This window comes from Argiope bruennichi, chromosome 1, assembly GCF_947563725.1.
Source record: "Argiope bruennichi chromosome 1, qqArgBrue1.1, whole genome shotgun sequence".
Classification (NCBI taxonomy): Eukaryota; Metazoa; Arthropoda; class Arachnida; order Araneae; family Araneidae; genus Argiope; species Argiope bruennichi.
The window spans coordinates 146,566,390-146,802,914 of NC_079151.1; the positions used below are offsets into that span (position 1 = coordinate 146,566,390).

Genomic DNA, 236,525 nt, shown 5'->3' on the forward strand with positions numbered 1-236,525 from the left:
GCTAGCGACCAAGCCAACTAACTCCCCATCTGTAGGCCGCAACTAACGAAGTTTTATTTCATCGATCAGCTCAACTCATCCGTTTATATTTCGCCTATATTTCTCTTTTTAAAATCAACTCAAAAAGCCGGGGGGGGGGGAATCGAAAAACGCCAATTTGTGACGTAGTTACCCAACCATTCAGCCGGGCATCTCTGCGCATGCGTTGGAGAGCCGGTGCTGAAGCGAAGTTCGTAACTTTTTCTCGATGAGCGAAAACAAAACGAGTTTAGTTTTTGATCAGGTCGCGTGTATGTGTTCTTACGGCAGGAGAATTGTTAACATTTCGTATTTGTTGTGATTCACTGGAGGTATCATTTCGACGAGTGAGGGACTTCTTTCAACTTGTGGGTAAGAAATTGATTTTTTTAAAAAAAAAATCTTAAGTTAAATTTAGTATTAAATTTTTAATGGAAGCAATTAAATTTATACAATGAAACAATCTAATAGTTAGTCTATCCCAAACGCATTAAATCGAAAGAAAATTTAGTGTTGATTTAAAAGTTAGAATGTTTACATATTGTTTATATCTAAAAACTTTCAACTTTTTTCATACCTTCTTAAATTCTGCATAATCGAATCGGAATGAATGAGTTACTTAAAGTTTTCTTATATAAAGAAGATGATTTTATGTTGTTTTGATACATTATTTTAGAACAAGATTTTTTTATGTCAGTACATTATCATAATGCATTATCATAAGACACCAATTTTCATTCATGCATACAATCGTGTATTCAAAAAGTAAAATATTGACGAAATAGGTGACTAAAAATTAAAATCTACGATATCTTTTATTTTACATGTCATTATTTCTTAAAACACCTGATATGCAATACAAAAAAGCTTTTAATGTAATTCATGTTACATTATAATTATAATTTATTTAATATAACAAATTTTTTTTAAAGGTGATTGATTGTTATTTCATACATCAAAAACATACTATAAATGCATTCACATCAAAAAAATAATAACAAATTCAATCAAAAGTTAAAAAAATATTTTTTTAATTAATAATAAAATACAAAATTAAATTTTGCACATTTTTTTCAGAAAAATTGGTATATTTATGCAAAATATTCAACAAAAAAAAAGTCATTTGCTCCATTGATTTGTTTTATTTTCAATATATTTCTTAAAAGGGACAAGTCATAGTCATTTACTCATCGTCAGTCAGTTATAGTCACTCAATATAATAAATCTTTTATTTAAGAAAATCACATAAAACATGCCTGTTATTGAAATTGTTAATAATAATGTGTCATTAATAAAGCTATTAAATAATATTAACTATTCATACAAAAATTCTTTAAATATTGTTTCCTCAGTTTGAGTCTTTTGAATTGCTTTTACATCAAACTGTTATTTTGAACTTTGCCATCGAAGATTATATTTTTTGATTTTTTAATTTTTAATGAATTGAACAGTAATCCTCATTTTAATTGGTATCAAATGCGATGAAATAACTTTTCCGATGTGTCTTTATCTCTTAAGCTTATTAAACTACAAGAGTAAGAAATAAAAATATTTATAAAAATGATATGAAGAATTAATTGCAGAATAAATTTTTAAAGATTAGCTAAGGAGCTTTCATTTTAAGTGAAACATTATTACTACTTGAGCAATCTCTCTGTTTAGTTTAGTTTAATTATATTAACGTCCCATTTTAAAGCAACGTTAGGGATATTTTGAGACGGACCTCATAATTTTGAGCCGCGATCAGATGACGAGAACGAACCTGAGCCAGCACACCCATCTCCAACTTTCACACCAGCGGGAGGACGTTTGGTCTTTGCGGATTTAACGTGCCCCAGACCCATTTATGCAATGATTCTTCGATGGAATCGGATCACGAACCTGAAAGCCTTCGATTCCGAAGCTAAGATCTTACCACCAGGCCACCGCGACCCGGTAATCTTTTTGTAGATTGCCCTCAAAATTTTGCACCAGATATTCATTACCCTTTAAAACTCATGATTGCAATAGAGGCTATTGGAATCATTTTGAAATAAAATTTCTTTGGATGGGTTCAAGAGTGACAAGATATTTTTATGAACACAATAAATGCAATGTCACTTTATTCTACCCTAAGTAATAAACGTTCGCTTTTTCAATGTTTTTTTTTTTTTTTTTTCATCACTTTAACATCCTCAAACTATTTCGAAGGCCTCCTCTCTAACATCCATGTTTACTCTGTCGCACTCGGTTATTACAAGGCAGTGGCCTTGTTCAACCGCATGGAACTTTGTTTGGATACAACCCATTACGGTAAAAAGGAAGACAAAGGAGAAAAAAAAATTGTAGTTTGATTCTTGTAGTACTGTTTGGAAGTTGTATTTATTTAAAAAGTAATAGAATTTGTTGATTTCCCTGTCAGAATTTCAAAGTTGTTCTCATTTCTTAATTTAACTTAGGTCTCATAAATTCTTAATAAAATAATTTCCTTTTTTCTCCAAATTCTAATAAGAAATATCTTTCATTACATAGAATTAAGTTTTGATTGAATGAATAAAAAGTTTAACATTAATTTGATTAAAATATTTTATACAATATATAATCATTTATAATCAATACGAATATTTATACAATATTAAAATATTTTATACAATATATAATCATTAATATTTTGTACAATATGTAATACCAATATAGTTGGCAAAGCATATATGAATGATATTAGAATTAATGCTGTCTTTTGATTGCTTATTCAAAAAAAAACCCTATTTTTTTGAAAAATTAGATTCTAATACAGTTTTTTTCGTTACATGTTTTGATAGTATTTTTTTAATTAGAACATTATTAATAAAACATAATTAGAAATAATTTTTGCATTACGTGAATCATGGTGACTTTCTTGAAATGGAAGTATTTTACACTGTTTTTAGTATCTAAACTATATTGCTTAAAAATTATTTTAAATAAGAAAGTGTGATTACAATCTTAAACATACTTGCGCAGTGTATATAGTACGTATTCGTGAGAAAACAGTTGAAATCATATTTTGCACTGTGTATTGATAAATGCTGAAGACAAACGAAATTTAACTTTTAAACACAAGAATGAAGAAGTTCTGTACTTCCGATAGTAGGATTTCTTGATATTTGATCTGAATGCATAAAAATATTAAGTCTTAATGGGTCTTTCCATTATATCATAATATAAGGTTTCAATTTTTTTTCTTGTAATAGTTTTTGAAAAGAAAAAAGAATACTTTAATTGTTCTCGAATCAAAAACTGAGTTTTCATTGATTTTGTGAGGAAATTAATTAGCATTCCTAAAATTCTAATAAACTGCTTTTAAGAAAAAATTTTCATTTGATGTTTTCAGGAATTTGATCTGAATAGTTATAGCAAATAGACATAAAATATTTAAATAAATACTTCATCTTCTTAATACAGTTTCAATTCTAATATTGATACTGTATGGCAAGTAAATTCTACAATGAATAAGAATAAGCTAAAATGTATAGCAAATTACATTTTCATGGTTAAAATTTACACTGAATTGAAGAAGTAATTCACAGAATGGAATGTAGTTTCTCGACAGCAAGATTGCGTACAATTAAGAATATTTTTTTTTTTGAAATCAGCTATTTTCTTCATAGCTAATTTTCTCTTAGACAATCAGTGCCCAATTTCTAAACGATAGCATTAGTTAATATATTTTGTGAATTTTATATCGATTTCTGTCTGACTACCGTAGTGAAATCAAAGTTCTTGTCATTTCTTTTTTTCAAGCCACAATGATTTAATGTATTTTAGATACATAAATTAAAAATTTTGAATGTTTTTTTATAACGGAACTTTTTAAATAGTAATAAACTTTTATGTTCTAAAATGTGTGTATGAATATTGAAACTTTTTGTTCCTGTCTTATTTTATATAGTAGACAACTTCCATGTAAAGTTTTAGGCAACATCTTGAACCTAAACCCTCAGTGCTCATTTATACATCTGAGCAGTTCATGAAATATTTTCTATTTAAATATTGTGAAAAAAAAATTCAATATTTCTGGAAGAATATTTTTTAAAAAAATTAATGTTTTTTTGGTTCTGTCCAATATACATTTCTATTACTGTTTTACAAAATATGTAAAGGCATTATTCTTTTATGAAATATATGGTGGTGGTTCATCCAAACAGTTTTTAGTCGAACATGTTTATGGAATGGTTCATAATGTTTGTTTTTAATGATTTTTTCATGCTGACAGGATATTTTTTTTTCTGTTTACATCTTAACTGAGAGATTCATTTAAATATTTGTGTTACACAGAAATTCACATTACTCTTCGTGAATTTTTAAAGCTGAAATTTTGAAAGCTTGTGTGCAATTTAATAACAAAACTTATACTCACAAGTTTTCGGAATTTCAGATTTGTCAGAAAAAAATTGTGTGTGTGATACTTATTATTTATCAAAAGAATGAAAAGCCCGATCTTAAGTTAATTTTCCTAAAAATCAACCAACGATTTATGCTTCATTAGTTCCTTGCAATGTTCTTCAGTGAAACAATACTTGTAATTCCAGTCTACAAACGAAGAACTTGATTTCCACAACCAAATAACAACAGGCTGCAAATGAACAAAGGTGAATTTCCTTTTTTCCCATTAAAAGCTGCCTTAACTGCTTTAAGTAAAATGAAAGTTTTACGAAAGAGCAATCCCATGAGAGGCATTAATGCGGAAAAACCGATTAAACCGGTAAATCGAAGCTCTAATCTCGAGCTTTCACTGTGGGAAAACAACAAAGAATTTAAAACAACACCAAGCTAATTTCTAACATTCCACGCACACCTGTCTTCCATAGTAACATCTTAATTCTCGCACATCCCCTTGTGAATGATCAAAAACAGGCACTTCTATGTCCAATTAGTTTCCAGTGTGCCACGAACAGAACGTAAAAGTCGCGTCCGATGCAGAAATCGTGAACGAAACGCTTCACCATCCCAGAAAACGGAAATAGATTTATTTGTTAAAATAACCGGTCGGTCTCAGGTAACAATGTAATATTTCTCTATTATCATATTATGCGTGCACGCTGGATTTGTTGTATGGGATCTGGTGCCGTGACTTGACTACCAGGCACTGGATATTGTGGATGTGAACGGGTCGGGATTCGTTTATCTCATTAATGAAATACTGTGTAGGGTTTCTGGTGTCGATTACGGAGTTCATTCGCAGAGTTGGTTCCCATTAAGCGAGGACGATTATCTGTGAGAGGGTGCGCTCACAATCATTTTGACTTATTCAGCATGGGTTTTGAGGGGTTTCGCCCAGACTTTGAAAAGAGCAGATTTGGCTCTTCTGTAATCTTCGAAGTTTACCCGATGAAGTGCAGGTGGAGTTCTTTTTTTGCTTTTCCTAGGAAAAAGTGCACTTGTAAGAGAGAAAAGCGACAAGTCTTTCTAAGACTTCGGCTACCCAGCTTCCGAATATGATGAGTCAGTAAATATTAATTTAATTCTTGGTGATTACCATTTGAAGAGTTTTGACATATGATACATACAGTAGAATTACTTATCAAAATTAACAGTACTTTTATATATTTTTCTTCCTTTTCTTCTTTTGTAATCGTTAAAACTATTGCCTTATGAAAAATACAAACGAAGCTTAAATCATTATTGAATTCTTAAATAATTTAAAATGGTATAAAAAGGGTGAAGGAGCTAATTATATGTTTTGATAATTTTTACCGTATAATTATAATTATTGTATTTAAAAAAATAGCTATTGTGAATTTATATAACAAATAATTTAATAAGGTATAAATAATTTAGATAAGTACATATAATAATAATTTAATAAGATATAAAAAAAGCAGGAGCTAATTTGACTTTTTATTAACTATAGTATATGTAATATGTTTTGATGATTTATACAACAATTTGATGGCCTGATGGTATAAATTATAATTATTAACTTCTAGCAATCAATTTTTAATTAAAATAACCAAAATCCTTCTTCAAGAGAGTTTTGCTATTTCCTTAATTATCGTCTTTAGTAACAGAAAGCAGCTCAAGATATTTCAAAGTGCGATTAATCTGATATCGTTCGTCGCAATCCATCATTTTTCATATTTAATATTTAGTATATTTTCTTATATTTCTCAAATAGCCGTTATTCGAACAATTTATTTAACTGTTTCTCAATTTTCTGGTGTGTCGGTGCTTTTGTAGTGGTTAAAAATATTGTGGACATATCTTCTTGTTTTTGCGAAATTCGCCACAATGCGATTCTGTTCCCGCAGAATTCTGCCAGGATAATTTTTGTTAGAAATGATTTACAAATATTCATTCAGGTTGTTAGTGAATATTCTTTTTTCATAGAAGACATAATTTCCCCAAAAAGACTAACTGTGTGGTGTCAGAATAATATTAGCATGGGCGCTTTTGCTCATTTTTCAGTTTTTTACTGGCTTTTATATGAAGTATATTGAGAGAGATGTTGGATTAGTAAAAAAAATGTCCACAGTTTCAGAGATATTCCCTATTTTAGAGCACTTTAAGTGAGTAAACACATTTTTAGTATTGTACATGTGCATCTGTCTGTTAATCCATGTGCATGAGAGCAGAATGGCATAAAGCAAAGCATGAGAACACGATAACTGAAAAACAGAGCAAATCAGAAAGTTAGAATTCTGCCTTCTCATCGCAACTGCAAATCTTTTACACATTTGGACCAAACTGGCTAAAAAGTAAGCTATCTGTTCCATGTTTAAATGAATACGGTAACGAAAACGCGTGATAAGTAAAACAAAAACATTTACATCCAAACTGCATTTACCACCTCTGAACCACATTTTAGCTAATTTATCGACGAGAAGAGTACTTATCTGTTTCTTTAATAATTACGAAACTTAAAAGACGCTAGAAAATAGAGGATGGGATACTGCCTAATTTTATTATTTACAAAATACATGGAAAAATTTCAACAATTCCTGTTTCAAAGTATCTGAATTTAATGGTCGAATGAATATTTAGACATAATACAATCTCAAACTTTAATCAACACTTTTTGCTGAAAAAGAAAATCTTAAAACATCTACCATGAAACGCCCGAAGGCATAAAGAAATATAGTATTAAATAATCAAAGCGCTGCGACAGCATTGGCGGGAACTAACATTGGCACCACACTATTTCTTGTATTCTCCAGAGAGGCGAGAACCAACCACCATACCGAAAGCTTCTCGTCTTCCTGTCAGCGGCATTCCACCTGTGGAATTGCGAAAATGATTAAGAACAGAAGAATCAATTATCCCATATATTAATTCTCACGGGTTTAAAGACTATTCATGAGCTATTTTTTTGTTCATCAGGAGTCTAGCAATTAACTTTCGTGAAGCAATTAATTACGATATTTCCTCTTGAAAAGAACACACACACGCGCGCTCACGCACAAATTCATGAAATTTTGTAATTATTTTCGGCAGATATCAAGTAACGTTTCTTGTGTTTATATTAATTACGACAGGGATGCAATCACTAACTAATGGTTACAAATTCTGAATAATTTCATCTAAATCAATTATATGCCCCGTTCGTTGCGTTTAATTTCTGAAATGACGCATCTTCTGGACCATTGACAATTGCAGTGGATAAATTTAAGAAAAAACTTTTTTTTCTGTATTATTCATATCTTTTGAGATGATAGATCAACAAAGCAATTTTTGACAAACTTTTCATCTTGATTATTACGATTTTATCCATTTTGAAAGCCTTTTTAAAAGAGTTCCCATTTAAAATTAACATAGAAGTTTTATTTAAAGTTGGATATTAGCTTTTTTATGAAGTTTAAAGCGTCCATGACTATCCAAAATTTTAATGACTTTTCTAGTTATTTTTGATATTAAAAAATGTATATAATTGTTTTTTATGAATATTTGAATTACGGTTTTATTTATAGTATACAATATAAATTTTGCTTGTAGGCTAGATTTCAAAGATTACTATCTGAATAGGTCAGTTGGTCTATACAATGCAAAGAAACGAGTATTGCTATAAGTATGGAATTGAACTTGAAAACATGTCTTTGAATATCAATCGTTGCAATGCGTGGATTCAAAATAATAATTTTTATTATAAAATGAGGACATCGTTGTTCTTTTTTCAGAAGATAAAAAAATAAAATCGAATGAAATCATAATTTTTAAAAAATGTAAAAAATTACAGAACAATGCAACACAGTTTTTATAAACTTGAAAAAAAAATTCTTTCTTTTCTCCTAAAAAGTAAGTCATCCACTTTATTTTATCATTTTTATTTTAAACCTTTATACTGTATTATCTTGGGAAAAAAATGAAGCTTTTTTTTACACTTCATTCTATTAAAATATTTTAAAATGGAGAATCAAGTTGTTTTTTTTTAAATACAACTTTGGGGTCGGCTCCCAGATTTCTTAAGATAACATGACCATGAAACGCAAGTGAAAGCTTGTAACTGACATTCATTGTAATCTTCTCACTAAAGGGTGAAGCCGATATAAGAGGATTAACGATGAAAAAAATGTTATACATTCAATCACGTCATGATTTTATTTCAAGCCATTTATTTCAAATCTTTATTTTTCTGTGAAAAGATTAACTTATTTTCCCAGTCTACTTGAAGTTTGACGAAAAGTCAATCGTGTGTGTGTGTTGTCGGATAAAATGCATTCTTCGCAGTTTGAAAGATGTTTCAAAACTTGACTTGGATAATAGTTGATATTAAAATAATCTTTTATGTATTTCTATCATCTGCACTATTATTTAAAATGCGTTTTACATTAAAATCTAATTGAACGATTTTACATTTCTTCGCAGATAATACAAAATTATTTTGTTATAGTTATAATGATCAAATCTATTAGATTAAAGGCAATACAAAGAATATGATGCAAGTGCGCTAAGTTGAATATTTTTTATATTATATTTCTACGACTTGTTAAAACAATGAAGCATTTGAAAAATAAGGGAACTATTGCGATGTATTTGTTTAAAACAGTACAGGCAATGAAGAAAAATTCTTGTGATATATTTTTGCAAGCTTTATGAATTCATTCTTTGTCATTTGTTTTGCTATGAATTGGAATTTCGAACAGAAAAAAATGTATTCATGTGGATTTTGTTTATCGTATTGAACCGTCATTTCTTAGAACAGAGACTGGTTCCTCTTTTTATTATTGCATATAAATAATCGTCAAAGTTGTTTTCTACACTATTTAAAGAATTTCCTGTTACTTTTCAGTTTTTCTTTCTAAACAATACTTATTTTTTGAAAGATTCTGTTCATAGATTTAATATAAATCTAAAATAATTTTTAAATCCTTTGCAACATAGAAAATCTAATTCTGTTTCATTAAATCAGCCATCTTCATTAAGTATTAAAATATTCTTTTCAGTAGCTGTAAAGAGGAATCACTACACTATACATTAGATATCGGGAAATAAATGCATTCACTCTATTAGAAATTCTTTTTAATTAAGTTTATTAAGATATATTGATTTGGAAAAAAGTATTATCATCTATTTACTTCATATAAATTCGATTTAAGTTTTTATTCATTCATTTGAAGGAAATAATACATCTTAATTGAAAATATTCACCCGAACAGATAAAGACGAATCTTGTCCACAATGAATATGAATCATTTTCATTCATCATGGATGCCAGAATAAAACGATCTCATCCAAAACATCCTCGGTCAGGACTTCCCCAGATGATTTATCTGCATGGCCCATCCACTTCCTCAGATGTTCTCAGGCCCACAGACCCAGATCGTCTCAGCTCGCTAAGTGACGGGGTGACCGTGGGAAGTGGACTGCGAAGGAACCGTCCTGGGATGACCGAGACTTGGAGTGGGAGCAGTGATTTGCCCGTCTGATATCGCATCTCTGGCATTCGATGATTGCAGAGCGCTGCTCATCAGGCTCACGCTTTTATTTGCATTCCTCCCAAGTGCAATTTCGAGTGCTTCGCTTTGGTTTCAGGATTCCAAGCACGCAATCTGGGTTGCATGCCCAGTTATGGGGTCAGTGATGGTTAGTGAGAAAGATTAGTTAACCGGAAATGGTCTTTGGCTATCAAGGAAATCGCTCCGAACTTCAGTGAAGAACCCATCATTGATGCTAGTTATGCGATCATTCACTTTAATTACCTTTACGAAGATGATATAAAGGGCGAACTGAGTTTACTAGATCCAGGACATGATGATGTTTGATTAAGATATTAGGACATTACATATAGTGTTCACTGCAGTTTATTCGGATTAGCTATCTTTCTTTAAGAAAATTCATTGAAGTGTGAAATTGTAGACCATTATACCGTAAGTTATGCTCTCCAAAATACACACTTTGGCATAAACCTCTTTTATTTAAATAAAACCGAAGCAGCTTACTTTTTAAAATAGTTATTCCATTGTAGTTGTTTGCAATTGTTGAAGTTGACTGAATGGCTTCACGTGCATATATATATATATATATATATATATATATATATATATATATATATATATATATATATATATATATATATATATATATATATATATACAATAGTGAACCCCAAATCTATAAAACGCTAGTATCAAATGGATAGCTAAGTTCAAATAATTGCTTATATTTGTTAAGAGATAAATACTTTTAGTGCGTATATATTGTCACGAAGATACAAAGAATAACAGGTCACAAAATAACACTATATCAAGTTTATTAACTCTAAGCAACTCGTAACACGCAAGCAAAAAAAACTGCCCCCACTGCTTGTGGAGCTCAGAATTTATATCTTTACAGAATAATCTAGAATTGTAAAGAAGGTGATAGAAAGTTCTAGAAGCTTCTACAACATTAACAAATGAATAACAAGAATGTCAAATTAAAGTTCAACCTTTAATTCAATGCGACTTGGCTAGAATTATAACTCCCGATGGAGTGCTTTATAAACACGTACTTTACCTCTGAGCCAGACTAACTATATGCAGATCTTTCTTTTGAGACAATATGATGTAAAAAAGCCTTTCGTATATCAACTCTTTTTAGCAACAACATTTGAAAAAAAAATAGACACGCGTTTCTTATACTTCGTAATACAAAAATTGCTTTATTACATCTAATTTTTCTAGCCGTTGATATTATCTATATCTATATCTATACTTATAATAAAGCTCAATGTGTGTGTGTGTGTGTGTGTGTGTGTGTGTGTGTGTTGGCGCTCTACAGGCCAGGTCATTTGACATACAGCTACCAAATTTGGTACATGTATACCTTAGAGATTGGGAATGTGCACCTGGGGTCCCTTTTTTGAATTTTTAATTAGAATTTTAATTATTAATTAAAAACTAACTTTCCCGCCAAAAGAATCTTCCATTTTCCCCACCGCCAACTTTCCCGCGAAAAAAATCTTCCATTTTCTCCACCGCCAAATGAGTAAGACTTCAGCTTTTTTTTCTCCCAACAGTAATAAGGCTAGGGTTAACATTTTTCGGCGGATTATTTCAAACGATTCTGTTTATTTTCTTAATGTTTTATGCATTTAAAATTAAACATTGTTAATTAATCCATGTTTCAGATTCATTCTGAAGTACTTTTGAATTAAAATAACACAGAATAAAGGAAATTAAAAATGTATAATCTGCATAGCGTTACCCCAACTGGCGTAGAAAAATTCACGCATTTGCGTTACCCAACTGGCGAAGAAAATTCACGCATGCGCATTGTTCTGATTGTTGTCATGACAACCACTATCAACGGATGATTTAAATTATTTTTAGGTTAGTTGCATGCTTTTGTAAGTAAATCGTATTTATGTTAGTTATATATTTTTTTGTATATGCTTACAGTTTTACATCATTTTTTAAGTAGTTTTTTTAAACCTGTTTTCAACCGATTATTTTAAACGATTCATTTTATTTTCTTAGTGTTTGATGCATTTAAAATGAAACATTGTTAATGAATCGATCTGTTCATGATGAATCTGAGAAAATTTTGTTGACAAATTCTTGAGATATTACATAAATTAAAAAAGATATTCTTTAGTGCGCATAAAGTTTAAACGCTCAGTGACTCTGTTATCAGTAATCATATTATAAAAAAAATGCTTCGTTTCAGTAAAAAATATTATTATATTAATTGCAGATTAATTCTTTACATTTTAATTTAATGCATAAATTTTAAGAGAGGTAACAGATAATTAGAGAGATACATATTACGTTATGACTGAAGGCCTTTATAATATTATGAGTGAATTATATGACTATCAAAATTTGAAGTTTTAATATATTTTGATGAAGAATCTATTAAAGTTGGAATTGCGTAAAACATTTAATTATTAAAATTTAAACGAACATTAAGATTATGAACATCTGTAAGTAAGTTATGATAATGTAAGATTAAGAACATTACCGACTTGTCGCCAAAGGCGGCTAGTACTTATAATAAAGCTCAATGTGTGTGCGTGTGTTGGCCCTCTACAGGCCAGGTCATTTGACATAAAGCTACCAAATTTGGTACATGTATACCTTAGAGGTCGGGAATGTGCACCTGGGGTCCCTTTTTTTGAAATTTTAATTAGAATTTTAATTATTAATTAAAAACTAACTTTCCCGCCTAAAAAATCTTCCATTTTCCCCACCGCCAACTTTTCCGCCAAAAAACTCTTCCATTTTCTCCACCGCCAAATGAGTAAGGCTTTATTTTTTTTTTTTTTTCTCCCAACAGTAATAAGGCTAGGGTTAACATTTTACGGCGGATTATTTCAAACGATTCTGTTTATTTTCTTAATGTTTTATGCATTTAAAATTAAACATTGTTAATTAATCCATGTTTCAGATTCATTCTGAAGTACTTTTGAATTAAAATAACACAGAATAAAGGAAATTAAAAATGTATAATCTGCATAGTGTTACCCCAACTGGCGTAGAAAAATTCACGCATTTGCGTTACCGTAAAAGGCGAAGAAAATTCACGCATGCGCACTGTGTTCTGATTGTTGGCATGGCATTATCCATTATCAACGGACGATTTAAATTACTTTTAGGTTAATTGTATGCTTTTGTAATTAAATTGTATTTATGTTAGTTATATATTTTTTTTATTTATGCTTATAGTTTTAAGTACATCATTTTTTAAGTAGTTTTTTTAAACCCGTTTTCGACAGATTATTTTAAACGATTCATTTTATTTTCTTAGTGTTTGATGCATTTAAAATGAAACATTGTTAATGAATCGATCCGTTCATGATGAATCTGAGAAAATTTTGTTGACAAATTCTTGAGATATTACATAAATTAAGAAAGATATTCTTTAGTGCCCATAAAGTTTAAACGCTCAGTGACTCTATTATCAGTAATCATATTATTAAAAAAAAGCTTTGTTTCAGTAAAAAAATATTATTATATTAATTGCAGATTAATCATTTACACTTTAATTTAAAGCATAAATTCTACGAGGGGTAACAGAAAATTAGAGAGATACATATCACGTTATGACTGAAGGCCTTTATAATATTATGAGTGAATTATATGACTATCAAAATTTGAAGTTTTAAAATATTTTGCTGAAGAATCTATTAAAGTTGGAATTGCATAAAATATTTAATTATTAAAATTTTAACGAACATTAAGATTGGCGAACCGGCTGGTCGCCAAAGGCGGCTAGTACTTATAATAAAGCTCAATGTGTGTGTGTGTGTTGGCGCTCTACAGGCCAGGTCATTTGACATACAGCTATCAAATTTGGTACATGTATACCTTAGAGGTCAGGAATGTGCACCTGGGGTCCCTTTTTTTGAATATGTACTACAGATATAGTTTTGAAAGAAATATTTGATTTTGAAGCAAGAATAATGGATGTCTTTTTAAGCAGTATTTTATAAATCGTTATGATAAAAAGAAATATGACTATCAAATTCAGTGAAATTGCAAAAACTAAATATAGAAGTTTACTTAGAAAAAAAAAAATAATGACTGCCATCTTTTTTTTTTTTTTTTTTTTTTTTTGAATTTTTCATTAATTTAAAGCTACAATTTGTTTTAAAACTGCTCGGGTGTAACATTAATTTAAAAAAAGTGGAAGATTTACGATGAATGTTTTTTAGGTTTCCAAAAGTGAATTACTATACGTAGATTGCATTTTTTTTCTTTAAATTTAAAGTTGTTCTCATTCACGAATTCAAATTCTTTCAAGATTTTAATGTTTCTTTTTGCCATAAAGGAAATGCATTGAAAAGTTATTAGTAAAACGACTTGTTATAAATATGGATAAGAGGTTTTAAAGCAGTGAAAGGACAAAACATCTTAAGCATTTTACATTCTGGAAGAAATTTTGGCTGAAATATTCCACATCATTCGTGAACTATACGAAAGAAAAGAAAAACGGACAGAACATTCATTTTCATTTCACAAAATGACCTTTCCCTTATTACTTCATCTTATTACTTTTTGCTTCGTTAGTTTTGTTTTCTGGCGAATTTGTGAAAAAAAAAATCATTAGAAAGATATCTATCATTGAAAAATGACTAAAGTGATTCAATTCTTAATAAATTGAGTACTTCAAACATAAAATTCATAAAACATTAAAATTTAAGCAAATATAACATCAGAAAATAATATTTTACAGGATTTGCTATAGTAATCAAAACATAACTAGTTAAATAAATAATGAATTGTATAACATATTATAAATTAATTATGTTTTAATTTATTTAATAATGGTTTTAATAACTCAATGTAAAAACATATTATAGTCCTAATATTTTCTAATTTTTTAACAAATTTATTTATTAGGCCATTAGGCTAATAATGTTTTTAATTCTTCAGCTCAACAATAAAAAACAGCAGGCTAGTCGTAAGTTCACTACAACATTTTATTGATTTTCTGATCTCACAATGGTATAAATGAAACAAATTACATTAAAGGTACCAAATGTTCTGTAAACGATTAATATTCAATCATAGATTATTTTCCTTGTCTTCCTTTTCCTGAAAAATAAAATAATTTATATTATTTTGTATGATTTTGAAATAAACTATTATTAGGGTTATTTTTCTGTTATAATACTTATTTAATGTATGTCCAGGACAGATATTGGACTTAATAACTCAGAGGCTCAATCAGTTTCAAATTTAATAACTTCTTAATATTTATCATGATTGATTAGCTTTTCTTCAAAATTATATTTATTCTTCTTCAAGAAGGCAAAAACTCTTTGTTAATGGAATTATTTGGTATTATACAATAAAAGAGTGTTTGAAATACTGGTAAAAATTGCTTTTAAGATTTAAATAACATTCTCCCTAACAAATAAATCAGCAATATACATCAATGGAAAGAAGACAAGTAGAGGATATATATAAAATATATTTTACTGGCACAAATTGTTTACTTTTATGACCTTCGCAAAATCTTTTAATCTCTATTTTTCACTAATCTGATATAAATCCACTTTCTATGGACGTTGAAAGCATATGTATTTTATTTCATTAATATGCAGTTTAGCAGGAACATATCTCCAATTTCCTAAAATTTAACCTCAAAATGGAAATTATTATTGGATATTCTTAGGTGAAGAATGTAAATCGAAGATTTTTAATCTCTGTCTCATGCAACATTTGAAAATATTCTTCTGTTTTCTTGTTGTAATATGAGAATAGTGATTCATAGTGAATTTTCAACTTATGGACGTCATTCAAAAAGAAGGGAGAAAAAAGAAGCAAAAGTAACATCGAAAGGCCAGTATTGCAGCCTCACAAAAACACAGTTTAGGGGATAAGCCTGCGTGTCACCATCTACGCTACACCAAGCAGAATGACAGATGTTTCGGTCTTGAAATCTTAAGCAGATTGCGCGTTCCTGCACATTTTTCTGTCGTTAGTTCGTTGATGCGTGCCTGTAACTTTCTTTTTTTTAAACGAGCGTGGACAAACCACCTGCGCATCCCATCAGTAGCATGATGAGTAAAGGGTTAGAAGTGAGATGAAGCTTTATCTTCTCAAAACGACAATTGCCTTTCCTCTCCATGAAACATTTTACATGATTTGCAAATATTCTGCATTGATATTTGTTTTCCTTTGTAATTTATAAACCTTGAATTGTAATTAAACATTGGAATCACATTATAACTTATCCATATTTTAACATTATATATAAATGTGTGAGTGTGCGTGTACCTTTCAAAACTGTTGCAGGAGAATTTGATAAATCTGCATGTTTTTTTTTTAAATTATCTTTGTTTGCCTGTGAACTCGTCAATTCGAAACTGGAAAGGGCACGGCGAACATAATTAGGTATATGGCCCATACCCCAAAATTGCAATTTTCTATCCATTTTTTTTTTCATAATAAGTAAATGAAAAGTCTGTTCTGTTTTCTGTCCTCGCATATGCTATTACGATAACTGAAAAAAGGCAATGGGCGAGATGGATTAAATCTAATCTAATGTTTTATCATCAGACTTGTAAATCTGAACCAGTTCTGAGTGAAAATTAGGCAGTGATGATTTTCCTTCTTTCGCGCTATTCCTATGGATGTGAAAGCGGTTGAACAACAAATTCTAAAAATGTTTTTCAAAATGTAATCAGAGCAAGAAAAATATCGATATCAAGCACCTTCACTCATGGTTTTACAGATAAGTGAGGATAAATTTCTATTTACAAAATTATTTTGTATTAGAAGGTCAGTGTTGAATATTAGAATGCAAGTAATCCCAATTGAAAAATATATTGCAAATATTTATTTCTTCTAATAATATCAGTTCAGACAGAATCGCCTCAATATTATCTGATGGACTGAGCTGTCCTCTGCACAACTGCTGCTTTGTATTTACAGTGGAGTTTTTTTTTTTTTTTTTTTTTTTTTTTTTTTGCTCTTCAAAAAAATTTCGCTTTCTATTCAACGTTTTTCGATTCTTTTAATTGCAACTACTTATTATATGATTGGAGCAATTTTACCAGTTCTGTCTACTAATAAGCAGAATCAGATCATTCACTGGCAATAATTTAGTTATTTGTTTGAAATTTTTAATTTCAGTTTTTCTCTTACATTCGGATTAATTCATGATTATATTCCTTCACCTATCTCATCAGTCGAGTTTTTTCATTATTTGTACCATCATTATCATTTTAAGTTGGCATCTGCATATCTTTAAGAACGATTTTAATTTAATTTACTTATTTATTAATGAACTCTTTGCTTGTTATTTCTGTAGAAATACTACTAGGAGAACAATTGTATAATCATCTACCAACATTCTATAAACTGGATATTAATAACTGGACTGAAGAAATGAGAATGCTTACAGCTTAAAACAGAGAATGAAGCAGCATTTATGCAGTGGTTCTTGTAAAAGACGTAAAATAAATCGAGATATTTCATCACTACCCATTCTATTGAAAAGAGTTTCATTAAAAGAAAGCTGAATTTGTAACTACTGAAGAAAATTTAGAATTATTAGCTTAAAAGACCCTTATTTAAAATGAAGGGTCTTATACACATAACATCAAAGTGATCAGCAATTTAAGAGGCATAAGATAACTGAAAGCATTTATCGATAACGCTTTGATCATGGACTATAATCGAATGATTCGATGAAAACAGAACCCACATTTGCCTTCGATGACAAAATTTTATCATTATATCAATTATCAAAATTAAACATTCGCGTTTAGATTTATAAGGTACTCTAGACGATGCACCTCAAAACGCAATTTATTATCACAGCAGATTCCTAGTATTTATAAAGTATTATGTTCGCCAATATTTTCTGGTACGGTTTTTGCTTAAAGGTACTAAATTCTTCAATTTATAATGCTATTCTGCTGCATTTCGTTTCATCTATTGATTATTAAATGTAAGCCTCTGAATGTTTCAGTTTTTGAAATTTTATTTGGATATTGCTTTTCCAGTGGCAACTGTAAAATTCTTCTTGCATAGTACAATTCTAAGAATGTATGAAATATATCTACAAACCTTTAAAAAACATGATTTTTTCATGGTGTATGAATAGTCAGTATAACTTCTCCATTCTTTAAAATATTCGTCTGGCAGGCAAATGGAAGTGGTGGAGGTTTTTGAAGTTATTATCTAAAATATTTAAAAATATTAAAAAAAAATTAGGGCTCATTTGTTTATGTACAATTTTTTCTTCTTTTTTACTACATATTAAATTTTTACGCTTGATTTTGAATATCAAAAAGTAGATAAAATAAAAGTAAAAACAGTAAATACCTAATTCTGCCCCTGAAGTGTATAAAAGCCCCAATAAAATTAAAATAAGTGGACATACCGAGGTTAAAAAACATGTTTATAATAAATCTTTCTACTAGTTTTAATTAAAAATTTTTTTTTCGTATGTAAAAATGTATATCGAACTGATTTCTTAAGTTTTGTTCTTTTTCTGATAAAGAAATTGGACTAATTAAAGTAATATAATTAGTGTCTTTTTACATTAATTTATGAATAGATATTAGTTTAATTACATCGAAAGAAACACATACTTGGATCTGAATTCCACCTGTTTCCCAAAAATCCAGAATTGTATAAAAATACGAATTCTTAAATCAAAATTTCTATTCAATATAAGTCTATAGAGCTAATAAAAAGCATTAGTTTTAATATATCTTCATGTAAATATATAGAACAATAAAGCATTGCTTAATTTAGAAAAAAAAATATCGAATATAATTGTACATCTGAAGAAAGTGAAAAACATATTTGAAAAAGGTATGCGACAAAAAAACTTTTTTGGATGTAAAAAACACCGGTGAATGTATTTTATCCAAAATGTCTAAAAATTAATACATGCATTTGTGCATTTTTTGCTGTCCATAAATTTAAAAATCTGTGTTGTAAATATGCATCTCTCTGACTCTAGATCTCATTTACATTTCCCTGCATAATTAGCAATTTTCCTTGCTTAAAATTTTTTTCTTTAAATTTAAACTGCTTGAGAACGACAACAAACTGTCTTTCCCAAAGAATGGGTGCATCGAAAAAGATAACAAAAAGATAGAAATTGACAATTCTTTAAATACAAAGGAAATTGAAATTTTTGTTTATATCTGCATTTTTCTTTCTAACCTTTAATACAGGGAAGAAAGTTTGTTTAACAAATAGAAAAGAATAATAATAAATAACTTGAATCTAATCAGATGGCGCATACGTTTTCCTGTATCACTTCACGGCTGATAAATTGCTGAGCTGTAACATAGTAGAAATAAAGGAAAGGAGTGGTTGCTGCGACCAGTTTTTCGGCCGCGCTTTATTTCCATTACTTTTGATAAATACCTTTTTCTTTCATTAGTAGGCAGATCGGGATGATACGTTAAAATGGATTGTCCCTTGCAGCACTGCTGTGTATTTTGCAATGGGAAAGAAAAAAAAATGTTGGCATCTACAAAACTATACAACCTGGTTTTACTTATCCCCTTTTCATTTACCCATTCTCAGCACGTTTTATGTTATAATTGTCTTGGATCTCAAACGGTCTCAACACAGAGATCGTCTTAAACACAGAATAGTGAATTAAAGCGATCTGCTTGATTAAGGGAAGATACTTTAATGTGTGCGTTTTGTGCTATTAAATCTTAGTGTCACTGCGCAACATCTTGTGTGGTACGAATTGAACTTCTGTAAATGAGTATCCGTGCACTTGTCTCAGTTATTATAGATATTTCCTTGTTAATCTCCTTTGCTTTAAAATCTTACGAAATAAATAAATTCTTAAAGGAAACGCTGACTGCTCTGCATAGGGTTTCTAATTTTGAAGTGAACATCAATGAATATGTGATTATTTATTTAAAATTCCATATTAAAAAAAATCTGAAATAATAATTCTGTTGTTGTGCTATTTAGAATTTTCAAATTCATTAGGTTCTTTTCTGTGTCTCAATTAATTTATCAAATCATTTATACAGAATAAAAGAATTGATACTGTGGAAAACTTAATTCAAAACTTAAAAAAAAATACACATTAAAGAAACATACGTGCACTCTAGATCAAGATCACAGCAGAGCATGCTACAATTCCAGAAACGGTTTTTTTTTTTTAATTTTCTCAACAAATCTTTTTTTATTCAACGTTAATCAAGTAAAAAAATCGCAATAAATTCTTAGATCCTAATCATTGACTATTTCAAAACAGAAACTTAAATCTAAAATGACCAAACTTTATGAATTTTATTTTGGGGCGCTCTAAAATTCGAATGTAAATCAAAGACGCTGAAAGCATAATCTTTTGCATAATTTCTCAAATAAATTGAAAATTAAATAATCAAAATATAGAAACAGTAAAAAGTTGATTATTAAATATTTTTAGCAATAAATATAGAACATAAATAATCTTAAATACTATGCATTGCTATTGTTTTTAATATTTGTTTCAAATTGATTCTTCCACTTTTATCACAGTAGGATGAATGTAATGTTTGTTCCTAGAAGTGAGACAGTTTTCAATTTTTTCTAGTTAAACATTTTTTAATAAGAATGAAGTAGCTATGAGTCAAAATTTGAACAGGACATTTAATTTCATTTCTGGACAAATTTGAAATAAATTTTCCTGTTTTAAAAGTTCCGTTAAATAATGATAGTACATATTTACTAATATATAATGTGTAATCATTTTGGGCTATATATTTTTTTTGCAGCACGCGATTTCTTCATGTTCACAGATTGATAGAATAAATAATACTTTCCTAATACCCTTGCTTTATACAGCGAATATTTTGCGTATTTTCTTGATGAAAAGTTGAAAAAGTGTACGAGGTTTCAGAATTAAAATAAGAAAGGGGCGCATCAATTCATATTGTGATAAAATGTATATGTATATCAGGCACAAAATAAAATTAAAACACATTATACAATAATGTGTGCACTATGGCGAGAACACAAACACAGATGGCCAAGAAATTGGATGTCTCTTGACGTCGATGAACTCATAAAAATTCCAGTCATTAAGGACATTTTGCCACAACTTTTGCCTTTAACTCTCTTCTACTGTAAAAAGTTAACACATTTAATATATTTTATGCATTTTTAATATTTCACAGCTTAATATGTAATATAAAATGTAATGGATTTTTTTAAATTCTTTTTTTGACAAATATGCTTTTTCGCTAAAGGCTTCTTTATTGTTTGCAAGGATCCAATGTTATCAAGTTTAGATTGTTCCTTTGTGCTAGGTGGGGTTGCTGTTCAGCCTCCCCATATAGTTTCCAGCATTGCCTCTGGATAGGTGGGGGTATTGCACAGTATACAATAACGTGAAGAATCTTTGAAATCCTTGAGATTCCTCGAAATGAATTTTTTTTATATATATATCCTTCTTCTCATCTGAATTTTTCCGGCATCTTCAAGAATTCAAGAATACCTTTCAAAATGCTGGTCTTCTGCTAGACGACAGCACATCGCTGTTAGCAACCCTACCGGCATTGTCGTGCAGACAGGCACTTATCCATTGTGAATGTTGTCGGAAAGCCATCGGAAGGTCGCGTCTCCTGCAATTCTTCCAATAGTCTTGTTGATTCGATACAACCACTGGGTGAACCTTTAGAGAGAGTGCTCATTGTTTCGGGAAAGACGACGACACCCGACAAGGTCTCCACGGACGGCCCTCCCCAGCGTCATCGCACTCTGACAGACTAGAGCCACTCACCCATGACGAAATTTGTCTATATTTTTTTTTCACTGCTTGTTTACTACGCCCTTCACACATACTATTATGGTGCTCCGAAACATGTAGGATGTGTTTGAGTATCGTGAATAAATCAAACAGAAAGTTATTACGTGTTGTGGAGGTGTCGATGCGTCAACGTTCATGTTGAAGATAACCTAGAGTCAGTTTTATCTGTGGATCGAGCAATAAATATTATAGGAAGTCGATAGCATCGTCCTATGCTAATTTTAACTACTTGTTAAAGTGCTCTGGTTCCGTGAATGCAGAGCGTTTCTACCCTTTGAATAAATGCGGTTTTTAATCAGTATCTTATTCAGATAAGTTCATTGACATTGATGGTAAAATGAGAGTGCTGACTGTCATAGCAAGTTATATAAAGGTGGCACGGAAACGCTATCTGTTAATCGTGTTTGAAATAAAATATCTTCACTTCATTCGTGTTTAAAATGAATAAGTATATTTTACCAGTTAAGTGCCCGCATGGTATGTTACTTTTAAAACTGTCCAAGATAGTACGATCTTTTTGGCCACTTTTTGTTTTAGAGAAGTATTTAAAAATTATATAGTTTGTTACTGTTTTATAACTTTTCAAGTTCGTTTTCTTTCATTTCACCGAATTTGATATTCTTGCATCGAGAGTTCTATATGTTGGCAAACGTGTAACGCCTTTTTTTCTTTCTTGCAAGATAGATAATGTATTCGAAAATTATGTTACTTTTGCACATTTTGTACATGTAATGTACATATAAATTTATTCCATTAAAAAAGTCATTATCAATTGTTCGTCTTATTTTAAATTATGCCGTTTCAATAAAAATATACGTTGCTAAAACTGCCTTTAAAATACATATATATAAACTTACATATAAAATATCAAAATTTAAAGAAACTCTTTATGAGTTAATTTTTAAAATGAGCTCTATGCTTGCTTAATAAGCTTTCGAAATTCTTTCCTTTATGAGTTTCACAACTAATCGAACGAAAACAAACAAAAAAAATATATTTGCGTCATTCTCTTAATCAACCTTCCAAAACGCTACCGATCAAACTCCACCTATATCCAGTCTTTCTGAAAGAAATATGAACTACATTTGTAAATCTTTTCTATTACTCTATTTCACTATCTATTTCAAATCATGCTTAAGCTCTAAATCTTTTAAACTGACCGCACAATTCGTTTAACTGTCCTTTAAGCTCCTTAGAAGTAATCTCATTTTATCCGTATAGCTGGAAATATGCAGATTCGTAGCAAGAGAAAATCGACAATGATTCATTGATTCTTTTACTTCATGGTTTATTCCCCGTCTTAATAGTAAGACCAATTTTTATTTATGAATTCTTGATCTTTGTTAATCCCTTTTTATTATTTGTTATCAAATCTAGATTACTATAAATAAGAAATGCCATATATTTTATTTGGTTGTTCTCAGCCTTTAAAAAATTTAATGTCAAATCATCCTGATTTTGTGTTGACCTGTATACGAAATGCAATCTGGCTTTGACGAGTTGACTTGTATCGCATAAGAATTACGTGAAACCCAATGAGTCTATTTTGATCCGTTTGGCAACTTTGATATACTAAGCGCTTCGCTACTTCATAATTCACAACTTGGAATATAACAGTTATGAGAGGATGAAAAAGTGCACCCTGATCCATTTAATCATATTTATCAAAACAGTATTATTTTTCTACTATGTTCGCTCTGCTTCAAACTTTTCTCCTTGTCATTAAATATATCTAAATCTTTTAATGGATTGAGGACGAAAGTCAGCCGCCAACAGATCAGAGCCACATTATATAGTCAAAAAGCATGCACGACATTAAATTCATAATAGAAAACATATTGCATTTTCATGTAGGACTCTTTTTAGTTGGTGAGAAATATTTTATTATTATATAATTTTTACAGAGCACTATTTAATAATACAACAAAATATACATGTAAACTTGCTCTTGTATTAGATATTAAAAGTGGAACATCTTGTCTTCCCATAATTTATTTTACGAAACGTGTTTTGTATACGTTTCGTTTCAATAAAATATCTTCTATATAAGAGAGACAGACATATTCATTTCATTATATTTATATGATACAATGAATATAAAATCCCTGATATTTATTTAAAGCGATTTCTTCTTTTTTGTGCAACTACTTTGGCCTGAAGATTCGAAATATTTATATAACTATTTATAAAAATGTGCATACATTTTACTATAAAAGTACATTTTAGGTATATTACTCTTGAAACAAATCAGAGTATACTTCCACATGTAAGTCTTACTTCGTGACGAATCTCGAAAATGCTACAAACATCATTCCATAAACAAACTTAGGACGTTCTAGGTAAATTTCATAATTATTGAAAACTTTACCCTGAGATGGATGGTAGTCATCGTAAAAGCAGATTTAAGGGAAAAGTCTTTCCAATGTATTTCCAAATCCTCTTTTGAATTATTTTTATTTGCTGATATGGATTACTTTCCATTTGTTACCGCTGTACTGCCCAGGACTAAGATTTAAGAAAAATATTATTTTCATCTGAGTTCCCAAGAAATGATTCCTGAAGAAATTTCTCTCTATTTTACCCTGAGCCGAAATGACGATGCTCAGCGACGAATGTTGCCAAATGCATCATTCGATTTCGTTGAAAGATGCTTTAAAAATATCGAGAATTCAATAAACTTAAAGTGGGAATTTTGACTTGACCAGATAATTCATGCTATGAATCAAAGTCTTTTTTTTATTTACTAGCTGGTACCCGGCCCGTTGCTGCGCAGGAAGAAATAATTTTGGTAATATCTTTTGAAATTTGAAACAGCTATCTTGTTTAATTAGGAATGATAGAAAGAATGATAATTATTTTCTTGTCGATAATCAATACATTCATTGAAATCAAATAATATATAAAGAAAAAATATGAATAATATTTTTTTTTATTCAAGTTTATTTTAGGATAGACAATTTTTTTTCGGTCTTTAGCAAAAACAAATATATTTCTTGGCTGTCCGACACCTGATCATCTAACATAAAACTGGCCATGTTAAAAACATGTATTTTCTGGAAAAACATGGGTAGTAAATCGGCAAGGTTTTATCGCCATCGGTTGAACGGTACTGCAGCGCATAAAATGTGAACAAGCAAAAACTCATTTTCATATATTTGATTCATTTATTTCTTGTTTTACCGAGGTGGTAAGATCCATCGACTACTATTCACCAAAAAGTACCCAAACAGATAAAGCGTGATTCATGAAAAGCATAGACATTTTGTATTAGATAGCGTTTAGATACATTTCTTCAAACTTTGTGGATTTATTATTTTCAAATTTAATCAATAGATTTATTAACTTTTTCGTTGCCCACACATGTAAAATGATGGTTTATGAGGATTCCGAAAAAGAAATTGCGAAAAAAAAAATGGGCCGGAGAGGACTCCCTGATAACTTCTCGTACAGTCTAATAAAGGTCTTATCTTAGCATAAAAGACCCTGGATAAGGTCGCGAATCCTTTCGTCGAATAATAGAAATAAAATTTAGTACTTTATGCGAATCTAGTAATTTTACTGAATCTATCGCGCTAAGGACACTTTTTTGTCAAGAGATGGAAACCAAAATGTGACGCGGAACTGTAACTCTAGTCACGTGCATAGCACACCAAATTTCATTGGCTTAAGTAATTCCGTTTGCTTGCATCTGAAAGTACAAATCGGCAAGCAAACAACTCTTTGGCTCAAAATTTGATAAGAATCTGCATTTCAAATGCTAACCTTTGTATCAATTTTTTTATCGATCATCTGTTTAAGGTTGGAAGTTAAGATTTTACTATTATTTGCAACAACCAGATGACGGATTTCGCTCAAGATTTGATAGAAATATGGAAACTTCATTTAAAGTCTATATATTAAAAGTTCATATACCAAATTTCACCCGTTCAGGTCAAAGCAGTTTTGAACTATCGTGTTTACAGATAGATAGACTGACAGATATAATGCGCAAAGTATGTTTTTCACACTCAGAAAGATCTAAAACGTTTAGAATCATCAAAATATGGAGGTCGAAGTGTTTGATGACTCTGCAATACTTCTCTTATATTCCTTAAACTACAAAGTAAAAACCATGTGTTTCCTTTTCAAATCATTATTAACAAATCCGAAAACTAACTTGCCTTTTTTAGAGCAAATTTCAAAATTTTTAATTTTAAAATCACAAATATTGTGTTATGTCTAATAAGAATCTGACTAAAACTAAAATCGAGTATTTTTTTAAACGCAAAGTGCATTATTTCGATGCGAACAGAATTTCTTTTTCTCCATGTTGATTTACAGATGAAATTTTTCTAATTAAATTAAAATAATGTGTTCATTATAATCTTTTCATACTGAAATGCTTTAGACTACTGCGCTATCTTATGAAGCTGCATTAAATAGGTTTTTATATTGGCCATTTGAAGTGAATGTGATATTGTTCAAATGATCAACGTATCAGAAATTTGAGGTGTTGTACACTGACTCAGATGGTGACCATTAAATTTGTATTCTAAGTATTAATTCTCGTAATTACTTAAAATAGACATTTTATTGAGAGTCAAAAATTTAATTTTCCGCAAGTAAAAATAATTATAATCTTACTTCACTTTATATTTTTTAACATACACCTTTCACTTGAATATAAAATTGTGTTCATTTTAATAGGAATCCACTAGAATATTTTTCTCTCACCATTCTTATAGATTCATTTCTTCGCTTTCTGTTTAATCTCATAGCATTTTGAAAAAAATCGTGCATATAGTTTCGATTTCTTGAGGAGATTAGGCCCAAAAGCTGACACAGATCTGCTATGTTGATACTAAAACCATTTAGATTTCATTTGCACGGTTTTATGCGTTTTTCCTATTGTATTCAGATACACATACGGGAAGACAATCTATCGAATGTCAGAGTTGGCTCAAATTTTGAAAAAATCCAAAGTGTGAGCGGTACAGAGATTGCATACCAGCTTTTTACTAGTCTCCTGGCACACTGCTTCTTTTAATTGTCGCGGTCATAAAGAAAGACATAATTAATAAAGAAGCCCTTTTAGACACAGCGATTTTGAATTCATGGAAATGAAGTGAAATGTTGAGGTCAATTTTTCATATGAGGTTTCTTGGCGACTAAAATGCTTTTTTTTTTGTTGTTGTTGTTTCACTCTCTGTTTTGTATACGATAAAACAAAAACACGCTCTATTGGTACTTTTTGATGAAATATGTCGAAAAAAATTAAAACAATTGTGAACAATTTGAAAAATCCTGAATAATATTTTGATACTGACAACCCCCCCGCCCCTTAAATTCTTTGGATTTTGTGCAGCCTAACTCTTTTTCCGGAATCCAGATGAATGAATTATATTATACCATTCATTTTGATCCCATTAAAATTTACAAACAATTCGTTTCACTCGCTTCTATTATTCAACATTGTTTTGAAACTGACAATCGACAAAAGACAGACAGTTCATGACATCTGGAGTGACATCAAACATATATCAAACAAAATAATGTTGTCATCATCGATACCAATAAATGTGGATGGAATGAATTCGAAAATATTTAGTGGAAGAGTTAATTTTTTTTCTTTCCCTTATTTACATGTTGAAAATACACGTGTTTCAAATGACCAGTTGTATGTTCGATTTTCTCAAGTCGAACAGCTAAGAAATTTATTTGTTTTTTCTGAAGACGAAAAAACAAGAAAATATTGTCTACTCTAAAGCACCTGAATAATAAAATAAATAAAATTAGGACAAAAATTATTTATACTTTTCCTTTATACATCATTCATTTCAATGAAGGTATTCACTCTCGACAAGAAAATAAATATAATTCTTTCTATCGTTCCTAATTAAACAAGATAGCTATTTTAAATTTCAAACGATATTTCCAAAATTATTTCTTCTGCGGCAGGAATGGACTGGGTACCAGCTAGTTATACAAATATTTTTAAAAAGTGCACATTATTCGTAACATGTCTCGAGAAAATATTATGAAATATACATATTTTTTTCAGTGATGTACTCTAGAAATGTTAAAACTGCTATGTATCGTTCAAGAAGCTCAGAAATCACGTGTTATCGTCATACTTATCGACGCCTTCGTAGTAATTACTTCTAGAGCTGTTGGATCCTTTTCTATGGCGCATGATTTGAAGCTCTGGACGAGTAATCTATGAAGATTAAAAGCTGAAAGGCCCTTGTTCACCTCAGATTTAATCTGTGGTGATTGTTTTAGGAAGTGAAAGTGAGAAACATTTCATAGATTTGGGTATTTCATTTTTCAAAAGATAGGGATCAAAGACTCTGGAAACTTTAAACAATAGTCCATCAGAAAATATTATCAACTCAGCTTTGCATTTTCCATAGCAATGAAAAGTGCTTAAATAAAAGAATACCGCACGCCTACAATACACAACTAAAGATTCTCTCTCTAGTTTACTTGCACGAAGTTCCGCCTTTGGTGTTTTAACTGCACCTTGTAGAAAATCGAGTAAATGTGTTGTATCTATCTGTACATTAATTCATTCCTCAATATTTGCCAAGATTTTAGAACAATTTGGTGTAATGGTCATCTGCTACAGTCCTTGAATATAACTTGTTGCGTTGATGCGATTTTCAATTATCGCGTTCACTTATACCTGACGCTCCAAAACTAGACACGTATCGTTAATTCGACACAAATCTTCAATTTTAATTTGAAGTTCTCGTAACAAATTTCATCTACAAAGTCTATTGCGTTTTTTAGTTATCCAGTAAAAACACAAATAAACGTAATTCCAAAGATCGGATAGTTAAGAAATTAAAAAATAGGAGCAGTTTTCGGATTTATGAAGGTTTATGCCTCACAGAATTATCACGTTTTTCGGATTGAATTCCTTTAACGATTGAAGTACTATATTTTATATTCTTCTATTTCTAAAAAGTAAAAATTCATTGGTAAGGTATTTATTATGGGTTTCAAGACAGAATATACTCATTTTGTGACTCGTAAAAAAATCACAAGAATTTTTAATGCACTAGCTAATATTTGCAGCTACATACATGAATTTTCTAAGTTAAAAAAAATCAAAATTGTGTTCATTTCAATGTTTTCCTGACAATGGTTTTTTTTATAGGTTTTTAAAAATATTGATTTATTTTTGTAAACTATTGAACTATTTAAAAACCTAATTATTTCAATTTTATTTTAAATACATAAAGTAATTTTTCATATTCTTCTAATTATATAAAAGGAAATTTTTTAACATATCATAGCTAATTATTTTCAAAATAAAATGTAATCAAAATTGTGTTCATTTCAGTGTTTTTCCAACAAAGGCTTATTTTTTTTGTATGTTTTAAAAAATATTGATTTATTTTTGTAAACTATTGAACTATTTAAAAACCTAATTATTTCAATTTTATTTTAAATACATAAAGTAATTTTTCATATTCTTCTAATTATATAAAAGGAAATTTTTTAACATATCATAGCTAATTATTTTCAAAATAAAATGTAATCAAAATTGTGTTCATTTCAGTGTTTTTCCAACAAAGGCTTATTTTTTTTGTATGTTTTAAAAAATATTGATTTATTTTTGTAAACTATTGAACTATTTAAAAACCTAATTATTTCAATTTTATTTTAAATACATAAAGTAATTTTTCATATTCTTCTAATTATATAAAAGGAAATTTTTTAACATATCATAGCTAATTATTTTCAAAATAAAATGTAATCAAAATTGTGTTCATTTCAGTGTTTTTCCAACAAAGGCTTATTTTTTTTGTATGTTTTAAAAAATATTGATTTATTTTTGTAAACTATTGAACTATTTAAAAACCTAATTATTTGAATTTTACTTTAAATACATAAAGCAATTTTTCACATTCTTCAGATTATATAAAAGATCATTCTTTTCACGTATCATCACTATTTATTTTCAAATACCTATCAATCAAAAACACTTCATGCTGATACATATAGTTTTATTAAGGGTTTCAACCTTCGGAAACAGTTATTTCTGATTTTTATTTCAATGATTATTATTTGCAGACATACAATAATTCTTTAGTTCATTTCCAAAGTTGATATTTCATCACTGTCCGGGGAAAAAAATCGATTTACAATCCGCATCTGAAAATCAAATTCTCACCCTCAGTCATGCTTCGGTAGGCTAAACCAAAACAGAAAGAAAGAAAAAATACAACCGTAATGAAATACAAAGTCAAGACCTGAGGTATGACTCTAATATCAATTTGGCCATTCACTTGGCAGTTGTAGCAGCTTCCGCATTCTCCATTACGAGAAGGGGGACTGTCTGTAACGGTGCTTTGCACTCTCAACTGTCTTCAGGCGTTCCGCTGACCTTAACATTGCTCTTTATTATTTCTTCGCCATTTTATCGTCATCATTATTATTATTCTCTGATGCTGCTCCGCTAGACCTGCTCCTTTCTCTCCCTTCCGTGGCAGGTCGCGTGCTTCACTTTTCCTCATGCCTCGATGAAAACCTTATTTTTAGAATGGGTTTTCACGATGAAGTTCCTTTCATTCCGGGCGGCTTGTCTTTGCCTTCCGAAACAGAAGGGATCGGGAAAGTGATCCTACATGCATTAGATTCAGTTTCCCCCTCTCCAGCCTTGGTTTTGAAATGAAACAATGGAAAACAAATATTTTTTTAAGGGAGTGTGAAAGAAGCAGCATGACGATAATTGCAGTGAGTGAGCACGTGCGAAAATAAATGCTTGACTAACGACTGATTTAAAGCAGTAATATTTCTCTAATTTTTTTTTTACTGGAGAGAGGAATGATACGAAACGAAAGACAGTGAATTTAATTTTTTATATAAAGAAAGAGACTTCTTTGAATTTAATAATATAGTAAAGAACTCATTGAACAAAACACTTACACATTTGCAAGGGATTGAATTAGTATCATCAATCAACAAAACCATAAGGAGGAGGAAGGCGTATTTCACCTGTGCACCAAAGGTACACGGGAGCAACCCCTGGCACTCTGCTGGAAATCAAATGTGACCGTGGCCCACAAACTGCTCTGGCTAGACTAAAAAGTGGCCACCTTAAGTGTATTTCGTTTGAAAGTGGTAGAAAAATCCATCCCATTTGTAAAAAATGCTGTGACCATCCAGCTGCACTGGATCCTATTCTGGGTTGTATCGCACTTTCTATCGCACTATGAATCCTGTGTTGTATAAATGGTCGCAATTTTGAGTATCTGCTTACTGGTAATGAATGTACTTTACCTTGATAGAATAAAGGTCACATTCGTCTCACTTTACTGTTTCCTTGTGTTCACTTCATTTGTCTATTTTTGTCCATCCAGATGAAGTTTGCGGGCATACTTTCCTATGTTAAATCGATTTACTGAGATATTCCCTATCTCCCCACGAAATTTGAAAGATAAGTTTTGAATCGCCCTGTAGATTATAGCTACCCTGAGCAGTAAGCTGCATCTATTACCATCTACAAATGTAACTTTTCTAGGTTATGATTACAATTTTTATTAAGAAGAATGGATCAAACTACTAACAATTATAAAAATCTAATTTTTAAACGCATTTTAATGGCGTAAGCTATTACATAAAATAATTTTGAATTCTAAATATTTAAAGTAAATAAACATTTCTGGTTTCTGAAGCTTCTGGTCTTAAATCTCTTTCCATTACGAGTTTATTTTCAGTTTATGTCTGAAGCAAATATGGAATAATTATTTACATAAATATTTATCGTTTGAAATAGTTTTTACAAATGTAGATTTTAGGCGATATATTGCATCCATTAATAAATTTTCTTTTAAAATTAGCAGTATATCAAGATAACATATTTCCTAACATATCCTGATATGTTTCTTTAAAAAAAACCTTTATTATATGCTATTTTAAATAGCTATAAAAATTATAGGAAATAATTTATGTTGGAAGTTAAGATGCCATTTTACCAAATTGTGTAAAAAATGCAAACGTTTTTACTGAATTGTGTAAATGTTTTACACGGATAATATTTTACTTGATCTGTATCGATGAGATTTCGTGTTTGTTGATCAAGATGCATAGATTTAATTTTTAGGTTTACCTTTTAAATAAGAAATCTGAATACTGTAATTAGACATAATAATAAAAAAAAACTCTAAAAGCTCTTAAAATTAGGATAGTAACCACTCAAATAGCCTGACTTTATTGATTAAAAAAGTAAACTTGTTTTAGTTTATTAATGTAAAATATCTAAATTATGTATCTATGCTTTCGTTCTGCCAAATGTTTTCATTATTTATTAGAAAAGTTTTGAATTTTTTATAATATCATTTTAGGAGTAGACAGGTTATTTTGTTCAAAGTGTTTCCAATAAAATGCCCATTATGTGCTACGATGATATGTCTATGATATCACTTCTTATCTTATCATGTCTATGATATTACAAACATCTGGGTCCTCCAGCGGTCTGCTTTGGAAGTTTGGAGAGGTTTGGTGCCAGCTTAGGTGTCGTCCTCGTCATCTGACTGCGGTTCAATATTACGAGGTCCGTCCTTAAATAGCTCTAGTGTTGCTTTAAAAAGGGACGTTAATATAATTAAACTAAACTAAACACAAACATCTGGATAAGACTAAATTCCAGTAGGTACAAATTTTCGACGTTTGTTATTCCAGAAAAGCATAAACAACTGATTTCATGGCAGGAAATTTATAACAATGTTTCGATTCCCAAATACTTACCGGAAACTAATTATCTAATAAAAGATAAGCGGAAGGAAAAATAAAACGTATTTTAGAATATAATTTTACCACACATTTCCTGTCTAACGTGTTCAAGGAAATAATTTTCAAATCATTTCTTTGACAATTGATTGTCTGAACGAAATTTTAAAACTTTTTGTTTGATTCTACATAGTACTGAAAAGGAAAAAAGCGCGCTAAATTGGAAAAAAGCGAAAGATTTTTCCTGTCTTTTCTACTTCTTACTGAATTCTCGCGTTCTTCAACAAATTGTTGAAGGAGGTTCCCTTGCGAAATCATAAAGGCGTGCAACGCAAATGCCACTATTATTCCATTAATAAAATGCAAAGGAAAGTTTCTCAAGAGTGCTAACAATATAACAGTTTCGCATTTTGATTATGAAAAAAGAAGAAAATCTGAAGGAAAAAAAAAAAACTATTCGAAACAACTGTGTTATTTTGTCACACCACTTCTAGGAGTGACCTTGCTTTGTTAGTCAGTAAATTGATTTGCATTAATCAAATTAAACGTCTTTGTATTGTTTTTAAATTATTACCCTTTAACAAGCATGCATTTGAATGCTATAAAACCTTGAGAGTACGTCAATTATCATGCTTCATTCTGATGTTATTAACATAAGTGATGTCTTGTTATTTGTTCTAAGTAAATGTTCACGGCATTGCACACGAATATTTCAAGGTAATTTTCGTTATAAACCTTTTTTTTAAAGCAAAATTGCTTTGCTTTACATCTTTATGTATTTATCCATTGCATAAGATGAACCAATGATAAATGAAATTCGAACGTTGAAACGTGCAATATTTTGCCTGTTAACTGGGTATGGCGAAATATTTCGATGCAAAACGAATTGAATATGAGTTAATTACCCGGATAATAGGTTCATTTAAACGGCGATGCAAAATTTCTTTAAAAAGAAATAAATGGATGAACATCGACTGAAAATAATGAACAAAAATAAGATAATTTTTAAAAACTATGGGCTTCAAAAAACTGATATATTTATTTATTTATTAATATTCAATAAAAAAAATCAAGATTCTTTGATTCTTTTTTGAAGAGAACCAATTAAACCATTCATTTCAATATTCATCAATCTTGTAAATGGACTTTTTTTTTATGATGCAAGTCGTTAATAAGTAAGCATCAAAGCAGTTTTGTTCAGCTCCTTTAATGTAATGCCTTTTTTAAATATTACATATCTTTTGCATCTTTTTAAGTATAAAACATATTTTGAAAACTAATTTGGAGGTATTAAAACTGAAATGGATTTTCCGTTTTTATGTTTTCTATTGCTCTCTTATATATATTAGAGGTAATTTTTATTTTAAGGATAAATATTTCCTCTGAATTTACCAAATGTACATCTTCCATTTTTCTTCTTCTTACTATAATGTAGAAGTACATAAATATTTCTCAGTTTAAAGGTTAGTACGTACCGCATCGAGATTCGTGTACAACTAGCTTGGCACTTTCACATTGGAAAAATTAACTTTCTGCAAATTACAAAATAGCACACTTGCAGATTAGATAGTTTACTTCGAATAATTGAATGACTCTCTCTGTCAGTTAAATAAATCGCTCCATTATCATTTTTCAAATTTATAATTATAATTTCACTCACGTTTGACTCGGACAGAGATTGGGTCAATGTGAGGAGAGAGACCAGCGGACGGAGTGCGATATGAATGAATAAGTTGTCTGTCTGCACCCGCAGACTTCCCACTTTTACCGAGATGAAGCATGTTATCCAAACATCTTATTTGAACAAATGAGATCTTTAATTATTCCTTTGAATTAAGGGAGGGGGTAGGGAGTGCGTAAGAACTCAAATGAAATGTTTGATCTGCTATAATAAACAACGATGGGGTTCATTCATTTCATGCTGATAAATAAGCTCGAATGATCGTCCAAAATAATTCTTTTTATCAATTATAGTATGTTGTATTTAATTTTAATTTTTTATTTAGTGACATTTGTTTGCATTCCTTTTAAATAAATGTTTAATTTTCATATTATGCATATTTTTCAGAAACTGTTTCAAAACTGCAATGAAATGCGGAACATGCTAATCAACCGGTAACTCCCATGATGCCCAATGGGTCAGTCGGTGGTCGAAACTCAAGATGACCACCCTCTCGAGGGAATGAATGGCAGAGCCCATAGGGTGGTGTCCAGCAATCATAGCAGCGAGCCCGTTCCGTTAGGGTTCCACTATTTGAGAAGATTGTGCAGAGAGAGGGGAATCTTGTTCGAAGATCCCGAGTTTAATGTATTTTCGGCGAAGATTCCAACAACAAAGCACCGATCCCAATCATCCATAACATGGATGAGACCTTACGTAAGTAATACTCTCTATTAATGAGTAGAGGATATGTCTGCGTGTCAATTGGCTTTCTATAGTCCACACTGTTTGGCACAAATATATTTTAGGAAATGAGAATGTGCATCTAGGAGATACTTTTCCGAAATTTTAATTAAATAAATTAATTGAGATGTTGACCTTTTCTCGGAATTGTTTCGAAAATATTATTTCTCAAAATAATTTTTTGATTATCTCAATTATGTGAATGTATGAAATGTATTTAATTTTTATACAACTTTGTTCGTGGGTAATCAAATAAAGGGGACCTGATCTGTCTTTTTTTCTATTTATTATACCTAAAGCAGCTACTGACGAAGACATCTGAAGCACATTAACATAACATCACAAAAGCACGCGCACACACAGCAACAGAAGACACATCCGTTACATCTCTAATAGGCATTACAAAATTCTGAATCATAAAGTAATAAAAAAGAAGCGTATCAAAGTTCAACAGAAACTGCGCATGCGCCGGTTTCCTGATGACTACAGCTGGAATAGGGGAAAGGCGTCTCTAAGGCGGAACATCCCGGCCCCCGTTAGACAGTTGTCCAACACCTTCTTCGAAAGGGAGTGGGCAGAGTCTGTTGATACTTCGCCGAAAAATTCCTTTAGGGGTTCTGATGTCTGCGACACGGACTAGTCCATCTGTTCCAGGATATATCCTTTCAATTCGGGCCAAGTTCCATTCCATGGGGCTCTTGCTATTATCCTTCAGGAGTACCAGCTGTCCGGGTTTGATGTTCAGTTCAGGTAGTTTCCATTTAGCTCGAGACTGCAAAGAGTTGAGATATTCTTGACTCCATCTTTTCCAAAATTTGGATCTAAGAGACTGGATGAGAGACCATCTAGAAGATAAAGAAATGTTAGTCAAGGAATCACTGGGTTCTGGTATTGACAACAGTGGTGCTCCCACCAAAAAATGGCCAGGTGTCAAAGGTTGAATATCAGCTGGATCGGCAGAAAGAGGACACAGTGGTCTTGAATTCAAAACTGCTTCAATCTGTGTCACCAGCGTAGTAAGCTCTTCAAAAGTCAACACTGTTGATTTAGTCACCTTCAACAAGATCCGTTTCATAGCTCCAATATTTGCCTCCCATAATCCACCGAAGTGAGGAGATGCTGGAGGTATGAAGTTCCACACTATACCTTCCTTGGCACAAAATCTTTGCACGGAATCCGATTTGCATGCTTTTAGCAGAGAATCCAAAATATTTTTTGCGCCCTTAAAATTAGTGGCATTATCACTCCATATGATTGAGGGTTTTGACCACCTAGCTATGAATCTCCTAAGACAAGCTAAAAAACTCTCAGTAGTCAAATCAGACACTACTTCAAAATGAGTAGCTCTTGTACTAAAACATATGAAAATTGCAATGTATGATTTTAAAGTCACCCTAGATCTTTTTAGATTAGGTTTAGTAATTATGGGACCAGCGAAATCGAGTCCCACCTTTTCAAATGGTCGAGATGGGATAACTCGATCTCTTGGTAAATCGCCCATCATCTGTTGAATAGTTTTATTTTTTACTCTAAAACAGGTTAAGCATCTTTTGATTACACTTTTTACTTTGGCTTGACCAGCTGGTATCCAGTATTGCTGTCTAATTAAATACAGAGTAGTTTGAACACCGGAGTGGAGTGCTTTTTTATGAAAGTATTCTATAAGTGTATCTGTGAAATGGTGTTTCTTTGGTAAGAGTAGAGGAAATTTTTGTGAATCTGGAAGATCAGAAAATTTTAATCTTCCGCCTACTCTTAACAGTTCATCATTATCTAAGAATACATTTAAGTTCAGAAGGGGATTATTCTTTGGAAGAACTTTATTCCTTTGTAGACAATTTATTTCAAATTCAAACTCTCTCATTTGTATAATTTTTATTAAAGATTTTGTAGCATTTTGTAATTCTTTTACATTTAAATGATCTTTCTTTCTGTTTTGCAGAGCTGATTTATAATTATGTAAGAATCTTAAACACCATGCAGTTACTCTTATTAATTTGCTGAAAGAAGAATATCTTTTAATCAAATCATCATTTAATGGATTTACTTTTGCTATTGTAGAACTTATTAGAACATTCTTTTTCAATTCTAAATTGTCTGCGTCTTCTTTGATATTTGTCTCATTATTTATTTTAGCTAATTTAGGCCATTTACATTCATTTTTTAACAACCAATTTGGCCCATGCCACCAGAAGTTAGAGTTTCTCAGTTCATGTACCGTTAACCCTCTTGATGTTAGATCAGCCGGATTATCAGTTCCAGGAGTGTGATTCCATTCAGTGGGATTGGTTATATTTTGGATTTCTTTAATTCTGTTTTTTACGAACACTTTAAATCTTTCAGGGTCACCCTTCATCCAATAGTAAACAATTGAAGAGTCAGTCCAGAAGAATCGTGTAACAGGAAAGTTAATGCACTTAACTATTTTACAGCTTAGTCTTGCTGCTAAAAGAGCACCCATTAGTTCTAATCTTGGGATCGAAAGTGTCTTTAGAGGGGCTACTCTACTTTTTGAAGCGACTAAATTTGATTTGATTTCCCCGTTTTTCAATAAGACTCTAATGTACACTACAGTTCCATATGCCCTCTTAGAGGCGTCGGAGAAACAATGTAGTTGAGCTTCAACTATTTCATTGGTTTTCGCTTCGGCGAAAAAATATCTAGGTATTTTAATAAGATGCAAATTTTTTATTTCTTCGCACCATTCATTTATTTTAGTGATCAGTGTTTTCGGGAGAGGGTCATCCCAGTCTAATCCCAAGCACCAAATGTCCTGTATTAGACATTTTATCTTGATGGTAAAAGGTCCTAAAAACCCTACTGGATCAAAAATGCGTCCAGCTACTTGAAGAACATATCGTTTGGAATTTATCTTTTTAGACAGGAATTTCTCTAAGCTTCGAGTGTCAAACTGGAATATATCTAAATCGGAATCCCAGGCCAATCCTAGCACTTTACAAGGAGTTAAAGCAGAGTTATCATTAATTGAATATTTTTCTTCATCTATTTCTAAACCCACCTCTCTCCATTTATCACGAAGCTCAACTGAGTTAGTTTTCCATTTCCTTAATTCCATGCTCGCTTCTTTAAAGATGTTATAACATTCTAGGCTTATTTTAAAAGCTGAATCAAAGTCTCTTTGGCTACAGATTAAATGGTCGACATACAATGATTTTCTTAGCATTTGACAGGTATTAGAAAATTGTTCTACATACCTCTTTAGATGGTGTTGGATTGTGGCTGCAAGGAGGAAGGGGCTTGATTTGACACCGAAAAGAACTCGAGTCATCTTGAAAATTTCCTCTTCTTCCTTTTCCGGATCTTCCATCCAGAAAAAACTAGTATAATTCTGATCTTCTTCGGCAATCTGTATTTGCAGAAAGGCCTTCTTTATGTCGGCAGTTATGGCAACAGCCTGTTCTCTAAAACCTATTAAAATCTCAAAAAGATCTGGAATGAGATTGATACCAGTATGTAAACAATCATTTAACGACAACTGTCCTTTCGCATGAGAATTCGCGTCAAATACCACTCTCAAACGAGTGGTAGTTTTATCTTCCCTTATTACCGCCCTGTGAGGCAAATAAAATGAAGGTTTTTCTTCTTCACATGTTATAACTTTCTTAATGATACCTTCTTTTAAATGATCTTCAATAACAGCTTTATAATCTAAAAACAACGAATTATCTTTAATAAATTTTGATTTTAAATGCGAAAACCTCCTTTTAGACACTTCAAAGTTATTAGCTAAATATTCTTTCATATTTGTTTTCCAAGGAAACTTTACAGTATATCTTTTATTTTGATAAACAATATTTTCTTCAAATTGTTTCATAATTTCTTTATCTACAGTATGTTTTTCGAAATCATCCTCTTCAACCCCTTCTACCCCTAAATTCTCAAGATCCCAAAATTGTTTAAGTTGGTCCGAAATATCCTTTTCATCTACTACAATCTTCATGGTCATTAAATCATTTGATAAACCTACGTGACCTTGAAAGCACCAACCAAAAATTGTTTCAGTCGCTACCAGTTTGTTATTTAATCTTTTTATTCTGCCTGAAACGATTTCATAATAATAATCTACACCAATTAATATTGAGATATTCTTGCCTCTATTATCAATATTATCAGCTAGCTGTAAATGCTTTAATTTATAGTACGTTTTAGTAATATTGTTGTTAGGTACAGGAAGAGTAGTGGCTGAAATGTTTTCTGTAACCAAAGCTTCTACTTCAATACGTAAAGAGGGATCCTCACGGTTTTTTAATTCTACTCTCACTATATTGTAAGAATGTTCCTTTGCTTGTTTAGCGCCAAAAGAGTATACCGATAAAGATTCTTTTCTTATTACTTTTAACTTTAATTTTTCTGAAACTTCACGTGTTATAAATGTTCTCATACTTCCATTATCTAACATTAGTCGTACTGTTTCAAATTCGTTTGTTTCATCATTGCGTACTAGGGCTGCACATGTTTGAAGAAATATATTACCGCGAGAAAAGTTTGTTTTGTTTTTATCGTAATGTGAAATTGCGGTAATTACGTTCTTATTATCTTTATTCAAATCGGGTGTATTAGATTCTGCTTGAGAGCAAATAGATTTATTATGCTTCTTTCCACATATTTCACATGTCAAATATCTTCTCTGGCGGCATTCATTAACTCGATGTTTTGGCTTCAAGCATAAAAAACATCTGCCATCTTGTTTTAAAACACCGAGTTTCGTTTCTAAGTCGGTTTGAGAACATAACTCCGATCGATGCTCGCCTTTACAATATAAACAATTTTCGTTTAATGCTGACGCGGAAAAACATTGAAGATCTTTCGGTTTTGCGCTTGACCTTGGACTTCGCAATATATCATGCGAGCTAGCTGTGTTTCGACTGAAGTTGTTGAAAGGATTCTGTTTCGCTTTCGGGAGCGAATTTTCTTTGCGTTTATCGCCTTTTGCGGTATGCATAAACGCAGAGGATTCTCTACATTCAATTTCAATTCTTAAAAAATTTAGTAATTCAGTTACATTAAATTCGAACTTCACCGAATTATCAACTTTTTTTTCTATTAAATTCAAGGACAAGATCTTCGGGAATCAATTTAATTAAAATGGGATAGAGTAAATGCCCATACATCTCTGAAGTAACTTTTAATGATTCTAAACTTCTTAAGTTTATCTCTACGGTATCATATAACTTCCTAAGACCATAAATATTATTTGAATCAGTTACTGGTACAAGATTTAGTAATTTTGACATGTGTGCGTTAATAACCAGTTCTTCTCTGCCAAATCTTTGTTTCAACAATTTTAAAGCCTGATCATAATTCTCGTCTGAGAGCGCAAAGCCATTAACCGCAATCGCGGCCGCACCCCCTAATAGTGACTTTAAATATGAGAATTTATCTATTTTTGACAGAGATTTGTTATTATCAATAGAATTTTGAAATTGATTCCAAAATTCTAACCAGCAACAGGGGTCTCCAAAATATTTTTCAATTGTAAGTTTAGGTAATTTTATGGTCTTAAAATTATATTCGTTTACAGGTACGATGGTTGAACTTTCCTGAGTGTTGTTTATTGCATCTAAATTAGGATTTCCTGTAGCGCCTAATAAAGAAACATTTGATGATATTGATTGGCGCTCTGATTCGTCTTGTAAACATTTTAATTGCGCTGATAACTTGGACAAACAAACTATGATTTTTTCATTGTATTCGAAAGCCGACTCAATTTCGGTTTCGAATTCCTTATCATCTTTGATTAAATTTTGTATAAATTTATCATAGTCTTTTAACTGTGTAGACGATATATTCAAATAATTTAAGGCCTCTTGCAAATCTTTGGTGGTAAGAGAATCTATTTTCTCTTCCAAATCGCTATTAATCTTGTTAATGTACTTTGTAACTGAAGATCTATGCAAACCTCTGGTTTTTCTCAATTTAGAAAGTTCATCCATCGTTCTTATATTTAATATTCAAAAACTCCAAAATTAAAATTGTATTTCTAATACATCAAATTTCAATATCAATTTTAGATTTATTCATACATTATCAATCAATATTTCAATAGTATTCTATCAGTAACCAATATCTTTAAAGCGAATATAGTATCAATATGTAACAAAAATTCAACTTCAAATAAAAATCAAATTTCACTATATTGTTACATTCATTCCTTTTAACTTCGGACATTCCAATCCATGAAATTAAATTATTTTAAATGTCCGAGTTTCTCTTAAATAAAGGAAAATATTCGCTCACCTTTCTGGTTACTGATTCCTTTCGATCTTTATAGCTGCTTTTCCATTAGATCGTGCCCCACGTTGGGCGCCAAAATGTTCGTGGGTAATCAAATAAAGGGGACCTGATCTGTCTTTTTTTCTATTTATTATACCTAAAGCAGCTACTGACGAAGACATCTGAAGCACATTAACATAACATCACAAAAGCACGCGCACACACAGCAACAGGAGACACATCCGTTACATCTCTAATAGGCATTACAAAATTCTGAATCATAAAGTAATAAAAAAGAAGCGTATCAAAGTTCAACAGAAACTGCGCATGCGCCGGTTTCCTGATGACTACAGCTGGAATAGGGGAAAGGCGTCTCTAAGGCGGAACAAACTTTTTTAGGTCATTCTAATAATTTTTAGAAAACATTTTTATGCACAATATGAAATAATACTTTCTATTGTTGTAATGAAATTTAAAATGTTTTCGATGCTTTATTAAATATTCAATCTTGTATTCTTCTTCTGTTCTTAAAAGTCAAACAATAAACATTCCGCTAAAATATATAAGATAAATTTTTATATCATTTGCTAAAAGCGTTATGAATTTTTGCTTTCTTATTTATTCTTTTAATATTTTTGTGGAGTCTAAAACAATCCCACTAAGATATGCATTAGACTAGAAAATAAAATGGGATGATGAATAATCTTACTTACTCCTCTTTCATTTCTTTTACTATGGCATTATGATCTCACTAGCATTTAATTGAATGTGCCCACTTATCAGTCGAAGGCATCACTGTGACACAATGCTGGGATCAAGAAAGTGAAGCTACTGCCCTGCATAAGACAACTTGCAATTAGATATCTGAAAATTTAAAACAGTGTTATTTTCACACGATTTGAACATATACAATTATACACACTACTAGCCATGAAGTAATGACGTACTTTACAGATTGGATTGTTCTGCATTCAATGATCTGTCTTTCAAAGAGTTTAGAACGATTTTTGTATTGCTCCATTTACAAACAGTATAACGTTTTATCAAAATGATAGAATTTTAAATTTTTAGAATTCATTTACCGATTTATAGTAGAAGAAAAGTCGTGTTTTAAATGAATTGCCGTGGGCAGTATTCAACCCAATGGAAAATGCAGTTATTAAGATATACGCATGTGAGTAAAATTTTCATTTCCATTGATAACACGTGATTCCGTGAGACACTTCCAAGATTTATTCATAGAGAAAATTAAAAGCACTTTTAAAACACACCCAGCTCACAAAGTCAAGGAAAACTGAAAGTAATCCAAAAATGGGGTTATGCAGAAAATAAAACTTTAGGCCCGCCCTCTGACCGTGACTTCTGACTTTTCTTTTTCCTTTTAGCCTTTTCTTTCAACAAATTAAAAAAAATGTCATTCATAAAGTAAAGAGTTTATGGCTTTGAACAATTCGCTTTATGATCTGAGTGATAAAATGGATACCCAATCAACTTCCGTGTCCTTCCTTTCCTGTTTAAAATGTCAGATATGTATATAGCATCCATGTAAATTTGTATTGCATGAATTAAGAAATTAAATTTTTCAAAAATAATTAATACAAACTTTTAATATTTATTCTGATGTTTTCTAAAGCAGTATGGTAATATTTTATCACCCAATTCATATAGATTGAATGAGTTGAATCATGAAATCTGTCAATGCTCTAAAAGCTATTTCAACTGGCGCGTTTGAGAGTTAGTGTTATCGTAATATCCAAATTTAAACGGGGGGTTATTATTCAGTTATTTAAGAAATCAGTCGGGCACTCAGATTTTCTATCGACTTTTATCTTATTTGACATCTACTGGGGACAAATGAATGCATGAGAACGTTCATTCGTTTTAAACATTTATATATATGTGTGCGTATGAATTGAAATTCCGTCTTTTTTGTTTGTAACCTATAAAATTTCTTGACCCTTTACAAATTTAAAATCAAGATTTGATGCACTAGTTCCTTAGCTCCTTGAAAGTGCTGTTAAATAGTTGCTACGATTGATGGATTGCGATGTTATTAAAATTTGCTATTATTATTGAATTGTAACGAATAATACTCCTTTCTAAAGGAGATGTCTTGAGAGTAAAATGAGTCATTTTTATACTATTCCGCCATTACTTTAAACATGTCGTTGCACAAAAAAAATTTTGCATCATTTTAAAATTGAAAATAGTCGCTTTTCAGTGACACCCATTTTATTTTCGAAAAACAGTTTACCTAATGTGTAGTCATTTTTTAAAATTATTGCTTAGTGCTTTGTTTAAATTCAAATATTCAACGCTTTTCACCGTTCAATCACATCTTATCATTCTATCATCTTATTATGATAGTCTTTAAAGTAAATTACTTTCCTTAGATATTTCCTCTTTCGCTTTTATTTCTTAGTAGATCTTTTGATATGCATTTGTATTAGTTTAACTTCAAATGCATCTTATTAAAACGGATACAATTTCTTTTCCCATTTAGTTTAATTCTGTACCATGCTTTTGCACTGAAAATTTTGATGTGTTTAGTTGGCTACATCTATATCACTGATTTTTTAAAAAAGTTGCATTAATAACTATTTCCCTAAGCGTGTCAGTTTTTTACTGCATTTTTTACATTGCATGGGTGTCATAGTTCGACGTTTTAAAACATATAAATGGATATTTCCTTTTAGATTCGAATTTTCTAACTGCCTATTTTTCTGCCTTTATTTAACATCGTAGCATGTTGAATGATACAATCTTTTTCATGTTAACAAATCGATGAATGGAGAAAATTCGTTACATCTTGAAAGACTCTCCATAGTGGACAAATGCAGGATAGTTTGAACAGAGATGTGTTAGGTAGAACAAACGACAATGTGAATATTTTGCAAAATATAGTAGAAGCTAATGAACAGCGATTAGTATGAGGTAAGCGGATAGCCTATGAAACAGTGAGGAATTCGATTGCTGAAAGGAACGATTACCTACAATTTTTTGACATCTCGTATAGCACTAGATAAATATTTTAAATTGATTTGGTCCTCTTTGAAATTCGATCTCATTGCTATAAAATTGTCACCGTATTCAGAAATAGCTGCCAGAAGCATTATTAGCAAAGCATTTAGCGTTCCAATGACCTTTAAACTTAGCTCATATTGAAAATCCTATGATGTAAGCGAAAGGTCTAATAAAGCGATATTCTTATGAACTTGTCATTTGAGATATTATACAAAAAAGAGATTTTAAGGCTCTTATTTCAATTATGCATGATCCACAAAATCTCGATAGAATTGGGAGAGAAACTGTTGTTATCTTTGAGAAGACTTTCGATAAATCCTACCTACCATTTCAAGGGCAATACCAGCAACTGAATTAAATGAATGCCTCAAAGCCTTAGAGCTTTCATAACGCGTCTGGTAAATAAAATTCCTGCGTATACTTGATGACATTCCAACCTAAAATTTAGCAAAACAGATGTTTTGCCTAGATGATGGAGGATTCCCGAAAAAGAAATACATTTATTTAATGTTTTTTATCTCATCTGATTTTTTAAAAGTCTTAGTAAACTCTTAAAGAGATTTAATACAATACATCTTTCCAGAAATATCAAAAGTCTAAAAGAGGCATCACTTACTTAATAAACGCACAATTTTAGCCTCCAAGACTCAAAATTTTAATAAAATAGACAAAAATAGCCTCAAAGAGTTACCAGAAAAAATCTAATACATATTAATCTTTTAAAAGTGTGATGGCTGAAGAACGAGCTGTTTTCTCACACAACATTTTAAATTTTTTTTAATTCCACTTGGCTATATCCACAACAAGCATTGAACCTAATAGTTTTTCACTCATCTGTTCAAAAATTTAGATATACCGAAATTATTTAATGGAATAAGACTTGCACTAGGAAACTTATTTTCAATATAATTCAAGCAACTATTTTTATGATTGACAGAGAAAACGTCTTCATTCTCAGCATTCCTCTTAATCCATGTGATATATCATTTGACTTCACACATTTTTGGGTTCCATTTCGCCTTGCCTTCGTAGTAACTAAGTATAACTTCTTAAATAATAAAGTCAGGAGCAATCTTGTAAAATGGAGTGTTTAAATTCAGAAATTCCATGTTTCCCCTTTGGGGATTTTATATTTAATGGTCTGGAGTGAGAACTTCAAGCAAACACTCCACAGGCGAGGCCTTTGTATTTAGGGCCTTTAATATGGAACTGAATAATATTTAGTTTTAAATTTTTTTATTGAATTATATGAGTGGTAACCTAATTGCTATTTTGCGTGACATTTTGAAATTTTATGGGATAAAGCTATGGAAAGTTATAAATGAAAAAAGTTTTTAGATAGTCTGAAATAACATTCTTCAACTCACTTTTTCTATTATTTCATAAAGATGAATAAATACTTTCCTTTGAATTCTTGAATAATTTTATTTGTGACATTAAGTACTTATGAAAATATTAAATAAGTTCCTTCTCCGTGCTGGTTTTTCAGTGGAAAACATTTTGTATGAAATTACATAGTCTTGTACCAAGGGCAACGTAGTTTCCTTGTACTTGTAGTTCATGGACCTAGGTACAGCAGAAATCATATTCTTTATGTTGTAATTTTTTGAAAGCTTTTTCATAATAAATAGAATGAAAGCTTTTTGAATGAATCATTTTTTTCTTAGCTTTTTTTTGTTATTGTTGTTGAATGTTTTTAAGTAGAAGAAATGTATACATTGCTCAGAAACTTTCATGAATCATTTTTTCTTAGCTTTTTTTTTGTTGTTGTTGAATGTTTTTAAGTAGAAGAAATGTACACATTGCTCAGAAACTTTCATGAATCATTTTTTCTTAGCTTTTTTTGTTGTTGTTGTTGAATGTTTTTAAGTAGAAGAAATGTACACATTGCTCAGAAACTTTCATGAATCATTTTTTTCTTAACTATTTTTTTGTTGTTGAATGTTTTTAAATAGAAGTGTATATCTCACTCAGAAACTTCAATGGCTTGACTTAGAAAAAATACATTTGTTATATATGCTAAGAACAGAAGCTCAAAATATAGTTTATCTGAAATCATTAGCATAGTATTTATCTGATTAGAAAATTCTGGAATTTCTGAAGAAGTTGAAACGGGAACTCGAAAACTGCACGATTTAAAAAAGCTGAAAAATGCTCGTTTAGCCAATTCTTTCGTACATTTAAAATAAAGAAATGAGGATATAACTTCCAGATTACTGATATTTCTCTAAATGTATATTTCCATAACTTTCTTCGTTGCAATAATAGGAATTTAACGATCGCTTTTGCAAATTTTAAATAAACTGAGGCAGAAAATTCTGAGACTACATCAAGGATAGTAAATAGTGTCTGATTTAAATTGAATATTATAGATTATTCATGATAAAAAATTACACAAAATGATTTCCAAATTTCAAATGAAAACTTTTATGTGTATATTTAATATCATAAAGAAATGACTCTGAGGATATGCTTTGTTAAATTGTTCTATGAAATTGAATTACGTTGTTGTTTCACTATATTTACAAATTTAATTGAATAATTTAATTTTTTGGATTTGTCCAATGTCTCAGAATAACTATTTCAGAAAAAAAAATTGCAAATTTATTGAAATCTAAGACTGATTTGACGAACTAGACATTGCACTTCTGCAAGCATTCAAAGATTTGATTGCTGTTATTAGTTTGCGATGAACATTCTTGAGCACTTAACAAATCTGATTCTTTTGTATCATCCTATTAAATCAGCAAAAAAGAAAGCAAGAAGTCAGCAATATTGTAATATATGATAAATGTAAAGTAAGTAGCGTTTTATAGTAATAATTTTTCTGTATTGATATATTATAGTGATAAATAAAGATAAGTAATTATCTAAGTAAATCTAATCTTACGCATTAAAATTTATAATGTTACTTTTATGATGATGTGTGATTGATCTCAAAAACCTTGTTTATTAGATGAATCTTATTCAAATTGGGATAGCTTCCTCCATATTTAAAAACAATTCATATTTGTTTTTCCTTTCACTTGTTCTTATAGTTTCTTATTGCTTTCTTTTATTGCGGATTTCTCCTCTAAACACATGTTTGTTGAGGAAATCGGCATTCTAAATTAAACAGGGAATATAAATGTGATCAAGAAAATGATAACGCAAAACAATGGTTTCTGGGCCGTGTTTCCTTTCATGCCAAAAATCTAATCTAGTTATCATCATCTGAAAAAATAATCGTTACAATAATTTTATTAGGATAGAATTGTGTACAATTTTCATCAATCAGATCTGTTGAAATCTATTGAAATTTAAAATATCGCTTTTTAAATTTTCTTTTTGTGTTTCATATCGAAGAAAGAAATGATATTAAAGATTTAACTGAGCAAGATTTTAATAAAGATAAAAATAATAGACTCAGAAATGAGAGCATACCATTTATTGTATCGATTGATAAACTGATTATTTCGAAGTTGAATAAACTGATTTAAAGAGAGACTACATAAAATAAAATCATATTTACTGTCAGGAAAAATAAAACAAAAATGCCAGTGTTTTTTAGTTTTTTGAAGACCGCAGAACGTTGAACGTTTACAGAAGCAAAATTATTTTCACAAATATGGGTAAATTATTCGATGAAGCTTTGCTGTTGGAAGTATATGCCTAGTTTCAATAGGTTAAGGACGTAAACGCTTGTTCCATTTTTTCGGGACACCCTGTAAAAACACTATTCTCAGCACAATTTTTTTAAAAATAAAAATATTGTAGTTCACAATTAATTTTTTTTCATTGTTTTACTACATTCTAATAGATTAAAAGATCCGTATTAACACTTTTATAACTTTTAATTAAATAAAATAATCCGTTAACTCTGTGACAAAAGAAAAATTCTCCAAATTTATAAGAAATGCAAATCTTAAAGTGAAAAGTATCTTTTTACCTTTAATACCTTTAAAAAGTTGGTTTATTTTTTTGTGAGCAAGGAATAATTCATTTGTTATTTGAACGAGCTGTCTGAAGGAAACACCTCTCTCCTCCCTTCCTTCCTCTCTCCCAAAAAATGTAGTAACATAAATTAGTTGCCTCAAAACAACGGAACAATGTCCTTCCATATAGAATTTTATTGAGATAAAATAATGAAATAGCACAAGAATATAACTATTTTCATCATATCCCTCTTAAAACATCGTATTTGAACTCGCTTGCTCCTTCAAAATGTTGATTCAATTGACAGCAATTAGAAAAAACAATTCAGAAAATATCTTCATGCTGCCATTGCAAAAATATTTTAAAGTTAAAATTGAAATTAATACTTTATCGCAGAATAATAACAATAATTTAATCTGATTAAATATCCTACGCCAAATTCTCTTCTGAATAAAAAATGAACTCAGTAGTGGTCCGTAGAGGATAAATGTAACATGGCCTTCCGATTTTTTTAGTTTCTTTAAGTATTTTCTCAATAGCTTTATTGCAACCGCATACATATCACATGTCATTCATTTCCTTATTTTGTGTCTGTTTACAGTTTGTTTATGTGCCATTAAATTTCTGCGTGAATTTTTTTAAATCTTATTTTTATTTGAAATCTCTAAATCTTCTGGAATATTTATAGAATTGTGTATGTTACGTACTTGTATTATATTTTATTTAATCAAGTACTTGAATTATATTAATGGCGCAATAAGTGTCCTTTTACAGTCTCAAAAATATTGCTAGAAACAAATATGTTGGAAAACCTAACAATTGCATATCTAAATACAAATCTCAACAGCCATTTAAAATAATTAAACAATTTTTAAATTAATAATAGATCTCTAGATGTACTGGTGATTTTTATATAATTTTTTTTCCTTCACCTGCTTAGTAAAGCATTAAGATTCCTTTTTTTATTTTACAGGAGCTATGCGCTCGTCCAAAGTTTATTTCCGAAAGCACGTCTCGCTTCGATATCGAACAAGGAGAATTAGGTAAGAATGCCAGTTTATCGGATGTAATTTTATTAAAATGTTTATGTTCTTAAACATTTTAATATAATCATGAATATATGAATATTTTTTTTAATCTGTTCCTTTGTTCTTCTTATGGATTCATGTTGAAAATAAATCCCTGTGAATGACTTTTTTTTTTTTTGTATTTAGTGTAGGATCGGCAGTTCCAAAGTTAATTTTAGAATTACAAGTCTTATTAATTTCGGGAAAGAAGGTAGAATATACTTCTAAATAGATGAAAAAATTTCTGCCTTTTGCTCTTTATTTGTTTTCTCGATATTTTAAGATGTTTTCTTAAAAAGTAGTTGGTGTTCCATTTTTTCCTTGTATTAAATCCATCATAAACTATACGAAAGGGGCCGCGGTGGTCCGGTGTAAGGTCTCGGCTTCGGAAACGGAGGATTGCTGGTTAGAGACTCAATTCCACTGAAGAATCGTTTTGTAAACGGAAGTCTGGAGAGGGAAATGCCAGCTCAGATATCGTCCTCGTCATCTGACTCCAGTTCAAAATTAGGAAGTACTTCCTAAAATAGTCATAGTGTTGCTTTAAAACTGGAATTTAACATTATTAAACTAAAACTATAGGAAAAATATCGTTCGAAACCTTCATTTATAAGAATTGGGTGTGTGAATATTACGGATATGCTTAAAATAACTCTGGCGAAAAATCCCATGCTTCATAGACTCATGACATAAAACAAGTGCTCCTATCATCAAATCACTGTGTTACGCTTCCCTCCAACGTAAGCAAATAAATTAATGTAATAACAGTAGATTTCAAAATTAAATTAGCTTGGTCCATTTGATGTACATTATGTGAGGGTGAATTAATTCCATTGATAAGATGGAAATTTTAAATAAATACACCTGAGGATCTACTTAAATATGAGTAGAATCTAAATTAATTATTTAAAGATTTACATTTCTGCATGTATAAATATTTTGAAATGAATACGACTACGAAGAATTGGAGGTTGTACGTATTCAGTGATATCAGCATAAAAATGAGAAATAGAATTTTAAACCTCATTTTTGTAATTTCTTATTTTTATGCATTTCGATTTTTAAATCAAGAATTTATTAACATTGAATTCGGGAAATAAAATTAAGTCAGTGCTTATTTTTCTTTAAGGGCATTTTAAAATCTTTCTAATTCGCTGAATTATTAAGAATTCATGCAGAATTAAAGCTTTACTTTTTGTTTTTTTATTTAAAAGAAACATAGTTGTTTGAGTAGAAAGTTTTATCACTTTCGAAAAGTGCATTAAACTTTCTAATTTGGAAATTCCCTTTAAGATAAAGAAATCATCAGCGGATTTAAAAATTCAGCAAGCTGTCAAAATCTAAATGGTTCTTAACATAACAGCGGATCCATCTCAAAACACAAAAGTTTATTGTCAATGCATCGTGGAGCATCAGATAACGATTTAAATTATAACTTCCTGAAACAATAAATAGAAACCTCAAATGGGCAGGTTTCGAACGTGACAGCAATTGTTTGTTGACAATAAGCACAATTCTATTGAAGAAGAACCGAGCAGTCTCTTAGATAAAAAACACCTGGTCCTACAGTTGGAGTACAATACCTGAAAGATATAAATTAAATAATCACTTTGAACTGACTTAAAAAACATTTGATGAACTTTCGAAGCTCATAAATAAAAATACGTGTTCAAAGGTCAACTCAATTGACATATGTAACATAAGAAATAATGAGTAGTTGTTGAATTCATGCGAACTATTTGTTCTTTATTTGAATTCTTTTTACAGAGTGATTCAAATTATAATATCCTTATTTGGGACGCCTAGCGAGAGAACCAGTCAGCGTAATGCCTTTAAATTTAGAGGATAAAAATTTCAGGCAATGGGATATTGATTGGTTCATTAAAAAAATAGTTCAAAAAATACCGCTAGGTGAAATGTGGTATTACGATCGGTTTAAGGTAACGAATATGAAACAGGACATCAACAATAAGGGACAGAACGCAAGGTAAAAATCTAATAAACTTTTCTACACTATATAAATTTTCGTTTCTACAGAAATTTCATTGATAGTAACAAACGAAAGACAGCAAAAACAGCAAATAGAAGTGGCTAGCAGGATACACTGTATTATAACACGATTCAGCGCCATGCAACAGATCGGGTTCGATGTTGCGAAAGTGCAAGAGTGTTCTGGTTTTTCAAATCCACCAGATTCCTTATTTCCTCTGTAAACTGGTTCTCTCGCCAAGGCGGCCCAATCAGGGATACTTTAATTTGAATCACCCTGTATTTATTATACATTTTTGTTTAATGTTGTAGACTTTGGCCCTTGTTTCAAAAAGAAACATAAAAATAACGATGAATGATGTTTATTGGCTTTTTCTTAAATATCTGAAAATAGGAGCTGCTTGTATAATGCAGTAATTATGAGGAAGGAAGATAGAATCTCAGAACTAATTATATATCCGCAGATCCAATTATATATGTATAATGATAAATACTATTTAATATGTATAATGATAAATACTATTTAATATGTATAATGATAAATCATAAAAAATCTTTCTGAAATTTTTTTGTTTCATATTAATTTATAATCAAGCAGAGTATTTCTCTATTAACAAATAGGTATTGCCTCAAAAAGGATGCAAAATGAATCGAACAAAAAACACCAAGAAATTATCTGCAAGACTATTCATTTTTTCAAAAATTTGGCCAGCCTATAGATTATTACTATCTAGTTAATATGTAGTTTTGTTATATAGATTATTCCTATTTTTGCGGAAAGTATTATTTTGTCATTTTTGAAGCATTTTTAACTTGAAGCATTTATGCATAGAAAAATTTTCTTAAACTTTAATTTGTAAGTAACTCTTGAATTCATTCGTCTCGCTTACTGAGAATTTTTCGTTTCAATTTTTGAAATCCTGCTGTGATTTTCTTTAATATTAAAGAATTACTATCTTTTCTATTTTGAATGATGGAAAGAGGTGCCATTTCAACCCTTTGACTACAAACTGGACATATACATCCCAGTAACCTTTTAAATTCAGCTTAAATAGTTCTAAGTAATAGTAGTTTTTTCATGGTGAGGGGGGAGGGTCTATTTGGCCATCATGTCCTAACCACGGATGTTATAAAACATCTGGAAAAAAATTGAATAGGTTTGTCTAATATAGATGCTGTTATCTTTATTTTTTACGCAACTGCAGAGAAAAAGATTTTTAAAAATTGATAGCCAAAGAGTTAAAGAAATTTATAAATTAAAAAAGATCTTATCTAAAAGAAAACTATGAATTAAAAGAAAGAAGATTCAAAAGAGAATTAAATATTCTGGCTCCAATCTTATTAGGTCAATCAGGCTAATTCACACTTGTGATGCTGATGTCTTATTACAGTTCTTTTTATCTATCCGGGCCGCGGTGGCCTGGTGATAAGGGCTCGGCTTTAGAGCAGGGTGGCTTCCGGTTCAAGAGCGGGTATGATGCATGTTAATTCCGTTGGGGCGAAACGTCCTCCCGCCTGTGTGCTGTAGGAGTTTGAAGAGGGAGATGTCATTTCAGGTATCATCCTCGACATTTGAGCGCGATTCAAAACTACGAGGTCCGTCCCAAAATAGCCCTAGTGTTGCTTTAAAATGAGACGTTAATCTAATAGAATTTCATTCCTTTCTTGATGAGATGTAGTCTTGCAAACTTATGCCACGACGATGATGATACAAAGTTTGAAAATTTTCAGAATTTCATTATACATTCATCTAATCAAAATGATTAAATTTTGATTTCATATCAATAGCGTCTTTTGACAAGAATTTGAGAAAAAAAATTGTTTTGAAAGTTCTTTTGTATTTATGATAATGATTTATATATTAGAAACTAAAAAGTATTGAACAAAATAAAAATGAAATATATCTCCTCTATTGTAAATTAAAGTAACTGAAGTAAAATCTTAATGATCTGCAGGTGCTAATTCCTAAGTATCATTTAAAATCATTTATTTAAAGAAAAGAGTTTAATATCAAATCCAAATCAAATGATCGTCTTTTTTCTTTGTAAAAAAAGTAAACAAGCAACTTGCAAGTACAGAATTTCACTATTTAATAAGTCATTACTGAATATCTAGACCCCCCCTCCCCGCTTTATAAATATAAAGTGTTCAAAGGAATGTTATAATCCGGTTACTTTACTTATTATAAGCGGAATTCAGAATATGCGCAATCCAATACCTCGGATAATCGGAAGTTTATTCTACATCCTTAATCAATTTATTTGTATTCACTTAAATTTAATAATAACTAAAATAATAGTATAAATTTCACTTCATATCAATTTAAATATTAATGACAAAAAAAAAAACCTGCTCTTAAATTTCACATATAACAAAAGTATGTTAATTCATTATTTAAGGCAGTTATAATTCAAAAGATGAGCCATTTATACTTCATGGATAAGACTCGTTAAATCACGGTATGGCAGAAACGATAAGCGAGTTTCTTTAGTGAATGTTGTTCATTTGCTTTGCTATTGACTGATTTCATCTTATTTCCGTTTGCGAAGATTCGTTATTTTAAATTCATTTTCTTATTTATTCTTTCAAAACAAGTAGACGTATTTAAATAACGGTAAATAATATTAACTGTGTAGCTGACTCGTTTGACCGGAACAAATGATCAGTTTTTTTTATGTTAACTACTCAATTATTTTTCGATAAAGAGTCTGCTTTAAATATCAATAAATCCGTTTCAAAATAATATGGCCCTTTATTTTGTTAGTCATTAATATCTCGTTTTCCAATACAAGAATTTTTTAAGGTGATAAAACTAGAGACAGCGAGACATCAGAACAATTTCCCATCTCAGTTTTTTTTCCCAAACTGAGAAAGTGCGATTTCCCAAAAATGAAATGAATTGTTCCGGATCGTCCAAGTTATTCTTATTAGTAAACATTTAACGATAAACATTATTAACCAAAAGCAATTTTGATATATATTTATGTTTAGTGTTTTTGTTAAATGTGGAATTTTATAAATGAGTTTTGAGTCATTTCCTGCAATGTTCATATTGTGATGTTTCGTATGTTTAATGTATTCTCGATGACAACGTACTATTTTGATATTTTCACACCTTCATTATCAGGCAGTTAATATAATTTCTTTTTAATTCCATACTGATGACGCTATCTTAGAAATCGAAAAGGATCGAGAGGATCTTTGATAACATTAATTTCGTAAGTCTATATTTATTGTAATAATAATCTAAATTCAAAATGAAATGCTGCAAAATAAATCTAAAAATAGTGCAATACATTTGAAAATACTAGTAGAAGTATATTCTCAGAGCTATTTTTTATTAAATTTATTTAACAAATTTCTATTTGATGATTCTTTCTTTCCAACTTCCGTTATGAATAGTTATGGCCATACTGTCGCAGAATAGTTTATATTCGTAGAATTCTGAGATAGAATATTCTATGAATGGTTACGATTATACAAGTGGATTAATCTGTTTACAAAAAAAAAAATGGTAAAGCAGTGGAACAAAGTATTTATGATTCTATTTTTTTTCTAATTTATTCAATTATATATGTATTTTTAATTTGTTGAACAATTTATTTTAACTTTTCCCTGTTTTTGTGTCTCCATTTAGCATTTTTTTTTCATTCCCATCCCATTTTATCTACTGACCTAGGTTAAGAATTACGGTTTCAAAACTTCACGATTTTTAACAACATTAACAATAGATAACCTACAGGAAAGATAAACAACACTTAATAACAATAAATAACCTGCAGAAAAGATAACCTGCAATTAAGATTTATAGGTTTATAAGTCTTTTTTTTTAATTTGCGTTAAAAGACCTTTTTCTAAATTTTTATAGAGTTTTTTCACACCATTTAAATTCGACAAAAACGAATAATCCACTTACGGCAGCGTTTCTCAACCTTTCAGTATTCGTGGCCCAGTTTTCAATCATAACTTTCATCGCCCCCCCCCTTACAATAAAATGTATACAACAATAATGTATATTGAGTATTTTGGATTCTGTTTTTAAATTATTTTTAATTTAAAAACAGAATCCAAAATACTCAATATACATTATTGTTGTATTTTTAATTAACTGCCAAAACAAGAGTAAACGCAAGCCAACGTTGGCGAGAAACCACATCTTTCACTTTGGACAAGCAGACAGTGAACAGATGAAGCAAATGAAAGCGGAGAAAATTTAAATATTATATTTGAAATGAAATCCAAATATGGAGATAACGTTAAAAGAACATGAAAGTAGAAAAATTCATAAATGAAAGTTAACCTAGACGGGGTGAGCTAAATTTAGAAACGGGGAATACATTTTTTAGAATAATAAAAGAAATAAAACAGAAGCCTGACAAAACGAAAGTGAAAAATATAGGAATGTTTGTGCAAGGGAATCCACACGACCGAGGCCGTCTCGAGCATGCGCGAAGTAAATGTTTTTTCATAAGAAGAAGGAAAATATTCGATGCGCAAATTTCAATTCCAGCCAGTCTCATTCGAGTCGATCCTTTTATCGTTATCGAATCAATTGTGAATTTGTATGTTATATATGTTTTCGTGTTAATTGCAATTCACCATATAAAATATTCACGGCAGCAGATTTATGCCGACTCATGAATAAATTTTTAAACGGAAGTAAGCAAGCATTAGACGATAGTCAAGCATCAACAAGTACACAGACGAGCGTGGTTCCGAAAATAAAATCAAGGAAATATTCTCAAGAATACTTAAATTTTGGGTTTACCAGTACTGAAGTAAATGAAGAAAAAAGGCCCCTGTGTATCATTTGCTCAAAATTGTTGGCCGCACACAGCATGAAACCTAATAAACTTAAACGACATTCGGAAAAGCTTCATAGTGAGAACGTCAACAAACCCAGAGAATTCTTCGAATTAAAATTAAAATCAAATAACAAGCAATAACAATCATAACAATTTGCGTGACAAATTGTTTTCAATACAGCTTGACGAAGCAACAGATAGTAATAAAGATGCTCATTTAATTGCCATGTTCGAATTTGTGGTAATATGTCAGTAGTAGAACTACTTTTCTGCAAAACAATAGAACTCAAAACATCAGGACTCGCATTATTTACTATTTTAAATGATTTTATGAACGAGGCAAACATAGAACGGAAAAATTGCGTCGGAATATGCACCGATGGTGCTCGTTCAATGTCCGAAAGATTCCAAGATATACAAGCACTTTTAAAACAAAAATCGCCTCAGTGCACATATTGCATGATCCACGGAGAAACTTTGGCTTCGAAAGAAATGAGTCCTGGTTTGAATATTGTGTTAACTACAGTTGTAACCGTAGTAAATTATATAAAAATGAGACTCCTGAAATCGAAAATCTTTTCCGCACTTTGTGAAGACATGGGTTCAGTACATTCAGCGTTACTATTTTATTGCGATGCAAGATGGTCATCACGTGGGAAATTTTTGCAACGTGTTTATGAATTAAGAGAAGAAATCGCCATTTCCTAGAAGAAGAAAACAGACAGGAGGCCGAGAATTTTCGCGATAGCTTATTTGTGATGAAATTGAGGTACTTGGTCGACATATTCGAGAACTGAGACTGGCTATTTCCAATATTAAGCCTTCCTTCGAAAAACTTTGCTCTGCAAGACAGGCCCAAGGAAGTCACTAATAATTATTAAATTTGTTTTTAATTTAGTATGTTTTGATTAAGTAAGTTGTTTTACTTCAATAAATTATTAAATATGTCGAAATGTATTTTGTTATCTATGTGTATGTGTGGTTTCCTTTTGGTCATAATATTTTCTCTTTTTCTCTTTTAAATAATATTTTCTCTTGGATATTCTCATGCCCCCCTTCTAGTGTGCTCGCGCCCCCCTAGGGGGGCGCGCCCCACAGGTTGAGAATCGCTGACTTACGGAAAATCCAGAATTTACTATGTAACATTTCTGAAATCAACATCCATTTATAGAAGCAATCCTACTGAGTATTTTAACTCTCACAAATCAATAGTAAAAATTATGTTGGTTAAACTATAGGTTTAGAGAATAAAGCGATTTCCAATTGAAGAAATATGCAAAGAATGTGAGAAATATGCAAAATTAAGGGTATTAGCATAAAAAATTTTTTATCGAAAATTATGTAACCTTTTGAAATCAGAGTAAAGTGGTATGCTAATATTTTTATTATAATTAAAAAAAAATAATGATTTCATTTCACGATGTTTATGAAATAATATTATTGTGATAGCACAAAGAGATGAGGAATTAGTGTATAAGTTGGCAATACTTAAATACGCTTCTTGAATGTAAGAAGATATAAAAAACGAAATTAAAAAAGAAAATATTGAAGTCCTTGGAAGTAAATTTAGGATAGTCATGCCTCATCATGAGTTTAAGAATTTTTTTTATTTGAAACACTTTTATCGGTCTGCAAACAACAGGTGATGAAATGCCAGAATTAAATATAGCTTCTAATGAAATGTTATAAAAAAACATTTAACTGGAGATAGCACTTTCAATTTATCATTTTTAGCTTGATAGTTTCCCCCGATTCTTCCTATTCCATCTTTTTTATGTATTTGATATCGAGTAGATTAAATCTGTTTGTACCTTAAGAATTTCCAAAGCAGTTATTCAATGATAAATTTATATATAGGTTTAAGATACATACTTTTATTGGTATATTCAGCAGTAGATTTTTTTTTCATTTTATTTATTTTCTACTTTTGATTTATAATTCATAATTCATTTTTGCATATCACCAAATCTCATAATCAAATTCATTACCGGGTAGTGGAACAATCTAAAAATTAAAGATGAACTTCAAATAATCGATAAACTTATGATTAAATTATGAAAATATCAATATATTGTTATTAATGATGACAAAATATTAAACTACAGTATTGTCATTAATAACACACAAGTGTGCAAAAATTCAAAACTCATATCACACTTGGAAGTGAATAAAATTTTTATAAGTATGAAACAAGTCAAAGTACATAAAAATATTTAAAAATAAAACCAATCATCTGGTATTTGATGGCAAATATATTTTTTATTTGTTCGGATATTATAAACATCATTTCAAAAGCGGATTTTCAAAATCATAATTTGAAAAGTCACATTTATCTTCAAATCATGCCATTGAATTCATTTCTAAGACATGACTTGAGAAAATAATCGACAGTGTAAAGAATACTTGTAAGAGCTCAAAGGCATTCTAATGTAAATACTAACAAACCGAAATGAATAGGAAAAATAATATAAATTTGCATATCATGACAACTTCTTGGGATCACTCTTTGAGAAAAGATTGTTATCCACATAATGTTTCTTTTTGCCGAGTACTTATTTATACTGTTTTGATTTTGCCTTCGACGAAAATGCCGTCTGTAATCAAAGACCGGTGTACTTTGTATCCCGGAAGAGAAGAGCGCTTCATTGTTTAATTTTTAAAAAAAATGTATTCATCAGACACTAAAGGGAACTTGCCGATCAATCAATCCAGTTTATCCATTCATTGCTTATTTTCTCTGCCTTGATTCTAAAAGTGTGAGTAATGCCTTGTTGGGATTAAATTAAGAAATCTCTTAGACTGAATAAAAATAAAACAGCCTTTTAGATGTTAAATAAACAACTGAACGCTGGACAAAAACTTTTGTTTGATTGTGTAGCTCATTCAAAATGGACACATAAAGACAAGAAGTAATTGTATTTCGAATCGCGTGTGTGCCGAGTTTTTTAATATCACTCATAGGAACTTGTTTAATAAATTTATAATATCATTTATCTATTAAAGAAGTGATTCATTAAATAAAAACTTCTATATTGCCTTGGCAATCTCATTAAGGTTCTATGTAACATCAATGAGATAGTTAAGGGGATGTCATAAAAAGCGTTTGTTCTTTTGAAATGTAATCAATACATTGAATGTAAAAATGTTTGTTTGAGGAACATTCATTTCAAATACACAATAGTTACAATTTAGTAGTGATAAAACATGACGCTGTTATGAGGCCGGAAGTAATAGAAGTAGAATTCGTGACCTGTTGAGGAGAAAAAGATATCTTTTTATGTTTGCTTCCATTTGCTTCAATCTTTCTATTCTTATTTGCCGAAAGAATTATTTTTCCGAGTAATGAACCATTGTTATCTGTGAAATAATAAGAAATTGAGACAGTGAGGAAATCAAACCTTAATTTAAGAAGCGAGTTTTATTTTGCTTCGTAGCTGTTTATCATTGATGACTTTTAAGAACTTATGCTTTAATAATCAACTGAATGTCAAATAGACCTAACGTAAATTCTTTGCACTATATATATATATATATATATATATATATATATATATATATATATATATATATCAGCTTAATATGAAAAAATTACATTGTTTTTCTAATTAAATCATGTTATGATATGAAACTATTATCAAGAAAACTAGGAAAATTGTAATGTTCTACCTCAGATGAATCATAAAGCTTTTCAATTAATAAAATTTCCGATATTAATATCGTAGAACCTCGATTATCCGAACTGATTGGGATGGAAACCTTCCTGGATAGCCAGAAACGCGATAATTTTAAGTCATAATTCTCTTTTCTTTCAGCATATTTTTTTCTCCAAAATTCGGCATTAAAAATTGTTAAAATAAGGCATGAAGTACTATCACATATTAGCATTTTAGCAACTCTATTATTAATTATCATTACTTTGCATAAAGTGGTTTAAGAATGCAACTAATTTTTACTATTTTCTTTGCATTTTAAGAATATTTCTTTAAAGGTAATTGGAAAAGATCCCCATCCAAATTTACGCCGACGTAAATACCTCCGCCGACATATTTAGAGTTCCATTTCCAAGAAAATACATGAAATTCACTCTAATCACTATTTAAGCCTTTAGGAATGGTATTATTTTTATTTTGTCCCTCTTTTTATCCACCTGAGTTACAAACGATCCATTCCCGCCAGCGACCCTTTACAAGGAACTGCATCGTTTTCCATTGTCAACTTCGACAATCTTCTCTCAAAATTCCGATGGCATTATTAAAAAATATAAAACACATTTCAATTCCCCGATACCAACTCAGAGATATCGGTTGATATAAGGCTAATAATCATGGCTCTTTTATTATGAAGATCTGTGTTTGTTTGCTTTCAGGATGCAAATATATTGTAAATTTGCATTTGCATGAACAAAAAAATAAAATTGTTGTTGCGAACCTTATTTGTCCCTCAGTTCAAAAAAGGTGATTTTACCATTGAATTTAGTATACAGGAAGATTGGAAGATATTGGACTAAATTATAGATTGTGATTTTTTTTCCCATTATGTGTTCGTAAACATCTCATATTGCTTGCGGCGTGCTCTTTGTCCATCGCGATCGTCGGATTCGATTTGCTGCGATTTCTTTGCAAGGAGATCCATAAAAAGATCCATGCCGGACATCCTGTTTTAATCTGAAGAAGATCTTGCCTGCAGACTGTGTTTCAGTAGGAAATACATAAGCATTCCTGCAATTTTTCAAATGCACGAGAATGATTGCACCGACAATGTGAAGCTTGCATAATTGTTACTAATTTTGTAATGCGGTGCGTAATTGTTGTTAATTTTGTAATGCATTGCATAATTGTTACACTTTTGAGAATCTAATGTATTTGAATGGGATTTATCGTAAGAGCATTTTTTCCCTTTTTTTCATCTGACCAGCCCTCAATTTTTATCTCCTTATTTTTCTTGATCAGTGTTGGTTGATACTATGGTAAAAAAACATCTCAGTTTATTCTAGGTATATCTAACATACTTTTTTTTTTAACTCGGTTCGATATTTTTCGAATATATAATATTATTCATTATTGCTTTACGATGTTGTACTTAGCTTGACTCACACTACGTTTAAGTAAACTTGTTTAAACACTTTTATTATATTTTGAAAGTTTGAAAAATTACAGACTACAAAAAAGTCATGAATGAGTATCATCTTAATAATCAGTTGCTATTTACAACTCTCTAACATTAATTTACGACTTTACTCTCACAATGAATTATTACACATATTTTTATTTTTAGTGCTGAAAAAATGAACTTTATTTACTGATCACATAAAAAAATGAGATGGCATGTTAGACAATCGCCTAAAAATTACAACAGAAAAATGATGCCTTTTATAAATCCAGTAATCAAAAATCTTCTGTTTTTTACATAGGAGACTACAGCCTCGTCGCCGCCGTTTCCTGCTTAACAATGACCCCGCGCTTCCTGGAGCGAGTCGTACCACCAGACCAAAGCTTCCAACAGGCTTATTGTGGCATCTTCAGATTTCGGTTCTGGAAATTCGGAGACTGGGTGGAAATCGTGGTGGATGACAGACTGCCGACTGCCAAAGGAAGACCCCTGTTTCTCAGATCAACTGACCCCACTGAGTTTTGGCCCGCACTACTTGAGAAAGCTTATGCCAAGTATTATTTGTTTTCGTTTAATTGATCTTAATTATTCAATAAAGAATTGTAAATTTTTATTTTACTTGAATTGTATTATTTGTTTATATTGAAATTATTACTGAAACAGAATTCATTTCATACTGAGTGAGAAATTTCTATAACGGGTGCATTAAGACATTTTAAACAGTTATATCTGAGATTTCATTTGTTCCGTCAAGACACGTTTGCATTAAGCCAGAATTGCCAATCTAATAAGATTACGTAAGCTCAGGAAAAGCAGACAATACCGTATATTGGAGACAGATTGTGGAAATAAACGATATAATAATAAATATGCGGTTGTCTCAATGGGATAGCAAAACTGTTTTTTCTTCAATTTCTGTGCATCCACAATCCTACTGGACTGTCGACACTGATTTAATATTAACACACCTTTCATAGTTTATGTTCTGCGCTTCTAAAAGTTGTTAACTGCTTTCTTCATTTTGAAATATGCAGTTAGACTCCATTTCTGTGCAGTCTAGTCAATTTTAATAGCTTTCCTTTGGATGGAATGTTTCTTTGAATTAATGATTAGCATAAGAAGATGCGATGCTCATCTTTCAAACAACTTAGTGGAAAGCCAAAAATTGCCAGAGTATTGTCATTAAAGCTTAGTTAATGATAATCAAGTTACTTATAAAAATAATGCAATTAATATATAAAATATTGTCAAATAATGGCCCAGATGTTACTCATTTTCCTGTACTAGATAAAGTTACGTTTCATTTTTAGCATCAAACCAATTTGGTATTCTAGTTTTGAATAATTGCAACTCATAAATATACGAATTTTGTATAAAAAAAGGTGATTTTTTACTAATTTTTATAGATTCTATTGTGGTTATGCGAATCTCTTGGGAGGGCGAACATCACAAACGCTGCAAGACATGACAGGTGGTGTTGGGCAGAATTTTCGAATTTCGGAGCACGATCCACATGTCATGTTCCAGACGGTCAACAGTTCCATCTCCAGGTCCACTTTATTAGCTGCCAGCATTCGAACAGTAAGTCCCTACTAACACGTTTGGATGTTTTACGTCTAGGCAGGATCTTTAAATCTTGCTGATATTACTTTCAAAACAGATAAGACACAATTTCGTATTTTCATTGCTAATTTTCAATTTTATAAAAACTTCGCAGCGATACATAGATAAACTGATCTTTTAAAAATATTTGGAAATAATTTAAATTGTTTAAAAAAATAATAGTTTTAATAGTTGTACGCCTTCTGTCAGTTTTACATTTCGACCTCAAAAAATCCCATCCTCATAAAGTTTTGGACTAAGAGGTCTAAATTTTATAAATACTGATTTCTAAAAGACTTATTTTCTTTAACCAATTGAATACATTTTATTTTGCATTATATTTATAGAAATTAAAACTGTCGCAGAAGGCCATATGAAAGAAGGTATTTGCAAATCGATTACATTGCTAATAAGACGTGTTATAAATAATTGTTTGAGTCAATTTTGAAAGCTTCTTTACTAATTATGTAACCAAACGAACAAATAAAAAAAAATCAAAATGACATTTATTTCAAATATATATGACAATAAGTTCTTTTATAATTTAATAATGTATTCCGAGTATTATCAGTCTAGTTAAATAATTTTATATATTTGATGATTATATAAAATAATTTCTGTAGACAGTTTATCATGCAGCAAATAAATTTTAAAATGATTAGTCAACTTTTAACAATAACAGTTTCAACCTTTTGTAGCTGGATATTAACATATACGTTATTAATAATGAGTCAATTATTATTCCGTCACTGTTTTAATTTTCATTTTACTTTCCCTAACTTTTATCAATTATGCCATAAAAATTCAAACTAGTAAACATTTTTTTATCAGTTTTCTGTCTATTTATCTTTTAATTTACATTTTTGTTTTTTTTCTTGCAAAATATAAATAATTAAATGTACATAGTGTTTGACTAGTAATGCCCACCTTAAAAACATTGTCGCATAGATAAACCGTGTGTTAACTTAAGTCAAAGATAAAACTCGCTCATCTCAACTGGAAACTTTATTCAAGGAACTTCACCTTACATCTGTTTTTATCCAAAAGACAAAATGTCTCAAATCTTTCAGATTTAGAAAGATACAGAAATTTTAAGAGCATTCTGGAACTAACGTGAAGTAACAGAAAGTAAATCAATAACGAAGCAATTTTTAGGCAACTTGCCTGCAGTCAGATACGAACTTGCGAACTGCTGCTTTCAGTTCAAAGCATTCTACCACTGAGCAACCCGTCCGCACTTAGTTAGAACAAGTTTCGTTTCAATATTTATTATTTTGGTGAATTTCCAACGAAGATGGAATAATATACTTTCTTATTCATTCATAAATGCGAATTGATTCATCCGGGCTCCAATAATGCTGTGAAATCGGATACCATTATTTGAGTATTACTCCAATCGATGGTATTATTCAGAAGTAGAATTAAAGCATAATTTTTTTGAGTGTCTGTTTTAAATGAAGCTCTTTTCCATTTAGAGCATTGAATTTTTTCTTCTTCTTTTCGATCAACTGAATGGTTGGTTGCTCAAGAAGTTGATCTCTTCTGAAAAGAGATCCATCTTATCCAATTTACTACAGCATGTCTTCTGTTCCTGTTTTACAGGAGCAGCGCTCGCCGGTGCGGCTAAGGAATGGATTAGTTACGCAACACGCTTACAGTGTGACTGGCCTGGCCAGGGTAAGAGAACGATCTTTTGCTTCATTCTTGTAACTTTAGAGGTGCTATTTTAAGAGATGTTGCAAATTGATTGAAAATGTGTTCGCGTCATTTACATCGACCTGCTATTTTTGAAAATGTTTATGGAACTTATTTAAAAGTCATTCAATTATGTAAAATAATGCACATTTACTTCACAAAGTTTGAAAATAGTATTGATTTAATTTTTATTAATCAATATCACTCAAATTTGGTATCATGTATCCTTGATATTGGTAAGAGAATTTTATAGTATGTTAAATGCATGAATGGTGTAAATAATTTATATGACTATGCGTTTCATCAGCTATGAAGTATTTTCTTTCAGTTCGTGAACTATATACAGTTAATATATATATATATATATATATATATATATAAAGTTAGGACAGGGATAATAAATTGTTATTTTATAATATCTTGGTATTTAATAAATGAAATCCTAATAAATTTGATAATTATCTCCTCACTTTTATTTTTTCTTTATCAGAGGTTTCGTGTGCTATTGAAAGGCACGAAGGAATTTGAATTCGTGACCATAGGTCATGGATTTTATTCTAGATATCCCCATAATCCTACTGTTTGAATCGGAACTCAAATGTGGGATACTCTTCTCTATATTTCCACTAATAAGGCAAATTATCACCATGTACTACATCTCAATATCTCATTAATTAGACCATTTGAGTTCAAGCATCTCAGATCATTGGAATACCATATTTTCTCTTTCAGAGACAAGAAAATATTCCTACCCTGTCCAAAAACCACAATGACCAGTTTGACTTTTGATATAAAAAACCCAATGATCAGTTTGATTTTTGACAATAACCACAATGACCAGTTTGAGACTTTCTTCAAAAACCTCCCTGTACCCCAAAAACACTTGAGTGAGCGTCTCTAATGAACCTTTAACAAATTAATTAATTACCTGCTGCGCGTGAGTGCTTCACGGGTATCTAATCAATCAAATTCAATGAAAGAAAGAAGAAATTTCTAAGTGATAACCGGTGTCTCGAGCACCAACCGTGATTTCATTGAATGAAAATTTTTGGCCTCTCAGTATTTATAGTTTTAAATCATACTTCAATCACAAGAGCTTTCTTTGTATTACAAGATCACTTTCATCATCCAAAGAATGCATCACTTTTAATTTATTTTGAATTTCTAGCTAAAACGATACTAGATCAAATGGAAGTGGTTAGCAATAAATTACTTTTCGAAATTCGAATGCCCATATCGTTAATTTCTGCATACATTTTTAAATGTAAAATTTGTTATTACCTAGTCCATTGCTGACTTTCATATGCCAATGCAATACAAAGTTTATTTGAGTGCTGCAAAAAGAGTTTCATATATTGGCGAATATTAAATAATTCATAGCTAACATAAGATAAAATGTCTTTTAATGTTGTATTTAAGTAACATTAAAAGACATTAAGTTTTTTAGTTTAACTTGTTTTTTAGCTGAGCCTTTCCGGTGCGTTTTTGAGAGTTATTTTAAAATTTTTAGACTAGGAATATGCAATTCCTATAATTCATAAATCATTAAGTTGGAGAGAGCATATCAAATTTTTGCTTTCTGATCTTTTTTTTTTTTTTTTTTTTTTTGCTAAGGAGCTTGATTTTATTCATAGGTTATTTCGTTTTTTATGATTTCGTTTGAGCAAAAACTAGTCGCATAGACCATCGCAATTTCTTTTACAGTTTGTTGATTAATAAATAATGCTAATTGACGTTTCCGCCTAACGCTGAAAGATATTGCCTTATCGGTAACTCGTGCAGGAAATTCTCTCAGCGGTCAATTTGAATCTGTAGAAGAAAAAACTTTCATTGTTTATATTAACTGGTAATACCATTATTTAAATTAAATTATTATTATTAGTTAGATATGTATATTATACTTGCTTGAATATTTGCAGAAGTTAAATTTATGTCTCTGATTCTTTTGCATGTCTTACTTTAGATTGCCGTTGGCTCTCAAGTCGCCTATTGTTACAATGCGTCGCATTTGCAGGTAGATTACAAAAGTGGACCACCGCTGTCAAAGTATCAACAGAGAATAACAATAATTATTTATATGAGTCCATTTGTCCTTAATCGATTGAAGGCTCCTATCTCCTCATCTATTTATAAAGTAAACTCTTAAAATGTATTGTTTCATTGATACAACAGACAATCGCCTGGCAATTTATTTAATGGTAGAAATGGAAAACAGGAAACGTGTTTTTTCTCTTTATCTCATCCATTAGAGTCTTGTATCCAATTGCATGTTCCATTTTGAAATCTATGGAGATTTAAAGGTACCATCTATTTTGATTGAACTGGGCTGAAGACGGAGACCTAGTATTATTTCACAGATAACACGTTTGGTGGAAAATCGATTTTTGAATAGAATATTAAGTACCGCTACTTTTCGTAAATTTCTTTTCAGCCAGGAGTAACAGTGAACTTTAATATAAAAGAAAACGGGATATAATTCTTAATCAAAATCTTTTTACTATTTCTTTGAAGATGCGTCGATTGGAATGACATAACTAAATAATTATTGAATTGATAATTTTAAAGTACTGTCATGAAATTTTTAAATTGCTATCATCATAAAACAAAGAAGCCACTCTATTTATTTCTAATGATTTAATAATGAATGATTATTTAATTAATTAAATAATCATTCATTATTAAATGATTATGGACGTTTGTTGAGCGACTACGTGTTCTCTTTTGAAATACCAATAACAAATACCGTAAAAATTGAAGTGGTTCCTAAAACTAAGCTAAATGTATAATGGAAGTTTTTTGGTGAAATTAATAAAAATCAATTAGTTTATTTATAATTTTTATGCTTTACTTATTGATCCAAAAAATAATTCGAATTTTGCTCATCTTTTCGATTTTTGCTCAGTTTTTTTGACATTTTTACTGGTGTATTTATTTAGAAATTATTATGAACACAAAATCTGAATCTTGTCGTATTTTAATATCATAAATATCTTCTTTCAATTGAATATAAAATAGAGGTCAAGGAATTGAACATAAAAGGCCAGTTCTCTGTTTTTAAATGATAATTCATTTTTCTTCTTTGCTCTTTCTAATTTAAAAATATAAAAGCTATTTGAATTTATAAGAAAAAAATGTTTAACCTTAATTTTCATAAAGGGTCATTATTTCATTTTCAAAATTAATTCCTACAGATTCTCCTCTATTAGTTTTATGCCTTAAAGTCACCCTTTCTTCCTGATTGACGTATGACTGGCCATTGCCGGCGAAATGCATTCCTAACTTTCTTCCCTTTCTAGATGGCTTGAGGCAAATCATGATCAAAATATTTGAACAGTCTTCTAAAAGTTTTAACACTAAGGTCAATCGAGTAGGTTGAAGAAGTGAAGAGACTCGCGTTGCCGTGACTGACCAGATCTTCCACTTACTCTTCTCGAGCGTAGGAGAAATGTTTTCAAAATGGGCACTTTCATCCTCTTTATGCCAAACAGAAAACGTGCTTAGCATTGCTGAGGGTTCATGAATCAGAACTGCTTTCAGCAGTGGCGTTGTCTAAAAATGTGGCCTCTCCCTTTGGTTCTGTTGCCAGCTAATCACAGCTGTATATATGCAAATGCTTACAAGTGAAAAGAGTTATTTTGGACAAAGGCAGGGTTAACATATTCATGAATTTTCATTATTTTTTAGAAATCCACAAGTTCATTTGATTAGCATAATGGCTCATTTATAGTAATACCACATTTCCCTTATCGATATGCTTTATAATATTAGAATTAGCTTTATAGGCTAGGTCCTATCTTTCCCTCAGAATATGCTGCTAAGTGCTACGGCGTGAAAAAAATTTAATCCTAGTTGTTTTAAATGCCAATGAATGTATAAATTCTTGTGTTGCAAATGTTCTTCCAATTACGTTCATTCTTATGAGATGAGTTTTCATTTACGATCCAGATAAAACAACACGAATTCAGGATTTGTTTCCATTTTAAAACGGTTTTTTTACTTTTATTTTATTTATTTATTGACAATTCATACATATTCCGGACAAAACATTGAAAAATCAGAACTTACCTTCCATGTAAAATACCTAACTTTTTTAATAATGTAATCTACATGATAAGAAAAGATGATGGCCATAGTTTGCAGACATTGATATCAATACACATTTATAGAGTTGTAAATAAACAATAATTGAGACTTCATCGACTAGAAATATGTCTGTAGAGTTTGTTAATTAAATAATGCTTGGCTTAAAATTGCAGAGATTGTGACAGTTTTGATTATTGATAGCCATTTGCCTTCAAATGCATAATAAATAGCATTTGTCCTAAACAAACACTTACCGGAAAGACAATATCAATTAAAAAAAACCTCTATTCTCGAGATATCATCTGCACAGGAAGTTCGTGATAATCAATAATCGGTTTCAAAGATGAGTCCATTTGTAGTCACAAGTTATGCTCAATCAGGTTCTTCAACTTTCAAATGAATTAAGTAGCAATGCTGTCAGCCGACCGTATATCAGCATTCGGCCACAATAAATCCTATGGATACTGCTTCATTCAGTATTGGCGAGGTGGTCGGCTGTACACAAGAAAAAAAAAGCCGAAAGTGCATTCTATAAATCACAGCAATTCCAGAAGACTCCAGTAAGCTTGAGCTAGCGATATAGAACTGTTTAAGACTAGACATATGTAATATGGCCAGGCGAATCGTATATTTTCTTGTGATTCGACTTAAATATGATTCACAGGAAGGCGTATTGTATGGACTGTATCCGAAGTTCGGACAGCTTGGAAACTGCAGTGTTATATTTGAGGTTCCTGTTGGGATAACCTGTAAAGTGATGATGCGAGTCGAAAGATTAAAGCTGTTTATAATATTCATATTTTGGACAACCGTGGCATCTTTATGTAAACTTCCGTTTGGAGAAGATTTTATTGCCATACATTTCTACCTAAACGACATTTGTTCCATACACTCCGCGTTCCGTATGTCCTACACCTCAACTGGTCAATAAATTCGCGTAATTTTCGTGAAAATGTGAGACATTCCGGAATTTGCCAACAAAATCTTGCACATCTTTATTTACTGATGATATAGATCGGCATACTGATGGATGGGGTGGGGGGTGAAAATCACTATAAATGTTATTGCACTTTAGCATACTCCGAAACACCTTTCATCATCAAAAACTTGTTGATTTAACAAAATATTGCAATAAATCCTGAATCTGTTATATATCTGAAGGATTTTTTTTTGTATTATATGTTAAATCTTGAATGTTTCATTTTATTTTGAGAATACTACAGGTATGATTCTTGGGAATAGGAATTAAAATTCTGCTAATGTGGTATATGGTATCGTATCAATTATAACCCTTAACTCTTACTGTAACGAAAACGAGTTTTGAATTAAGTTGTACAGTATTTTACTATATAATCAGCATACAAAATTTTGAAAACGCACTTTTATATTTAATAAATATTTTATAAAAGTAATTTAATAAATTCTTTTTGTATTTTAATAAGTATTCTATATATTCAAAAAATGAATAAAAATTCGATTATACTAAATCTAATATTAACACATTGATTGCCGCATTACGCGTCTGTGAGTTACAGACAACATGTAATCGTACTAAACCACCTATCTTCTTAAATTACGACTTCTTTACTATAGTTAAGAGATAGCAAAGTAGGAATTATCTAACTAGATAGAAGACTGATTATCAGGGGTGAGTGGTGGTAGTAAACGCGTTAACTTATTGTAAATTGAAAACATTGTACATAAGTATATTTTTTGTTTGATTATAAATACATCAAATCATAAAATAGCCAGTTATTTGACAAAAAAATGTTTATTCATGAAATTAAAGAGACTGGAAAAAAAGTAGGAAGTTACTGTCACATATTATTATTGCACATCATCACGAGCAAAAGCGATTTGTCGCCGGTAAATCTATCGATAGAAACCGACATAGAAGAAATGATTCCAAGTTGCGTAGCTATGAAATGATAGTTTTCCTGAATTTCGGCTTTGAAATAGCAGATGTTTTTTCAATGGTCTGAAGAAAGAAAACAAATCACTTCGTTCTATATAAGAGCAGTAAGGAGGGTGTTCCAACACATTTCATTGGAAAATTGTGCCAAATTACACGTGTGGTTAGGGTGTCATCTTGCAATAACACGGCACCTTCCAAAAGCAGTTTCATATCGTCTCCTGTGAATTGCCCTATTAAACTTTATACTTGAACCGTATAACAGCCAATTCTCTTATTTTTCAACAGAAATTTGTACACTACGGTACAACTAACTCGCTCTATTGGTGCAGTGTATATACATAAAATTTAATTCGTAAGAGGAATTTGTGCACTCCTGAGAGCGTTCGCTGCCTTACTTTTTGAGTCACCTACGTAAAATAATTTAGAAGAAGACTGAAAAATCACTGTAAATTTCCGATTATTTGCAGAATTGTTATCCGACAATCGCAAATTACCTAAAATGTTAGAAAAAAGGTCACAAATTAAGTTGGAATTGCTTGTACAAGTAAGTATGAATTTAAAAACAATAGATTTCTGTTGTGATTTGAAAAAGCAGTTAGTTGTTTTGTTTTTTGTATTAATATATATATTTTTAAATTTGTGATTGAAGTTTTTTTTAACAAAATAGTCAAGAATTTACCATATTTGGGAAAAAAATCGAGATTTAATTATTTAATACAATAACTAAAACTACGTAACCACCGAAAATATACAGCAGAGAATAAACGCAACATAATAAAACAAAATCCCCAAAATTTTATTCGCCACGGATCATTTTATACGTATCATGCCAGCTCCAAATATCTCCATTTAAGCATTCGATTTTTTAAAATAACATTTAAAATACAAATAGAACTCAATTATTGGGCATGAAAAGGGAATACTGAAAAATAATTATAGAAATTTATAATTATTTTAGAAATTGAAAGCTTATCATGATTTATTTGTTTCGAAAGGTTAAAGATAAATAAAGCTCTAATGATAATCTCAATTAGGATCCAAGAGGCATGGATTGAGTTCACATCTTTGTTTTACAAATTACCATTTCGAAGAAATCTCGTTCATTGCGTGAGGCACTCCATTACGGAACATCACATTACTATTATTACAAATAAAACAACAGGATTCAGCCTCACCTCTAGATAAGTTGTTATTTAAATTGCCTGCTAATTTAAGAATGACATTTTTACATCTTTAGAAAAGTTTTGTCTGGGTCATATCAATGAAGTCTAATAAATATTCCAGGTTCGAACCCGGACTGGAGAAGTTCCACTGATTCGACTTCGCAATCCTTGGGGAAAGGGTGAATGGAATGGACCGTGGAGTGATCGTTCGTGGGAATGGGACAGTTTGCCGGAAAGAGACCAAGAATTGTTGAGCGTCAGAATTAGAAATGATGGAGAATTCTGGTACGTGTGATTTGTTCTAAACATTGAAAATTTTCAAAATGCTATGACATACAAAACTTGAATTCAAAGAAAAGCAAAATTATATATTTGTAGTACTTTTATAACAAGTTATTTTAAGCATGCCATTTAATGAATGTCATCGGTAATTTGTAACATATTTTGCACTGCAACGTCTTATTTTTGAAGTTATATCAGAAAATGGACAATTTTATTTATTTTCATTTGTGGATCATCAGTCTCTTGGATTTCAATTATTATTTCATCATATATATATATATATATATATCTCGATTTTTGTTACAGATTTTCTATAATTAAAATCACAAAATTGCTTACGCACTTGCTCTGGTTCACTGGTATCAAAATACAGCTTAGATTTGAACCGTTTATTTCCAGCATGCTGTTATGAAAGGAAAAAAATTATTTTTATGTTTCTTGCTACCTCTACTTTAAGTAGTATTTGAGGTACATTTGAGGAAGAGCATAGATAAAAATTTGAAGAAAAAAATTACATTTTCGGAGATTAATTGTTCCGAGATTTTTTTTTTATTATTATTATCAGAAAATTGCTATATAAGAAGAAAGTCATTTCTATAATTTGTCTAAAATAATACTTTTTTTTGTGTGTGGGTAGTGCAGAATTAAGTTTATTAGTTTACACTAAATTTAAATTACGGATTATTTAATACAACTATTTTTTTTAAGTAAAATATTTGAATTATTCTTTCAAATTTAATTATTACAATTTTTTTTACATATTTTTTTTTCGAAGCATATTTTGTTTAAGGAGTTTTCAGAAGATATCTTAAACATTGTTTAAAGAGTTTTCAGAAGATATTTTATGCACGATTTATTTTCAAGCATTAGTTTAAAAAGTCCTTGAGGTTTCTTAAATAGAAATGTATAGAGCATAAAAATAAACTTAAAGAAAAAGTATAACTCTGTGCTTTCAGCTTTTTTTTTTTTTCTGTACGTTTTTTCAAAATGAAAATATTTTATTCAAAAATGACGCATTTCTTCTGATTTTTTTTTTTCCTCCTGATTTCTAGTTGGCGATTATTAAGAAGTCAGAAACTTTCTTCAATTAATCTGCGCAGCTAAATTTTCTCTTCACGTGAGAAAATTTAAGCTTATTTTATATCTTTATAATTCTATTTTGACAAGCAAGAATATAATTCAGAAGTCCACCTCTAATGAAAAGAAGCCAAACTCTATACCTGAAAATTGCAGTTGACTTACTCTTTATTGATTTCAAGGCACTGAAGTTCGACTAATTACAGTTATTTTCGCAATTAAAACTTCCCTCTCATTTTATTCAGGATGTCATTCGAGGACTTCCTTCGCCACTTCACATTCCTGGATCTTCTCCACGTGGGACCGGACGACTGGATGCTGGAACCGGCCCTCCACAGCAAGAGGCCTTGGAGGGCAGTCCTGGCTCGCCGCCGGTGGCGAGTTGGTTTCAACGCCGGAGGTGGGCCCCAGTGCAAAGGTAGGAGGTATTCCCGCACTTCCTTCGCTCATTTCGGCCCATTTGCATCGGATAATGAGAAGTCCATTTTATAACTTGATACACCTCGCACTTGTCCGGCTCAGAGGACAATGACCCGAAGGATAGTGGTTTTTTTCACTCTCAGAAATAAAAAGGTACATTTTTTTTACAACTTAATAAAGTTGTTTACCAAAGGTTGGATGTGGAAAGTGAAATCAAGCGAAAAAATATACTTTTCTCAAAAGGAAAGGGCAAAACTCGTTAATTTGGATGGATTGCTTGAAGGGTTGAGTCTTCATTGGCACGCGAGCATTCGTAAGGCTATGCTGAGGCCTTAATGAGGGTTGTCCGACCTTCAATTTCGCTTTAGCCTCCAGAAACTTCTGCTCAGTGATTTCGCTAGTCATCAATTGATGATGATCGACCTGAACTTGAAATATGTGTGGACTTCGTCTGCTGACGGCGGCTTTCCTTTGAGATGTCTTCTTTTCTACAATTATTGTGTTATCCATTTTTCTTTTAAAGAAGCGAGTGAAAAAATTTCGAAGTATATTGCCTTCCATTTCTTATTGACTTACAAAATACATTTTTCGAAAATCTAGCTGAACTAAAAATGATCTCTCAAAGTTCAATTTCTTGCTTTATGAAGTTGCAGTGACGTGAAGCTAATTTTAAGTTTTGAATAAAAAAGAATTTATCAATCTTGATAAAATAAACAAATAAAAACTGTTGTATTATTTTCTATTTTGACTTCATGAATCGAAAAAAAAAACCGATTTATAAATAAATACAAATAATCGTTACGTGTGGTTTTCTATTTCTATATTCTGTAAATGTATTTCTTTGAAGGAAAAAAATGAAGTAAAAATTAGTTTGGTGTAGCAGTTTTTTTTTTATTTTTTCATAGTTTAATAAATTTCTTTATCTTTATTGATTCTAGCGACCAAAACTGATTAGTTAAGAAATTTTGAATTTCATTATTTTACACCAATCAAAGGGCGCCTCATGAAAATCGAGAGCATTCTTGAAGGATGTACCTCCAAGCAGAGATTAAAAATTTCTTGAAATAATGAAATTGAAAGTTTCACAACTCGGTCAGTTTGGGTCCTAGAAAAATTGAATTTTTTATTTAAAATTTTAGTGTAACAATATTTTTTCTAAACAGGATCGGGTGACTAAACAAATTTCAGATTTCGTAATTTTTTTCAGTGGTACTTACGCAACAAAAAAAAAAGGAACCTTTATTTCATTTAAAATAAATTTTTGAAATGGAAGTATACATCTATCTCTAAAGTGTTTACGAATTAGCTAATGTCACTTCATATTTGAGTGGAGGCCATATATGCATCTTTAGATGGACAATAAAATACTGTTAACTTTAATATTATCTAATTCCGTGAATAATTTTAATTACATTGAATATCAGATCTCCCAACCTATTACTTTTTTGATGCATCATTTTAAAAAAGAATGGCATGGTAGTATAAATTGTTTCATCACAAAGTCAACGAGATTTTTATTGATATTGAGACATGCATCTTTCAAATCTCTCTTGAGAGGCAAATGTTTGATTTAATATATCATAAAAGCAGAGATAAATTTGTGTATTTTTCACCCTCGGAAAGGGAACGTTACATCTACGACTTTTCAACGCGAACGTGATCAACTTAACTTTTGTTTTATTATAAGTCCATTTCAAAAGTAACCATGGGGGGAAAAGTTGTGAAACATGATATTCCTATCTGAGTTTTATTATTATTATCACAAATAATTTTGTTGAGGGCACTCGGAATAGTGGGACTTTTTCTTTCATTTGAGTTTACTCGCACCGAGTGTCAATTTAACTCATTGGGTTTGAAAATTATTTGCTAAACGGGAGATAGTGAGCTCTACAAGGATTCTCAGTTGGCCGAAGATTTATTGGTAATATAACTAGATGAGAGATTTAACCCTTAACTGAGGAGGTGCGGTCTACGAGACCGCATTTTCGTTACACTCAAATTAAATTTTCTAATGAAAGTATAAGTTTGAAAATCAGCCAATATATTCTGCAGATATATTTCTTGATATATAAATATATTTTAGAAATTTTTCAAAATATATTATCATTAGAAAAAATAATTATATTTGAACATACGTTTTCTTAAACAACAGTATATTCTTGAAAAACAACAAATAATATTCTTTAAAAAACATATTATTTTTTACTTTTTAAATCACATTTATTTTTCCAATATACAAAGGTATATAGAAAACAATATAACGAAAAATTCAACAATTATATGAAAAATAAAAAAAACTGATAATGGGTAAAATTGACCCTTTTTTTTTATTATTGGCATTATTTCTATGCAAAAACTTGTGAACATTCGTAGTACGGTTTTCGAGGCCATTTTGAACATGCAAGTTAAGTAGTAGTATAAAAATCACCCTGTAAATTCTGTAAATATTTCTCTTGATATATTAATATATTTTAGAAATTTTTCAAAATGCATTATTACTAGAAAAATATATTTGAACATTCATATCATAAGCAGTCGAATGCGAACTTTCATCGAAAAAATCTTTCTGTACAATTAATTACCCTCATCACTAAAATCACTTTCTACTTCATTTAAAAGTCTCTGGAGCTCTGCTTCATAACAAGGATCAGACGGTTGGATGATATTTTCAGGATCAACTTTAGAACCGTCTGCTAAGCCTTGTATAATAATGGAAGACTAAAAGGGAGGTGCGGTCTCACAGAAAAAGAAGAAAGAAAGAAAAGAAGAAGAAAGCGCAAAGAAATAGCTGAAATATTTTAAAAAGCATCCGCTGAAACCGATTGAAAAAATGCAGGTGCAGTGAAGGTCACAAAACAGGAAGCTACAGGATCAATCCATTCGATTGAGCTAAAAATAGAATAGGGGTGACCGAAAGTACATACTTAGGAGTCTGAGATACCCCATCTCCCTAAGGGTTAAGGGTTATCCATGTTCCCGAGGCAGCGGTAGCTAGTTCGATTCATGATGACATCCCCTTTCTATTCCCAAGTTAAATGTGCTTTCTTACTTCTCATAACTGAAATTTTTATAATAATGGATTCTAACATAACATTATTTTTATACGATTGATGAATTTTTTGTAAAAACATGCAGCTCTCATTCATTTTTCGCAAACTATTTTGAAACATTTTTTTTTTTCTGTTTTTGCAGAAACAACAGCAATGAATCCACAGTTTCGAGTTCACATAGCTAAAAATGGTGCCAAAAAATGTCACGTGGTCGTATCCATTTTGCAGCACTATACCTTAGGACCCCAAAATGCAGAACAAACTAAAAGATCTCCATTGCTTCCCTTAGGATTCACCGTCTACGAGGTAAGAAGAAACATGCATTTTGATCAGGTTTCAAGAAAGATTTTAACCTGAAATTGATCTACTTGCTTAATTCACCAAAGCTCTCATTTGAATTGGTAATGCAGAAGATTTTAAAAATATTTAATGACAAAATTTCTTCCTTCCGCCCATACAATAGCTATAAGATATTGTATGGACGAAACATTTAAAATTAACATTAAGCTTTTATATCTAAACAAAACATTGAGCTTTTGTATCTAATCAAAAAGTTATTATGTAATTCAGCAAGTAACCAAAATAATATTTAGCCGCAAAAGCATGCATTGTGTTTTCTTTAAAAGATATTATAAATTATCAATTCTTCACATAATTATCAACTATGCGGTGCGGTATAGTTGATATTCTGCGGCAACTATCTATATGCGAGCTCACCAGATAATGTACAAAAAGATAGAAAAAAATGGCAGCACTCAACACAAAAATGCAGTTAAACAATCTTTCCGTGCAACAGTAGATCTATACATATGGTTATGACTTCAAAACAGTAGTTTAACTTACTAACAAATTATTCGATATTCTTTTACAAATAATCAGTCTTTTATATATGTTTTTATTCTAGATGTATAACCCCCCCTTGTGTGCCAACAAGTATACCACAAGGGTTAGAAACGGTAGTCAGTGCACAATTGATAGTAGAAGAAATTTCAAATATAAGGACGCAGGCACAAATGCAAAGGAAAATGGGGGAAACAAGAAAATACAAAAATACAAATAGAAAATAAAGCAAAATTGCTTACGCACTAACGGAAACAGAGCCTGACTAAGGCGGGGGCATACGGGGCAGTTGCCCCGGGCGCCCCAACAGAGGGGGGAGACCCCAAATCGAATAGAAAGTTTATTCTACGTTTCCTTCTTTAATGAACATTTTTTTAAACAAAATATCAATACAGTGTAAAATCCGTCAGTTTTATGTTAACTTCTTCATTCATCTATCGTATAAACAAACAAAAAAAAATCTATATTTTGTAAATCTATGGGTTTCTAGGGCGGAATTCAGCTAAATATTTGCAATTACGATGGACAAATTTGGCCACCAATCAAAAGCCTGTATTTTTAGTTTGTAGAAATTTTGTTTTGTTTGTATGCAATAATGGCAAAAATTAATTAAATACTCCTACATATGAAAATAACTGTTGAGAAATTTGCATATTTTCATTTTAAAAAGTGCTAATATTTAGTTTATGAGATTTAGGAGTTTCTCTTATAGACAGATGCTTAAGATAGTTGTAGAAATCATTCTAATATAAATCTTGCCTTACCATTTTGTCAGATTGCGTTTCAAATTCAATGATTAAATGTGGTACTTCGAGTTCAGACTAAGAGTGTTTTTAGTTTTAAGTTTAAATAGCATTTTGAATTAATTAACAAAAAATACCATAGACAAGTTCTATGCATGGTTCTTCAATACTAAAGTAATAAAGCAGAGGGGACCCCAAAAAAGTTTTTTCCCCGGCCTCCAATTAGGCTAAGTCGGGCCCTGAACGGAAATATGCAGTAAATCAAATAAAAATGAATGATCAAATAAAAATGGAATATTCAAAATACAAATGCAAAAAGCAGACGAGTAATATGCAAATATATGTAGGCAATTACACAGAAATAAAATCTAAATAACACGGGAAAAAATACTGTTATAAGATAAATGAGGCTGCCGAGCTAAATTGTTCTTTAGAAGGCAGTTCCTGAGTTTACGTCTTTCGACAGTCTTTTATATGTTGACACATTTTTCTCTTACTCGCTTTATAACATACACATCATATCTTGGAAATCTTCTAAAATTAACAATCGCGAAAAACCGACAGTTTAACGTACTTCCATCCCTTGAACGTTAAGGAGTCATAATGCAAATGACATATAAAACTGTCAAGGGGAAAAAAAATATTTTTTTTATTTACACATTCATATAGATTTCCGTAACAGATTAAAACGATTTAATGTATGCAGATGATTATGCATATTTTTTTTGGAGAGAAAATGTAGCATCAAAATCCATGATTTAAAAATGATTGGTGAGTATTGATTGTGTGCCCCAGCGAATACATGAGAAACAACAACACATAAACAGGAATTGTGGGAAGAAATTTATGGTTGAAATCGGAATTGTTCTTTTACTTTCAATCCTCTTTCGAAATGCAACAGGGTGTGAAATCACGTCAAGTTTGTAAATAGAAGCTCGTCTGAAAATATCTGCTTTCTTTTGTGATCAGAAAGATGACCTTGTTTTAACTGGTGTTTGGAGATCTCTTGTCAGATTAGAAATGGCATTTAGTGTTTTTCGAGATTTTTAAGTTAAGATATAAGTTGATATTTTAAGTTTCTTGAGAAAGTTTTGAAGTAAATGTCAGTTTTTTAAAAAATTTATTTATTTGTTAATGAGTACCTATCGGTGTGTTAAATCCTTATAGTTCCAGCTCTAAATTAAGTAAATACTAAACTATTTGCATCCTAAGTGAACTTATTTTTTTATTTTACTTTTGCACTTTTGAAAAATGAAAGAAAATGTTTTTCTTTGCGTGTCTTAAAAACAATAGTAGTTTAGTACAACTGAATAGTACTAGAGCTGTTTCTCAACTCTGTAAAAAGTCTCAAATATAGAGTCACTTTTTTAATTATATATCATGTTTATTTTTAGAGTAATTTAAATCTTCAAATGTACACAGCATTATTCGCGCGTATTTATTAGACCGTATTTTACTTATAATGTGAATTGATAAAAAAATATTGCGATTTCTTAAAGATTGATGAAAAAAGAATTTCCTGAAACGATGCAATAATATTGAAAACAAAGACAGATAAAAGTCATGGCGATTTTGTATCTCCGATCAGAGTAGTTTATTGGAATTTAAGTTACTTTATCGGAATGGCATGAATAAATGTCATGCTGTCGGGGTTACTATCCGATTAATCATTAAGAAAATTCCATAATGCATTGATTGGTCATAAAAGAATGGAATAATTGGGGTGATGGATATCCCAAATAACAATTTACTTAATACGTTGCTTGAATATTTACAAATCCTTGTGAATTGAGGGTATTATATAATTGATCAAAGAGGCGTTACCAAAAAAGGGTGCTTCTATTTCATAGATTTCAAAGTAATTTCTTTGCATCGTTTCGTAATAATGCATGAAAATTGGATTCATTGCTATCAGTCTGAAACAAAAGAGCAATTAAAGCTATGTTAAAGTTGCAAGAGGGAATATCGCACCCCCCAAAAAAAGGATAACCGTTTCATAACCTGCAACGGTAGTGCCGCGGTTTCCTGGTGGTATGGCCTCGGCTGAGGAACCGGAGGACATCAGGTTAGAGGCCCAATTCTACCGAACAACCATCGTGTAAGCCGGTCCATCGAGGCCAAATGTCCTCTCGCTGATGTAGTGTGGAAGCTTGCAGATGGGAGTATCAGCTCAGGTCTCGTCCTCGCCATCTGACTGCAGTTCAAAATATTACAAGATCCCTCTCAAAATAACCCTAGTGTTGCTTTCAAACGGGACGATAAAATATAACTATAAACTAGACAAAATCATTTAGAACGGTTATGATCACAATCTTCAAAGATGCTAATCGCGTAAATTTCTTAGAATTTTTGGAAAGGAACTCGACAAATAATGTGCAGTATGGCTTTCTTTACAAGCTCATTCATTTAATGAATAAAATAAAGTCAGTAATTTAGTAAAAAAAATTCTTTTTGTTGTTATGAGTGCTAAGCCATGCTCTTCTGCATACCATCTATTTTCACAATTAATCATTGTGTGGGGGGAAGGGTGGAATGCTGCGCAGGGAAATATTTGCAGGGGAAAATGCAAGGTAGGGAAAACAAATGGACAGAAGTCTTCATCTTAAGATTAATATGGGAAGTGTCAAATCCCGCTACATGGACGAAATAATGAAACGAGTACCGTTGAATTAAACGTGTAAAAACTCAAAGGAGATTGAATGTATTGAAAAATGAATAATGTTTATATAGAAAAAATGTTTTCTTCATTTTTGCACATACTTATCCAACAAAATTAGAGTAGCAGGAAAGGATGATTTCTGGATGTTCTAAAATTTCTTCAATAATTTAACTACGAGCTGGTGTCGGCAGTTAAATTTGCCATAAAATGTTGCAGTATATGATATCAGAAATGGAACTATAAATCCAGCCGTTAACTGCAGAAATAGTACAAGAGTATCATTTCTTAATTATGATCGATTTGCACCAGGAATGATTAATGTAATGTTTCACCATAAGACGTCCTTTATTGTTGGGCGAACCCCTCTGATGTAATGTGGAAGTATGGAGTGAGGTGTCAGCTCAGGACCTCGGTTCAAAATGACGAGGTCCATCCCAAAATAGCCTTAGTGTTGCTATAAAGGGGGACTTTAATACAACTTAACTCAACTAAACTGTTGGGAGAAACGTTAATGATTAGCTGTAAGCTATAATATTTAGTAAAATATTAATCACAGGGTATTGTGCTCTACATTCAAAAAGATTATTTGAAATTTCAATTATTCAACTTTGCACCATTTCAGTTCACTGCTTCAAAAGACAATGCTTTCTATTTTAATTATCTTTAAGATTCGTGTCCTTTTAGATATTGGCAATTAATTGAGCTGAACTTTCTTAAGCAAGTATTATTTTTTTTTCTTCTCATAATATAGTAAATTCCGGATTATCCACGGAATCGAATGAAGTAGCAACCATAAATATTTCGTGAAACAACCGAAAAAAAAAAATACAAAGTAATCTGAAAAGGCTTTTGAAAATTTTCTTTGTCTAAGATTTTACTTAATAAACAGTAGAATTAGTATTTTCTTTACTTTATCATTAAAAAAATGGAAATTTTTTTAACAAAATACTGGGATTAGCAACCACAGATCTGGATATTCCTAGGTAAGATTTGAAATTCATTCAGTTTTGATTAAAAAGTTAATAGGTAATTTGATTCTAAGTTACACTAAAGAAAAGATATTTTTACGTCTTAAAAGATCCTAAAATGACGCCTAGAAAATTTTGAGTCCCACTGCCCTTCTTTTCCGTATTTGCTGACATCACCAAAGTCTTGAGTAAGCTCAAATATATGTAACAGTAGTCTGATTCTTTTCGTAACTGGAATTTTTACAGCATTCCTTTTGAGTTCTTTGTTTTGCAGGTTCCTCCAAATGTCTCGCGTATCAACACGAATTTTGTCATGACGCACCAGGCACTCGATGTAGTCCTTCACTCGCCGATCAGGGAGGCCGTCATTTTCTTCACCCTGCCTCCCGGTGACTTCGTCATCATGCCGTTCACCGTTCAGCCAAATTGCGAAACCAAGTTTTTACTCAGAATATTCACGGACGAAGTCAGCAACATTTGGTATATATATTTTTAATAATAAAACCGTATACATTCTTAGTTTTGTTAATGGAATTTTATATGTCATACCTCAGTTAATTTATTTTTTTTTGTGTGTACTCACACGTGTGTGTGTGTGTTGCCCTATTAGCAAAAGACATTGTGCGATGCCTCCACGATGTTGTGCGATATTCTGAATGCCGGCCAACATCGTACAGACATCGGTACAATATTTTTGGTCATTTTGTGCTAAGAGAGAGAGAGTTTCATTATTACATTGAAAAGTCTATCGGTAATTCGGCAGGTTTAAAACTACGAAACTGCCGAATAGGTAGAGAGATTCGATAAAAAAAAACTGTATGTTTACAGTACAAAACATACAAAATTATGCAGAACATAAAATAATTTATAGTAAATATTACAAAGTACAAATCTGAACAGCTGTCTATTGTTTCAGTCATACCAAAGTTACCAACATCCGCATATAGTGACTTATTTTCCTTTCAACACGCTTTCCATTCGCTTATCTGAATTCACCGAACTCCTGGAGAAGTTGAATTCACGATTTAACGGGCATCAGAGGAATTATTTTATTGATTTCCCAGAATTTGAAGGCCTTTGAGATAGAGATAGGCCTTTGAGATAGATTTTTATATTAACTTTGCTTCTTAAAATTAAAATTCATCCCCTGAACTTTTATTATTTTGACTGTATTGTACGATCTGTTCAGATGATTTCTTCTCCCCCATATTGTGAAATTTTTGAATTCTACGCGTCTGCTGAAGTTGTATTGATTCTTTTTGACTTAACATAAATATATATATATATAATAAGTTCGAATTCTCCTTTAAAATTAATTTTCCAACTTCTAAAAAAAGATATATAATTCGACATTTTAGGTACGATTGTTTTTCGCTTAAAACACACTGACTTTTTAACACCAGATATTATACGAAATATTAAAGAAGTTTTTGGATATGCCGTACAATATCGGGCAGATATTGTTGGAATTCTATCGGCATTCTGTGTTATTAAGATAATAAAATAAAATAAAATTTATTTGATGTTATTTTAGTTCAAGAGAAACAAATAAAAAATTAAGTTCTACGTCATTAAGTCATTATAAAAGTGCTTCATAAGTTATTATATCCACACAGTTTGGTGTCGCCATCTGTTGTAACTTTTGAGTATTATTCATTGTCTTAAAGATTACCGTTTCTTACATTAAATTAAAACTTTTTCTCTCAGTATTATATCTTGAAAATTTCAAAACAGAGAATTTTTTTCACTTTACATTTTAACTTTTATTTCTCTGATTTTAAATATTATCCATTTATCATCATTCGCATATATTTGCTGCACTTTCGAAAATTCATATTATTTTCTTAAAATTATTAATGTGCTTCAATAACTTATTCCATTACATTATAAAAAATTATTAATATAAATGGCTAAAATTACGGCCCACTATTTATTGAAAAAATGTATAATCAATTTTTCACGCAGGCTGAAGGTTTTATCTCTACTAATATCAAAAATAAATACTTGCATTATTTCCTTTCTTTCTGCAAATACTTTGACTGAGAATTACCAAGTTTAGCACAAGTAAACTTTAGATTGTCTGAATGTACGTTTCGGAACAATACTTGACATTTTATTAATAAGAAAAACTTTCAGCGACTTTTAGCTATAATTTCGGAACACTTTATCACGCAAAAATCGTCTTTATTCCATTTTTCAGTTTCAAAGAAGGATAGTAACTTTTCATTAATACTGATTTTACAATCGTCATATTTTTTTAATATTTAAAGCTTTTTTAAAAAACATTTTATAAATAAATTTGCAATAATACTTTTCCTTATTTCAATGAATCTCCAATCATTTTCATAATTATTTCAAATATTTAATTGTAAATTTATCCTTCACTATTGAAAACTACAATATGAAATGTCTGCTTTTTTTTTTTTTTTTTTCATATTCTTTGGTTAAATTGTGATTTTATTTCTTTCCTTTTTTATCCTTAATTTTATCAATTTTTAATTTTTTTTCTTCTTAATTTTATCAATTTTTTTGTGGTGTCTGTAATTATTAAAAAGTTTGCAAATGTATTTGGCCAGTGGAGTGATAAGCTGATTGCTACTTTTAATTTGTTCATTACAATATCAAAAAAACATGAACGTTTATACTAATGATTCCATGATTTATTTCTTTTAAATCTTATTTCTTTTAAATTAATTTCTCTTTCAATTTTCTCTGTGCAGGGAAGTGAATGATGAAAACGTCATCTGTCGGGAGCTCACGTTCACCTGCAATACAGATGTGATGACTCTCCAAGTGAGTTCCGCTAATGTGTTTGACTTTTAACTCTCCATCGATATTCATTTTATCATTTCCTAACAGATTTTTATGTATGGTTTTCTTTTTCAGAATGATTTCCCTATATTGAATAAGATGATGCATAAGGTAAATTTTCTGCCCTTTAGCGTTTTTTTTTTTTCATTTTAAATTCTGGATCTTTTAGAATTAGTAGTTCTAGTTTCATTCCTTATAAATTAGTTCGTAAAGTACAATCTTTGTTAGAAATCACATTCTTTTATCAATCAAACTACAGTAAAAGATTCATTTTGATTTTCCTTTGTATTCTTTTCTTCGAAAAAAGTTGATTAAATTGCGTACAGTTTATATCAATAGATGCTCAAATGTATATGCACAATCACAAATGTTACTATAATATTATTTATTGGTGTTGGAAGCAAAAACTCTCCATTTCCCAGAAGGAGAGAGGGAGTGTAGGAATTTTACTTGTAAAGAAAAATATTAATACATAAAAATATACTGCAATGAATTATAATATCATTTCTGCTATTTCTAGAACGAACGGAAAGTTACAGCTAGTAATATATCATGTCCAAATAAATTGATTGATAATTGGCATGTACAGGTGGTTATCAAAATAACGGAAACACCTTAGATTTATAAAAAATCTTTTATTAGTATAATGTAGGACTAACTTTGGCATGTAATACAGGTTGGATTCGCCTAGGAATCGATTCATACAAATGTTGAATAGTGTTCAGAGGAATATTATACCATTCTTCCTGGAGATATTATGAAAGTTCTGGGAGAGATGCCGGTGGAGGATATCGATTCCGTATTGAACGCTCTAAGACAGACCATAATGGTTCAACTATATTGAGGTCAGGTGACTGTGCGGGCCAAGGCAGATGTTTGACTTCATCCTCGTGTTCATCAAACCATGATTGGATAAGTCTCACTTCATGAACAGGTGCATTTTCATCCTGGAAAAAGACAATCTCTTGCAGAAAACAAAGCTTGCATCATAGGATGGACCTGATCAGCTAAAATTTCTATATATTTCTCCCCAGTGTTCACATAATATGACAAATCCACCTCCATGCTCGACAGGTGGAAGGAGACAATCACGATCATATGCTTGTAAGGTGTCCTCCAAACGTGTACCCTTCCTGTTATAGGGAAAAGTATGAAACATGATTCGTCAAATCATATTACTTTCTTCCACTTATCGATCGACCAGGTTTTGTGAGTGTGACACCATTGTAGACGACGTTTACCATTAACATCTGTGACAAGTGGTTTAGGAATTGTTGCTCTGCCATAAATGTTCTGTTTATGAAGGTGAACTTCTTACTGTAATCCCTGACACTGGAGAATGCAGATGAGCATTGAGCTCTGCGGTCCCTTTTGCTGCAGTTGTTCGTTTTTCAGACACTACAATCCGCTTCAATACCCGTCAGTCTCTTTCACTTAGCTTCTCTTTCCGCCCACTATTTTGCTTTGCCGGGCTTGTCTTGCCGTGCTGTGTGTATGTTGTCATGAATTTAGACACCGTACCTATAGAAACGCCTAAAAGTTGGAATGTTTCGGCCACACTTGCTCCAGCTATACGGGCTTCTACAATTTCTCTTCTTTGAAAATCTGAGTGGTCCGACATTTTACGCTTTGGAAAAAAATCCAAGAATTACAGAACTTAAACAAAGTTAACGCATACTACCAGAATATATACATTGCTATTTATAAAAAAAAATGGTGGCTGTTGCTATATTTTAATGCTTACAAAGCGCATTCAAAAATGTCACTTTTATTCACAGGTGTTTCCATTATTTTGATAACACCAGGAAGTGTACACAAATACATACATTCACCTAAGAAAATCTCGGAAAAGAATAATTAGATAATTAAAATAAAACTTTGATGATTTGAACTTTTTATTTATGAATAAATCTTCTATCTAATATATTTTCTTTTTCTTATCACCCCTTCTTCTTCATACTCCGTTTTGTTTTCAATTATAATCACACGCACACACATAAATATATATTCACTAATTTTAATAGGGTGTGAATACAGATATAAAATCATTTATAAATTCCTTTTTGAAAATTTTTACTTTAATGTTCTTCCTAATTATTTAAAATTTTTATGTGAAGATAAAAAAAATTTAGAAATTAATTTTTTTATTTATTATTAATTTGCTTTACGGTGTGGCATTAATATTATTATTATTTGCTTTATATTTTTTTCGTCAATTTAAATTTAAAATTGTAAGTCAAAGATCTGATCATATTGACGATGTGCGGCAAACTGAAAGCACTGAATACAAACCGGTTCTTTTAGAAAAGTAAGATGAAAAATGAAGATTTGGCTCATTTTCCTGCAGACAACATTAAGAAATCAAGCTTAAAAGAAACTGATTGATATCAAAAAATTCCAAAAATATATTAAGAATTAGAATTGAATTTGAAGATGTGAAATCTTTGGAAAAAAAGTTGACCTCGATTTTCTGGATTTTTTTCGATGATTGCAAAAATAGTTTTAAAAGGTTTCGCTCTCTCCTTTTTTTATTATAATGTTCTCAAATTAATTTGTCGATATTTATTGACTTAATCTATGAAAATTATAAGCCTTTTTCATTCATTTTGATCCACTGATCTGAATTCTAACTTAAGCAATTGATATTTCCTAATTTTAGTATTAATTATATTAACTTTAGAATAAATTTATTTCAGTATGTTTTGTTAAGAAGTGAATGTATGTACGAGTCTTTTAATGCCAGCGGTCTTTAAAAAAACTGCTTTAAGGAAAAGTGTTCATTTCGACGCACTTTATATTTTTCTTTTTGTCTCAACTTCTCTTTTACAGATACCAACCGAAATTGATGCTCTCATGCTCCAAAAAATTCTGCGAACAAGTTGGCGCTGTAAGTCGTTAATGATTCTCCCTCGAAGTAATGGCAACTCTGTAACATTGTTATTTTCCCCCTGATTATGCTCGGTTTCTCTTCATTTAAATTGTGATGTATTGAAGTCCTTGTGTTATGTTAGAGCATGATGATTACTTAAAATTCTGAATAGAATATTCTTAAATAATGATGAAAAAATATTGTGAGAAGTTTCTTTTTTTTTCAATTTTTGTAAAAAACTGCAAACATTTTTGAGAGCATTTAAGATGCTGTTTATGTTTGATAAATATCCATTTTCATGTAATTTACTTTTCATCTGATAAATAATTTCTACAATATGTAACAACTTTTCTTTGTTACCGCATTCCCAGAAAACAAGACATTCTAATTTTTTTAATGAGAATGTTAAAATATTAAAATTATTCCTTTCCAATGAGCATTAATTTATTTGTAATTCTGAAAGCAATAAATGCAATCTTTTAGTGAATACATAATTTGAGAAGAATTAAACAATCAGTTATTCATGAAAGCAAATTTAACTCGATATTATTTTTGAAAAAATTCATCTTTTTCAATAAATGTTTTATGCAAATGAATATTTCAGATTATCAGCTTATGTAGAACAAATGCTCTTTAATTTCATACACTCTATGTATTTAAATCTATATTTTGTTTTTCAGCTCTGAATCTTTTGTGCGAGAAACCTAGCCTTGAGCTGTGTCGAAATCTCATTATGCTAAGAGATGTATCCTTTTGCCAATTTTTTAACGATTTATGTACAGTTAAATATATAAAAGAATTTTTACAGTTCCAAAAGTTTATTAAAGGTCTCAATTTATTAAAAAAGGACAAATTAGTACTTTTGTAAAATTTTGAGTTCACTTTTTTCGAATTCATAAATATGTACGTATACTATATGTTCATTATATACACTAAAATTGCACATAAGCAGATTATTTTATATTTTTCTTATATTAGAATATCTTTTTTTTTCTACATTGATAAATCATTTTGAGTTACATTTTTTGCCTTGATGTTCAGTTGTAGCCATTTTTAATTATTTATTTATTGCCCATATTCATATAAATTGAGAAGTTATCTTCTTGAAATATGTATTTCCATCGCGAAATATAATGAAAAAGACTAAATGAGTTTTCAAAACTGTCTTTCCAGAAACAAATATTTACTTAATATTCAGAATAAAAAATTCTCTAATTACAAAAATTGATTTTTTTTTCTTGAAATGAAAATAGTTATTCAAAGAATCATCATTCATTCGTATAAAAAGAATTAAATCTCTAAATTGGGGCCATTTTTTTTTTGCTATAATACAACAGAATTCAATCGAATTACAAAGTTTATCTAAAGAATGAAAAAAAAAAATTTCTACGACAAGAACAATTTGAATGCAATTTCAAAACTAAGCGAAGTCATGGCTTAAATGATAAAAAGAAAAAAAAAAAAAAAAAGAGAGAACATTACTGCTTTTGTAAAAGCCTTGATTAAAGCTTTCAATTGACTTACTTTTCAAAGAATACTTTTCAGCTACTTAACTCATACTTTTAGCCCATGATTACTGGCAAAATTAACAGAAATGAACTACCTGGATTGATATACACTCTTCAATACTGGCGGGTACGTAAAATGGAGTTTTTCTTTTTATTTTGAATACTTCAGAATTAAACCATTTAAATTTTTAATTATTTTATGCTTCACTTGACCGTGTATAGCACTTAAAAGTTTCTTAAAATGTTACTTTGAAAATAGTATAAAACTGGTCCTGAATAATAATTAAATGTTTTAAGAATTTTTTTATTTATTTCATGTTTATTATTACGTTTAGTAGCTTGCAACTCAACACCATTAAAATTGCAAGTTCATGATTTTCAACTGTGTTTATACTACACAATTTACAAGCAAAATCTTATTTCGAGAAATAGTAAAAGGGAATAACTGGTCAATAATTTTAATTTTTTTATAATCAGAGATAATATTTATTTGCAACATTTTCTTACAATTGAAATTCTATGTAAAAGAATTTAAGAGTCTTTTTAAAAACAGTAGGTAAATTTTCTACGTTTATAAATGTTTTGTTTTTATCCCTTTACAGACGGCATTTGCAAAACAGGACTCAAGTAATCGTGGCAAAACGAGTAGCTTCAATTTTAGAAATCTTCTTTGGGACGCAGGTAAAACAGAACAGTTTTAGTTTTAAACAAAACTCATTTCCAAATATTTTGTTTTGTTTAGAGAAAGTGACTTTTTTTTAAATGTAAGGAACTTTTTAAAAACAGTACAAGCTATGATATTGTTTCTTAGTTGTAATTAAAAAAACGATTTTTATTAGACCATTTTATTTTTAGAGATAAATTACATTTATCGAAAGAAACGATGACGGAAGAATTAAATAAGAAGAAAAATAATGCATACTGACATTCATTGGATAAAATTCATTGACATTCAAAGGATAAAAAAAAGAAACTAGAATTAATTGAAATGTCCATATTTTCAGTTCCACAAATATCTATTTCGCTGACTTCCGAAACTCTTGTTTAATTTTTTGTACATTTAAGTCTCTTTTGATGGTATCAGCTAAAATATTTATTTTTGCAAATTTATTGACATTATATCTTACACCAATAATAAATAAAGGTCCACAAACAAATAGCTGTGAATTATAAAAATTGAATATGTATAAAGACATTTCTAATTAGCATGCGTTATTTCCACTAAACTCCATAGATTCCCAACCTCTTTTTACCCCTAATTAAGGGTGGTGACAGCTATAGTCTTAAAAAGAGTATCTAAATATGGCAAAGCGACCATTCTATACGTAGTTAGGCTGCTAAAGTTAAAATTCAGAGTTGGTATTTCTATTTTGAAAACGGAATGAGAATCAAGATATAGGAAAAAAAGTCAATTACAATTAAATTTTAGATTATTATTAATGTGGTAAAAAAAGATACTTGTGCGTATTAATACAACGAGAATGTTGAAATTACGCATTCATTTGGTTACGTTTTCTAATGCTCATATTTACTATGATTTCGTATGACCGTGACGATTTTAATTGATTTAAAAATCAAATATATAAATATTATAAATTAGACTTTATTCAATTTGAATTTATCATTTGCTATGTTGCATAACATACTAAGCAAGTTTATTTGTTTAATTTAATTTTTCTCTATGACTTGGAATAATTTCTAACATTTCAACTCATTCAGGCTGAAAAGACATGACAATGTGCAAAGTTTTATCTATTTTTCATCAATCAATATGCTAAGATGTGATAACTTGCTATTGAATTGTTCCAACATGTTATATTTAATTATAATTTTTCTTTGCTTGTGTCAGGTGTCACTGTCAGCAATAAGGTTCTGGAGTGCGCCGTTCTTCGCTTTACAAAAAACAGTGTGCTGACTTCAGAAGCGTATCTACTGGCTCTAGTCAAACTATATTTGGCTCATGGTGAGTCTACATCATTTAAAACATAAAACTTATATTGGGTGCCAAGCTATTTTTTGTATTCGAGTATTTCTACTCACAGTACAGCAATTTTTAAAATTTGTTTTAACACAAATTTACTTAATTTGATTTGTTTCATGCTTGAAATAATGCAATTTTGTAATCGATTTTTCACTTTTTACTTGGTATTCTAACGCTTTGCGTGATTTTGTATTTTAGTTTATTATTAGTTATGGTTATTATTACTTACTCTATTAGTTACACTATTAGTCGATTGAGTTACTAAAATAAGTTTATGATTTAATCGATTCATTTGATTAACTTTTGATTTTGTACGAGTGACGAAAACTGATTTTGCAGTTGTAAAAAAAAAAGATTTCAAAATATTCCATATCATTTATGAAAACGGAATTTAAATAAATATTAAAAATAATGATATAACAAAAAAATTTAAAAATTCCACTTCATATTTCAGTATGCTGATAAAAATTTATTTTCAGTGTCTGTTTAGGTAAAATGTATTTTAACTGAACTCTCGAAACCAAGTACAGCCAATTCCTTTCTCTCTCTCTTTTTTTTTTTTGTTTCACTTTGAAAAAGATTCAAAAAATTCTTTATATTCCCTTACATTTTGACAGTCTTCAAACCTTTCGCAACGGGTAATTTTAACATGCACCCCAATTTGTCTTAGCTTATTCATAATCTATAGATTAATTAAAGGAGTTTTTTCATGAAATACCAAACTATTGTTTTCAGTAAAGAAGAGAAATCTAAAAATCCGTGCTTTATTAGATAGGAAAAGCACAATGCTCTCTAAACGTGGATGTCACAGAATGTGATTAATGCGATAGGAGTCATTTTAAAAGATGCCCCCTTTCAAAAACGTTCCTTAAAATTTCGGGCAGTAATCAATATTTTAAATATATAATGGATGAAATCAGAGTTAAAATTTTAAATGGATGTTTCTTCAGATAAAGTTTTTAAATCTTTTAAAACATTAAATCAGCATTGAAAATATTTATTATTGAGACCAAAAATGTTTTCTCTGCAATTGCAAAAAAAAAAAAAAAAAAAAAAAAAAAAAAAAAAAAAAAATGTCAAATTATTAAATAATCTTCATTTAAACGAAAGTTAGAACGGAATTTGAAATTTAATTTTTTTACTAATAAAATTTGTTTATATTAAACTCTTTTTATATATAACTTTGTGATACATTTTTATTATTTTAATATTACTTTTCAGTTAGTTTGTTCCGTTCCGTTGATGTTGCTAAAACTACTGTCAAAAACCTTCATGAAATTTTCATTTGAAGATTCCTGGAAGATGTTCTATGTGTTTCATTGTATAAAAATGTTAATATATAGAAATATCTCTCCAAAGATAATCGGATGATTTCGAAATTCGACAAATGATGTTTCTTCGGCTTATAAAACTATATATTAAAACGAAAGTTTTATAATAATATCTTTACTGTTCTTAATTTAATTAAATAGAATATTTTGAATGCAAAGTAAAAGTTACGTTTTAGAAAATCAACCATTGAAACTTGGCCAAAAATTTTATTTTATTAACGGCATCGGGAGCTTCAATAAAAAGTTTCAAATCAATAAATAAAGTAACATTTTGATTTTGAATTATAATGCCTGATTAGCAAAGCAACTTTCAACCGTCTAAACTCTTTATGCAATAATCCTTTCTTCTTCCTCCTCGGTGACCCTTCATTGCCGAACTAGCACCGGTTCCACTTCCTTTTTCGTTTAAATATCGTGTTCATAATCATAACCTCTTAACCTTCTTTTTTTTAAGTATGTTCAAATGGATTTAGAATCCCGTGATTGAATTGACTTTAGATTTCCCATTCATTTTGAGACATCAGATGTACTCCAAAAATTAGGTTTGTTAATTTAAAATTCTCTTTAAAAATATAAAGAGTTTTTATTACAAATGCCCAGAAGATTGAGATCTCTAGCCTTCCAACATCTCTGAACTTTACAATTTCAAAACACAAGTGCAGAGCACGAGTCAAGACGAGTAGCATCAAAAATTTGATGTTGTCCGCAGAGAGAAAATAAAGGAGAGGCCAAGACAATAGAAGTACGCAGGCAAACAGTCATGGCCTGTAGTAAGGTGGAAAAGTGCCAAAGCTGCACTTCTAGAAAAATCTGGGATCAACTGTGTATCCTCAAGCGATGAGATCCATGACTTACCGGCAGAGTCACATAGTGCTCTCTGCTTTATCCTGGAGGCATAACTTCTTTTTATCAGGAGTTTGACTGAATGAAATGGTCCAAAGGTCTCTGAAAATAAAGGTCTTTCCAAAGGTCTCTGGAGGACTCCTGCACCCCTTTTGGACAAAAAGTTTTGGCATCCTCGTTCCCAGGAATCCTGCAGTGAGCTGGGATCCACTGGAAAGAAACAGAGGTTGACGTTGAGAGCTCCCTGCACTCCAGTATACGGTATTATCTGTGTATTGTCTATTTGGAAGAGATAGAAAAGCAGACAGGGAGTCTGACAAAATAACCGCTCTGCAGAGGGGCGGAGAGCCAGTTGCTTTAATGCGATATAAATAGCCTCGATTTCGCCATCGTAATGGGTGGAATAAACACCTATCGCTGCAGAGCATGAAAAAAAGATCACAACACACACCGCTACGTCTTCATTGTTAAACATTGATCCATCTGTGTAGACATATGACCATGTGTTTATAGGAATTTAGAGAGGCCGCCAGCATTCCACTGAAGCAGTCTCAAAACTTTACTCATCTATATAAAGGGTTAAAATAATAAATTATGCCATCAAAGAATACAGATTACTTTATTATGTCATCTATAAAGTAATCAATAATGTCGCTAATAAACATCAAATTACTTAATCCTAAACTCCTATATAAGGCCTCCACTCCCATACTTTACTGTTCCAACTGTGTTCTTAGATTCCAGTTTAGAATTAGAAAAACCTAATTCCGTATTTATAGGAAAATGAGTATTTGGTTTTATTAAAAATTAAATTGAGACTCTAAGAAAAATCATTGAACGTATATTTTTAAATTCTACTAATTTTTCTGTAACATCTAAACTGTCGACTTACTTTTGGAAAACAATGTATTTCAAATTTTCCAACAGTTTCTTACTAAACAAGTAAACTTTTATTTCTAAAATGTACAACTAATATAATTTCAGTAGTACTTTTTGAGAAATCATACCTTTTTGTTCCGTATTTTTCATCTCTTTTTGCTTTAGTTTTTAAGGATCCGATCTTTTTTCGCTTTATAAGATTTCTATTTAAGGGCCATGCTCGACAAAAATAAATAATAAATAATGTGTAATCAATTTAAAATAAAATTTTCTCTCAAATGACAGAAAACAGATTCATCAAATAGAGTAAAACAATAGTATATGTGTCACCGACATATGTTGATCACTTCATAAAAGACTTCAGGTTTTCTGAAATATTTTTATTGTAATAAGAATCTATAAAACGATTTTTTTTATATTTAATTTATGCTTCCAAAAAATAAAACCTATATTTGCTTTTTATAACAAAGAACTTTCGTTATATTTGACATAAAAAATTTTCTTCGATATACATTCATTTTATTCGATATATAGAAACCATTTTTCTATTGAAAATCAATTTTTATTCTGAATAGACAATGAATAAAAATTTGAGATGCATAAAGGTTCGATACGTGGGACTCCACTGTATTTCAGCTTCACAAGAAAAGTAATAAAGCAATATATCATGTGGACACTTTTTTATAACTAAATCAAACTGTTTATATTTTTAATTCCAAAAGCTTTACTTCTTATTTTATTTTTCAGAAAGATTTACTACTGTTGAAAAGAAAATGAAAGAAAATGGAATGACACTTGAAGAAGTAAGTTAGATTTGATGATAAAAACACGAAATCAAATGTTATAAATTCGTTATCTTAAATATTTGTATATATTACAGATGATGATATTTCGAGTTATTATAGTATTTCTTTTTTATTTTTCATATTTATTACATATTTGTTTTAATTTCTGATACATTAAATTCTAAAACCTTAAGGGTAAACTTTTTTTATTATTATTATTTTATCTATTTCAGAAGAAAAAACATAAAGAATACTATTTAGCTTAAATTTTAAAAATAATATTTATGTTTCTTGATCATACTTTGTAAGAAAATTTATTTAAATTGTTATGCATTAAAATTTTCAAAACTTTTTTATTATTTAAAAAGGATTTTTTATTAAATCAAAATCAGATATTCTTTCATTGAAATTCAATGGCAATTCAAACTGAAGTGATCACTGTGACTATCGTTTTCATAAAATTTATAAAGAACATATAAGATTCCATTTATTCTCTCTTTTTTTTTTCCTGCAGATGATTCTCCTCACTATTTATTCATAAGATGACGCGTTCCCTGATTTGAAAAATCTAGAGACATATCCCAACAGGACGGTGACGATGTTTTCTTGTCTCTTACGAAACAAAGAGATATGAAAATCCTCGGAAAAAAAGAAAATGGTTTGGGGAAGTAGTACTTGATTTTCTAAGAGAAAATCGCAAGTACAACACCATTTGTTTTGTCAGAAGAGTGTTTTATTTACACGTGAACTGTATTTTTATGTTTTTCTACTTCTAGTCAATGTGATTGTTTCGTATAATAATGGAAAATGTAATTTAAAGTGTATGAGAGTTAGATATTTACGTATAAAGAGAAATTAGAGCAATAAGGGAGATGATAAATTAACATTACTTAATGAGTATTGTTGCTACATACATTTTCTTTTAATCTAGTTAAATATTTTTCATCTCAAATTCTGTATGTGATTTTTATGGTAGATTCCAAATTTTTTAAAAAGAAGCCCGTGCTGCTTTCTGTAGTATTTTTACCATTTTAATTATTTTTGAAATTTTTTTTTTAATTTTTTACATATTTTTTTTTCAATTTTCACATCAGAGCATACATATATCTTTGAAGTGATTTATGTGCAATGATTTTATTTATTTGTAAATAAATTACATGCATAGTTTATTATAAATTGTCATTCCTAAATAATAAATCTATTGATAGAAAAACATTTATTAATATTGCTGATTTTATTGATTAAATTTTATTTCAAATAAATGTAAGTATTGCCAACATTGTTTTGAATGGCTGTTTTGTTACATTTTTTTTTCTTTTTCTTCTTCGAATCAAAGGATTTATATTTTTAAAAAGAATGATACAGAATCACATTTTTTAATACTCCGCTGTACTAAACATCTGTAATTTAGGTGTTTTTTTTTCTTGATTGCTCGCATTTTATAGCATTGTTTTCGTGAAATTTTAAGAATACATGTAGTTAATATCTTAAATTTAGTTATATTATATACAATATTCAAGTGTCTTTTAATAATGTTGAAGGTTTTATCTGTGAAATTTTAAAACTAATCAGAGACAAAATATATAAATTATTTGCAGAGTCGAATATAAACACATTGACAAAAATAGCAGTTGTTTCAATTTTCAAAGAAAATTCGTTAACTTATATAAAAAAGAATCTGAGTTTTTCAATTTTTCTAATCAATAAAATTAAACTCAATTAAATTAGGAAATATCAGAATAAAATCCAGTATTAAATAATAAAATAATTTGGATTTCAAAAAATCTTAAAATATGCCTAGATTTTTTTAAAATTATCAGTAAAGAAATTCAAATCTTGAAATCTTTAACTACAAAAAAGATTGTGTTAAATTTCCATATTAAGAAAAAAATTCTTTCTTTCGTCTTAAAATCTGATTTAATTAATCGCAGTTGTTTATAATTAAAATCTGCACTTTTAATTAACCAGTATTTGAACAAATTTAAAATGTAGTACAATTTTTCCTTCTGATTCATTTAAAATTAAGGCAATTGTAATCAAATAATTGAGTAAAATTTTCATAGTTTGGCAATATGAGCTATTTTCTAGCAAAATTAAAATCCATTTCTTTAAAAATTTTAATAATGTCATGGATTTTACTGAAGAATTTTTCAAAAAATGTAGAGAATTCTTCGCATAATATTTTTTAAAAATTAAATGTTACAAAAAAGGCAGCTAGAGCTTATTACTTATAAATGGGTGACTGCTTAGTATTAGCATGCGATTCGAAACTATCAAAACTTTAAAAATATGTAATTTACTAAAAATGAATATTTTATGTAGTAAAGTATTAATTAAAATCTTTATTAAATTGATAGTTATAAAATATGAAAAGCCAATATTTATCATATTTGTTTTATTATTTGAAACATCTTTCTAATATGTAATTGTTTGACAAAAACACCAAACAACATTTCAACGCTTCAAGATTATTTATTAGGAATGAAATATTTGTTATGTTGAAACAAAATTTAAAAAAATAATGAAAATGAAATGAAATTTATCTAATATAGGGTGTTCTGAAAATATTAGAGCAAACTTATCGGAAGAACCATTATAAAAGCGTTTGACCATGTATTATAATTTAAATTCAAAAATATCGTCTGATGTTACAGGAGTTATTTATTCGGGTTAATTCTGCAAACCATTGCATCGTCATCTGACCGAGGTTCAAAATGACGAGGTCCGTGCCAAAGTAACCCTAGTGTTGCTTTACAACGGGACGTTAATATAACTAAACTAAACTAAACAAACTAAGCAAATCATTGTATAGATGAAGGTGAACTTATAGCTAAATCACCACAATCATCAAATATTGATATCTTTTCGAGAGGATTATGAAAAGAATCAAATTCGATATCTCTGTCTGGCACAATCTCATCTCTGTTGTAATTAGAAATGCACTCAAAGCACCTTGAATTTTCCGAGTACGCGCAGATTCATCCATCGATATTTTGATTCCCTTTCAAATTTTTGCGTTCCATTTCGTCTGCTCTAAATACCACAATCCATCTCTATCTTAGCCATCTAAGCATTTCCGGCTATGACATATCAAACATAAATCGAATTGAGTTCTCTTGATCACTCCTATCCGATGTATCAAAATTATGGCATAATTGAAGGTATCAATTTCATTTTCATATTGATTTCGATGTCATTAAAAAAATATGTAACTAATTAATGAAGAATAGGAAATGCTTAAGTGAAATCTTAATGCAGTTCTTTTCTTGTTTCCTCCCCCCCCCTCTCTCTCTCTTGTGACAAGAAAATAACCGAACATATATTGAGAAGGAAGAAAGAGGAAGAAGAGCATCAAGATGATTGGCAAGCTAAGAAGGACAAGAAAGTAAATGAACTAAAACTTGCAAATTTTCTTAAAATTTTTTCAAAAAAATGTTCCTCTATGTCAGTACACGATGCCTTGAAATTTCGTCAGTTCCAGTGATGTCCATTAAGAGAGATTCTACTATATTATTATTATAACTTAACCATTACATCTAAATCTACTTTGGAAATGAAATGAGTATATGAATATTTTACCTCATGGTATCTAAACATTTTTGCTAAGTCCGTAATTTCTTGATGTGCGAGGATAAAAAGGGCTTCATTTCGATCACTTATCACTTTTTTCAATTTATCCAAATAATCTAGAACCACCCTCTCCTATAGTAGTATACATAGATTTTATGACATAAAAAATATTTGTTATATTGAATAATATTGTTTAATATTGAATAATATTATATAATATCATGCACTATTGTACGATATTGAGCGAAATTATATTATATGAATCAGTATTCCACAATATTATACAATATTGTACGATATTGAGCAATATTATATTATATGAATCAGTATTCCACAATATTATACAATATTGCGAATATTGATAAAGGCATACAATATTGTACAATATTGGTGTGCTAATAGGGCTGTACATTATTCAACGAATCAGTGTTCGAGTTACTTCTTTTACAAAATCCTTCCGAGTTTCTAATGTAAGATTCAGTCCAACGTGCAAATGTTGACGAGCGCATCAAAACAATTCCCCACCGTTTCGAGAATATGAGGAACTGGTAGAAGCGCACCTCCGCTTGGAAACTGTTCAGTTTCTCTTACTGTCCGGCAGCAGACGAGGAGGGTAAAAAAAAAGTGCCGGCGAAGGCAACACAGATTCTAAAATTAGTGCAGCCTCCTGGTGAACCATATTTGGCAACCCCTCAGCCCTGAGGCCGACGACACTGACGCTTCAGGAAGTATAGCAGAAAACAAGGGGTAATTTCCCCCCAACAACACGCAAAGCATTCTCCTGGGATGACTCGAATGAAAGCAACAAATGAAGATACATTGTTATACAAATGATGATTCGTTTCATTTAATCGTGACCTAGTTTTAAAGGTTTTTATACACTTTTATTTAACATCCTATGTTTGATGTTTGTAAAGATGGAATTTTCAAATAATTTTTCATTTGCTTTTAAACCCTTTGTAGTTGAAAAAGTAATTCGATGCAAAATTACTCACCTAATACAAGGGCTTGTTTATTGTTTCTGAAAATAAATGTATATAATTATTTTAAGTTGAATCTCCCTGATAAATTAATCGACATCTTTTTGTCATTCTGTAGCACTTTTTAACAATCAAAATGGAAAAAAATAAATAAATAAAACTTCAAAAGGATGCACCGTCTTAAATGGTGAGTGAGAAGGAACATCCGAGCTCAAAGGGCTAAATTATCTACAATTTTGAAATTGTACATTTCTGCATTTTTGATGACAATTAGGATTTTGTTGGCCTTCGCTTCTTTTAATCTTCCAAAATCAGATTTTTTTAAAATTAATTTTAACTTAATCTCTATGTAATCAGTTTTCAAGTAGCAAATATTATCACAAAACTGAAATAACGAAACATTTAATCTTGGGCCTTTTTCACATTATTATGTTTCTTCAATGTTTCAGGTATAAAAAAAATTTTAATTTAAATATCAGTTGTAAGCAGAATAGTAAAATCAATATATATGCTTTTACACAAAATTCCCAAAGTTGTGGATTTATAAATCAGTCAACCCATTGAAAAAAATGACCATATAGATTTGCAAACAAAATTTTAAAGACATGAAAGAAAATTCTAAAATTAAATGACAAATTAATTTTAGAATTCCTGAAATTTAGCCGACAGTAGATTCTAATTTCGATATTTCTGATCTCATGGCCTTTGTAAATCAAACGAAAGCCCAAAATTAGATTTCCTGAAAATAAGGGGAAAAAACTGCTATGTCTATTTCATAACCTAGACCTGGTGGTAATAAAAAATTTCAATATTTTCAGAATTTATTTATTAGTTAATTAATCAATTTATTGGGCGCATCAATATGACTCCGCCTATTTTTTATGAAAAACGTAAATAGCACTATTTGACTGCAATCAGGAAAGCTGTGTTTGAAAGATTTAAAACAAAAATTAATTTGTGACCTCTGGTTAGTATTCAAAAAATATTTTTTAACTTTGTAAACACCCAGAGTTTTGTTTCAAGCAAACAACATTTGAGGGTAGTTATGTTATGTTACTTAACTGCAAAGAAAACTGCAGTAGAAACACATCGATTGTCTTTGGACTTTTATGATGAGCATACCAACCCAATACAACACGTAAAGAGTAATTTGGAAAATTTAAAAATGATGAATTCAATATACATGACAAAAAATATACAAAAAATACAAGATGTTGATTTAAAAGCATTATTTGATGAACAATGTTGAATGATGCAAGCAATAATTGATTAATTTGAAGAAGAATAGAAAGATCGTCCAGAGTATGTGTAAAACATGACAAAATTGTTCTCTAATACGACAATGCTCACCTCCAACATGATGTCAGACTAATGAAAGAAATTTTAGAATCACTTCGCTAGGATATGTTGTGCCTTCGACCGTATGCATCAAATGTTGCTCTTTCAAATGACTGTTTGTTTGTTTCTATGTAGTTTGTAATCTCCCTTTCTGGAGAGATTACAATATCCGCTTAAAAATTGGTTTGGATTACATCTAAACAAATAGATATTTTTCTTCGTTCTTTTGCTGGACAAATATTGTAGTTTCTAAGGGTAAATATTTTGAATAAATCTATCTTTAATTTTAAGAAAGTATTTTTTAAACATAAAAATGGATTGATTAGGACTGAAATAAATTTTGATTCACTAGTGCCATCTTGGAGTGAATTTTAAAAAATTGATATCAAGAGTCCATAACTTTTATAATATTCAATTTTAAATTAAAATTTTAAAATATAGAATTCAATTAAAATAAAACATATTCTTTGATTTTAGTATGAAAATAAATTTATGATAACGAAAACTGTTTTCATTACGTGTATATTGAATCTAGTTTAATTTTCGTTATTTTAATATCGAATTTTGATGAAATACAGGAATTTTTTTTTCATAAGGACAGCTTTATATTGAATCCTGTTCAAATGAAAAGGGTGACGCCTGGTCTAGCATCCTCCTTCCTAAATTTCCGTATTAGGCTAGCAGAAGGGCATTTCATTCTTGAAATTAGATTTAGCTTACATCATATCACATGTATCGTTGGTGGATTCAAGTTTCGAATCTGAAGTTCTCTGGTTCGGCTGCCAATACTTCACAACTAGCAACCGTGATCTTTAAAAGGTTGAACCCTGTTTAGAACAAATATTGATATTTCTGCTACTATTAGTTTTTCCTTTTTGAAATAATATTGAAGGAAATAGTTTATTAAAATTATTCCTACAGTTAATTTCAGATTTTAAAAAGGAGTATTTCACACTAAAACAATAAAATTAAACGATTATTTCTCTCATTCAGTATAATTTCATAAATTTTAAACAAATTTTCTAGAAAGTTTTAGATTAAATTCATTTTGCGAATAATTTTTTCTTCACTCCCTAAAGCATTTATGCAATTTATGTTGGAAAAGAAAAAGAGAAGGGGATTTGGCCTTTTTCTCTAAAGCGTCAAAGCATTATAACGTTATAGGTTTGTTTCGTTTGTCTTGTTTTCATTTGGTTCGATTGCATCAGTCTGCGTTGCATTCTGTGAATAACAATGTTGACGTCATGGAATTTACAAAAGGATTTCCAGTCTAAAGGCATTATCACTCTAAAAACACTTTTGGAATTCATCCAAAGATTTGAAATATGTTAAAGCACTCATAGTAATAAATTGGAAAACGTAATATTTAGTTAACCTTAATCAAGTGAGCACTATTAAAATATTTATACTGGTTATTCACAATCATTCAGCGGTTATATTATAGAAAAACATTGTTACAAAATTATGTTAAAATCTGAGTTGGAAGAATTAATTCAATTTACAATAAAAGATTATATAGAAACAAATTTACACCAATAAAAGGCTAAGTTTTTGAATTTTATACAACGTGCAATAAGTTTTTTGCGTGTTGAGGAAAACTTAAAATGTTAATTTTAATAAATTAAAAGTTGATTTGAATTTGATGAAAGATTTAAAAGTTGAAAATCTTTTCTTAGAGAGTAACTATGCGCCAATTTTGGTATCTGCAGTTACAAACTGTCTACTTCTTAGAACGCTTTGAATGGTTTTTTTGCATCACACAGTTCACATATATTTGGTATCCAACCCATAAGTATTAATGTGAAAGTAAAATTCCTGCAGAGGAGGAAAAAAGATGAAAGAGATGAATTTTGATTTTAAAGAGTAAGAAGGAAACATTGTTTTTTTCCCGCTGGTCCTTTTTTATTACTGTTCTGTAAACCAAATGTGTAACAACGTATAACCGGCATAGTTTGAACTTTACTTATTCCATTCGGATTATTATGAGGGGAGAAAAAGAAAGGAAAGAGTAGAAAAAAAAATGTCAAGCAATATCTTACTGAATCAAAACAGCAAATCACACGATTTTAATCGTTCGTTCAAACAGTGATATTTTAAGTAAATTCATAAATGCAATAATCCTTTTTGCAGTCATTAAAGTAATACTTTTATTCTTAATAATTTTTGCTTTCTTCAGTTAGCAAGATTCTCCTTGCGGTCGCGACGGCCTTGTGGAAAGGTCCCAAGCCGGGAAGTTTTAAATTAAAACCCATATTCCATTGAAGATACATTATTTATACGGGTCTAGCGCATTCTAAATCTGAAGACCTGGTGCAGAATCTTGGAGTATAGATGTTCAAGAGTAGTTCTCGTCCTCTGACCGATTCATAATAACAAAAAATAGCAGGGTTTTTTTTTTTTTTTCAAAATGTTCAGATTACTTAACATGTTCTCAGGCGATGAAAAAAAAAATCACATTTTTCTCATATGTGATTGGCAACAAGAAGGCGAAGTTTAATGTTTACTTATAGGATCAGAGACGAGAAAAAAATATTAACATGAAATTTTGGGGAGAATGAATGATTAATAATCATTTCCTTTATAAATCCCTATAGCATGCGATCCCTGTAAAATGCAGTGAAAATCGTCAAAATGCGCGCATTGTTAACATATTTTATAAACATGTAAATTTCATCAGAACAACTTTTTTATTCTAATTTACACACGTCATATATTTTGATAAAAAAAAAAAATTCATCGGCTTTGCATGATATTTCAACACCTACTCACAAAGTGACAAACTTGTGATTATAAGAGAACCCTTGAATTCGCTGAAAGAAAAAAAAGATGGATTCCTAGTTTTCCAACTTGCATGTTATACCATATTTGTTGGTTAGACTGACAGACATGGTCGGCAATGATAATTTGCTAAATTAAAAATTCTTAGTTGAACAAAATCAATAACTGATTTGGTATGGTTTAGGTAAATTTACTCGACACTGGCGATTTTAATCTGTATTTACTTTCAATCTGTAAGCAACAATAAAAATAGCGCATTTCATTCGTAAAATTATAAACTATACTTCCATGGCCAAAGAAGGCAATATTTTAAGAAATAACACTTTTTAATAAAGAAAAAAAATTGTTGACTTTAATAAGAATCTCTTAAACATTTTCAGTAATGTTTCGAACAATCAAAAAATGGAATAATTTATATGAGATAAGAGATTCAAATGCAGTGGTTAAATTGTATGCTTTAAATTAACTGGTGCCAACATTTTTGCGAGAGAACGCTCTTATCTATTTAAAGTGTCACTCATCTTCATCAAAAATGCATTAAGCCTCTGGCAAATGTGACTCCAAATTACTAATTTTACTCGCCACTGACACCTATCCAAGGAGTAACATTTTTAAATACGTTATAATTCGTGGTTGCATACCATCCAGTACCATATTTTCCTTTATGAAAAAAAAAAACCGCTTTTATTTTTAGTTCGGAAAGAAATTCGAACATAAATCTATTCTACGCTGTATGCATTTTACTAAACATAATATGCATTTTATTATGTGCCTACATTCTTTGTTTTTATCACCATATGCCAAATATAAGTTAAAGTTGTTTAAGTTGTTTTAAGTTAAAGGGCTGTGATGTCTTCGAAATTGCGTTTACAGAAATCTTCTGACTTATGCATCAGAGTGGCTGCTTACCTAAAAGTTGTGAAAAAATACACGCATGATCTTATTTTTAATGGATTTAATTTCACTCTTCGATTTTTATTAATAATTGCATAACTAAGGGGAAATTGAATCTCTAGTCCTAAACATGATGTAACATTGCAGCATGATCATGATAATGTTTTAGTCGTGATTACTTTACATTTATTTTGGTTTAAAAATTTGTCCTTAATTATTTAGAAGCAATAATGTGTTCACTAAAATTATAATATGGTGAAAAAATAATTATAGCGAATTACGTTGCAACTCATCTAAGAATAAATGTAGCGGTTAAAACAATGAAAAGTATTGTAGTAAAATGCATTTAAAATATTTTTAAAAAATAAATAAAATTGAAAAAAAGATTTATACAGAAATAAAATGAATGAAAAGTAATTATTTCGAATTTTAAATTGGAGTATATGTTAATGAGCACAGAAGTTATTGAAGAAGCAACAAAAAAGTCTCTCCAAAACTATCTCGCATATTTTCCAATAATGATTTTACCTTTCTTCCGCATAAAATTGTAGTCTTTCGGTATGACCTTACATGGCATTCGCGAATAATAATTGGGAGATAAAATCTTTGACTTAAATCGAGCATGCGAATATGTATTTTGGCCGTCTTTTTTCTGACTGATTGTAACCAAAAATTGATATAAAACTACAGTTATTGCCACATATTCACATAAAGAAAGATAAATGATTGATTTCTGATACCGAATGAGTTCAATCACTGCGTTTGTGAGTTATTGTTCGCATGCATGCGAAATTACAGAACGGCACAGGGTCATCCCTTAGAGAGATCCGATTCAACATTCGACAAGAATCCACATTTTAGATGTTATACCTGAGTAAAAAAATTTGTTTATCTGATTCTTCTCATTTTGGAGTTCATTTGTACTTGAGCAACTAGCCAGCCAGCCAGACTTCATCAGAATGGATTTCACTCAAAATTTCAAATTCAGTCGACACATTGGGTCGAAAGTTCAAATGCCACATTTTTTCGGTCTGACTCAAAGCGTTTTTTGAATAATCGAATTCACAAACACACATAATCTCAAAACTGTATTTTTGCAACTCAAGGAAGTCTGAAACGGAAAGATTCGTCAAAATCTTAAGAGTGAATTTGTTTAACGATTACAAATTTTTTCTATACTTCGTGCATGAAACAGTAAAAACGGTAAAATTTGGATCTATTTTTCGTTCCAGTAATAGAAATCTCTTTCGTAGAGTACAATAACTGACAAGAAATAAATACTTGGCAAATCTGTTGGCCTCAGGTCAATGATCTCCTTTACCGAAAACATTGCTCGATTTCTTTTTATCCTCCACATGCAATATATAAATATGCATGTGGAGGATAAATATGCAATATATAAATAGTATGATGCAATATAATATATAAATCCCCATGATGCAATATATAAATAGTATATCAACCGATAAACATCAATGAGTAGAAATTGAAATCACAATTCTAATTCATTTGCTTAAAATATTACTTACATTTATTTACAAAGCAATACATTAGTATACCAATGTCTTGTGAAGGAATGGTAACGTTAGGATTGATTTTAGGCCGATAAGCAATCAGTTGTAGATTTCATAAATTTCTTTTGAATGTTCGCATATTTTTAAAAACACATTATTTCATAGCGGAAATGAGGAAAAACATTTTTCAATGAATTTTTTTCTCTCTCTTCCCCATCTTATCAGGCATGAATTGAAAAGAAAAATTGACTTAAATAAAAAGGAGCAAAATGTAAAATAATAATAATATAAATCGTTGAATGTTAACAGCAGAAATCTTTGCTAAATGACACAGTTAAACTTATGTTAAAATGACATTCATATTTAGGCTATTAATATTAACTGCTATGTCACATAAATGGATTGTCATATTTTTGTACATCGAAGTGATCCGACAAAAGCAACAACATCCAGGAGAGAAGCATAACGAACTTAAACTCACGTGTTTTCACAGCATATCTCATCCATTACGTAACACAAAAGAAGCGGGGACGGTTTTTCCGACCCCCCCCCTCCCTGAAAGAGAGATACCTTCCTACCCCAGCATAAAATTGTGAACATTGACTCGTAAACAACACGAGTGCTCAAGTTTTATTTTCAGAATCCCGCCTCCTGGAGTACAATGTACTATAGTGGAAAAAAACAAACACGTTCTAGGTTCCATTTGTCAGATCGAATGAAATAACAATTTAAAATATAACCAAAATTTTAATTATAAGATCACATACTAAATTTCATTCATCTAAGTCTTTGCGCTTTTTAGTTATGGCGCTTACATGCATTCAAAACTGTCGAACTTTTCAACGGTCAACTTTTTCGCGGACTCGATTTAAAATTTGGTATGAATTTGTACTTTAAACGCCGAAATTTGTACCAAATTTCATTTACCTAAGTAGTAATGTTTTTGAATTGGCGCATTTACACACATGCAAAAGTACAGATCTACAGAGGGTCAATCCATTGAGGGATTAAGTTTCAAATTTGATACGCATTAATATTGTAGATGTTTAACCTGATGTACTAAATTTTATCTCTCTAGCTCAGTGCGTTTTCTACTTATCATGTTCGTTTTTACTCGGACAGACAAGCTTCCTCTGCATGAATTTCGTTCAAAAACGAACGATTTGGCATTGAATTCAAACATGGAAATTCGTTAAAATGTGGAGTTCGAATTTTTTTGACGATTACAATATTTTCTTTTTGTGAATATTTCATACAGGAGAAGAAAAAAAAAACATGAAAAAAATGTAATGTAGTAGTGTTTAGTCTTGGAAATTCATAATGTATTGCAATAGAGTTAATTTTCCACAAGTCATGTAAGGTTATATTTTTATTGAAAATATTTTTTTTATTTACCTATAAGAATAACAATTTTTATATTGAAAAATCCTTCTATGTTTTTATTCAATATTATTTTATTCAATATATATTCAATTTATTCAATATTATTCTTTTATTTAACCATTATTCTTATTGTGAGGCGGGTCCCAACTTAATTGTCGTCCTCGTCATCTGACCATGGTTCAAAATGACGAGGTCCGTCCCAAAATAGCCCTAGTGTTGTTTAAAAAACGGTACATTAATATAATTAACTAATCTAATCCATTGTGCACCATACTGTACAATCTTATTGCTTTGAATTATTCCGCAGAGATAAGTTGTATTTTTTTACTATCCATTGCAAGCAAAACGTATCATTCAATGAGAAATAACTGATATATTCAATGAAACCTTTGTTAAGAAAACTATGATTTGTGACGCTGACGATGTTTTATGACGCTGATGATCTTTTAAATAGTACGTCAGAATTATTTCAAGTCGGAAAACATATAATTTGATAATTTTATTTTCATATATGAGGCAGGAATAAAAATCAACAACTTCAAATTAAAAACAATTATAAACATAATAAATAATATTGATAAATCTTGTAAACATTGATCTTGACTTTTTATCCACAATAAACGTAATAAAATGAAATTTCTTTGTATATAATTCCATAATATACAAAAGAATTCATCCAAATTGTAAAAGATACTAATATATACAATTCATTAGCAATTCAATATTCATTATTGTTAACAGAGCCAGAATGTAAATCAAAATTACATTGATATACTAACAAACAAAATCATAGAATCAAAAATCACATGACAATGAATCCTTTAACATTATTTTCTTATAAATTATTCTGACAAAATGTTGTACCTGATGAAATAGCAAATAGAAAACAATTCTCAAAGAATAAAACAGCACGCTCACACAGACTAATCTATATCAAGAATAAGACCCACTAAAAATACAGACATGTGTTTCACTAAAAATTAAAGTAGGAATAAATATAAAAAAAGGTTTTTAACAAAATTCAAAACAAAGAGTACTTCAAAAATAGAAAGTCGAAATGTAAAAGAAAGTTTAGTAAAAGTTTCAAGGCACATGTTAATACAAAGGCACACATTTTCAATCTAACACAGAACTGTTATTTTGGTCAAGTTTACCATTTCATGTAAATATTTATCTTATTTTGTATTTTCGACCAGAATCATATAAAAAAAGCTAAACTTCTAATCTAAATTTCATACAAAGAATATAAAAGTTTCTACCCAAGAATTAAAGAATAAGGTACAAAATAGTCGGATGCAAGTACATGAATATTTCTTTTCTTTTGAAAAAATTCAACAATATACACATAAAAAGGATCTAATACTGTAAACGTCATATACATAATACATTTAATGATTAAAGTCAGCATATTTTTTCCAAGATATATAAACTTAGCAAGTCATTTAAGCCTTTTATCTGTTTTATCGCCTATAAAATAAAATGTTTACATCATCTTTCCTATCTAAAAATTAAAACATTACTTGGAAATTCAGAAAAATGAAAAAAAATTCGCTAATGTTCCATTTTGTTTTCAATCGTATGGCAGATGTGATTAATTTTTAAAACAAAGCAGATCTATGCTATTATTGGCATTATTTTCCGCGGCTATGATCAGAGAATTAAAAAAAATAACAATAAATAATATTTGAAATTATATTTAATTCAATATAATATCACTTGTTAATATTGAATCATTTTAAATTAAACAAAATATTTGTTAAAAAAATAGTGAATATTAGAAATATGATTCAATTTTTGATTATTTGAAAAAAAATATTTTTATAAAATTTGGAAAAAAAAATTTGAAAAAGTGTAAGAGAAATTTTGTTATAGTATATATTCCCCTCTTTGTTTTGACATAACTACTGAAGGAAACAGATAAATATCAGAAAATTTAAATTGTGTTCTAATTTCTCAATTAAAGTTCATAAATATAAAAATATGAAAATGAGTGATTTTTCATGTTTCGGTTACTTTGCGATTCATTGACGTCTAACATGTTGCAATATTAAAATGTGTATAAAATTGTTACATTTTTAATACATGGAATACTTATAAAATGGCGCTATTTCAAGACTTAACCTTATTTAAGCTAAGACTAGGCTAACAGATTTGACTAGAACGGAGATTACTGCTGTACTATGAGATACGCATCTCTATATCCCCTTTTGTTTGTCCCATACAAATAGGCACAGAAATATATATATATAATTCATCGAAGCATTTAACTGTCGATTTAAACATGTCTTTTGCATTAAATTTACAGTCGATTTTTAGCAGAAAATGGTTCATCTACCTGACTTGAAGGAATCACAAACAACATTCGGGGAAGAAAAGAGGCACCTAATCTATGAACATCCATAAAATCCTTTACTGAACTCGTCTGCAATAGTAACCAACTGTCTTGCACTTCTCACACAGGTGCTGGGGGTGTTCTTTGCTCTGATCAGAGACGTCTAAGCCATCAGGTTTTTCTAAAGGTCTCTGAAAAATGAAAGATTTATGAGAAAAAAGCAATACCTGTGTCAGTATTTTTTTCTTGTTGAGAATTTACAGACATTTGAGGTGTTGATTATCTACGTTAAATAATTTACAATTTTCAATAAATTGTGCTAAATATATTTAGCATGTTCACTGACACTGCTCAAGCCTGATATTCGGACCACTTAATTAGATCATCTTTTAATTATAGTAGAGAAAGGGTCATCTAATCAGATAGACGATTCCATACAGTTAGAAAACAGGTATGATCCAAGAGTGATATCCATTGCAGTAAAAGTGTAATTGAATATCGAAGTTAAACTTTATTCCGCAAATTTCTGTCGAGTATAGAACAGGTAAAACTCGACTGATCCACTACGGTTTCAAAAGAAAAAATTTCCATGTGAAAAATTCCATGTGAAAGAAAAATTTCCATGTTCCTTTTTATTTCCATATATACATTTTATTTCTGAATGTCTTATATGTCTGAAGGTAAGCAACTGGATACAATAAATATTATTTTTACTTTAATGCATTCTTCTCGTACATTTAGAACATTGGATTTTACATTCACAAAGTTTTAGAAAAATCCTTGGGACCTTGTGTCTAAAAAGAGAAATGTCGTACAAGAAGAAGAATCTTAATTTTTCTTCTGGTACATAAATCCTTGACGAATTGGTATCCACTTTCTATGGAGTGGAAAACCATCTAATGAACGATGAAATTTGCCGGATATAAAAGTTTACTGCATGAAGTAAGCTATCATAGAGACCCTTTTGAGATGAATACGCACCCTGTATTTGCTATAGGCGGCAAATATCTCTCCTGCTTCACTGTATTTTGATGGCGGAAGAATTTCTGTGGGTACCAGTCCATACATTTACCCCAACATCATTTCATACATTTTCCTATAATTTAATCTGACCACAAATCTTGGATTATTCCCATAGATACTTACGAATGGATTAAACAAAACTACATCCTCTCATTCTGTATGTACATAGAATTAATAGTTTGAATGCCTTAAACACTCATCACGGCAAATATTTGAATCAACAGAATATTTTACTTGCCCAATTTCTTTTCGAAAAGCTGAAATGTGTGCCCTATCTTCCTACTCTACTTCCAGTTATCTGTCTATTTGATTAGACTTAATATCACTGTCTGAACCGAAATTGAAGCTATGGTTTTGGTTTTAAAGTGCGCCTTCTTTAATACTAGATAAAATTCTATTTCCGCAACATTGAATGTATTAAATTAAATCTACTATATATCATGATTTTCTTTTCAAAAAAACATAACCAGGTGGCACAGTCTGTAGCACAATATTGTAAAGTATTGTATAAGATTATTCAATATTATACAATATTGCGAATATTGTGTTTTATCATAAAATATTGTGCAATATATGTGTGCTATTAGGGTAGTGGCATGGAGATTGCAGACCAAGTGTCCGCAGAAATCCCACTAAAAGCGGCAGATAAACAATACGACACAATGAAAACAAAAATTAGCTAACAATATGAGAATAAAACATTATAAGATCTGTTACGAAATAATGATATCTTCGAAGGCGAAAGGAGGTACCTGTTTGTGTGGGTAGACGTTGATGTGGCACTTGATGCACTCCTGTCCCATATTGGCCCAGCTGTTCCCGCTCATCCACTTCCTCTTGCACTTGGGGCACTTGTACTCTCCGAAGCAGCGCTTCTTGCCCTGGTACGGCGTCAGTCCCTCCCCCTTCGGTCTCGCCTGCGCACACAACAGACAATCCTGTAAGCAGAGGACTAGAAGTTCTCATTGCTTACATACTGCACATCATACAAATACAGAAACAAGGACGAGACTAGATGGGCTTAGTTGAATTCAATTATATTAACGCCTCATTTTAAAGCAGCACTAGGCTATTTTGGGACGGATCTCGTACTTTTTAACCGCATTTAGAAGGGTAACGCATATTGCATTAACTACCCGAAGGCGTCATCCAGAATATTTGTCCAGGGAAACAACAAACAAACTATCTAGTATCGTCCCTGCGGAAATATAATAATATTCAGTCGCAATTAAATGAATCTCAGCGCCAGAAAAAAATATTTTAAACAATTTTAAATATTTCAAAGTTATGAAAATTGAAATCGGCACTTTTTTTTCTTGTAAAAAAATAGTAAAAGTAAAATTAATCTTATACTTTTAAAATTACAAATTTCATTTTACAATTTAATTCCAAATTCTAAAATCTTTAACATAAAACAATGCAATTCTTAATTTTTGACAAAAATTGTGTAATTCCATGAAATAAATGTAAAAAAAAATATAGAAAAAGTTATTTATAAACTTTATATTCATTTAAAATGTAATAATTAAAAACAATAACTAGAAATCTAATGATTACATTTTTCTAACAAAAAAACATTTTTCTTTCAATTAAATAATGTAATGACAAAACTATTAAAAATTTAAATTAATTATTAAAAATTCGAATTAATTCAATAATGTAAAAGTGATACAAATCATAATGCAGAGTTAACACAGACTTATCTAAAATATCAGTATTAGAAATAATTCATTCTTTATAGACTTTTGTTAACATCCTCTAATCACTCTTTCCAGAAAAATATAGATTCTTTATTAAATGTTTAATACTTCTCGGCTAGAAATGCTTTAATGTCTTTTTTACTTCTGATATAAAATTGTTTTACAAATTCCTGTGAGCCTATTTGAGAAAGCTTCACATTTGAAAAAATAATACTTTGCACACAGTGGCGCTGTACCCACAAGGATTGCAGAATGCCATTTACGCTAATCTCAAAACTTTGCTTATTTGCTCGGTCCGTACACTCATTTAAATGTTCGAAATCTCATGCCTGTACCTAATAAACCATCAGGTATACAGATCTTGTAATTGTAAATATGATGTGGAAAGCAAATGCAATTCCTCTAGTGAATAATAGCATTGGTTGCTACAGTCCCATTCCGTTATAGCTTGAAATGGTGTTCAAAATCGCTTAAGGCAAAGTTAAATTACCATTTTGAATCAAAAGAAAAATTACAAATTAGAGCTCTTATTGTCTGATTTTCCTCTATGTCCTCTTTTTTGCATTGTTGCTTTTCACTCTGTTTATTAATTTCATTATTTAGTTCTATTATTAATTTGACAAAAACCACTCCATTCTAAGTACATATTAATAAAGCATTTTTCTGTCTTTCTTCTTTTTGTATAAAATAGACATTTATAGAAATGATCTTTCAAAGTAAGAGGAGAAGAGAAATCCATCTGTATTAATGATTTTTTTTAGCATAATAGTGCTATCAAGCTGGCAACTATTTTTAGATTGCATGACGTAATCTGCAAATTGTTGGATGACAAATGCAATCTGCAAACAAAGTAATACAAAAATCATCGTTCAAAACGCATTATATGGCATACAGCTGAGCCTAAAACTACCAATTTTGAGCACCATTTCTTCTTGAGAAATTACTGTGCTCCTAAGAATGGAATTTCCTGCAATTAAATTAATTAAAAATTAATTTAGATATTAAAGTTTTTTTTTTTACAAAACATCGGAGCATATTATTAAGGCAAAAATAATTTCAAATTCAAACTTTTTCTCAATGATACCGATTTTATTCCTATAATTTAATTTTAATAAATGTTTCTAAATTTATTATGTAACATTTTATACAGTAGTATCTTTTTTTTTTCTTCTTTTTGTGTATTATGCATTCGCTCCAGAAATTACAGCATTTTGTTTCATTGCGGTGTCACCATTCTCAATACAGTCCTTCGTTAAAAAAATTCAATAAATGCAATTTGAAAAATATTTAATCTTCAAAATTTATTTGCTTACTTCTGCTAATATGGAAATGTTCCCCCCGGCCCTATTTTATTTTATTCCGACACAAACTTAAGTTTGATGTAAATATATTTGATATTTTTGATTTAAATTTGAAGTTTTAAACTTAATTTTGAAACGAGGATGAAAGTGAATTGCAAAAATAATGAAGATAAAATTTTTAAAATTTACTTATTTAATATAACATTGTCATGTTATGGAGTTAAAGTAAAAATTTCTTTCTCTTTTGAGAGGAAGCACTAATTAAAAAAGAGAAATGTTTATTCATTTGTAATAAATCTTTTTCAATGATGCTATTCAAAGTGAAACAAATGAGACTTTGACAGATTTACTTCGTATGATTCCACTGAGTATTTCGAGCCTCTTCAAAACGATGAATAAACTTTTTCTTTTTACTATTGCATTTCAAAATAAAGCTATTCTAACTTTCAAAATCATAAAAAAAAAAAAAAAAAAAAAAAAAAAAAAAAATCCCGTTACTAATAGGTGGCTCTCTTTCTACATTGGCATGATTTTTTGTATGTGTGTGTGGTTTGAGGTCTAACATTCCAAAATAATAATGAGATGGAGAGAGATAAGTTTTTACATTTAATCCTATATCTAATCTTGAAAAAAAATTTTTGCTACATCAAAAATTAGGTTTGATTATCCGAAATGGCAATTTTCTGAAAAAATAGTCGACGCTAAAAATAGAAACAGATGGAACAGAAATCAAATTCTATTTATTAAATACCGGTAAATTACAAAAAATCGAAGATCTTATTCTAAATGAAAGATATTTTTTTCAATCAAAACAAGTTGAATCAATTAGCATTTTAGGTCTTGATAAATAACTTTTCAGATGCGGTGAATCCCCCACAATAAATTTTATTACATAGAATGCCACTAGATGGCAGCAAAAGCTCTCAAGCCGGGAGAGGAAAAATATTTTTCCGAAAAGGGCAAAATGGAAGTGAAGAAAGAAATTGTTCTTCATGCGTGCCGCAGACAATACAAAGATAAAAATAATTTCTCTTCGAGGCAAATCTCGATTTAATAGTAGGGCACACTGGTGAAAGAAACCGAAATATTTTGGCAAGCAAGCGTAAAAATGCGGAATCAAAAAGTCTTTGTTCTTGACAACGTTGTAGCAGTGTCACTCCCTTTCAATATTTTAAACTAGCATAAATGCATCAGCTGAAACTCGGCGGTGCTTTAAACTACATAAATGATGAGCTCCCTAATGGATCTAATGGTTGTCGTGTTTTCATTTTTATTTTGTTATTAATGTAAGTAATCACTAATTCTAAAGCATCACTTTTCGGAAGTGAAGGGAAAAGAAGAAATAGTGTAGAAATGCAAAATAAATAAATAATTAAATTCAATAAGAAAGAATTTTAGCATGATAATATTTTAGTCTTACTTCCTTTATCTTATCTCCTTCTAGCTTGATTGCATTAGCCGATGCTTTCTACACTGATTGCAATATTGGGCCAAAAGTTCAATATCGGTACTCGGTATTTTTTATATCTTAATACCGGAATACTGATTTTAATACCAGTAGTAGAAATTTTAGATAAAGAAAAAAAACACAGGAGTTTCTTTGTTTTATTTGCCAGTTTTATTAGAGAGTGTAAATATCACAAAAAATAGTTTGTAATTTAATAACAGTATATAAAGAATCACAAAAAAGTAAAGGAACATCTTGTTTATTTAAATCACAAAAAAGTGTAAATATCACTATTCAGTCTGTGATAATATATACAAATTTTTGAAATGTGATCTGAAAAAACATAATGCATCAAGTGTACAGTAATTAGGCCTGGAACGTAATTTTGTGCAAAAATTGCCAGCTGTCGAAAACGCTCTTTCGGCATTTACTCTAGTTGGTGGTACTATTATACTTTTCCCAAATATTTACCTCTAAATCCCTCATCTTCAAATAAATCGGATTTCTCTTCGGATGGTTTTGGATATGGCTGATTTCTGTAATGTATTTAGGTTTGTTGAAATTTTTTTATTTATTGCTAATTTTAATTTTTGTTCAAGAGACAATTCCTTTTCACTATCGGCGTTAATATCATCATAATCTCCGATAACTGTACCAAATTCTTCTGAATGTAAATAGGTTTGGGGGTAAAAAAATTTAAGAAAATTTACTATAAACCTGATCAGATTTGAATTGGTTAGTCTCTTTTTTTTCTTTTTCATTTTCATTTTTAATATCATTATAATTATGTAAATACCGTAAGACATTTTCTATTTCGGTATGCCTTTCTTCTGTGCGATTTTTGTAATATGGCATTTTTTGTAGGGGAACGTTTAAATATCTTAACAATTTTTCAAACTTTATAACTTATAGGAAGCAATTCTTGATGAGTTAATATTTCATCCTGAATGTCTAGCTAGATTTGATCTATAGAATGGCTATAACATTTCCGTTTTAGACATAAATTTGCCTCTTTAAGCTTATTTTTTAATATTCAAGTTTTAAAAATTCATTATAAGACTATAAAACAGTTGGAAAAATAGCAGACTGAAGAGAAAAAATTGTGAATGACGAGAAGATACAGGATGTTCGTCAGTACAATCATGTACGATGAGCACACGGACAGAGAAGAACAATTGTGTAAGATTTATAGTGAAAATTGTCTGATTAGATATTGTAATTATATGATTGAATAACAACTATAATATCTGAAATATTTTTAAAATTAAATTATTGAACCCAAAAGAGAAAAAAATTAAAAGACCTGATGTTCTATGATTTTGCTCATAAAATATCATATAAAATGAATAAAATCATTTGCTTATATAAAATAAATCTTAATATATCCTATATTAAGATTTATTTATTTAATTATATTGTACATATCATATCAATATATTTTATAATTACTTATTTTATTTAACTCAAATTTATACGGGCATTTACGGACTCATGTGTAGGGCTGGGCAATGATCCAACACATATCGATATTTTTCGATATATCGTGATATCATTATTTATTTACAGCTATTATACGTTATAAATAGCGTCTCTGATCTCTGAAACACATTGAATGATCAGAACGACACCAAATAAAAGGAAGTTTCAATTTATATAATAAAAATATTCGTTTTCTTTTGAATAAAAATAGTTAAAAAATAATTATGTTAAACCAACTTTAATCAAGTGTGGTAATTCCGAAGCAATGTCTGCATGTTACAAATAATAACATTGAGTTTAATACAAGTTTTTTTATATATATATTAGAATATGACAGTCATCATAGAAATATTAACAAAAGCTCTGTATGAAGGTGAAAAACAATGATGAGCAACAAAAATAAACTCTAACCGATAACCAAAACGAAATCGAAAACCCAAATGAGCCGTGAATATCGATTTATTGAAATACGATTCATTGTGAATCATCATGATATCGATAGATCGATATTTTTCAAAAACTGGCATCGAAAAATCAATGATTTTTCAAAATAAAGGATTTGAATGAATGATCGAATAATTTTTCAAAAATATATATATATTTTTTTTCGATAAATCGAAAATCGGCAAGCCCTACTCATGTGATTTATTTCGTAGCCAGTGCCGGATTCAGATCTATGTGAGTCCATTGAATTATATATTAATATTTATATGTATTATTAAGATTATTTGCTCATTGGAGTATTTGTTTTGGGGGGAGGGGATAAGGATATTGTTTGGGTACTTATGTAAGAAAGTGGAGGCCCTAAGATATAGCTCATGCGAAAATTTGGCATTGCCAGCAACAAACGACACGAGGCATATTATCTAATATACAGCTACAAGTCGTCTGAAACTATGCAATAATGCCATATGTTTTATCCTTCAGTAAAGCTCGCGATGGATTCTGAAATTCGTTTGAGATATATCAGGTGAAGCTGTGGAAACTTTAGATAGTGTAAAAAAGAATTCAGAGCTCCTTCGATTTTCTAGTCTTAATCAAATCGATGGGGGAATTAATTCATTTATATCAGACAGTGTATTTTCATTTCATTTTCAAATATTATGCAATTATAAAATTTTAGAAAATAAAAAAAAATTATTAATAGATTATTGGTATCTGAAAAAAAATAATAAATATATAACGATAAATTTTGGAACGTGCATTTTGTTTGTGTCCTTAATGTACTTAGGGATATATATAATACAGTATTAATAATAATATGCGTTTATATAATATATATATTTCAAAGTTTATTACAGATTTATTTTATTACAAGTTACAAATTTTGGAACATACATTTTCTTTGTGTCCTTAATGTTCTTAGGGATATATATAATATAGTATTACTAATAATATGCGTTTATATAATATATATATTTCAAAGTTTATATTGATATTTTATCACAAATCATGTTTTTATAACACTTCTACAGATAACAAACTCTATTTCGAAAAAATGCCAAGTATAGAAATTACGGACTTTTTGAAATGAAAAGTATGTTCATCAATCTTTTTTAGAGCAATATTTTCGCTTAAAATCATATGAATTTTCTGTATGGTTGAATAAAGAGACAATAACAACTTTATTGTTACTAAAATTAGTTAACAGTTCAGCTTTCTTCAGCAAAAAAAAGTGAAAAAGCTTATTCAAGTATTTAATACTACAGCCTATGAATAAGATCATTTGAAAGAATTTGGCACCCATGGGGAATTCTTTTTAGCTCCTACTTAAAAACTAATTAAATAGAACGATTCTGAAAGACTACGCCTCCCTTTTTCATTGTTTAATACATTGTTTCTAAAGCTCCTTTTTTATTTGATATTTTTGGTGTTTCTTTTGATATTTTGAAACGTACTTTTGTAAATCTTTGAGCAAGCATTATATTCGTACAAACGAAATAGAAGCTCGTCAGTTCTTGAAGAAAAGCATCCTTTATTTATTTTCAACAATGGTGAGTTTCAGTAAGTTGCCGTTATTAATTCCAGCTCTACCTTATCTTAATTCGTAATCTGATCTACTTATGGACATGTTCTCAAGAGATACAAATGCTTCAAAGAAAGGACGTTTACCATCCCCAGAAGAACCTCACGTGTTCCGTCTTCTTTACCCACAGCGACATCTTCAGCTAAATATACACATTTTCCTCAAGTACGTGTTCGAGGAGTTCAGGAAAATGTGTTGTTTGGGATGAAAACGACGAAATTGTGCTACTTCATCAAAAGAGAGAGATGTGAGTGGGCATGGAGAGGAGAAAAATATGAATGGAAATAGGAATTTCGCCTTTCAAAAATAAGATTCCGAAGTAGTTTTTGGCAGAGGTCCAAACTACATTAAATAAAAAACTCTATCAGTTATTTATTTAATGCAGTTTAAGCACCCGAATCAAATCCTAGGATTAACTTACTCAAAACTTTATCCTCTTCATAGGCAACAGATATATTTTAAATACTTTTTTGTTTTTTATAAAATTTTTAATTACCTTAATTTTAAGTTTAGGAATCGGAACTAATTTTTGAAATTACTTACTTCGATACATTTTTTTGCATCTACTCATGATCTAAATGAGACTATTTAAAATTTTAGAATAACGATCCAGAGCAGAACGACGTTTCATACCCCCGTATCCGTAACCATTCTAGTCAGTAAACGATTTAATGAGCATGTCACGGGAATTTTATTACCAAAATATTTGCAGTAGAAAAAAAAGCATAGCATATAAGAAATGATAATAAAATGAAACAGTTTACAAGGATTTTCAACTTCGAAAAATTAAAGGAAAAAATCTTTGGAATAATATGAAAAAAGATAAAATGCATGAAAAAACACATGAATTCTGTGTTTACTCGTTATCATGACATAGCAGATAGGATGCAGTTAAAAATCAAATGGAAAAAAATAGTTAATGGTAACAATGAAAAAAACTGTTTGATTGATATTTATAAATGCAAATGTATACGTATGAAGAAACTGCGGTGCTTTTTCCCCCTTGGTCTTTGTAAGTAGAACGCTTGATGTTGAGAGCTAGGGATGAAAGAAAAGATCTCTATTTTCACTGATGAATTTAACTATCCAATGAATTTTTTGCTTGGAGAGGAAACTGCTGGCAATTCTTTTCAGCCATTCTTGTTCATGGCTTGGGGGTGGTTTTTTCATATATCAAGAGATTGTGAAGATTCATTCCATAGCAAAATGAAGCGCCGTGACAATCCCACCACAACTGCAATGATTGAACATTTTGAGGTAGGTACGGAAAAGATCGTGTTCTCAGAAGAAAATAATATCCTCTCTGATCCAATTAGTGGGATAAGGAATAACTACAAGTAATCCTTTTTTAAATTTTTCTTTCATCTTCGCAAGGAAGTATTTTTAATTTCTCTACAAATATATCCAGTATGACCCTCGGATTATACTTTGCAGTCATGATGATGTAAAATAGCGGAGTTAAATCGTTCACCATTCGTATTTCGCTTGTTCCGCCCCAAATAAAGTGTTATTCACAGTGCTGTCGGAATTAGTCAAAATTTTATACTTAATATATACGTTAAAAACTTTTTCATAAATGTAGCATATTTAGTTACTAACTTCAGGTAAAAAAATTCTTAATGATTCCAAAAAGAAAAATGCAAAACTTTAAGCATTTTTAATTAAGATATTTATCTTAATTATCGTTTAGACCATGCAGTAATTCTATTATTTGTGATTTTATATGAAGACATTGGTGAATTAAATATAATATTGCTGTTGTTTATAATGGCATTTACCATGGACAAGCTCGCTGACGAAGTCAGCGATTTTAAGCCACAGGAGTGTCTCTTGCTTTGGTAGCGCCACCTAGGGTACGTCTTAGCTACTCACACATCACATTCGCGTGCACAGCCCCCTTTTTACAGGGGGGGGGGCACATTCACACATAGAACAGAGAAAGAACAACCATGCCCGAACCCGGACTCGAACCCAGGACGCCCATATCATGGGGAAGATGTGATACCCCTATGCTAGGACACCGGCAAATATGATATGAAACGGTTTGTTTTCTAATGTTTTCTTCATTTTATATAAATTTTTCTTCATTTTATATAATGTTTTCTTCATTTTATATAAATTTTTCTCATTGAAATGTTTTGAGAAATCTTTAGACAGTTAATTAATGACTAACAATACATGATTGAATTCAACATATCAAATTAATCATGAGAATTCATGAGGGAACTTAAAAATCATAAAATAGTTAATAAAATCAATAAGTTGAGAATCTGTCATGCCGATTCTTGAATTTTGTTTCCCATAAAAAGAAACTTCTACGCAGTTTTGAATTATTATAAAAATTTATACATAAACATAAATATTTAGGAATGGCGTAAAGAATTTATTTAATAATTTTTAAAAATAAAATTCTTAAATAATTACATTTAAAATATTGTTTTAAGATTTTGCTTCAAAAAGCCATTTCAAATGTCTAACGATTTAGTACTTCTAACCAATAACTATAAAATATATTTTAAAATGAAGAAAGGCATAGTTGTTGATTTCTACTGCTGTTTTCTGTTCGAAATTTTTATTTTCATGTTTCTGTTTTGTTAAATAAGGCAAATTTTGGAAACGAATAAAATTCAGTGTTAAAAAAACTTTCTTGCTTCACCAAACTAAGAATAATTTGCTGCAATTACCAATATTAAAATTACATCCAAATATCATGCAAAAACACATTGAAATTATTAACTAGGTTATTGCTAAATTTAAAACAATTAATTTAAATTGTATTTCTATACAGTATTACTGAAAATTAGACAATGCAAAAACACATACAATCAAATAAGGTCTAAAATTAATGTATTATGCACAGCAGAATTGTTAGAATTTCAGTGCGAAACAATTAAGTCTTAGAAGTGTCGTTTAATTAATTATAGAAATCATAACATCATTTTTTGTTAAACTTCAGAAATAATAACCCATTACTTTTTAATAATTAACAACTATCGCTTAAATAATTATTGATTCGATAAAATTAATTTTTAAACCATTCTGTTAATTAAAAATATCTTTATATTAAGTGGTGTTTGTGCGTCAAGCAAAGAAAGTTCTATTTACCTGAGGGCAATCTTTTATGTAGTGTCCTTTCTTGAAACACAGGTGACACAGATAGCTCGGTGGGGGTCTTTTCGTGGGCTTGTTGCAATCAAAACTGAGATCATTGAAAAGGTCTGTGAGCTCGTTTATCGTCCCCACCGGACTGTTGTATCCACCATTTGTGTAGCCGCCGTAACTGGTGGAATTAGGGAGCCCGTTATATATGGGTGACATTCCATACTTAGTCTGGAAATAGAAAAGAATGTATTAGACATAATTAAAAGAAATGCAAAGATAGCATAATATATATACGTGAAGTGTAACTTTTCCTATTTATGACTTTAAAACAATATTATTGAAGTGATTATTAAAATGTTTAAGGTAATATCGATTTGTTTCGACCTCTCGCTTTTCATAAAATATAATAGTGAGTCATTAAGTCTTACATGTGGAATTCCTTGCATTAAACATGAAATTTACAATAATTTTTTGTAAAGCACGTTAGAGGCATTTATAGTAAAAATTAAAAAAAAAAGCATTTTTAATAAAAATGTTTATTAGTATCAAAAATAATCGAAGTTAGTGAGATAGTATCTTATTGCCAAATTTAGGTGGTCATTTGGTGGTCACATAACTCATTCACATCGGACCATAAAAAAGGCAATTAGTATTATTTTTTTAAAGAAGCGCCGTAAGACAATTGTACACATTTCAATATCAGCATTAAAATATTTTGACTAATAGCTAATGTTCTTTATGCTATTTTAAAGTAAGCATCTATATATGACTTTTATCCTCTAAGATGAAACTTATTGGACTACAGTTTATTGCAATACTTTTATTAAAATAGTTTTAAAATATGAATAGATGAATTTGCATTTGTACTTTTATTTAAAAGCTGCTTCATTCGATAACAAACTGTTATTTAATTGGATTGTTTAAATCAATGGAATTATTGTCTCGAGGGAAAACCTAAGAAGAAATTAAAATAGCCAATAGTTCTCATAAATTTCAAATAGAAAATATCTAAAAACAAATGAAATAAAAAAGGCATTAAAAGCATCAAATATCTCTTCAAAAGGCTCCAAAACAAAGCAGAAGTAGCTTTTGCGTAATACTTGAAGAAACAAAGGAAGAAAAAGAAACAATACAGTGCATCAAACGCCTTACTTGGATTTATATATTGTACACTAGAGTGAATTTGAGAATTAAAAACAAGATGTTTTTGCTTTAACACTATGTTTACCATGAGTTGGTAAACCCTTTCTACATTCAGAGGTTCAAATGACCCTTTCGGTATTTAATTAGAAAAAATATATATATCTATCTATCTATTATGAAGCTAAAGTAGAAAAAACTTTTATATTTTCAATATATTTGTTGAGGTGTGGTGTGATAAAAAGACAGTAACGCTGTGTTTATTTACTAAAAAAAGGGTTTATTTTCTAATTTAGGTATTCAAGGCCATCTATTCTTCTACCGTCATCTTCTATTAAAACATTGAATCACACGTCTTTGTACTATCAACCTGTAATAGCTTCTATCTGACTGACTTTCGGCTTCGTTTTCTTGCTTCTTATATACAGACATTTTACTAACACACACTTATTTCTATATTTATACCTATATGTGTGTGCTTCCCTATCAAGCCGTTACATATTTAAATATAAATGTATGTATTCTCAACAATATTTATTCGAATGGTCAAAATGACCCCTTCGGTATAAGTTGGTATACTATATACATTCCTCCGAAACTTAAAAAAAAAAAAAAAAAAAAAAAATGAAAAAGATAAGATTTGCAATTATATGTCTTATAAATGTAAGAAAAAATTAACTAAAATATTCTCATAAAATACGGCGAAAATTTTCTTGAAAATTAACGAAAAGTTTTCTCAGAGGGGGCCCCTTTTTTAAAAGGGCCCCTTGATTAATTGCGCCCCTAGTGCTAATTGCGTATAAAGAAATGTACAGTCCAATAGTGGAAATGAGAGCCTTAATGTGAGAAATTTAGATTCTTTAAACCGACTAATGGAAAAATTTCCATACAAATTTTTTCTCTTGCAGTAAAGTAAATTTCTTAAAATGTCAATTGCATTGTTTTCAATATAAATAAACTACAGAGATAGTCTAATTTTTTTTATAATTTTACATTAAAAACATTTGAATTTATTCACGTAGTTCGACAGCTTTCCATATTTTAATTTTAGCATCCGTCAACTTCAATCCGTTTAGTGGAATCAAATTAAAATCTTCTTATGAAGTCAATCAAGATGATGATTATTTTGAAAGCATAGTTTCAAACCTGGCCATTTGATAAATAACTAAATTTCTTTCTCTTGTTTCATAAAACTTCTAGCCTTAGAAATTAATTTGTTTTTAAATGTTGAAAAGTTAGCGAGGAAAATAATTTTCCGCTTGCAATCTATATTTAATTACAAATATGTTTTTTTATATTGGTAAAAAATAACATTTTTTATTAAACACTAGCCGCCTTTGGCGACCAGCGGTTCACCACTCTTAATGTTCGTTAAAATTTTAATAATTAAATATTTTATGCAATTCCTACTTTAATAACTTCTTCATCAGAATATTTTAAAACTTCAAATTTTGATAGTCATATAATTCACTCATAATATTATAAAGGCCTTCAGTCATAACGTAATATGTATTTCTCTATTTTTCTGTTAGCTCCCGTAGAATTTATGCTTTAAATTAAAGTGGAAAGGATTAATCTGCAATTAATATAATAATATTTTTTACTTAAACAAAGCATTTTTTTTAATAATATGATTACTGAAAACAGAGTCACTGTGTACAGGTAAACTTTTTATGGGCACTAAAGAATATCTTTCTTAATTTATGTAATATCTCAAGAATTTGCCAACAAAATTTTCTCAGATTCATCATGAGTATATCGATTAATTAACAATGTTTAATTTTAAATGCATCAAACACTAAGAAAATAAACAAAATCGTTTAAAATAATCGGTCAAACACAGGTTAAAAAAAAACTACTTAAAAAACGATGTACTTAAAACTATAAGCATATACAAAAAATAAATAACTAAAATAAATACAATTTAATTGCAAAAGCATACATCTAAAAATAATTTAAACCAAGTCCGTATCCGTTGTCAACAATCAGAAGACAATGCGCATGCGTGAATTCTCAACGCCAGTTACGATAATGCAAATGCGTGAATTTTTCTACGCCAGTTGTTGTAACGCTATACAGATTACAAATTTTTAATTTCCTTTATTCGGTTTTATTTTAATTCAAAAGTACTTCAGAATGAATCTGAAAGATGAATTAATTAACAATGTTTAATTTTAAATGCATCAAACATTAAGAAAATAAACAGAATCGTTTAAAATAACTGGCCGAAAAATCTTAAGCCTAGCCTCATTGCCGTGGGCAAAAAAACTGAAGCCTTACTGATTTGGCGGTAGGGAAAATGAAAAGATTTTTTTGGTGGGAAAGTAAGTTTTTTATTAATAATTAAAATTCTAATTAAAAATTCAAAAAATGGGACCCCAAGTGGACATTCCCGACCTCCAAGGTATACATGTACCAAATTTGGTAGCTGTAGGTTGAACGGTCTGGTCTGTAGAGCGCCAACACACACACACACACATTGAGCTTTATATAAGTATAGATAAACAATCCGGTGTGCGTTATACAAATTCCCTATGCTCCAAATACCATTTTCAATTATTATTGTTCTTTATATACAAAGTTAATATTCCTAGTAATTGAAGAGCACAGACATTTTTATGTCTATGAATACAGGAAAAGAAATATTCCAAAATGAAGCGCATTTCCCATGCAAAGAAAGGAGAGAGGGAGAAAAAATTTATGTCTATAAAGCTATTGAAAACCGTAAATGATCTGCTTAATTATTGATTCTCCTGCAATTTCTTATTTAAATTCATTTTTAAATTGTGGAAATATATATATATATATATATATATATATATATATATATATATATATATATTGTTCCGAAATGTTAATCTCTGCATAAAAGGAACATTTCCTTATGTCCAAATATCTCATTTTAAACAGATATTTGATTACTTAAGTATTCAAGGACCGTGGTGGCCTGGAGGTAAGGTCTCGGTCTCGGAACTGGAGGGTTTCAAATTCGAGACCCGATTCCACCGAAAAACTATCGTGTCTCGGGTCTGGTTCACGCTAAATCCGTCGGGACAAAAAAGTCCTCCATCAGGTGTTGTTTTCGTCGTCTAGCCGCTGTTTAAATTACAAAGTTCATCCCAAAACAGACATAATGTTGATTTAAAATAGGACGTTAATATTACTAAACTAAACTAATATTTATTCTGAATCCCTCGCACCCCGATTTCATAAATATGTTTAAAACATTCTCTGCAAAATGTTTCATGTGATAAATTATTAACTCAGCGACTTAACGTTTTTTCAGATTGCTCATTTCATAAATTTTAAATTAAGATAACCCCTTCATATGTGATAGTAAATGTCTGATATTAGTCCTTCATAATATTTACATCCGATTAACCAGTAGCTACCCAGTAAAAAGTGATTTGTAAAATTTTTTCGATTAAAGAATTTTTATCCGTTTCATTATTATTTATTTTTATATAAATCTTTGGCAATTTCGTCTCTTAATAAGATGACGAAAAAATTTTTAACAGAGAATAATAAGGTTCAAAATCAATGTTTTTGATCCAGGGAACTTCATTTGCTGATTCATAAAAACTTCATATTAGTATAATTAGTCTTCTTTATCGAATTAGTCTTCTTTATTTCATATTATTGCTCTTTTGTTTTTTCCAGCATTTTATACAATATACACGGCGAACTGTAACAACATCCAATAAAAAAACATTTTTGGAAATGACGTGAATAATTCTTTTCATTTTAATTGAAATAATCATATCGGAACCAAAACTTTATCAAGTTCATGATTAGTATGGTAGTTTCCACAGTTAAACTTTTCATAAAATTTCGAATTTATCAGTTAGGTTTTGCCATTGGAACTTTTTGAGGTTTTGCTCGGCTGCATTATTATAATGAAACGAATAACTGTGGCCCATTTTTCGTTGAAGCTTCATATGAGTTAATTTATTGGTAACACATTTTAAAAACTTCAAAATGAGAAGTTTAGTCGCCATTTTAGTTTGAAGAAATCATCAATTTAGGGGGGTTTTTTTATCTGACCGCTAAATATTTATCAAAATCATAATGAAATATGTTATAATATTCGAAAGAAATATGATAGCTTCGCACAGGTAGAAGTAAATGAACGTTGAAATATGAATTTGTAATTCCATATTATCTTTTATTATTTGTAATAAGATTGATTTTTCCAATAGTTCTTTTAATTACATTTTTAATATTTTTGAAATCGTCATTAAATAAATGAAAAAGGACATAACAATGAAGTATCTGAAAGAATATATTGTTTTTTAAATAATTCATGTATTATTAATTAGGATTTACTGTGCAATTTTTTAAAAAAATTTTGAATGTAATATAGTTAATGAAAGAAGTAAATCATGTTTACAAAACTCAAAATATCTCAAATAAAGTATTTAGATATTTCATTTTCTAAAACATCTTCTGATGATCCCTCTTTCAGACATTTAAAATGAAACGAGACACGAAATAAATCATACATCTAAAAACACAAATAAATGTCTGGTTTCCTTCATTAATAAAATGGCAACTTTATATATATTATTTCTGAAAAAAGTTGTTATTTGAAACGGTGAACGATTAAATTAGAACACGAATCCCCTCGATACTCTATTAATTAAAGCCGAAAAGATTAATAATTTCTTTTCTTGATAAAATCTTGTTATTAAATATTATTAAAGCAACTATGTTAAGCAAATCTGCCAGTTACAGATACCATAACTATATTTTCCATTACAACAGAAATTCAGGAAAGTATAAATTTTCAGCTTTGCTTAGAAAAAAATGGAATCACATTTTTTCTCCCGACAGTTTTGATTTTCGTCCTAAATATTTCTGCAGCTTTATTTATCAGTCAAAAAGTCAGAAAATGTATATAGTTTCCCAAAGAAAACTGCATTATATATTTCTTTAAAAAATTATCAAATGAAATAGTCAAATTATGCAGGGTGGCCATAAAATATCTTTCCCTGTTTAGAGGCATCTGCAGCTAAAATGAATGAACAAAATAAAACCACATTTTATATACAGACTGTGGAAGGCATGAAAAAATGAATTCCGCAGGTGAAAAAATTAGTACTAAAAGTTGCCTATATGGGGAAATATTGGCTCTGCTGTCAAGTGCGAACGAAGAAATTTGCATATCGAGATGGATTATGTAAAACTCCTAGTGTGTGCATAACACCAGCGGCATCCATTTCTTCAAGGCCAGCCTTCTAGGGGTTGCGGCTTATGCTATGCACCGGGCCCCCGGGATTGAGGGCCCCCAAAATGATTGAGAACTAAAATAATATTCTGAACTATAAGAGCGGAATGGAAAGAAGAGAAAAAAAAATTTAACTTCAAAAATCACAGGTTTGGAAATATACGGATATATTAATGTCGAATGCAAATGTGTAATATATTACAAACCTAAGGCAATCATTTATCGTCATGTATCTCCCTATTAAATAAGATTGCATATAGTGTTTGAAAATGCATGCTATAAAACATTTAATATTGATAGATCTTATCACGTTCATGGCAAAAATATATCACTCTGGGTGTCAAAAAAAAAAAAAAAAAAAAATCAGCAGAAAAGAAAAAGAAAAAAAAAAAAAACGCTAAACTTCAAATATATCTTCACAAGAAGATATATTTTCTAGTTTACAAATTAATTCTGGCAATGAAAATGCTTCGACCTCAGAAGTAACAAATTCCAGCTTCAACTGGAGAAGAAAGATCTGCACTAACTACACAATCTTGTAAAGGAAACACAGAAACGTGAAATTCGTTGAACTATTTATTTATACGAATTTGATCGAAGTAGAAATTAACGATGAAAATGACGATAACACATTTCCTCAGGTGAATATAAGTGATCCGTATTTATGGCCAAGTTTTATTATAAAGAATAAGTTTAGAATAAAACCGAACCTGTATAACAGAAAGGATGTTTTGCGAAGAATCCTGAAGATAGATCGTTTTCCACTTACGTTACGCTAAAAGTACGTTTTATTTTTTTAAAGAATGCCAAATGATGAAATGACGCTATGCAGCTGATTAATATATTAAAAAAAAGCAAGACTCGGTATTTTGTTTTTATTGTATACTATTTTCGAAAAGAAGTGGAAATGAACAATCTATACGATTTATAAGGGATTATAACAACTGGAGATAGCTGTCAAATGTAATTCAAGATCAAGAGCGTTCTGTTGGCCATTTTAATTCGATTATTGCTAGGAAAGAATTACTAAAATGACTAAATTTATGTTCGGCTGTTGAGGAAACAAATCAAGTTTTTATAAACAAAGAAACGGGGCGACTGAACTATTCAAAGAATGTGATTGATTATAATTTGAGCATGTAATAATCTTCCACTTCAAAAAACCCAAGAAATAATAGGAAGCTCTAATAATGGAAATTTTTTAAGTTTAATCGAATTATTAAGTAAATACGATTCTGTGCCAGTTGATCATATAAATAGAATAAAAATTCAAAAAATAGGATTGTGCCTCATTTAACACATAGATCACATGAACAAATTATTTTTACGTTAGGGAATGAAATCTTTAATAAAATTAAAGACGATATAAAAGCATCCATGTACTATAGTATCTAAATGTGCTCCTGATATTTCCCATAAGAAATAAATTAGATATACAAATTTTGAAGAAAAAAAATAACTATAAATGAGTCATTTACAAGGTTTATAGAAATAACTGCTGTGACCGGAGAAGGACTAGAAAAAATTCTATTGAAAAGATTAAGTAAGTTTGATTTAGATATTATGAATTGTAGAAACCAGGCATATGACAACGGTAACAACATGAAAGGAAAATATAAGGTGTACAATCTAGAATAATTGCTCTGAACCCTCATGCAATTTATATGTCTTCCCAATTATATTCTTTTAATTTATTAATTTGTGATGCCACTTCAAGAAATGCATATTGAAATTTTTTTGGATATTGTAACGTTTACATCGCTTATTTTCTGCAACTACAAAAAAATGGGGAAATTCTACAAAAACATTACTCTTAAACAGGTATACGACACTCGTTAGGAAGCCAAAACAGATTCGGTAAAAACAGTGTACATACACAGTTTGAACAAATTTGTAATGTCCTAAAAGAATAAAGAAGCAAATATCGCTTCCGAAGCTAAAAGTCTGTAGGATTCAATACCAGAAGTGCCATTGATTTTATGTTTAATAGTATGGTTTACAATATTGTCCAAATTTATCAATATCGATAAATTATTCCGATCAAAAGCAATTGTTCTTGGTTGATTTAATTTTAGTCAATAAAATTTAAACTGAAGTCCAAAATTTAATATATTTTTAGAAGTAACGAAAGTGATACTGTGTAATTTGGATATTTCAGATTATTTTACTGAAAAAAGAAATATTCCTCAATAGGGAATTAAAGTTAGAAACTCGATAGAGGAATTGAGATGCTGCTTTTTAACAGTGTAAATGATAGCGTTATTGCACAAATAAAAGATAGATTTAAGAGTATTTCAAATTAATTCATATATTTCTAAATTAATTATTTCAGTCATTAGAGAGAGAGAGAGAGCTGAGCACTCTTTCAGCAAATTCAAAAGTAATAAAGAATCGTCTTCGTCAAGCATTGTGTACTGAAGGTTTAAATACACTTGCTATATTCAGGATCGAAAAGGAAATTGATAAAAAAAAGAATTGTCTGAAAAAAATTAAATTTTCCGAAATAATTGATAGCAAAAATAAACTTGCAATAGTAATATATGTTCGTGTTTGTACATTTTTTCTTTTTTACTTCACAAGAAATATAGGGCCCCAAATAGTTTTTTGCATCCAGGACCCTTTATAGAGAAGGCTGGTCCTGCATTCCTTGTGAAAAGGGAAGAGCAAACGACCTGTTAGCAGTTTGATTGACTATTGATGTGTACTTGACTGTTGTTCGTGATTGACTGTTGATGTGTTCTTTCATATGGATCTTACCTTACCTCAGCGCGCTTTACTGGTAAAACTGTTCTACATTAGACAGTGTAATGCCGTGGCTGCTTTTAAACAAACCTGCATGCTTTGAAACAGAGCCTATGACGGGCTGTTATGAACATCGAAACTGACAATTTACACGCAGCAGTGGAGAACGTCATACACCGTATGCAATAGGTTGTACTCAGGGGAAGTCAATGTTGAACGGCGTTCAAGGAATCCTAATGTTAATGAATAAAATATCATTTTCTGTAAGTTTCATAAATTCATTCATATCTGTACTCTCATTTAGCCAGTTTTTTTCCTATCGGCACCTTTTGAAACTATTTTTTTCCTGCGGAATTCGTTTTCCCATGCCTCCCACAGTCTGTATGTGAAATATGTGTTCATTTCATTCATTTGTTTTAGCTGCAGATACCTACAAACTGGGAAAGTTATTTTATGACCACCTGTAGATGGTAACTATTCCAATCAAGTTGGGCATTCTTCTCTTATAACTTCGATAAACTACTTTTCTGTTGCGAGGAGAGAAAAAAATATCACTAATTTAGTCAGAAAAAGTACTTAAAGACTTAAATATTTTTCCAATACGTTTACTTATATGCATTACAAATTAAGCAGAATATCGCTGTATTCAAATTATTGGCAAACAGGGATTTATTTTCAACCCAAGTGAAAATATTGATTGAAAATTTTTTTATTCTTTCCCATCAGTAATTAATCTTCATTCTGTGAATCGAAAATTTAAAACCCTACATTTCCTTTCCACTTAACTGCCTTGATACACCATGATTCATTCAGATGAAGTTATTAAATCAGAGCGCGATGTGTAAAAAAAAGACATAAAAACAAAAAGAAAGAAAATACGCCATCTTATAGCTTTAATTTTAATTTCAATGAATAATTCAAAAAAGATTTCTAATTCGAACGTACAAAGTTAGGTCGAGAAAAAAAACGAGTCGCAATCTGTCACCTTCTCTTCCCCATACATTTCATGACTACAATGATTTCATTATTCAGCCGTAAAATGCAAAAGAAAACTTTTTATAGCTAAGATATTGATAAGTTTATCGTTAAAAATAAGTACTTAATTTTTATTACAAAAGTAAGGATGCTTCAAATTTATTTAGAATATATTGAACCCAGGTTTTCGTTAAAACTTTATATTCACTTTACACACCATTTTTATAGCTTAAGGTATAAAAAAAAATAATGCTTGAAGATTTGAAATACAGGGTTAGCAAGAAATAAGTTACCCACTTCAGAGGGCTCTAAAGTGCGTTCTATTGATCCAAATGAGATAAAATTTGAACTACAGATTATTGAGATGTTGCGCTTTACATTTATAAAATTAAAATTGTACAAAAATTCACCGTTAGGTGGCGTTGAAATGCACATAAAACCATCTAATATGTTTTATAATCGTTAAATAAAGTAAAATTAAAATTGCTCAATATGTCCTCCTTCGTTTTCAACAATATGCTCTAAACAGAGTACCATATTTTCTATAGATGACCGAAGTGAGTCTGTCGGAATATTAAGAAGATGGTGCCGAATGTTGTCCTTCAAATCTAGTAGAGATGATGGTCTTTGACGGTAAATATTGTCCCTCAAATAACCCCACACCCAAAAGTCGCAAGGGATGATGTCCGCAGAGCGTGGAGGCCATGCTATTGGGAAATGACGTTTGTATCTGCTTCATACGACGGAATTCCTTTAGAGCTGCATGGAATTTTTTTCTATTTCAGCAGTAGCGCTTTTTTTGCAACGTAGGCATGACGAACAGAGAAAAAACTAATGTTCGTGCAGAATCCGCCTTCTTTTCATCCAAAGAAAAATGGTAATAGACATGCGCTCTAACGCAAATTATATTTCACATTTTTCAATATATGTAAATAAATGTCATTTGTGTTACAGCGCCATCTATTAGTGAAAATTTGTACTAAATATTTTAATTAATAAATGTAAAGCGCATCATTTGAATAATCTGTAGTTCAAATTTTATTTTATTTGGACCAATAGAACGCACTTTAGAGCCCTCTGAAGTGGGTAACTTATTTCTTGCTAACTCTGTACAATCAATATCTTTGTGTTGTCTTAACAAACTTTAATACTTATCCTTTTTTATATTAACAATAGGTTTACTAAACGCCCAGTATAAAACATTATAGATATCCATCAATATATCCGATTGTCTCATACATTTAATAACGATTTAACATTTGTATAGCAGATTTTAATCGAAATGGTTCTGAACATAATTTGAATGAAACTTTACAGTTTATTGCTTCATTGCATGCAGACGATAATTCTTAGAGAAAGTTCGAGAATTTAGATCTCGATTTAGAAAATTTTATATTTCAAAATTTGGAAGAAAAGACCTATTGTTAATAAAAAAAATTTGGTAATATTAAATGATAATCATTCAGAAAAATTATGTGAATTAAAATAGTTTATTTTAATGTATTATTCAATACTTCTTAGTAATTATACATAAAATTAAATCTAACAATTTCTTATTTTAAAAGAATTTAATTTTACCTAATAAACTAATTTGTCTCGTTACTGTATCATATAAAATAAAAAAATTTCTGTGAAGCTTGCAGAAAATCTACTTTCATAAAGAAATTCAGTATCTAATATTTACCTTTTGATTAAATATTATTATACTTTGGCTCTGAAAATTTTCCATCATATGCATAGCAATTAGAGCTTAATTAGTTTCTTTAGCTAGAATAATAATGTTTTCATCAAAAATCAGAAACTCTTGGCCCTCTTATTTCGTTTAAAAATTATACACGTAAATGTATTTTTTTAATATTTTGAAGCATGTAAAGAGAAAGTATTGTAATAGACGGAATGCCGAATTTTTGTTAAATCTCCGCAATTCAAACTTCCTATGAAAGTGAAAAAAAAATGGAATAACGTCTGTATGTTTGTGTTCATGTATATACACAATAACTGAATAAAGGAAAGTAGCAAGTTTGTGAAATGTATAAAATAGTCGTAATATAAAAGTTTTAGAGAAAATTTGTGAGCCATTTCGTTGAAAGAAAAACTCTTTGTCTATGAATGTGAACACATCTAAGAAATACTACAAGATACATGAATGACACTGAGAACAGGTCTTCAAAATGAAGTTGTATATCCGTCAGCGAAATGAGATAATGCTGAAAATACATCGTACAGAACTTTACCTATTCTCTATACTACGAAGTTAAACACTATACGCCACTAAGTGCACCGAAAATTCAAGAAAATATCATACCCGCTGTTCTCATACTATTAATTGTTTGCATGTATTTTGATCTTTTTTTTTCACTTTAAAAAGGCATTTATAAAGAAAAATGGGTACAATATATACCAATCAAAATATTTCCCCTCATTTCTACAATTTTTTTCCCCATTTTCGTACAATAAGTCTTGCAATGGATTGTCTTCGAAATTTTTTGGTTCTCCAGGCCGTTCTTTGTCACAGATATAGAAATCACCACTCTTAAATGGTTAAAACAAAAACCGACAATTGGAATATGACGGAGCAATATCACCATAAGTTTCTAAAAGTATCCGAGGGGTTTCGGCAGCAGATTTCTTCAAATCAAACAAATAAAAATCAATGAATGTTGAAAATGCAATTTGGATCGTTCTATGGTTGGGGTTTTTATACACTGAATAACTCAATAATACTAAATGGAAAACTTACAAAAATGGTAACAATAAAGTAATAGTAAATAGATAAAACTCAAAACCATCATCGCCTATATAGATATTTCGCATGTTTACCAATACATGTCACTGATTAAAATACATGTGAGCACCTATAGTTTTATGTAAGATGATTTTGTAATTACCGTTCTGTTTGTTTGTTGAAAGAGCACTATCTTTCAACTGAAGCCTTTTATTAAATAAGAAGGTAAATGATCGGCCCTTTCAACAGATCTGAAAGAGTACCAATCTGATACTAACGTTGCAAATTATTTCGATACACTTTTATGTCACTTGATGCGTTTCATGTTTGTACGAGCCGAATTTTAGCTCTCATTTCCTGCTTTGCTTGAGATATCAAATTTAATTCAAAGTAATCGATTAATATAATTAAATTTTGCTCCTAGTAGCATATTTGAGAAGAAAAATTTATTTCGAAATTCCATGATATTTAAATTAATGAATTATAAGTGAAGGAATTTAGAAAATTAAAACAATAGTTTCCACTCTTTATTATGCTAATAGGAATTCCTTATTAGAAATTGCTTTTATGGCATTTATAACATAAATAGCACATTCAAAAACTGTTTAATATTTTAATCCACTCATTGTATATTCCCTTAGGGTTAAGTTTGTGTTACTTAGCTGTTTTAACAACTGTTAGCAGTTAACAACCATATATGGTTAATGGTTTATTACGTAAATAAACCATTAACAAAAAACGGTTAATAACCAGATAAGTTAATGGTTTATTACGGTTAGCTGTTTTAACTGTTATGGCTAATGGTTTCATCACTTCTTTCTGTTAGCTGCTTTAACTTTTACCTGTTTGAACAACTGCTAGGCTGTTTAGCTTAATTGTTTTTTAAGGGGGATTTTCTAACTAACATAGGGTTCAGTTAGGGTACTTTCCCTTAAGATTAAGAGGGATCCTCCCCTTTTGATTTTTAACAACTGTTAGCCAAAAATTAAAATTGATTCGAATCTCTTCGAATCAAAACTTCGAAGCATAATGATACTCTATAGTTGATTGCCTCAGCTGTTGCATGTTGGGTGTAACTGTTTTTATATCATTCTTGCAGGAATAATACTAGCTTAAAGACATTTTCATATTAAAAAACTTGCAGCATATTGAAATGAATTGAAATACTCTAAAAAATGCACTTTTTTTATTTTATAGCACGAGAGCTATGAAAATAATCTCATTGATTATTCATAGTCTTCCTAGCTTGCTGTAGGCGGTTATACAATGGAAAAACATCGCACAAAATTTATTTAAAGCTTAATTTAAAAAATTTGTGAAAATTCGAAGAAATTTGCATAGAATAAAATTAACATTCCTGAAAAGCAATTTTTTAATATTTTAAGGTGGTATAGGGATTGCATTTATTCAATAATATACTTTAAGATTATTGGAGAAAATTATTAAAATTTAGATTAATATTATATCATTTAAAAATTTAATTAAACATTTTAAAAAATCTTTCTTGCTGAGCCCCTACCCCCCAAGAAGTAACTGCGTGCTAAATTATGTAGTTCTAAGTTGAATAATCTGCTCTATAGAGCGTTTTCAGCCATTTTCTCATCACTCATTTGCATGATGCAATTTGTGGATAATATATTAAAATCCCACTTAATTTTCTAATTTTTATCACAAATTAGCCCATGTTAACTTCATCCTAAAATATTTTCTTATTTCCTGACATGATTTTCACTTTTTTATGCAATTATTTGTAATACACGCTCTAAAAAATTGATGACTCTGTAATTCTCACTGTGCAAGTACGAAGATAAAATTCCCTAAAGTCGACTCTTTTTCTTCCAAAGATACCCAAGATCCTCTTTCCAAAATTGACACGTGTGAAAGAAATCACTATGGGAATCTCTCAGTAAAAGATATGAGGAAAAAAATTCGGAGTCTTTCCTCATGTGTTCAGTGCGAACAGATATGTTTCACGTTATTTCCAGTGTTTCAATTACACCCTCCAGAGAAAAAATAAATTTAAATTAAATTCCCTATTGGTCTTCTTGTCGGTCACTCGTTTGCAAACTTATGTTACATACATATGTATATACATACTAACATATAAACATTTTTATGTCAAATAGAAGGGTTTAATAATAAATGGAGAACAAAACAGCTGTATTCACATACTATAGCTGACGGCAGACGTTAATTAAATAAAGGCGCCATGTTTCTGGGGAAGAAGTGAAGAGATATTTCTTTTCCTTCAGTTTCAGAATCCGAATGCCGGTAGATTCACTGCTCTTTTACATCAAGTCTTCCACAAACAACGCCGATGTGCCGAAAATAGTCTCATTAACTGCAATGTCTAAGTAGTGCACAAATGTCTGCCAAAATAATAAATATCATTGGCAATTCTCCTCATTGTTTTTCTCGACGACCTACTTTATTCTCAATTCATTAAAATAAATTCTTTGTTTTTGCCGAGGTCCCCTCATCCCCCATTTTTTTGTCCCATCCCGTGACAAAGGGGCGAAGAATGCAAAAAATCGGAAACAACAAAAGAAAAAAGCAATCGGCAGCAATGCACTTGGGATAAGGTAAAAGAAAAAGAAGACAATGGCGCCACGGACAAATGGTGAGTTATAATTAGAAATAAGAAGACACAATAAAGAAATTTTCTTGACACCAGATGATACAGGAATTTCAGAATGGCTGCTTGAAAAAAAGGATCCAATCGTATTACGGTGATTTTATAAACTTTTTTTAAAGAAGTATCATTTTCCCAGTATAATTTATGGCAGAATAATATGATCTCCCAAAAGTACCTATTTAAAATATTAATATTAATATCTCAAATAAATTTAAGATAATTAAAGATAAGCGTGGAGATTAGCATTCAAAAATCAATAATACAATAACTGTCAATTCTCAAAAGTAAAAATGTTTGATATGTGATAAAAATTGCAATTGGTGCTAGATTCGTTTGCAGTCATAAGTTTCGTCATACAATTCTGATTTATGCTATAATAAATGGACGCAAAGAGGAACCAACTACCATTCTACAAATAAATTTAGAATTACTCTTACAAAACGCTGTCCAGGTATTACAGTTTTGAAAAAGATTTTTTACAACTCCTAATCCCTTATTCAAAAAAGTGAAAAAAAGAAAAAAGGAAAGAAACGCATAATACAATTATTAATTGTGAAACAATTTTGCGATTATGAAGTAATGAAATATGAATGACATTCATTGTGAAGCAATTTTAATTTTCTCCCCTCGTGTTTTCTGGAAGTTATCTATTATATCAAAAAGTGCATTTTGGAGTAAATTTTAAATTAAAAAAACGATATAATAGAATTAACAAGTACGAATTAAGACGCATAGTTGCATTAGTTAGAATTCTGGATTTTTCAGTTCAATCTAGAGTAAACCAGTACTTGTAGATATTCTGTAAATAGGTTAAGCATTTAAAAAAAAATGAGAATCACTGACTTAATGGAATAGTAAAATATTGTCACACTCTCTGAAACGCAGAGCGTTAAATTCGTTACTAAAGGGTGCGTAAAAATAGTAAGTAAACATAGACCGTGCCAAGTAAGAAGGAATGAACTAGGAAATGATACGATTTCATAAAATTATTTCTTTAATATTTTTGAAAAAGTAAGAGAAAAACAAACATATGTCATCATTCAAAAGGATTGAAAATTTAACTGATTTTAACTCTTATCTGTCGGTTTAATGGGAACTTGTTAAAAAAATCCAAAAATTTAATTGCCGAAATAGAAAATTCAGAGAATTTTAACCTTTAAAAACACGGTCAGTGTATCGTGTATGTTATTCAGTGAAAAGTTTACTTTTAAGAAAAATTTTACTGTCTTTTTGTTATATTCATTTTAGTTAAACTCATTTTTTCTTCAAACTGGATTATATTACTTCTATAAATATTATGTAAACATAAATATTGCAAAAAAAAAACTGATTAACCCTTCAAATGTGCTATAGTACAGAGCATGCCATTCGTGTTCTTCAATAGACCGTGTTCTTAAAAGATTAAAAATTAAATAAAAAAGATACTGACGTTGAAAAAGAAACATGGAAATGCCATAAGCAGCAGACTATACTTTCAAGCTTTGGTATTAAGAATTACATGTAAACTAAAGAGAATTGAATTTTTCAATTTCACAATATTGATTTGTCTTTCACATAGTTTGAACATTTTCAATTATGTTTATTGCAATAAACTATTAGATTTCGCTTATTTTTTAAAAAACAATTTAGACTATTTTAAGTTAGCTTCTATACTTACAGCAAATAATTCCAGTAGTGGTGTTGAAACAGGGGACAAGAGATTAGAAATGGATGCCCTTGGTGCTACTTTCAGAGGGAACGACGGAGTCAAAGCATTAATAAATAATGTGAAAGAACGTGCCTCCATTCTTAAAAAAGAAATATTATGAGACAGCAAAAAAATAATGTCACGCTCACGACACCACTTACCCACCCCCCTGAATTCCCTCCAAATAAAAATAATATATATTCGGCATTCTTGTGTAGAACAAAATCTAGTTTTATCTTGATTTATTTAACATATTTTGCATCCCTTCGTTCCTCCACAGACTCAATTCTTTGACGTAATATATTTCACAAAAGACATATACAGAATTAGTTTTGATTTTAAAAAAAACATACAAATTCCTTCAAATCTCATGGATTATGATATTTCTCAAGAGTTGACACTAACGTTTTCCTGGGGGATTTCAGAATATTTTTTTCATGCATTTCTATTAGGGAAAGAGTTCAATGTCTGTCTTATTCTTTGAGAATCGTGAAGTTTTATCTACTTAAATTTGCAGTAAGGAATACGAATATTGGATTATATTCCTGCAATATTCCGTATAGAGTAGTTAAAGGAATGGAAACGGGTACAGTAAATGTATGACATTGTAATCCTTGAATTTATATATTCATTGGAAAACAAGAGATACTGTCAAATACATTTGCAATGTCACAGTCAATCTTTTGTTATGGCTCCTAATAACAAAATAACAATGGCTTTTCTTTTTTAGAAAAGCGTTATCACTAAACCACTCCTTACTTTTAACAGCCGTTTTACGAACACTGCATAATTGAATGTTGCATTGTTATTAATGTTAAACAAATATTGAGAAGATTCTTTATCACGATTATTAACTTTTTTTTTCATATTTTTGTCACAATGTCTTTGGTTCTTTATGTTAAAACAATGGTACTACAATCCAGTATTAAATCTTATATCTCAGAAGTTTCAAACGGTTTTATCTTTAAATAAATCTTAATAATCTTAAAACAGGAAGGATTTCATGCGCTATTCTTGAGTTTATTGCGAGCCTATTTCAATTTTTTTATGTAATATTTACCTGAAATTACGTTACTTATGCAGCAACGTTTCTCCCCTACAAATTAAGTGCCTGAGTTGAAAACAAAAAGTTTAGTAGAAAAAATTTACGACTTAGAATGAAATTATGTTTTGAAACTAAAACTACATACATTTAATACATTTTAAATTATATAAAGCATCAAAAACAATGGATATCCATTACTGTAATATACACGTTGCTAAACCTTCGAGTGGTTTTACAATGGTGATATTCAAACTTAAAATGTCACTATTTGAATTTTTCACTTACTGACTAAAATGCTCAGATTAATTCAAAGCTTAATTATTTCACAGGTAAAGAAAAATTAATAAACGTTTTTAAAAACTGTTTTTATTATTATGCAATAAAAAGAAAAGTATTATTTTTAAAAAGAATCACAGGGTGTCAAAAGAAAGGCGTAAGACGCTGACAAAAATATTTTAAGTAAATTAAAATTTTAATTTCATTTCTAATGCATTTTAATTTTCGATTAAGGATCTGCAATTTTCCTTCTTATATATAAGAAATAATATTTGTGGTTTAATTTTCTTATCACAATATTTTCAACATCACATGTTATTACATTTTTTTCTTCCTTCCTGAAATTTTTTAATAAAAGAAATTGATATTTTACTTTCTAACTAGCCGCCTTTGGCGACCAGCCGGTTCCCCAATCTTAATGCATGTTAAAATTTTAATAATTAAATATTTTATGGAACTCCCATTTTAATTGCTTCTTCATTACAATATTTTAAAACTTCAAATTTTAATAGTCATATAATTCACTCATAATATTATAAAGGCCTTCAGCCATAACGTAATCTGTATCTCTCTAATTTTCTGTTAGCTCCCGTAGAATTTATGCTTTAAATTAAAGTGGAAAGGATTAAACTGCAATAAATATAATAATATTTTTTTTATTGAAACGAAGCATTTTTTTTAAATATGAGTACTGAAAACGGAGTCGCTGAGTATTTAAACCTTATGGGCACTAAAAAGTATTTTAGTTAATTTATATAATATCTCAAGAAGTTTTCAACAAAATTTTCTCAGATTCATCATGAACAGATCGATTAACAATGTTTAGTATTAAATGCATCAAACACTAAAAAAATAAACAAAATCGTTTGAAATAATCTGTCGAAAACATATTAAGCCTTCAAAACCAAGTCCGTATCCGTTGAAAATAGTTGTTAACAATCAGAACACAATGCGCATTCGTGAATTTTAAACGCCAATTATGGTATCGCAAATGCGTGAATTTTCTACTCCATTTGGGGTAACGCTATGCAGATTAGAAATTTTTAATTTCCTTTATTCTGTTTTATTTTAATTTAAAAGTATTTCAGAATGAATCTGAAATATCGATTAATTAACAATGTTTAATTTTAAATGCCTCAAACATTAAGAAAATAAACAGAATCCTTTGAAATAATCTGCCGAAAATTTCTTAAGCCTATCCTCTTTAGCGTGGAAAAAAAAAGAACTGAAGCCTTACTTATTTGGCGGTGGGGAAATGAAAAGATTTTTTTGGCGGGAAAGTTAGTTTTTAATTAATAATTAAAATTGTAATTAAAAATTCAAAGAAAGGGACCTCAGGTGCACGTTTCCGAACTCCAAGTTATGCATGTGCCAAATTTGGTAGCTGTAGGTCGAACGGTCTGGTCTGTACAGCGCCAACACACACACACACACATTGAGCTTTATAGAAGTATAGATAAGTGAGTTTTATAACTTTATTGTAATTATTTTTAATTTTCATTTCTTTTATCTATGATAGATTATTATAAGTATTAAGATTCTTGTTATTAATTTTCTCAAACGTTTATAACTTATTTTTAACAGATTTTAAATCAATTAAACAATTAACTGATAATTAATTCTAAAAATATTAAAATAATTCATCCCACCATATATATGTACTTTCTAAATGCAAAGTTCAAAATAGAAGAATGTGAGTGAAAAATCCATTGCAAAATTCTATCTTAATAAGCATGGAACAAAATAAATATAATATATATGAAGTAAAAGAGATGGCTTTCACTTTGGATATTCTAGTTTCACGTTCTTATTATTAGATTCATTACAAAGCATTCATATTCTATAAGATATTTAAAGATGTGAATGCTTTTCGTAAAGAAGTGTGAAATTATTGATCATTAAATCTTAGTTCTTTTATCTAATTACACCAATAACTTCCCCATGAGTTTTGCTTTTATTATGTTAAGACACAAGTTGAAGTATGCACATATGAAAATGTCTCTCCTAAATTTGTGTTCTCTTAAAATTGTTCTTTGAAATTTTATTTTTGATAAAACGATTCATTAAGTATAATCATAACATAATGCGTTTATTTTCAATGATATTTAAACTTTCAAGTAAATTATTATATTGCCTTCCACTGAAGTTTTTCATTTATTTTTAATTGATTACAAGTCCCTAATATGTGCATAGTACTTGCATTCAGACATTAATTCTACCACTGTAACTCAAAATTCGTTATATCGGAGTGGGTCAAATGAGGCCCTGTCGATGTCACAATCAATGCTAATATAAAAAATCCCTTCCCATTCTTCAATTCAACTTCTTTTATTGATTATACGTCAATGAAGAAATTTTTATATCGCAAATATTACAAACAACTGAAATATAAAAGCAAAATGGATGAAAAGAAATCTTAAGGGAAAATAGATTTCACGTTCAAAAAAATGAATACAAACTCTATTTTAAAATAATTCAAATAAAAACAGTAAAATTGTCAAAACTGGTGTAAGAACAGCTAAATGTTCAAATACAAAGTTAGATGGGGTGGTGTTTTATGAATTTGTTAGCAATGACACCGCATTGATTTTGCACAGACACTCATACCCACAAAAATGCACCCAGTTATATTGCACACACACTCATGCACACAAAAGAATGGTCCTACTAGTATTGCATATGCACACAAAAGAATGGTTCCTTTGGTATTGCAAATGCAAAAAAATGTGACGCCATTGATTTGTAAAAAAATTTGAAAAAAGAAAAAAAAACTCTAAAAATACCTAAAATAAAAACATTGAAATTCCACAAAGTTATGGATCCCTAGGCCGACTGCCTAAAAGTCTTAATAATCTGGTCGTGGGGATCTTAATATTTAATAATCCAGCCTTGTCCAAAATCCTTTAACCAATGATCCGCTACAGTCTATGAAGAAAGCAGAAAACAAATTTTCCTCGACATCACAAATCTGCAAAAAGCGCTGGTTTTTTTTATCATTTATCATCGCCTTTCAAATCAAATTGAACAGAATTAAATCAGAACATAATTGTTTAAAAATAAACAACTTTCAGAAAGGAAACCCCATAAGGAATCTCTTTCGCCACCTCGAAGGAGTAATGCAGTAAGTTGCCTGACGTCACGGCTTCAAGTAGTAGGTTGAAGTTCAAGAATGTTCATCTCATTTTCAGTATCCGATTTCGGTTTTGGCGTGTCGCATCACACGAGGACCCGGGCCCGGAAGAAGTATATAAACACGCCGTTCTCTCGTGCTGGCCGTGCGTCCGCCTCATCAAGTGTTTCCGAATTAAGAATGGAGGATAAAGGTATCCATTCTTTGATGGGGGTAACAAGAAGAAAAGAAAGATGTTCATTGTGTTGCTGATCGATGAAGAGCTCTATATTCTAAAAACATTTTTTTTTTCTGGATTTTGGCGCAATATCATAGTTTTCTTTTCTTTCTTTCTTTTTTTTTTTTTTTTCATTGTCTCATACTGAAAAATGGTGTTATATTCAAGTGGAGATGAAGATGCTCCGGATTATAGCCATAGAAGAAAAATGAAACCACAACGATAGTGCATTTCATTTAACAAGACAAAATATGGAAAAAAAAGGAGAGCTATTACGGCATTCACGTTTATATTGATTTTGTTAAAACACTTTTTGATATAGAAAAATTTTTAATTTCTGATAATTTTTTATTTGTCTATCAAGTGAATCTCGAAATCATCTATAATGAGTAAAATTGCCAGAATTTCTGCATATTCATTACTTTGAGACAGAAAATTAAAATAATGTAATGAAATTACAATAGAAATGAATTATAACTTGATATAGCTCATACATAATAAATAAATCTCATATATAATAAAATGGATTCATTGTAGTATTATTAATTCATAAGCTTAAAACCGTCTGAAAGAAGCATGGTATTAAGTTATTAAAAGCAATATTTTACAGATGCATAGCGTGTCATTCCCATAATCTTGCTTACTTTTCTATCTAATAATAATAATTTTTTTTTCTGCATGTGCTTATAATCACTTTGAGTCGGAAGATAACCAAGCATAAGTTGCTTCTTAAATAACAGAGTGAAATTATTTAGTTTTCGAGGTTTATAAAGAGAAACAAGTTTAACATGTCATTTTAGGTGCTTTTCAACAGATTCAGACATTTGAACATTTTCTAAAATGAAAGGATAAAAAGCGCCCAGATATCATGTATTCCTTGCTCTTTGTGAGATGAATATTAAATCAGGGATATCAATAATTTTAAAAAGTAAACATTCTTACATTCGCAAAAACAGGCTATAACATTATATGGCGGCTATTTTTGTTTTTTTAATCTTTAATTTCCATTTTACAATTGCATGGAAGCTGAAATTTACCAAGTAAATCACTTAAACTATTACTCTTTTATTTTGGAAATCAACTTCAGTAGATTTGGATTCATTTTCACGTTTTAAACTCGAACTCAAGTGTAGTCGTCCAATTCGATACATTAAATATTTGAGAAACGAACGGAACACACCTGATCATTGGTCTGGGGCTGGTCTGCTAGCGTAAGGTACACCCAGTTGAGCAACTGCGTCGGCTGATACACTGACGGATCTATGGAAGCCAGCGAAGTCATACCTAATCCTCAGAGAACACATGCACCATCAACACTCCCAGCACTTCTTCCAGATGGAAACTGCGAGCAACTCCTCTCGCCCAATAGCATCCCGAGAGTCAGCACGAGATATAAATACTTCACTCGTCAACAACTTCTTCTGGAGGACTTGCCTGCCGTTATTGCTTTTTTTTTTCATTGCTGGAGCCATTCTATTCGAGTTTTTATTGAAGGGTTTTCACCCTGAGACGCTCTCTGTTCTAATCTTTTTTAAATCAAAAGGCTCTTTTAGTTTTTACGGAACTGCTCGGATGCGGAACTATTTTGGACCGGTAGTAAGCAGCGTTGTTTTGCTTTTGCTATCCGCCATTGCGGCTTGCGGATCTTTTGTGTTACATCTATTATTTTGATTTTGATTACAGCTTTTTTTTAATTTGATTAAAAAGTACTGCAATTATCAGTATTATTACTACATAATCATAAATTAATTTTCTCTTTGCACAAGAAAGGAAATTCTCATTCATGTTCTGTTAGCATAATAATCAATTTTTTCAACAAAGATAAACCTTTTTGTTCTTATAAGGAGAAAGACTTACCAACGGAAAATCATTTAAGTATTTCCATTTCGAATATTTTTTGGGAGAAAATAATGTAATCAAAGTTGAGTAAAATGGGTCGAAGCACTTTATTTCATCTGAAGGCGAGATTATGTTGCGGGGTATGGAAATAAACAGATATTTGCCGCTCCAACATCAAGGCCTGCAGTCCAGGATATTGATATGTGAAATACGAGAAGTATAGGACAAAGCGTTAAAAAATATGCAATTAAAAAGAAACAATTAAATGGATTACTTTTTTAAATCCAAAAAGAGATAACGAAGCATTTTGTTATTCATTTTGCTATACATTAAATTCTCAATTATCTACATTGTGCCCAAAATGTTAGAAATTACAAATATAAAAAACAGCTGTTTAAATATAAAAATAGCTGGGTTTTTTTCCTCTACAGAAAAATAAACCAATTAATTGTAACTCCATTGTTTATTCAGTCATAATTGTATATCTAGACCCTTTACAGTAAATAAAAATTATATAACAGCAAATTCGGTGTCCTCTTATGGACATTTTATGATATCTTTATCAGATTTTTTTCATCCATATAAGTCGTATTAGATGATCATATTCTTTGTAAAGAAAGATGTGGAAAAAAACTCAGTAAAGAAGTTAAATGTTTGAAGCATTGATACTTAATTGTAAGTTTTAATTCAGTTCGTATTTCTTTCCTATTCAAATTTGGAACACAGGACCTGGATGTCAGCTTTACGCAGAGCAAAAGTTTGGAATTGAAAATAAATAACTAAAGAAATCAAAAGCAAAGTTCGAGAAATCCGAGAGATTTTAAATGCAAATGCCCCGCATTCCTCTGCAAGAAGACGAGCGCTCACAGAGAAGACTATTTATCGAATAGATACAATTTTAGCAAAAAAAATTATTGCATTAGTTTACTCACTTCTGCTTTATAGTTTAAATTTAGGTGAGATAGCAGAAAATCAAGAGGATGTATTGTACTATAAGCGGAATCTTTTAAAATTTTACAATCGATATATCTATCAAACTTTAATGCTTGAAAACACTTGGACAAGGAAGACATTAAGAGCAAATAACATAAGGCATTTAATTGAAAATTTTAACAATCACTAATCCAGTTGAAATCGTTGAGTCTCCAAAGACGGCTTGTTTGCAATAAATTTTATTTATTTTCATGAATTACACTGTATTTGGATTTCTAAAAGTTCTAAATAATCCATTCCGAAGATGGATACTAATGATGCTTTATGTGAAATTCTATTATTATTTGCATTTGCATAGTCTCACAAAAGAACACAGTTTGTTGATCATTGTTCCATTAGTTTCTTTGCAATATTTGTTCAGAGGAAGATGAAATTCATAACTTACTCCTATTGATTCTTGTTTCTGACTGTAAATCAATTGTAGACTTTTTAAAGAGTCATTCTTCCTATCGATAATAAATGAGTATAAAATGCAGTGGACAATTCAGATATTCATTTATAATTACCAATATTAAAAAATATGAATCACGTCATTTGCAACTATAAATATCATAAATGTGGATCAATATAGGATTTTTAAAAGGAAGCATAATAAACTAAAGATTGTAGATGGAAGACCCTGTCAGTACCATACTTTAAATTTTATAGAAAAGCAGCGTAAAATAAATTTCCAGCCACTTTTTGACTCTTGTTGTATTTTTCAGATCAGTACTATTTACATAAGGTCCCAATGCCATTTCTTTTTCTCTTTACTTTTCGTAAACATGCATCGTACCTACATTCTTCTATTAATATTCTTATTTATTACGCCGTTTGACTATTCCAAGATAGATTTTCAATATATTGTAATCAGCATAATACACGAAGTGGAACAAAATGATAATGGCTTCATCAAGACACCAACTGCATTCCGCAGGTGACTCACTCATCATAGCACTCAACGTGAGTACACGTCAATCCAAATCTTTGTTTTGGCGCTATTGAAGTGTAATTTCATCTAATAGTAATTAAATTCAATCATGATTCTTTTTTTTTTTTTTTTTGCAAAATTTACTAAGCAACTATTTGTATTGCGTTCGATGAGTACATGCATCATCACTTGGCTTTAAAAAGGAAAACATGTGGGACGTTAAAAAAAATTAATTTCGCACTTAACTGTTAATAGGGTTTGAGATGTGAACCAACACATTTTTCAATTATTTAATTTTGGTATATCCATTTATATCATTTTCTAAGATGAAACCTTAGGGCTAGTTTTTAGGTTGATTTTTTTTATTGTTTACTGCGTTGCATATTTCCAGCCTTATTATTATGGCATATTATTTTATAAAAGTGAAGAGGGCCAGGCATCTTTCGCTTCGATGTGCACTTTTAAAAGGGGTATCTTTATTCGTCTTGGAAAGTAAACATCCCAGTTACTCATTATTGAACTAACACCATAACAATCGAGCTTAATTTGTGAAGAATATGCGTATTAACAAGCAAGTACAGGTGGTAAGAAAATATTTTTGGAAATGTGTAATGACCTATTTAGGGCATACACAAGAAAATATAGAACAGATTGTATCTTTTTACTCTTCCTTTATATTACTTTTTGATTCTCGATATTTTTTTTTAAATTTAAACCAGTGGCAGTGTTCTTTCCTCAAGTGCACTTCAGCCATATGATGTATTTTATGTTCATTTCTGCCGTATAGGGAATCTAAAATGCATTTAGGAATATTGGACTTTGAAGATTGCATCCAAGGTCTACAAATATGGTATAAGAAAACTTCTTTCAACCGATTTTCATGTTTAAACTTACAAGCAGATTGACAGTAAATCGATTCATGGATTTCCCTACAAATATGACACAAGTCGAAAATTCTAGTGAAAAATTTATACTTCGAATTTTATATCGTAAGACCGTTCTATCTTTCAATTATTTAATTCACATTCTTGTTGATAGATATACGAACAAATTTACTTCTGGCGAATTTCGGCGGAAAGTTGAAATACAAAATCTTATACTTAAAGATCGCTTATTCAGAAAATTTTAGAGCCAGTTGTATGACTACCAAGGAAGTATTTTCACCAGCATATAATGTGCTATATGAAAAACCGTAAAAATTATTTATTTTCTTGTTAATGGGTAGTCTGCGCCAATATCGAAGATTCTTTTTCCAGATAGCTTCATAAATGAAGCAAAAATTAATAATTCAATTCTGATTCAAAAAAACTTTACAACAGCGGAACCGTCTTCTTAATAACATTTTTATGCAAGTGTGGCGATCCACCACCTCACATTGCTGGTTGAATTCAAGCTGTCTAAACACGCCACTATGTAATAACTTTATAATTTCAAAGAAAATGGCCGCCGAAATCACCTGATCTTAGTGGCGTGTGAAAGCCTGTGAGGTTTTCGATGTCTAAATACAGATGTCAGATGATATCCGATTTGAAAGACACCATTACTTTTCACATCTGCACAGAACACTTTACGCTGGCCTTCAGAAGACACAGGTTCCAGAATGAAATACGTAAAAATAATAGAGGATTTGTTGGAAATACTTAATGTTTGTTTGTTTATCACTGTAGGGAAACATGTTCTCATTTCTGTTATGTTGTGTTTTGATTTGTTTGTTGACGCAAATTTCAACACATGACATTATTTACTTTTTTTTATGAATCTAAGTTGGAGATTCCTTCATCACCAAATTTTAACAATAATGAGTCCTCTTTTTCTTCATTTATTCCACAACAAATCTGTAAAAAAATTTTAAATATTGGTGTAACACTATTCAAGAAAATTATATGAATTGATTTTCGCAGAGCTCATCATCCTGTTTGTAAAATCAAGTTTTGTTGAAAACTGAAGAACTGGCTCTAGACCTACCTGAGTCAGAGAACTTACTCACAACTCTTTATTTATTCAAGTTTGAAGGAACAAAAAACACAACATTTCATCTTTCCAGCTTTATTGCGGATTTAAGTTCCATCTTTCTGATTTTTTTATCGTGATTAATTAATCTATTATAGTGTGAGATGAAATTTGAAGTGTAATGTGTGTTGGAAATACGAAAGTTTAGAAATACAACGCACTGGTTAAAAGAAGTTTCGCTCTTAGCTATAAACAAACATGAATCCAAGAGAACTTTCTTCGGACTCGGGAATGCTTAAAATATGGAGATCTATCCATTATTCGAGATTCAATTTCCTTCCCCTTTGTACTTCTCTTTATATGCTTCACCCATAAAAAGAACCCACGAAAAGTAAGAAGGAGTATTTATTTTAAGACATTCACTGTCACTTGTATAGCAGTTATAAGAGCAATATTATTAAAAGGACAAGGCTGTAGGCATCGTATTGTTCTAGCAAGCAGTTCAGAATTTCGAAAATTAATTTGTCCCCTCGCTAAACTCCGGAAGGATCGCACATTTTATTCCACATTTCTGCGGATGTGCAAAAGGATGATATAAGTATTTTTCGTTGGATAAAAGGAAACAAAAGAAATTCGCATTTTTCAGGAACATGAAGTTTATTTACACACATTTGGTGGCACTACTGATGGAAATGATTAAGTCTCAGAGTTTAGAGTCTGACACATCTCATCGTTCTTTTCGTTAAAAGCGAACGATCTGCCAGGAATCGAAATAGTCTTCCTCTTTGTCCTTTTCAGTTCGTAGTCTGTTGCTGGAATTTTTACACTTCGGAAAACATCAGATCTAAAAAAAAATGATGTGTTAATGGAACAGCTGTAGCTCTAAAATAATGTCAATGATTATGATTAAGAAAATGAAAAGATATCTAGCTGGTGAAAAGTTCAAATATAGATGGCCTATCGGGAACAGTATTTTTATATACTTGAAAATAATCCTATCTAACTTTCAAATATGAGGTAAAAAAATGAGTACAACTTAAATGTAATATTTAAATTCAGAGTTACTAAACAAGCAAAGTGACAAGACCATAACTCTTATCATGTTCATTATCACTCTAAAATGTGCATCTTTTTAGGTAAAAGAATTGGATTTGAATGGATTGCATTTAGAGATAAATCTATCCTTTTAATGCATTTATATTTAACTTGATTTGTTTCATGATTATAAATAAAGAAAAAAGAAAATGAATCGTAAAATTCTGTTTCTAAGATACCAGAGTTCTAAATTTTGACCCACTTGTGTATGCACGAGAAACCCCTACTTTCTAAACCCAATATAAGTTAATCAATTAATTCAAACTTTGATTTATACAGGGGAAACGAATAGTGAATTTTTAAAAATGATTTCAAAAATCTGCAATATTTATAATGAATTTGAATTCTAAATTAAAAACTGATAAGTAGAAAATAAAAACAAAAAAATTAAATTTTAATGTATAAATAAAGTACACCTGTAAAAAACATTTTACTATTTTATTAATTTTTTACACATTCGAGAATTCATGATATGCATCAAAATTTTCTGTACGTTACCTTTCTCTACAAATGGCTCGTTTCATTATTAATTTGATATATATGTTTTGGTTTTTGGTTTCATTAAATGTTTAAAATTTTATTAAAATTATGTGGTATTAATAATGCTTGATTTAACGACGGCAAAGAATCGTTACTACAGATCAAAGCTATTCTTAATTAACTTCATTTACTTTATTACTAGTCGAATAATGAGTGAAATTTGGAACAAGTTAGGAAGAATTCATTCTCGCATGTAATGCATGCAAAACAAAACTTTTTGCAGAAAATCCCGATTTGCAGATTTTTCTTCTATGTAGTAAGTAAATAAATACTTCACACCAAATTAATATTAATCAAGAATTTTTTTTTTTTGAATTGTTGGATCATTTTAATATGAGAAAAATTGGTATATACTTTTTTAGATTATATTTTGAAAAAAAAAAAAATGTTCGAAAGAAAATTTTTGCGTAACTGAATTTTCATACAATCTTTTAAAACAAAGTTTCCAAATGTACCGATTTGTCAAACAAAAACCACTGCCCCTTGATTTAAATATAACTCTCTAATATTAAATAAAACACTCTGAAGTGTATCACTTTCAATTCTAAATAGCTTTATGAAACCGATGGAAAAGAGCTTTCTATTCATTAAAAAAATTTGTTAAGAAAGTAGGCATCTGAAGAAATTTATAATTTCATGGTGCAAATTGTGAACATTGGGAAAAAAAACTAGGGAATATTATGTCGGAGAAAAAAGGGTTTCCATGTAAGAGTTTTTCACCGTATTCTCGCTAAATTTTTGTTGCTTGAAAAGCAAGTATTTGCAAAATTTAACAAGTGCTCCTGCATACTTTTCCATTTGAAATCAAATAAAGCCTGAGATAAAAATATTGTTACGAATCTGTAACGTTGCTTTCCAATACGGTTAATTCGATCACTGGAAAGATCGTTTTACGATCAGTTCTGTTGGATGCTGATCAGTGATCTCAAGGTTTGGCAACAAACTTGGAGGCCATTTGACGACTTGACGGCGACTTTGGCGAAATCGTATTTAATAACTGTAATCTTCCAGAATTCTGGCGATAGTGCCAAGAGGAACCGAGATATCCTGATCGTTCTAGAACCTTCTCTTCCCGGCTGTGAGAACTATAAAAAGCCGGCAGTCTAAGCTGAAGAAAATCGTGTATAGAGTCGTCAAGAGGTTTAGAGTCGGTTGCATAGTGAGTCAACTGCGAATTAGTTTTGTTAATCCTACGAAGTGCAAGCGTGGAATGGAGCTGGAGCGAATGCTGAGTTGAACGGTGTGCCGAATCCTGAAATTTATTATAGAAGCTACATTGAGTCGTGTATGAAGTAGCCAGTCGTGTAGTAGTGAGTCGGCAGTTGGATACCGCTAAAGCGAGAAGAGAGTGGTGAATTGCAGACGTTTGGAGAGAACGTAGAGAGTAGCAACATAGATTCCCTCCTCCTGCTGATTTCTGTCTGGCCGCTTTGTGTGCTGTTGTTGTTAATACTACCGAATACTACTTGTGGACTACTGTTTGTTATAGTGTGATGCTGTGTATTGCGTGTGCAGGTCTCGGCTGAGTATTTGTTGTCTGTGTATTCGTTTCTTCGTTTAAAATCGTCGTTTGTTACTGAGGCCTGTTGCTTGTGTTACACCATACACCCACTACAAGCAAACCCGTAGATTTTACGGACTTAGTGAAGGAAGTTTCATAACAATATGTTCATCAGTATTATTGTTAAAAGAGTCCATTGATTTTTTTTTAATTAATTGCAAAAATACTTTTTTAAAAACACACTATCATTCTAATCAGTAAACCAGTTCAGTTTATGATATGTGATTGATTTCTGCAAGCATTTCATCCTTTGCATTTGTCGGCATTTTTAGATCCGACAGAATGTAACATTCTTTTATACTCCGTGTTTAATTCTCATTTAAATGTGTTACAGAAAATTCCTTTACTTCCAAACTCGACTTTTTAGAAATAGCGGAATCTTCATGCAAAATTATTTTTGAAATTCGGAATGGAAATAATTTATTCTAAGAAAAGAATTAAAAAAAAAAAGAATTTTATCAAATGATATCCTCAAAATTATAACAGTTTTAATGGGAGGAAAACTCTGATATTTATTCCACTGTCATTTCTTCCACTTTTTATATAAAAAACTAATACTTTATTTTTAAGCTCTGATCTAACATTATTGGACATCCAAAATAAATTAAAAGAACATTTCGTCTATTAATCATCTGGCTAATTGTTTTCTTGCAGAAAATATATCCACGTACGAGAATGTTATCGACTACCTGCCACAAGATAAAACATCACTTCGATATCGATTCATAAAGCACTCGACAACATCTCGAAATTGAGCTCTGAAGCGATCGTTACCATATAATCAACTTGACAGAATGAAAAACTTATAGACTGTAGTAAAACGAAATGAGCTCAAATGTCGATTAATCAAAATTTATTAGCTTGTTTTAAATCTTGTAGACGACCGGATTTTTCAAAGGAAAGAGATCACATTGCTCATACCTGTGTGTTGTCATTAACGTTTAACGTACTGTCATGAAGTGAATCCTTTCTTATAAAAATTAAAAAAGACACAATTTCGCGACCAAATTGTTCGTCCAGATTATTGACTTTTTAAACTGATAAATATTAATTTGAAATACATACATTTAAAAAACTTTACATTATTATTTGAAACATGAATTGGATTAATCAAAACAAATTACAATGCATGTAAATTAAAAAGTACAGAAAAAACGTATTTTTCTGCAATTTGTTTTTTGCAATTTTTTAATGCGGTATATGAATTTCAATGGTGTTGGCACCACTGTAATGTTTTCTATCACTGTACATATGTATGTATACTTCAAGACGCTCTGTTCCTTTGTTTTAAACAGTGTCCCGACGATGCACAATTAATTATTTTCGCTCGACGCGCTACCAGCTTACGCTTCGTATTCCGAGTTTTATTCACGATTCATGGGATTATGGATTCATTTTATAGTGAGATTGAAGGTAAATAAATTATTAATTAACTTTGTTTCTATTTGTATATAGTTATGATTTTTATTTTATTTTTGGACATAAGTATTCCTTTAAAATGAATAATTGTAACCAAAAAACAAATGAAAAGAAAGGCAATTCCATTCGAAACAAAAATTATAATATTAAGTTGATCAGAAGTCCATCTCCGTTTTGGATTAAAACGAGTAGCAGCGAATTATGTAAGCTGCATTTTGTAAACTTCTCCATGTGTATAAAGAGAAATTAAATGTTTTAAAAAATATTCCCATATGCTATTTAAATATTTATTTTGTGTAGATGCACTTGCTCAAGTATCTCGTAAATATTTGACATGTTTTTTAAGTGCGACTTTTTTATGCAGTTCCTAATCGAGGATAAAAAAAAAATTCTGTAGCATATCGTACAAAATTGTTTATTATATGTAAGTATTTATGAAATTTACAAATATTTTTTGTGTGGTTTCTTTTATACGGTTTCTATTTACCTCATAAAATCAGGTTTTACTGTATGTATAAAAGTGATACTGTGAAATAAAAGTAGAAGAGAAAATCCTATTTCGGAATTAATATTCAAAGGAAACCATTTTTTTTAACCTAAATTTTGGCACTTATAAATATTTTGATGGATAAATTTGAATTTCATCGTAATGTTATAAAATGTGTGTTACATTAAAAAATTTATTAAAAAAGAAAATTTTGTAGAGATGAAATTGACATCACTATAAAGATAATGTTTTGGTTTAAAGATAGTGATAAAACCATTTTTCTAAGTTAATGGTTTTGGAAGATATGCTCATCCATTTCCATAGGAAAGTCGTAGCAATTACCCATTTAACAATGATTAAGCCCATTTTCGCTTTCGTTTAAACTTTTTTTGACACATTTTTAAAAAATTTCTTTTACATCCTCTTTTCCGTGAGTGAATATGGTGAGCTCTCTCTAGAGCGTTTCTAATACTAATTAACAGCTTCATCAATGAATGAAGCCTTGAATTAGGAGCATTTCGAAAAAGTGCGATGAGACAATCTGAAACATTTATCTATTGTTTACATTTGAACTGTTGCCATACGACAATAAGTAATAAGAATGATTTATAAGTTACGTTTATGTTTTATACCTATAAAATGTCCAAACCAATCAAATATTATTATTTAGAAGAACAATTGGAACATTATATGGCACTAAAAAAAATTACGTGTGTGTGTGTGTGTGTGTGTGTGTGTGTGTGTGTGTGTGTGTGTGTGTGTGTGTGTGTGTGTGTGTGTGTGTGTGTGTGTGTGTGTGTGTGTGTGTGTGTGTGTGTTTTGAAAATAACATGTACTAACATAGCCTTATTATTTGCCCTTTTGTATTTTGCATTCAATTTTTCTTTCAATGTCATATCATATGCCTTAGAATTAAACCTTTTTTTATACAGCTGAAAACTGTACATTTATTTTTCAATCTATCTCTTGTTTAATTCACAAACTAACATTCTACAAATGCTTCAAACATCCAATTTTGAAATTATGAGTCGGATTTGAAATTAGGATCCTAAAGCTTTCCACTTGCTGTTTGTCAGGTTCTTAAACAGTTTTCAGCACAAAAAAAAGTCACGATTTAAAATATTTCATTTAAATAATTAATTAAATCGAACTTTGTTTCGTTTGACATGAATAAGAATTTTCAGCTTATTTTTATCTTAGCTCTGCAGAGATGGAAGAATAAAAAGCTTAAGACACTTTGGTTCAAGGCATAACTAATAAAAGTTTTTCCAAATGTAACTCAACATTTTTCTAAAAATAAATTTGTTACAACTCTAGAATTTTAAAATAAAGACAAATGAAGCGCTAATCAACGATAAACAAAATTCAATCAAAATTGCTTAGAAAATTTTTATGAAATATTTTAAATTATGGCTCTTTCCTTAACTATTTTTGTTTACTAATATTTAATGTGAATTAAATTTCTTGCAGAGAATTTCGACGTTCAGATTGAAACCATATGGTACACCATTCCCATATTGCTATTCTGTAAGTTATATGAGTTAAACGGGGATCATTTTGTTTTTCTTAGCAAATTAAAGAAGATAAATAAAAGGTCCTAAGATTTTTAAATAATTAAGTAACAAAAATTTAATTAAAAGGTGCCATATGCAATATTTTTTTAGACTCTCATATTCACACATCAGAAATATTTATCTTAAATTGTTTTATTTAAATAAAAAGGATCAATAATATAGGACATTCTTGCTGTGGACAAAATTAATATTTATATGATTCGCACACTTTAAAGTTTATTTTAGATTACTTATATTAGCGTCCCATTTTAAAGCACCACTAGTTGTATTTTGGGGCGGTTCTCATAATTTTGAACCGCATCAAATGATGTGGGCAACACCTGAGCTTCCACCCCCTCTGCAAACTTCCACGCCACACCAGCAGGAGGACGTTTGGCCTCAACGGACGTAGCTTGCACCAGACTCACTTACACAATGGTTTTTCGGTGGAATCGGGTCTCGAACCTGAAACCTTCCGGTTCCAAAACCGAGACTTTATCACCAGACTACCGCGGCCCCACACACTTTAAAAAGTAGCAACAGTGAACGATCTGTAGCTTACTTAACGGTAACATCAGGGTGCTCCATCTGCAAACAGGTGGTGAAGGGACTTTCGTAAAAATCCAAGTCCACTTTGAAATCGATGCCGGATTCTCCGGAAAACTGTATCGTTCCTTGCGTCACAACGAAACCGGCATCAAGCGTCACGACACCTCGTACGAGTAGCGAAGCACTGAAAGATAAAAAATTCAACAGTATAAAAATTTAAGGATTGTGAAATTGCACAAGAGCAACCTCTTGTGACATTTTCTGGTAATATAGAAATGACGTCTAATAAAATAATTAGTATTTTTAAATAAATATGTCTAAAAAGTTTTTGAAACGCTTTGTTTGAATTTTGACAACACAATTCTAAGAAACATTATTAACATTCTCTTTAAAGCACCTATTGATATAAATACTCGGAACTTCCAATTAGATTTTATTTTAATTTTTACTTTTAATTATTTACCTAATGTGATACTTATTAATCTATTATATAAATGGAAATTGAGGAACTGTAAGATGATTGCATCTATTAAATTCATTCATTCAAATCAAAATGGTAAAAATAACTTTGTTTTCGTTTTAAAGGCATTTCCTTAAAGTGTCATATATTTGCATTAAAAAGTGTTTCTTTTTAAATTCAGTTAATTTTATTAAAGACAATAGATTATTATACCTTAATTTTATTCTTTGTGTACTCATTTACCTTTCAATTTATAGAAAAAAACTTCAGATTTCTATTTATTTATTATTCTATACATTATCGGTCGGGAAAGATAGTGTGTAAAAAGATGGAGAAATTTGCTAAACATTCCAACTGCATTTTTCATAAAATTCTTGAAACATTCTGACGGATCAATTTGGAAGGCTTTAAGATTCTTCTACAAAATATTATTGTTTTCTATTTTAATAGTACAAAATTCAGAGTTTGTTATTTTTGCAAATCGAGTTAAAAAAGTATAGTTAAAAGTAAAGTTAAGAGTATAGTTAAAAAAGTGAAATAGCATATTATATCGAACCAAATAGATTTAAACAACTTTATTTTATTTTTAACTTGAAAACAGAAAGTAAATACAGTATAAACTTAGATAAAACTTAATTCATGAAAAACTTAATTCATTTAAACAAGTACCCGAAATTTAAATTAGTATGCATATAATGAAATCTGAGTTTCCATCATTTATTTGTGTGTTTCAATGAATGAAAAATTGGAAAATATCTCGATTTCTTACAATAACAATAAAAGTTTTGATAACCAAACAGAGATTGCAAATTTGACAAAAACTTCAAAACACTAAATATAGTTAAACAAAATAACATCTTGCGATTCCACCATTTTTCGAATTTGCATTAAGGCATGAAATTAGAACCATTAATCATGATGGTAAATCGTAAGGAACTTTGATGAGCTGAGCAAATTAAACTCTTAAATTTCTTAACTGAATGTACTCACTCGCTTTTGACGAGGGATTTTGAATTTCTGTTCCAAAGCGAAATTTTTGCCGATGCACTTGAATCTGCTGACAGGACTCCTCGCAGCTGACCTCGGACTATCATTCCGTTGCTGAGGACGACGACTTTTTCATCGTCACTAAACGAAAGAATGCACTGTAATGGAAAAGAAAATGAGTTGAAGCTTTGAAAAACTCATTCGACAATTCAGAATAATAATACTTAAGTTAAATAATAATAATAATAAAAGAACTGTAAATAATGAAAAAGAAAAATGAGTTTGGTAATATTATTCTTCATAGAAGAGAACCATTTAATGAATTCTTTTCTAATTTCAAATGACAACGTCAAATTGTCAATGATTGATTAACACCTCGAGTTCTAGGTTTGTTTAAACTCCTAGATGTGATAATATATTTTAGACATTTATTTGCATTTACATAAGAATGGTAAATACATTTGAAATACTAAAGCGTGGGTTTTATTTTTTAATTAAACTTTAATTAAATAAATGCGCATATTGTCAAAATTCTATCATTTAATGACATTTTATTCATTTAATGTCAACTTAAGTTTAGAGCAAGGATTTAATTTTTCTATACCAAAAGTTCTTGGCTCTTGAATATTGTTAAGGATCCAAACTGAAGTCATTCAAAACAATGAAAAAAAAACCGGTTTCATGTTCTCATAGTTCTTATTTAGGTGTTTACTTATTGTGAAAATTTCAGGGGAAGTTCAACCCAGAAAATCTCGTAGACTTAAAAAAATATCATTAAAATTCGCGAAATAAATTTTAGGAAAACAGTTCTAACATAATCGAATTTCAGAATATAAAACCTAATTTGAATCGCCTATATCAAAATTATAATTTCAATCATTATAATTTTAGATTTCTTATTTATTTTAAAATTTTATGATCGAAAAAAACTAGTTTTATATGAATAATAGAACGAGACTAAGAAGGTTTGTTTCATACTAATAATAATGAGACGAAATCAGTACAATCAAGAAAAAAAATTGCCATGCTTAGGATTTCAGATTTGATCTTGCACCCAAGTGTGTGTCATTTCTTTGGCAAGATGAAATGACTCAAATCCACTACACTGAATTGTACTTCTAATGAAATAATTAATAAAAGCAAAATGCAATAGCAAACTTTTTTATAATACTTTTAATAAACAATTGTGTTACCAAATGTTTATTTGGGTTATTATTTATTTTGTGTATAATTATTATTATCATTAAATATTTATTTTGGTTTTATTTGGTTTCAATGGTTTTTTATTGCATAACAATTTAAAGCTAACTTTAATTGTATTGTTGTATTTTTTATGCATGTCATGAAAGTTTCTAAGCATATGCAACTCAGATTTATATCTAGTGTAATCTAACTTTATCTTATTTTAAATTTTAGAAACTATTTTTAATTTGATAATTTTGGTATACATTATAAATTATCATTTTTACCAAGTAGTATTTGAAATGTCAAATTTCAATTCACTAAAGATTTTTCTATTTTTCTAACCTTGCGATCAATTGCTTTTTTAATTTATTATGAGACCTATGATAAGGAATAAGAATGTAAGGATTAATTTGGTAATTAAATTATGCAAATATTAAAATATTGTATGGTCTTCGAGACACCAGTGCACATAACTTTTATCCTTTATTGTACCAAGCGGTCAGTAAAAATATTTTTTTTTTTTAGCTAACATAAACCAAGTGGAACAAAGCTCTATTTTAAAGAATTCGTTGGAAAGTGCGCACAGATAATAAGTTCGATAGATCTTGAATCAGTCCTCACCTGCAAAACTGGAGTCTGCTCGCTGGCTGTCCCGGACCACGCATGCCCCATCAGTTCGGACGTGCTGCGGAAGAAGACGTACGGCCTCAAGTAAGAATCCAGGAATCCCAAGTTCATGCCGGCAGTTGGATTCGAATCTTCTTCCTCCTCGGTCTCGGAAGACTGTCCAGCCACCGATCCTAATCCGCTAGCAAAAAGTCCAACCTATTTCACAAAATTGAAAATAATAATAATTTTAACACCAATTGCTTCAAAGAGAATGAACTCAATAGTAATCCTTCACGTAGAAGGCAAGCCAACAATTTTAGAAAGTAATCATTATGAGAAGAATGGATGCTGAACGTGCATGTGTAGATTATAATAGTGCAGTCAAGTGACACTGATTAGGTTAGTTATATCAACTTCCCGTTAGTTATATTAACGTTTTTACAGAAATACTAGGGCTAATTTAAGAGGGACCACATAATTTTGAACCATTATTAGATGACGAGGATGACACCTGGGCTTTGAAACCTTTTCCAAGCTTCCGTATCACAGAAGTAGAAGGACATTTGGACCCAACGTGCATTAAACCCACTTACACGGAGGTACATCTGTGGAATTGATTACCGAACTTAAATCCTCCGACCCAAAGGTAAGACCTTACCACTAGGCCACAGAGGTCCCGAGTCCGGTGACTTAATTTTGATTGTAATAAAGCCATTTTTCTTCATTCTTTTGGACAGTGGACAGTTAGCAATATATGCACACAAAAAGTGAGCAGCTCTTTTTTCTTGTCCTTTTTTGTTATTGTCTGAAAACATTACTGAAATTTTCCATACACTGTGAAGGCAGTGAAATTAATTATCTATATCAAACGCCGAAGCCTATTGTTACAAAAATCATTGTTGGGCTGGACATTGAAAGTTCGCACACCACCGAACAAAATCTTTCGAACATTGGTCATTTGGACTTCGAAATCTTTGAACAAAGCCTCTGCAATTCAAATAGTCCTTCATCCTTTTTTTTTTTTTTTTCGAAAAGTAGAAACAGAATACTCAAACCAGTATTTATTCTCTCAATACAAAAATTTTCCTCTTCCAAGGAAATACATAAGCTTGTAGATAGTTAGATTGAATGTATCGCATGAATTATGTTGGGAAATTATATACTGATTTAATAGCGAGCTTTATTTATTTATTATTCAAAAAGAAAGTGCAATTAATTTCTATTTAATATGTAGGAAAAAATAATTTAAATATATGTTAATGAAACTAATTTTATTAAATGTTTAATTGCCCCAGTTGTAAAAATTTTACAAATTCCGACTTTTGATTCCGTATGCAATATCGATTGTTTTTAAATAAATAGAGATATAAAAAAGACTTCATCTTGCATATAGATAATCTGATTGAGATAGTATTAACAAATCGTGAAAACACAATTTAGCAGTGTAAAATTAAGTGAATTTTTGTCTTCAAAAAATGATGAATATTCCATCTTAAGTAGCGGCGAATTTTCGACCAGGTAGACTAGGCAGCTGCCTAGGACCTCTTGTCTGACAAAGGTGAAGAAGAGATGCAAACAGATCGATTACAAAATATTATTAGCTTAGTCGTCAAATAAATCAATTGGTAAGAAATATTCTATGAATAGAATATTGAAATTACAATATTATTTAAATGTTGTGATTACAATATGTGTTTCCACCGAATTATTAGAATCATTAAATAAATTAAAGCTATAATTCGAATAATTATGATTAATTCGTTATTTATAATATGCTGATATATTAATTTAAATATATACTTGTTATTTTGCAAGCGATTCATTCTGTAAAATAATAATTTTTAATGCTATATTATTTTGTATACTATTTTTCCCTGTCGATCATAAAAACTAAATACTTTTACGTGAATAAAAATTATTACTTAAAAATTGTGGTTAATGTTTCAAGAATTTTTAATTGACCTGACCTAGATAACGAGCACCTAGGTTATGAAACTTGCAGCAGAAGGGAGTATCTGCTTCCCCTCCCACCTCTTTGCTTCCACACCACACCACACCAGTAAGTGAATTTTTTGGTCCCGGCGGATTTAACGGGCAAAAGGCCTGCTTACGCAGCGATTCTTAAGTGGAATCGGGAATCCTCTGGATCCAAATTGGAGATTCTGCTATCGGATATATTGTGTATAATTTTAAGCAAGTTAAGATCAAGTGATTAGTTTTTACCTTCATTTTTTTTTATTCTCCTGCATCAAATGTAGATTTCTTTGTTTTAGATAGCAGAAACAGAATAATAAACTTTTAGGAAAATAGAAAAATAAACTTTTAGGGATTCGATTTTTAGTAGGTCTAAATTCAAAGAAGATTCCGTTGTTCAAAAGTTATGAAATATTTGGTAATGTATATATACACTACCATCGGAATTTAATAAAATATTGACTGTATAGCTTAATAAAATGAATTTTTCAGTTTCTTTAACTTCATTGTTTTAAAATTATCTTTGAAACTATTTTTCTATTTTATAATCTAGTTGTGGCATTCTATATTTTCACAACAAATATTTTTAATGTTTGTTGTTAATGTTTCTCCATGTTGCTTTCTATATTTTTTTCTTGCGAAAGAACTTATCGTTAATCTGGTTTGACATATTAAAAAAAATGCAAGAATTCTTAATTAAAAAAAGTAGTTACATATAAAAATATTTTAATCGCAAGAAATACTCTCCCAAAAATACTTTTAAATTTTTTAAAAAATTTGTATTAAAAGTCAACATTTTTTAGAAGAAATAACTTTATTTTTAACCTTTATTTACTTTACCAAAAATAACATTAATAATTACTATTAAATTTTTACTCTTCAGTAATGATGATTTGATTTTGAAAACTTCTGTTGTGTTGGATTTATTTCATTTCACATAACATTACGTATATATAATTGCATTTCACGTGCATAATTGCATGCATTTCATGTAATTGCATATGCAATGGCGTCTCACTTTCAACATATGTTCAAACATAAATGTCATTCCTTAATTTTTTTTTCTGTTACTTAATATACTTTTTGAAATTTGTAAATATTTTTGCTATTTTGTTTTTATGAACCGTTTCCCACACTATAATAAATTCGGCTTCGGCAGAATTGGTCAAGTATTCTCTACATAAATTCAATACTTTCGGTCGGCACTAAAAGGTTTAAGTGTATAATCTATAAATAAAGCTCGTTAAGCATACAGCATTTATCAAGATGATGTTATTTTCTTAAATTTTTATTCAATAATTTATTAAAATAATGAAGAATAATTGTTTGCTTTTTTTGTGATATTCACTTAACTGAAACTGCCGTTTGATTGGGCAATTTGACTATATATTAATTAATATGGCAATATAAACATGTGTCTTTTATAAACTGATGCAATTGCGTAGTCCCAGTATACTTACAGAGAGTAAACTTTGATCACCAGCGGCATTCTCGAAGCTCACATCAAAAACAGTTCTCTTCAACATACCACCTTCCAGCATTTCCATCTCAAGTCCGTAGGTCACGTTCGTTCCTTCAACGGCTGAAAAAGTCAATTTTAATGCCATTAAATTTGATTTCTGGAATCAGTTTTATTCAAAATTTATAACTCACATATCTTCTTAAAATTTATTTAAGCTAATTTATTTTATGATTTCCTATATTCTATATTTTTCCACAACAGTGGGCTTGTGTGATGTTTTCCGATACTATACACACAAAGTTCTCGAGCAAATTTGTTATTTGGGTATGACTAAAATATTTCAATGCAAAACGAATTGAATATAAGTTAATTACCTGATTAACAGGTTAAGCCTTATCTTCAGTTCTGAATGTTACTTAGAAACTGGTACAAGAATAAATTCACTCACGTTAGTCCTCAAAATTCATTGTCATAAAGAATTGCGATTCAAAAACCGGAAAATTTTTCATCTCTGTTCATCTTCATCCAATTCGATGATTAAATTTTTGCATAGAACAATATCAAGCCGCAAATGTCGCTTTTTTTTTGCACTTATTAATCTTTTTGATGAATCAAGTGCACATGCAATTAATAGTTACAAACCAATGAAAATGATTTGTATTCTGTGTACATATAACATGATTTGAAGATGCATTTGTAGAGTTCTTTAACGATTTTTATTCTTCATGAGTTCAAGAAAGTAGTCCAAATTTAAGCGCTGACAATTTTTCTCTACCCAAGCTATTACAAGTGCTAACCGAACAGGAAGGCTGAAAGCAGGAAAAGGTGACTATGAGAAATATTATGAACTTATATAGTTTTAGACAGGAATTTGTCAATTCATAAAAAGTGCAAATTTATAATATTCTGTGGCAAAATTGATAGCTCTCTCAACCAATAGATTAAAACTACATTGTAGTCGGTGGTTCAATTCATTAATGTAATATTTAAAAAATTATTAGCAGCCAATTTGAAATACATACATTTAAAGTAATAAATTTAAATAACTTTAAAAGAATTAACTAAAGTCAATGACCTTATCTTCCTTCAACAAGAGAGAGACTGCACTATTTTTTTTCCGAAGCAATAGATTCAATAATTCAGATAAATAAAGAAACTTGAGCAGATCAAGATATTTTTATCATATACTTACACACCATATGCCTCCTGAACAATGACGATTGTCCCTTTTGCGCCAATGTGAGATAGTAGTTTATATCCTTGTCCGATAAAATATCAGCTATACTTTTCCTAAAGAATAAATAAAGTATGAGATATTAATAATTATGTTTGTTGGAATATATTAATCATAAGTATTATGCAGACAATATCTTGTGAATTATTTTCATAAAACAAGTTCATATACCTTCTATAATGTTTATTGATTATTATATATTACTTATGATGACTCATCATTTTCTGGTGCTTTTAAAATCATAAAAAATCAAAATATAAAAACTTTAAGATTTGAAATCATCAATAATATGATATCCATGCTTTTACTTTCTTCTGAATTCTAAAATATTAATTGGATAAGTTTGTTCTTAAGACCATGGTATGGATTACATTCAAAATTCCTTTTAAAATGTGATCGTATTCATTTATTTTGAAATATTCTAGCATTTAGAGCACCAAAATATGATCAAAAAGCGTCGGGGCTTGTGGCTTACTGCCAGGCCTAAAACTCCACGAGTAAAGACACTTGGACGATATTGACCTTGAACATCTATTTATGGGTCGAGATATTCAAGATCGTAGCTGTTACTTATGTATGGTAAAGATTTGAATACATGTATGAACTGTTCTGTCGTCTTAACTTCATGGCATAGAAAATTGAGTAAACAATTTTCAATAAACTTGGATTAATATTTCACGACACCTACGAAGAAACTTATACAAAGCTGAAAAGAGTAAAGTTTTATGAGCCATGACAGAATAAATGCGTTATAACACGTTTTCAAAATAATGTGAGAAATGATATCCAGAAATAGTGATTAGTATCTAAATAATTAAATTCAGCCGTACAAACTCTATTCGTAAATTGTCCGAAGAGTTTAAAATTAAATATGATTATTAATTATTAAAATTAATTATGATCCATTATGTCCAGACATTCGATTATGAGATGTGTGCCTGACACGTTTGTGCCCCAACTGCTCATTGCAAACTATAAAAAAAGACCATCTATCAGCAGTTCCGTCTTTCTTTGACTATATAAAAAAATGAATAATTGATCCTAATTGATTATAAATCGTGGGTTCATAATTCCAGGAAGTAGACCGGACCTTTCAACTCAATTTTCTTGCAATGACAACGCAGTGCAACATTTGTTCAAAATTCTACTCAGCAGTAGAGATACCTACGACCTTATAACATTCGGAGCATTTGTGGGAGGATTGCTTCGAGGTTATTATCAAACCTCCTCGTTCGGCTTATTTCAGGCTTTAGAGAAAAACATCAATTAGCACTTTTTTTTATCTTACTCTGCTCTTACTTATGCTGTTACATTAATCAAGCGAGATAAATATCGTAATGCTCTTCTTTCAAACATTTTTCGAATGAACTACTTATTTTTTCAATTATTAACGGGAAATTTAAATAAAGCAACAAAATGTTGTTTTAAATCACACGTGAAGCAATAGAGCATAAATCCAAAATAACCTCAGTTTTGGATCCAAAGACATCAAGTGATCTATCTTAGAAGCGAGAAACGCGGCAAATTCTATGTCATCGTCATTCGAGAGAGCTTTCAAAATACTCTTCAGTACACCCCTATTCGGATGTTGCTTGAGCAACAACTCAGCTGCGAAAGCTCGAGTCGATCTGTCTTGGAAAGCACCTATTTGGTGGAATACTTTCAGAAGCTCTGGCTGGTTCTGAAAAATAGAAATATAAGTATTAAAATAAATAAAGGATGAATATAAATTAATTTAAAAACTTCTAATTTTAAACAAACAAAATCCTAAATCTTGAGGAACATTTGATTATACAATGATTAATTATACATATTAAACATTCATCTTCTAATGGATTAAACTGTTGATAAGGTTTCATATAATATTTAAAAAAAAGTTATCAATTTTGTTCTTATTAGAAGATAAATCAGTATTTCCTTTCGGTTCTCCATCCATTAAAATATTGCAACATCATTTCCAGGGAACATTTTCTGAAAGTGTCCTTTGCAGAAACGTCCTCTTGAATTTCTCTGATTTTGGTAACATTTCTAAATAAGGAATTTATCTGTGTTTATGAATATTTGATAGAACTTTCACATGGTTGATGAACGGTTGCTTTGATATTTGACTAAATTACTTTCGCTTCATTAAACCACTGCGGATATTTTTTAAAAAGTTTTCAACATTGGTTGGGAAATTAAGACAATCAAAATCAGATAAAACAATTTTTTTCTCTTTTGACAACACTTGTAAGTGTATTTCAATGTCATGAAAAGGACTTCATAGTTATGTCATATGGCTGACGTTTAACATTTGAAAGTCACACACAGGGAGGGTTTACACTCTTTGATATTAATACGATTTACTGTCATAAAAAAGTTAAATCTGTGACACATTTAAGTAAAATAAGATTACAGCGGGATAAAAAAAGATTAAACGCCCTTTTAATTTCATTTTATTTATTCACTTTCGAATATATTATCCAGTTCAAATAAAGATTGTTAAAGAATTAAAATTTACTGTTTCATATCGAATAGTTTTAAAGAAAAATTCTAGTATTCTTTATATGTTGACGATGAAAAACAAATATAAAAACTCTTTATTGTATTTACTTGTCTTTTGATAATGATATTTTTCAACAAACAAAAGCAAAAATCTAGGATGGAAACGAATGGAAAATGATTTTATTACCTCAGGTGGCAGCAAGTGGATTGGAATATTTTTGAGGCCTAGAACAGCTTCTAAAGCGTCTTTTCCTCCTTTCACAGCGTATTCCAGAAAGACACGAGCTGATCTAGGAAGAGCTGCATTGCGGAGGCTTCTGAGGTAATTTAGAGTACAAAACTCGGATTCTGGATCACATTTCTTTAATCCTTCTTCTAAATAGATTCTGGTATCTTCTATAACCTGCAGAAATCATTATAGGAGAATAATCCTTATTTTATATTTTTTACGGGAATACAAATTAATTTAATACTTTTAGTTTGAGAAATGGATTCTGAAAATCTCATTTTCAATCATTTTTCCGTTTTTTTCGTATACGAAGTAAAGAGAAAGTATTGTAATCATCAAAAGATTCGAACTCCAGATTTTCTCGAATGTACAAGTTTTACTCCTAAGAAAATTCGAAAAACGCATTTTTAACATTATGTTTGTCTTTCTATCCGTCTGTCTATTTTGTGATATGACTTAAAAGCACTTTACGCTAGACAAATTGATATTTATAATATGTATTTTAGATCAGGTACCTCTATTCCCGGCATTAAGCAGCGCCTCTGGCTGAGGAAACTAGAGCTGCTGTCAATTGACGCCAAGACGTGGCGATGTGAAGACGAACAATTACGATAATTACGTTTAAAAGATGAATTTTTATGTTATCTCTGAAACCTGATTATAGTATTCTCGTCCTGTAAATTTGTCATCTTCAATTTGTTCTTCAAAATGTATGCATCATCATTAACGTAACTATATTGTCACTTATTAAATTCTCAAATATCAACTAACACAAACTTGTTATTGCTTGGCCATCATCCCCACAATATCAAATTTTAAACAAAATCCATTCAGCGAAAGTCTGTCTGTCCGATTGCTCTAATATAAGTTAGCAAGATGATTACAAAACTAAGAGAGCTAGACGAATAAAATTCAGTGCATAGTTTTAACATCTTTTGTGTAGACATCTGTCAAATTTTGAGCCAAATCCAACAAAGGCTCGACAGTCTGTCGGTCTGTCCTCTCAGAAGCATGTAAATGCGATAACTCAAAAACGCAATGACTCAAATGTATCGAATTCGATATGTGATTTTGTAACTGCAATTGTAGTTCTGCGTCGAATTTTGGTGTAAATCGATTTGTAATAAACGACTAACACAAATTCGATTTTCGGATGCTTATCGTTAAATCCCAGGGATTGTTCGCTCAAAATATCGCCATGGATCATACAACAGATTTCGTAAAAATGCTAAATTCGCGCCAAATATCAATATTTCGTAACTGTTGTTCGTCAGTGCCATCCAAAAACACGCTATCTAACTCAAGGCCCACAATTTTATGAGGGATGACGGGGGAATAATGCTTTTATTAAGAGAATGTGAGAAAAACTTCGATACCATTCCCGCTGATTTTATTTTTATTTTGTTTTCTATTTATAGAAAAAAGCTTTTAACATTTAAGGAGTTCAAATGTACTTTCATAATATGTTAACGTATGTGCAAAGATATTTAGATTGGCATTGTTGGCGGTGAATTCAATAGCTGTGATAGCGTCGGTCTTATTCAGTTGAGAAATATTGAAAGTATTAATGAATACCTCCTTTAGGTTTTAACTGCTTCGAATTCCTATATGTAATATGAGTTGCTAGTAATTTTATTTATTGTTGAAATCCATGATATATTGTTTGTGAAAGCTCCTCTCCAGGAACCTTTGCCAAAATAACCGCCGACATTAATATAATGCAGAAAAACAAATAATGAGAATTTAAAAACTAAGTTTGGAGAATTCTAATAAAATACATGGGGAAAAGGAAAAATCGAAAGGCTTCTAATGCATTTTTATATTCATAGATATTAAGAAATGAAAGATTTTAAAGAAAATATATTTGCCTCGAGGCGTCAAGAAAAATACTTAGCTTCAATTGTGATTTACGATTCAAACTTTGCTTGTTGATTGCTTTGAGATCAGATTATATTTCAATTTTTATTGTGGATGCTAAGATTGCTGTTTAATTAGTAATTGTATAATTATTTAGAAAAATATATCAAATAGCAAGTAATTTCTATGAAGTCCTCCTGAACTTTCATACTTATATACACTTTCAGTTTGACTTGAATTGTTTTCTTTGTATCAAGGAAATCGTTTTTCACACATTTCCTACTATGTTATAGTTTTAAAACTTTGAATATTTATGTTATCAATAACAATACATTGTTTCCAAAAAATTTCTTAATGTAATTGTCAGCTAATGGATTCATTTAGCAGGACCACGTGACAAGCAATTTGAGAATAATAGTTTCAGGTTTCGTAACAATAGCAATGAATTATAAATTATGTTTAATAATTTCTATTTTTAAGGCTTTATTTTTTTTCTAGTACGCCAATAAAAGGATATTTTGTTTTTCTATTAAATTTATAAATCCGCATACAAATAAGCAAGCTTTTTGTTATTTTCTTGAAAATAATACAGTTTTTCAGATATTTTATCATTTATCTGTATATAAGTAAGCAGACAATTCTTTATTTCCATGCACTTATTTCATGAAATTAATACAGTTTTGCAGCTAAGCTTTTCTAAGAAAATCAATTCTTACTTTGAGATCCGCTACAGCAGGGTTTTGAGCATATGTTTTCAGAATAGTACCCAAAGTCATGAGCACACTCGATTCTACCAAATCTCCTCTGTCTTTTTCTAAGAAATCCTAAAATGAAATTTTTTTAAATTAATTTCCATTTCTTTTTCAAAAAGAAGGACTTTCGACATTATTTATAAAACATATTTCGATATCAAATACATTCTGAGCCCCCATTTGCAAATAAAGAGCTGTATGACATTTAATTTTTTTTAAATGTCTATGATCGTCACAAAAATAATCAAAAAATTTTGACAATTGAAATAAATCAGTTTTCTATTATATTTTAAAATAATTTTCTGAAACTCTTCTCTCGACAATATTCTTGTCGAACCAAAATAATGTTTTAAAACTTCTCATTTAAGAACGAATATTTCACTCAGTGAATTTCAGTCCCATTTTAAGGTTATGATGAATTCCCAATTTCAGGAGCGAGATGTCATTTCACCAGGGCCGCAGTGGCCTGATGGTAAAGTTTCGGCTTTGGAATTGGGAGGTCTCATGGTTCGAGACCCGATTCCACAGAAGAAAAGTCATGTAAGTGGGTCTGGTGCACGTTAAATCTGTCTGGGCCAAACATCCACCCACTGGTATGATGTGGAAGTTTGGTGTCATCCTCGTCATATGACCACGGTTCAAAAGGACGAGATTCGTCCCAAAAACGCCCTAGTGTTGCTTTAAAATGGGACGTTAATATAACTAAACTAAATCCATTTCACCAAATGTCCACAGTGTGTACTTGGTGCACATTAAATGTGCTATTTTATGTCAAATGATTTCCTGCTTATGTTGTACAGTAGTTTTAGAGAAAAGCTTGACATTTCAGCTATCGGCTTCGTCATGCGCCAATCATCATATTATCAAAATTTCATAAACTCTAAATTGCTCTTATGACGTACCAAACGGAATATATATCAAAAATATGATATTTAGTTACATTTTATTTCCTAATTTTTGAACTAAGACTTTAACGATTTAAAGGTATTTGACATATTTGTAATTAAATGACATTATTAAAAGATAGAGAAACCGAACCTATAATATATTCCTTTGTGAAGAATAACAATCATGTTTTTAGCGCAAGGGTTTATAGAAAAGAAATGTATTTGTTAAACTTTACCTCAACGTTAAAAGAACTGTCCTATCGTTGCCCCAGGCCTACCCCTCGCTGTGGAAAGATGATGCTTCTAATCTTAAATGCAGTGATTGATAAATATTTCATATATTAATGGTACAATGGACGATAAAAATGTGAAAAACGACTAAAACTGCGCGGGGAGGGGGGTATCCTTATATTTTATGAATAATTAGATAGTGAATAATTGTTAAAAAAAGAAATATTTTGATATCTTTATTCGTTTGCTCAATATTAAAGGTTTTTTTTTCTGATATTAGGATGCCACTCCCACTTGCTTATATTTAGGCAACTCTAGTAGGGTACAGTTTGTATTCCTTCCATTGCTGGAGTTTCGAAATACGCCAAGGGCATCAAATGATCAGTTACAACCCAGAAACTTTCCTATTATGCAGTATAAATATATAATTTGGCATAAATAGATCATTTGTGAATCGTAGAATTTTTTTTTTTATTGAAGACGTCGAGCAATATTTTGACAATGATTTTTTTTTTTAATTTCAAAGTAAAATGTTAAATATTTTAAGTTTTGTAATAAAAACTATATTTTCAATAAAGTTAAGCACTCAAACTACTATATAGAATTAAAATACCTATTTAAAAAATCTGAAAAATAGACATATGTTCTATTTTAATGCGCTTGGAACAATTTGAGGTTTTTTGATACTTTAATACATAATTTCATCTTTTACTAAAGAATCAAAGTGATACATTTTTATGAAATTTTTTCATAGCAGACTGATACAATAAAATTGCCATGAGAATTTCAAAAAAATATCTAAGAAAATGAGAAATTTTGGTTTCAATGTCCATTGTACCCTTAATCTGGATTGTATAACAATTCTACTACTTTTAACTGTTCGTGCTCAAACATATCCAATTTTTTTTTTCCCCTCCGAACTTTTTTGGAGCAGTATGGCCTATCTCGAAACTCCCTTGTACCGTGAAATAACAACTCACTCACACACTCCTTCGAGCTTTGAACACACGAGTTCTATAAATTATTTTAAGATATAAAATACTAATTACTGTTTTTTTAAATTATTCCTTAATTTGGTTTAATTCTTTGAGGAAAGATTTTTTTTTTTTTTTGCCATGTGCTAATTGTTAATGTGCTTAATTTTATTTCATGAAATCTATCACACGCCAAAGTCATAACAAGATAAAAGTTAATTAGTGGATCTTAGCATTGGGTTTTGAAGCGATTAATAATTCTCAAAGCACATGGCCCTTGGGCAATTAACAGTTACCTGCTTAATTGATAATTTTACTAATAAAGAAGTTTGACAAATGATTCTCTATCTAATAAACACAAAGATCTCGTTAATTTTGTGTTGTGATTGCTATTCTTCCATTGCACGTTCAATAAGTTTCCATTGCCTGAGAATTTGAATTCTACACTCATGTCCATAAATTAAGGATAATTCAGAATCACGTAGAAATAGAACTCTAAAATACATATATCACCCGTAGAATGGCGACACACATCTTCAAAAATCATATGCAAATTGCAAGAAGCCACCACGTACCGATAGTACGTGACAATGACGAGAGTGTAAGAGAATGATGTATAAGGTATACAGGCAAAAAAATAAAATTGTTCGCAAGCGCTTTATAAACCTTTCAGTGCCATAACCTCATAGTTATGACACAAAGGACGCATTTGATGATTTTTTACGTAGTAGAATTATCTGCAGTCTGGAATGTGGGCGTACCCAGTTGGAAGTATCCGAAGAACTTGGAATCGCCCAGAGTGTCATCTCCAGGCTTTGGCAACGATTAAAAGATACAGTAATGTGAGTAGACGTTACAGCACAGGTCGCCCGGAGTTACAACGCCGAATGGGGACTGGTATTTGATAGTTACTGCCAAAAGGAACAGACGGCACCCAGCATCAGACCTGTCTCGTCAGTTCCCTGCAGCCACTGGTACGACACTTTCAAGGCAGACCATTTACAGACGCATAGGGCAGATTGGTCTATATGCTCGTAGACATTTCAGATGTGTTCCACTTACTTCAACTCACTGTCGCCTGCAATTAACCTGGAATGGAGAGCATGCATTGTGGACACCGCAACAGTGGGCTTGTGTGATGTTTTCCGACAAGTCCAGGTTTAGCCTGCAGTCTGATTCTCGCCGGACTTTCATATGGAGAGCGCCAGGTATCTGTTACCACCAAGAGAACATCATTGAACGACACCGTTACGGTGGTTCAGGATTGCTCGTTTGGGGAGGAATTATTCTGGGTTCCAGAACTGACCTGCATGCTCAAATTGGAACCGTGACAGGCAAATCTATCGGGACGTCATTCTGGAGCAACATGTACGTTTGTTTCGGTGCGTCATGGGAGCAGAATTCGTGGTTTTGGATGACAATGGCCACCCTCATCGTGCAAACTTCGTAAACGAATGCCTTCGATCGGAGGATATCACCCGTATGGACTGGCCAGCATTCTCACCGGACTTGAATCCAGCACAGCATGTGTGGGACTTGCTTGACCGACGAATTGCAACCCGTCAACCATCTCCTACATGTCTATCGGAACTTCGGAGAGCATTGATTGATGAGTGATGTAATATTCCCCAAGATAAGATCGATAATTTGATAGCATGCCTAGGCTGGGAGACATACTATGTATTAACTATCATACCAACCATGTAATATTGTTTTTGTTTTTTTTATAATTTGTACCAGGGAGCAAAAAATCGCAATTTTTATTAATGATATCAAACATATAGCATCTTTTTTGCTCTTTACCTTTTGTTTAATACATAGGCTTTACAAATAAGTCACATTTGTTTTGCTTCTGACTCTTTCTTTACCTGAACTTCCATTATCCTTAATTTATGGACATGTGAGTAGTTAAAAAACATATACTATTTTTTTTTATTTCTTAATTGTTGAATGTTGGCTGAAAATAGAAGAACAAAGCAACATCGTATACTGTTCAGAAAATAAATAACTATAGTTGCTCAGGGTGTTTTTTTTTTTCTTTACTGTTTCATTTTTTTTAAAAAGACAGTAAGTTTTTAAAGAAATTTTAAAAAAAAATACTGCAAAAAATGAAGTATACGTACCATGCTGAAAGTATTTAGAATGATCTTATAATGTATATTCCTTATAATGTGTATTTGAGAAAGCTTCGGAAAAATAATTTCTAAAATAACTCTTTGATTTATTATCGATGAGTTATTTTCCAATCCAATTCTTATAACTCGCATTCCATTCTATAATGTTTTCAGAAATACAGTATAGCCATAAAATAACTGGAGTGGGGCTCGACTGCAAAACATCTGAACTGAACTTTATTCCGATTTCCGCCATTCATTGTAATATGTCGCACATCAAGTCTAAAATATCGTTACTTTTATTGCTTTCTCTTTGGTTTTCGCTTCTCATCGAATTTTCCTTTTTTATAAATTCATCGATTGTTCATATTTCTTTTTTGAAAATAGAATTTCAATATCAATATTGGAAAATATTTTTAATAATGAATATAGAATGCAGAAATAAAAAAAATTATGTGGGAAGATATAAAAGGCTTTCACTTTTTTTTTATTTATAAGTAGAATAGATTCTCGTCTATTCCAAGATATCTCAGCCCAGATATCCTGCATAGCCCAGTCCAAATAAAAAAATTCTAACCTACTTCTAATTATTTATTTTGTTAAGCTATTGCAAAAGGATATCTGCTACAATTCTTCTCTATGACTTGTACATGATAATATTGAAACACACAAAGCTGTGACTCTTTTACTCTAATCGTACCTTTTCATATAAATATGATAATTAATCAAGGAACCATAAAATATGATTAAATATTTTAATCAGAATTAAGCCTAAGTTTGATATTTTAAATATTTTTATCAGAATTAATCCTAAGTTTGATATTTAATTTCTATTCTGTAGAGTAAGATACATTTGCCTATAACCATTTGAAGAACAAATAAACTTTGTATAATGTTCTGAACCGTACAAACAATACGTTCCGTTACAATATATTCCGTTACAACAAACAAACAACCGTTACAATATATGAATAAGAGAAAATATGGTTTTTTTAGATATGAAATAAGCAGGAATAGCAATTATTGAATTTCGGTCTGTCTGGCCATTTTGTAATTCAACCATATAAAGCTGGATAATTGATAATATACTGATGTTTTAAAATTCAACCCACTGATTTTGTATTAATAAAATGTTTGTTTTCTTTTAAAATTTCTCTTTACGAAAGGCATCCGAAAACTCCGTTTTCGGATGCCTTTCGTACGGAATCATATCTTTATAAGTTTTAGTACCATGGTGCCATCTAGAGACGGTTTGCGCAGCAGTAAATATTTTCGGCTCGTATTAGCAGAATGCTCGAATCAGTTTTTTTAAAACATTGTAAATAATATTACATATATGTAGTCATCATCGAATGAAATCAATCATCAGCAAATTAAATCAATTACATTACATGTTGCTTTCATAAAAATAGTTTTAAGATTTCCTCTGCTTCAGTAATATACAGGGTGTTCATAAAGTTTCTTTACAGTTTAAGATTTCCTATTTATGAAAGAGAGGATATTAAATAAACTACTTACGTGATACTCCTCAAGAAAAAACAATATGTATCGCTATTTTTTAACAAGAATTTGGTTAAACTGAAAGATTAAATATGAAAAACGCTGAACATCATTTCGCCGTGGTACGAGAAATTTATGGAGGAATATAAAGCGGAGTGGATTGATGCTATTATCATCACTGATGCTGCAATGCTGCCCAGAATATTTATAAAATATTCTATATAATAATCCTGGGACAAAAGTATAAAATCCTGGGACAAAGAGTATAGCCATGTATAGTCATATATGCATGATACGTATGTCTGATGCTCATATTGTAGTAGAAAATATGGTAGTGAACGCAAAGGGGGGGGGGGGACTACAGAGATTCTTTGTCCGGAAGCACCCGTGTATCCAATTAAATGGCAAACGCTTTGAACAGTCACTTTAGGCACTCCAAAGGTTTGTTGTTGACATTATTGCTTTTGTCGCACTTTGTGCGACTTTCAAAGTTGTTATTAATACAAATAGGTGGTTATATTTTTACGAATTTGTATTCCATTAAATTTGTGCTGCACATATCATTAGCTGTATCCATTTCTTTTACGTAATTCAATGATAAAAAAATCTTGTAGAAGGCTTCTTCAGGACCTCACGGTTTTTTATATTGAAAAAAGTCTTGGTGTCCTACTGCCAATCCTAAGTCTGAAGATTGTCCCACGAATTTAGAAACCTTCCATACAGAGTATGGTAAAAATTCAAATTTCGTTTTAATATATCTTGCTACTATTTGTTCCCATTGAAAGGTAGATTAAAAAAACATTATATAAAAAAAGGTATATAAAAAAGAATTGAGTCCTTTTCATTTTGTAATAATTTCCACAAATTTACAAATTTGTATTTCGTTTTAATATATCTTGCTACTATTTGTGCCCATTGAAAGGTAGATTAAAAAAACATTATATAAAAAAAATGTATATAAAAAAGAATTGAGTCCTTTTCATTTTGTAATAATTTCCACAGATTTACAAATTTGTATTTCGTTTTAATATATCTTGCTACTATTTGTGCCCATTGAAAGGTAGATTAAAAAAACATTATATAAAAAAATGTATATAAAAAAGAATTGAGTCCTTTTCATTTTGTAATAATTTCCACAAATTTACAAATTTGTAGTTTGCGTTCTCAATGAAGCATTTATGGTATTAAAAACACTTTCTGGATATACTGTATGCTTCGAGTCTTCTAATATTACTCTAAATGTATAAAAACATTTCTAAAAATGCTTTCACGATGTGTTTAAATAATATATTGCAATGACGAATTATTCACAAATTAAATTGTCCATCAATTCTTTTTTTAATGTAAATTTTATTTTCTGTTTGTTTTTCTCATCTCCTTAATCTCTTGAATAAATCTTATTTCCCTTACAATTAAATTAATAAAATTCCTTTTATACACAACTATTTGCTAAGCAGTTTCATTATCATTTCACTTCATATTCATTTGAACGTTAAGAACTTACTTCGTGTTCAAGTGTTCCCATCCCTGAAATCGATAAAACTATCGGCTCTTATCAGAAGTGGAATTACGTATATCCATCATAGTGGAGAGGATAAGGCAGATTTTTACTTATAACTTAGAATTATTCATTTAGAAAATATAAGTTATAAATACTTTTTCTGTAAAATGGAATTATATAGCTAAAATGCTTGTTAACAATTAGAAATTGCATTTTGCCCATGATAACTAAATATTAACTAACAGAAAATTAACAAAATTTTTTATGTGTCTTTTTCGTAAGAAATGATGCAGAGTTTTCTGCACTTTTTCAACTTTAAATTATGAAGTGTTAAACGATTGTCATAAAAGAATAAAAATAATAATTTGTCTTTTCTGCCTCTTACAATTTATATGTGAAGTAATATTACAAAACTTTAGAAAATAACGAAATGTTTATCATAAATAATGCAAAACAGAAATTGTTAGTTGACTTTTAATATTAAAATATATTTTTAAAAAATCATCTTACCCAAGTATTATTCAGTTCCTAAAACAAAAAAATGAAGACATTTCATTGTTAAAAATTTCATTATTAAAGAAGTAAGTAAGAAATTTTCAGAAATAGCTTTTTCGTATGAGAAATTAAAATGCATAAGAAAATGTTAATATTGTTAGTAAGAGTTTATTTGATGGCTATAAAATATGAATTTTTAAATCAAAACACCAACATTGTTTAAAATTCATAAACTTAAAATTCATAGAAAGCAAAACATAGTTGAATCTCTTGTAATCGGCCATATCAAAGTAATGGCACTTCTGTCAGTATAACCAGAAATCGAAATTTAGGCTTATGGAATAAAAGAAAGCGCGTAATGTGTTAGTGAAGTTATGGTGCAAGTTTCATTAGGAGGTGGAAATGAGATAGGTAAGTTAATGTGAGCAGACTTACAAAGCTTTAAGTCGTTGACGGAACGGTCGAATATGTTCTGTGAAAGAAGAAATATGATGAGGAGATCAAGAATATACAATCTAAGAATACCCATCTCAGCGCATGGTGTGAATGTTTCGAAATTTCATCACAAACGCAATGAATTATTTTAAACTGTGACTGCAATCTTGAAAGGAGGCGAACATTTGAAGTTATAGATCGCTACAATAAGACATGATTAACCTTCATGCGGTAATATATGGCAATTAATTTTGTTTTTCTGAAATTTGAAAACTTTGTGTATAATCTGTACACTTTACGATAGATTTAATTATCCATTTGATCAAAAAATACAATTGATGGTCAATTGTATTTTTCATACTGCAATATCATGCTTTTCTACAACGGCATCATAAAACATGCACAGTTAAATTCTAAAATCACAATCAATTATCTGAAAATTTCTTATCCGATTTTGCTAAGAGAGATCGCCCACCCTTTTGCTAATTAAAAGAGATTTAGAAGCAGTTATTTGAATGCATCTCTCAATTCAACTCAGTGTTAAACTGTTCCAAGTATCGTACACTTGGACAAAGACAGATCTTAGAAATGGGAGACAATCTCTGAAGCAATTGAGACAAATATTGTATAGGCACATAAGTAGAACGGTATGATGGAAGTAGATGAAATACGATAATTTATAATAGAAAAGTAGAATTATTTTATTGTATAAATTGTATGTTGACATTACATGATGTAGTATGCTGACAATAAGTCACAAAAATGCGTATTAAGTAGATAATAAATACATTGCATAATAAGAATGTTGCGAAACTGATATGAATGATAAGGTGGCACATTATGCTATGCTCACCGACAGATTCGACAGAAAAAATTCGAACCATTTAACAAATTTTCAGATTTTTAATTAATAAAATAATTAAATAAAATCTTTGAAAGTAAAGTATTCTGCAAAAACATATTATTATTTCTAAATATATGAATTTTTATTTAAAGATGCACAAAGTCTACACTTCAGTAATTTAAGAATGCATTTAAAAACAATTGCATTTCAACATTGGTGTATACTGTAACATTCCCCGTTTCCCAGTACTGATAAGACATTTACAGCCAGCTGTGCCGACGCTGTTAAATACTACACTCCTCAAGATAGCCAGATGGTGGATCTTTTCAACTGGGTGGTCTCGCATCTGTTCATTAGCGACTACAGTGAAAGACCACATGTGGAATTCCTCGTCCAAGAGGTATTGATCGTACCTTCAAAGAGAAAGGGGATGCTAAATGTTTCTCATCGTGAAAGGGCTATGATAACTCCGTGTTCCAGAATAGTCAGTTGTGAAAGGTGCGTCACACAAAGGACCTTCCCACGACCGACTGGCGCCACTGAGAGAGCATATTTCTAAACCCCGATTAGTCGAAAGAGAGCTCAAATGACCAATGTAAATTAAGAGGTGGAGATTGTCGCCGAAATAAAGTGCGGATTTTTTTTTTTTTTAGGAAGAGAAGAAACGTATTGCATGGGGACTGTTGAACTACGCCCACGAGTTCGGAGTCCGAGAACCAACTGAGTTTCAAGAAAGCCTTCGACTTTGACTGTTGTGTCTCCTACTACAGGTGTAAATAACTATTTATTTAATCAAGATTAGAACAAGTTGTTCTTTTGTATATATAGGGCTGTAAAATAAAGAATTGTCTGGAAATTCCTATGCGTTATTTGATCAGTCTAGATCAAGACATTACAGTGTTAACAGAGAATGTCCCTGTCTCTTTAAAATGCAAAATCATTTTTCAGACATTACAATACATATACTCTTACAAAAAATGTAAATTTTTCTTCCTTACCCTTAGCTGTTTGATGAAATCAGCACTTGGTCTAGGTAAAATCGATAAACTGACTATGAAACGTTCCAACAGAGCGTTGTATTCCGTTTCATCATCGAAAAATTCGAAAGCTGCCTTCAAACAGTTCTTCGTAGCACAAGCAGCAACTAAATCCAATATTTGAGGCCTAAAAATTTATTATAAGCAATATTTTAGTTAATAATAAAAATCACGATTCAATAATTATTCAAATATTTAACTCGCAATTAAATTCGCAAAAAATACAATTCAGACTTCGATAAAGTGCTTTGGAGCTTAAACTAATGCCAATATGAAGAGGCTACAAATTTTTCATCATTCAAACAGCTTAAGAGTGTGATTTATTGCAACTCTTTTGTCAGTGTAATTTATGTCAAAAACAATAAAGTTAAATACAATAGATTAAAACTTTATTTGCTATATTTTCATACCAAAAAATTGGAGCTTTTATCTCCTTTAAATAAATAGAGAAAGCATCAGTTGTTAAATTGAGAACCTGCTACAAGGCAATTATTCTCAGAAAAAAAACATACAGGAAAAATATACAATAAAAGGAATGGTTTTTGTATAACGTGCTGCATTATTCTTTAAATTGCAACCGAAACAATTCTATTTTTAATTGATAAATTTAAGACTTGATTTTCTAAACAATAAATTGTTTAAATGCCTAAAACAAGAACATTTAATCATTCTGAAAAAAAGATCCTTCAGAAAAAAATCCTTCAGTATCAAACAGTAATAATAAATTTTATTACGTTTAATAAGTTAGATAAAAGAGCAATATATTCTTCAATGCAAAAAAAAAGTAATACTTTCGGTTGTATGCCTTTATTTTCCCTGAATTAATCAGTATTTTTTATATTAAGAAAGTAGAAATAGATTTCCAAAATTCACAGTTTTGTATTGAAATAATTATAAATACAAACAGAATAAATAAGTCTAGATAATAAGAGGCATATTATATTCATCCAAGTTTTATTTTATTCAATTATGTAAAATCTCACGAACAATTTACTTTTTTAAAATAAAATATTTATTTTACCATACGAATTATATTTTGATAATCACAATTTAGCCCATTTTAAATATTTTTGACAAAGGGTTATTAATCACAAGATATATTTAAAATTTAAAATGTTAAGGGATACATTTATTTAAATTTTGTTAATATTCCATTAATTCAATGCAATATTTATCATCTACAAAATTATATTTATTTAAAATCCTTGTTAAATTATTTTTAAAGAATAACATGATAAATGATAAATTTTCATCGGTATTTCATTAATTTTCTATTGATTTTATATAATAATTTAAATTAAAGCTCGATTCATTCACACGCAGGAAAGAATTCATACTATCAATCTTTTAGGCTGTCATATGCTAATAGGAATTTATTGTAATTTATAGAAAACAATAGATAAACACTTGATTTTGGTGCAGAATCTTTACACCAGATTATAGTAATATTTCAAATATGCACCATGAAAATGGTTTAAGCCATTGATGATTTCCAAAACAGGATTAAAATTTGAATTTGCATTTCATCCATATATTCATATAGATCAAAATATTCTTTTAACAGCTGAACTAATTCCTTCTCAAGCGATGAATGCAAAAGTACTCACGCCTCTTCAAATTTTGAATTAAATGCACGTGATTCATTTTCTAATTATTACAGAAAAAGCAAATTTTATTGATGGAAATGACTGCTTATTGTTTTGCTTCATATTTTCTTCAGTTTCATAATTTTAATTTATATATTAGAAGGATTAGGTAAATTAGCAAATCTGAAATCTGCATTGCTTATTTAATATTATTTCCTGTTAACTTTTCATTAGCATTTTTGGAGTAATTTTATTTTAAATGTTGTTAATACCGTTTATAACTAATATATATAATTTTAAATAAATTTAAGATATTTTTTTAAATTTTATGTTCATTTAGTAAATATGCTTATCTATATGCTCAAACAAACTTTCATCCCTATAAAGACACAGTATATATCTGATTTAGATTTCAACAAAAAAACAACTTTTGAATTCTTATAGTTATTTAAATTGATAGTTTAGAATTGTTAAGAGAAAACTTTAAGAGCATTTTCGCATGACAAGTTGCCTTTCTCTTTTAACAGTTAACAGCATTTTAACAGTTAAAAATCGAATGATGGCATGCCTTTTCCTTCTCAAAAAAAGTGTCACATAATGTAAACAGCTCGTAAGATGTTAATGACAGATATTTTCTGCACTAAAATGATATTGTTTAATGTCATTCGCAGTTCCTTTCTGGTTTGATTGTGAAGTCATATGCATTGACCTCCATTGAAATAAAGGTTATTTTAATTGTCCTTCCAGCTTGAAATAAGAGCATATTTGTTAAAAGCAGACATGCCAATACAAAGAGTTTAATGTTATACTTCTTATCATTTTAAAGCTCGTTAAAACGTCAGACGATATGAAAGGGAAAACATAAATGATTAAACAAAAACTTTCGGTTAACAAAAGATACCACTACTTATTTAAAAAAAAAAAAAACCCTCAAAAATTCATTTTAAGTTTTTAACGCATTATAATGTAAAAAGAAATATTCAATGAAATGGGTAGAAAATAAGACTAAAGAAAGAAGATATTAAAAATTTTCATTATTTTGTCGAATACTTCTTTGCCTGCGCAGATACAATTAGTTTCATTTTCGCAATGGTAACGTTCTCGCAATTCATCGTTATTTAGGCACATGAAAAAAAATTTAATTCATGCTTATTCGCAGCTGTAAGCTTTCGCATATTACTTACATTACGTCTTCAAATTTGTCATTTTTCAAAACTTGCAGTATTTCTTCAGCTGAAGATGTTCGAATTATCGGTAGAAGTTTATAAAAGGCTTTCACTGAGCTGACAGTAGCCAGGTTTTCTGTTGCCAAGTCTTTTTGTAATCTTGTTATGGTTGGTTTCAGCTGAAAAAATACAATACAGTATTAACATTAAAAGCATTAAATACATGAAATCACTTTCATAAAACGTTTCTTTAATAAATAAAATGGCATTAAGGAAGAAAATGTGACAACAAAATTGGGATAGAGCATTTGACTAAAAATTTGTGGGAAATCAAAAATGCCATTTCGTTACAGAATAATTAAATTTAGTTAAAAACAATTTTTAGAAACATTTCAATTAGTTCGTTGAAGATATGATTCATATACATGAGTTATTTACTTCTTTTCAATCTTTAATTTATAATTCACGAAATAATCATATTCACTACTATGTGTCTTCACTTGAATTAAATCAAAATTTAATCAAATGTTTCTTTAATTTGATAGCTAAACTCTGAGAATATTAAAATATTCTAATCGCATACGCGAATACTTAAATGAAAAAAAATTTCAAGATACCAGACATCCGGAAATGAGTAAAAAAATCAATTAAAATTTTTATCTTTTTAAAACAAGTCAGATCAAAGTGCATAACAGGAATGCGAATTCAAACGAAAGTTTCGTTATTTATTTGTAACGCAATATTACGAAATTATTTATAATAGTAAGGTACAATCCAGACAATTCGAGTGAAATCGTTGCCTGGTGTGTCTACATAAATCTTCATACAGGAGCATACCATTTGAACAAAGGTTAATTTTGCGGAAATCACATTTTATATAATATATTATATAGAAAGTGATATTCCGTCATCATCAGAGACTGGTCTTAGGAATTACGACCAAAGTTATGATTTTTGGAGGCGAAGTTATGCATTTTATTTCAATTATTATTTCAATTATCAATATAAAAGAAATAAATTACAAAATTGCAACTCGTAATTCATTCATATAAAATGTATCTTTGTACACACTAATAACATAATTACAAGCGAACTTTATCATAATTATTAACGTGACAACCAAGAACGTGGCTTTTAATTTTTATTCCTCATGATAATTTCCTTTTTATAATTTCGTTCTAAACCGTTAACTTTATTAACCATTTCGCATGAAATGACGAATTTGACTCACGCATCGCATTACTGAATATTCAATTTTTTAAGCGAAAATATTCAATAATTTTAAATGTAAAAATCACTTTAAAAAGCTCCAATTACTCAAATGTCCTTATATTATTATAGGAATTAAAATCATGATAAATGTTCCGAAAAGGGGATGTCATTTAACTAGGAAGTTTAGTAAATTCGTAGTTTAAGGGGTTAATTGCATTCATCTTAAAATAGCCTGTTTTCATTCGCTTCATAATTTAGTATTTGATAATGATTACATATCGCGGGATATGTATGCGTTTCAGAATGCATAGCGTATATAGAAGATTATTTTACTCCAACGGCTGAACTTCTCGCTGTCTCTTCTCGCTTTAGCTGCCGACTCACTACTGGCTACTACACAAAAGATACGACGTTGCTTCCACAGTAGACAACAGAATTCGGCACATAGCAGTTCAGCATTCGCTCCACGCAACGTTGGCCCTCTGCTGTTTCTTCGCTATCCTCTCGAAGACTCGTTACTTTGGCGATTCCGACTACAATTCACGACGACGACTCTCGACGACGACACAGCTTGAGAGTGCCGGCCTTTTATAGTTCCCGGGTGGCGGGCCTAGAATTGTCTAGACCAATCAGGCGTATCTCGGTTCCTAACGGACGGATCGACAAAATTCTCCAAGTTTCGAGCATTATTCATTTTGTCGCCAAGCTCTGGGATCACTGGCTCAGCATCCGACAGCATCCAATACAGATAACTGTAAAACGGTATTCCTTATGATGACACTATTCGTGTTGGGATTACAGGTTTGTAACATTATTTTTATACATGCCAAGCATGCCTAAATAACCTTACAAAAATCAACCTCAGATTAGATTAAAAAAACTTTATATATGCGAGTTTCTGTCATTTCTTTCTGCATTTATTGTGTGTAAGAATTGTGCAGTGTAAAAAGGAAAAAGGCTTGTAGAAAAGTACTTGACTCGATTTTTAAAAAATATTCAAAGTTCTTAAAATTCTTCCTAAATGTTTACCAATGTTAAGAAGTACTACATGCTGCATTCATTTTAAGGAAAAATATTTATATAAAAACTGTCGCTTACTTGTCTTTTCTTTGGTTTTTCTTCATTCATTACGAGGACTGTCTCAAGTATGCCTGCTTCTAAGCCGGCTAGAAATATAACAGTAAAAACTGAGTGAGTGTACTGGAGATATAAATCTATATAAAATACTAGCCTAGAACTTACATTGTTCGTGAAAGGTTGTTTATGCATGAATACTATTTGCTGCTCCACGGTATTGCTTAAAAATTGCTTATAATAGGGCATATGGAGATACGCACATGTTAAATATCTCTAAATAAGTATCAGTAACAATAGAGAACAGCGGAGGTGATTTGCATGAAACTTTCTCCCACTCTGTTTATGAAAGCTGTTTTCCTTCTTCTCTTCTGCACATACAATTGCGGATTTAGCCTTTTATAGGGCATAATTCGGGGACACTGACAAATAAAATCGTTTAGGGTTATGTCATGATAAACTAATGATGCAAATAATAACGCATCAAAAGTTCTTTGATTTACCATTTCATTTATGAAATAAAGGGTAATAAATATACTCACCAGCGATCATGCAGGAATCATTGAAAGTGGTAAGCATACTTACCACTAAGCGTTAAGGCTAAAAATATCATCGAATGTTCATTGGAAGTATACTTATCACTCAATTTTAGGTAATTTAAAACAACTTTATACAGTTTTTATTAGTTAGAAATAAGGGAAATCAAATTCAAGAATGCCTTATATTAAAGTTTGAAGCTCATTTTGCATTTAATTAATCTGGCTGGACGGATTGCTAAATTGCATAAAAATAAAATTGTAGCAATCTAATGCAATTTTATTAAAAACATCTTAGCCACGTTTTTCTGTAAGAAATAAATTAAATTGTCATAAATTGTATTCAAATAATCAATACCTCAAAAATAAAGTCAAAATATGCATAAAATTATTAACAGGAAGATTCCGAATTTTAAGAAATTCCAACTGTGTCAACAGTTTTTTTTTTTCCTTTTTAAAGATGAATATTGAATTTAAATTGAATAAATCCAATAACAAATAATAATAATTAAATATAGAATTCTGACACATAAGAAACACAACACAGTGGTGTTTCATGTCTGAAAATTTTTTTAGGAGTTAAAATTTAATGACAAACGCTGGAACTTAAATGTCGCTACAAAACCTCTTACATTGTGAATGGGCAGTAGTAAGCATATTTACCACTTTTGAATTTGAATTTCAGAGCTATTAAGGTAGCTCAATCGAATTTTAAGCAGCTGATTACGCTATTTATCATTATAAATACTTTTTTGTATCCTCATAAAAAAATTTTTACAGGTGGTAAGAATGTATACCAGAGAACTATAAAGGGTTAAGAAAGGGTACTTGCATTTTTTTAGTTTTTGAGTTGCAAAAGGCTTTGAGTTTTGGTCTTCGTAATATAGTATAAAAACTGAACATACAATTTTGGATCGACTGAGTCAGAATCTGACCCAGGCATTCAATTTTAGCAATGAAATTTCAAACCAAATTCCATTTATTTAAGAATCTGCGACTTGAATGCTCGCGTTTACTCGCATGCCAAAATAACAGACTAGCAGACATTAAACTCCATGATGGATGTTTAAAATCCGATACGGTTCAACATTTTATTTACTAAATCTATATACGAAATCTCAATCACTACAGTCGTTCGGATTTCGAACTATTGCGTTTACATGAATACAAAAGTACACTTTAATAGACCAAGTCGACCAAGAGAGTTTAAGAAATCCTTGATGAGAAATTTGAAGCTTTAGATACTAAAACTGTGTATTCCATTTCATTTATCTACGTCTTACGTTTTTGACTTATCGTATTGACACGCCTATAAATCTACAGATTGTCAATCATTTGACGAATGGGTCCAAATTTTGACATGAATCTATAAGCAAAATCCCAAATCTGTGTACTAAATTTTATCAATCTATCTCTTTATATATTCTAGTTATCATGTTCCATTGGGCAATCAAAAAAACCAGATTTCATATGTATGGATTTCATTCAAAATTGAAAAGAATGAGGTGTAAAGACTATATACCCTATTTCATTTGTATGGTTCAAAATGTTTGAATGATCGTATTTTAGACATTTCAAAACGTTCTTTTAGGACCTAGAGAGATTTAAAACTTAGAGATTCGTCAAAGCATTGTTCTTTTTACAAAACCCTCTCTTCGTTTATAAGAAAGTAATAAAAACGTTACACATTTAATTAATGAAATATTGGTACTCATTTTCTTCAGCTTCATTTGTAGCAAAACAAAAGCGAGAAAATCTAAAAGCATTAAAGAAATCATTGGCAAAAAAAAAGAAAAAAAAAAGAACAGGCTATAAATAGTGTTATCTTGCATAAATATTTAAACAAATAGTTTCTATGTGAACTGACACAGTCATAGAATCCAGCTATCGCACTACTCCGTTATTAATATAAATTCGTACGATTGTGTATCGTTCCTTGATAATCAGCGAAACAAGAGAGGTGGATAAGGAACTCTTGACATTGATTTCTGAAGCTTAGCAGACACCAACATTTAATTAAATATACACGCTTCTTCACGAAAAGCCTGAAAGAAATATAATGAACAGGAAAGTTCGATACCCTGGGCTAATAATTTTGGCTAAAAACCGATGAAACAAGCTTTTTAAGTCAGGGATTTCCTCATGAATATTTTAGCCATTTTCTTTAAAAACTTGCTAATAATAAAAGGGAAAATAATTTCCAATGAAAGATTTAAAAAAATGAAGACCAATAAGATGCTTAAAAAGCATCATTTATACCAAGCATATCTACAAATATTTACAAACTTTCGTGGAAATAAAATATATATTCTTTTACATTAAAGTAGTTTTCGAGAAAAAATGAAATCAGAATGAGCATACCTTGAGATTTCTTTAATTCCTCAATAACGCTTTCTAAATCTTCATTTTGGAAAATATTTGCATCTTTACCAGTATCATCTAATGCGAGTCCAGATCTGCATCATAAAAATAAGTGAACATACGTATATTATAAAATGACTGATTAAAAGTTTCTGATTCGTCATCACTTTGAATTCATATATAAACTTTAATTTACAAAGAAAGAATACGAGCAATACAAAAGTTGATTTCATGATAAAATAATATTAAAAAATTATGTTAATATAAAGGAATAAAAAAACAATGAGTTCTGAGATGAAAAAAATATTTCTTTTTAGTATTATATATTAATTATTTTAATCAATAACAAAGAAACAGCACTGAAACTTGAAAAATAATGGCACTTAATAATTTTAAGTATCATCGATTTTTTTTTTTTTTTTTACTTTTAACATTCACTTCGATGCTAAATTTTAAAAAATATTTTCGATTAGAATTCAAAATAATATTTATAATAATTAATATTAAACTCAACGCGTGTGTCTTTATTTGTTCTGATATGTGCAGTAATGCGTAATCCAATTACCTTTTCACACCTTCAAAGTTGGCTACTTTTTTGCCCTTTAAAAAGGACGATAAGCTTATCATTTCCTATCTAAATTAGTTAAGGTCCAATCTATCTTTAGATGCAAGTCATCATAGATCACTACATTTATTTCCCGATTTGCAAATTTTGTGAATATTTCCCGAGTGACTTTTAAAAGTGAACTGACTGCCTGCCCATTAAGCCAAAAGCAAGTTCACCATCTTTACATTATGAACGGATGCTTATTGTGGTAATTAACCTTGTTCAAGGGCAGTAAGAGGTAATCCCTGTACAAGGGCGGGTTCTTCAAAAGCTATCCACAGATAACGATCTCTTTCTAGATTACGAGAAAGTTACAGCGATTCGTTATGAATAGTTTTTTTTTTTTTTTTAGTGCTTACAAGTTTCATTCAGTCAAGCAACAGTTATTAACGTAGATTGAATAGTAAGTTACCTCTCATCCACACATAAAGAAGGTCTGTGCCATGCGTTGCTGTAAAGTTTCACGTATTCCGTGCTCTTGCATTTTGAGATTTTCCCATCTTTCCATTCGCAGTCTGTTGTGGACTGGTGAACTGTTGATGCGGAACGAATCTAAAAAAGAACTTCTGTCAGTAACTAAAAAAATTAAAAAGCTACTAAAAGAGTAAAGAAATAAATGTAAAACTAAGACGAAATTTTAAATAAGATCAATGATCTTGTAAGCATATAAAAGATTCTGAGAATATATTTCTACCACTTCAGACTCAATGCCTTATATATTTAAAATAAATGTTTGAAAATCTCGACTGTTCTTGTAAAACGTGGTTCTAAAACAAACTTACCCCATTGCCCTGAGATAAACTCTTATCAAATTTCGAGTGAATGCAGTTTCCTTTCCTCCTACGAATTGAGTTTCCTTCGATTTTGTAGATAACATCACACTCCCCAGACACATCAGTCTAAGAGTTAAGAAAAATGAAATGGATAAATTATAGATTACTAGAAATGAATAATCATGGACTTCAATGATGCTTCTTTCAAAAAAAAATATTCAAAAATATGAGAAAAAATATAATACACAAATAAATATAGGCATAATAAAAAATATTACTGCAATTAGAAATATAATAAAGTCATGGTAATCTATTAAATGCATATAAATTTTACTGCAAAAATTAGACAAAGTGTCTATAAATATCAGTAGCAACAAATTTTGCTCATGTAAGACAAAACAGAAATTTACATTCACGACTAGCATTTTATACTCATAGCGACTGCTCATTTTTTGAATAAAACTGCTCTTTTCATGCACTCATTTTAATAATAGAATCGGGGTTATTATTGAATATTAACACAAACTCAGCATTATATTATGTATGAATAAACTATGATAAACTATGAACTACTTAATGACATGCAGTTCATCCATATACCCTACACTTTTCCAATATCTCTAATAACCTTATTAACCTGAACCCGATTTCAGGCGACTCCCACACCCTTCCTTTTGGTGAGCTCGTTCTCAAACAACATAAAAATTTTCTTTAATAGCTCTCACTTTCTTATACTGAGCCCGATTCTAGGATATTGCTACATCTCTTCTAATAGTGAATGTGTTCTCGGATCACAAAGTTTTCACTTAACCCTTTCAATACCATTTTTTTTTCAAAATTAAGATAATTGAAGGCTCTAATGGATCAAATAAAGTATAAATAGCTATATTCTGCTAAAACAGAAACAAAATTTAACTATAGGTGCAATTTTTGAGGTAGGTCATATATGTCCTAATGGTCTTCTTAAATGGAACACATATGTCCCATTAGGGTTGAGGTGACCATGTAAAATGCAGAGAAAAGTTGAGTCTAGTTTTTATAATAATGTCACGTAGGTTCTTTAGTGTGGAATTCAATGACACACCCAAGAAGTAGAGCTAAACCAATTTATTAACTCAGAACACAGTGACTGACAGATCTTCCGCTTTTATACTAACAGGGAAATTTTCAGAATACTTTTCTGGAGACAGTAAGAAAAGTCCAGAACATTTATCTGGTAAACTAAAGAAAGGTCCAGAATCTGCTGGAACATAAAATAAAGGAATTAAATATTTACACAAACTGTGAATCGCAATGTCTCTAACGGGATTCAAACTTTCGATCTCTTGATTATTAGACAAGTGCTATGACCATTCGGCCGTGGAGAGTCGACTGCCTATTTTCAATGCCGCAATATTTTAAAACAATTTTATTGCAAGAAAATTCTTACCAATTACATATACAATATTATTCATGACATTTCTATGTATGATACATTGCAAAACAGTTTTTTCAGAGTGCAACTTTACTCATGGCACATACAGTTTTCGCTCGGGTTCCTTTATTACTACTTTATTAATAATATATAGTTAAAAATTTCACTAACATATGAATGTAATCACAAAAAAACCACTGCACTTCAATAAATTCCCCACTTACTTATTCCTTTGGATGATTTTAAAATATCAGCGGGACATATATGTCCCAGTGGAGCCAAAAGGGTTAAAATAAGAATGAAACAGAAATCAACATTCTCAGACACAGTAATTAGTCATTATTTTTATTTGGATTAAAATACTGCAGGTAGTAAAAAGAAGCTATTTTTAAAAACTATCAAAAACGCATTTTACAAAGGTAAGTAGTAAGGTAGCTACTTACTTCTCTCGTATCTTGATCCTTCCGTCTATGCTGCAAAAAGCTTACGATTCCCCTTTTCAGATTCCGTAGGGTGTAATGTTCAGCTGGATCATCCCAGATTTTCTTCGGAACGCCATCTTCCCATAACACATAGGAAGCTGAAGATGAAAGTTTATTCAATTCAGAGCGATGTTCACTTAACCCAGATTTTGTGGATACTGATAATTTTGGTTTAAGGATCTGAAATAGAAGTTTTCGATTTTTAGTTTAGTTTAGCTATATTAACGTCCCGTTTTAAAGCAACATTAGGGCTATTTTGGGACGGACCTCTTCATTTTGAACCACGGTCAGATAACGACGACGATACCTGATCTGGCACCCCTCTCTCAAAACTTCCATGCCACACCAGCAGGAGAATGTTTGGCCCCGACGGATTTAACGTGCACCATGCCCGCTTACACGATGGTTTTTCGGTGGAGTCGGATCTCAAATCTGAAACCCTCCGGTTCCGTATCCGAGACCTTACCATTAGGCCACCACGGCCAGAACCCCCTTTAGAAAAGGCCAGAACACTTACATCACAGAAAGTCATGTTGTCGCCCCGAGAGATTACACGAGTGAGTATGAATTGGGGGACCGAGGGAAGAATTTCGGCCTCATCAAGCTTACTGATAAGAAATGAGCACTTCCCTTCCCAAGCCATTTCTTAGCCAGTGGTCATTCTCGTGTTTAAAGAGGCAAGAAGCATGTTTTGTTGTTTGCAAGAAAATTCATTTGAAGTTCACTAAAAGTAAGGAATAGAAATGCTTTTAATCTGCTGTGTTCCAAACTGTAATGGAAACAATTGGAATGGCCCAAGAGTCAGCGTTTTTTCCTTTGCTAAAGAAGAACTTAAAAAAGAAATGGTTAAGTGCCATACATCATGATGGATTTTATCTGAAGCGGGATAGTAGGGTAACCTCATTTGACTGTTTGAAAGTAATACCAAAGTTTCAAAATGAAAAATCATTTATTCCCACTTTAGAAGTTTAAATGCTCGATAATATCCATTATTCCTGATTTTATTCAAGTGCATTATAAAAGGAATTATTTCATAAAATGCTGTAATGTAGGAAGTATTATTGTCAATAATAATTATAATATTTGCCATAATTATATTTACATGTTTTGTTTACTATTATATAGTTATTATATAATTACGTTTATATTGCTAAATTTTATTATATATCATAACGATAAATACCTCAGAGTAAACAAAATAAAAACTCCCCATACCTATGATTATATATTGTTTTATGTTGTATATTTGCTACTGTATTTAAATTAAATATGAAAGGAAGTCAATATTTGCGAATAATTTCCTTTAGCTCTGCGAATTAAATTTTAAAACAAATGATACTGAAAGAGAAACGAGTCTATTTGATTCGAAGTCAGAAAAATTATTAAGTGCCCCTCTTAAATATCCCAGACATCACTGGAACAATTCCATCTCAGATGCCAAATTGTGCCTCTTACATATCATCTTCTACATTTCTGAGAGAAAATCCAGAAATATAAAAAGATGACATTAGAGCAACAATATATAGAAAACCCTCTCCAGGAAAGCATAATAGAAAAAAAAAAAAAGAAATACCATAAAACAAAAGAATTTAAAAATCTTGAAGAACTGAAGCAACGCATTCTAGTAAATTTGAAAAATTTCTGAAAAATCATCCATAAAGAAAAAAAAATTATTTGTGAATATTGAATTAAATGATGGTCCTGAAATTGCATTATCTGTCGTAATAAATGATTTATTAGAGGTGTCAGCTTTTGTTGGAAAAACAAGCCTGTCAAATATTCCAAACATTTCTTTACCAATAGAAGTCAATAACATCAACAATTTAAATGAAATATTAGAGCATCTGACAGAAAGGAAAACCAATAATTCATTGCTGAATTCAGATATTTTTTTCCCAGATTATGGCTTCGTGAATAATTTAAATATAACCCAAGAAATTTAATCAATTTTTTCGCATTTATTAAAGAGCCTTCATTGTTCAAAATGAACACAATAAAAGATACTCCAATGAAATGATGATATTCTGCTCATTATTTTATTCAATGGCTTCGTATGCATATAAATTTGTCAAGAAGTCTGGCTGTATTTTGTTACCTCAAAATTACCTTAAATTTAGTAAGGTTATTTCCAACAAAAAATTATAATAAAATATATAGTTAAATCGCAGCCAAAGAAAGCTCGTCTAATGTTTCAAAGATTTATTTCATATTTTTTGAAGTGTCAATAGAATCGAATATTGTTTTTATTGCTTACTTGGAGTTGACGCAACAGCAAATATTCCTAAAACCAATTTTATATGGAGTCGTTTTGAAATTCATGAGCAATTTTTTGCATTCCTTTTTTTCCTAAATAAATTGTTTTAAATAGAAGGGACTTGTATGTATTACCTACATTGCAAATAATGCAAGAAAGGTAATACATAGCAGGCGCCGTACCCCCAGGGTGATGTGGGAAGCGGCTGCATTTTAATTATTAATGAATTCTACAATATATGTGTGTTGAATTCCATAATATGGATGTATATGAAATGATATTAACAAGTGAGAAGTAATTTCACCTGCTTCTCTAGCGCGCACAGATTTAACGTTAAAGGAATGAAATGTCACGTCTCGTTGTGACGTCACGGATGACCGCTTAGGCCTTGTATATCGGTAGTTGTGCCACGGCCCTAAGTTTTCAATTTTATTATCTTTTTATGAATAATTAATCCATCAAGAAACAAAGTTATATTGCTCAAACCAATTAAAATGCACCTTTATTTTTGCAAATCAATGTAAAAAGAAAAATTAGAAAAGAATGTATGCAAAATTATTGTAAATTCAACCCTAGAGAAATTTTTTAATGCCTGAATGTAAACAGAGGCAATTCTTGGAATGTGAAACGCAGAAATATATTTGGGTTTTTTTTTTTTTTACCCTATAAATTCTGTATTGGAAACCGTGAATGATAAAGATTCATTTTTCGAAATCTCATAACTTTATATCTTATCAAAAATAACCGTATTACCGATGTTTATGATTCTTGAAATAAATTGCTATAAAAATTTTATGAACAATTCAAAATAATATTTTTAATGCATCGCTCGAAAATATAGTATCACAGTGATATCAGTTGACTCACGTCTAAGATTCTGTGGCTCCTGCTCTACGGTAGAGTAAAAAAATAATAGAAAAGATGATGTTTAAGGAGATAAAACGTTTAAATAATAATGGGAGTTATGACAGTGAAATCGAAACTGTAAATCGTAACGGTGAGTCACAGCAGTGAGGATATTAAGATCGAAGGTGTAAATCGTAACTGTGAGTCATATCAGTGAGTATATTAAGGTCGAAACTGTAAATCGTAATGGTGAGTCATAGCAGTGAATATATTAAGTTCGAAGGTGTAAATCGTAACGATGAGCCATAGCAATGAACATATTACGGTTAAAGGTATGAATCATAACTGAGTCATACCAATAAACATATAAAAAACGAAAAATTTGGTAAAATTTGTGATATTTCCGTTTGAAAAAAATTGGCATGAACCTAAATCGAAGAGAAGAGAAATAAGGTAAATGATTATACATATGAACACAAATGTCATGAATAATTCAACAACCATAAAATGAGTTTTACGGATGAAATACATTTCAGTATTAGACATGATTTCGCTTAATAGTAACGGCTAACAAGTGATAGAATAATTTTTCAGAATTAAATATATAATCCTGGCTTTTCTTTTATTTTCGTTGGGTCGGGTATCAAAAGGATTTTAACTTTATTGATTCAGGCTTTTGGACTATACAATCATCCACGACATCAGATATCATTTCAGTTACTGAGCGTACATTTAAACTTACTTTTATGCAATGATAAGTCTAATTTTCAGTAAAAGTACACATTTAAGACAGACTGGGGTAAGTTATATGGATCGAATTTTGATTTAAAAAACTTTGAAAATATTTACGTCACAGCAATCTTCAATATTGATGCAAAAAGTAATTCGAATTACATTTATTTAAGATAAGTTAGTGATTATTTCATATTTATTTCATTATCTGAATAATAACTCTATATGACTCATTCGATCATCTTTTGGTCTTTGAGTTGATTTACTGATGCCAATTCAATGCCGATAAAAAATGCCGATTTCGAATCGAAGTAGCCATATTAAATAATAAACCTCAACATTGATTTTAAACACGTTTGTGAAAAGCGCTAAAATCGTGTTTACTGGCTTCCTTTCTTTCTTTACAAACGTTTTATAACTTCTATAGTTGAAGGTGAACTCACCTAGTAGAACAATGAGTCGATTTTTTTAGTTCCAATAGAGTTAAGGGAACAGTGGACTTTGAAATAAGCAAAAATAGACGGAAACATGAAATTTTATTTTTATCGCTTCATCATTAAAATATGTATTTCTCTTCAACTAAAATAGTGCTATAAAATGTATTTTTAAATAAAATAAGTATTTTAAAGGTTCAGAGGGAAAAAAAGTACATCTTTAAGACTTTACTCAAAATGATATTGCAATTAGATGTAAAGATTTTTGAAATGTTCCAGGTGTCTTAATTTTTGAAGAAATTAAATGAAATTGATAGTAAAGATTCCTGTTAAACATTAAAAAAAACAGGGTATGTATTTTATATTTCAATTTTTTTTAGATATTTAAAAGTTGATTTTCGTTCAGAAAAACATAAAATTCCTATAAAAATTCAGAGCGTATGCATAAAATATTTCTAAAAAATTAGCATTTATTTGGAATAAAAAAAATTATACATAGTTTTTTTTCAAATAAATTTATATTTTATAATAAGAAAAAAAAATAATAGAAAAAAAAACTAAAAATTAAGTTTCCTGGAATATGGTGATGATGACGATAATGTCATGTCCTCGTTACCACGGAAAGGGGGGTGTAGTAGCTTCCGAGGGTAAAGATCCCTCTGCACCCGTGGGCAGAAGTCTGACTTCTAGCTCATATGAAGATGAAGCTCACACATTCGCTAGCACGACCCCTTTTTACAGGGGGCACATTCACACACCTCACAGATAGAACACAGATAAAGAACAACCATACCCGAACCGGGATTCGAACCCGGGACGCCCTGGTCACGGTGAAGATGCGCTACTCCTATGCAAGGGCGCCGGCCCTGGAAGATGGTGAAATTTTTAAAAGAATATATAGCTTTCAATTTTTTTAAATATTTCGTTTTAAAAAGTTTAGTGATGAAATTTGATGAATTTATATTTTAATACATATGCATAAGAATTTCATAACCTTAAATGAATAATTCGCAAAAGTGCCGTTTAGAGTCCACCGCCCCCTTAATCCACCATAGATGGAGAGAGGTCGGAGGATCTCTGATGTGTTCCAAAAATTCGCCGAAGGTTTGGAATTTTCAATCCTGTTCACTAACCTATTTTTTTTTTTTTTTTTTTTTTTTTTTTAACTAACACATTTGAAAACGCAGTCCAAAAATGGATACCTTCGAATACTTAGTTTAAGAAACAAACACATATTTGAATTAATAAATAATAAAGTGGTATGATAATATTAAATATCCTTTTTTAACCAAATACATTTTTAATGCTTAAAAATGATCGATGACCCAAATTGCACTTTACTAAATGCAAAGTATCATTTCACTTCTCAAGTCCTTTATTTGATCTTCTTAAACATAAAGTGTTTGAAATATAAATGGAATATCAATTTCAAATCGTGCTTAGCAAAAACTGATTATATTTACTGCAATCTCCTGTCATTTTAATACGTGTATCGGTTATTATTAATACTAACCGGTCATTATTAATAATAACCTCTTCTTTAGGTCAAAGTGAGAAATAGCGCATTTTTACCGGCTATTATTAATAATTCTCGATGAAGTTTGGCCACTGTGAATAAATGGTTTATATAGGACTGGGACAGGGGTGTGCCTCTTTATATATTTTTTAAAACTTGGTATGAAGTTTTTCTATGATATTTTTTCTAACTTCTTTTCCTTTATTTCATAATTAATTAGTCTCGCCTTTTTTTTGGGGGGGGATGGGGGGGGATAAGTCATTGAACAATGTCAATATCTATCTGTTAAAGGGGGGGGGAGAGATTTTGAAGCATTAAAAAAAGGATGGATTTAATGTAGGGTATAGTAGATTATAATTTTTTTGGGGAGAGGGATCAATCAATGTACCCTCTAATTTTTTTCGTAGGTACTAGGGACCCTGGATTTTAGAGGTCCATGGTACAAAGGTGCCTAAATCCCAAGAAGATTTGGGGGTGGCGGCTGACTCTCCTCCAACCCTTACTATTTCAATTGTAATGATCTTACATTTTGCTTTAAACTCTTTCATCATTCAGTTTCGCCCTCCATGACCTACTGCAATATGAATCTCATGGATTACTTGAAAATTCTCCTCCAAACAAGTATAATAAACAATCGATTCTTTTTCGTTTTGCACTGAAAAAATGAGTTTTTCAACAATATCATATCTCGATATTCGTTGATAATATTCTGATGTTTTGGTACAAGTCTTCTCTTTGCTTTCCTTAACTTTTGCGAAAAAACGAATTATATTCTTCTCTTGTAAATAACTTATGGTTTTTTCCCCCTTTTTTTATTTGAGAATGTTTAAATGATTGTTTAAACGTGACTTTATGACTTCTAAATCGTCATCCATTGTGTCGTAGTAATATTTGTTATAATAACTAATAGAATTTGTGAGAAACAATAACATAAACGCCAAAAACTGACAACGGAAGAATCGGGAGCCTAACTTGCAAAATAAATAATCAACTGATATTGTCTAGTTGTTGCCAATACAAAAAGAACGAAAAACTGACATTGACCAAACTTTATTGGTTATTATTAATAATGACCAATAAATTATCCACGTTAATTCACTCACTTGGTTATTATTAATATTATTGGTTATTATTAAATTAATTATAATTGGTTATTATTTATTGGTGATATAATTGGTTATTATTAAAATTATTTTGAAATTGGAACTAAAATTAAAGAATTAACAAAATTTAGAATAAATTTAAATTCTACAAATTTAACAACTGATAACTTGTTAAGAAATCTTGTTTATAACCGTGTCAGCAATTGGAAATTTAATTATTAGAAAGCAAATCCGAATGTTGAATTTTCTATCATTACTGAAATAATTTACGCCTCGAGGCTGATGCAATAAATTCATTTCCCGCAAGAATGGCTTCTAGAATTGTGGATTTCCAGTTTCACGCAGCTTTTCATTCGTCATTTGGATATTGTTGGTAACTTGATTTGCGTCTGTCGGATGTTTATCAAAATTTGTTGTTCACTAATTTCCTGGGGCGTAGGTTCGTTAGGGCGCATTCAATGGACTCGCTCGCTCATTTTAATCTTCTCAGCCAGACGTGCTCACATAACCAGTGGAACATTTAGTATCTAGTTAGTTTTCTGGTAACAATATGGAGAACCTTCATAAATTAATCATTCTCAATTTAAAAAATGGAAATTATAAAAAAAATGAGCGTGAACGTGGTTTTAAAAAGTATGTAAAATTAATGTATATTAAGATACATCTTTCTAAAAAAGATTTATTTTCATACCAACAACGGAACCATTTTTAAATTCTTTTTAAATAGAAATTAAATAGCCTATTACATGGGTTGGAATCTTTATGTCATAAATAACCATTTTTAGAATTATATTTAATAACATATTGTTTAAGTCAGCATTTTTCAGTCATAAAATTTATATAATGTAAGAAATGACCACAGAAAAGTTTTTTGCCACAATATTGCATTGTAACCTTTAAAAAGTTGGTAATTAGTAATTGTTCTTGATGCAAATGTTTATTTTGAAGAACAGAAAAAGATAAATCAATTTATTTAAATCCAAGATAGTGTATTAAAGCATTTTATTCATTATTTATTATCGATGTAAAGTATGCTGAACACTATGTAACATATATAATAAATGTAATTTCAAACAATTCTATGAAGGAATTATTAAAGATCTAGATATAAGATGTCTTTAAATGAATAATATTTTAATGTTAACAACTTTTGAAACAATAAATAAAATTTCGTTTGTCTTAGTTCAGAATCACGAAATATCTTTCTGAAATCACATCTGTAGTAAATATTTTAGAAATTCGTAATTATATTTAATAATTATTTGTATTTAAAAGGAATATTTAGTTATGAAATTTTGAATTAATGCAAACAAACAAGCTTATTTGAATATTCATCAGATCTATCAAGAAAAGGATTTAAGAAATTTCGATATCAAATTCTATCTTTATAAATTTAGGAAAATTATAAAATTTTTGGGAAGTTACAAATAAATGAGTCGATATTAAACTATTGTGCTGGATATATGACATAGGAATAAGCTACGGAATTACCACTCTGTAATATAAAATTTTCAAGATAAAAAGGCTTCATATGTTCAAAATTTATTTTCTGCAAATAACATTTACTTAAAACATTCATTTAATTGGAATAAAAATGTCTTAAATTAGTTTTATTTACAAGAATCAATATCTTATTTAAAGAAATTACCAGATGTAGAAATAAGTATCGTCGTTGTTTAAATGGTTCCCTAAAACTCAACCAATTGACGTTCAGTAATTAAACATCTATTGCATTCAATTGTTTAACTAAAAGTGAATCATATTTTTATTCAGGGATTTAAGAAAAGAATGCTGGAACTTTTTAAGTTTACACTTAAATTCATATTTGATTTCAAGATATTTAAATTTATTATTGCAATTCATAAAAATGGCTCTAAATTCTTTTATTACAATTTATTACATGTATAGTTCGAATTGCATCAAAAATAAATTGAGTTTTCTTTCTTTTTTAGATTGTTCTACTTTTACTTCCAATAGGATCAAAATAATGAAAATTGTAAACATTTACCAGCAATTCGCTTATTTCGCCAATTAATTTTTTTTTATACTATGGCAAGTCAATTTTTTTAAATATAATAATCTTATATCTTCGATGTAAAAGAAATTTTTGTCATATCCTAATAATCCTTTTCTTTTTTCAGTCCTCAGTAACTAAAATTTAACCTCTGAGCTGACGAAAAATAAAAATTTGCATTATTTATCGAAAAAATAATATAAAAAATAAGAAGAAAAAGTGAAAGCGAATTTTCTATTTTTTAATGTAATATCTTTTAGTTCTTGAGTATGGGATTAAGACTCGAACTGTCATTTCAAAAACTTTTGCCGATAAGCTTTAAAAGTTCTTCGGGTAATTCGATATCGCTTAGGCTCAAATAGATAAGGATAAACATATTTACCCATTTTTACCCCCCTTAGAGATCGAATGTCTAATCATGCTTACGCGATAAGGGAGGAATATTTTTCCAACATTTTTATCTTCCTGTGTGAAAGAATATCTAAGTATTGATATTTTATCCAGGTTATTAATTTGTGTATTTATTAAGATATTAATGAACCACTTAACTGTTTTAATCTACAAGCACAAGTGTCAATCAATAGAGATTTTAGATTTTGATACACGATTTCAAAGATTATTTAAGTAAATTTATTAAGAATATAAAGTTAAATAGTTTCAGTCTAATCTTAATTGAGAAGTTTATTAATTCCTTATTTTCCAGTTTTAGTTTATTTTGTTTGTTTTATTCTATATGTTCGATTAACAGTACGAGGAAAGACTGCAGCGTATTTGATAAGCAGCGATATAGAAACCATTTTAATGTAAAAAATAGGGGGGGGGGGGTAAATTTTTTTCTCGTGACAATGGGGTTGATTTTTTAAACAACATACTTTAAAGCAAAAGTAGATAATATAAAAAAGTATGCCATCTGTCTAACTAGGAAAATTAGATAATGAATCCCAAGTTAGACTACCATTCCTTCAAACAATTAAAGTGATTTTTTTTTCTGAATCTCACCAGCACACATATCATGAATGCCAATATGACATTGTGTACAATATCGTTTCTTTCTCCTCCTTTCCCTACCCCCACCCCCCTCACACATACAAAACCACGGAGCCGTAATTTTTATCATTTTTCGGAAAAAAACATTTGATATCGTTAATGTCTTTTTTCTGCTTTGGTTTGTTCTATTTTCAATTTAAGAGAATCATTATGATTATTACTGCCTTTATTTCAAAATAATAGTTAAATCGATTTGAACAGTTTAATTTGGGCAAATGTTTGTGATCTTAATCTGAACCACTTTTAGAAAACGGCAAAAAAAAAATCCGTATCCTTAACTTTAAAATATTTAATAAAATTATTCTAATAAATTAAACCTAACTAGTTTCAGTTCTGTGAATATACAATTTAGTATGTCCTAAAATATTCGCCTGAAAGAATCAGCGATTACTGCTTTGTACAAGTTTAATATAAAGAACATATTCTTCATAACAATTCTTTCATTTTTGTGGAGACTTAAACACAATATTTGTAAAAATGTTTTGTAACCGTAGTCCCCTTTCAGTTGCCTGAAATGCTTTTAGCATTTCGTGTGAAAAAAAAAATTTTAATAATATATGTTTTAATAATATCTTTATAAAATAAAATTGCTTTTTATTTTATTTATTAAATAAAATAAATGCATTTGTTTCTCTAAAGTTGAGGTCCAATCAATCTCTTACTAACACTGTTGACAATTGAAGATTTTTTATATTTAGAATGCAAGAAAAATATAATCCTGAAGTTTTATTTAGAATCTAGACAAAACAGGTGTTAAAACAGGGATGCGTTTTTGTTTCATCTGTTGACAATTTGTTTGATTAACTTACTTTGTTTCCGAATTCAATTTTAATTCCTATAATAAAATCAAAAAATAAAACATAAATGCTATGACTGATAGACAGTTAATTATTAATAATTATACTTTTCGTTCAATAATATCGTTGCTATTTGGGGAATTTTTCCAGAATCACTTAAAAATCATTGTGTCTAAGGATTTTCCGCTTATACAATCGGATTGATCATTTTTAAAAATAGCTTTTCAGAACGCCTGATTGTTTGTTTTATTGGCACAAGAGCCAGAAGAGGCTATACTGCGTCAGAACACTTGAAGGCTGACTATATGACTTAAAAGGTATAAACTCTGCCAGACATCACTGATTCTGTCTCAAAAAATTATAAAATTTTTAACCAATAGAAAGATCTGCTGCATTATTAAACAGAAGAATAAACATTTAATGGATATTTATCCTTCTGTTATATTCTTAATACTTTTGTATTCCTCGAAGGCCAGAGCACTGTATTCTTTAGGCTTAAATTTATGTAGTTTTCACTATATAGCAATGCGAGAACAAACATTTTATCGTTTTAAGGGATATATGAAGACATTTTTATTGCAGTTGTCCTTATAATTCCTTTTTTTCTAATTTTTATCCCCCTTAGCGATTAAAATTATCAACCACAATATTTTTATATATATTTTATATATATCAACCAATATATTTTATTATTTTATTAATATATATGGTTTATTATTTATAATAAACCATAATATATTTAACTGTGTAACAATATCCTACAATATAGTTATATTGTTACAAATCTGTAATTTTGCTACCCGGCCCGAATAGTGTCATCGTAATTAAGACAATTGTACGATCTGTCCTGTGCATGTTGAGTGGGTGCCGCGTCAATAACCTCGGAGCTTGGCGACAAATTTGGCGAGCATTTGGCGACTTGGTGTTGAATTTGGCGAGTTTGGCGACTAAATGGATAATACCAGAAAGTTCGAGAAGTTTCATGATCCATCCAGTAATAACAGAGAAACACCCAGGTACGCCCTGATTGGTCTGCAGTTTCTAGCCCCGCCTCCCGGAACTAGAAAAGACGAGCACTCTGAAGCTGCGGGGAAGAAGTCGTGTGTATAGTCAGAGGCGGTGTGTGGTAAGAGTCGGAGTCGCCGACACGTAGAGAAACTGGAGGATTAGACAGCAAGAAAGCTGCTGAACTATAGCAATTAAATGTGCTGCGTCATTACGATTTATTGGCGGTATTTTGTAGTAGAAGAAAAAATTTTGTAACATTTGGTGTCAGAAGTGGGATTAGTTGGACTTTCCTGTGTATGTCTGAAACCAGAAAAATGGATGAAAAATTCGCATTGTTACTTGCCATGATGGCAGAGTTAAAGAAAGGACAAGAGGAATTTAAAGCCGGATATGAAGAAATAAAGAATAAATTAAAGAAAGACATTTTGGAAGATGAAGGAAACAGCGAAAGCCGAGTGAAAGAAGAAAAGATTGAAGATCGAATGGAGACCGTTGTCACCGAAAAGGAGCCTGGCGAACTTGAGGATGAACTGGAGTTCAACAAGGAGAGGCATGAACAGGGAGACTGTCAAATACCTGCAGAGCTGAAACAGGCTTCTCCGAACGAGTCTCCTGAAGTGGAATCGAAGGAGCAGACACTTGGGGATGGAGGAGATGAACTCTGTTTGGGACGGGTCTGTTAGTGGCGACCCGTGCTCGATGCCTATGGACGCAGGTGTTAAAGAGACCCTGTTTGGACTGGATTCCTTCCGAAGATTGACTGGGAAACCTCTTTGCAAGCCTCTTAGTAGCTCCTTGCAGAGTGATATGGATGAAGATTACGTGCCTGGTATCGCTGATCCCTGTAGTCTCGGCCTCGATCTCCTTAAAGAATTCAACCTTGTGGTGGATTTGCATAGGAGTGCGATGCAAAAAGGAGCCAACGAATCTTCTGTGCATCCGGATCAGTTATGTCATCGCCGAGGAACCCTTCCCGCAAAGGCAGATGTCCTCTTCAAAAGATCCTGCGTGGAGACCTAAGGACAATTCTCGAGTGATGAGGATGAGCCGGGAATCGGTATTCCCGTGAAAGCTCTGCCGACGAAGGCGAATCCCTGGTTGTCAAGAAGACTCCGGAAGGCACTGTTTGACAATCCTGATATTCGGTTAACTCGACGGAAAAAGTTCAAAATGGAAAATGGATCAGCCTGGCTAGAATTCGTTCCGTAGAAATCTGCTGCGATACGGTGTTTGGCTCGATGGAACATCTTGAACTTCAAAAAGAGAAATCAAGTCTGGATGTATAATCCGAAGCGACGAAGAGGTCTGAGTCAAAAGCATTGAGAAGGTTTGGATGGATCGTTAGTCGCCGCCAAATTAGTGAATGATGTCATCTTCGAAAGTGCGGAAATCGCCAAAAGCATTATCATCATCACATCGTTCGAAAGCCTACGCCAGCTGTTGGATTGAAGTGGGACTGCTGTGACGTCAGTCTTTAAAGAGGGGAGCAATGTTACAAATCTGTAATTTTGCTACCCGGCCCGAATAGTGTCATCGTAAGTAAGACAATTGTACGATCTGTCCTGTGCATGTTGAGTGGGTGCCGCGTCAATAACCTCGGAGCTTGGCGACAAATTTGGCGAGCATTTGGCGACTTGGCGTTGAATTTGGCGAGTTTGGCGACTAAATGGATAATACCAGAAAGTTCGAGAAGTTTCATGATCCATCCAGTAATAACAGAGATACACCCAGGTACGCCCTGATTGGTCTGCAGTTTCTAGCCCCGCCTCCCGGAACTAGAAAAGACGAGCACTCTGAAGCTGCGGAAAAGAACCCCCCACCCTCACCCTAATATCAGACAATGAGTCCAATCACAATGAGTCCTGACACTCGTCATCTCCAAATTTCGTCGAAGACGGCCACGGCAAAGTATAGACAGCAAAGCACTGTGAAGTCTCTCCTTACCGGGGCTAGGCGCCTCGTCAACCCAACCATCAAGCTGCGGGGAAGAAGTCGTGTGTATAATCAGAGGCGGTGTGTGGTAAGAGTCGGAGTCGCCGACACGTAGAGAAACTGGAGGATTAGACAGCAAGAAAGCTGCTGAACTATAGCAATTAAATGTGCTGCGTCATTACAATTTATTTTCGGTATTTGTAGTAGAAAAAATTTTGTAACAATATGTATGCTATTATGAGTCCTTCATGGCGATGATATGTAGCAATTATGTCGATGGTACAGTTCAAAAGAATGTGTTGAAATTATGGATTTAGACTTTCTTTAAGGTATATACTAAAGAATGATGCGAAAAAGAATTTAGTTCTAAAAATTACGATTACAGTGAAAAAAATTGAGACATTTTCGAAAGGCATCTTCTTTTTAACTACTTTTTTTCTTTCCTATACTTTTTTTCTTATTAGAAAATAATCTTTATATTGAAAAATCAAAATCGCCAGAGAATTCTTTTTTCTGAAACTCTGCCATTTTTTGAACAGTAAATGGCAGAGATTGAGAAAAACAAATATGGGCAAAGAAAAACATTTCACTTGGTATTTTTTTTTCTTTTTTTTTCACGCCATTTTCATGCTTTTGCTTTTTTTTTTCTTAGTTTCTGCCTATTTTTAACATTTTTCGCTCTGCAGGTATTGTAGTAATGTCATTTTTCATTCTCTATTATGAGGATCACTTTCCAAGAAAAGGAAATAGTTGTAGCCAGATAATTTGAAATTTTATCCTCGTAATCAAAACTGAAGGAATTTAATATGCATTTTTATATTTTTAAATGCATACATTAAAATATACCTACAACAACAATGGATAACTTCAATATGTTTGCATTCACAATTTCAATCCTTTTCTTTGAGCAATATGATAATAAGGTTTGATTTTCCGGCAAAGATTTTTTTTAATAATTATCCTATATTTTTCATTCTCTTTATCTGATTACTTGAAATTTTTATTCAGCATCTTAAGTTGAGAGAAACCTGTTTGGATGATCCATAATAAAAATTACAATGAAATGCTTTGGATTGCAAACAACAGCGAATGTATGAACATTAATGGTAGTTCACAATGTATATTTTTTTTTCTGAAATTCCTTGATTATCCTTGAAACTTCTTGATAAAGAAAACTCACTACAATATTGTGTAATGGAAGAAGCAAACAATGAAACAAATTTTAAGCTTTGCCTGAAAATGAATACATTTTAAGACCAATACCTGAAAACTAAAAGTAGTAAATAATGCAAGTGCAAACCAAATTCGAACATTATTTTTAATACTAACCCTTTGAACTCGAAAAGATAATTCAATGAATAATTATTCACTTGTTCACCTGTTTATCACACACAAAAAAATAAATACAAGCAATTGCTTTAAGTTGAATTTCATTGGAAAATGAATCTGCATTTTAACATTCTGTAGGTATTTTTAACAATTAAAATTAAAAAATAAAGAAATAAAATGTCAAAATAATGTACCGTTTTGAATGGTGACAGAGAAGACATTCGAGTGCAAAGGTTTATATTATTACACAAGAAACGCTATGTCCACATAAGTAAAGAACCTGTAGTTTTCAAAAATAGTTTTTAAAAAGCTTGTATAAAATCTTTGAGTTCAATCGAACATTATCGCTTTTGGCACACAGCATTTACCAATTTTACTTTTAATAAAATGTTTTTAATTTACTCACCTCAATCTTTAACAGTTTTTTTAAATCATTTTGTGGACTTTTCCAGACGCCTGTTATATGGACATTTGCTTTCAGGCTGTGACCTACGGGAGACTCACTATCGAGTCCGCATTTTTCTGTCACTGCAACTGTCGTCTCATAAGAATACTTATTTGTGGTTCCGATTTCGAAGGTAGATCCCAATCCTGAGAGAAAAGAATTTTTCGGTATAATATTGAAGCTGCATCTTTATATGTTTGAATAAAAATTCTTGGCTTTTCTTAAACTTGTTAGCGTATTAAAATGGTACAAGAATGAGAGAGGACAGATAATTTCTACCAAAATAATTCAGAACTTCATCTGCAACAAATATATCAACATATAATTCAAGTTTAAGAATTCCAATTTAATGAATCTTAACCTTCGTCGAATTTATCTTCTGTCCATATGAAATCACTGGAAAAAAAGCATAAAAAAATACCTATTATCAATTGAGTTTGAAGAATATTACATTCACTGCCACAACTGAAGTCAAGCATTTGGTCCACTTATCAATTAGATGACCCCTTCTTTACTATCACTTAATTATAGTACAGAAATGATAATCTAATTAGGTAAAAAATGTGGTGCAATTACAAAGTGTGACCCAACGATGATGCACTTGGCAATGAACGTGTTAAAAGAAATTTATACTGATTTAATTAAGACTGAAAATCTTATTTTTAAGATAGTTATAAAATTTTACTTTGTCAACAAGAAATATTTGTTGAAGAATTTAAAGTGAAATCAAAACTACTAGGCGTATGAGAGCGTTCACTGCCTCGTGTCTCACTTGTGGCTCACACCCATTTTCTAACAGAACCTAACCATCTATCTATATTGATGACTATCTCTATAGTCAGGAGATTGCAAAGAAGTTGTTATTTAATTAAATGGGTAGAAAAATATCATGCTTGAGCCATGTCAGTAAAAGTGTTAAAATATATCGTCAGGCCGCTATAGCATGGCCAGAAATATTTGCATGCTTTCAAATGGACCTTAATTTATCAGAAAACACAATTTCGTTTGGAAACTCTGGAATTTCAGTTTCATTGATGTAGATTATTAATTGGTCCATCAGAAATACTTTCACTGTTTCAAGTAATATGATTTAATAAACTCTTTCCAAGTGTGTATTCGTTATCTTAATGGATCCGATTTAATTTATCATCCGCTTGAGCTTCATTCGCTTGAAGTCCACTGCAGAGTGTCGGTACAGCAACCATTTCGAAAGTTAAATCGAAAAATCGGACACATTTCAAAGATACTTTGCTGTGAATAATTTTCAAGTAAAGAAGTAGATACATATAGTGAAAGTAGCGACAGTGGGGAAGAAAATCTTTTGATTTAGAAAAGTAAAAAGGATTATTAAAAAGATAAAAGAACTACCTGATTTTGAAATAGTGATTGATCAAACTGACAGAGAAAAGGGAACATTTTAAAAGACATTGAAAACCTTTGTGCTCCTTACGATGAAATTTTTACAATGGTATCGCTCATGGTCTCAAACAAAACTCACTAGAATTTTTTTTAAATAATCGTTTGATGTATCTGTTTATTAAGCAGTCATTAAAATAATTTTCATTTAACATCTGTTTCATTTTCCGGCCTTAGAATATAAGTTTTCTTGATTTTTTTTCACAGAAATTCCACATTTTTTTGCTGAACGCGATTCTGTTGTGGTCGCAAAGCATTAATAATAAAAAAAAAATCTTTTGATTTAGTAAAGTGAAAAGTATTATTAAAAAGATAAAAGAACTATCTAATTTTGAAATAGATATTGCTTCTCTTTTTAACGTTTTATAACATTACCGATATAAATCGAAAGGAGAATTTGTTTCAATCTCTTGCACTTTTCTCGTTCTTCTGGATATTTTCACATATAAGATTAGAAATGCAAGCATTTCTCTTTTCCAGAGGATACATGAAAGTCAGCATATGAAATTATAAAAAAAGACCGCCGCGCAATTTTATAAAATAGAAAATTTCCAAGTACGTATATGTGCTTTAAACATAATTAGATACACAATATACAAGTAAGAATGCATATAACTTTTCTTATGTTACAGTTTTGCTCTCTTAAAGGAATATTGAACTATTCTTTCAAATATGCGCATGCCTTATTCATGTGTACGAACTATCCGGTTTGATTTGTCTTTATCACATGAAATAACAACCATTTCTAATGGCAGCAATGCTGAATCATGAATGGAATCGATCTGCTAAAAGACCAAAGTTTCACTGAATATTTTTTGTTAATTATACCTTCCTTTCTGATAAGAATGTACGCTTGCTGACATTAATCATTTCTCACCTTTTGACCTCTGCGAAATATTCCCGACCTGGACGGATTTTAATCTCATGATAATGCAAATATGCATGCCTTGCCAATCTCTGTGACAAATTTTCATGCCTTATTGGAAATACTAAAATGTTGATTAAATGCTGATTTCTGATTTTTGTATTTGCTGAAGACATTTTTATTGGCGCTTAGCTCCCAGAAGCACATAAAAGGGCCTTCCTTTCCTTGGAAGCTAAAGCAAGTAAGATGCATCTTGTTCATGAATCTTAGTAAAACTAATAAATATCATGTACCAGATTTAGTAATCCTTATTTTGAAATTGGAGATTGCAAGTTTGAAACTTTCGAAAGCTCCAAATACTTAAGCTCTGATATGAGCATATTGAACGACAAAACGCCAGAGGCTCGCAACAGAATCGCATCTGCAAACAGATGTATTTTAATATAAAATATTTACAATCTAATTTCATCAGCAAAAAAAACTCAAATGACTCAATTAAAAAATTTTGATTAGGCACGTTTTCACATACGCTGCTAAAACATGGGCAATGACCGAGAAAGATAAACAGACTGGCTATATTTCAAGGACGAATTTTAAGAAGCATATTTGGTGGATTTAAATGTTATAATTATAGGAAAAGGACGAACTCTTAAATGTACAAATTATTTAAAGAGACAGATTTGAATAAATTTATAACAGTTGTCGAATAAAGGGACATTTCTCTAACAAAGTATTTCTGCACTGTTCGTGAGCACATACCCTGTGCTCCTGTTTGCAAAAGATAAAAGATTCTACACAAGAAAAATAAGGAAACAGTTTTCTTGACTAGTCATCCATTTATTCACATCGAGCCACTCCTTACTTTTATTCAATTTCCAATAGGCAAGTCCTTATCACGGTTACGAACATTTCTTAAAGACAATAAAAATTATTTTCTTCCCAAACTACTAATTTCCCAAGAAACTCGCTGAGTTTCTGAATGATCGTTAAAATAAATTTTCCCTGCTTTTCCTCTCGAACTTCTGATCGCTCACACTCCACGTGAATGTCTACTCTTGACTGCCGAGCACACAAGAAATCTTTTCTGCATAACTTTCAAGACAACGGGAATGCGCTGCCATCTGGGGTTAGAAAGAGGAACTAATCCCGACAAAAATAGAGGATAAAATAAGCAAAGCAATATTGGATGACAATCGAGTCACTAAGAAGATCTATTTGGATAAATCATTTAATACACCAGAAAAAGAGGAACATCAAAACTTAGGTAGATTGATTTCCTGGAGAAAGACTAGAAATCTATAAGGTGGTAAGTTGGCAAACTTTGGTTAAGAACAGGAAGGCTTGGAATGGAAAGGAATTGTTTAGTTTTATTAACGTCCCGTTTTAAAGCAACACTAGGGCTATTTTGGGAGGGACCTCGTAATTTTGAAGGATGACGGGGACGGAATTTGTAGTTTACATGCCCTCTCCAAACTTCCACACCACACTAACTGGAGGACATGTGACCCCGATGGGTTTAACAGGCCCCAGACCGCTTACACGACGGTTTTTCGGTTGAATCGGGGCTTGAACCGGAAACCCACCGGTTCCAAAGCCGAGACATTACCACCAGGCCACCACGACCAGGAACGGAATGGAAATCTGTAAAAGACCAGGCCCTTTCGAAGCTGCAACGATAAAATCATTTCTTTCTTGAATATAATTAGTAGTAACACTTCCATTAATTTAAATGCAATTATGTAATGTAACATTTTATTCTGAACATTTTAAATATCTATAGTATTCATAATTTAATAAATGGGTAATATTATGTTAATTTTGCATTGTTTTTTGCAATAATCAAATTTTTGGAATTTTTTTTTTCCCCTCGTTTGTATTGTAACAAAACTTTTTTCTGACTTGGAATGGACTGAATGGCTCAGTGGAAGAATGCTATGAAGTAAAAGCGACAGTTCGCAAGTTCGCATCTGATTGCAGGCAAGTTGCTTAAAAATTGATTTGCTTTCTTTTGTTTCTCGTTTGTTCTAGAATGCTCTTATAATTCCTGTATCTTTCTAAATCTGGAAGATCCGAGTCATTTCGCCTTGTGGATAAAAACAGATGGAAGGTTTAGTTCCTTGAATAAAGTCTCGAGTTGAGATGAGCGAGTGTTGTGTTATCATTGATTTTAGTCAACCCTTTAAAGGGCCATTTTTTTCTAGTCATATTATGTTAAAATATTTTTAGGCTTGAAATTAGAATAAGAAAAGGGATTCATTTAGCTTATTAGATAAATTTAATTTGATTAATTAATTAATTAGGTTAATTAATAATTAAGTAACAGATCAAGACACATCATTTTGTGTAAGATAAAGATCTGAAGCCTCTAAGTTTCTGTCTTTCTAAAAAAAATTGTCAGAACTGATGCCAACCTACATAAATTCATACAAAGATTGATAAATTTGGTGGGAAGCATACTTCCCACGGCCCTAGAAAGGAATAACACACGGTTCGTCAACGCGACCGTATTACAATATAAGAATACATTTATAAGTAGTAGTAGTAGTTTCTCATACAGTTTTAAATGCCTTGCGGCCTCAGAATTGAGAAGACAAGTATGAAATTAAAAATCATTTTTTGATTTATTCTTCAATGTCAAAAAACAAAATAATTGCGAACCCTGCATCGGCATATGCATTACAGATAGCAATCAATTATTCATAGTTTCATCCCGCCTAAAAAATAGTAAATCGGGGCTTTGCAAATTACTCAAATTTTGTGAAATAGTTTAATTGAAAGGAAGATGCCTGAAATTCTGAATTTATCTATAAGCATATATTTATTACTAAATTCATCTTAAAAATTATCTTTCTTATTTCAACCATCTTTTAACGATTTCATTCTTGGTGACTAATGCTTTAATTCAACGTTTCTCAACCTTTCAGTATTCGTGGCCCAGTTTTCAGTCATAATTTTCATCGCCCCTCCCCCCTCTTACAATAAAAAGTATACAACAATAATGTATATTGTGTATTTTGTATTATGTTTTTAAATTATTTTTAACTGCCAAAAAAAGAGTAAAAGCGTGTCAACATTGGTGAGAAACCACATCTGGCATTTTGCAAAGCGGGCAGTGAACAGACGAAGCGAATGAAAGCGGGGAAAATTTAAATATTATATTTGAAATGAAAGCCAAACAGGGAGATAACGTTAAAAGAATATAAAAGTAGAAAAATTCGTTAATGAAAGTTAACCTAGACGGGGTGAGCTAAATTTAGAAATGGGGAATACATTTTTCGAATAATAAAAGAAATAAAACAGAAGCATGACTAAACAAAAGAGAAAAAAATAAGTAATGTTTGTGGAAGAGAATCCACACGACCGATGCCGTCTCGAGCATGCGCACATGTTTTCTCACAAGAAGAAGGAAAATGTTCGATAAAAACAAGTTTCAATTCCAGCCAGTCTCATTCGAATCGATCCTTCTATCGCTATCGAATATATCGTGAATATGCATGTTATATATGTTTTCGTGTTAATTGCAATTCACCATATTAAATATTTACGGCAGCAGATTTATGCAGACTCATGGATAAATTTTTAAGCAGAAGTAAGCGAGCATTAGACGACAGTGAAGCATCAACAAGTACACAGACGAGCATGGTTCTGAAAATAAAATCAAGAAAATATTCTCAAGAATGCTTAAATTTTCGGTTTACCAGTACTGAAGTAAATAAAGAAGAAAGGCCCTTGTGTATCATTTGCTCAAAAATGTTGGCCGCAGGCAGCATGAAACCTAATAAACTTAAACGACATTTGGAAACGCTTCATAGTGAGTACGTCAACAACCCAGAGAATTCTTCAAATTGAAATTAAAATCATATAAAAAGCTAAAATCATTTTTTAAAGAAATTTTGTCTGTGAATAAAAAAGCTTTAATTGCATTTTACAAAGTTTCATATAAAATAGCTAGATGTAAAAAACCTCACACCATTGGTGAAAAGCTTATTTTGCCAGCAGCAATTGAGATTGTAGAAACTATGTTTGGAGATAATTTTTCAAAACAATTGCAGTCCGTACCTGTTTCAAATGGTACTGTTGTTCGTCGAATTGGTGATATAGCTGAAGATGTACAGTGTCAGCTTTTCTCGAAGTTGCAACTAATTGTTTTCAATACAGCTTGATGAAACAGCAGATAATAATAACGATGCTCATTTAATTGCCTATGTTCGATTTTGTGATAATATGTCAGTAGTAGAAGAACTCTTTTTTGCAAAACATAAAACTCAAAACAAAAGTCCTCGCATTATTTGCTATTTTAAAAATTTTATGAACTATTCAAACAAAGAATGAAAAAATTGCGTCGGAATATGCACTGATGGTGCTCGTTCAATGTCCGGAAGATTCCAAGAAATACAAGCACTTGTAAAACAAAAATCGCCTCAGTGCTTCTGGACACATTCCATGATCCACAGAGAAGCTTTGGCTTCGAAAGGAATGAGTCCTGGTCTGAATATTGTGTTAACTACGGTTGTAACCGTAGTAAATTATATAAAAATTAGCCCCCCTGAAATCGAGAATCTTTTCCGCACTTTGTAAAGACATGGGTTCAGTACATTCAGCTTTACTATTTTATTGCGAGGCAAGATGGTTATCACGTGGGAAATTTTTGCAACGTGTTTATGAATTAAGAGAAGAAATCGCCATTTTCCTAGAAGAAGGAAACAGACCGGAGACCGAGAATTTTCGCTATGGTTTATTTGTGATGAAATTGAGCTACTTGATCGATATACCAAATAGCTCAATTTCGATAAACTTGAATCTTCAACTCCAAGGAGCAAATACACATATGTTGGATACGAGTGATAAAGTCAATGCTTTTTGTGGAAAATTGGAATTGTGGAGCAGAAATTTAAAGCAAAGAAATCTAATGTTTGTAAATGTGGATGATTGTACTAAAATTTACAAGGCTGAAGAAGAACATGTAAAAGTTGCTTTTGTAACCACTGAAAATCATTTAGCCATGCTGGCAAAGAATTTTAAAAAGTATTTTCTTGCTAACGACAAACTAATAGCAAGTTACGAGTGAGTTAGGAATCCATTTCATGAGACTTCTGAAGGACTCAATTGATGAGGAAGAAAAATTCATAGACCTCACGACAAGTGGCGAAACTAGAAGACAATTTAGTAATAAATCACTATTTGAATTTTGGACAGGAGTAGAGGATGATTTTAATTGCACTAAAAACAAGGACATTTCGCATTCTATTACCATTTTCAACATCCTACCTTTGTGAAACTGGATTTTCTGCTGTTGCTACGTGGAGACAAAATATAAATATCCTCAGAACTGAGAGTGGCTATTTCTAATATTAAGCCTTCCTTCGAAAAACTTTGCTTTGCAAGACAGGCCCCAGAAAGTCACTAATAATTATTAAATTTGTTTAAATTTAGTATGTTTTGATTATGTAAGTTGTTTTACTTTCATAAGTTATTAAATATGTCGAAATGTATTTAGTTTTCTATGTGTATGTGTGCTTTCCTTTCAGTCAGTTAATCAATTTTTAAATATTTTCTCTTGGATATTCTCGCGCCCCTTTTCTAGTGTGCTCGCGCCCCCCTAGGGGGTGGTGCCCCCCACAGGTTGAGAATCGCTGCTTTAATTCAAGCTCTTACAGCTAATCCATGACAGAATATTTCAACTAACTCTAATCTCCCAAATTTAATTAGTATTTTTATTGAAAACGATGAATAATAAATAAAAGTTATAAAAAGTGTCGTCTGTGTACACACTTTTGAGCTTCGATAAGATATAAAACTATTTTGTAAAATAATAATTAGCCGGTATTCGTATTCTTCTGAATTTGCATATAGTTGAAAAATAAGCACATGCCATTCAGGTATTTAATTGGTATTTTAAAATGATTTTTCTTTTACCACTTATCTAGCACTATCTAGTTTTAAGGTACCTTAGAGAATTGCTTCAAATTTTACATCTGAAATATTGGATTCCAAAATTAAATAGGCGTAAAGCTCTTGATTTTTATTAACTAGACATGGGATTACTCCGATATCAATGGCCATCACATAATAAAATGCCGTAATTTCTTTCTAGACGCGAGAATTCCGTTTAAGTAGAAGTAACTCAGGCCGAAATCATTTACTTCCTCTCATCTTGTGTTCGAGTTCGTGATGCAATGCCTTCAAGGTGCAAACTGAAAAATATACCAGTAAACTCGTGTTAACACATTGCGTACGGCGCTCAGCGCTCTCCCAAGGCTCGCACATTTTAGAACACTTGGCAAGCAATAGGATTGCATATATGCACATTTTTAATTTGCACTTGGTATTATATTTACATAAAATATTCTTAAATATTACTATATATTTTATACATGTATTTATTATAAAAGATTTTTTTTTAACATTTTAACTATTATTTATTTCACAGACTTAAATAATGCTTTAGAGTGTGATATTCGGTAAAGCGTATTCCCTTGTGCAATGGTATTCGGCGATTCTTCAAGATCGTGCCAATTTGCAATGTTTTAAGACATTAAGGACCGCTCATGAGTGTTTCGCGTCCCTTCTGTTACGGATCGCTCACGAGTTTTCTCGTGTAACGTGTCCCTTCTGTCATTGCTTCATAACTAATGATTTTAGAATGTACAAGTTTGCCAAATACGTGCTGCCTCAGGCGTATGTCTTACAGATTTCTTTACGATCCTTCATGTGTTAAATATTTGCCTCTGGTTGGTTTTGCATCGATTTAACAGAAAAAGCATGAAAACGAGATATCTAGTGAGCCGGCCACAACGTTCGGCTTGCTAAAAACGAGAAATCTCGTGACCCGTATGCAATGTGTTAACTCATTCTTGATTGGAGTTTAAAGATAGATGATAATAGGATTGAAAAATTAGCTTGAAATGTTGGGTAGACAATGTATTTCTTGAAAGTGCTAAAACGGGAAATTCTGCAAATTTGAAGGTCAAATATATTTAAAATATTGAGAATAAAAACTGAAAAATAATGTATAACGATTCATTTTTTTTACAAAAAAAATTATTCAAAATATGAAAAGAAAACTGGACAGTAAAAGAAAAAAAAAAAAAAAACGTATACGGATTTTTTTTTTTTTTCTTTTACATTTTATTTTGCATGATTATGTGGCTTTCATATTTTATTAAATGAATAAATTTTTCATCTCGAAAAAAGAAAAATATAGAAGATACTCTTTGTAAATTTTCATTGCAAATTGAAATATCGCGAAATGTTTATCATCATGTATTACTATTATGTATCATGTAAGTATTATTATGCATCATTATAATTAAAACAATGATTTTAAAGTAAATCAAAACGACAATTTGGAAAAAAATAGGATATCCATTTACAAACATGCTTTTTGGAAATAATTGAAATGAAACAATTCTTTTATTTATACATTGTAATATAATGAATCTACGAAACTGATCAATGGATTTTTTACAATTTTTATTCTTAAACATCTTATTAATAAATGTATATTACTATTTATTTGCAGAAGATAAATCCTGGTAGTTTTTATTTTGAAAAAAAAAAAGAAAATACTTTTATACAATAAAATATATTACTTTTTCTATCCGGAAACGGTTTCTGATTACCCATATACATATCCTTTACCAGCCTTAATGACCGATATTTCTGTCAAGAGGATTAATAACATATTTCGCAACTGGTGAAATGTGTGTTATTAATCTCCTGCTACATGCATAGTGATTTACCACATTTATGAGACGGCAAATTAACAAGAGTCAAGAAAATGCAAATTGAAATGACGGAATATCTGAAACAGGTTTAAGTTTTAAAACACTTCTTGAGTAAATAAAAAAAAAAATTACCGTATTTATTCAACTGACTACAAGGCAGTAGAATGTAACAAGTATAACATAACGAAACTTGTATTTTTTTATTGATAAAAATTGATTTTTTAATAATTCTTTTTTTAGAAATTATTTTGACACATTTTTAAAAATATATATTCACTTATAAAGAAATTATCTAACACTTTTCTCAATTTGTTTAACATTTTTTTTCAAAAGATATCAGAAAGAAAATACTCCTTATTTCCAAATTGATACAAATAAACAGTTTTTTTATATCTTAGTCAATAAATTAATCTTATAGATGAGATTCATTTGCATCTTACTAGAGCTTTTATAAACCCAGTTTTTTTTTCTCTAAATACTATGATTCTAATACTATCGACATCTGATGCAAAATTATTTGAAATGATTGATTTTATTATTTAATTTTCTTAATTTAAAGAATAGAGAATAAATAATTTTGTAGTATAATTAGCATTTAAAATTTACACGAATATTAAATTATAATTTTATTCCAATATTTTATTATTTATTTCATCCTTTTAACTTAAATGCTTATAAAAATAATGTAAAATGTCATTTTAAAATGGATTACAGACTTATTAATAAACAATTCTTGAGCACTTCATTAGCATTATATACATATTAACTCTCTAGCGAAGAAAAGAAGAGCATTTCTATTTACACGCACGTTGCAATTTTAGAAAAACTCGTTTAAATCTTTATATAACATCAAAATTGGCAATATTATATGGAGTAATAAATCCACAATTTTTAAATGACCCGTCACATATAAATATATTATACTGCAAGAATAAAAATTTATTCGAAGCAATGTTTAAAACATTGGTAGAATCAAGCATGCTTAACTCTTCGAATCTATGAAATTTTACTTACCGACGACAGTCAGTATGAGGATAAATCCGTACCCTGCCATGATCCTTTCCGGCAAAGTATTAACCCAATCCACCCCGAGACACGTCGACTGTCGAAGAAGTCCACGTCAGGCCTCCGAAAGTTGATAAATCTCAATCTTCGAGTCCGCTCCGGCCTTATCGCCCACAACCTATGACCCAACTTCACTAATCTGATCCTCTTCCATACTCAAACCACTGCACAAAAATTCGCCGGCCTTCTTAACATGACGTGTCGTTTCTGTCCCAATCTCGGCGGCACGCATCCCATTTGAATATCCCTCTATTCGTTCACCTGTAGGAAAACTTTCCATGCAATATGCCTTTAATCCCCACAAGATCGTGTGAAACAGAGTTAATGTAAACACAGATAAGAGATGGGCGCTTGCGAGCCATGAATGACTTTCCGACCGTTTGGGTGGTTTCTTTTTTTGCTCGACTGCGATTTTTTTTCCTTCGCACTTTGTGGCTTTTATTTTTCGTTGTCGTTGCGTTGGAAACTTCCGGTAAACGTTTAGAGAATACAGCGGTAAAAATTGTAGTAGGCAGTAAATGCACTTAAAACTCCACCCTGCTTTGCTCGGATTGCTGCACGTGCTTTGGATTGTCACTCTTCTGCTCCGCGCCTTCTCTTCGTAACCACAGGTCCTTATTTATTACAGCTCTCTTTAAATAATTTGTTTCTGAACTTATCTGCCAAGTAATGCTACTCGAAAAAATTAAATTAAAATATTGTATTATCGATTCTAGAAATATTAAAATGGCATATTTCATGAAGAATTCGTAAATTCATAAAGTTTTAAATGAGTGGCACATTAAGAAATAAGGGGAAAATGTATTACAAATTTCAGTCGTTTTCAAATCTGAAATATGTCATGTTAAACAAAAATACTTAGTAATAAATTCATTTATTTGTTCACTTTTTAACCGACGAGTATTCTGATGATGATTAGGTGTGTGCCAAAAATGGCTTTATATAAGCAAAAAGCTCATAATTAAAATAAAAAAATAGAATTGAAATAGCTATCAAAGGACTGACTATTCTTAAAAAAAAAATACCTTTCATATGTGCACTAGATGCAAAAGAAACTAAAGTCAGTCAAAGAAAAAAAAAGAAAGGAAGGAAAAAGAAAACGGAACAAAAAATAAAGAGACAGACTTAAAAAGAAAAAGTGAAGAATGTCTAAATGGTTCAAGCAGAAGAGCCTACATAATATTGCATAGTAAGAATATCATTGAAATGTAATTAGTAAATAATAAAATTTATCAAAAGGTAGTTTAACGTTGAAAACCGAAAAATAAAAGTAAAATTTTAAAAAAATTAGAGCAATGTAAAAATATAATAATAAATATAAAAAAATAAAAATATATAAATAACTAAATGAAAAATAAGTAAATAAACGAAAAAATAAAAAAACTGGAAAAATAAATATGTACATTAGCTCAGTCTATGATAGATTCCATGATCAGGAACAAAAGGCTAGATAAAGAGTTCTTTTTTCGTTCTTTTTTTTTTCACTTATACTCACAAGATACTGTCCGTTTTTAACAGTGCTTGGCTTTCACTATGCATACTTGGAAAGGTTCAGGCAATGGTAAAGTCCCATTTAAAACTTGCAACTGTTAAAAAAAAACGTGAATGCTTGAAGTACCAAGAGGAATGCAAAATTGCTTTACCAAAAGGTATAAGTGACAAAAAGTCTCTTTTTTTTTTTTTTTTTCCTTTTCTTTGTAGTAAAATAACATATGGCTCCAAAAGTCCTAACCTTCTAATTTGATGACGTACCTTATTTGATGCGTTTATTGTTATTTCAGTTTGTATAAGGATGTCGAGCGCACTTATAATACTTGAGAAGTAAAAGGGATTTTGTCTTTTAATTCAATTGCTGATTTAACTTTACTACGAATTTAAAAACAAAAACAAAAATTCTAGAATTTCATGCACGAATCATTGTTTGCGAAGAGGTACAAAATTAGGCTTAACGAGGTTGCTTTTTCTTCGCATATTGGAAATATTTCATTGTGAAGTAAACATTTATGAAAAATTTGAAGCAATAAAAAATTACTTCGTTCTTTAGTACTTCAAATTTTAGTTTTGAAGTAATAACACATGGTTTAACTTCAAGAGCAATTACAGATTTTTTTTTTTTATAATTTACCATTTTTCACTTAACACTGTGGATCATCCTTGTAATATAGTTTGTTATATCAAAAAGAATGATCACTATTAATTTAAAGCTTCATTCCTTTTTGCTCATATCCATAATACAGCAACATGAGCACGAATTGGAATTGAATATATATACCAAATATAGTTTTCCATTTAAAGATAGTTCTTGCAATTATATTCGATGAAAATGGAAAGTAATATATTAGATGTAAAAATATGACACTGTGTCACTCTGAAAATGTAAGTATTTATTATTGCGAGAAAATAATATTTAACTAGATTACGCAAATGTTTTAATGTGATAAATGTTATTATTCTTTATATGAGACAAAATTAGTAAAATATAGTATACTAATCGGAAAAAAAACTGTATGTTAGCATACCAATAAAAATCTCATTCGTTATCCATGTTGTAAAGTTCTGAAGAAAAGCATATTGAAAGATAGATTGAAAGATAAGCACGGATTCGATAAAAACTGTAGATTTCAATCGTACTGCATCTTCTTCTATCGAATGAAATGAATGTTATCTTGCATTCTTAACATTCTGCCGTATTACTCACTTTTTCCTTTGCATTCTTCCAGCGTGTCTTTATCACATTATATCCTCTTTTTAACTTTTCAAATAAGATAAAAGTTTTAATATTTTTCTTTAGAAATTGTTATTTATCAAATCAAACCGATGCTAAAGAAAATTCAAATGACGATTAATCATTTCCAAAGTTTATAAATCGAATTTTAATGAAGAACTAAAACATTAATTATTTTACTGCTCTCTTTCGGTATGCTTACATTATCTTTGCTAATTCGATTCCCATTTTTCGGGTATTTAAAAAAGAATAATTATTTAAAACCGTTTACTAAAAGTCATTCATTGATTACAAGATAAATAACCAGCACAATTCGTTTCTATATTTTGAAAGTAGCTACTGCTTCTTCACATGTTGAATATTGTTTTTTGTTTGAGTTCAAATCATTTCTTAACAAACACAAGAATCAGAAAAGAATAAAAGAACTGAATTCTTTTTAAAACAAACTTCTTGAAAAGACATATTTCTAACAATGCCTGTAGGGTAACTTGACAGCCTTTTGTTTATCACAGTACAATTAGTTTTTCTTCGTTTACGATTATTTTTCTTCTATTTCCCAATTCAAAAACTTTATAAGTCCTTTATCTTGTTAAAAAAAATGAAGGAAATGTATGAAAGAATTCTAAAGTGGCTTTTAAAATTTATCTGCAATTAAAATAAAAAGAATGGCTTCGGCATCGAAGAGAGGAGTGGGGGGGGAATGTCTCAAACACGAACAAAAGCTCTCAAAAACGTGAAATAACAACAAGATTCAAGAGAGAGAAGAAAATAATAGAAGGGTGGAGTTTCTCAAAAAAAGGGGGGGGGGAGAAATAAAAAGAGCACCAAGTGCCGGCGATACTTTGATAAATTTAAGAGCAATGTCAAATGCAGATTTTTCTCAAGTCATCGCGTTTTCTTTCACAAATTGAAGTGGGCGCAAAAAGTGCATCCATTCCAAAAAGCTTACGAATGTAAACAAAAAAAAAAAAAAAGTTTCATCCGAGGAAAGCTTTTTTTTTATTATTTTGTTCTCCCTTTCGCGTTGTCTTCTTTTGAGAAAGAAACCTCCTCTTGTATGACTGTAATCCCTTCGGCTAGCCTTTGCTCCTTTGTCTGTCTGTCGCACTTTTCCTTTTTCTGAAAAGGATTTTTCTACGGCAAGTCCCCTGCAGCGCACGTTATAAAGAAGCGGCTTTGAAGTGTTTTCACGAAAGTTCACCGCGTAATTAGCTACGAGACACCGCTGGTTTTCCGGGAAAAGGACACAAGTGGTGAATATAACACTCAAAAGAAATTTTCTTTCGAGGACCGAGAATGTATAAGAAAAAAAAATGCCGAATACTTTGGGATGAAAAAGAAAAAGAGGAGGAAGAAAAAAAAATTATAAACTGTCGAACTTCTTTTGTGGAATACTTCAACATCCGACTTTTCCTACTCCTTTTTTATTTATTATTTAGCCAATAATCCTGCTTCGTTGCTGAAAAATAGCACCGCGGTCTCTTGTAGTGTGCGGGCATGGAGGTTCTCTCCATCCCACCCTATTTATTGGAGTTGTTCACGGACAGCTGTTGGTGTTAGGTGCTCCAGTAACCATAGCAACCCATTGCGATCCTTCATTTGTGGCGAGTGCCGCCGACCAGCAGAAAAGGCCTCGAAACTTCAATCGGAAATCTGTGTGGAAAAGTCGAGGCAGGCATTGATTCCTTGTCCTGTTTTGCGTTCCCCTAGAGGGAGGAAGAGAGGAAGAATCCGGTTGCCGGATAATTGAGGTCCGGACCTTGTCATTCTTCCGGATTAGTGTCCTCTTTTGCACGGAGAGGATGCTATTCATTGATTGTCGCTCTCTTTTTGCTCCCGTGTCAAAGCTGTTTTCGGGGGACGCTGTTAACTGGAGAGAGATCAAACCCAGCCGTTTTGATCCCAACAGCAAAGATCTCTCGAAATGGAAAAGTAATTGAAAGGAGATGCCACGGAAGGTTTCTCTTTCTGCATCGAGGATCAAATAGCTTCCAGTTTTCCGATACTCGCCTTTTTCCTTCTGTGTTTGAGCAGTCTTTGTTTCAAGAGTTAAGTCGGCGGACTGTGAACAATGCAAGAAGCGCGTCATCAGGTCTCTTTTAAATCTTTTTCGCTGAGAAGATGAATCGGTAAAATAATTTTTCGTTAGATGAACGTTCTGGACATTCTTTTAAACAAAAAAATGTAGTCAGATTTTTCTTATAAAAGTATGTTTTATTCCTTTAATCTTTTTAAAAAACAAAAGTGGAATAAAAATTTTCAAGCAGTTTCAAATTATTTTGAATCGCTAAATGTGACATACAAATAGTAAAAATTTAAATCAGGAATAATTGAGAGCTGTAGAATTCAACGAATTGCTTTCTAATATACTATCTAAACTTAATATGGGGATCCTAAATCTCAATTTTGTTAAGTTTAGAAAATTCAATAAGAATGAGAAACACAGAAATTTAGAAAGAAAAGAAAAAGATTATTTGGAAATTTTTCGAAAAAATTGCTTGACTACCAAATTGCTATTTCATTTCCAGCAACAAATGTAGTATTGATATTTACTCCGTTTTTTTTATTATTATTTATCTCTTAATTTTGACTATGTTAATGTCATTTAGAGTGTAACATTCATGATATCCTTCATCGCTGTATAAATCCCTCCCCCCTCCTTTATGTTCCTTTATGCTGGAATTTCCTGAACTTGGAGGTTCAATAAGTTCTCTAAAACTAAAACATTGAGATGGCTTTTATGGGCACTGATTGAATGAACGATCAACTAAAGATTTTAAATCATAAGAATCACATTATAAATTTTGCATCTATTTTTCAAAATATTTCGATAAATATATACTAATAATGCCTATGAGAAAACAGTCATGCAATTATAATCATGATACAGTCTTATATACAAAATGCTAACATACGTGACACAAAAATCGTCTTTATTATTTATTGTCGGATGGCAACAACCAAATGTTAACAGAGTGTTAAACAAACATTTCAGACTGCTTCAATGAACGTTTTTACAACTGCATTTAACCCTTAACTGGGGAGGTGAAATTTTAGAACTTAACTGGGGAGGGGCGGTCTACGAGACCGCATTTCATTTACACTTAAATTAAATTTTTTAATGAATGTATTAGTATGAAAAACTGCCAATATATTTTGCAGATATTTTTCTTGATATAACATCATGTTTTAGAAATTTTCCGAAATATATTATCATTGAAAAAAGCAAATGCATTGGAACATACATTTTCTTCTCAAATGACATGTTGCAATAAATAATATTCTTGAAAAAGCATATTACTTTTTACTTTTTAAATCATATTTATTTTCACAGTATATGAAGGTATATATAATGTAATGTAAAATTCAACAATTATATGAAAAATAAAAAAAATGACAATGGGTAAAATTGGCCCTTTTTTTATCTGCTTGTAGGACTTTCATAACACGGTTTTCTAGGGCATTTTAAATATACAGGTTAAGAACTAGTATAAAAATCAACCTATAAATTCTATATATCTCTTGGCATATTAATATATTTTATAAATTTTTCTAAATGCATTACCACTAGAAAAATTACCTATGTTTGAACATACATATCAAAATCAGTTGAATGCAAACTTTCATCGAAAAACTCTTCTGTACAATTATCCTTATCACTAAAATCACTTTATGCTTCATTTAAAAGTATCTGAAGCACTGCTTCATTATAGGATCAGTAAACTGGATGATATTTCGGGGCCTAAATTTTAGCGCCAACTGTTAAGCCTTGTTTATCACTGGAACACTAACAGGGGGATGCGGTCTTAGAGACCGCGTTAAAAGAAATAACTGAATTATTTTAAAAAGCATCTGCTGAAAATCGGTTGAAAAAATGCAAGTGTATTCAGGGTCATAAAACAGGAAGCTACAGGGTTAATCCATTCAATTAAGCTAAAAATAGAATAGGGGTGACAGAAAATCCATCGCTAGCGGTCTCACAGACCGCACGCCCCCCCCCCAGTTAAGGGTTAACACTTCGCTTAGCTAGTTAAAGGAGTTTAAAAATATTTTTAGAAATTTACGAGTGTGGGCTAAAAACTCCATTCTCCAACAGTGAATAGAACATGCAAAAGAAATCGAGATGTTAGAAACAAACATCAAACAAAGTTTAATCGAGAGCGAAGATAGGTTTAACCGTAGCCAGATGGATAATCGCTATGACTTGCCAATGTAAACTGATGTTTATATCTTCTAAAATTATTATTTCACAAAAACTGGTATGAACAATATTTTTAAGTTAAAAAATTATATTTTTAATGATATCAATTAAAATTTAGAGCATTTTTTTTCTATATTTACATTTTTTTAAAAAAAATTTACTTCGGTTTTAGTCTGAAACAATGTTATAATGAAATTTAAACTCTTCCACAAAAATAATCAGTTGTATGTTTTTGCGAATGTTTCAATCAATATTAAAAAATTGTCTTCTTTGGCCATAACCTCCGAAGTAGGATATTCGTTTCTGTTTTTATTTCGTAGTATATACGTTTTTCAATTTAGACCTCCAAGAATTTGTAGTGGAATGATTCAATGAAACTAATGCCTTTCAATCGTGTCAAACAACATTGAAAATTTAAATGCTTTTAAAAATGCATTCGATATTAATCATTTTACTGCCTAAAAAGTCGATCATTTGAGCGATCAAGCTGCTCGCCGAAGACTACTAGCTGTGATTTAAATTTCATAAAATCGATTATATTGTAACAAACTGAAGGAGGGTCTGCCTAATAAAAAGTTTTTAGTAGATAAAGAGAAATTGAATTTTAACATTACGATTTAAGCCTATAATAGGAGCTTATTAAGATATTAATAATAGATAATAGCATTTCGACGTTATAATAAAAGGAAGAACTGTCCTCTCTTTGATGAGAAAGAATTGTTGACGAATAATTTTATAAAAGTACATTGAAAAAGCATGTTTGTTAATATTTACTAAAATCTTCTGATCATATTGTTCCCAGCAATATTCATAAAAGTATAACACTCTTTTGACCGAATAATCCTTGATCAATTTTTATTATTAAGAATCCAACAATTTTTTCCACGCAGTATTAAGTACTGCATAACAGTGCAACAAGTATTATTTGGAGACTGTAAAGGTTGATAGCAAAAAGTTAAACAAGTGATAATAGATTTTTGTATGTCCTCCATAGGACAAAAGTGTCGGTTACAAAACTTTTAAATTTATCTATGCCATATAAAGTTACACATCTCTATTTACTTCTATTTTTAAAGTTAGAGGGTCTAATCGCAAAGTTAGATGAAAGCATTTATTTCAGACACTCAAATATATGCAATACAAAAAAAACTATCGTATGTAAATATTCATCTATTAGTATATCATCCACCATCATGATTTCAAGGAAGTTAGCTAATCACGTATTATTTTGTTCACTTCCACTGGTTGACAGTTACAGTTTATAAAAAAGGTAAGAGAGGCATAAGAAGCTGAATATATATCTCAACGAAGTACTGAAATCACTAGAGAGAAAATGAAATGTTTGCTTGTATTTATATACTTTTGGAAAGAATGACATAGCGCAATAAAAAGGAACATTTGGATATGCAGACGTTTCATTCAATATGTAAACATACTGCTTTATAAATGTTGTCTTCCAAATTCTCGACTTCCTTCTAATAAGAGTGTTGACAGAAAGATTTATTGATTACGTACTACGGGAGAAATATGGAGATTGGGACGATCAACACGTGAAGCAAAAATTGACATTTCGGCTTATTTTGAAAGTTACTTTCATGTTAGTGTATGAGCAATCAATCCAGACTTCGGCATTCTAAAACCGAAAGTGTAGAGAATACTTGAAAGTAATAACTAGCATCCATACAGTATTTTTGGAGTTCATGGACTGATTCAAAAGTTGCATGAACAAATACACGATTGACGTCTAAAATTTTGCAACTGGAACTTGCCTTAAGTAAAATGGAATCTTTCTTTTCAAAGAAATGCTATTTTGACAGGTGTATGTCGCTTTCATTTAAATTGAAGCATGAATCTTGAAAATGATCACTTTCAGAGAGGTAAAAATCCATTATTTTTTACATGTTCATCATGAGCAGTAATTTTCTAGAAATGTGTTTTTTAGACTCTAGTTGACCCATTTAGTACAACAGTACGTTGAATGGTGATCTGATATATTCATTTCATTTTGATTGGCATTGTGTCTGAACTAAACGATGAATGAGTTTTCTCATCATACATATTTTAGAGCTTTGCCTGCAGAACGTGTACTGTACCCTGTTATTAAGTCCCTCTTTAGTCGCAGGTATGAACTTGATCTCAAATGTATAAGTATTGTTTAAAGAATCCTACTTAATATAGCTATCAAAGGTGTTTCTTTTGAACAAGTTATTAAACATTTTAATTAATATATTATGTGATCATTTTTTTAAAATTGAATTAAAGATAATATGTATTATTTTCTAATTCTTCCCTTTAAGTAATATTCATGATTTTAGTAATATATATTATCCCTGAAATTTATACCCTAATTCTTAATCAAACATCATGTCAGAGATATGGTAAAACGGCCTAAATCTATAAATTTGCGTTTTAATACCTCAGAACATTTTATAGATAAAATGTTAAAACTTTGCTTTTCTTATAAATGAGTGTAAAAAGGGCTTTTTTTTTTCATTTGCGCTTTTTTGCTGCGTGAGCCGAGTTAAAATTAAAATTTGTATCTCTACTTTTTTTCCTATAGAGAAGTCAGAAACTTTGCAATTGGAAGTAATTGCAATAGTTTCACAATTTGGGAATAAAACAAACGCTTGCTCCACATTTTGGGGATACCATGTGTGTGTGCGTGTGTGTGTGTGTGTGTGTAACACACACACTAACAGATAGATAGATAGACAGACAGATAGATAGATAGATATGAACAAATTTTTGAATTCAAAAAAAATTCTCGGAAATGCTTATAATTTTTTTTTTACTTAATTTGAATTTCGTAATTTGTTTTCCCTTCCAGATAAGAAATTATTTCACTTTTCTTCAGTCCGAAATGAATTTCGATTCGGAAATTTATAATTAAAATGAACGTATGTAAGAGAAGCACATAAAATGTTTATTCTTTTGCTCTTAAATCTTTTTTCGTTAGTTAGAAAAGGAAATTAAATATTTTAATCTATGCGTAACCTACATTATTAATTAAACTGTGATTATTGCTAACATGATCATTCAAGCTTATAGGTATAAATGGAAAAATTTTGCATATAAAGCAGTGCAAATTACAAAACTATCATTTTTTTAAATATCTTTTGTTTGAGATGATTGCATTCCTTTTATATAAAAATGTTACGAGTAAAAATCTAAAAAAAAAAAAAAAAAAAAAGCTCACATTTGTTCGTTAAACATTTTCTCTGCAATTTACTTAAAAGGCAAAAAATCTAATTATGGCAAATCCAACAAAATGCATCTAAGGTGGTTTAACAAAGAAATAAGCAGTAACAACGAAAAAAACAAATGAAATAGAAATAAGTCTAAGAGCACATGTGAGGCATTCGTCCAAGAACCACAAAGGAACGTGGGCCCTAAACGAATGCTGAAAGTTCCTCGGAATCGATTCCCTCGAGCGAGAGGGCATCAAATTAATTTAGCTCTGTCAATAAATTGAGGAAACGCTTAATTGGAAACCAGATCTCTGATGCCGGGCCGCAGATTTAATTTAGAGATTTTTACCTCTCCTCTACAACTCAACTCGGAAAACTTGCGTCTCCAGTTCTTGGAATGATGCGAATTCAAAAAAATTGATAAGATTTTGATCTATTATATAAAAATACATGTTTCGATAGTTTTTATATTCTCTATGGGAAATATATAAAAAAAATAGTACTGTAACTGTCAACAAAAAAAGAAGAATTCGAGATTTTGAAGGATTTCCCTATTTCAAACCTCTTCGAGTCCAAAAAGATATTTTTGGAATTAAATTGCCTTTTCACAGTCTGTCTGTCTGTGAACACGATAACATGAAAACACTTTGAATTAGTTGGATGAAGTTAAATACATGAATTTAACACTTGAGTGATTGAAATTTGCTTCATAGATTTGACATATAATGTATAGAATGTTTTTCAAATTTAAAATCAAATTTGTTGAAAAACTGACCGTCTGTCGATCTGCATTTTCGCATTCAACAACTCAAAAGCATGTCTGGTACTTTCTTATAAGCGATGCGCCAGCGATTAATCGCAATAAAATAGCCAACGATCACACGCCAGATTCATTAATATCTACTCCAAAAATGGATGTTTCGTAACTATTGTTTGCCGATGGCATGCTGATAATAATAAACAAGTACCACTTCTGTTTACTCTATTACGGAACACACAACTCTCTGCGAGATATAGAAAATAAATATATGACCAGTTCGTGGCATTCATGCCTTTTCCAATGGAAGAGGCATATTTTAAATTTAAATATGATTACTTCCTCGAACGATTCATTCATCCCACCAATTATTATATTTATTAGAATTTTATCTAATTAATTAAAATATTTGTAATTATTTTTTGCTCAACCTGTGCAAAAATTATACTCCATTTTGCAACAAACACTTATTGTATTTATATTGGAGCATCTCGGAGATTTCAAAATTTAAAAAAAAAATGCGCAGGAATCGAAAAAGGTTTAAACCACTATGACATACCATTTCTGTGAAATGATGACACTTTTTTTCAATCTAAAATGGTGAAACGCATAAATGTGTACCTCCCATATAGAAACATATCTGAATTAATATTATTAATAATTTGGAAAGTTTGGAAAAAATTATTGTTGAAAAATATAGACATATTATTTTCTTTTTCATTCATTCTCTTATTGGCCAACGCAAAAGTACTGCAACACTTTATAAGGATAAATTTGACAACACAAATAATGTAGGAAAATGATTCTGATTCTGCTGTCACAAATCCAAATTCTTAGCTTATATTCTAACTCAACGGCGGAGAATTCTGAAAATAGTCAACCGCTATATCGCATGATTGTATGACATTAACCTGTTCGTCGTCCTTAACGCGTCTAGCGCGTTCAAGTGAAACTTCTGCGAGCGGTCGCAACGCGCTTCAAGCGTTCCTCTGCATTTTAAAACTTTTAAACGTTTAAAACGCTTTGTAAATGTTTACTTGTTTGAGTTTTTATTTTTGTTTGCTCTAATGTGGCGAAAAACAGAGGACCACTGGGAAGAAATTTTCGCTGGCGGGAGAGGATAGCGAAAGGGTTAAAGATTACTTAATAAAATAAATGTGGGAAAATATCAACAGAAATTAAATTCATAGCACATTTTCTAAATACTAATACTTCTTCTGTTATCAAATCAAGCTTGAAAATATTGGTACATTTTCCGTCACCTGCGGAATGGGTTTCCGAATACTGGATGGGTTTTTTGCTCCAGGAAGCAGCATGTCTTACAACAAATACCCCCCCCCCAACCCATTTTGGGCTTTGCATCCGCCCGGGTAAGCTGAGTCGGTGAAGGTCTTCCCTACCTTTTTAGTAGATTGCTATCAAATAGCGAATCAAGCTGCGAAAAAAAAAACCATTTCAAGTTCAGCCACTTTTGTTCCCATAAACGTTCTTCAATAATGTTGCATCTCACAAACACCTCCAGATAATATACAATTTACAATATATAATTTAGTGAAATATATCCCTTTCGCGACTGGTATGTAAAATATGCATCACCTACGAACGTCTTTCATGGCCAAGCGTGCCACTCGTGCATTTCTGGAAATCGAAATAATGCGACGGTTGTTGAGACTCTACCTGAATTTCATTTCATTCAGTCGTTTCTCCGCTAATAAGATTCAAAGATGTGGGATCGTAATGTGAAATAATCCACTCGTTATTAATCTGACTCCATTTTATTATCTATATATATTACAATTCTATTTACATGCTATATTTATATTTAGTTGCCATATACAAAAACATACATTGGTTTCGCGCGCAGTTAATTCTGATTTTAGAGTTGTAAAAGCAAGTTATAGCTCTAGTATGATTAAAGTTAAAATTAGTTTTTAGCCAAAGGCGCTCGTAACAACGGTGATGTGTGCGTGCATTTTAAACTGGAAAAAGTTTTAAACGCCACTGGATGGCTCCCTGTGTTCCTTACTTTTGAAATAAATATAGTTTTAGTATCCTGACCCTCTGTTTGCTCCTATTCAGCCAAATGTTGTGGGGGGAGGGGAGGGGAGGGGGTATGTGTAATGTAAATAGACAGAGCTGGGTTGTGTAACTTTCTCCTTGATGGAATCAATCGCGTTTCTGATCTCCCTCCGAATTCTTTTTTTCGTTATTACTGTGGGACCGCAAGTAGTCTTTTTAGGTTTTACCGCCATTTTGTTGTATTTCGCGTAGCTTTCGGATACATTTCGCGTGTTTCTCGTTTTATTACAGAAAGCCTTGGTTTCGGTTTATTATGGTAAAAAACGCGATTTGTCAAAGGAAGAATGTGCTCGTATTATGAATGAACTAATAATCTAAAAAGGGAGCAAAATTGACAACGTTAGGACTTAATATGTTGAGATTTTTTTTTCAAAGTTAGTCTTAGCGACACAAAATACCCGTCCTGTGGTACGATTCTTTTCGAGTATGCTCCGTCCCGTGCGTGAATCTAGGATAGAGGCCTCTCTTCCCGAAAGTATATAGTGATATTCTTTACTAGATCGCACGCATGTTCATTTGATAAATTTTGTTTAGTTTCGAATATTAAAGTGCAAGTATATGCTTATTACACTCTAAAAATATTGCGATTACAAAATTCTTTTTATTTAGTTTAAGTAAAACTAATATTAGTGAATATAAATAAATATTAAAGTATCGTAGTTGAGCTATTGCAGCTTAGTTCGTTATGGAATTGGAAGGCACATGATTTCCTTATATGACCGAATTTAAATAAAAAAATTCTGGAATTTTATTAAAGTAGAATTGCAAAGTGCGGCATGTGATTAGCCCGGTAATAAAAATCTGCAATCATTTTCCTCTTGCCCACGAATTGAGCTCCTGTTACTTCTGATCGAGCCCCATCATCTCTTCTACCTTTGCTCTTTCAGTCTTGGAGACAGATGAAAACAAGGGCTTTGAAATCTAAGGCAGTGTCAGATATAAAGCAGAAATTTCCTAGTGCCAGATAAACCTACCCTGGTACTCACTTTGTTGAGGGCAAGAACCCGATACATTTACCCCTCCAGTCTCCTTTGACAAGCCTATTTAAGAAAAGATACTGGCAGTTGTCTCAAGTTCAATTTTATAAAGTTAAGTTTTGTTATATAAACGTTCCGATTGAAAGCAACACTAGGACTATTTGGGGACGGACTTCGTAAGTTTGAACAGCGGTCAGATGGCGGGGACGACATCTCGGCTGACGTAACTTACACAAAATGTTTTTGTTCTTCAGTCGATGAAATATTTCTTATGTCATTAAATATGCAACCCTTCCCATGAACTTATTTTAATGATTCTACATTTCCAATGAAGCAATTCGTGGGTCAATCCGAAGTTCACTTAGAGTGGGAGTTAATACAGAAGATAGCCATAACTAACAAAATGGCAGCGTTTTTATCTGAGATACAATATTTTCTTCATCTCTGAAGTTCGAAAAGAAATTTTATTGTTTTTAACAAATCTCAGAAATTCGAAAAGAAAGTTTATTGTTTTTAGCAAATAAATATTGATATCACTTAAGGTATCCGATTCATTTCGAAGACGAATTTTTTAAAAATGGTACATGAACATTTTTTATTTCACCAGATAGCTAAAATTGATTTCAAAGGTCACTTTTAGAATAAAAAAATACACTCGTTGTCTTTATTTTTTGAAAAAACTGATCCTTTAATGAAAATTTAGCAAAATTTTCAATGTTAGGAAAAATAGAGCGAGTTAAAATAGAATGAGAATATTTAGTTGTTAAATCACCCATATATAGCTCAAACAACATAAAATGTAAAGGACCACAATTTAAAAATTATTTTAATAAATAAAAAAAATTATGAGCATTTGAAGTTGCCGTTAATGATTTTTGTCAAAATTTGTCTATGTTTTGAACTTAAAGTGTCTGTAAAACATGTCTAAATAAAGTAACATGTAAACTAACTAAAGTAAAGTAACTGTAAACATGTATAAACATCAAATAAACATCTTAAAATCCGCTGGCCTATCACATCTTCAAAGGGTTGGATAATGCATAACAAATTTCATGAAATTTTATTGAATTGATTTTGAGATATCATGCTTTCCTTGAATCAATCACACTGAAATATTCAGAAAATGCGTTTCCTTGTACATTAGTTCATTCATATGCGCTGGAAACAATGTAGTTTTCATGCATTTTTAACACAAATATACATGAAAAATAAGCAAACTACATAGGTAGAGAGTTAATATAAACATATCAACAATTATTTTGGAGAATTTCATGGCAAAAAAAATGACTCATTTTCGGTTAAAAATGCCACTGTTTTCGATTTCATTTTTATTTGTTGTGTATTACTAAAACTATTGTAACTATAGTTCTATCTTACATATATTAAAAACGAAGTCTGTCTTAGAATATGCGAAGTTTGGATTTTATTTTCATAAAAAGAAATTTCAAATTTTTCCGGAAAAAGCATCTTTACAACCTGATTGGATACCTTAATTTACTAACATCTTTTCTTTATGAGTAGAAGAGAAAAATTTTATGAATTTAATTCAACTTTTTTACTTAATCTTCATTAATCATTTTTGTCAGTTAGAATTTTACTTCTAATACTTCTATGAGAAGTATTAATTCTATTTTACTTCTAATGAGAAGAGTTATATCTGATCCGATTGATTATATTAAAGAGACATAACATTATGATTACCCATCACTTTATCAGTTCATCTTTAGCTCAAACAACAATTTTACCATGGGTAGGCTTGCACTCTGTGAGTTTCTTTCTTGTATTTGTGGGAAATGCGATTTCTTGTATGCAATTGCGGGGAGTAGATTTATGTATGAACGATCATGCTTGGTTGATCGTTAATAATTTATTTAGTACTAGCCGCCTTTGGCGACCAGCCCATTCTCCAATCTTAATGCACTTTCAAATTTTCAACTAGATAGTTTATGTAACTTGTCTTTTAATAGTTTCCTTATCACAATGCTTTAAGCTTCAAATTTTGATAGTCATTTAATTCAATCATAATATTATAAATGCCTTAAGCCTTAATATACTAAATATTTCTCTAATTTTAAGTCAACTCACAGAAAATTTTAACTTTAATTTAAAGTGTAAATAATTAAATAGCAATTTTTTTAATATGAATATTGAGTCGTTCAGCATTAAATCTTATGTGTATTAAAGAGAAAATTTCATAATTTATGTAATATCTCAAGAATTATTCAACAAAAATTTCTCGGATCAATCATAAAATTCAGTTTTTAGTTTTACTTTCAAATGGATTGAATTGATGTGAATTATAATATTTTATTTTTTTTCGGTGTATTAATATATTTTTAAAATTATGAAGCCTAAATTTTATATAGTCCTCTGATCCTAAGGAATCATTCAGCGAAAATATTCTTGACACTTCGATTTTTAAATAAATAAATGAACATTTCTATCTTCTGCTATAAAATCGGATCGATTTATGAAGTTTTGAATAGAATAGCTTAGAACAATGAGCATTTTCATAATCTTAGGTAAATCAGTCTTGAGAACTCTGGGTATCAACTTTGAAACGATCGATGAAGCGGTCTAAAATCGTCCGTTTTTATTGAAATTAAAGTGAATTTTCATAAATCAGTCAGTTTTAGTGACTGATGTAATTGATTGGAATGCAACTCTTTTTATTTAAAATATTAGTCTCTGAAGAATATTTTGTTCAATATGATTCACAGAGCAGAGGCACCAGGTAAAAGACATTCGCAAGTTATTTTAATATTTATCGACTCAAGTTACATATAATGTAATTATTTACTTCATTTAGAACCATTTTTAACACATGTATTTCTATTATTAAAAGATTACAAATAAGGCGTTGCGCCTTGAATTTTAAGGATATATATTAAATCACATGTACCTTAAATAAAGCTGATTTATTGAATTAAGAATTTAGATATTGTAAAAGATCGTAGGAAACTTTGTCTTGTATTTATTTTTTAGGAAATATTATATTTCTAATTTATTTCATTTTATACAGACACGTGTTGAAGATTGCACTTTTCTGGGTTTACAATAATATTTCACTTATTTTTAAATTTAAACTTTTGTCAATTTCATCACCACTCGTGGATAAAAGCAAATTTTTACCCATGCATACGTTGAAAAAAAGGAATCTAACATATAGGTTAAAACATTGGTGACAATAAAAAGATAATTTTTTGAACTTTAACTTGATATAAAAATCATTTTTCTGCAGTAATATTTTTGAAAGTTATCGCGAAAAAACGCAGAAATTTCATTTCATTTTTAATTAATTAATATTCTAATTAAAACTTCAAAAAGATCGCACCAAAGTGTACATTGACTTCTAAGGTATACATGTGCCAAATTTGGTAGCTGTAGGTCGAATGATCTGGTATGTAAAGAGCCAACATAGACACACACATGCATCTTTATTACAAGTATAAATTTTGATATAAATATAGATTATTTATTTTCCCTAAGATCAGTACGAAATTTACGAATTAAACATTTTAGGTTCAGTTATTTGCACATTAAAGGTCCAACGATTTGATTTAAAATACCTTTTTTCAGATGAATGTTCACTTCAGTTGCTTTATCTGAAATTGTCTACTGTTTATGCGTCCAAAAAATTCAAAATGGATTTTTTTTTAAGTATGCGAAGAAGGGGGGGGATTAAAAAAAATGTAAGGCATGAAAAAAAAAAAGAAAAATGCACAAATTTAACATTGAATGAGGAGAAAGAATTTCATGATAATGGTCCATTTCTTTTTATCTTCGACTGTGAGATCAAAGTGGATAACTTGTACATAGTAAACTATGTATGCTTTAAATAAAACTGAATTCATTATATAGCTGTTTTAAGGGCCACAGAAAACTTTTCTTCGCATTCATTTCTTTTTTAAAAAATATCACACTTCAGATTTATCCCATTTCATATAGACACGTGCTGGAAATTAAACTTTTCACTGTTTAATTTTCAGCAATATTTAACTTATTTTTTAATTTCAGCTTGTGTCAATTTGATGGCAACACGTTGATAAAAGCTTATTTTTTACAATGCGCAGGTAATGTGCTTGTGCAGTTTAAATTTTATTTTTATTTTGTGCAAAAATAAATGATGAGAAATATTATTAATGTAATATCGTAAAAGATCGTAGAATAATTTATCTTGCATTTTTTTAAAAAATATATTATTTTTCTTATTTATTTCATTTCATATTGGCACGTGCTGAAAATGACACATTTTAGATTTAATTTTCAGTAACAAATTATTTTTTAATTTGAGCTTTTGCCAATGTGGTGGCAACACGTTGATAAAAGCTAATTTTTCTCCCAAATGTGCTCATGCAGATTAAGTTTTATTTTTATTTTGAGCGAAATAAATTATTGAAAAATATGCTTAAATTATATTTTTAAAAATTCATTAAAAATAGAAATTTAAATTATAGACTAAAACATTAGTATCATTAAAAAGAGAATTTTTTGAACTTCAATAGGATGCAAAAATCAATTTTGTGCAGAAATATTTTCGAAAGTTATAGCGGAAAAACGCTGAAATTTCGCTTAATTTTTAATTAATTAAAATTCTAATTAAAAATTCAAAAAAAATCCCTCCGAGGTGCACATTCTCGGCCTCCAAGATATACATATGCCAAATTTGATAGCTGTAGGTCGAACGGTCTGGCCTGTAGAGTGCCAACACACACACACATTGTAGCTTTATTATAAGAATAGATTGGGGAGATGCTATGGCCATTAAATTGTTTTATGAAAAATTAAAAATTCTGCTCTTTTTTTTTTTTTTTTTTTTTTTTTTGAAACTTATATCCAACACCTACATGTTTCTGAATATTGTTTATTAAAAAAAATATCTCCTGTATTTTTCAACTAGCTCTTATTTTTGATGAAATAGGAGTTGCCTAGCGTATGTGCTAAAAAAGAGAAAAAAATGAAAAGTTGTTGTGATTCTCTTCGTTTATATTCTATATTCTTTCTATATATTTATTATATAATTTTTTGTATATATCTATTTCGTCTATATTCTATATTCTTTTTTTCTATATTTCAACCTCTATATTTTCTATATTTTCATAAACGTGCGTTTTGTTCCACAAGACTGTGTGAATAAGGGTGAAAATTCTTGGATAAGGGTGACATTTCGATTTTCTTTAATAAATCTGACTGAATCAATGATAAAAAAATGAATAAAAATTCTTTTTTTAATTAATGTATGATACTATCATTAGAAAAATGTACAGATTTGAAAAAATTATGAATAAAACTTAAAGTAAAGTATTTAAATGAAATAGCTTTGCTGATGCTTTATTAAGAATTCACAAGGATAATAATTGATGAGGTTTATCAAGTATTAATAATTTCAATAAGCTGTTATTATGATACCGAAAATTTGCTTTAAAAAATTAGATACTGGAGTAAATTCTATGCATTCGTTCAGAATATTAAAAAGATTTATGTATGTATAAATTTGAAATATTATTATATAAAAATGTTAATTTTTAATGAATATCCATGTGGTAAATCAACTCCACGAGAGGAAGCACTGCATTTTTCCAATGATAGC

General features: G+C 30.4%; 4 protein-coding genes across 8 annotated transcripts; 1 reads left to right on the forward strand and 3 right to left on the reverse strand.

The window, feature by feature from the left end:
• Positions 1-210: 210 nt before the first annotated feature.
• LOC129962041 (calpain-9-like) lies at positions 211-95,465 on the forward strand. 2 transcript variants are annotated; one of them, XM_056075731.1, is made up of 20 exons: positions 211-390; positions 34,472-34,780; positions 48,954-49,023; positions 61,252-61,504; positions 62,357-62,531; positions 64,155-64,229; positions 66,211-66,261; positions 71,530-71,693; positions 73,013-73,185; positions 76,380-76,543; positions 81,722-81,927; positions 84,168-84,240; positions 84,334-84,369; positions 87,088-87,145; positions 87,808-87,872; positions 88,694-88,762; positions 89,238-89,316; positions 90,485-90,598; positions 94,417-94,472; positions 94,969-95,465. In XM_056075731.1, exons 2-20 carry the CDS (start codon positions 34,538-34,540, stop codon positions 94,993-94,995), a joined length of 2,151 nt encoding a protein of 716 aa, XP_055931706.1. In that variant the 5' UTR covers positions 211-390; positions 34,472-34,537; the 3' UTR covers positions 94,996-95,465. The 2 variants fall into 2 exon arrangements, with proteins under 2 accessions (XP_055931706.1, XP_055931715.1); XM_056075740.1 differs by lacking the exon at positions 66,211-66,261 and having other exon boundaries at positions 212-390.
• On the reverse strand, positions 35,192-41,409 carry LOC129962029 (uncharacterized). 2 transcript variants are annotated; one of them, XM_056075719.1, is made up of 2 exons: positions 41,066-41,409; positions 35,192-38,236 (listed from the first exon to the last, which is right to left on the reverse strand). In XM_056075719.1, the coding sequence occupies exon 2, from the start codon at positions 38,133-38,135 to the stop codon at positions 35,319-35,321; it is 2,817 nt and encodes a 938-aa protein (XP_055931694.1). In that variant the 5' UTR covers positions 38,136-38,236; positions 41,066-41,409; the 3' UTR covers positions 35,192-35,318. The 2 variants fall into 2 exon arrangements, with proteins under 2 accessions (XP_055931694.1, XP_055931684.1); XM_056075709.1 differs by lacking the exon at positions 41,066-41,409 and having other exon boundaries at positions 35,226-39,773.
• Positions 95,466-107,394: 11,929 nt separating the features above from the next.
• On the reverse strand, positions 107,395-144,494 carry LOC129963580 (zinc finger CCHC domain-containing protein 24-like). 2 transcript variants are annotated; one of them, XM_056078054.1, is made up of 4 exons: positions 144,301-144,494; positions 121,325-121,549; positions 111,019-111,183; positions 107,395-109,434 (listed from the first exon to the last, which is right to left on the reverse strand). In XM_056078054.1, the coding sequence occupies exons 1-4, from the start codon at positions 144,400-144,402 to the stop codon at positions 109,321-109,323; spliced, it is 606 nt and encodes a 201-aa protein (XP_055934029.1). In that variant the 5' UTR covers positions 144,403-144,494; the 3' UTR covers positions 107,395-109,320. The 2 variants fall into 2 exon arrangements, with proteins under 2 accessions (XP_055934029.1, XP_055934020.1); XM_056078045.1 differs by having other exon boundaries at positions 111,019-111,204; positions 144,301-144,493.
• A 4,817-nt stretch (positions 144,495-149,311) lies between these two features.
• On the reverse strand, positions 149,312-217,387 carry LOC129963564 (microsomal triglyceride transfer protein large subunit-like). Of its 2 annotated transcripts, XM_056078028.1 has the most exons (19): positions 216,958-217,387; positions 205,897-206,081; positions 190,440-190,658; positions 188,592-188,708; positions 188,222-188,361; positions 187,203-187,297; positions 184,330-184,397; positions 182,038-182,198; positions 179,229-179,394; positions 176,967-176,984; positions 169,214-169,321; positions 166,599-166,814; positions 165,394-165,608; positions 163,886-163,983; positions 162,692-162,813; positions 159,270-159,473; positions 157,467-157,621; positions 156,030-156,200; positions 149,312-149,656 (listed from the first exon to the last, which is right to left on the reverse strand). In XM_056078028.1, the coding sequence occupies exons 1-19, from the start codon at positions 216,995-216,997 to the stop codon at positions 149,509-149,511; spliced, it is 2,646 nt and encodes an 881-aa protein (XP_055934003.1). In that variant the 5' UTR covers positions 216,998-217,387; the 3' UTR covers positions 149,312-149,508. The 2 variants fall into 2 exon arrangements, with proteins under 2 accessions (XP_055934003.1, XP_055934009.1); XM_056078034.1 differs by lacking the exon at positions 176,967-176,984 and having other exon boundaries at positions 149,314-149,656; positions 216,958-217,386.
• Between the last annotated feature and the right edge of the window lie 19,138 nt (positions 217,388-236,525).

What these genes read in the sequence shown, in the direction of transcription:
- LOC129962041 (XM_056075731.1), top strand. Translation starts at nt 34,538, where the DNA reads ATGGGTCAGTCGGTGGTCGAAACTCAAGATGACCACCCTCTCGAGGGA. An exon ending in AGAAATGATGGAGAATTCTG is followed by an intron (nt 71,694 to 73,012) that starts GTACGTGTGATT and finishes CATTTTATTCAG; the next exon opens with GATGTCATTCGAGGACTTCC. An exon ending in AGGTGGGCCCCAGTGCAAAG is followed by an intron (nt 73,186 to 76,379) that starts GTAGGAGGTATT and finishes CTGTTTTTGCAG; the next exon opens with AAACAACAGCAATGAATCCA.
- LOC129962029 (XM_056075709.1), bottom strand. Translation starts at nt 39,770, where the DNA reads ATGCATACCGCAAAAGGCGATAAACGCAAAGAAAATTCGCTCCCGAAA.
- LOC129963580 (XM_056078045.1), bottom strand. Translation starts at nt 144,402, where the DNA reads ATGACTTCGCTGGCTTCCATAGATCCGTCAGTGTATCAGCCGACGCAG. An exon ending in AGCCCCAGACCAATGATCAG is followed by an intron (nt 121,550 to 144,300) that starts GTGTGTTCCGTT and finishes TTCTATTTCCAG; the next exon opens with ACTAAGTATGGAATGTCACC. An exon ending in ACATAAAAGATTGCCCTCAG is followed by an intron (nt 111,205 to 121,324) that starts GTAAATAGAACT and finishes CTCTGCTTACAG; the next exon opens with GATTGTCTGTTGTGTGCGCA.
- LOC129963564 (XM_056078028.1), bottom strand. Translation starts at nt 216,997, where the DNA reads ATGGCAGGGTACGGATTTATCCTCATACTGACTGTCGTCG. An exon ending in TCTTTATGTGTGGATGAGAG is followed by an intron (nt 187,298 to 188,221) that starts GTAACTTACTAT and finishes TTTATGATGCAG; the next exon opens with ATCTGGACTCGCATTAGATG. An exon ending in TCCACTTGCTGCCACCTGAG is followed by an intron (nt 165,609 to 166,598) that starts GTAATAAAATCA and finishes TCTATTTTTCAG; the next exon opens with AACCAGCCAGAGCTTCTGAA.